Consider the following 288,358-nt stretch of genomic DNA (forward strand, 5'->3'; position numbering starts at 1 on the left):
CGTGACAGGCCCATCTTTGCATGTGGTTCATATTTCAAAAGCTGAGAGTATTTAGATTAGCTGGAACTGCTCTCAGGCTCTTGATGGCAAGGGGAACCAGTGCCATTTACAGTGCTCTCAATCCCTTCCCCTCATTTCAGCCACTGATCTAGGCGAAGGTTGAACAAAGACAGGGGTCCTAGAACCAGAGTTCATTTCTTTTCTTCTTGACTTGGAAGCAGCCCTTGCTCAGTGCTCACCCTCCTCCGTGGCTGATGCAGCAAGTCTCCTTTCCTGTTTAGAACTGATTGAAAAGCAGTCATTTGACTTGTGTGGGAAATTTTGAAGAAAAAAAAATTCCTCAAATTTTCCCTGAAGATCCAGGAGAAACACAAATTTACTCAGAAATATTCATTAAAAAAAAAAAAAAAAGCTCATTTCCTTTTGAAAAAGGTGACAAAAGTTTTGACCAGTTCTACTCCAGTTTCAGTCATCTGTAACCACTGGAGCAAGGCATGCCACTGACAGTCTTAAGAAGCCAGTTTGTGCACGGTCATGGCTGAAGCTAAGGAGGGAAAAGATGCAACTAGATTTCAGGAAAGGACTCCTTTTTCAGATGAATAAAAATATTCAGAATAATGAGTTAATGGAAGTAATAGAAGCAGGCGCCACTGATGTGTTTAAGTAAACAATAAACAATGTTTTGCACTTATTTAGCTTGGGTTTCAAAGTACTTAAACATTTAATGTAAGCCTCACAACCTTCCTACCAATGAACACAAATCCATAAAACAGGCCAAACCACTGGCAGATGGTAGCAGAACTTGTGGAATGAAAAGTTTTCAGCAGAAAAAAGGTTAAATCTACACAAAAGAGGAATCTTCTGCTCTCCTGACCCTGATAATAGTTTGCTGAGACTCACTTGTGAGAAATAATGAACAGGTCCAAATGGTGGTGGATGCCTAGCTGGGTTAAAGTGCAGTTGTTATTAGAAAGTTGACTAAGATTGACAGGGCCTTTGTTGTTTCTTATCAGTGATTCCATTTGAAATTGCTTCAGTTAACAAGACAAAAATGATTTTTTCTAACTTCTAGCTTTTCAAACTCCACCAGGGAGTTGATCATCAAACTGTCTTCTTTCTGCCACTTACCTCATTCTCAGTAACAAGATATTCTATTCAGAACCACGCTGGCAATGTTGTTGGTGATGCATTTGAAGGAATAAGGTCCAGTTCATACTTCTGTAAACAAATTAGTTCTGATATTCCTGCACTAGGTAAAAAACAGATCTGGCTGGCAAACATTCCTCACCCCCTTGGAAAATGTCTACTTTTTGATGAAAAATTGGAAACCAAAATATTGTGGCTGAAAACTGAAATCTTTTGAATCTGACATGCCACTGCAATGCTTCATAGCAGCTGCTGTTCATTATAGGCTGGGCTCCCTGGTTGAACTGTATCTCCCATGATGCACCATGGTCTCCCTTCTTGGTAAGAGGGAAGCAGTGCATCATGGGAGGTGATGTTCAGATGGGGAGCCCAGCCCCTAGAAGAGAACTGGGATATGCAGCAAGTGAACTAAAACTGCAGCAGCAACCTTTCTTAATCAAAATATTTGGGGTTTTAGTCAAAATATTTCAGTTTTGGGGCATGCAGGTTTTTTGGATGGCAGCATCTGAAGTGTGGTGGGGAAGGGGGAATAGCATAGCCAGAACTGCCCCATCTCCACTCCCAGAACCTAGACACCAGTAGGTAGGAAAACCTCTCCACACACAAGAACAAGGCACCCAACATCTGCATGTGGACTGAGGGAAAAGGGAACTACTCCCTAGGGCGGGGCCATCATCTGGGAGTCAGACACTGCACCATTAGCCCCTGGCCATTAGAAATCATCTCTTTATCTGTATTTTGTTTGGCAGGTCATGAAGATAGGATGAACATAAGCCCCATGAGTTCAGTTCCATAGCCATTTTTCAGAGTAAATCTTCATTTTCAAGCTACACTATGACCAGCTTTAATGTAAGCAGCACTTACTTTTCTGCTGGTTCACTTTTCGCAAGAGCATAAACAGCAGCAAGTTGCTCATTTTAGCATGTGACAGCTGGTTATACCTAGACAGGTCCTTCTCTCTGTACAGAGTGCCTGTCATTGCTTAGATGGAAAGGCCGAAGTTACAGAAACCCTCCCACGTCCATCTGCTCTTCTGTATTCCCATCCACACTGGGTTAAGTTTTGCACAGTCCAGCTCCTAGAGGCACTATTCCCATGCACCTCCCCATCCCCCACACAAGCCACCCCTGCCTGCCTTTCAGGCAGAGCTCCTTGAGAGTTAAAGGGTTTGTAAAAATAGTTCTCTCTGTCTGCCCCACTTCTGATTCATGGTCCACTTAGGTAATGTCTCTTTCAGTTACATGGAACAACTGGGGCCCCCACTGACCCCAGGGACATTACATCTTCATAAATAAGGGGAGTTATATACAGAAATAAATCAAGACAACATTTAAAACATGTTACAGGGAAACAGTAAAATGCAAGGAGACAAAAAAGCATAATCAAAACTCAAGAATTCAGGCCAAATTCTTCATAAAAATAGCTCTTCCAAAGACAGTCTCCAACACACACTGGATTTCTCTACAGCATCTTGGCTGACTGATTTTACACAGGCTGGGGAGTAACAGTTTCCTTCCCTAGCCACTGACTGACAAACACGGCTAAGACTAAGCAGATATAGCTCAACTCACTTTGATCGATTGGGCTACTCTTCAGGGAAACAATGCATTTCCGCAAATGCTACTGTACATCAAAGTTTCATGGTCAAGAAAACAGTCAGTTTTGAGGGTTTTTTTTAAACAAGCACATTGCTCCATAGTCAGTTCAGCACCTGCCAGTGTAACATACACACGCAAGCAATTACAAAACAGACATCTGCTCAGGATGTTGCTCATTGGATTGATATATTTTCTTCGAGATGTATCTGCAAGTCTTTTTAAAGCTTCCACATGCTAGTGCTGTTCCATCTGCAAATCTGGGACTAGTCAATGGTTTGTCTGTACAGCTCCCTTATGCTGACATGGATTTGGTGGGGGATTAGACTAGATTCCACACTCGGGACAGGTGGGCTCATCAGCCTTGGTAGCCAGCTCAGCAAAGAGAAGGAAAATTCCAATTTCAAACCAAAGGTGTCGGGTTTGTACAGCTGACCAGTAAAGCTTGTCCTACAGCTAAGTTCATGTGAATGGATGTCAATATCAAGTGTATCCCAGAAGGCTAGGATGTTCCCTGCAAGTGACGTACAACAGCCCTTACTGACAGTTATAACTGGGCAAGGGCCGCTAAAGTTAAAGAGCGTAATGCAGGTTGCTCCAACTGAAGACAAAAAGTTGAGGGAGGCTAGGCTACATTGATGTGGACATATATGGAAGACAACCAGAATGGAGACCAAGGACTCGGTACATGGACCAGATATCAGTGGACCTCAGAGAGACCAATCTGCATAACAGCCTGGAGTATGATCGTGAGTTCTGGAAGAAGGCTATAAATGTCGCCAACACTGAATAGGGAAGTGGCAAGCAAGAGAACGACAACAACTGTAGATTCTGCACTCAACTGTTCTAGCGGGAAAATTCATCTCCTAGGCAGAAGGGTCAAAATAGATTTTATGTTTTAGGATTAGGGCTAAGTGGGACACAAGTCCTGCAGTGGTCCTTTGCACAGGGAGTGAGTTTTACCCATAGAGACTGGAAATCCAAAAGTGATCAGTAAACAATGAATGAGCTGTATAGACCATGTCAAAGTACCATAGTTGGCCATAGTTTCAGGGATACCAAACTAATGTTTTTGCATAAACCAAGCCCTCATAAGTAACAGGGTCTCATCTAAATTACACCAGTCAGAGAAACATGCCACAGAACTGATGCCAAACCACAGCATTTAGTATTCATTATGAATCTCAAATATAGGCTGACCTAACTCTCATTAAAGTCAATGGTAGCTTCTAGGGATTGGCCCAAGATGCAATGAAAAAAATTAAAACATACAACAGTTGCCAACAACTGGTAGGGATCCAAGTCAAACCCCACCTCTATTGTCCCTGTTATGTTCACGGCATGCACACAGAGAAGTTAAAGTATTTTATGTTTTTATCTTTCCAGAATGTTGGAATATAATGCTACTTCTCAGAAGTCAGAAACTGAACCATCCAAGAACCCAAAATATGAGAGAGACACAAAACAGCTGCTCCCTAAAACAGAGAGAGGCACCACTCACCCTAGGCTTTCTGCAGACTGACTACTTAGGACATTTCACATGCTTCCCTGCAAGCAGGACCAGGAAACCTCTTAGAATTTCAAAAGTTACAGCTTGTAACAGTACAACACAACACTATCCTCACCCACTTTTGTGTCCATTCCCCTGTGAAGAAAAAATCCATTTTGAATAAATGTGAGCTGTACATTATCCTAAAAATCAACAAGCTTGACCTGTGGTGACCATGAAGAGATGGGCATTCTAGAGCCAACGACTCTCTGCACTAAGGACCCTTCCACTCAGCCTAGTAGCTCAGCCTTGCACAGGTATTTTATTTTAAAACTGAGGTAGCGACATACAAAATGAGTATGGCCTTCAAGCTCTTGGCAAGTTGCTGATGCAGCCCCTACTGTAGAAAGACATGAGCACCCAGGCTGCTCTTTCATGTTGGTTGCCCATGCTATATTTTTAGCCTGTGTGGATGTTTAATGACCCATGAGACAGCCTGATCTCTAAGCCATTGCCATTAAGCTGTGGTGGCTGTGGTTTGTGGCTTCGCTGCACTGACGCTAACAGGAGGGATGGCTGACACTCTTGCTGGAGTGATGTAGACTTCTTCCAAACCTCAGACTTTGAAACAAGACATTGGCAAGCCCATTTAGAAAAATGATTTCATGCGTGTACAAATTAAGCCAAAGAACACAATACTTGTCCCTTTGGTGTTTATTTTAAAATAAATTATTCCATGTTCCCTTTTCTTTCAGAACATTAAACATGATGCTGCGCATGATTGTGCTCAGAAGGCTACAGACAGCTGTACTGATGAAAAATCAGAGGCATAATACTGACACATGCACCATGGCACATACTCAAGAATGGATTCCTCTGTCTCTTCAATACTAAATACTATGAAGCTTAATGCTTCTCCCTGGGAAACAAAGATCATCAATTGCTAGCTGATTTATAGTATTGTTGAGTTTCTCTTAATGTACACAATTTTCCTACAGTTCTGTTGTATTTCTGCTCTATTCACTGTATGGTTATTTACAATAACATGTCAGCTCTGGGTAGAAAGGGGTATGTCACTCAAGTAGCTTCTTCTAGGAAGCATGACATGATTTAAAAATCTGCTTGTACAACCCAAATGATGTGCACAGTAGTCTAACATTTTCTTGTGAACATTAATAACTTCATCTCCGTTGCCATCAGGCTGTTATTGGTTCTGAATGCTGAAGAAGCTGTTTTCACCCTCAGATTAAGATCTAGATATTAGCAACACGCTTGCCGAAGTACAGAGTTCTCAGAATATCCTTTCCAGTTATAAGAACATCATACAGGGGCATTGGAAAAAGAATTTCTTTTATCTGACCTGAACTTGCACACAGACTGTGGAAGGAATTTTAAACAAGGCTTTATTTTTTTGTCATATGGACCGCATTTCTCACAATCAAAAGGGGATCAAAAAAAGACAAAGCATCCAGAAAAACAAAGCAGCCCAGCCAGTTTCACCGCAATTTGACCATGAGACAGTTGGAAAAACGTCTCCAGAGCTTTTGGAAAAACGTATTCCAGAGCTTGTCAGCCACGCCCCGAAGCTGCCAAGTATGCCCATATGGGACCAGGGCTGTTGGTTCTACCAAAAGAGAAAATGAATGGAAAAAATAAAAAGATAAAGAATACCAGGAAATGGAGCAGCAAGGAGTATCATTAGGCCAATTGTGAAGTTATTGCAAGTGCCAATTTCTGATGAAATGACTGTGATCTTTATAAAGTCCAAGGTGTGTAAGGAATTGCTTAGTACACATGCCTGGGTGGAAATTTACCAGCCCAATGGGTAACATGCAAGCTCAATTTTAATAAAACATTGCTGTTTAAATATGAACACCAAAGTTGCCAGACAGTCGCAGACATACAGCATTGGAAACAGAATGCCTGACCTTCAGCTTCAAATAAAACGATCTCTACTTGGCAAGATACCATGAAGGAGCAATTCTAAGAATTCAGCCAATAGAAGGATTTGCTAAGCACCTGAACAAGTCTGATATACGTTCCATCTCTAATAGAGGTCAGCGACACAAATAGGCAACCAAGCAAATCACATGATCTCCCTAGTTAAAGCAGAGTTGCACTTGGTTCTAGGACAGAGTGTCAGGAGTTCACAGAAATTCAGTCCAGCAGCTAGTCCATGACCATGGCTGTAGATGTGACCAGGGCTGGATTAATGCAGGGACTTTAGGGGCTGCAGGCCAGGGCCTCAGGCTAAGGGGGGCCTTGCAGACTGGATGCAGCCCACTGCTTCTTTTCATCCAGCCCACGTCAAGTCTCCGCGCTCACTGATGTGCCCCTGTGGCCCCTAGGCAAGGGGCGTTTAGCAAATCTCTGTGTGCACCATGCAGAGCGGCCTGGCCCCTCTGCCTAGGGGCCGGACATGCCAGCCATCTCAGGGTACAGAGCAGCATGGGATCCAGGACCAGCAGGGATCCTGCCTTAGCCCTGCTGTGCCGCTGACCAGGAACTGCCTGAGGTAAGCGCTTTCCAGCAGGAGCCTGCACCCCACACCCCTCCTGCACCCCAACCCCCTATCCCAGCCCAGAGCTCCCTCCTGCACCCAAACTCCCACCCAGAGCCCACACCCCAAACCTCCTGCTGCACCCCAACCCCCTGCGCGTGGAACTGGAAGCATTTCTGAGAATGCCACCGCAGAGGTCCTGGATTTCAGTCTCTTTCCTAGCAGCCCAAATTTTGCCTCCAGGACGTCTCTCCTACCCTTCCCTATGTCATTGGTACCTACATGTACCATGACCACTGGCTCCTCCCCAGCACTACACAAGTCTATCTAGATGCCTTGAGAGATCCGCAACCTTCACACCAGGCAGACAAGTCACCATACGCTTCTCCCGGTCATCACAAACCCAGCTATCTATATTTCTAATGATCAAATCTCCCATTACTAATACCTGCCTTTTCCTAGTGACTGGAGTTCCCTCCCTCAGAGAGGTAACCTCAGTGCGAGAGGATACCCTAACACCATCTGGAAGGAGGGTCCCAACTAGGGGAAGGTTTTCCTCCATTCCCGTTGACTGCTCTACTTCTCTGGGCCTTTCATCCTCCTCAACAGCGCAGGGGCTGTCTGACCGGAGGGGGACAAAACTACAGTGTCCCGGAAAGCCTCATCAACATACCTCTCTGCATCTCTTAGCTCCTCCAGTTCCGCCACCCTGGCCTCCAAAGTCCGTACATGGTCTCTGAGGGCCAGGAACTCCTTGCACCGAATGCACACATACGCCACCCACCCACAGGGCAGGTAATCATACATGCTGCACTCAGCGCAATAAACTGGATAGCCCCCACTCTGCTGCTGGGCTTCTGCCTGCATTGTCTCCTACAGCTACCTAGGTTAATGATAGGGTTTTTGTTTACATCAAGAAGTTTTGATTATGGTTTAAAGGTTTTAAAGACTGGCAAGTGTCCCTCGCCCCCTTTCCACTCCCCTTCCAAACTCCCTCCCAAAACTCCCTGTTCGCAAAGCTCCCTGGTCAACAATACGTTTGGCCATTTTACAAACAGAGTATTTTTGTTAAACAGTAACAATCCATAGCAGGCGAAAGAAAACCACACAATCTATGAGTTACACTGACAAAAAGGAGATAAAGTAAAACATACTAGAAAGTAAGTGTGTGTGCACGCGCACACACGATTCCTTGAGAGATTACCTAAGAATTTTCAATGTCACTCATATCCTGCATTTTATTTGGTGTTCAACTCACTATGAACCATTTACAATATGGACCTATCTATTTTTCATCTGGTAAAACTACTGAAAAAATGGATCGGGGGACAGTAACTTAATTACTTCTTCCAGCAAAAGAAATATGTTTGCATACGGGTGCATACACTATATACCCATATCTCAGTTTGGGCCTAAGCCAACTCCTAAGAATTCAATGGGAGTCTTTCCAATGACTTCAATGGGCTTTAGATCAGGACCTCATTTTCCTTGTAAATATAACACAAAGGTGCAAGACACCGAACACGATAGGCACAAAATACCAGAAGAGACCAGAGAGGGATCTGGTCTCTTTGTGCATGTCATAAAGATACAGCTAAGAGTAATACAAAATCCCTCCTGAGCAGCTGTACTGAATCCTTATCTGTAAGGGGTTAAGAAGCTCAAATTACCTAGTTGGCACCTGACCAAAAGGACCAATAAGGAAAGAAGATACTTTCAAATCTGGGGAGGAGGAAGGTTTTGTTTGCGCTCTCTTTGTTTGTTCCCTCTCTGGATGAGGACACAGAAACCAGGCAGGAAAAACATCTCCTGAAAACATACCTGAAATGAGCATCTAAGATTGCAAAAATTGTAGGTAAGGGCAAGGAAATGCATTAGATTATCTTGTTTTAGTTTGTGAATTTTCCCTATGCTAAGAGGGAGTTTTATTCCTGTTTTTTGTAACTTGGAAGCTGAGCCTAGAGGGGAATCCTCTGCATTTTAAATCTTTTTATTACCCTGTAAAGTTCCTTCCATCCTAAGCTTTGCAGGTGTGATTCTTTTTCTTTAAATAAAGTTCTTCCTTTAAGAACCTGATTGATTTTCAGTGTCGTAGAGACAAAGGGTCTGGTCGGTACTCACATTATTCTCAAGCCTCCCCAGAAAAGGGGGTGAGAAAGCTAGGGGGAATATTTTGGGGAACAAGGGACTCCAAGTGACCCTTTTCCTGAATTTTTGTCTAAATCACTTGGTGGTGGCAGCAATACCCTCCAAGGACAAGGAAAGAATTTGTGCCTTGGGGAAGTTTTTAAACCTAAGCTGGTAGAAATAAGCTTAGGGGGTCTTTCATGCAGGTCCCCACATCTGTATCCCAGATTTCAGAGTGGGGAGGGAACCCTGACATTGCATTTTTACCTTTAATATCTAAGGCAGTTTAGGTGCATGTATCAAGTGAAAAACTGACACCAGATCTATTTAAGCAGCAATATAGGAAGTACATTAGAGTGTCTAATGGTTAGGACTTCTAGGTACTTATCGTACATTTGCCAGTCTCTTGCTGTATGGCTTTGGACAAATCATGTCACTCAGTTTTTCCCCTCTATATAGTGGGCATAGTGTAGTAATGGAACAACTCACTGGGATTTTGTAAGGATTAGTTTGTTTGTCGCAAGCTTTGTCATCCCCGAACAAAAGGCATAAGATAAACAATGGTGTTACATTTATTCTCACACAACAGCACGATTCCCTTTACTCCAAGCACTGGCCTTCCAGAGAGAAACAAATGTACAGCACTCAGTTTCTCTACTGCACTATCCACATCATCTTTAATTACAAAAATGCATATAGCAAATAAACTGATGTGGCCAAGTAAATCTGTATCTAATTTATGGGCAATTAAGGGAAATAGATCCTATAAAAATGTATACAAATGTGTAGTCTTGCACACAGGGTCAGACAGACAGTTTAACAAGGAAATAATTAACATAAGTGTCTCTCACGAGCTGCCAGGTAGATATTCTGATTTCCCAGATTTTCACTAAATTCAAAGCCGAAAGAGCTTATAGTTTTCCAAACATTCTTTAACTCTACCAAGTGTGTCAGTGCACTGCAGCCGATGACAATATATTTAATCAAGATTGTCAAAAAACTGTTTAATTTTAAATGATCCCTGTATTGCATTACTTTATATGAGCGGAGCCAAATTGTAGAGCACAATCAATTTTGTAGGGAAATGAATCTATTGCCAATGCTTTTAACCCATCCAGGAAACAAATTTCACACTGTGTTTCTTTAAAATAAATTTTAAAAACCCACAAACAACAATAAAACCCTTATTCTAACCCTCTGGTCGGAGGCCCTTAAATCAGTGTTGCTTTTCCCAGCCTCACCATTCAGGCTCAAGCAGATTGAAGACTTACAAGGAATGTCTGTGTTGCCAAGAGCTATTTCCAGTGGACTTTGATCAAGTGATGCTGTAATCCCTGATGGGAAGCATACTTCATTTATAAGGTATTCTTTGGTGTCATTCCCAAGGAGTATGCAGACATACGTGTTTTGTGAGCAGAAGAGCGTGAGTGCTCTCTCTCTCTCTCTGCCCCCCTCTCTCGACAGGACAGCACTACCATGCTCAACTGAAGTGCACAAGGTTGGCTAGATATGTGCGCTTTCAACATTACTCATTTATATGATCTGAACATGCTTGTATGGTCTAATCAGATAGACAGAAGGCCAAGTCTCAGTCCTAGGATTTCTTCAGACATTCCCCTCAATCCAAGAGTGATGATTAACACATCATAAAAGTCTTACTCTCTGCCTTTTCCAGGGATGAGCGCAACAATAAGTCATTCTGGAAAACATTGGAATTCACATTAGATTGTGAATTCACTGATCATTGAGATGCCGGTTATCACAGGAAAAAATTATTTCTGAGTTTTATGACATGATTAAGGCCAATTACCTCCTTTTCAACAGAGAAGCATTTGAAGAGTACAAGGTCTGTAGAATTATTTCATCCTGTTGGGAGAGGATGTAAGTCATCAAAGTTCACATTTCCAAAGAGAGATTTAAAAAAAATATCAATTAGGTTCAAGTTCAGTTTGCATCCCGATACTTCTTCCTCTTAAAAACTCATTCACTTTTTCCTGCTGTGCAACTTACAGTAATATAGCTGGCTCTTTTGAAACCTCATCAACTTCACCCTAATTTAGTGATCACTGAGGTCTAACATACTTTCCTGATCAGCTTAATAAATGCCACTAAGATCAGGCTAAGCTTTCAGAGTAATGGGAGTGCATATGAAGAACCAGGTGCACAGATGGGAAACCATCACAGAATGCTCTTTTTGAAAGCAAGATGTCCCGGCCTCACACCTTGAACCTCTCCTGTTCTGCATTTGTACAATTTTCTAAGTGTAATCAGTTTCTAAAAATACTGTATATAGCACTAAATCTTTATCATGCCCCTCTTTTTAAAAAAAAAATAATCTGTATGTATAGATGACACACACATGCAGCACATTCTTGGTTTAGGTAGCAACATGCATTATAACATCAATGCAGAAAAACTTAATAGGATCCTATGTACATCTGTTTTCTAGAAACGTTTTTTTAAAAAGAAAAAAAGGAAAGTGTGTTTCAGTTTCCCATTTCCTTAGTAAACGATTCTTACTGATTTGAAGGAAAATATTAAATGCACTGCTTCAAGGGTATTTTCAATTAATAGATATTTTCAATTAATTTTCTTGATTGAGCTGCCTGTCAAGATACGAATTGTTCCTTCAATCTACATTTACAAACTGATTCAAGAAGGTTAAAAAAAACTAGATGAAAGTTAAAGGATTTTGATGTAAATCAACAATAAGATTAGTGTTCCAATCCCCTTTTGACAGGCAGGCTGTGCCACAGCTGAACAGATTCATGTTTCAATTTCTCTTCTGTTTTGCTTTAATTTCCCCATCTCAGTATGAGTGGCAGGTCTTGTGGTTCTGTAAAAGGGCACTCTTAAGGAGATAATGAAATATTTCCAGATCTTAAGGTACCATGTCTCCGCAACTTGCATTTAGAAAATGAGAAGCTAAGTTTTATACACTGAGAAAGTGTTGAATGTCGGAGACAGAGGATAAAGTTTGAGGAAGTTTCTTAAAAGTTGTTTATATATGATAGAATAGAAATCTAAACAGAAATCAGCTTGGAGTACAGAAATGTTATTGATTTTATTATGAATCCTTGTTTCATAACTAGCAAATTATTCTTTTCAGAGTTGTTCTGTCATCCTGTTTAAAATGTTCTTGGCATCCTTTTAGTAGCTGTGCTGAGTTTTTTCTAATTTTGTATCAGAGTGTTATAGAGGGCTCTGTTGGATTTTGTTTTCAGCAGGCATGTTTCAGTTTTTTTAGTATCTTTCTATACTTTAAAATCAATTCTCAAGGGGAAAAGACAACAATAATAATTCTGAAATAAATTATGTTAATTTGTAGTATTCTTGTTTGGGGGAAAAATATTAATCTTGAAACATGTTGATCTACTGCACTATGTTTCTTTCATAGTTTTGTTTTAGATATCAGTATATTCTTTAAAGCTGGTTGGAAAATTCAGTAAAACACATTTTTGTTGTTTTTCTATCAGATTTTCTATTTGTTCCAATTTATTTATAAATCATATTTCTATACATGTTACAAAAATCTGCATTAATGAGATAGGATTTATTCCAAGTTAGTCAATTTATATTTTTCTTAAAATATAACAAATTATGTTGCAACCAGTTTTTCATGTACCATACCTGGAAAAACAATTTATTCCACTTAAAAACATATTATCCTTTTTTTAAAATGGTCTAGATATTTTTAAAAGTATGCTGAAACTCCTGAATTTACATTTTGTAAATGTCCTACATTAATTTATATTGAACTACACAGCTCAAGATATTGTATGTGTAGATACATGGTATCTGACTTTTCAGTGGGTAGAAATGATAATGTTATTTGCTGTGGGGCCACAAAATTATTTTTAACTGATCTAATATTACATGACTCTTCACTGGCAAAAAAATAAATCTCTCATTGAATGTAAATTCTTCTACATGGACAATTTGAATATTAAGGCTCTGATTCTACAGCTGACAGCACACGGGCTGACTAGAGCCTAAGATCCTGATCCTTCAATGAGCTCAGAGCAGGATGGGATTTAGGGGCCTGATCCTGTCCTCCTGGTACCCTGGGGAGCTTTGGGTGCAAAGCAATGTAGGAACAAGCCCTTTGGGAATTTGTATTATTTAATTAACAAACCTCTAAGATACTCCCCCAGGCTGCTTTTGCTTTTTTTTTTTATTAATTATTATTATTAAATTGTTGGGACTTCATTTGTGGAAAGGTTTCACAAAAGACATTCTTTTTTTTTGAATTTTGTCTAGGCTGCAGAATTTTCCCCTTCCACAACACAATCCCCTCTCCATCCAGCATCAGGAAAGCATTCTTGTTCAAGACAGTACTTCAGTGTGTGCGCTTAAGTGCTCTGAAAAGGGATAGATTTAGGGACATGCTTAGGTGCTTTCTTGATTTGGGCCTGGAAGGAAAACAGTTTGTGTATTATAATTCATAGCCATGAGGCAGCTGAGTTAAGGTTGCACAGACCTTTATTTTGTCATGACCTGACTTTTCATTTCTTCATTTTGCAACCTTAACATTCCTGTAACATAGGGGCTTTTTAAATGTGGAATATAGAATTAAACTGGATGAAACACTAGAGTGTACTGTAGGGGACAATGTGATTTCTCTCTAATTCCTATGGACCAGATTCTCCAATGACTTTACATCCATCTGAGAGTAGAAATAGGCCCAATGATTCTAGGACATAAAACTGAAGGGCTCCATATTCTATTATAGGTGCTTAAATACTAGCCACCTAATAGAAACCTAGCACAGAAAGATAGTCCACACCCTAAGCTAGCTTGTCTCCATAGGGTACGTTGTACCCCTGCTCTTTTCCAGGCTTTGCAATATGACAAATAGAGCTCTGTTATTTGACTTTTCTGATGCTGGGAACAGAATACATTTGTCAGTCATTTGCAACGTACTCATATTTACAAATTTTCAGTGGGATGCTAGAGAGAAATGTCTGAAGACACACATTTAATTCCAGGGATACCACCACCTTTTCAGCCATTAAGCTTTTCCAGCACCACCCCTGTCATACTAAAAGGAAAAAGGCCATCTTGGCAAGTGTGATCCCTGACCAGGATGCTTTTTAAGCAACAAAATATACATCTTTCTTTGGGGGCTTGTGTAGAAAAATAATTTTCCCCTTTACAAGCAGGTCCCAGACTCTTACATTAGGTCTGTGTTTTACATGTAATCATGGCAGGGGATGGAGGGTAGTTTAGATGAGTCAGGGCTTGCAACATAGTCCAAGACTCTCTACATCTTGGATCACGGTCACATTGAAACAAAGGCAAGTGACAGGAGACTGTGCTCACAGAAAGCCGCAGATTGTTTGTCCTCACACTTAATCCACTTTGTGCTTCCTTTCATGCACTTACGACAGTGGAGTTTGTGTCTCTGCTCTTACATATTATTTTACTTCAGTTTTTCCTTGCAGGGTTTTTTTTTCTCCCCATTTGTAATGAACATGGTAGTTATGAAAGGTGAGCACTTGAAAACAATACAGACTGGAGCCTTCAGTTCAGCTTCCCAATAGCCGCTTCAGGAAACACGGTGATCTACACCTACGCTACACGAGGCTCCCTCTTTTACTGCCATCCAGCTAGAGAGGAGACACAGGTTGGTTGTGCAAGCACAGGACTGAGAGTTAGGAGATTTGGGTTCTGTTTCCCAGCTGTGCCACAGACTTGCCGTGTAGCCTTGGTTAAAGCACTACAGATTCACTAAGTCACCTATCCCACACAGCCGAGCCTGAAGGTTCCAGGGCAGTTGTGTCTGTGGCAAGTCCCTGCTAGCGTGACTCCACTGGAACCGTGGTACCACCAAGACACAGGAGATGCCACCCAGGACCTGAGCCAGCACCTAGACAAAAGACAGTAATGTAGCTGGCCCTGGCCTCCTGCAGAAGCACCCAAGTCTGAAAACGCTCGCCTTTGCTCTCTCTGGGCCTCCTGCCATGTAAAATGGTGACAGCGTGCTGTCAGGTTTGACCAACACTCTGTGTAACCCTTCTGCCAAGGTCTCCACAGCAACAAGGGCTGGGTTCAATAGCTAGAGGTTCCTCTTAACAGTACAAGACTGCAGTCGGCTGCAGCTCCCCACCTAGAAACCTGGGAAAACTAACCACCGCCTCTGGGTTCCTATAAGCGTATGTCTACACTGCAAAAATAACCCACAGTAGTAAACACTCTCATTCAGCTGGACCAAAGGCTCTGAAACCCATCAAGGGGGGTAGGTCTCAGAACCTGCACTCCAGCCCAGGTGGGAACATCTACACTGCTATTTTTAGCTCCGCAGCACAAGCCCTGCAAGTTTGAGTCAGTTGACCCAGGCTCTGAGGGTACGTCTACACCGCAACATAAACCTGTGCTTGAGCCCACACTCAAGCCTAACCCCCGCTTGCATCTACAGTGCAATTGTGCTAACTCAGGGTTCAGACCCAGGATCCCAGGGCTCTGCAGGTCTGGAGGGTCTGCATTTCAGTTAAGCCCTATTGCTTTGCAGTATAAATGCAGCCCCACTTGACTGAGGTCCCATGAGTCAGCTGGAAATATCCCACAATTCCATCTGACAACTTTCTTAGTCTTCTCTATCCCAACAATCTGCAATCCGCTCTACCAAAAACAGAAGCCCCCCCGCCCTTTATGAAAGGCAGCAGCTCAGATCAGCATTAACCCATTCTCTTCTGACCACTAATCTGCAAGCACACTATCAGAGAGCCTCCTGGGTTTGCAACGGAGAGTGAACCAGTCAAACCTTTTGCAAAGTGAGCTGCTTCCTGGTAATGCGCAGCCTGTGCAGTAAAGTTTTCCCACAACACACCATGGTCCTAGGGTGAAAATGGCCGCATTTCAGAGAGTGAGTGCTGGGAACTCTGGGACATGGCTACTTTGACTCAGGTCTGCACACTGTAATATGGACACCACAGCTCTAGGTTCAAGCATAGGTTAGAAAAGTCTTAACCTAGGGTTAAAATACAACATAGACACTCAAGCCTTCCATGACTTTTCAAAGAGAATCGCTAATGGCTCAGATATCTCCTCAATCAGCTCCTTGAGTATTCTAGGATGCATTTCATCAGGTCCTGGGGACTTGAAGACATCTAACTTGTCTAAGTAATTTTAACTTGTTCTTTCCCTATTTTAGTCTCTGATCTTACCTCATTTTCACTGGCATTGACTATGTTAGACATCCAATCACCACCAACTAAAACAAAGAAGTCATTAAGCACCTCTGCCATTTCCACATTTTCTGTTATTGTTTTCCCCCTAAGATGTACCCTACATGTACACTAAGAGGCAATACTTTCCCCACTCGTAGCACCGAGTCTGTGTATAATAAAAGAAAACTTGTTAAAAGGGAGAGGGAATGCAGCATTAATTTGGGGAAACACCTCAACAATGATTCAAAAGCATGCGAATAGAAAGTAAACACCCACTCCACAGCACCTTAGGCAATAGAGCTTCCACGGTGAAAGTCTGACAGACGAATGTCCCTTTAACCCACCACTGCCCTTTTCCATCTGCTGCACCCTATTCACCACCAGTTATCTGAGGTCAGCCAAGTCCAGAAACCAGGGGTGCATTCAGGTGGGTTCACATCCTGCCCCTGGGAGGTGGGGAGTGTCAAGAGATGCCCCTGCTTCTGCTGGTATCACCTCTGCTTTCTGCCTCTGCCACTGCCCCCAGCATCTCTGCAACTACTTACCCCTGCCTTTAGCTGCAACACCATGTTCAGAGGTTTCACCTCTTAACCCACTTTTTAATGATTGCAGTAAGCAGCAGGGAACCTCACTGCATCTGTATCCTCTAGACTGCTTTTCCCCAGAGCATGGTTCTGGTCTAAGCCAACTTATCAGTGGTCTCAGCTGCATTGTACACACTGGAAATGAACAAGGACTCTCCATTGAGTCTGATCAGCTCTCTTTAAACACTAGAGGGGAAGGGTCAAAAAGGCCCTTTAAACAGAGTCCACACCCACCTCCTGCTGCACCACACCCTATTGCAACCCCCTGCTCAACACATGAGGTTAAGTTAGGGTGACCCCCCCACACACACACACACCTAATTAAATACAGTTCTGCTGCCTTTTAGTCATACAATATGGATAACAATGTTGCATTAATCCTGCATCCAAGGCTTAAGTGAATTTCAACCCAAAACTGATCACTTTGGCAAAGCAGGTATGTCTGCAAGTCACCTAGACAAAGTAAGTGTGATTATGCAAATAGAGTCTGCTCCTGAGGTCTCTTCCCCCAGTTCATCACTAGGTGGTAGAAGAGAGTTCATTCCAACCCTATTTTATGTAGTGTATGCACTGAAATTAAAATAACACTGTTTGTTACAGATGGTATAGTGTCATTTCAATTCCCATGCAGCCTACTTGCAAACCATGATAGGGATTCCACCACTGTAAATGACTCACAGTGACATGTACAGTCTAAGTTGAAATGTGCTACTATTAGCTTTCAGAAGCTTCCATTTTATGTGCCAAATTTGCCAGCTCTAGTAAGATCCTGAATGCAACACAATGAATCAGTGTGGTTCCACTGCAAGATGGAAAGCAGGTGTGGAGACACCATGAAAGATGGTTCCAATCAGTTACAGTGGAGAGGGATTTTAGAGGTGCAGAAATCAGCAATGGAGTGGAGAGGCAAGGGCTACCAAGGAAAGGAGATGAGAGATCTCTGCAATCAGCATGAGTAGCAGTGGAGCATGTGGTGTCTATGCAGCCCCATCACCGCTTAGGGCCTGGAGAATCAGGGTTAGTCATTCTCCCTTCATATTGCAGGTTGGAAGCATGATTTAATGTTGCAACTGTCTGGTGGACCCAGCTGCTTCCATGCTTGGCCTGTCACACAGACTGCCCTCTTGTGGTTTGCTGCTTCACAAGCTGGAATTTAACATGCCACCCTGCGATGAATTATGGGGTGCCTCGCAGCATGCCTCAGAAATAGACAACATAGTGCTGACTTTTGAATGTGCTACAAGGGGCAGCAGAGGGCCGCCAGGGCAAGGTACCACTTCCATACAAATACCCATCGCTTAATCCACCCATTGGGCCTCACTCAGTTTCATGGAGACCTGGGTTCCCTTCCAGGCAGGACTCAGATGAACCAACCAGTGGAATCTGTGTTTAATCTTTCACTGCCTGGATGAATCTTGTGAGGCCTCCAAAATAACCCCTGCGGCCTCTCAGAAGATCTCCCGGGGAAGGGTTGTCAATCCCCATCATTTATATAATTGGAGATATACCAATCTCCTAGAACTAGAAGGGACCTTGAAAGGTCATTGAGTCCAGCCCCTGCCTTCACTAGCAGGACCAATTTTTGCCCCAGATCCCTAAGTGGCCCCCTCAAGGATTGAACTCACAACCCTGGGTTGAGCAGACCAATGCTTAAACCACTGAGCTATCCCTTCTGCAGGTGAAAGAACTTCCTCGGGCAGGCCTGATTTAAATTTTCTGAGGCTATAGAGAACCCAAGAGGAACACTTTGCAAGAGGCATCACTGGGAGCGGCATAGGAGTTAGGACTCCATATGGGGATGGAGCACGTGGCATGCTGGAGCAAAGCCTTTAAAAGAGATGGAGTGGATCTCTTTCAAATTAAAAGGACACCAGCCCTCACAGCTGAGGCTCCAAGGGAAAAGTTTCCATGCAGTTTACGGATTTCAGCATGAACGTCTCCTGAACGAAAACCAGTTCCACTCTCCCATTTGCTAACCAGCACCTGAGAGGAGTCAGGAATTCAGTCTCAGCATAAAAGAGGGTGTCAAGCCACAAAGTTCTCATCTGAATCCCTAAAGTGCAGGGTGGCTTGGGCCAGAAGAGCAATTGGAGTAAGCCCCCTATTTCAAGGGAGCATCGGATAATGGCTTTTCTCAAAAGAGGAGAGAGACACCCAATGGAAAAAAAAAAAGAAGTGCACCCGGAGAATAAGTGAACCACAGGAACAGAAAAAGTTCATGGACAAAGAAGTCATGCACCCAGCCTCACCTCCAGTGGCCCAAAGAAACGAAAGCTGCTTGAGAAGAGGTAACTCTGCGTGGCCTTCTCTGCTGCTGGATACCTTGCAGCCATGCAAGACTTCTGCAGCCTGCCTTGAGCTGCACTGGAGCTGGCTGGACACGGTCAACCCCACAAGGAGCCACTGCAGTTGGGGCAGTGCAAGTTTGCTGAATTATCAAGGCAGACCTACATTGCGGCTGCCTTGCCAGGAAGGAGACAGGGGCAAGAGGCCCCAGAGCAGGTATAGAAATCCAGGGCCTCCATGTGGATGCGACTGAACTTCGCATTCTTGCGTGGGCCTGTGAACATTTCTCAGCCTCTCTCCCCACACTGATCAGAGCACTATGCACAGGGCTGGCCTGAGGAGGGTCAGCAAGAGGATTCTTTGGGTTCACCCAAACTTAACTAACCCATTTTCTACAGAGAGGGCATTATAAAGAAGCAGGGCCCAACTCTATTCCATTGGGGCCAACGCTGTCAACAATTTCGAAGGTTTCAGAGTAGCAGCCGTGTTAGTCTGTATCCGCAAAAAGAACAGGAGTATTTGTGGCACCTTAGTCTGTAAGGTGCCACAAGTACTCCTGTTGTTTTAACAATTTTAAAAAGTTCCACAGGCCAACTTTGCACATGAACTGGTCCATGGGACCTGGGGGGTGCTAAGGCTCCAGTCACTGGAAAATCATGCTTATGTGCTAGTGAATCTTAGCACTTTTATAGTAGTATTTTACAAATGTCAGCTAATAATTCACCACGACCCTCCTCTGAGGCAAGTACTACTATCCCCATTTTACAGATGGAGGACCAACCAATCTCTCTCCACTCTGCTTCTTGATAACTTCCAGAAGGCAATGATAGCGCTCAGGCATTGACAAAAATAGCACATGCCCACCCGGACACTTACACTGTAGAATAACAAGAGCAGCAAAACACAGGCTCCAGGTGGCCGATCCACCTCAGTAGCCAAACAAGCCACTGCAGAAGGAACTATTCTGAGAACAAGCAGCAGCCGCATGATCAGAAAGTCATTGAGGTTCACAGTTCAGAACTAGTGATAAATGCCCCATAAAAACCAGAATAATCCTCATTGATCTCTGGGGGTCCAGGCTGTCTACCCTGACCTCCATCTTAGCTCGCTCGCTCTCTCTATACTTTGTTAACTGACAATATTAATTTGTCAGGAGTTTAAACATTTTGTAATCCAGACCCACGTCAGGGACCTGGGGACAGGAAATAGAGAGCAGTCTTCTACCAGTACTCCTGAATGCTCTTCAGAGTAAAGACTATGTATTTCTCTATGTCCATACAGGGCCCAAAATGTTCTAGAATACAAATAAATAATAGTGAGAGCACACTTCTCTCTCAGGCATGGGACTGGGAATTGGATCAGGGTTAGAGCTTACACAAGATGATTCAGGGCCCCAATCAGGAAAGCTCTTACTCACATGCTTAAGTCCCATTGTAATCAATAGTATTTAATTACATGCTTAACTGCTGCACTGAATAGGGATGCTTTCTTGACTAGGGGCCTATATCATTTTGTGCCTTTAATAAGAGGTTAATAGTATCTCCCTATCTCACAGAGATAATGTTCATTAATGTTTGTGAGGTGCTCAAATACTAGGGATCATAGAAGTACCGAGATACGTTCAGATTATTATTGACCTTTAGGACCAGATGCTGCCACTCTTGCTCACAAGTAGCAGGTTACTCTAAAATAGAAAATAGAATATCGGGGTTGGAAGGGACCTCAGGAGGTCATCTAGTCCAACCCCCTGCTCAAAGCAGGACCAATCCCCAACTAAATCATCCCAGCCAGGGCTTTGTCAAGCCTGACCTTAAAAACCTCTAAGGAAGGAGATTCCACCACCTCCCTAGGTAACCCATTCCAGTGCTTCACCAGCTTCCTAGTGAAAAAGTTTTTCCTAATATCCAACCTAAACCTCCCCCACTGCAACTTGAAACCATTACTCCTTGTTCTGTCATCAGGTACCACTGAGAACAGTCTAGATCCATCCTCTTTGGAACCCCCTTTCAGGTAGTTGAAAGCAGCTATCAAATCCCCCCTCATTCTTCTCTTCTGCAGACTAAACAATCCCAGTTCCCTCAGCCTCTCCTCGTAAGTCATGTGCTCCAGCCCCCTAATGATTTTGTTGCCCTTTGCTGGACTCTTTCCAATTTTTCCACATCCTCCTTGTAGCGTGGGGCCCAAAACTGGACACAGGACTCTCATTAGCTTAATCAAAGCAACTGGGGTCTATTTTCAAGTCAGGTACTACTCAGTATGGGGAAGGAGGACAGAACCTGGTCCATAGACTGCAAACTCCTTTCCACAAGGACTTCACAGACAAGCATGAAGACAAACGAACTAGCATCCTGTTGGCACTATGAGACACCTCCCCACCGCCACCTGCCTGAAAAAACTCCACCCAACTAAATACCAGATCGGGGGGGGGGGGAGAAGAGAAAAAAAAAAAGAACAAGCCCACAGATTAAATAGGTCTTATACATATCTTGCAGGTCATGAATTCAGGCTCTGATGGACAGAGGGAAGAACAGAGCTGCTGTTCCTGCAGTGAGAATGCCAGGATACTAACATCTTGGAGAGTAACAGCAAAACACTTGAGCCAATCACAAAGGCTGTGATGGGGCATAGAGGGCATATATAAGCACTATTAGTCATCCCGAAGAATTTTGTTATTCTAACCTCTGTGTTTCTGCCTGTCACTTTTAGGAATAAATTTGTGCTCCTGCCAGTTATTTGACATTACACTTGCTTTGGATGATTGCCTTTCCCAAATATTAATAGTAACTCATTATGGACACAGCATTGGTATTTAGTTAGATCAGACCAGCTTATTTTTTAAAAACAACTATTTCATATAAGAGAACAGATGTTTTTAATTTACACCAAGAACAAAAACAAAGTCCTATTGTTCAGTTACAGGGAATACAAACACTGATGGCTCTTTAGAAATTAACACCAACAGAAACTTTTTTTTAAACCTCTCGTTACATAGGCCCCTTTGTGCCTAATCCCCTACATTAATACATTAGTGGCACATAATTGTTATGTTTTGTAATACAGATCAACATGAGTGCAGCATTTACAGAGACAATAGAAAACTGCATAAGCATAACAATTTACGTACATTATACAGACAAGCATTTTTTACAAATAATTAAGTAGGGATATAAACTGTAGCAATTTGAGGCATAAGCCAGCCAATCACTGGCTCACGGGGATCCATAACAGGATGTCTTATACCTTTCCCTGAAGCATCTGAAACTGACCCTTATCCATTGGCCATTGTCACCGAGAGCAGACTGGAGCAGATGGACCACTGCTCTGATGCAGAATAGCCATTCTTACTGTCCTACCATCAGTCCAGTTCCATTGTGTTTTCTTGTGTCTACACCCACTCTTGAAATGGAACACAGCTATTGCAATCACCTGCCCTCCTTTGTTGTCTGTACAGCATAAACGTTACATAACGGTTGGTACATTTAGGCCTCTGAGACGGGAAACCCTTTTGCGCTTGTATGAGAGGGAATTTTATCCAGTACACTGGGGTTCTCTTGTACTAGCACAGGAAGTTAAATAATGATGAGACTTCTATAGCACCTTTCCTCTGGGGATCTAAAAGCTCTCTGAAAACTCCCCTGAGACATAGGTGTTGTTATCCTCCCCACTTCACATATGGGGAAACTGAGGCACATAAAATTGAAGTGATTTACCCAATATCACACAACCAGAGCTGGGGACAGAATCCAGATCTCCAAATGTCCTGCTTTGTGAGTTAGCCACTACACCCTACCCCCTCTCTCTAACCCCTACCACTTATTATGCCACCACTTTATAGTAAGACACTATTCTATACAGGAACAAGTAAATTTATTATAGCCAAAATCTTTACCTTGAAAACAGAAAAAGAAACTAGGGTCAGTCACTCTGTTATAGCAACACATAGAAGTATCCTCATCACAGTCAGGAAGATTCCAAATTCCCTCCATATTGAGAATGTGCAAGGAATATATAAGCATATTTTATACCTCAGGGTGGATTACACTATCTCCCCGTAGCAGCACAATTGCCAGATAACGTGCTCTCTGCTGCCACCTTAGGGCTACATGTATTTTAACATGGCCTAACAAAAGCTGAGCTAAAGAAAGCATACAAACAAGCAGGCAATATTACTAACAACGGGCCAAAAAGCCTCCCCCTTGTTAATCCACTTCTTGTTTCTTCAGTGGCTGCAGATTAATGCCGTGAACGTGCAGTGCACGTTTTGGCCAGCTCGCAAATGTGTGCTGCACAAACAATGGGAACATAGGGAGGGGGTATGTGCTAGAACTCATGGGTCACACCTTGTATCTCAGAAGTATCACTATACCCATGCCCCACAATCCCTTCCTTCCCCTGGCTTTTCCTGCATACATATAGCAAAGTGTAGCAATTTGGCTCATTAAAATCAAATTTCAGAGACCCCTTATCTCGTCACTACCATCTAGCCCATGCCAGGATGAGCACTGTTCTAGTCCATACTCGTCTCTCCCGGCTTTTATTGTGTTGTATATCAGAGCACCAGGCTGACTTCAAATGATAGTAAGGGACATAGTAAAAGCTACTCAGCCCCTTCATTTTAACCTGTCCTATAGCAGGAACAAAAGGAGAGAGAATTAAAAACTAAAGGGCTGTACACTCAGAACCAAAAAATATTTACTTAGGCAATCTGTGTGATTCATTGCCACAGAAGGACAGAAAGTTAAACACTGGTTGAAAGGATGGGGGGGGAGGAAAAAAAACCCATTAAGAGCAAGCCTGATTGAGAGAGTTACTAACAGGGCCAGCTCCAGGGGTTTTGTGATCCGAAGCAGCCGGGGGCAGGGGAGGCGGGGGCACAATCAGCAACACTTCAGCAGCAGCTCCACCTCTGTTTCCTTCTTCTGCGGCAGGTCCTTCCCTCTGAGAGGGACCCGCCGCCGAATTGCCACCGAAGAGCCAGACGTGCCGCCCCTTCCCCTTAGCCATCCCAAGCACCCGCTTGCTGCGCTGGTGCCTGGAACCAGCCCTGGTTACTGAGTCTTTGCAGCTCTCATTAAAGTCAGTGGTCAGTGTTAATTTTCCAGCTGTATTAGACAATATGAAACTCAATTCCAGCCCCACATGGAAACAGCATTCTAGTTACACAGTCCCTTTCAACTCAAAGGATTCCAAAGCACTATGCACATGAATCAGCTCGTCGACCACCAAAATGCAGCTTCTTTTGTCATTGCTCCCCCATGAATCAACCGTAAGTTCACTTTCTCCACCCTGGATTCCTCAGACCTAGATGTACAACATCACAAGGAGCCTCTCCCAAGCTGCTTATTGTAATGTGAACAATTTGCTCTCTAATCACACCAACATTTTCACTCAAAATTCAAAAGCTGCAGGCTCTTATGTCACACTCACCACTGTGGTATGAGCACATTCGTCCCCAGCACAATTCCATGTACAATTGCTTCAGTGAAGAGGCACTGAGGTGAGTCACAGTGCAAGCAGAATTAGAATAGACCCGGCTTAGGCCCAGAGCCTGCAGTGAGTTCTACATGGGCAGATCCCTCTGCTTGGGTGGAGCTCATTAAAAGATTAGGGCCTCAGGCACTACTGAAGGGGAAAGGGTCCTGTGGCCAAAGCACAATAGCAGGAGACTGGTAGGTCCCCGTTCTGCCCAAGGATTATGGAAATCATTGAATTACAGTGTGTGTCCATTTCTCACCTAGATAAAGGGAGTATACCTACCTCACAGGACAGTGGTAGGAATTAATCCATTATTTTGGAAGTTCTTGGAGATGGAAGAGGAGGCAGACATGCAAAACACTATATCCTGCATGCAAATGGCCTTGCTTTTCTCCAGCATAAAAAGGAACAATTATAAAAATGACCTTGTTAAAAAAAAATAGATCTAGTCAAATGAGTTGATTTAATACTCAAGAATGAGGCCCCAGCTGCAGTAAGGGGGGGTTCTGGTCCCCCAAAATGAGGGGGAGACCACCACCATTATTCAGATGTTACTTAGAGTGACCAGACAGCAAGTATGAAAAATCAGGATGGGGGTGAGAGATAATAGGAGCCAATATAGAAAAAGACCCAAAAATCAGGACTGTCCCTGTAAAATCAGGACACCTGATCACCCTAATTTTACATACTAGTTCAAAAGGAAAGGAACATTAACCTTATTGTACTACCTAACCCCCCCCCCCCCCCTACCTGCCTATATATATTTTGTCTCACACACACCTGGGGAAACCACAGGCACAACTCATCCAAGCCACTGCAAAAGTCCTGGTTTTGACCTATCAGATTGACCCTCCCACACACACTTTCTCTATTCCCCTCTCCAGGTAGCAATCCCATTTCCACATGGGGATGCTGTTGTTCCCAATAATCCAACTTCTAACAAACCATCCTCTGTCTTCTCTATAACATGTTGAGTTTGGCTGATCACTGACCAAATCCACACCTATCTGACCACCTCGATTACAGCTGAGCATTTCAGGAGGGAGTGAAAAGTTTTCATCAAAACACTCCACTGTGATCAAACAAATCAAAGGGCAAGCATGACTGGCCTCACACAAGCCAAGGGCAGCTGTCACAGAGCTGCTGTTATCTCTGGCATTGCTGGGTCACCAGGACATTTAGCAGTAACATGAAAAACCCCTGAGGAAATGCTACATAACTGCTCCAGACCTAATGGCAAAACAATAGGATCTGCAAGAATTGCTTCCAATAGCCTGCTCCAGGTGTCAGCACCTCCTAGCACACTAACCTCACAAACATCTAGCTGTGGCCAGTTCCTCTTCTGCTGCCCCAGATAAGGTTAAATGATCATCAACAGCTCATACAAGAGGATTCAACACCCCTCCAGTCCCCAGTACAAATGCCTGTTCCCTGAATCCCAGTGTGGGTCCAGGAGAGAGTGGCCCGCACTCTAGAACAAGGCCCAGCAGCAGCTCCGCGCTTGCCATCCCTAGGGTGGCTCGGCCTCCAGGTGGAGCGTGCCAGAGAGAGGAGGAGCTTTTGCAATCCAGCCCCACTGCTGCATTTACTGGGGGCCGTGGGAAAGCATGGAGGCTGCAAGCAGATTGCTCTGCAGGTAAAGGGACTCTGATCCCATACCCCTACCTGCCTGCTTTGTTTGCTCTATTCACCCCAGTGCCTGTTTGTATTGCAGAGTCTCACTGCTCCTTCTGTGGCTCCAGCTTGGGCTAAGGCAGACTCGAGTGGTGCAGGCGGCTCCCCCAGGTTGGTGAAATGAGACAACAACTGATTGTCACAAACATTTCCCTTTTCTGTGTTGGGGAGGCCTGGGCCGTGGTGTGCCTGCGCTCTAGCCCCCATGGCTCTGCTGTTCCTTTGTTCCCACCCCAGGCTTTATAGAGAGCAGCTGCCCTTCCAGGATCTTTTGGGTGAAACTGGACAAACGCTTCCTGCAGGGAAAGTTCTTCAGTCTGGAGCTTGTGGGTGAGTAGCAAAGTGGCAGATCTCAAACCAGGGGTAGACTGAGGAAGTTCTCAGACTGTCTCTAAATTCAGAGCCTGTGCATTAGCTGCTGAGGGACTTGCCCTTTTAATGTTAGCTGGTGACTTATTTAAAAAAGCTGGCAGGATGGTGGGAACAGAGTGATGTGATTTACCAAGGGTCCAATAGCTGTGGCCTTGGCCAATATCTGTATAGATGGGCACAACTAACAGCTACGGGCACCTTCTCCTTTGTGCCTTACATCTAATGTAACTAAGAAACTGGGGGAAGGATGGTCCGGTGGTATAGGCCCTTGTGCAGGGCTTTAGAGACCTGGGCTCAATTCCCTACTCTGCTGCAGAACAGCTGGGGACAATACTACTTCCCTACATGACAGGGGCATGTGACATTAAAGATTGTGATGTGCTGAAACTCTCTAGTAATGGGGGCTGTAGAAGTACCAGGCATGGCAGCTAGTTAAACTGTGTCTACTAGAATCAGTGTTTCTCAGATATGCCCACTGTGGCTGCATGCAGCTCACAGGGGCTTTTCCTGCAGCCACAGCCTCCTGGGGTGTGATTGGGGGCAGGGGGAAGTGGTGACCACTCCCCCTCGCAGGTGCTCCTGGATATACCACCTTGGTGTTGGTTTCTGGGGCTGCCAGCAGGGGTTGGGCCCTACCCTCTCTGAAGACACCTGGGGCATAACACTAGAGGAGCAGCTAGTGAGTTCCCTGCCTTCTTTCCCAGGGGCAGTGGGACTCAGTTTTGGGCTTCAGTCCTGGGGTGGTGGAGCGGCAGGCTCTGGCCATGAGGCTCCAGCTCTGTCCTCTGGCCATGGGGCTTTGGCCTCTACTGCCCTCACCACCACCGCCTCCCCTGACCTCCCATCCAAGCCTTAATTTGTCCCCAAATTTGCCAGGGCTGAGTAAGTCTGCTGTGAAATGTGATACTTGTATGTTTGTTAATATCACTTTTCACAGCAGACTTACTAGCTACCAATAAACAAATTACAATGCCTTGGATGTGTATATTTATTTTTTTTGTAATATTAAGTATTTTAGGAAATCTTGTCAAAGCAGCCACCAGCAAGAGTTGGTGGCTGCACTCTGAGGCCACCAAATAATTTGTTCTGAAGACTTACATTTTATTCCTATATCTAATCCTAGACTAAACTAGCTCCTTAATTGGAGGAATAGTCAACTCACAGAATGCAATGTTACTAACTCTACAAGTTATTGGAACTGAGGATCAATCAATCACCGATTAAGCCTTTACAGTCTATCGCACTAGAAGAGACCTATCTCTAGTCCATATCCCCTGCTAATGAGCTTTCCCTTAGCGCTTCCTATTCTTCAAACACTTGCCTGGTCCTCCAACTCAAATTGTACCTCTTATCTGAGCGCTAGAATGCTGCACTCTGTCAAACAGAGATAAGCACCTAATTTGAGTGACTTGATAGAAATATTAAATATATTTCAGGAAATTGTCCTGAATCGCTCCTCAAGGCATCTGAGGTACAGGCTGATATGTACAGAGAACTAAGCTCTAAGATAATGTAATAGGTGAGTCTTGTGAAAGTACAGGGTTGTCACGTTCACCCTAATGGTGTGGTCTTATTGGCTTCTTAAAGGAACATGCTGGCTTGACCAGCTTAGACTTACCTCCTGAATGGGGGTGAGGGTTGTAACTCCATCTAAATGTCACTCTGAAAGTGTGACCTCGATGTACCTGAGTCAAATGAGTTACTTAAGCTTTTTCCACCTATGTTGTGTTTCTTGTCAATCACTAGACGTGTCCTTTCCTTGTCATTAGACCCCTCTGGTGGCACAGTCCTGCTTGATGAGAAATTGGCTGCTCGCTGTGGTTATGTCCTGTCAGAAGATGTGTGGGGCAATACTATCTTCCGGGCTTCTGTGCTTGGCTGTCATGTGGCAAATCAGGTGAGGCCCAAAGCCTAGCTGGGAGGCTTGGTCTCCAAACAGATGCTATAGGAAATGCAGACTGACCACATAAGATTGTGTGATGCTATATGACTCTTCAATGGGGTATGATGGGAACATGCAAAGTCATGCTAACTGCATGGAGGAGGGAAGATTGATGCCTCTGCACACCACCATGAGGCCGGGTCAGTTTGTCTGGCATGGGATTTCCTCTGCCCCAATAAAATGACACTCCAGATTGTTGTTGCTAACTGGCTGCCAGTTCAAACTTGTCTTTGTTGCTGCTGGGGAATCTTGAAAGTCTCACTGGAAAGCAGTAGACTTGTAGGCATCTGCTGAAAAGGCAGCATCTGTAGCCATATTCTGGCAGACGCTTACTGGCTTAATTTGAGTGGTATTGTGCCTGCTAACTAGTGCCATAACAAGGGCAAGGCGACGGGCCCGAGTCCCTGTTGGACGGAAGGACCTGCCACCGAATTGCCGCTTCATTCATTCTTCGGCGGCAATTCGACGGCGGGTCCTTCTCTCCAACAGAGACTTGGGGACCTGCTGCCGGCCCTTCCCTCAGGTGCAAAAATTCCTTGTTATGGCTCTGCTGCTAACTCACACCGCCAGGTGTAGGTTAGTCACAGGCTTGTGTGATTTAGAACCACAGTAACAATGAGGAGGTGAGTTACTTGCCATACTTAGGCTACAATACATCACCTGCTTAAATGCTTGACCTAGAGCTGGGAAGTCACAGAAGCCCTGAGCTCAGGTACAGTACAATGTTCTGGTTAGAACATTGCTATAAAACAGGGTGAAATGGTGTGAAGAATAATGACCAGCTTTGCATTCTACTAAGGTCTTTGTTTAGTTGTACTGTAAGTACTGATTTCTGATGAAAAGGCCTTTCCGTAGATGAAATAGTATTTCTTACAGTGGCATAGTTCTCTATGTACTGTCCAAGTGGAGATGAGGCACCAGTAGTATTTATCTTAGTGAAGCCAGTTGAGGTAAATGCCAGGTGGGGGTTATAGGGTTGACCATGAGCGGCTCCATCCAGATAAATACTACCAGTGCCTCATCTCCACTTGGACAGTGCAGTGAGATAGTGATCCTGATGTAAAAAAACCCACTCTTTTCAGTGAAGACAGCCTATGACTGACACCAATTTTTAACTGTAACTTGCTATACTACTCTGAGTTTGTGGCAAGAATACTAGTTACTGCTGAAATCTAATAATCTAATTTTAATAATTAGATAATAATAATAATAATTTTTGTAAATTACTAGAAAACTTACCTTGTGCATTCTTTCTTCTAGGCAGATGAATTGTTTTCTCTTACTATAAACATAAAGGTGTCCTCATCTCCAGACATGAGGCGAGCTGCAACCTACACCTACCCTATGTACTGTACATATACTCCTTGGGCTCCAAGAGAAATTGTATGTGAAGAAAACTATATGGAGGTAACTTATCCATCAAAAGCTAAAACATTGAGGCCCTCCGCAAATCAATGCAATCTCTAAGTTAAGACCAGTATGAGCAGTTTACTCTACCCTAACAATATCCTGCAATAAGGGAAAGCTCTCAACTTGAGCAATAGGGACATCTGCCAATTTCACATATGTACTAAAGACCAAGTGCGTCTGCCAGAATGCTTACTAACAGATTAAAATATGTAAGGTTCTGTGACTTGGGTATTCCTGATCTGCGACTAGTAACACTCAATTACTGCTGGGAATGCCATATTTTGTACCATTGCAGTGGAAATCGAAAGCCTCATAAGTATCTCTGTTAAATCTCCAATTCTACAGGGCAGGGAGCCTTAATGCAAAAGTGCTGCAACATCTAGTAAAAACCTATTGCTCCTTTTGGTTCAGGAATGGTAAAGTTTGGGGGTAGGCCCCTTTATTTTACAAGACTGGAATTCTGGTGCGTCTCAGGGATTTTATCAGCAAGGAGGCCAACCTCCTGCTGGAGATGTCAGACGCTATGTTACAAGAATCCAACTGCCACAGTAGAACCTTGCACCAGTCCCAAACATAAGCTAACTAGGTATGCCTCCTTTTTATGTATTGGTTACATAATTATCTTAGGGGCAAGGCTGCAGCAATATAGTGAGTCTTCTAGGACTTCAAGTATCAGAGGGGTAGCCATGTTAGTCTGGATCTGTAAAAGCAGCAGAGAGTCATGTGGCACCTTATAGACTAACAGACGTATTGGAGCATGAGCTTTCGTGGGTGAATACCCACTTCGTCGAATGCAACCGACTTGAGATTGTTCAGCCTCATCCTAAAATGTCTGGTGCCAACGGTGAGTGCTGCACTACACTTACGGAGTGGCAGAAGTTTACTACTACTGAATCCAAACCTTGACTTCCTGTATGGTAAGTGACGGTTAGCATTGCACCCTGTATGTTTAACAGCAAAAGCATCACATGTACTTTGGTTTAACTGGCTAGATCCTGAGTTCCAAACTCATGCAGTCTTCTACAAACCTTTGCTGTACTCTTTAAAACACTATAGAGTTAGCCCTCCCCTTAAGAACACACAGTGCATAGTAATCAACAATTGGCCTGAAGATTGTCACTAACCTCCTATAAATGTAGCCTGATCAAATGTTCCATATGTAACTGAGACACTAATAAAATTCCTCCAAAGCTCCCTGCCTCCTCAATACCTATAAAAGCATGCTGCCACTCATGTTTGCCCATCTCTGCTCTACTTCCAGGTGTCGGTGAAGAGTGATGTTCCTGTAATTTCAGACGATGACACTGCAACATGGATGTCAGCTCTGCCAGAGGTATGGAGGAGCATGTTTTCTAATGGCTTCTCTTTAATCTCCATTATCATAAATCAGTGGCTTGGGTGATAATGCTGTCATTCTTGGCATCTGGCTCAATCTCTGTCAGCCTACAAGCTCTACTAGAAATATGTATGAGGCAGAGCTGCTATCAGACATAGATGCAAGTCAACCTTCCAGGAGAGGAAAACTTTCATAGATGATAAGGAATACTGAGCAAATCACAACAAGCTCACTAGACTGCAGAGGAGATAAGTGGATGCAGTAACAAAACATGGCCACTTATATTATAAATTTTACTCCTTTAGGTAGTCTGGCATTTGATCTCTAGGCTGCTCTAACAGTACAAGCACTCTAAAGTAGTCAAGATACCCAAAGCGGTGTTACCCAAAGTGGTGACCAGTCTATGGGCTCGGGCTGGTCCCTGAGATCTCCCTGACACAGTTTAGGAAGGCAGCAAGCCGGTCCCTGGTATCAAAAAGGTTGAGTCAAAGTGTCCTAAATCACTAAGGGCTTCTTAATTGTGGGGACTCTTTCAGGGCCACAAACATAAGCTTCCTCCAAAGGTAAATACCATATGGCTTCTCTGAGAGATGCCTGCAATAGCTGCATGCTGCCTTGCCTTCATGTAAGGCAGGTACACTTCTGGCCTGGGATAGGCTAGCAGTGTCCTCAAATGCCACTTCCATTAGTCTAAATCAGGCCTGCACAACATACAGACTAACAGACTCACTGTGCGGCCCGCGGGGGGATTCTGAATCCCCCGCACACGGCACTCTGCGGGCAGCCCAGAGCCCTTTAAATTCCAGCTGCAGCAGGCAATCAAAGGGCTCTGCGCTGCCCGCAGCAGCGGCGGGCAATCAAAGGGCTCTGGGCTGCCCGCAGTTGCGGGCAGCCCAGAGCCCTTTGAATCCCGGCCCGCGGCCGCTGATTACCCCCTCCACGGACCCCCACCCCCTATCTAACACTGCTGGTCCTTGTCCTCTGATACCCCTCTCCCAGGACCCCACCCCCTATCTAAATGCCACTGCTCCTTGTCCCCCGATTATCCCCTGCTGAGACCCCTGCCCCTAACTGCCCCTTGGGACCCCAGTGCCTATCTAAGCCTCTCTTCTCCTTGTCCCCAACTGCCCCCTCCTGAGAGCCCCCCCAACTTCCCCTCAGGACCTCACCCCCTACCTGTCTCCTGATGAATCCCTGAGACTCCTATGCCTATCCAACTGCTGCCTGTCCCCTGACTGCCCCCCCCCGAACCTCCGCCCCATCCAACCCCTGCTCCCTGTCCCTTGACTGCCCCCCGGAACCCCATACCCCTTCTCCAGCCCCCAGCCCCCTTACCATGCCACTCAGACCAGCGTGTCTGGCTCCATGCAGCTCCAGACATGTTGCTGCCATGCTCCCCTGCGGAGGGCCCCCCCCCGCACCTGCCTTCCAGATTTGAACACCTCAAAATTCAGGAGTGCTCAAGCTCAGTTTGGGCAGCTGTTACTTCATTTCTCCCAAATCAAATATACTGATCCACTGTAACTTGCTGTAGAAAAGTAGGATAAAATTGAGCAAGAAATGCTTATTAGGACTGGAATTGCTATTTTCAACAGCCATTGCCTTTTTGTTTGTTTAAAAGGAAGACAGTGATATTGCATTGGCAAATTCCCCATAGAAAGAAAGAGTGGAACAAAAGAATAATAAAGGCACCTCAACTTTCCCTCATTTATGGAGGACAGTCTTATAATATGCATCCAGATATCCTCCAATCACACAAGTTGAAAATTGTTCCACTTTACTGCTGCTCTGTAACCATATGGGAACCAATCCTGTCTGTGTTTTGTGCACATCCAAAATTCCTGCTGAATGACCCGCCCTGGGAGCAAGTTACCAGTGACCCAGGGCTGAGGTGGCAGGAGGTGTGGGGGGGGGGCACTGGTGGGGGAGCCCAGGGCTGGGGCAGCAGTGGGGTGGGGGAGGGCACTGGTGGGGAGGAATGGGGAGCCCAGCGCTGGGGCGGCAGGGGTGTGGGTGCGGGGAGAGCCCAGGGCTTGGGCAGCAGGGGGGTACAGGGGGGAGCCCAGGGCTGGGACGGGGGGCAGCCAAATTTTTTTTTGGTTGGGGCAGCAAAAAACCTAGAGCTGGCCCTGCCGGGTTCCCCCAGCCACCGGAGCACCGGGCCCTTTAATTTGCCCCGAGGGCTCCCAGCCACCTCTTCAGCTGGGAGCCCCTGGTTGATTTAAAATCAAGTATTACCTCCCCACCCCCAACCTTCCTTTTTGGCCCACAGCTGTTTTGGTGGGGTGACGCTGGGGAAGGGGGGTTTGTTTTGGCAGGGCTGGGTGGCGCTGGGGCGGGGTGTTTCTGCGGGGCCGGGAGGTGCTGGGGGGGCGTGTTTCCACGGGGCCAGGAGGTTTCGGCCCTCAGCTGTTTTCTTTGGAGGAATGTGGCCCTCGCCGCTTTACGAGTTGCGCAGGCCTGGTCTAAATCTTAATGGCAGAATAATTTGGTCACATGTTCACCTATATCTCATCCAACCATGTTTCTCTTTCAGGTTCAAAAAGTTGAATACCAGGTATGGCAACTGATCTTTCTTTCTCCTTCAGGGAGAAAGAAAATAATGGTAAGCGACGCAGCCAAACTGGGTTACAGCTTCAATAATACACTGGCTCGAGTGTTCCTCCGTGCTCCATATTCCACCAATGAATCTAAACTTGCAGTGGTGAGTGGTAGCTCTTGTAGTGGGACTGAAAGGCACTGTTTCCAATCTCTCTCTAGCAAACATTTTTCTTAACTTTCCATAGGTTAATGGTGTGAGTATGAACATAGTCAGTTCCACTTCCATGTACAAGCAGAGGTGGATGCTTCTGTTGATTGACACAACTGTTGCATGTCCTATCGGTAAGTATCACTTCACAGTTTACAAAGCATACCAAAAAATAGCCACTTGAGCCAGGGCTTCCCAGAGGGGGGGGCAAGAGGGGCAATTTGCCCCAGGCCCCGAGCCCCACAGGGGCCCCCACCAGAGTTTTTCGGGGCCCCTGGAGCGGGGTCCTTCACTCGCTCCGGGGGGCCCAGAAAACTCTTGCGGGGCCGGGCGCAGGAGCTTCTTCTGCTCCCGGTCTTTGCCGGAGGGGGGTCCTTCCACTCCGGGGCGGAAGGACCCCCCGCTGGCAAATTACCGCCGAAGATAGAGCGGGACCCGCCACCGAAGCGCAGGCCGGTCTTCGGCGGTAATTCGGCGGCGGGGGGCCCTTCCGTTCTGGGACCCGCCGCTGAAGTGCCCCGAAGACCCGCGGCGGGGGCCCCCCGCCACCGAATTACCGCCGAAGACCGGCCTGCGCTTCGGCGGCGGGTCCCGCTTCGGCGGTAATTCGGTGGCGGGGGGGGTCCCCGCCGCGGGTCTTCGGGGCACTTCAGCGGCGGGTCCCGGAACGGAAGGGCCCCCCGCCGCCAAAGACCCCGGGCCCCCGGAATCCTCTGGGCGGCCCTGACTTGAGCAAGCTAGTAGAAAACTCTTCTTTCAGGCCTAGCTGCAGCTGGCTCTTCAAGAGAAGCAATGTAAAAACAAACCTATCCTAGATGTGTTCCAAAGTACGATTTGCTTAATTCATTTTCTCATTTCTCCCTTATTCCTATACACACCTTTCCACAAAGGCAATAAGCCATCAAAAAAGCTACATCAGACTGTCCTGCAACTGAGTATCAAGACCAGAAAAACTGTATTTCTACCACTGGGCCAGGAGTCATATTTAGATAATGCATATGCAGAGTTGTAACACCAGCAGAAGGTGGGATTTCTTGCATAACATAAAGGGGGGATGTAGAGTGGATTTAAGAGGTAGGTACCCACTAGCCATGTTAGTTATCTTTGTAAGACCATAGTAACTCATCTGAAACTGATCAGACTACTTTAAATGCCATACTTCCATGCTCAGGGGATGGCCATAGAAGTATCGGGATGGAATGGGTCGGGGGGGTAAAGAAGACGAGGAGGGGTTGGCAGCTGTTGTAAAACGGAGCTCAATCCTGTTTCCTTGGAAACACAAACTCGTGCACTGATGAATGGTTTGATTTTCTCATTATCTGAATCAACAGATGGCACCAGCTTCACTGATACTGCTATAACTTGGACTGTGCCAAGCATTATCCCTACACTAGTGCCTCAAGAACCCACCTTCGCGTCCAAAAACATTTCAGTGGGAGTTGATGGCCAAAGAATAATGCACCCTGAACAGAATTATATTCTGGAACACAACAAGACACACATTCGAATGACTATCCCCATTGGAGCAGCTGGGGGCAGATTAAAGGTTAGTGAGAACCTATCGTAATTTAACACCCTCTGGAGACTAGTGGAGGAGATCAGAGACTTCTGAACAGTGGTCAATCGAGCAGTTGCTGATGGAGATGGGTTGCATGATGCTAGCTTCTTCAAGATATTAAACTGGATTAAAAAACTACTAAGGGCTCAATAGCTCTCTCAGCTTGAGCAAAACTGGGGTGCACTGGAGAAGGATAACAGGAAGCCAGTCCTGATTTTTTGATTGCCTGCCTAAATATAAATTTATGCTGAAGCTGCCCTCTGATGCTTCAAGTGCAGTGCATATGATGCCAGCAAAGAATTTGCCATAGCAGGTCCTCACTCTTCCATTCCCCCAACTGCCCTCCCCATTATGCTGGGCAGCTGGGAGCTGATGTAGAAGGCAACAGAGCCAGCTTTTCACTAGCAGAGGTTACGCTACACAGTACTAGAAAACAATCCTAAATATTTTTAATACTGCTGTGGATCCATAGAGGTGATATAAAATGTTGCTTCAAAAAGGAATCCTACAAAAAGTGGAAATGTGGACTGATTGCTTAGGAGGAGTACCAAAGAACAGCACACATATGTAGAGACAAAATTACAAAGACTAAGGGACAAACTGAGTTACACTAATCAAGGGATTTAAAAGGCAATAAGAAGAGGTTCTTTATGTTAGAGAAAGTGAAAGATGAAAGAAAGTGTAGGTCCTTTAGGAAGGAGAGCTACTAACTATGACATCAAGAAGGTTGAGGTGTTTAATGCCTATTTTGGTTCAGACTTCACTTAAAAGGTTAACAGTGACTCAGCACAATTCATACTAACAGAAAGGGGTGCAAGCCAAAATAGGAAAAGAACACATTAAAGAATATTTAGATAAATTGGATTACTTAAGTCAGCAGGGCCTGATGAAATTTGTAGGAGGGCACTTAAGGAACTAACTGAAGCAATCTTGGAACTGTTAGCAATTATCTTCAAGAACTCATCTAGACGGACAAGGTCCCAGAGGACTGGAGAAAGGAAAACATAGTACTTATTTTCAAAAATGATACAAGGTTTAGAAAACCTGACCTACTGGGCATGTTTAGTCTTGAGAAAAGACGATGGGGGGGACAGGACCTGATAATCTTCAAATATGCTAAGGACTGGTGTATAGAGGATGGTGATCAATTGTTCTCCATGTCCACTGAAGGTAAGACCAGAAGTAATTAGCTTAATCTTCAGCAATGGAGATTTAGGTTAGATATTAGAAAAAAACTTACTACCTGTAAGGGTAGTTAAACTCTGGAATAGGCTCCAAGAGAGGTTGTAGAATCCCCAGAATTGCAGGTTTTTAAGAACAGGTTGGACAAACACTAGGTTTACTTGGACCTGCCTCAATGTAGGTGGCTGGACTTGATGATTTCTCCAGTTCCTTCCAGCCCTACATTTCTATGATTCTATGATTGATTGAGTAATGGGAGAGGAGATGGGCCCAGGACCTCATTCATTTAAAATATAGTCCATACTTCAGCATGGACCCCTGGAATAATAGTTCTTGCCTTCAGAACACTTTCCTCTCAAGCTTTCTGTTAGCAAAAGATCTGGATCTAAAAATTCATATAGTTAACAAGAATTATCTTGTTAACAGTCTCTTAATGATGTATTCTTGCCCTGAAAGGGGCTATCTAGGAAGCAAGGGTGAGTACAGCATTACAAAGCAGGAGGGAAGCAAGAATGTCTCCCTTGGATAATCTGCCAATTTACTATTCTGTCTCGGTGGCTTAAAAGACCTTGCTAATCCTCCCTTGATGGACTAAGCAGCTCTTAGAAGTACAGACTGACACAGCTTCACACCTTAGGTGCAAGCTTCACTCTGCACATGCCATGCATACAATCTGTGTTTTAAGCATCTGTCTTGACTTGCACTGGATTCTGAAAATCATCACTAGAATGACGAATTGACTAGTATGTGTGTGGGGGGCGTGTTATTACCAAACAAAAATGCACATCCAAAGAATGGTTCTAGATGGCTGCAGAAGAGACCTAACAGCCTTTCTACAAGACACTATCTAAAACTCTTAATGGCTGTTTATAAATTTGATATTGATGAGACTGCTAATCACCTTCAGCAACCTAACTTTGCAGTTTTCAGAGGGGTAGCCGTGTTAGTCTGTATCAGCAAAAATAACGAGGAGTCCTTGTGGCATCTTAGAGACTAACAAATTTTTGGGGGCAAAACCCACTTCATCAGATGCACAGAGTGAAAAATATAGTAGGCAGGTATATATATTACAGCACATGAAAAGATGTGTCTGCAGGATACAAACTGTCTTGGTGCAGGGTAACACAAGCCAGCTCTACTCTGAAAATGATGGCCCACCCTAGCAAATTACCAAAGTTAAAGGACAAAATGGGAGACATCCCTCCAATCATAATGGAGGGTTGTGACCTGGAGCACACAGGAAAAAGTCATGGACAAATGGGAAAATCAGGCTGTCTGTGACTCCCCTCCCCTCCCGCCCCCGTGACAAACCTGCAGCCGTATCCATGCTCAATACTACTTGGTATGTCTAAAACCTTGTCTCCTAGAGCACTGTAGCCAATGGAGTCCATGGCATAATCTATAGTATCAGCTTATTCTTGGAGCACACTTGGACAGATGTAGATTGGCATATGACTAAGTACACAGTGATCAAGCCCATCACTACACCTTTCATGCCTCGAATACCAACAGTCATCAACAGTAAGTCACGCCTCTGGCTAGCTCAATAATAAGATGGTGCTCATTTTTTTTTCTTTGTCTCTAATGAGTTATTAGTGTTGCCTCTGCTGTGAACTTATACCAACCAAAATTCTTCACTTAACTGGGAAGTTTCATTTATTTAGCTAGCTAGCTCTCAGGTGACGTGAATGTCTAGATTTAAATCTTGATAAAACTAAACAATTCTGTTAACCATAAGGGAGTATCTGTGTGTAAGATCTGCAAATAAGGGGCAAAATGGAGAATAATCATTAGGGATTTGATGTGAGTTGCTGATTAGAACACCAGATTCTGCCACTCTAAGGCCTTCTCTATGTGATAAATTTATCTAAATTACTCTATTTAAGCTATGTAAGTTATGTGCCTTAAGCAGGGCCAGGTCCAGGCACCAGCTAAAGAAGCAGGTGCTTCGGGCGGCCAATACCAAGAGGAGGCCCTCTGGCCGCTATAGGGGCTGCACGTCCGGGTCTTTGGTGGCAATTCAGCAGCGGGTCCCTCAGTCCCTCTCAGAGCAAAAGACCCCCGCTGAATTGCCGCCGAAGAGTGGAGCAGCGCAATCGCGCTGCTGCGGCTTTTTTTTTTTTTTTTTTGCCGCTTGGAGCGGCAGAAAACTTGGAGTCGGCCTTGGCCTTAAGTCAATGTAGCTTAGATCCACTTACAGCTGTATCTACACCACACTATGCCAACAGGAGAATGTCTCCCGTCAACATAGCTTCTGCCTCTTGTTGAGGTGGAGTACTGAAGTCGATGGGAGAGCACTTCACAGGACCCATTAAATTGACACCGCTGCATCAATCACAGCAGCACCGATTTAGCCTGTAGTGAAGACAAGCCCTAATTCCACCAGTGTTTTCCATTGAGCCTTTAAGTGGGGCCCAATGGGAAAGATCATGCAAAGTGTGACTAAGCAACTGTAGGGAAAAAATGTGTGTGGGATGCATCAAATGAGGAGGGATGTCTCATCTTCCCAACCTCAAGCCTCTAATCATTACTTTGGGAGCAGAGTGCTTGCCACTCCATTTTTCAAAAGCTCATCTTTTGTTACATCATTATGACTTGACATCTTTGCAGTTACCTGGATAATTTATTTTTTAAATCAAAAGGATGCTTTAATGTAGTAGCACTACCTTATTACATATTCCAAATATCTGTTCAGTCTAGATTCTCTGCCTGTAACACAGAGATGTCATTGGACTCTTTTATAATAGATCTCTAGAAAGTAATTACACTCACATTCCTTCAAGTGTGTTTGTGTATATTTAATCTTCTATAGTTTGGGGTAAAAATTCCTATATAATCAGAGTATCTCAGATTAGAACATTAATAATAGAGCCATTAAGAGTTGACCTCTAGATAAGCTCACTTGAGCACAGCAAAATGGAAAGCTTCTAACTGTCCTACAGTAATAGATAAGCATTTGCAGTAACTATATGCTATCAACCTCACAGATACTCTTCCAGAGAAGAGAATATTTGATGTTGCATTTGGATCTTTTCTTCCTGACGTCTCTCTGGTGACAATCACAATAGGAAATGTGCCACTTTCCCCAAGAGATGCAGAACATCATGGGTACAAAGTTTATGAAATTACTTTCCCCAATGGAACAAAGGGATTTAACTTAGAAGTGCCTTTTGATGATCCTACTGTTCTGAAGGAGGTAAGATAAGGTAGCTACGATGTAGCACTCAGTAGGAAACTGTTCTTCCCATCCCACAAATTTTCAAAATATTGAAACTTTCAGGACAAAAATTAAAAATCTCAAATTCTCATGAACCCCAAATGTCTCACTTTGGTTTCAACCATTTTACGTGTGCTATAATTTAACATAATGCTACAGCTACACTATGAGCTAGGGGTGTGATTACCAGCTCATATACATCTACTTATGCTATCTCAATGAGAGTGGTGGCTTGGCTGTACCACTTAGGTACCCATGGGGATCAGGTGGGTTTTCACTCAGCGTGCTGCTGCTCATCTTCTGTGGCTTCACTACTATTTATATTCTCGCTAGCACAAGTATGTGTATGCTAACTGGGAATCACGCCCCTAGGTCGTAGGGTAGACATAACCTACATTTAAAAACAAACTTTTTGACCCTTCAAAAAACTTTAGAGTCAAAATTAATTGAAACCAACCCTTTCCTGCAAACAGTTCTGGGGTTGATGAATCATCATTTTAACTTCCAGCAAAAACTACTTTGGACAATTCCCAACCAGCTCTGCTATGATGTGGGAGATCATGACACATTATGACTGTCATGTGAACATGTTAGGGCAGCCATTGCTCAAAACATACATCTGGCACCACTAACCACCAATCATGCAATGTCAATGAAGGTATCACTAGCCTGATCTCAATTAATATTCTGTTTAGAAAGTCTTGAGCATCTGCCCTGTCTCATATAGGACTATGGGCAAAATGCAACTTCAGGTGTGACTAAATGACCTACAAACTATGGCTTCTTCTGATGCTTCCGTTAATAGGGATAGGAGTCATGCACGCATTGTTCAGCAGCAGGATCTTATTCAATCTATTAAATAACTGCCTGTCGGGATAGGACTGCCTAACTTAAAAAAAACAAAGTGATCAGTTATTGCAATATTGCAATAAACCTTGTCCAACAAACATCCAGCCGTTCGTGAGCCTGCTTTTTACATAATGCAGTTCAGACTGTGACTTGAGCAGATACTAGACAGATTACAAGAAGATATGGAAGCCTGGAGCTGGGCATGTTTGCAGCACAAGTTTGTAAAATGGCACAAGTTTAGATGAGTGATCTAACCTCCTTGTGTTTGAAATGGGTAGTTAAGTGCAAACACTTCAACACAGTCTTGGCCCAGCTCATACAGAGCTGTTATGTGAAGCAGTAAGATCAATGATATTTTCTGTTGTAGGGAACAAATGTATGTGTGCACAGCAAATATATTCTTGTCTATGCTGGAAGCAAATGCTGCTGACACCTCAATCTCTCGTCTAACTTTCTTTCAGTACGTGAATAGAAATGAAACAAAATATACCCTCCATGTTAACTATACTCTAGATGTGGGTCCTGAAATGAAACCATATAATCATCCAGCAGAAGTAGAATGTGTGGTTGCTGATATTGGTAAGCTTCCGCCCATACTGACTGATTGAGACTGGTATAGTAGAGGGAGGATTTTCATTGATGCCAATGAGAACTAAATTAGACCAACAATGAGAGCTTTTTGGGAAAATCCCACTCTATAATTGCTCATTATTGGCAATATAGCTAGTTTGCTGCTTTTCAGATGGCAGCTCTTCTTCATTCTGCCAAGTTTAATTATCTGCCCTGGAGACACTATAAGCAATAAAAACCTAGTCATGGGTCAGGCACCATGTTTAAAAGAAATGGCTAGCCAAATCCAGTCAACTTTAGTATCACTGCATCTACTGGTAACATTTTTCAGATATTTACATTAGGACAAGCTGAAATCACCCAGCTTTTACATCCAGGGTAAAGTTCAATTGGCCCAGACACAGTTCTGTAAACTCTAGAAATGGCAAAATTGGTCAAAGTAGATCAGATGGTCTTAGTAGTTGACTTACTACTTGGCATTCTCTCCAACTTATGGGTTTTACAGTCCTTCTGACTGTAGTGCCTTCATCTTACAAAACATGTTTTGAGTTGAGGTGAAAGGAGGCTGAGATCAAATAAAGCCCAACTAGTCTTACCAAAGTTGGTGTTTAGCCTGAAGTCAATTGGGCAGTTGCTAATCAACTGGAACATTTGGCCATGTCGTGGATGCAATACCTTGCAGTCTAAAATGATAGTAGGTATCTAATACAATCTATAGTATCAATACAAACAATTTCTCCATGGTAAGAATTAATGCCGTAACTAAAACTGCGTATGTCCAATTTATATCCTGGCTTCTTTCACAGAACTACCAGAAGCAGTTGGTTACTGTGATAAAGAGAACCTGTATCTAGCAGTTCCCGTTTCAGCTCTGTATCAGTACTGGAACCTGTACATCGGTAACAAACTTCTGAATCAGCAAACTGTGCTCTCAAATAGGCATCTCCTGACTACCAATTCTACCCATCTGGTGTTGCAAGTACCTCTGTTTACTATGGGGATTATCTATGAGGTATGTAGACTATACTGTAAGGCTTTGGTATCTAAAAGATTTTTTATCAGGAAGGAAAAGCATTTCACTCCCAAGCTTGTCTTGTAATGTTACAGTAACCACTTCTAATGCAGAAAATATCAAGGGGAAATGACTTTCCAATAAGTAAACACAACCACAACAAGAGATCTGACTCCTGACCTATGATTCCACTGCATCCATGTACCCAGTGTAATGGCTCAAGTGGTCCCCATGCATGTGAAGCAAACACAAAATTGCCAGGTGTTAAGACAGATGTCCTGTCCATATTGGGTCAGGCACCATGTTTAGACATGATTCTTGCTAAAGAATTCCTGCTAACAGAGTGACTAGGCTAAAGTTGCATTTAGCCCAAGTAAAAATCTAGATTATAATACACATCTAGGCTACTCTACAACAGCCAATCAAAACGTATGCAGCTGGTACCAGGCCTAACAAGTCTGCACTAGTAAACTTGACTTATGACCCAGGTTGGACCAGGCTTAAGTCTTCACACTTGTCTCAAATGTTATATCTTTGCTAGTGTTTAAAGTAGCATCAAACTAAAGAGAGCAGTCTCTCTCTGATCAGCAAACTATTTTTACTAGAGAAATATTGTCACTTTCTTTACAGGAAGTGTCCTTTCAGAGACTCAAAACTAGGTTTGATCTTGCACTCAGGAAAGCAAATACTCTGGAGACCATAAAAACATTCTCTGTGAGCTGCAATTTTAATTCTTCAGAATTTATAGGTAAGCTATATAGGTCTTGAGCTCGACAACATGGAACTCGATGGCTTTCCCGAATCTAACAGCCTCTCTGACTTTCTTAGTGTGCTACCCTAATGGAACTGTAACAGTATCTGCCCCAATGAAGACTATTCCTTCCATTGATATGGGCAAAACAAAACTGAAAGACAGCACCTGCAAGCCCAAAGAATTTAATGAGGAACAAGCCTTCTTCCAGTTCCATGTCTCCACTTGTGGCACTTCACTAAAGGTAAGCAACTGTGAAGAGTTGTTTTTTTTTCCATTGAGTAAACCCAAATTCTAATCCATTTTTGGCTTGCACAGTTTGAAGGTGATCACATTATTTATGAAAATGAAATATCTTATGAGAAAGAGATTCTCCCAGCATGGGGACCACCTAAAATCACAAGAGATCCAGATTATAGGTAGGACTCCTCCTGCTCACTGACTCCACTCGGTATAGTGATCATGCCTGGAAAGTTACTACAATAATTCTCTTATTGTAGATTGACAGTCTTGTGCTATTACCCAACAAAAGAGAGACTGATACATACTGCTATGGTTAGAAATCTACCTACAAATGGATCCCCTCGTTTTGGCTATGGTACAATGATGGTGAGATCAAGTGTTGCAGGTAGACCACTCCCTCCCCCCTCCAGTTTAAACATTTGTGTGACTCTTGTAGTTGTAAACACTCTTATTTTGAGGCTTTAATTCCTTCTTATAAAAGCCCATCCTTAACTTTATCTTCTATAGAACACAGAAGGACCAGACAAGTTCTGAATATAATCGCAAGGGTATCCAAAGGTAAGTTTCCTTCTTTGAAAACTAGGATAGTATCAAATGAGTCTTAAATTGATTAACAAAATCTCCAAACCCATTCTTTTCAAGATGAATCTTTTATGGAACTTTATGAACCAAATTTGACAATAGTTCAATCTTCCTTGGAGCCCATGTTTTTTGAGGTAGAGCTAAAAGATGAGGAACCCGATGTTGAATTACACTTGAATAACTGCTGGATGACTTGGTCTGCAGACTTCGAAAGCACCTCACAATGGAACATTACTGTGGATGGGCAAGTAGAAATAGCTTAAATGATAAAACTGTTCATGAAAAGCATCTTGATCACTTCTAACTGTGTTGTTGCTCTGATCTCTCAAACAGCTGTGGGAACGAAAACAACAAATGTGTTACAGAGTTCTATCCAGTATCTGTTAGTAGGAGAGTGAAACATCCCACTCACTTTAAAAGATTGGCAGTAAGGATGCTGATACCTCTGCTGGGACAGGTAAGATTAAGAGAAGTTAGAGAATCTAGGCTGGGAAATGATACCTTAACACTTGTATGCTCTAAACTGAGGAAATATGTTTATACCGAGGAACAAACTTAAAAAGTGCTAACCTAACTTCTTCTCTTAAGAGGCCCAATTTAAGCATCTTCGGGGTAACACTGAGCTTATAACTTAGCCAGCTAAGGAATTGTTGACAGACCAATAAGCCTGACTGATGTGCACTTTAGTTTGGCTGGTTCCTCAGAAGCAAAAATTTGCCTTGCACAGCTTTAATGACTTAAAGTGGCACTTGCTGGACTAAACTAAAGGGCCTGGTATGGAAATATAACTCATACAGTTTGATTATTTTTTTTTTAATATATAGGATCAGACTCCTATAGATCAAATATCTGGCACAAAGTCAACCAGGCAAACCAGCATGTGCCATAACAGCCATATGAAATACCACTCAGCTCACTTGCATCTATCCCATCCCCTCCAACAGTTCACTTAAATGCCTGGCTAGTGGGGAAGGCAAAGGAAAAGGTGGATTGGCAGGATGCCTAGAATGCTAACCTGTGCCTCTGGCAAGCCTGGTGAGGAAAGGAAACACGTGACAGTCAAGGGTTGTTCACCGTAGGATGCCTTGCCAGTAGCTCTTCCCATTCTAAACAGAGTGGATTCTAGCACTGATAGTAGCTGCCTCAAGTAACCAGGCCAAAAAAAAACCTTGCCATTTCAACCTCAGGTAACATCTCCTGAGCTCACTGGAAACCAACATGAGGCAATTTTGGCATCAGCTTCTTAAAAGGCAGGCAGCCACACCTCACACTATAGATTAGTTTCTGTACAGTCTCTGCATGGCTAGTGGGTCCTGTCTCGACCTCTTTCATACAAAAAGATCCTTAACACAGAACTAGAAATTCAATGCCCACGCCAATAGACGTTGCCTTTTACAAGCATAGGTTTGGTAAGTGGTAGGTGAAAAGTAAAAGCAAATAGATCCCATACTAACAATTAGTTCTCCTTTCTTCTCAGGTGCACTTGCACTGCACAGTCACAATCTGCTCTCCTCCTAAAGTATCATCTGGCAACATTGGGACCTGTGGAGGCTGGTGTGATCCTACCAGGAAGAGGATGGGTAGGTTTACACTGGAGGTATTTGGCTATGCTTAAAATACACTGGGCTAAATTTTTAAAGGTAGCAAGGTGCCTAAATAGCTTTAAAACTCGGATCCTCTATGCTAACTGACTCCTGTGACCTTGAGCTGATAATGTCAAGTGCTAGTGTTTTACAACTTCAGAATCTCACTAGATTTAAAGCCAGTCAGAGTACAGTATCTATGGTCCTTTATTCTGTCAATAACAATCTTGTAAAACTTTCTAGATCAGCACTCTGAACCATATTCTGGTCTCCATGGTTATGTATTGGCTGGGCCAGTATGGATTGTTCATCCTGAACCAACTGAGGAGAAAAACATACAGGACTAAATTAGGTGAGAACATTGGGCCTTATTGCCTGTATTAATCTATACTAGGGGTAGGCAACCTATGGCATGTGTGCCAAAGGCAGCACGCGAGCTGATTTTCAGTGGCACTCTCGCTGCCTGGGTCCTGGCCACCGGTCCGGGGGGGCTCTGTATTTTAATTTAAATTTTAAATGAAGCTTCTTAAACATTTTTAAAACCTTATATAAATAAACTATTGTATGTATGTAAAATAAATATTACAGACTTATAGAAAGAGACCTTCTAAAAACATTAAAATGTATTGCTGGCTCGTAAAACCTTAAATGAGAGTGAATAAATGAAGACTTGGCACACCACTTCTGAAAGGTTGCCGACCCGATCTATACAATTTGCAACTGGCTTGTAGCCAAACAAACATGGAGCCTCAACACTTTCAACTAAGCTTCAGGCCCAATTTCTACAATATCCCCATTTAACTGGAGTAGAAAATGCCACTAAAGAAAAAGACATGAACATTTAGACAGACCTCCTATTTTAATGGAAGAGAGATCTTAATCCCCATACTGAATTGAAAATGTCAACCTACAGTTTCTTCTGTCTCAGTGAAGGACTAGCTTCATATAATCACTCTGGAGCAGCCAGAATTCACTGATCAGTTGATCTACATGTGTTTACAATAGGGTTTAGAGACCCTGAATTTAGTTGGCGCTCTACTGTGCTAGGTAATGTACAAACACATAGTAAGCTAACCCTGTCTCACTATCTGATGCAGGGCCTATCTGTTCTTGAGGGTGATCAGAACTATGGCTTGCTAGAAGTGAGACCAGGCTCTCAGACCCAGCACTGCAGGGCTGATGAACATCAAATTACTAGTATATCAAGTGTCATGTTTCCTCTGCTGGAGAGCGCTACAAAAATCAAGCAACAAAATAACATTTTTCCTCTCTTCCAGATGCTGACACATAAACTTGCTGTCTAATGGACTCCTCCTGTGTCTGATCATAGCTGCTTTATTATTATTTCATAAATTGATTTTCATGAAGGGTAAAGTGCAAATCTGAAACATCAGCTAAAAATATTGCTTCAATACACACAAGCTATTGTAAATAAATAATTACACAGAACATGTGCCTAACAGGATCCCTACGTTTATGGTTTGTTCCCTGTAAAATTTAACGGGCTGTGCTCTCTTCTCTCAGTACAAACTCTCAGCCTGGATACTGATGCATCTAGTGCTAGCACAGGCTTAATATAAACTAGATACTCAAAGGAAGGGGTCTCCCTTGCCTGTACCTGTCAGTGTACAATAACAGCAACTGTGCAAAAGGGAGAATGGATTCCTATCCTCACTAAAACACCAACTCATCCACTGTCAAGTTCTCTAGTGTACGTACGTACGCGCACACACAAAAAAGCCTTGGATACACTTTTAAACTGGCTGTCCAGAAAATAAATCAGATTCAGTACAGGCTGCAACTACAATATCAGTTGATATTCCCAGCTCATGTTCGCATACTCTCACTAACTCTCATCAAGCTAGCGAGAGTGTAAATGGCAGTGCAGTCAAGAAGCATGGGCAGTGGCAAGATGGACTGAGTACATACCCACCAGTTTCAGGCTGTTTTGAACTTGACAGAACTTAAGTCATGCCACTCCTGTTTATGCTATTTATACTCACGCCAGCTCAATGTGTATGCAAGCTGGGAATCATGCCCCTAGATCAGTGTAGATGTAGCATCTGACTAGTTATCCTATAGCCTTTATAGCTGACCACTCTGACTCCCTCGAGAGGCTGGGGGGAGACTATGCATTAGCTGTACAGTAACAGGCACAGAAGCTCTTCCATGCAAGTCTGCTCTTCATGAAGCAATGAACTGGACTTTGAATCATCCTAGTATAGGATCAGACTCCTTCACTCCAGTGAGAATGGGAAGTAGCCCATCTCCATATTTTGCAGAGGGGGAGTTCAGACTAGCTACACAATGCCAGTGCTGTAAAGAGCAATGTGAGAACTCAATCTGCCCTGCCATATTGGAGGGTTTTCCTCATATACTATAAGCCCTCTTCAATCTCCAGTAGGAGTGGGAGTCTTGGCCTAGCTCTGAGTCACGTCTCCTTTCCCATAGTCTCACTGTAGTAAAAAGATCTGGGCAGTATTGAGTGAAGTGTTGCTTTCCTCTGAAGGGCAGCAGCTGCTGCTGCTCCAAGTAGTAGGCATCCTTCAGCCTCGAGAGACCATGGGTATGTGCCCCTGGGAGGTAATGAATTTACTTAGTTGGTTTTATGGCAGCCGTGAATGTGGCTGAAGAGACCCACTCAAGAGAGACAATCTCTGCCGCAACTGTCACATTTAAAGGTGATGTTTCAACCCTTTGGGCTCTGCCTTCTGCAAGCTCTTTTCTCCTCTGCTAAGCTGGACTGCTTCCTTGTGTAACTCCAGAGCCCTTTGTTAAGTTCTTGTTTCCAAAGGCTGCAGTCCTGAGTGCAAACTTCCCATTTGTCCACATCCATGTCCATTTCTTTGAGGTCTCACCTGCACCCATCCTTGAAATGCAATTTTGGGCATCCTCTGGGTCTTTTTCTAGATGCCAATTCGCCATAGAGGATGTCCTTTGGGACGTGCCCATCATTCATTCAGGACACATGGTTAAGGCAGCAGAGGCGCCTCTGTTTGAGGGGTGTTTGCATGCTGAGTATGCTGGCCCATTTGAGCACCTCAGTGCTGGTGACTCTGTCCCTCCAGGAGATTCTGAAGATTCGACGATGGCAACGCATATGAAAGCTGTTGAGCCTCTTTTCCTGATGAGCATATAAAGTCTCTCTCGCTCCCAAACAAAAGTGTGCTGATAATAGCTGCACAATACACACAGCTCTTTGTGTGTTCTGTCAGTTTGTTGTTTTGCCATACCCTCTTGTTCAGTTCAGACATTGTTGTGGGGGCTTTTCCCATGCGGATGTTGAGTTCTGAATGGTTGACTGCGATAGTGGACCCCAGCGCAAGAGTGCTGCCCTAATGAAAAAACTGTGTGTGATAAAAGCAGCCATGTTTAGAAAGAGAGGAATTGCCAAACTGTGTCAAACCAGGGTCCATTTAGGGTACGTCTACACTACGGGACTATTCCGAATTTGCATAAACCGGTTTTGTAAAACAGATTGTATAAAATCGAGTGCGCGCAGCCACACTAAACACATTAAATCGGTGGTGTGCGTCCACGGTCCGAGGCTAGCATCGACTTCTGGAGCGTTGCACTGTGGGTAGCTATTCCGTAGCTATCCCATAGTTCCCGCAGCCTCCCCCGCCCCTTGGAATTTCCGGTTGAGATCCCAGTGCCTGATGGGGCAAAAATCATTGTCGCGGGGGGTTCTGGGTAAATGTCGTCAGTCACTCCTTCCTCTGGGAAAGCAACGGCAGACAAGCATTTCGCGGCTTTTTTCCCTGGATTGCCCTGGCAGATGCCATAGCATGGCAATCATGGAGCCTGTTTTGCCTTTTGTGACTGTCACCGTATGTGTACTAGATGCTGCTGACAGAGGCGATTCAGCAGCGCTACACAGCAGCATGCTTTTGCTTTTGCATGACAGCAGAGATGGTTACCAGCCATACTGCACCATCTACCAATCCATAAATTGGTAAAAAGATGATCATGGTTACCAGTCCTTTTGCACTGCACCATCTGTTGCTGTCATAAGTGCCCCTGGCTGCTCTTAGCCAGGGGCAAAAATAAAATTGGGAATGACTCCCTGAGTCAATCCCTCCTTTTTGGTATCTAAAAATAGAATCAGTCCTGTCTAGAATTTGGGCAAGTGTACTAGAGAACTACTGTATCATAGAACCAGAGAGCACAGCTGCTCTGTGTCAGATCCAGCAGAAATTATGAGCTGTATGCTATTCACAGGGGGTGCTCCTGCAACAACCCCACCTGTTGATTCCGTTCTTCCCCCAGCCTTCCTGGGCTACTGTAGCATTGTCCCCCCACTTGTGTGATGAAGTAATAAAGAATGCAGGAATAAGACACAGTGACTTGTTAGTGAGAAATGAGTGGAAGGCAGCCTCCAGCTGCTATGATAGTCCAGACAGGACATTAAGCAGTGTGGAGGAGAGGAGCCCAGCATCGCGCTACTAGTTCAGGGGCAATTGAATCTTTTCTTTACACATGAAGGGTGGGGGCTGATGGAGCTCAGCCCCCTGTTGCTATGATGACGATGGTTATCAGCCATATTGCACCATCTGCCAGGAAAAATTAGGGCCAGGCGCCCTTGATTGACCTAACTGATGCTAGTCGGCATGGTTACCAGTCCTTTTGCACTGCCCCATGTGCCAATAGGCTGATGATGAGGACAGGTACCAGTCATATTGCACCATCAGCCACCCATGGCAGGGGGAGCAAGGATGTTGGTGTTGAGTGCTGCAGCATCACATCTATCTGCAGCATTCAGTAAAGATAGGGTGACATGTTAAAGAGTCAAGAGAGGATTTTTTCCTTTCACTTCTGGGGTGTGGGGGTGGCCGAGCTATGCCCTGACCCGCGGACACTGTGTTTGACCCTAGAAGCATTTGGAGTTCAGCCAAGAATGCAAATTTTCGGAGACTGCAGGAACTGTGGATAGCTTGAGTCCTCCAGTCCATGAGCCCATTTGATTCTTTGGCTTTCCGTTTGTCACGCAGCAGTGCGCTGAGCCTGCATGGCGGCTGCTCTGGAGATTTTTTTTTTGATTTGATTTTGAATTTCGGCGCTGATAGAACAGATTTGCCTGCCCTTACAGCGATCACATCCGCATGGTCCATGCGGGAGCTCTTTATTTTGATTTTTTAACTGCATCGCCACACGTGCTGATCGGAGCTCCATGCTGGGCAAACAGGAAATATTCAAAAGTTCGCGGGGCTTTTCCTGTCTACCTGGCCACTGCATCCGAGTTCAGATTGCTGTCCAGAGCGGTCAGTGGTGCACTGTGGATACCGCCCGAGGCCAATACCGCTGATCTGCGCCACACTAACCCTAATCCGATATGGTAATACGTTTAGAAAGAGCCCAGGAAAAGCCCTAAAGAGCCTCTTATACCCGATATAAAGGCCTCAGTGGTGTGGATGTGTGGGGCGTTTTACGCTCCTAAAACCGGTTTAAACGCCTAGTGTAGACCAGGCCTTAGTATGATCACCAACGCTGGCCAGCACTAACTTTTCCCAGGGAAAATGCAGAAAATCTCCTAGCAGGCAGATGTGGGATAAGCTGCCTTCTGCGAAGGTCTCATCCTAAGAGGTTAGACCTTTTCTAACCCTCCCCATTTTTGAGACTCAGAACCAGTGTTGCACACACTATTCCAGAGCAGACTCAACAAGTAAGTAATGGTATTATTCTCCATCCTATTCCATATACATCCTAACATCTGGTTTTGTATTTTTTAATGATAGCTACATTCTGAACAGAGATCTTTGAGGTATCCATACTTCTGCACAGACACTGTTAATTTATCACTCTGTATGGCTTGGGTTAAAATCGTTCCCTCCAAGGTCCACCAACTCTGAAGTTCGTTGTCACTTTCTGAGTTTAAAAAAGCAGTTGGGAGAGGAAAACAAAAAAAGGCACAAGCTTAGTCATTTTTCCCTTTAATGTTCCAAGACTCTCCATTTAGAATTACTGATTCTTCTCAATCCATCTACTATGATTGCAAATCTCTCTACCCTCTAGCTAGGTAAAAATAAGAGAAGTTAGGGTATCGTTTCACAACTTTCAAGTTATTTTTCCTCCCTGGGTATCCTGCTGTTAACTGAATTGTCTCAGACTGATCTCACACTTAGTAGTAACGCAACTCACATCAGTTCATGTATTTATACCTGCATTTTCCACTCCATGCATCTGATGAAGTGGGTTCTAGCCCATGAAATCTTATGCCCAAATAAATTTGTTAGTCTCTAAGGTGCCACAAGGACTCCTCGTTGTTTTTGCTGATACAGACCAACATGGCTACCACTCTGAAACATTTCACAGCCTAGATTCTCTAACACCTGTGGCTTGCTGAGCTGCAACAGCATCACTGTTTCTAACTTTCTTTGAATGTGGAAGTTATTTAGTCCCTGCAATAGAGTTGAATGTGTGAGGGCTGCACCAGTGCTCACTCCCTTCTGGGAAAAGGGAACTCCACATCAAAAACTAGTGTAGTAGGGTCCTACAGAGGTCCACGATCTTCCTCTTTTCCATGTCTCTGATCAAACAAGAGATGAGAAAGAAATGATTGTTCCAGATACTAGAACAAAACAAAACATTCTGTAAAGCACTGAGGAGAATCAAACACTTCTATAAATGTATAGGTAGAGAATCATTGGGTGAGAAGATTTTTACTCATTGTTGAGATAATCCGAGTCCTGGAGAAGATTTAAATGGAGGTCTGCTAGTAAAGTACCCTGGCCTGCCTGAGGGAAAACAGGCTTTTTTGGGCCCGTAGAAAACCTTGGAGAAGCTGTGAATTATTAATGCCTGAAACGTTCCTAGCCCAGAAAGACTGTACCAATCCAGGCATGTTAGCAGCAAGTGCCTGTTGGATTTACTGGTACAGCACTATGACCATGAAAGGCGAATGCTTAGCCAGCGTTCTAAAGGGAGCAGCCAGGATCGCCTCAGACATTCTACAATAACTTACAATTTTCAGGCAGAGACAACATCTAAATCTGGTGAAGGTGTAAAGCACCATAGTACCATATACCTCTGTATAGTGTATTACATTGTGTTCATTTTACAAGTTGGGAGAGATTTTCTGAGTTACATCTGGCAACACTAAAAATAAAATGTTACTGTCCTCTGCTATTTTTATGATTCATAAAGGATTAGGAGTAGCAAATATTTCAAACCAAAGGAGAGTTACAATGTGAATCCTGCTACTTCAGTTTACTGACAGGGAGAAGGGTGTCTTCCTAACACCCTTTCTACAGGCCCGAATGGCTGAAAATGCCACACAGCAAGGTTTAATAACTTCAGATTGAAAAAGATGGGGTTAGATTGACTGGCAGCCAAAGACATCTGGATATCTCATAAACTTATTGGCTAAACACACAAATATAAAAATACATTACATTGACCAGGGCATCTCATATCTTTTTGAGAAAAGGAAATACTCAAAAAACTGCTGTGTAAGGTTGTTCCCAATTCAGTGAAACATTCCTACAATGATGATGCAGACAGTATAAAAACTGAATAGCAGCATATATAAAATGAAATTGTGGAAGAATGAGTGCATCTATCATAAAGGTCCATTGTTTTTTTTTTGTTTTCCAAAACATACATGATAGAACTCTTCAATTTTTTTTTAAATGCCTGTGCGTTGTATTTAGAAAGGACTGTGTTGTGGTTCCGGGGTGAGCTGAACCTGTGATCTCTTCGCCTGCTCTCTCCATAGACACTCTTTCCAACTGACAGCCTGTCTTTCCAACTCTACCTGCACTTCTCCCAGAGAGCAACACTGCAGTTCACCCTATTTAGACTGGAGCACCAGCCTACAACACTCTGTTCTCCCACCCTACTCATGATTGCAAAGCAAGTGGTGCCTTGTACTCCTTTGCAGGCCCTCACAAATGCACCCTTCAGCTGACACATTTTGCTACCTTTACCTCTGAGTAGTATTCTGAAGTTCTACCACTTTTAGACTGAACCCCAAGATGGCAGCCACCCTGCTTCCAACCGCCTTAACACAAGGCACTTGCAAGACCCTTCCCTGTGGGAGCCTGTGATCACCAGCTGCTAATGTGACTTAGAACAGCTCCTTCCAAACAGCCACTGTCTATTTACCCACTGGCACACAACAAGCATTGAAAAAGGTTACAATACAAAAAGTCTGTACTCCTATCTTGCCTAAGCTTACCCCTTCTCCCTCAGAGCAACTACCTCTGCTGCATTCTCTTTCCTCCACCCTCTCTGGTAGCTGCTGACCATTCACCCCCTTCCTTTCTCCAGGGCATGCTTGGTACTTCAGATTTGTAGGCTCTGGCCTTAGTAAGACAGCTGTGCAACTTCTGGGTCGTGCCTGGGAAGAGCATCTTCCTTATTTATTGGCCCAGTCACTGGCTATTTGAAGTTGTTTGTCCAGAGCTGTCTTGTCTGACCACTGTTTTGTTTTCTGCCTACTCTTCCTAGTAACCCCTTTTTAATTCAATTCCACTTAGACAGGGATAATAGCAAGCACCTAAACGGAGGTACATAAACTATTCATAAAAAATAATATCCCTCATTTGCCAAAGTCTTTTTGTCAGAGTTATGAAATGTGAGTGGGCCGTAGATAGAAAGCATTCCTCCCCAACACGCACTTTTTATGGGGAAATGAACACAATTAATGGCTGCAGGAATCTTCATTTGAAAACCAAAACTGAGACTCTTGAAAATTTGGACCCTATTGCCACAGGATGTCTGCTTCTCCTGTAAAAAAAGGCTAACAATGCCACCAAACCTAACAGGTGTGTCATAAGGCTAAAACCATTGTCTGGGAAGCAGGATGGGTTGCATGAAATTGTGTGTAGAGGGTGTCGTGCTCATTAAAACAGTTGCAGTGTTTCGCCCCAGAGCTGTAAGTGAATTCTGTAATGAAAGTGGTAACTGTAGATAGAACACAAAGCAATTTAAGGGCTAAACCCCAGTCTCTTTACTTACCCAAGTAGTGCTGTGGGACTTCCCACCGACTCTCACAAGTCATTCCAGTGACATGGCCTTGTATTGTAAGGAGCTGTGAGATCTTCCATGAAGCAATATACAGTATAAAAGGAACCTTAAAGTGGTCTTATTTATTCAGAATACATTTAAAGTTGATGCCATGCTTGTAATTAAAAACTTTTTTTTTAAACCAGAACTTTATTCCTGTGCACAACACAACGGCATAATAGACCCAGTGTTCTTGACTTGAGCTGCTGCTTCTCTAGTCTAATCTGAAATAAAAGATGAACCAGTTTGCACTTATCCTTATGGCTAGTTAGATCACACTGGGTTTTATGTAATAAATTAATTGTATTTTTTCAATAAACGGATAAAAAAGCCAAAAGGAAAATTGCCAATAACAACTCAAACAATTACAGTCCTTCTGGTTTCCTGCAGATGATACAGAAATCAAAACAATATATCCAGCCTCCTTCCTCTCGGTCCCAGCTTAGTGGTTTGAGCATTGGCCTGCTAAACCCAGGGTTGTGAGTTCAATCTTTGAGGGGGCCATTTAGGGATTTAGCTGGGGATTGGTCCTGCTTTGAGCAGGGGGTTGGACTAGATGACCTCCTGAGGTCCCTTCCAGCCCAAGTAATCTATGATTATAATAAAATATAAACTGTATCCTATACTCCCTCCATAGCCCAGTGCCTTTATGATGGACATATTGGAAATCAATAGGCAGATGCTATATTCCAACTTACTTAACATACTGTAAAACAGTTTTAACAATGTTAAAGAAATTACTTCAACTAAACACCTAATTTCAAGTACTGAAACTTGCTATAATTTGTCTATTTCCTCCACTAAAGACTTATTAAATAAATCTGTGCAAAAGTACATATAAACATTTCTTTAACAATCAGACTTTAGTAGTAGTTACTGAACTTCCACCAGCTTTGTATATATTATAAAGCATTGCAACATAGAATGACTAGCATCATAGACAGATTTAACATTGTGCTTTTGTTCAACACTGCAATTACAGAGCTGTTCGAAAACTATAGTTTACTTGGCAATTATAGTACATACCTACTTTGATTATTTATCTAAAACTAAGAAAATTTCTTTTCCTCAGAGCAAGATAAGTTAAATGTAAACAATCTTGTGTTTTATTCATCAAAGACTAAAATCTCAAGTCAACTAAGTGTTCAAGAAAACATTTTTTATGGAACTAGTGGGATTTTTAATATGTCCTCCTTTGTTTTTCTTCTTTGTCAAGAATAGTCTGTTTTAGACTCAAGGAAGCATCTTCAAACTCAGGGTTTAATGCTAAAACTTTCTTGAAATCTTTCAAAGCCTCATCATAGTATCCTGTGACAACAAAAAGAGAAAAAAAAAGTGCATTACTTGTTTCTACAGCTAAGCTATTTCACAAACAAAAACTGAAGAATGATTCATGACGGTTTTACCAAACAAAACTCTCCATTGCATATACTAGAAATTCTAAGGCATATCCTGTAATGTGTTAAGCACAATCAACTCAGCTTGAAAACAATGGGAGCTGAAGGCATTTAGTACTTCACAGGAGGCTCTCTGTCTTCTCAAGATCAGGCTCTGTACTCTAATTATTCATATTAAAGCATAATGCTTCTGCTAATGCCATTTCATTATAAAACATGCAACAGTAATACCACTATGCACATCCGCAGAATCACTGTTAGTAGTTTTGTCTCCTTTTAGGAACATGTATGAGTATTTTAGATTGTTTTCAAAACCAGAAAACTTACCGAAGATACAGAACTCATGAAACTATAGAATGATGGTGAGACTTACTGGGAGATTACGGAATTTTGCAAATTGCTTAGTAAATTGACCAAAACAACAAGGATAATACATAAAAGCGTATTATGATCTTTTACATTAATGTAGTTTAATTTAAATATAATTCATAATGTATTAGCAAACATACTGTAGTAAATGTTATAATATAATGAAGTCTTCGGCACATCAATGTTAAATATTTGCTAAGTAGGGGGTAAAAATCATTTAATTCTGAAAGACGGACTGTGGGTTATCGAAGTTTCACTCTACATTTATTTCTGTATTAACTCCCAAAAGAGAACAAAACAGAGAGAATTTCACATAACTGATTTCAAATTACTTTTCTGATGAATGTCCCAAATCACAGCAGCCAATTCTGTTGTGATGATTTAGGGCCTGATCCAAAGCTTACTGAAGTCAATGTGAATGCTGTCATAGCTACTGTTGTGCCCTGCTCAGCTATCGGGGCTCAAATAAGTGCTGTTTTCTTACATTTTATGACAGGGCTTTGAAGAAGAAGAAGAAGAAGGAAAAAAAAGTTATATCCCAGAGGACAAATTTTCAAAAAACATCACACTATGATTTAAAAGGTTTCAGAGTAGCAGCTGTGTTAGTCTGTATCCACAAAAAGAACAAGAGTACTTGTGGCACCTTAGAGACTAACAAATTTATTTGAGCATTGTAAATTGCTTAAATAAATTTGTTAGTCTCTACGGTGCCACAAGTACGCCTGTTCTTTTTATGATTTAAAAGATTCACCACTCACTTGACCCCCTAATACTATCTGGAATGACACAAAATACTTATAGCCATATCCACAAAATACTTATATCCAAGTCAATCTGCAAAACACAGATCACATAACGGGAAGGATGGATTTGTGGTTAATACACCAAAGTAGGATTCCAGGGAATCTGGTTTCTCTACCTGGCATGCCACTGATTTCCTTGTGGCCTTAATCTCTGTAAAATGGTGATAATTATTCCCAACCTCATTAGTTGTTAGAATAAATCAATCAACTCTTGTTTATCAGGTGTTCACCTAATGCAATCCCTAAATAAAAGATTACAAACAAATGCTGCGACACCATCTGCTACACCATATAGTGATAATGGTCAAATGGGATGATGGACGAGGGGACTGAAAAGCAGCCTAGTAGCCTCAATTTATGAATTCCTTGCCTTTATTGGTTTCTCACACATAACATTACTCAAGTGCGTTTTTATATCTGATAGACACCATGGTATACTATCAGGAATTGGATTTCCCCTGGTGCAAAAAATTTTGTTTCAGCAGAATCAGGGCCAACAACTCTATTCCCAAAACTTTACCCAGCACAAATAAAAAGCCAAATGACAGAAACAAATTAGTCTGGAGGCCTTTTTACACAGATCAAGTTACATTATGAAAGGCTGCCACTTGGTTTGTTCAGCATCCCAATATCATATAAACCAACCTGTTAAAAAAACCAGTTTCCTGTTTATTTTTAAAGCAATTACTTTGGACAGTGATTTAAGGGGGCTGATTTCCCACCATTTTATAGTGGTATAATTCCACTGGCATGAAATTGGAGTAATACAGGTCCAAGTTTGCAGCACATTAATAGTATTATGTTTATCATGGTAGTGCTTAAGGGCCAACCAAGAATGGGACACTATTGTGCAAGCCAGTCTGCAAACGCAACATACTAAATTAGAAAATGAACCATGTTTTTTCCATACCTAGCCTGTACAGTATTAATCCTCTGTTATAATATGGGACTTCAAAATCAGGTTGGGTTTGTATGGCTGATGTGTAGTCATCCATTGCTTCATAGAAGTCAACTCGCATGTACTTAATTTGTCCCCTGTTGTTGAATGCAGTGGCGAGATCATGGGTGAGGCATTTCCTTGATTTAAAAGAGAGAGCGGGCACTGAATGCTTAAGAGTCAAAAGTCTGGTCTACATTATATACCTATATCAGTATAACTATACTGCTGAGGGGTGTGATAAATCCACACCCCTGAGCAACGCAGTTAACCAACTTAACCCCTCATGTAGACAGTTCTATACAGGCGGGAGAGCTTCTCCCACCAAATAACTACTGCCTCTCGGGGAGGTGGATTAACTACACTGATGGGAGAACTCTCTCCCATCAGCATAGAGCATCTTCATTCAAGCGCTGCAGCTACGACAATGCAACGTTTTAAGTGTAGACGTGCCCACAGATACCCAGGCCAGAGGGCAGACTATGACATAGGCACCGACTCCGTGGGTACTGAAGTACCCATGGAAAAAAATTAATGGGTGCTGAGCACCCACCGGAAGCCAGCTTCCTGCCCCCCCCCCGCACTTGTGCACTGGTGGCGCGGCTGATCAACTCCTCCCCCCGTCCCGTCCCCTTTGCTGCCATCAGCTGTTTGGCAGCGCAGGAGGTGCTGGGGGGTGGGAGGAGCAGGAACGGGCACACTCGGGGGAGGGGCCTGGAACTGGCCAGGCAGGGGCTGGGGTGGAGCAGGGGCAGGAAGAGGTGGGTTGGGGTCCGGCCCTGGGGCAGAGCTGGGGGGGCGGTTTGAACACTCCCGGGCCCGGAAGAAGCCGGTGCCTGTAGCCTGCGACCATCCAGTCTGGCCTCCTGTGTAACAGGCCACAGGCCTCCCCCCAGACAGCCCCTTTCAGAGCCACCCCCGCTCTGGGGGCAGAGCCCGACTCCCCCCGCCCTGGGGGCGCCCGGCGCTCTAGCAGGCGGGCTCCCGGCAGCCGCCAGCGGCTCTGCCCTGGCGGGGGCACAGGTGGGACCGGACAGGGCGTGGGGGCGGAGCCCCAGCCTGGGCGCGCTTCCGGCCCCGCCCAAGGCAGGTGACTCCCAGCCCCGCCCCGCCCTGTCCCGCCCGCCGCAGCCTCGCGGCCCATCCCATTGGCTGCTGGGCGCGCGGAGAGTTAGAGCTCCCCCCCGTCGAGTGCAGGAGCTGCGCCCCCTGCTGCCCTGCCCGCCTCCCTCCGCACAAGCGCCGGCCCCGCCCCCGAGCTGCTCGAGACTCACCGCCCGGGGGCGGGGCCGGCAGAGGAGCGTTCGCACTGCGCGATGAAGCGGCTGTACAGCGCCTCCGCAGCCCCGAACCGCTGCTCCCGGAACTGCGCGTGCGCGGCCGACAGCAGGTCCGGGGGCTCGCGAGCCGGGTCCTGCTCCATGACGGGGTTACATCACCACAGCAACCGCTCCGCTCGCCCCCGGGTTCGGCGCTGTCGGTCGCGCTACGGTGGCCGCACTCCGGGGCCGGTGACGTGACGTCACAACACCGCCCCGCGTTGCGCTGTAGAGCGGCTGCGCAGCAAATGAGCTACCCATAATGCGCCGGGCTGCCGGGCCGGGCCTGCCCTAGGGCCCCCACCGAGCTGGAGGGTTTATAGTTCTGCCCCGCCCCCGCCTCACGGCATTGGGCGCTTCCCGGCCTGGGCCTGCCCCAAGGGGCTCCCTGTAACCCCCCCCCCCCCCGCTTCGCTCCCGCCAGCTCCGAAATACCGGTCCCGCTTACGGGTGGGGCTGAACGCCTCGGACCAGCCTCATGGGCTGGGCTCCCCTTGCTGCTTCCCACATCCCTTCCAGCCCTAGGCAGCGCTGGGACCAGCTCCGTCATTCCCAGCAGCCCCCAGCCAGGGCAATGGGGGGCCAGCTTTCTGCTAGCACAAAACCAAACTCCTTGCCCTGCCCCACCTGTCCTCTGAGGCCCCAGCCCTGCCCCGCCCCTTCTCTGAGGCCTGGCCCTGTTCACTCCACCACACCACACCCCCGCCCCCCCCCGCTGCTCACTTTCCCCTAGGGTGACCAGATGTCCCGGTTTTATCAGGACAGTCCCGATTTTTGAGTCTTTTTCTCATATAGGCTCCTATTACCCCCCACCTCCTGTCCCGATTTTTCACACTTGCTGTGTGGTCACCCTGCTTTCCCCACCCACAGGGACGGCCCACAACGTTTTGGCACCTGACGCAGGGAGCTCAAATGATGCCCCCTCGCTTGGGCCAAAACTTTGAAAGGTCTCAATTCTGCCTTCTTCCTGTTCTACTCCTCTCATGGTGCTGCTCTGCTACCTACCCCAATAAAGCAAAACTAAAATGCCTTGTTTAAAAATTGTACGGACCACTTACATTTCCTGTTCAGGCGTTTGAAAGTTAACTTTTCTTGTCTGCATAGTAAACACTAAAAGAACAGAAGTACTTGTGGCACCTTAAAGACTAACAAATTTATTTCAGCATAAGCTTTCGTGAGCTACAGCTCACTTCTTTGGATGCATAGAATGGAACACAGACAGGAGATATTTATACATACAGAGAACATGAAAAGGTGGAAGTATGCATACCAACAGGAAAAGTCTAATCAATTGAGATGGCATTTTTACCTGTATAAATAATCAAAGTGGTGCTTTCCATGCCTTCTTGTTTGCAAAGATTTGAACTGCTTTCTGCTGAAAGTCCACAGTCTGGGCGAGCTCATGCTCTACTGAGATGGTTGCAAGGCCAACCAGCCTCTCCTGTGTCATTGTGGAGCGTAGCTAGGGTGACCAGATGTCCCAGTTTTATAGGGACAGTCCCGATTTTTGGGTCTTTTTCTTATATAGCCTCCTAGTATCCCCCACCCCCTGTCCTGATTTTTTGCACTTGCCGTCTGGTCACCCTAAGCGTGTGGAGTTTAACTTCAGTTTGGAGAAGCTGTGTTCTCCACTGGCAACTGTTACAGGAAGTGTTAGAAATATGCGCAGAGCAACAAAAGCATTTGGAAAGAGGGTGGTCATCTTATTTGTGCACATGTATTCCAGAACAGCCTTTGGAGTTGATCCTACTGAAATGTATCTTGAAAGGGCTTTCAGTTCATCACCTAAATCACTCACATCAATATTGCACATGTCATCATAATGTCAACACTGTCTCTAGTGCCTGCATTGCTGGTGTAGGTCTTCTTCAGGTATAGTGAGGAGTTTTGGAATATCATACAAAGAATTCAACTTTGAATTGTTGTTTGGGTCTCTTATGGGATTATCCTGTGCCTCAAAATCAAAATGTCTTCTTCGGTGACTCTTGTATTCTTGAATGGGTGAGAAAATAGCTTCAGAGAGGCAGTATGTAACTGTGACAAATCAAGGGGCAGGTTAGCTCCCTTTTATGGACACCCAGCCAGCCAGTAGCTATAAAATCCCTCTTAGTAGCTGTTCTCTAATTCCTCTACCTATAAAAAGTCTCACTGTTATGCATAGGTAAAAGGAAGCGAGTGGGCACCTGGCCAAAAGAGCTAATGGGAAGGCTAAAACTTTTTAAAATTGAAACTTTTGTCTGTCTGTCTGTTGTTCTCCCGGGAGAGATGGACAGGGCAACAGCTATGCTATAAGAAGCTTGGGCCAGGTATGAAAAACCTATCTGTATCATAGCTAGAAACTACTCATTTAAAACCCCAGATATGTAAGTAAATCAGGAAATGTCTAGGAAGACATGATTAGGTTTATCCCTTTTATTTCTTTATGTCTTGTGGATTCCGCTCTGCTACCTCCAGGTGGTTTTCCTTGAAATCTTTAAGCTGGACCTCAAGAAAGCTATTCTTGGTGCTTAATCTTTGTAGCTGCTCTTTTAAAATCTAGCAATAGCCTAAGTTCCCAGATGCATTTTCTTTTCTTTTTTTTAAATAAAATTTACCTTTTTTAAGAACAGAATTGGATTTTTGTGTCTTAAGAGGTTTGTGCACATGTTGCTTAATCAGCTGGTGGCAACAGATGATTTTCTTTTTTCTCTTTCTCAGCTCTTCCCCGCAGGGGGGTGAAAGGGCTTGAGTGTACCTCACAGGAAGAAATTCCCAAGTGCGCCTTCCTGAGCTCTCAAAGGGGTTCTGCACTTGAGTGGTAGCAGCATCTACCAATCCAAGGTCAGAGAAAAGCTGTAACTTTGGGAGTTTATTACAAGCCTGGACTGGCCAGTATTAATTTGTAAAATCATTGCGGTCCCCCACCTTCTGCACTTGAAGTGCCAGAGTGGGGAATCAGCCTTGACAGTAACTTGTTTGTATCAGGGCATGAAAATATATTTTTGAGAGTGTCTTGATTCAGCTAAGGGGGGAATGGAAAGTTCCGCCATTCACTGAGCTGTGTCCATTGTTACAGGCATACATGTCTTAGTATTCTCATAGAGTCTGCCAGATGCTATTACTGTGCTGTGTCAACAATAAACCTGGCCTGCTGCCTTCGTATCTTAATGGATCTTGTGGTCATTGGGCAGTTTGCTCAAGGTCTGCTGTGCTGTCTGTCTGTGCAGAGCTGGGGAAGCACACAGGAAGAACACACACATGCAGCTGAACAGCTAACAACACTGGTGACCCTGACTACTGATCTGGTAAGTAAGCGAGCTGTCCTCTGTAGGAATCGTGATCTAACATAACAAAAAAACACAAGCTAGGGAATCCCCCAAAAGTGTAATAAGGTATGGACGTGCTGGATTACTAGCAAAATAGGTCCATATGAATTTAAAAAATATAGTGAGGAAAAACCATGAAATAAAATCTGTAAGGCTAGGGCAAAATCTGTAGCTTTAAAATGTAAAATAGTGCAGACTATAACCATGTTATATAACCATGTTAAATGCTTAAAAAAACATGCCACAAAATTAGCGGAGCAAGTAACAAAAACAAAAAAGTTTTAAAAAGTGGAAAAAGCCACAAAGCCCTGAAAAGCTCCTACTCTCTCAGCAGGGCGGCAAGCAGTCCAAACCCAGCAAACAAAAACAAATAAAAACATTGAAAACAGCTGTAAAAAACCTACAAAAAAAGATGTGCAGTCCCCTGTTATAAATATTTGTGGTCAACAGCAGGCTTCAGGTAGCTACCCTGGAATGGGGACAGAAATGAAAAAAGCTGGCCCTAGCAAAATTAAAAGATGAAATGGGGTCCATGCATTGCAACCACCACTATGTGATAAACATCAGGCTCTGGTAAAACCAAAATCGGGACTAAACTGATGTCTTCGTACCTTAACGAATCTTGTGGTCATTGGGCAGTTTCCTTGAGGTCTGCTGTGCTGGCTGTCTTGCTTGAGGTCTGCCTATTGTGCCGCTCCAGAGTTGGGAGTCCCGTCCGACTCTGGCACTGAAATCTCCCAGGAGGATGATTTTGTCTGCCGTAGATGTGGCTGTGAGGACTGCATCAAGAGCACTGTAAAACTGCTCCTTGTCTTCCTCATCAAGTGTTGGGGCGTATGCACTGATCATTATGGCATATTGGTTGTTGCTGAGCTTGAGCAGAAGGATCATAAGCTGCTCGTTGATCCCCACGGTGTTGACTGGATTTTATACTTGGCCAGAGGACAGGTCTCAGGAACGTCTCCCTGCTCCCGCATCTATCATGAGGGTCTTATTTCCCCCAAAGGGGAAACCTGACAATGGATGGGGTGCAAAACAAGAACAGATTTATTGGACAGACAACAGTTAACAAGGGTAAGAATAACTCAGATAAGTGACTGGTAGGTAACTACAAGAACTCCCAAACTATAACCGAGAAAACAAGGGAACCAAATATAAAAGGGCACTGGCTGTGACAAAAGGGCTTAGCTTCCTTCCCAAGGTTGACGTTGAGTAGGTTAGATAGAGGACAAATGAGTCTCTACCATATCCTGCAGCTTTATCCCTGTCACCGACACAACAGGACTTGCTCTGGACCTGATCCAGATGGTAAGGCAGATGGTAAGGCAGGACCTCAGGTACAGGCTGATGGAAGCTGTCTTGTTCTTCTTGCAGTTCTTCTTCCCTGCCTTGTCATGGGTGGATGTCTGAGGCAGGATCAGAATGGCAGATGACAGCTTGTTTTTGCATGTAGGTAAGAAACTCTCCTTACAACCCTATGTGTGGTACCAATGTCTACTCTCCAGGGTAAGCAGTAGCACACTGCAGCACTCTGCCTCTCAGATAGGCAGCAGCAGCAGCAGCATATGCTACCTCCAAGATGGGCAGCCCCAGCTGATGGACGTGCTGACCCTTTTATAATGTACGGTTTCTGGGCAGATTTACAGGTCAGGTGACCTACTCAGGTTCCTGCCTTAGGGCAAAAAGGGTGCGCCAAAGGTGTAACAGTAGCTGAGGAAGAAGGGCCACCAATATGGATTCCCTGTTGTTGCTAAATGGATCCAAGATGGTGTAAGGGAGATAATAGTAAAATAAAAATTTTATCCCTACAACGGGAAGCTCCAAAAGCTGACTGGTGGTCTTATTTTTGATGGCAAAGCCAATCCCGTGAATGCATCTCTCTTCAGGTGGCTTTCCTTTCCAAAGGAAGGTGTAGCTACCTCCATCCTCTTTTAATTGGCGCTCATCGGCAGTGGGTCTCACTAAGAGCTGCAATGTCAATGTTAAGTCTTGCCAGTTCTCTGGCAATTAGGGCAGTTCTTCTTTCTGGTCTTTCACTGTGCTGAAAGTCCATAAGGACGTGGACATTCCAGGTGGTGAAATTCATTGTCTTGTATCTCTTGTTTCGGCCGCAGAGTTGAGTGATCCCACTGGATGTGGCCATCCCGTCGGAAGAGTATGAGACAGCTTACGTTTGGGGCACTTTTTCTAGCCCCCTCCCCATTTGGGGTGAGCAGAGGGGATCCTAAAAAGGCCGGTTCAGTCACAGCCGCTGCTGCCGAAATGCACTTCTGTCTCATCCAAGCACAAGACGACCTTCACATGGCTGCCGCCTGCATGCAGTTTTAAAGATTCCCAGAAATCACGGCTCCTGTCTTCACCGCCACTCATCTGTTGCCACAGAGTTCTGAGCCCTTTGGCAGAGGACTGTGCGTGAAATCTTTTAACGTGGGGAAACCGGTGCACAGGAGACTTGACAGGAGGAAAACCCTGACCCAGTGGCAAGGAGATCCAAGACAACCAGGGGCCTCCCTCCTGCTGCAGCCCTCAGCCGCCTTCACAGCCGCACAGTACTAAAAGGTCCTCTACATGTGCCTAATCCACCAGTGGGGTCTTGTGAAGTTTGGACCACGGTTAGTCAGGAGCCTTGTCTCAGACCTGCTCACCAAGGGGGACCCTAACAGAAGTATGAAAGCTCCAGATGATATAGCTCTGAGGGTCTTTAGCCCACGCAAACCTCTCCACCATGACAAGGTTGTGGTCCATCAGAGAGGAAACAAAAAACAACCAGGACATGCAGGTCCAGAAGCAGGCAAGCGCTCCTGTGGCTGCTAGATGGTGCTGCAGCTTCGCACTTTCCTACTCTCCAGATTATCTGAATGTTTGAGTATCTAATTTGGTCTTGGGTCCCTGTTAGATTGGATAAATTGGGATCTGCTGTACTATATTTTATTCTAGAGCAGGGGTTCTCAAACTGGGAGTCAGGACCCCTCAGGTGGTCGTGAGGTTATTACATGGGAGGTCGCGAGCTGTCATCCTCCACCCCAAACCCCGCTTTGCCTCCAGCATTTATAATGGTGTTAAATATATTAAAAAAATGTTTTTAATTTATAAGGGGGGGTCGCACTCAGAGGCTTGCTATGTGAAAGGGGTCACCAGTAAAAAAAAGTTTGAGAGCCATTGACTAACATGAATTTAGCTAGCCTTCAGCTTCTGCCTTAGGAAAACCACCCTTCACACATACTATTCAATCATTTATAAATTTGATCTACATTATCCTTCACCAATCCCTTTGAAAAATAGCTAATGAATCATGATTTAAAATCCAAGTATAATTTATGCAATAAAACATAATGAACAGTAGATGGCAATGGTATGCAGAGTTCAACTGGCTATTTAAATAATCATGTGCTATGATATGAGCAAAATGCAGCTATATAATAGGAAATTGAACTCTCTGAACGCTACCACCACTATGCTACCATATGCAATGGTGGGAGTGTGGGATAAGAGGTGGGAAGAGGAGTGCTTGAATGTTTAACGCCAAATCCTTGTAAATTAAAACCAGTTGAGCTGTGGTGATAGTGTAACAGAGGGAGATTATATTAGTATTACAGTAGTGCCTAGAACAGTGGAATTGTATCTGAGTAGAACAGTGATACTCAGCCTGAGACTCATGAGCTACAATTGCCTCTTTAATGCTTACCTCAGGGGGGCTCCCCGGAAGCAGCTGGCATGTCCCTGCAGCTCCTAGGCAGATGGGCCAGGGGGCTCTGCGTGCTTCCCCTGCCTATAGGCACCAACCCTGCAGCTCCCATTGGCTGCGGTTCCCGGCCAGTGGGAGCTGTGGAACTGGTGCTAGTGGTGGGGGCAGTGTATGGAGCCCCATGGCCTTCCCTCCCCCTAGGAGAGGTAAGGACATGCCGGCTGCTTCCGGGGAGCCACATGGAGCCGGGTAGGGAGACTGCCAGCCCTGCCAACCCTTCTTTCCAGCACCAGGGGGGTCCCAGGCTACCCCCCGGCACCCACAGCACACCCCCAGGCCACCACCACCCCGCAGTGTACCTGCGGCACCCCAGCCCAAGTTTTAGTTAGGGTTATATAGTACAAGTCATAGGTCACGGGCCGTGAATTTTTGTTTACTGTCCATGACTTTTATCAAAAATACCTGTGATTAAAACACAGCCTTAATCATTACTGTAATATGTGCCAAGTTTAAGAAAAGCAGGCCCAAACCAGTTTCTTAGGCCTGGTCCACACTAAAAAGGGGGTTCGAATTAGGGTACGCAAATTCAGCTACGGGAATAGCATAGCTGAATTTGAAGTACCCTAATTCGAACTACTCACCTGTCCAGACGCGGCGGGGTCGAACTCCACGGCTCTCCCGTCGACTCCACCACCGCCGTTTGCAGTGGTGGAGTACCGGAGTCGACCACGGCGCTTCCGGAGTTCGAACTATCGTGTCTAGATCAGACGCGATAGTTCGAACTCCGTGAAGTCGAACTCACTGCGTCAACCCGTGCGGTGAGTATGGACCTGCCCTCAGAAAGAACAGACCAACACCCAGACAGGTGTTAAAAGAGTATCACCTGCTTAAGCAGCCATTTTCTGGCAGGGTGAAGGTGTGAATAAGAAATTTATATACCATCACAGGGATGGTTCAGACCTCACGTCCCTGAGACTACTTGTCGCCTGCTCAGTTGGGGGTAATCCTCAAAGTGTGAGAATGAGAGGCATTGGCCTCCAAATCACCTCTCTCCCCACCCATCTCTACTCCGGCAGCTACAATGCTCGAAAGACAAAGAAAGCATCATTGAACTGGGGTTGGGGTGGGTCCTGGCTGGAAGACTTTTCAGCCAGTACAGACTGCTGTAAACAAATGGTGAGAAAACCTTTTTGCTTTTAAGTTCACTTAGCTTGTAAGTTAGGCATTAGCTTGCATTTTACTCTTTTTGTAACTAATCCTGACTTTTATGCATTATTACTTGTAATCACTTAAAATCTATCTTTCTATAGTTAATAAATTTATCATACTGTTTTATCTTGCCAGCGTGTTTGGATTAAAGTGTGTGGGAAACTCCATTTGAGATAACAAGGCTGGTGCATATAATTTTTCATTTATGAAATGAGGGACTTTATATGAGCCTGCATTGTTCAGTACTGTGCTTGACAGTACAAGATACACATTTCTGGTGGAAAGTCTGGGAATAGAGAATCTGCTAGTGCTCTTCTGCAGTGTAATTCATAAGTGGCTACCTAGCAGCACACACTGCAGTGTAGTGGGAGCAAGTTACATGCTGGAGGCAGTGTGTTAACTGGCCAGGAGTGACTGTTCACCTGTAAAGCAGTGTAAAAGGCATCTCAGGTTGAGAACTGAGGAGACACAGCTATTCAGCAGTCCAGACTGTACCTTGGGTAATATCACACTCTCCCTTTCCTATGTCCCATCTCCAGTTGTGGCCATCCCTGATACTTCAGAGGAAGATTTAAAAACAAAAAATGAAAAAAACCCAACCCACCGAATACATGGGGATGGGGGGGAATTCCCTTTCTGAACTCTGCAGGTCTCTGGCTGAAACCCTGAAATGCTAGTGCAGAAAACACCTTTCAGCAAAGATCCAGGGGCACAAATAGTACAACTTCCCCACCATCACTGGCCAAAATTTCCTTTTCCTTCCCACTACTGAGCTGAGTGCTGGCTGGCTGCTGCTCTCCTCAGAGGGACAGCATTTCAGAGGTGCTACATGTGTATTTGGGAAGATCTGTAGGATAGCTCATTTTGACAGGCCCTCGAGAGAAACAAACCAAAAAAAAAAAAGCATTTGTAAATTTGTCCACTTTGATGCTACTTCTTGTGTAATTTTTGTTGTATCTTAATGCTGGCACAGAATGACATGGCCTAATAGAACTCTGATTTAATTTGTTTCTTTAACAGTGTAATTCAGTATCTATAGCTAGAAAACCAAAGAAATGAGAGCTCATCCAAGTATCAGTGTAGAAAATCAGATATTATTTAATGGTATATTTTTCACATATAAAATTTTTCCATACAGGAGGGACAAACTACTCAAAAGAACAAAAGATTTAACTTCTGGATATTACAAAGGTAATTTTTTCTAGCCAGAAAGACAAACCAAGAGAAAACAAGACCCCTGACAATCTTTCCTCAAAAATATAATCCTCCTTAAAGTGAATTTAGTGCTTGTGAAAGATACCAGACTAAGGAGACTGAAAACTGAAGTGCTCTATCTATTTGCAGAACATGTACAGCTGCAAGCTTCATCACACTCTGCCCGCAGTGGGGCTCAATTCAACACAGTAGGAAGGATGACAGACTAATTCAGTCACCATATCCCTTCAGTGACCATTCATACTGCCAAGCAAGGATGACAACTATGACAGTGTGATATGGACACATTATCTGCCTATCAGTTGATTGAGGCTGCTAATTCGTATCATATAGTTCACTAAGAGCTGTCAGCTGGTTTCTGTTATTGCTAACCTTGTGTGATTCAGCTTGGTTACATAAAAGTGAAACAAACAGTTAACAGATCAGAGAGAGAGCCCAAGAATTCAGATTATAAACCCTAGTTTCTTGGCGGGTCACCTCTTATAGTTCCTTTGTCGGTACGGTACTTGTAAATGTGTGTTTAGAAAAAGACTGCAGCATAAATATTTGGTCCTAACTATAACAAGATTAGAATATTTTCATTGTAATAAAAAAAGAGTTCTAGGAAAATGTATAAAAGAATGATATCAAGGTTATAAAGGGTGCTACTTTAACATTGCTCCCATCTCGAAATTCTTTACTCCAAGAGTCCATCCGTGTATTTTAGGAAAACCAATATTTTTTCTACTGAATGTATGTTACAAAAATGAAGAAGGAAGCTCCCATAACGAAGGGCTTGTCTACATGGAGCAATTAATGAACCACAAGCTAGGGTGTTACAATGCATTAATTGTTCTGCACTAACTCCACGTGTAGACAAACTTACTGTACACTAAAAGTGCCTTTGTGCACTTTAGCTTAATACATTTTAAAGTGCATTAAGCTTAAACACCCCATTGTGACAAGAGATTTTGCCTCAGTTGCCCGAAATGCCTTACCAAGCACTAAATGGGAAAATCTGCAGAAAAGCCTCAGAAAGGATTTAAATTCAGAAAAAATATAAAATTGCTTAATTGAACATAAAATGAGTGGGGGTAGTGTCAGGATCCTTTGACATGCTTAGAACAGTAATTAGTTTTAAAAATAAAGCTTTAATTAAATAAAAATTAAGAATAATTTAAATTAGAAAATAAAGTAATGGTGGCCATCGGGTTTGTAATGTAGTGGGAAATCCCAAAGGAAGGCATGGGAGTGCATAGAAATGAATAGGGATGATACAATCAAGGCAAGGTATTACATCACTTCCTATGGGGAATGACTAAGCAAAACCCCATAGGAATACACTGTAGCCCATAGAAACCAATGGGACTTCCAGACAGGAAGTAGCTAGGGTTCATCCAAAGGTCAGCTGAAAAACCCCATAGGGATGCCTTGAGCCCACAGAAGTTTATGGGACAGGGGAAGAGCTTTCTGTACATGTGAATAATTACCACATGCTAATTAGTAATTAACATATGCTAATATATGGAAGCTGGCTGAGCTTGAGTGTCACATGTCTATACACATGCCATAATTAGCATATGCAAATCCATGAAAGCTGATTGGCTGAATTACGATAAGAAAGTAATAGCTAATGAGCTGAAACATATATAAAGGCAGCAGCCAGCAGGCTACAACTCTGTAGGGGACCAGGACCAACAAGAGCGCGGAGCTCTGCCAAACACCTCCAAGGAAGAAAAGCGCTTACAGGACAGTGGCTGTAGCATCAGCAAAACCCAGCAAGGAAGAGGCTGCTTGAAAGGCAGTTATAGCAGCAACAGCAGCAGCCCACCCAGGATTCCAGGGTTGTCCCTGGCTATGGCCATTTCTGCCACCAGCCAGCAGGAGATCTCCACAGCAGCCCAGCAGAAGTGACCAACAGGCTTCTGTCTCTCCTGCCTGAGGAGACTCTTTACCACAGGAGGAGGAGGAGGCAGCAGCTCACAGCCTGCTACCAGACCACGCTCCCTAGGCACCGTACCCTAGCCTCAGACAGAGCAGAAGGATTCACAGGGATTTTTAAGAAGGCTTCTGTACGTTTCATTGTCTTTTATTTGAGCATCCTAGAGCATGTGGGTTTAAAGTGTAAATAAAGCTGGATGCCTGTGGTCTGAGTGAGATCTCCCTACTCACCTAATGATTGCCTGATCAGCACTTGTTGCATGTTTAGTTTTTAAGTATTTAATGTTAATTGATACTGGTATATGTTTGTTATATGATATAGAGTATTAAGTGTGTGATTATATTGTTATATTATATGTGACAGTCAACTGAAACTGTAATTGTAGTGCTGTCTTTATTTGCCACGCTGCTTCAGGTTTATATTATAACTGTATTACCTCTATCTGCACTTTTACTATAACTAATCACTTCTAAATAAATATTATGTTTGTTTTCAAAGAATTTATTGCTTGTTGCTTATTCTTGATCGGAGGGCTGTATCTGTGTCCTTCAAGGGAAAGCTGGCTAACTGTGGCTTTCCCTGGAAAATCCCTAAGAGCACACCCCAACCGGTAGTACCAGAATAGATACATTGGAAATAAAGGGTTTCAAATTAAAAGTAGTGATTCTGAGCAACATTGTTGGCTTAATATAATTGAATCAAAATCTTCCGGTAACACCATGGGCACGCTCAGTGTGCAATAACAATATCCACATGGGGAGTTAGTGCAGAGTAGCTACTTTATTTTAAATTTATACCCTAGCTTACTTCCTACTAACTTCCTTTCAGTAGACAAGCCCCTAGAGTGTCTCAAAGGAAATACAGATGGAGATAAACATGCATTCATTTTTGTTGGTTTTTAATCTTAGGCCCTGTTTACACTTAGAAAAAAACTCTGTTAACCCATTTTTATAAAAGAGGGTTCACAATTACATCTTCTTCGGGACTCCTGTCATTCTAGTTTCTTTCTAAAACAGATTTTTCTCTAATAATCTTAGTAGCATCTTGTAACAGTGTAGTGCCTGTATTACATTTCATAACCCACTCTGAAATCTTGAAGTCTTTTATGTTTGTAATTGTACATACACAAGGACACACTCACAATTCTCTTTTTTTTTTTCTAGGTCACGGAACTATGGCACAAAGGACAGAAGTTGTAATTGCTTATTTCTTGGGCCTGCACACAGTGCTTGCACACATTGCACATCCAGAATTGATACTCTGTGATAGATCTTCCTGTTGCAACACAGGTTGGAAGTTTCCCTTCTCCACTAAAAAACAAAAGAGAAAAAAAACAACACATTGCTTTAGATTAAACCTGTTTGAGTATCTTAGTGATTTGAAAAACTTTCTTTGACCATCTGTAACAAATTTAGTTTTTCTCTACTTAGGTCTGCATCATTTTATTAGGTGTGGGGGCATAATTAAATCATGTGTTAGTGTACATTATTAATAGGGCTAGGTATGATAATCTTCCTGATCTGACACAGTACATGCATTAGTCTAGCATCAGCACTTAGAGCCAGCCACTTCCAATATCAAATGAAAGGATGAAAACTTCTATCATCATCATAATAACAAAACCAAAATGTAGTCAGCCTACCCCTCCAGAAGACCATCCAGATCAGATTTTTTGGTATGTTTAGGACAGTGTTTAGTGAATATCTCCAATGCAAGATCTTCATATTGCTGTCTCTGTTCAGGGCTAAGGGTTTCTAAGGATTCCAGTTTAACAAAGGCTTTTGAACAAGTACCAAATGCTCTATTGGCACATGCACAGAGAGCCAAAAGGGAATAGATCTCAACTGCAGGGATAATATCTTCATAATCTCGCAGGTGAAGGGCTAACAAATGAAAAGAATGAGAAAGTTACCACATGTCCCCTTGAACACGAATACAACTTAATTGTACTAGTACATTGTCTTCTTAATATCAATTACCTGATGAAATAAAACAAACAAAATAAAGCCAATGAAAATAGTAGAGAGCACAGATAGTCCTCCCTATTTTTAAAGAAGAAAATTTGTATTTAATTGTGAATTGAAATTTAAATATATGAATTAGGCCCTTCAATACAGACAGAAGGTAGAAGGCACAACATACCCAACTAACATCCATCGATTCCCCTGCAGCTCCACGGCTCTGATGTGAGCTTCATGGAAGCATCATTCAATGCACATAAATGTGTGGTCAATAACAACCCTATGGGGGTTATCAAACCTTGTCAGATAGTGACAAGTTAAACTTCAGACATCTTCTGGTAACCAGCCCCTAGACATTTTGGTAAAATTGGTAGCTATTCTGTAGAACTACCCAATGCTCAAACTGGCAACTAACTTAGCACCTGCTGACGATTGTTCCAACACTGTTAATTATATTTCTCATGTTCTACATTACGTGGATCAGGTAATGGGTGGAACAAACATGACAAATGTAAATGGAATTAATTTGTTTTACAAGTTTGTGTGGCTTAGACTGATTTCAGTTTTCATGCCATCTATATTGTAATAAATTATACCTGTTTTCATGGCCGTGTCTACATAACCTTCATAGAGCTGTCTTTGTGCAAGTATAAAAAAATGATAAGCCTCAGCTCCTCGCCAGGCATTATCTGTGAGGCGATTAGCTGAAGAAAGAACATCTTCCTCTAGCAAACCAGCTAAAGCTGAAGTAGCCTAAAAACAAAGGAATATCACAGGTAAACATTTCTGTTTAAAACACTCAACAGGAAGAGGGGAAAAGATTTTCCTAGTCACTATACCTATTTTCTATGTTAACTTAGGAAAATGTATATATATATTGTCCTAAAATGAATTTCACTATTTATACTATATAGTACATGGTACACATTTTCAGCCATACAAAATCATTTGTATCTGTGTAAATTACAGTGTTGTGTACATGTCTGAAAAACTGGCCCTGAATTTGTGCTTGAAATAACGTTTCAGTGACAGAGTTACAAAACTCAGTTTAAATTGCTCCAGTTGCTTCAGGTCACCTGAAGAAGAGCTCTGTGTAAGCTCAAAAGCTTCTCTCTTTCACCAACAGAAGTTGGTCCAAAAAAAGATCTCTCTCCCACCTTGTCTCTCTAATATCCTGGGACTGACACGGCTACAACACCACAGAAAGCATTTGAGACACTTTACCTCTGAACTCTTTCCTTTAACTTTTCCCCTCTGTGCATTTTTCACTTGTTCATGGTACTGTTCTACAAGTAAAGCTGACAATACATAAAGCTTTTTGACTCGTAAAGGTTTAGTCCTTTTCTTTGCTTCTTCATCTGCAATCTTAAAGAAATAAAGAATGTGGAAAATTGTGTCTCTAAAAATGAAAATTCTATTTCTTTTTTTTACAACTATATGCTAAAATTATCTTAAAGATCTTTGTGAAACATAGGAAGCTATGTCAAAAGTCAATTTTTTACTTGAATATTAGAATTTAATTTACAAACAAACAGATATATCTGAATATCATTCTCAATGTTTTAAATGCAGAATTTATATATTCTAGGTCTGGCTAACAGGCATATAAAGCCAGTCCTCATCTGGTGTAAATCAGTGTCGCTTTATTGAAGTCCATCAAACTACACCTATATACACCAGCTGAGAATCTTCCCCAACATGGTAACCTGAACTCTCTATAACAACAGACTCCGTTCAGAAACAATTCCGGTATAAATTAAAGACCTGACCCTGTGACTATCTCCATGCAGAAGGACCGCTGAAGTCAGTGGTACTCTATGCTGGGAGAGAAACAAGTTGTACAATTGGGGCCTAAAAAAAAAATGGAACTGTATGAACAGGTTAAGACAAAAATATTTCTAAACATGACAAGAATGTGTATTATTGTTATATTCCTTTGAAGGGGAACAATCTTGAAAGAAAACATTTATTTGGTCAGTCATTCCTGAATTCTCTTTGCTATTATTTCTGAGTGAATGAGAGCTCACTCCCTTTAGTCTAGCTAGTCCTTTAGCTTGATCCTGTATTGAAGTCATCACTGCAGTGGATATGCTTGGCTACGGTTGAAGAGGTAATTCTATTAAACATTCCTATACTAATGTACTTATAACTTTCTAAAAAAAATTACATTTTGAATTGAAATTTCTCATATTTGTTCTAAGTCAAGAGGTAAATTTAGAAAGTTTGATAAAAAATAATATAGACATTTTTCTATTACCTTGCTGGAAGGAAAAAAACCAAAACTAAAAATATATCTGCCTTTTATAACAAATATGTTTTGTAGACTTTTTTTGCATTCATGCAACTAAAAGTTCTGGGATTTTTAAAACTCAAATTTGACAAATTGATAGCTATCAGTGAGGACTAGAGTTTTTGCCATGAGAGGAGAAACAGTTTTAGAAATAATATACTTGTAAACATTTGCTGTAACAATTATATTTATATAGTGCCTGTCAACAAAAAATTGTCAAAAGCACTTTATAAACTTCAACTTGGATACAAACGGATTCAAACTATACACAGGGATCATTGCACCCACCTCTGAAGCTTACCAGCACAGAGCAACAGTTTTTGACAGGAAGTGAAGAAAAAAAATCTAACTGGGATTACTTGTTAATATGATAGTTCTGTAGTTACCGTGGCTTCCATATAATGATAACCATTTCCAGGGAACAAATGGCTCACACTGGAAAATTTAAACACTACACAACAGCAACTGATGCTAGCTAAATATAATGTTATTTCTGACTGGCCCATATTACATAAAATAAAAAACCATAATACCTTGAACATGAGTTTAGCAGCATCAAAAAAATAGTTGGCTTTACGATAGAGTTCTATGGCATCGAGGATTTTATTCTTTTCCAGTAAATGAGACGCGTATCTAGCTAGCAAGGATCCAATCTCTTTCATATTGTGATTTTTAGCCAACTCAACGGCTTTATTCCACTGGAAATAAGAATAGTCACAATTATTCAATTTCATGTGTTTTCAAATATATACTAAGAGCATACTTTTCATGTATATCAGCTAAAACATCATTTTAGAACATTACTACAGTAAAGTCAAAGAAACAGGTAAATACAATACATCTACAAATATTTATGCCATCAACAACCTTGTGTTCATTTTTGTAGCCATTTGGAATGACTATTTCCTTATAGTAAAAAATATCCTATCATGTTTTACACAGGAAAACAGAAGTTATGATTTTAATAAGCAAAGGATATAGCAAGCAATGTTTTTTTTTATTATTAGAATTGGCACTGACTGTAGGAAGCCTCTGAAAAAGGCTCAATGTGTATCCATCAGGAGCACCGGGGTTTTTGTGGATGGTATTTGTAGGCATCTATCTCTCCCCATGTTTTGAATCGGGAGCCTACACACTAACTCAGGCTTTGTGGTTCACAATGTTGTTCTTGTGATTTTCTGAGCACCTAAAAGTTAGTCATTGTGTCACAATGCCAAAGTCCCTTTGTGGATCTGGTTCTCCTTCTCTATTCAGTCCCTGGCTTTTCTCCTGAGATAGCTAATGATGATCCTAATTGGTAAACGGATAATGCAGCTGTGCCGCTGTAGCACAGACACTTACAACAGTGACAGAAGAGGTTCTTCATTGCTATAGTAAATCCCCCTCTCCAAGAGGCAGTAGCTGGGCTGATGGAGGAATTCTTCCATCGACCTAGCACTGTCTACACTGGGGCTTAGGTCAGCTTAACTTACATCCCTGAGCAACATAGTTAGGTTAACCTAACTTTCCAGTGTAGACCAGCATGTAGTATGATCTGCCTCTCACAAAGGTCTCATACCCTAACAGTTAGTGATTGGTTTAAACTCTAATGCATGAAGTTTTGAAGGGTACTGAATAGCCATCAGATGACCTATATGAAATGAAATCTCACTGGGGATCAAGAGGTAAAAATCCCATTGTTAATTCTTTTTTTCATTCCAAGACCACCTTCTGCCAGCTGCCAAATTTCTCACCTGGTTGAGATGTACACAGGTATCTACTGCATCCTTTGGTCGATTACATTTCAGAAAGGCAGTCACAGCTTGTTCACACATCCCCACTCTGACAAACATATGAGCTATGTCCTGGAAGACATCACAATTTTGTTACCATTTCTTTCCAGATCTTCAGGACAGTCCTTTAGTAACTGTAATACTATTACAAACTTCTGAATTTTTATTACTGATGCCGTTTACAGATTATAAAGAGAGAAAACACACTGCAGTAATCTAAAGCAATATATTCTGCTTTTACACCCTGTTTCTCAGATCTACATTGGTTTTCAATTAAAAGTGGTTCAAGGCAGAAAATCATCTTTTAATTATGTGCAGTTGGGTTCTTCCTTCTAGGATTTAGTGCATATACTAGAAAATTTAGCAGAACAGAATAGGGTTGGGAAAGAAGGAGGTTATGGCTATGTTTGTCCAAAACAGTGTAATAAGCTAAAAGGACATTCAGGTAACATGATTTGCCTTTACCATGTACTCTGGAATACAAATCAAACTAATTTTTAATTAGCTGTTACTCACTGGATCACTTCAGTTCATACTGATAGCGTCTTTCCCCCTTTTAGGATCAGGATAACCCCAATCTTCACTTTTCACTAACATTCCCTCTGTTGCTATTGCCAGGGGAGCTGAACCAGTGGTAGCAACCATGAGAAATTTGGGGCAAAAAAAGTCTAGTGCAGACAAGCTCACATGGTGAAAACCAAAATAACCATAATAATTTTCTTATATTTACAGGAAGTAACTTGTTATTTTCTGGAAGTGAATTAGCCAGATTCTCTAGTCCTTGGTAGTCTTCTAGCATGTAGTAACATTCAGCTAAACGTTCCTGGTTTCTTCCTTGTACATAATATTGTACAGCATTTATCCTAAGGATGAAAAAAAAAAGCCTACTAAGACAAACAAACTTAAATGTTAATATAGTGGTATCTGACTAAACACTAAGAAATAACTTGTTTACTAAGTACAGATTTGTAAATCAGAAATGAATATTTTCACCAGTTGGCTATGTTTTCTGGCATTATATAAACAACAGAAATACAGCTATTATGGAATGCACAAGAAATTTAGCTTCAGAATTTCATTATGTCGCAGCAGTAACAGGATCCAATGGCTAGAGCAAAGGTGGAAAGTCAGAAAATCTGGTGTTTATTACTCCATCTACAATGAGTGGACAAATCATTTATGCTAAATTTTCAGAAGTTGGCTGTGTTTGGGTGCCTCAGTTTAGTTGCCCATAGTCTGATCTTCACTCCAGCTGAAGTCAATGGGAGATGCAAGTGCTCAATATTTCTGAAAAACCAGGCCCTATGCATCCAAAGTTGGGCACCCAAAAGTGTGGCCTTTAAATTCTGTGGGAGCTGACTCCTTTACAGGGGCAGAGTTAATGTAGTTTTGGTGGCCTTAAGCATGCAGTTATATGCTGTGAGGAGTTTGGGTTTAAGATTAACCTTAACTCTGAAATTCCTCAGTCTTCCCTCTCTTTTTTGTCTGTTTCCCTACAACATGCTTGTAAGGCTTTTGGCCATTTTTTAACTAATATTTACTCATAACTTTTAACTCTAGCTTAACAAAATTGTTTGCCTAGGTTTTTTTTTTTTTTAAGTTGAAGAAATTTTGTAGCGATTGGATTCCTGGCAATTATTGCTTTTCTGTTCTCCCCGCTCTGAACAGCAGTTCTCTGTGGAATTTCAAAGCTGCAGGTGGCGGTGGGACACAGGCCCTATGAAACTTACTAGTTCTTCAAGGAGATAGGGCTGAATCACTCCAGTTCATACCACATTCACACACTCTGCACTCCAGCTCCCAAACGTGCCCCCAATACTCTGCGCTGAGCTTTACAAGGAGAGTCTTAATTACGAGACAGCTACCACCACTTCATTGTTTCCTGCTATAACACATACCATTTTTGTCTGTCTGCAAAATAGTCTCCAATAGCATTATGTGCTTGTTCAAGAAGAGTGTCATCTGCATCGCCTGAGCCTGTTTTCAATAGTTGCAATACTCGAAACCAGTCTCCCAGTTTTATCCGTAGACCAATCGCAAGATCTCTATAAATATCAGAAAATATTTGATAACAATGAAAAAAAGAAAATAAAATAGCTGCAGAAATTCTTGACAAAAGTATTCAGAAATACTACCCCTGCAGGTGAAGAGAAAGGAAACATGAAAGACTTATGGCCTGGAGACTTAGAGTGGCATAAAACTAAGGAAAACTACCCTGATTAGTTATCATGTCTTTTATTCTATTTATTTAACTGTCTATGTTTAAAAATAATTTTCAAAAAAGACTATTTGAAAGAAAAAAATACTTGTTTTGATTTAGATTGTGACGGTCTTTATGCAGCTTTCACAGTGGTGGGGAAGGGAATAACGGACTGCCCAGAATTCCAGCCCTCTGTGTAGTAGCTGCTACTGAAATGCTCTGAACAGCCATGAGGAAGGGTATACATCAGGGGTAGGCAACCTATGGCCCGTGTGCCGAAGGCGGCATGCGAGCTGATTTTTGGTGGCACTCTCACTGCCCGGGTCCTGGCCTCTGCATTTTAATTTAATTTTAAATGAAGCTTCTTAAACATTTTTAAAAACCTTATTTACTTTACATACAACAATAGTTTAGTTATAGATTATAGACTTATAGAAAGAGACCTTCTAAAAACATTAAAATGTATTACCGGCATGCAAAACCTTAAATTAGAGTGAATAAATGAAGACTCAGCACTCCACTTCTGAAAGGTTGCTGACCCCTGGTATACATTGTATCCCTTAAAGGGGTGTCACATACTGTGCAACCAAAGAGCTCTGGGAAGCATTCTGCCTCACTGACACAGAATGCCCTCTACAGGTTAATCATGTATTGTGTAAAAAGTTATTTTCTTTATCAGCTTTAAATTTGTTCCCTTTCACTTTTATTGGATGTCTCCTAGTATAAGAAAAGCTAATGGAAGCTTCTGACTGACATACCTTATACTATTTGTTATTTTAGATACCTCTTTCATGTCCCTTTTTATCTAAGCTTAAAGTCCAAGTCTATATATTGAAGACGTTCATGCTGCCACTCATTTGTCCTCCATCTCTGGACCCCTATTTCAACTACATCTTCTTGAGATGGGATGACCAGAACTAAACACAGTATTCCAGCTCAGGGTGTGCTCCTGGTTTATAATATTTGCAATATTATTTTCTACCTCATTCTTTTGAATCCTAAAAATTTGTTAGTCAAAAACAAAAGCAAACTATAACCCTTGAGCAGAAGTTTTCATTGAGCTGTCCAAACATCATCCATGGTGTGCTCCCATGTGATTACTGCTAATTTAAAAACCCAGCAACATGTATGTGTAATTCAAAGAAAGTAGGATTTAGCTAACTAACAGCAACTAGTTAACTGGCTAACTAAGTTTTAACTGTTTCTTTATATTTTTGGAATCTTAACTAAAACATCTACAGACTAACATTTAAAAGTCTATGAAGATTTAAATCTGATATGGATTGCTATATAGATCAATTAGAGAAGAGTGGAAGTAAGACTGTTTGGAATGTGCTAACCTAAATAATAAAGGGATTTATAATCTACCAGTATAGCAGTTTTCTCTATCTAACCTTGTTCTCTTTTTCAGAACTTGAAAAAGCCCTCAGTGCTTAAACATTCCCCCTTTGTTTAGTGCAAGCATTTATTTTATCTATTTTTTCTTTAGTTGTTGCTGGGGTTACTGTATGCAATTACCTTCTGTCCATATCCAAATACATTCTTTCAGCTTCCTCAAACCGGCCAAAGTAAGCTGCCACTTCAGCTTGTTTCATTGACTCGCTCTGCAGATTGCCTAGGCACTTCACAAATTTAATGCCTTGATAGTCTTTGCAGCGCACAAATGCTTGTTCAGCAGTTTGTAGGTCTAGCTTCTGAAGTGCGGCTTCAGCCAGGAGACGCCTGTATGATAAACACAGATAAAGTCACAGAGTTTAAGGAAAGAAGGGACCACCAGATTGAATCTGACGGCCTTATATCACATGCCACCAGCACCACCCACACCCGCACACAAAATCCAACAACCAAACTGAGTTCAAAGTATACAACCCAGAGGAGACTAGACTTATGTGTCACAGGCAAAAAACAGGAGTTATAGCTAGAAAAGCAGCCATACTAGAAAGTCATATTAGGAATTAATTAACTAGTCAAGTTAAAAAAAGACACCTAAATTGGGGCTAATTCAGCACCCACTTCTAGCACTACTAATCTCAATCTGGGTGTATGCCACCTGCATTTAGGATGGAAGAATCCCATGCACTGCTATAGGCTGGAGACCGACTGGCTAAGTGGCAGTTCTGCAGAAAAGGACCTGGGGATTACAGTGGATGAGAAGCTGGATATGAGTCAAGAGTGTGCCCTTGTTGCCAAGAAGGCTAATGGCATATTGGGCTGCATTAGTAGGAGCACTGCCAGCAGATTGAGGGAAGTGATTATTCCCCTCTATTCGGCACAGGTGAGGCCACATCTGGAGTATTGCATCCAGTTTTGGGCCCTCCACTACGGAAAGGATGTGGACAAATTGGAAAGAGTCCAGCGGAGGGCAACAAAAATGACTAGGGGGCTGGGGCACATGACTTACGAGAAGAGGCTGAGGGAACTGGGGTTATTTAGTCTGCAGAAGAGAAGAGGGAGGGAGGATTTGATAGCAGCCTTCAACTAACTGAAGGGGGGTTCCAAAGAGGATGGAGCTAGGCTGTTCTCAGTGGTGACAGATGACAGAACAAAGAACAGTGGTCTCAAGTTGCAGTGTGGGAGGTCTAGGTTGGATATTAGGAAACACTATTTCACTAGGAGGGTGGTGAAGCACTGGAATGGGTTACCTAGAGAGGTGGTGGAATCTCCTTCCTGAGAGGTTTTTAAGGCCTGACTTGACAAAGTCCTGGCTGGGATGATTTAGTTGGGGATTGGTCCTGCTTTGAGCAGGGGGTTGGACTACATGACCGCCTGAGGTTTCTTCCAACCCGAATCTTCTATGAGTCTATGATTCTAACATCCAGTGGAGTGTCCAGTTCCACTGCATATATATTAACACAAGCATGCATTCATCAGAAATTAATGGTACAAATAATTTAAAGGATTTGTAATGGCTTCCACTTCTAGTTCATCTGGTCAAGACTACTCCAGGTTGGTAGGGAGTCAGGAACTGAATGTCATTGTGTTTTACGACTCTTCAGTAGAGCTACGTGAAATTTTTCATACAAATAGTTTATTAACCAAAAAAACGCAGTTGCAGGTTGACCAAAACTATTCACTACTTTGCGCTGAGTTCAATGAATGACAAAAGTCAAACTGTTTTGGTAATGTTGAAACCCAAGTTCAGGTCCCTACTGCATTGGAGCAGGGACCTGTACTTGAGTCTCCTACATCATACTGTCATTCACAGTGGCAATTCGTAGTCATTCATATGACAAGGAACAGTCACTGGGCCAGGGAATGAAAGTGAGAATGATTCTACAATCTGGTAGTTAGCACACTCACCTGAGAGGTGGGAGACCCAAGTTCAAGTTCCTCCTTCACATCAGGCTGAAGGGGGATTTGAACCTAGGTCTCCCATACCCTGGTGAGTGATCTAACCACTGGCTTAATGCCTGTAAGGGAGACATCATCACCCTCTCTGCTTATTTTTGTAAATCCTTTCTTTTTGTCAAAACACCTGAAAATCTAAATGAAATGTTTGGGTTCAAAATGACACACAAAAATTCATTTCCATATTACCAAAATGTTTGGACTCAAAACTTTTCATTTTGATAATGTCAAAATGTTTCAGTTAGTTTTGACAGACACTAGGACTCATAGAAAATGGATAAGGGAAGCAAAGGGACCCAAGGAAAATACAGACCAGCAGAGTTAAGATCAATAAAAAGGAGCGTTTTTTTAGTATAGTAGGAACAAAAAGAATCCTGACAATAGTATTAGTTCATTACTAGATGGAAAATGGTAGAATTATCAATAAAAATACAGAAAAGGTAGAGGCGTTCAATCAATATTTGTTCTGCATTTGGGGAGAAAACAGATGATAGACAACAACACACTTTCAATTCTACTAGTATATTAGGAGGATATTACACAGCGGCTACTAAAGTTAGACATTTTTAAAATCATTTTTAAAAAGTACAGACAACTTGCATCTAAGAGTTTTAAAAGAGCAGTCTGAGAGGCTGGACCATTTTTTAATATTGATTTTCAATAAATCTTGGAACACTGGGGAAGTTCCAGAAGACCGGATTGTGCCAATATTTAAAAAGGATAAATAGGATGACTTGGGTAATTATAGGATGGTCAGTCTGACATCAATTGCAGGCAAGATAATGGAACAGCTGATATGGGACTCAATTAATAAATAATTAAAAGGAGGATAATATAATAATTAATGCCAATCAATGTGTGTTTACGGAAAATAATTTCTGTCAAACTAACTGATTTTTTTTGATGAGATTACAGGTTTGGTTGATAAAGATAACAGTGTTGACTTAATATAGTTAGTCTTTTGTAAGGCATTTGACTTGATACTGCACGACATTTTGATTTGACATTTGGAAGCTGAAGCTAAACAAGTTCAGACTGGAAATAAAGGTGTAATTTTTTAACTGTGAGAGTAAATTAATCACTGGAACAATTTACCAAGGATTGTGGTGGATTTGCCATCACTGATAATTTTTAAATCAAGATTGGGTGTTTTTCTAAAAGACACGCTCTAGGAATAGTTCTCTGGTCTGTTTTACACAAGAGGTCGGACTACATGATCACAATCGTCCCTTCTGGCTTTGGAATCTATGAATCTATGACACCGGGGTTTTTTTCACCTTTCAGTTTGCCTGAAAACATTACAGAAATGTCATTTTCAGTTCAACCCAAAACAGTTTTTCCCCCTGGATTGTTTGAAATTGGCAGCGAACCAAACATTCCATTATTCACCCAGATCTATTCTTCAGTGGCCTATGTGAAATGCACTGATGGACTCTATTCAGATTCATATTGACATGTCTCCCCCACACAAATCACAGTAGACAGCCTTGATGACAGTCTCAGCCAGGGGTGATGGAAGCTCCCTAAAAGTGTGTGCGGGGGGGGGGGGGGAGGGGGCACCAGTGCCTGAACCATGGCCCTGACCCCTGCACCATCCCTTCCCCCAAACTCCTACCCTCACACCACACCTTTCCCCTGAGGCCTTCACCCTTCCATTGCCTCTTCCCCCCAAGACCCAGACCCCACTTGCTCCTCTCTGCCACCTCCCCCCGTCGCTTGCCCTTACGGCTGGAAAAAGTGATGGGGCCAGGGCCCTTGGCCACCCCTGTTCTCACCTTGTCGGCCCAGAAGTAAATGCACCATGGAGGGTAAATTATCCCTCTCCATCCCTATGGATGGTAGCTGCAGGTTAGCATTGAGGTACTGTGACAGGGCAGTGTGGGGAGGCTGTCACTGCCACTGCCCATGCTGTTCTGAAGATAAATAAAGGATTTCTACCCCCTTGTCAATCTGGCATTTGAATGAGCTCTAAAATGTATTACAAAAACAAAACTAAGTAGGGCTTAGATCCTCAACATATTGAATGAGTCAGTACAACCAGAGCACTAATTGCATAGTGCTCCAAGATTAGTTGGCAAAAACAGGACTACTACTGCTCCAGTCACTGGACACCCACAACAGATACATCAAGCATGGTCTACACCAGGGATTCTCAACCTTTTTCTTTCTGACTCCCCCTTCCCCCCCACACATATGCTATAAAAACTCCACAGCCCCCTTGTGCCACAACTACTGTTTTTCTTCATAGAAAAGCCAGGACCAGTGTTAGTGGGTAGAAAGCAGGGCAAGCGCCTGGGCCCCCACGTCCCAGGGGGCCCTTTGAAGTTAACATGCTCAACTTCAGCCTTGGGTGGTGGGGCTTCAGGCCCCAGGCTTCAGTCCCATGCGGTGAGGCTTTGTCTTTCTATTCTGTGCCCCAAAAAGTCTAATTCCAGCCCTTCTTGGCGGAGCCCCAGTGGTTGAGAACCACTGATCTACATCAACCCAATATTTGCTGCATCAAATGAAGGAGAATAGCAAGTAAGATCAGGAGGATTTGGCTCATGCTTTATGGGGCTACTTTATGAAACTTACTGGGGCATGGAGAGTTATACAATAAATGGTCCCTTTTCTACTGAAATAAATAGTGGGTACTAGCCAAAAATAGCTTAGCTACTTCAGTAAGATAGAACTTTAGCAAAAATTTGGATAATTATATTTTAAAAGTTTCAGGTATCAATCCTATTTATGAATATACAGACTTGGAAAAAAAAAAAACCACGCACACACATAAGTCCATGGTAAAGAGTGTTTCATAAAATTTCATCTTTTACAGCAAGTCTGATTCAGTAACAGAGGAGGAGAAGGACCTCAGAGTATTGGTTGATCACAGGATGACTATGAGCCGCCAATGTGATATGGCCGTTAAAAAAAGCTAATGCGGTCTTGGGATGCATCAGGCAAGGTATTTCTAGTAAAGATAAGGAGATGTTAGTACCGTTATATAAGGCACTGGTGAGACCTCATCTGGTATATTGTGTGCAGTTCTGGTCTCCCATGTTTAAGAAGGATGAATTCAAACTGGAACAGGTACAGAGAAGGGCTACTAGGATGATCCGAGTAATGGAAAACCTGTCTTATGAAAGGAGACTGAAAGAGCTTGGCTTGGTTAGCCTAACCAAAAGAAGGCTGAGGGGAGATATGATTGCTCTTTATAAATATATACGAGGGATAAATATCAGGAAGGGAGAGGAATTATTTAAGTTTAGTACCAATGTGGACACAAACAAATGGATATAAACTGGACACTAAGAAGTTTAGACTTGAAATTACATGAAGGTTTCTAACCATTAGAGGAGTGAAGTTCTGAACAGCCTTCCAAGGGGAGTAGTGGGGGCAAAAGACATATCTGGCTTCAAGACTAAGCTTGATAAGTTTATGGAGGGGATGGTATGATGGGATAGCCTAATTTTGGCAATTAATTGATCTTTGATTATTAGCAGGTAAATATGCCCAATGGCCTGTGATAGGATGTTAGATGGGGTGGGATCTGAGCTACTACGGAGAGTTCTTTCCTGGGTGCTGGCTGGTGAGTCTTGCCCAAGGTTTAACTGATTGCCATATTTGGGGTCAGGAAGGAATTTTCCTCCAGGGCAGATTGGCAGAGGCCCTGGAGGTTTTTCGCCTTCCTCTGCAGCTGGAGGATTCTCGGCACCTTGAGGTCTTTAAAACACGATTTAAGGACTTCAATAACTCAGACATAGGTTAGGGGTTTGCTACAGGAGTGGGTGGGTGAGATTCTGTGGCCTGCGTTGTGCAGGAGGTCAGAGTAGATGATCATAATGGTCCCTTCTGACCTTAAAGTCTATGAGTCTAAGTAACAGAGAATGATCAAATTCACTTTGGGCTAGCTTGGTCTGCTATGCTGACACAAATCATTTCAATAGTTTCAAAACAAAGCCATAAATAACTCCGGAAACAGATAAATGTAGTAAGTCTCTGGATCCTTAAAAAGGACTGGCATCACTCCACAGTATCTTATTAAGGAAATTCTAGTCTTAGCTATTGCCATTTCATTTTTTCTTTAAATTGTTTACTATGGCAATTACACATTCAACCTCTGAGATATGGGCTTTCACAAGTTTCTTTCTTTGTTCACTATTATTGCTTTTATACAGTGTACTGTGTAGGACTATGAAATTCAGTTTTAACCTTTGGGTCTATGTTTAATTATAGTGTGTAGAAATCTCCTTTCCATCCTTTCCTCACACCACCCACAGTGCAAAACCCTGTTTCATGCCAGAGTCATCTCAAAACTTAACCCCTCGACCCTGCTTTCTCTTCTTGCCTTTTTCCAGGCTATTCAAAATCCACGCAAGGCCCTTGTATTCTCATTTGTTTTCCAAAGTGCTATGTACGCTTTCAGTACTTGATAAAAATGCAATGTTGTTTAAAAACAACTTTAAATATTCAGACCTGTCATAATGTTTGATTTCTGTTGTTTCTACTAGCTATTTTATTTATATCACATTGTAAGCTTCTTGAGACAATGACTGTGTCTTTATATATGTTTATACAGCACTGAGCACAAAGGGTGTTCTAGCCACTAATGCAATAAAAATATTAGATAAAAAGAGAAACACTATACTATGTCTTTATAATTATTCATTTTATAGATTAAATTGCCACTGCTTCGTTAGGAGACTTCAAAGGAACTCTTAGATGCTGCACAGGAAGTGGTGGTAATTCAGCAGATGGCATTCCTTTCCTACACAGAACTGAAGAAATGCCTCAAGTCCAGTCTACACTACAGACCTATAGTGGTATAGCTACATTGCTCAGTGACACAGTTAACTGACCTAACCCCCAGTATAGACAGCGCTATGTCTGCGGGAAAGCTTCTCCTGCTGACACAGCTACCGTCTCTTGGGGAGGTGGATTAACTATATACCAGTGGTCCCCAACCTTTTTGTGGCCAGTAGCACATTCATGTTTTCAGAAGAGTGTGGCGGGTGCCAACAATTTTTCCAAGGCTTATTTTGTATTTGTACATTAAATAATACAAAAAACCTCACATTTAATATAACATAATATATGAATCCAGAGAGAAGAGGGAAGCCGGAGAGAAGCTGCGAGGACAGAGAACACCGGCGCCTGCAGCCCCAGAGTTCTCTGTCCCCGGCCGGTGCGGGGCCGCAGCTTCTCTCTAGCTTACACCACGGCCCCACACCTGCCAGGGACTGAGAACACCGGCACCCACAGCCTGCAGCCCCGAGTTCTCTGTCCCCGGCAGGCGCGGCTTGTCTCCCCTGCTGGGCACCAGGCAGGCCCCGCACCTGCTGGGAACAGAGAACACCGTGCTTGCAGCCTGAGTTCTCTGTTCCTATCAGGTGCTGGACTGCGGCTTCTCTCCCCTGCTGGGCACTAGGCAGGCGCACATAAATGCCCCCGCGGGCGCCATGGCACCCGCGGGCACCACGTTGGGGACCACTGAACTATACCAATGGGAGAGCTCTCTCACATTGGCTTACAGCAGGGGTCGGCAACCTTTCAGAAGTGGTGTGCCGAGTCTTCATTTATTCACTCTAATTTAAGGTTTCGCGTGCCAGCAATACATTTTAAGAAGGTCTCTTTCTATAAGTCTATAATATATAACTAAACTATTGTTGTATGTAAAGTAAATAAGGTTTTTAAACTGTTTAAGAAGCTTCATTTAAAATTAAATTATAAATAAATAAATTAAATTGCAGAGTTCCCCAGACCGGTGGCCAGGACCCGGGCAGTGTAAGTGCCACTGAAAATCAGCTCACATGCCGCCTATGGCGCACATGCCACAGGTTGCCTACCCCTGGACAGCATCTTCATTAAGGTGCTGCAGCTGTGCTGATGCAGTGTTTTAAGTTTAGACTTGCCCTGAGTGTGATATTATAGGACACTTGCTGTAGGCAATAGCCTTTCAAATGAGAATGTAAAGAGGAGGTTCTGATCATGATAAATCAACAAACAGCCTCTTGTTGTGGATTGGTCAAAATGTCACTGAAGTTGGTGGGTGTAACCACTGAAGACAGCTGTAAGAAATAGTTAAACTCATTCATAGCAGCCCCACATAGAACAAAGGCAAACCTAAGGCTTTGTCTACATTTACTAGCACTTTTGTCAGCAAAACTTTTGTTGGTCAAGGGTGTGAAAAAACCACCCCTCTGACTGACCTAAGTTTCACCGACAGAAGTGCCGGTGTGGAGAGCGCTACGCCGGTGGGAGAGCTCTCTCCTGCCAGCATACAGTGGCTACATAGGAGACCTTACAGCAGTGCCGCTGCGCTGCTGAAAGTTCCGTAGAGTAGACATAGTCTTAGCCTGCCCAGGAGTTAGAACAATATGGGTGGAGGGTCTGGCTGAGTATTGATTTAGGTAACGGTGTGTGTATGGGAGAAAGACTGTGATGCTGGCAGACCAGGTGCCAGCTCGTGCCTAGGCCTCAACTAAATACTGACAAATGCATAGCTGGAAACTGGCCTGGCTCATCTCTGTGTTAGCATTGTTAAAACAGATGTTAAATTGATAAGAATGTGTTTAGTATTTAGACTTTATGAAATGCTGGTAGGATGCTGCATGTAGTAATCTCACTTATAACACCTATACCGCGTGTTATAAAGTTATATTAAGTGTTTGCATTGTAAACCTCTGTAACTGTAACTCAAACAGGAAAGAAGCATTAGTTAATGTAAAGGCTGGCTTCCTACAGAAGTTGTCAGGTCCTGCACGTAGGAAGGCCCATTGAAATCGAATAAGCCACTGTGAAACATCAAAGGACAAAGACTTTGTTGACTTCTCCCTCCACAGGAAGAGGAGCCATGCATGAGGGCTCATCCCATCAGTTTGAACTCTGGGGGAAGGGAATAAAAATCCTTAGCCAGAAGACACTGATCTATTCTGCTTGGACTTTGAGAGGGCATGATTTCTAAGCACAAGCAAGAGATCAGCAGCTGCTTAGCCTGGGTTAGCCCCAAAGGACATATAGAGCTTGCTTATGATATAAGTTTCTATTATGTTTTGGAACCTAAGACTGCAAGTCATTTGTGTGTGTATGTTTACCTGCTTTAACCTTGTAAATAACTCATTTCTTTTTCTAATTGATAAATCTTTAGTTAATTTATTATAGGACTGTCTACAAGCCTTGTCTTTCGATTGAGATCTGAGGTACAATTGAGCTGGTTCAAGCATCAAGTGTAGTGAACTGATGAGATCCCTATAGGTATTTAGGTCATATTGTAATGGCATACAGAGCCTGAGACTTGCAAAATATAGCATGTCCACAAAACATCACAAGTCAGATTTACAAACTTAATATTTTCAAAGACACCAGTAAAGTTTTTGATGTGCTGCAAAATGAACAATGCTGGAGCAGCTCAGGATTAGTTTCTAGGGTTTTTGTTTATGGTTTTTGTTTTAAGTGTAGGGGGAATGTGTTGGACATCTGCCTTCATTTAAGTCAGACTTGGGCTGTCAAAAAATGAAATTATTTTCTTATTACAGGAACACTATATATTAGTTATCACACTAAACAACTACAAGAAAAGAAGCCCCCCAACACTGTCAATCATTAAGAAGAGACAAGACTAGTTTAGCCTCTACCTGTAAGTTTGTCTTCTTATAAGAAGGAATCCGTCAGTCAGAAACTATTGTAAAACTGCTCCAAATGAAAGTTAAGACATTCCCTTTTCCCTTTATGCCAAGAATGAATCTTGGCAGGAAAGCAAGCGATAAGTGAGCAGCTAAAGTACATTCCCCAAAAAGGAGGTACTTTAGCAAGTTTTGTATTCTGCAGGATTGCAAACAAATAAACAAAAAATTACAAGGTCTCTGGATACCACTCGCATGCTCTACCAAGACTGTGGGGGGGTGGGGGGGAATGAAGCAGGAGTGTGTACAGAGAGGACATAACCAAGCCTCTTGCCTGACTGGGTCTGATTGTGCTTCAAAGCTATCAAAAGAAGAGAGAGCCCATTGTTTGGAATGGCAAGATAATATGTATAAAACAGTGATTCTCTAAACTTGGGGTGTGCCCCCCTAAAGGGGAGTGGAGGAACGTTCGGGGAGTACGGGGAGGCGCAGGCCAGCCCTCATGGGAGGGCAGGCAGGGAGCGCCACCCAGTCCTTCTCTGCTCCCAGCTCTGCTCCTTGCCCTGGCCCTGACCACAGCCTCACTCCCGGCCCCAGCTGCAGCTCTGACCCGGGCCCCAATCACAGCCCCACTCCCAGCCCTCAGCTCTGACTGCAGCCCCCGGCTCCTGACCCCAATCACGGGCCCACTCCTGGCCCCAGCTCCTGACTGCAGCCCTGGCCTCAGCTCCCCACTGCATCTCTGGCCCCAGCCCTGGCTCCCAATTGTGCCTCTGTCCCTGGCTCCCCACAGTGGCTCTGGCCCCAGTTGCCGATCACGGCTCTGGCCCTGTTCCCAGCCCTGGCTGCTGGGGGTCGTGAACCAGATAAGTGGGGGGAGGGGCACAAACAAAAAAGTTTAGGCACCACTGGGTATAAATGATGTGCTAGGATACTTGTCCACCTACCCACTCCCTGCTCTTATGACCTGGGACATAGAAACATGCAGGCTTGTTACCTCTGTGTGTTCTGATGGCAGATGGGCTGGCAAGACCCTAAGCTTTTCAAACCATTTTGTTTATTCTGGAGGGTGCTAATGCAACTAAAACAGTAGGTAGCTGGAGCAGTTTTCTAATCCGTATTATAATATTGTTTCACAGCAAGTGCTGTGTAAGCAACTTGACCCACAATCTACCTTTCAAAGGCCATTTCTATACTACAAACTTGGGTTGATGTAAATTATGTTGGCACAAAGCCACTGCAGTTAGTATAACATTCATGTGCACAGATATTTGGTTCCTGTCAGCATTGAATATACTCACCAGTAGTGCTTGTATTGATGTGCAGTGCAGTGCACCATGGGTTGGTATCCCAGTGTGCAATCATCATCATCCGGTGCACTGTCTTTCGGGAAAATTTGGCAATACATGGTAAGACTGAAAAGTCATGCTGTGGCAACTAAGAGCAAGGGGTCATATTCCCATCATGAAACTTTCTCCATCCCATAATGACAAACATACCCCATAATTTTCACGCAATGCAGATTTGGGATGATGAGCAGTGGCTGCAGATCTTTTGGATATGAAAGCCATATTCCTGGATCTGTGTATTGAGCTTGTCCCAGCCCTCCAATACAGAGACAACAGAATGAGCTGCATGGACAGTTGAGAAGCGAGTGGTGATTGCACTACGGAAGCTTGAAACGTCAAATTGCTACCGGCCAATGGGAAATCATTTTGGAGTTGGAAAATACACCGGAGGGGTCTTTGTCATGCAAGTGTGCAGGGTCGTTAATCGTCTTCTACTATGCAGCACTGTGACTCTCGGTAATGTGTAAGGCATAGTTGATAGATTTGCAGCAATGGAGTTTCCAAACTGTGGTGGGGTGATAGACAGCATGTATATCCCTATTTTGGCGCCAGACCACCTTGCCACAGAGTACACCAACAGAAAGGGCTACTTTTTCATGGTTATGCAAGCATTGGTGTATCACTGGGACATTTCACTGATATCAATACCGGCTGGTCAGGGAAGGTGCATGACATTCGTATCTTTAAGAATACAGGACTATTCAGACTGAAAGAAGGGGCATTTCCTAACTGGTGGAACCATTGGTGATGTTGAAATGCCAATAGTGATCCTGGGGGACCCAGCCTACCCCTTGCTCTACACCAGCCACTTTGACACCACCAAAGAAAGATTCAACTACCAGCTCAGCAGGTGCAGAACGACAGTTCAGTGTGCTTTTGGTAGATTGAAAGGGAACTAGCATTGTTTACTCACAAGACTGGATCTCTGCAAGAAAAATATCCCAATGGTTATAGCTGTCTGATGGTGTCCTGCATAATATCTGTGAGGCAAAGGTGGAAAAGTTGCCACAGGGGTGGAGAGCGGAGGTGGAGCAGCTGTCTGCTGAGTTTGATGAAACATACACAAGGGCTATAAGAAGAGCTCAATATGGAGCTATGTGGCTGAGGGAGGCCCACTATATCTTTCTACAATAAACTAGGAGACTTGTTTAAGAAGGAAAAGCAGATGAAAAGACAGGTTTGTAATCCATGGAAGCAGCAGAAGAAAGGATTTTGAAAAGGGATTTTACCAAAGTCTAGGATGTGGATTATCTTCTATGAATTGGGAAGACTCCTCAATCCCGACCTCCTCAATCAATGCTCGACTGTCTCGTAGCGATCGGATCTCAAAGGTAATGATGTTTTCTTTGTTAGGATGTTCAGGATTCTAAAAGAATGAAGTAAAAGACCAAATTTTTACTCACTGCCTTTACCACCACTTAGAAACTGCCATTGTGCAAATCATGTTACATAGACACAAAGTTTTCCTAAAACAGAAATTAAATTACACTTACTTTCAATATTTCATCCAAAAGAACAGATTTAATTTCTAAATCTTCAAAGTTGCAAATATATCCAGAAGTCTGAATGGGTTCCTTAAAATAAATATGGTTAAAAGGTAATGAACAACTTTACATAAATCTGATAAAAGTTTCATATTTTTTTGCAGAGTTGTTGTAGCTGCGTTGGTCCAAGGATATTAGACAAAATGAGTGAAATATCTTTTACAGGACCAATTTTGTTAATGAAAGAGACAAGCTTTCAAACTTACGCAGAGCTCTTCTTCAGGTCTGGGAACAGTACTCAGGATATGTCTACTTCAGTGTAGATTCTTACTACAGCAACAAAACGGGTTCTTCCAACACTATTAAATCCACCTCCTTGAGAGGCAGTAACTAGGTTGACAGAAGAATTCTTCCGTTGATCTAGCACTGTCTACACTGTGACTTAGGCTGGCTTAACACATCTCTCAGGGGTATGGATATTTTGCATCTGCCAGTGACATAGTGTAGACCAGCCCTAAGAGTTACAGCTAAATACAAGGTGGAACCAACTGTTTAGCATAACAAGTTAACATGTTATAAGATAACTGCTAACTTCACCTTGAGCGGTAACTCCTCTGCAGTTGTAGGACAAAGAAGGGCTAGTGGACTAAAATCCAGTATCTTTATTGAGTCCATGATTTTTAGTGTCTAAGGGCTGATCTACACAGAAAACGTACATCGGCATAGCTACATCTCTCAAGAGTGTGAAAAATCCATACCCCTAAGAGATGTAGCTATGCTAACGTAAGCCCCCAGTGTAGACAGCGTTAGGTCAACAGAAGAATTGTGTTGACCTAGATACCACCTCTCAGGGAGGTGGAGTTACTACAGTGATGTAAGAACCCCTTTTGTCGTTATAGTGTCTACACTAGAAATGCTAAAGCAGCACAGCTGTAGCGCTGAAGTTGTTCCGCTGTAGCATTTCTAGTGTAAAACATAGTCTAACAAGGTCTTTTGAAGGGTTCCTTTGAGGATAAGAACAGACTGTGGGTGAACATTTTTCAGAAAATCATCACTCCATAACTGACCTCTCAGTCCTCATCCTTAAAGGAAATGTACACAACGCCTTCAAAAGATGAGCCTGGCAGCTTAAATTCATAACTTTGCTACACGCTAAAAATCATGGACTTGGTAAAGATACTGGATGAATGGCTTTTTACAACATTCTGTAACTCATCAACCCTCCTTTGTCCTAGTGACACTCTGAGTACCTTGCCAGATCCGAAGAAGAGCTCTGTGTAAGCTCAAAAGCTTGTCTCTTTCACCAATTGAAGTTGGTCCAATAAAAGATATTACCTCATCCACCTTGTTTCTCTCATAGTTTCATATATGTAAACAGACTTCCTTCTTCCCCAAATTAAATTTTAATGACATTTCTTATGAGGAACAGATGCACAATACAATAACCAATCTTACATATAGATGTATAGCAGTGGTCACCAACCGGTCAATCATGACTGACAGGTCAATCCTAGAGAATTTCCCAGTCGATCGCGATCTTCGGTGGCACAGCAGGGCTGCTGGTAAGTCAAGCTTCCTGCCTGCCCCGGCCCCATGCCACTCCTGGATGCGGCCAGCATGCCCCCACGGTCCCTGGGGGTAGGGTTTCTGTGCGCTGCTCCTGCCTGAAAGCACCATCCCCACAGCTCCCACTGGCCAGGAACAGGAGCTGTGGGGGCAATGCCTGCAGAGAGGCGCAGCACCTGGACTTGGAGCCACGTGCCTTCCACCCACCCCCCCAGAGGCCGCAGGGGTGCGTTGGCCCCTTCCAGGAGTGGCGTGGGGCGGGGGCAGGCAGGGAGCCTGCCTTAGCTTTGCTGTGCCGCCCGGCGGGAGGCCACACCCCAACCCTCAGCCCCATCTCAGAGCCAGCACCCCGTACCCCTTCCTGCACCCCATACCCCCTCCTTCATCCCCAAACCCTTGCCCTAGCCCTGACCCCCTTCCACAGCCAGCACCCTGAACACCATCCTGCACCTCAAACCCCCTCCTGCACCCCAACCCCCCCTGCCCCAGCCCTGACCCCTCTTCCAGGGCCAGCACCCTATACCCCCTCCTGTACCCCAACACTCTGCCCCAGCCCGGAGCCCTCTTCTGCTCCCAAATTCCCTCCCAGAGTTTGCACCCCTCACCCCTTCCTGCACCCCAACCCTCTGCCCCAGGCTCAACCTGGAGCCCTCTCCCACACTGTGAACTCCTTGGCCCCAACCCACAGCCCGCACCTCTTCCCGAATCCCAACCCCCTGCCCCAGCCCGCTGAAAGTGAGTGAGGGTGGGGGAGAATGAGCGACGGAGAGAGGGGGGATGGAGTGAGAGGGGTGAGGCTTTGGGAAAGGGGCGGGACTTCAGGGAAGTGGCAGAGTAGATCCTGGGTTGCCCTTAAATTCAAAAAGGTTGGAGACCACTGATGTATAGACAATTAAAATTTGTATATTATTTAGGACAAACATGTTTTTCTATATCTAGATTATAACAAAAAGGTCAGATGTGGATTTAACTCTCCATGTTTTATCATTAATTTACAATAAAATCCTAGCCATGATGATATCTAAAATAAATATCAATAAGCACTTTTTTTTGTAATCTCATAAAAGCAGAATATAAGTAAAAGCAGATGTTCCTTTTCATATTTCTAACATATCTGGAGTTTGGCAATTTATTTTTTGTAAGCAGCACTTACACAATAGAGCTAGCTGATTTTTGAAACTTCCAGATATAGGCCCTGAGATTCAGCAAGGTATGGAAGTACCTGCTTAAAACTTTAAGCTTGTAAGAAGTCCTACTAGTCACAGAATTCCAAATGTACAATATGGAATACACTGTAAATTATTCATTTTCTTATGCGGATTGTTTTACCTCAGGATCCAAGTTTCTGAAAACATACATTCTTGTTTTCTCCATCATAGCAAACAAGTCTGGATTATCTTTGGCCCATTTCATATCCCAGACATCTTTGCGCTCCAACTTTAGCTGCTCGCCAATGATTTGCTGTCCTGTACTGTCTGTTACCCGTGTATCCAAGTCAAAGAAAGTTAGAACTCCAGAAAGGTCTATGATAGCAAGACGACTAATAGAAAATGGTGGAGGGGGAGGTGAAAAGAAACAGCTGATTAGTACTATTCAAATCTGTAAATTTACAATCATTCTGCAACAGACAGAATAAACTAGATGCTGGAGGTCTGATTCTGATCTCTCAGTAATTTTACACCAGTGTAATTTCACTGGATTTCAATGCAGCTACACCAGATTTATACCAGTGTGAGAAAAGAGTAAGGCCACAGAGTGGAAAGAATGAAATAAAGAGAGACACAGTTCCTAATGGCAGACATTCATCTACACATGTAAGGCCTAATCCTGAAAGGTACTGAATGCATTCAAATACCATTCAATGTGTATTGGGGGCACCCACTACTTTACAGGGGCTCAGCAAATTGTAAAATCTAACCCTCCACAGCTGACTTCATGTTGCCATACCAGTAAGATGCACCATGTATTATGCCCAAACCCAAATGTCAGTCTTCACAGATAATTCATTTTCAAAAGTACTTTTAAAATTTCTTGTACTGAATTATTGCCACATTTTACAATAAACATTGACTAGCAAATATAATGAAATATTCCATTGCAGTAAAAAAGGTTCACACATCTCTGCATCACTGGAAATCAACATTTCTTAAAGTTTTTGACAAACTTTAAGAAATTATATTTTAACAGTATTTTAAACAATTGCAACGATTAACTGGATTATCCTTCAATATATTATCTTGACAATCCTAAAGAATTCCCTGTATAAGAAGCTTCACACTAGAAGATTAAAACACCAGTTTTGAAAAGGAAAGGTTCCAATGATAACTTCTGCATCTTTAACATAAAAAGAGTAAAATGAGCAAATCACCACATATCTGTCAATCACGTGCAAATAATTGCTATTAATCGTAATGGAGACTATGTATGTGCATCAGTGGGAGAAGAGAGCCAATCGGGATACAAAAATAAAAATATTAATGAAAAATCATATTATTAGTGAAATAAAAAACATTTGGCACCTAAATAGCACTTTTCATCCATGTATCTTCAAGTGCTTTACAAAGGGGAGTTAGAATTATTATCCCCATTTTGCGGAGAAGGAAATACAGAGAAATTAAGTAGTAGCACAAGGTCACAGAGGAAGCCAATGGAAAGCAAGTAATAGAAGCCAGGTTTCAAATGTCCTACCCACTGAACTATACTGTCTCCTAGATTAAATAATATATTTTAAACCCGTGAAATAAGTCCCAAGTAAGCCATCCCAATCAATTAGAATATTATTTCAAAATCAAGTGGCTGTGTTAGAACCAGACCTCTGACTTACCTGGAGTTGCAATTCAAAGACATTTGATAGGCCCGACAGTTCAGGACATACTTCTGAAGTAAGCCAACATTAGGAAGACTGTATCTCTGAATGGTGCCAGATTCACGCCCCTAGAAAAAAGGAGATTTTGCATGTTGAGGCAGCCTATATAACTTGCCTAATATTAAACTGTTTAGCAAACCTTTCTTTATATGCTGTCCTAAGACTTGTTGGATGAAGGACAAACCAGAAGAAACACAGAGAGGGAAGAGCAACACAATACTAAACAAAAAGACAGTTACTTTTTTTGGTAATTGGTGTTCTTCGAGATGTGTTGCTCATGTCCATTCCATTCTAGGTGTGTGTGCCCGCCACATGCACCGGTGCTGGAAGTTTTTCCCTCAGTGGTAGCCATAAGGGAACAGCTCTGGCACCCTCTGGAGTGGCATGCATGTATTGCAGTATAAGGGGTGCCGCTGGCTCCCCCCACCCTCAGTTCCTTCTTGCCGGGAACTCCGACAGTGGGGAAGGAGGATGGGGCATGTAATAGACATGAGCAACACATCTCAAAGAACATCAGTTATGAAAAAAGGTAACTGTCTTTTGTTCTTTGAGTGCTTGCTCACGTCCATTCCATTCTAGGTGTCTCCCAAGCAGTACCACCGAAGGCAGGTAGGAGTTCCTGGATGTGTAGACTGCAACACAGCCCTGCCGAACCCAGCTTCGTCTCTGGCCTGCTGGGTGATGGCATAATGTGTGGTAAACGTGTGCACTGAAGACAACGTCGCAGCCCTGCAGATGTCCTGGATAGGGACATGGGCTAGGAAGGCCACCGAGGACGCTTGTGTTCTGGTTGAGTGGGCTTCTACAATTGACAGCGGTTGGGCCTGAGTCAGCTCATAGCTGGTATGGATGCAAGAGGTGATCCAGTCTGAGATCCTCTGAAAGGACACCTTTCATTCTTTCCACTGTTGCTACGAAGAGCTGAGTCAATCTGCGGAACAGTTTGGTGTGCTCCAGATAGAAAGCCAGTGCACGTCCAACATCCAACGTGTGTAGTCACCTCTCCTCGCTAGAGGAGTGCGGCTTGGGGAAGAACACCGGGAGGAAGATGTCTTGATTGACGTGGAAGGAGGACACCACCTTGAGCAGAAAGGCTGGATGGGGCCGCAGTTGTACTTGTCTTTGTAAAAGACGATAGATGGTGGCTCCGACGTGAGGGCCCGCAGTTCGGAGACTCTCCGCACTGAGGTAATGGCCACCAGAAAAGCCACCTTTCACGAGAGATGAGAGAGGGAGCAGGAGGCCAAATGCTCAAAGGGTGGGCCGATGAGCCTTGAGAGGACCAGGTTGAGATCCCACGGGGGACCTGGGTCTCTGATCAGTGGGAAGAGCCTTTCCAGGTCCTTCAGGAACCTGACCATCATGTCATGAGAAAACACTGACTGACCTTAAATATGCGGGTGGAATGCCGATATGGTCGCCAAGTGGACCTTGATGGAGGAGAAAGCGAGGCCCTGATTCTTCAGCTGGAGCAGGATGGATTGGAGAGACGACTGGGTTGGACAGATACCCTGCTCCGCTGCCCAGCAGAATTGCTTCCATTTAGCTAGCTCTAGTTGAGGGCTTCTTACTTTCCAAGAGAATCTGCTGCACCTGACTGGAGCAGGCCCACTTCTCAGGGTTTAGCCATGCAGCAGACAAGCCATGAGGTGAAACGGGGCAAGGTTCGGGTGCAGGAGCCGACTGTGATCCTGGGACAGGAGACCCGGGCAGTGGCCAGGGCTAGTGTGGCAGATTTTTGTTACCAATTTGCTTGGGGTGTTAGGTGATTAGGCTGAGGCTGCAGGATTGTTAGGGGAGGCGATGAAGGAGCACACCAAGTAACTAAGTTTTAAAGCTTTAATAAGAGTGGTGAGTGTGGGGTGCTTTTTATGTTGCTTAGAGGAAGGAAAAAGTATTAGTGCCCATGCCCTAACCCCACTTTTATACTTATACATGCATGACCCAAGGCTGGCCACGCCTAGGTGTAATGTAAGGAAAAAAGGAGGAAGGGTGGATGAGAGTTTTGTTCTGTGCACAGGCTGTTTAGGGTTTGCTGTTGATTTTTGACGTGCTTTATTTTTTAGAAGGGTTTTAAGTTTTGGGTTTTTGGGGGGCATTTTGTTTAGGGACTTATGGTTTTTGTGCTTTTTGTACCAGTCAAAATCGGCTTTCTGTGGTGTCCTCAGGTTTCCCAAAACACACTGGCTTCAGGGACTCCTCGCTGGCCTTCACCATTTCACTTATTTTTGCAGCCCCTGCAGGTCTGTTTAGCTGAATCCTCCTTTGTCTCAGCTGATAGGGGTTGGAATTCAGGCCCCCGTCTTTCTTGGCAGGCAGCCGAGAGTCGGTTGTGTGCCGTGGCCTTGGGCTGGAGTCAGCATCTTATTTCCAGACCTAGCTGGAGCGTCGCATTAACCCGTTCTCTTCTTTCTTCCTCCCCCTTAGGCCTCTCACAACCTGCAAAGAAGTCTTCTTTTACTCCACACTTACATCTTTAACCCTCCCCAAAATTCTTTCCAGTGCATCTCAAAGCATTAGCAATATACAATGCTGGTGCTTACCCAGGGAACCGTATGGGGGGGGAGCAATTTTATTGTGACACTAGGTACCAGTGTTGGTGAGGCCATGCCGGGGCGACCATGGAGACATGAACCTTGTCCCTCTTGATCTTTAACAGAACTCTTCTGATAAGAGGGATTGGTGAGAAAGCATACAGCAGATCCCCCGCACATGATAGGAGGAACGCGTCTGAAAGGGTGCCCTCACCTAGACCCTGCCGGGAGCAGAAATGCCAACATTTCTTGTTCTGTTTGGTGGCGAACAGGTCCACTTGGGGAGCTCCCCACCTGTGGAAGATCATCCAGGTGACCTCGGGATGGAACTCCCACTTGTGGTGAGAGCAAAAGGACCTACTGAGGTGGTCTGCCAGAGTGTTGTGAACACCAGGGAGATGCGCTGCCTCCATGTGGATTCTGCGCTAGATACAGAAATCCCATAGACATATGGCTTCCTGACAAAGAGCAGACGACCATGCTTTCCCTTGTCTGTTCACATAGAACATGGAGGCCACGTTGTTTGTCAGGACTCGCACCGCTTGACCCAACAACTGGGGAAGGATTATCCTGCAAGCTAGGCGGATGGCCCTGAGCTCTTTGATGTTTATGTGCAGCGAACGCTCCTCCGGGGACAAATTCCCTGGGTCTGCATTGTCCCAAGATGTGCCCCCCATCTGAGGTCTGAGGCATCCGATATCAGCGAGACCTCAGGCCGAGGATTCACAAACGGCACTCCTGTCATCACCCCTTTTGGGTCGGACCACCACTTTAGGGAGGTGAGTACACTGCACGGGATCGCGACAACCTTGTCCAGGTGATCTCTGGATGGGGAGTAGGCCGTTACCAGCCACAGCTGGAGGGGCCACATTTTGAGCCTTGTGTTGCGGACCACATAGATGCATGCTGTCGTGTGGCCTAGAAGCCTGAGACAGACTCTGGCTGTAGTGATCAGGTGCACAAAGAGGTCAGCAATTAGCTTTGACATTGAGTCGAACCTGTCCTGCAGTAGAAATGCCCGGGCGTCAGTAAAGTCTAGCACCGTGCTGATGAACTCTAGCCTCTGGACCAGGACTAACGTTGACTTTTGCTCATTTATCAACAGGCTCAGAGCTCGGCATGAGTCCTGCAGCACTTTGACACTGCGCTGAACTTTAGACCTGGAGCGGCCTTTGACGAGCCAGTCGTCGAGGTACAGGTAGATCTGGATACCCCAATGTCTGAGGTAAGCGGCCACCACTGACATGCATTTGGTGAACACCCTTGGTGCTGCTGCAAGGCTGAAGGGAAGCATCATAAACTGGTAGTTAGTGGTCCCCACCAGGAAATACAGAAAACATCTGTGCCCTTGGAATATTGATATATGTAAATAGGCATCCTTCAAATCAAGGGCGACATACCAGTCTCCCGGATCCAGGGAAGGGATGATGGAGGCCAGGGAGACCATGCAAAACTTCAACTTGTTGAGATATCTATTGAGATCCCGCAGGTCCAGAATGGGGTGGAGACCGCCTTTGGCCTTTGGAATGAGAAAATACTGGGAATGGAAGCCCTTTCCCCTTCGATGCGCAGGGACTTCCTCCACAGCCCCAACTTGTAGAAGGGCCTGTACCTCCTGTCCGAGCAGCTGCTCGTGAGTAGGTCCCTGAAGAGGGACGGGGAAGGGAGGTGGGAGGGAGTGGTAGAAATAAACTGCAGGGTGTACCCCACTGCCACAGTGCTGATGATCCACCAGTCCACAGTAATTGCAGCCCAAGCAGGGAGGAAAAAAGAACCACTTAAGCAACTATTTACACACTATGCAGAAGAAAACCACTGGGTAATGCAATGCTTGCCGAGGCAAGGAGCAGTTCCAGCACTGTCACTGGCGGTAAGGAGGAACTGAGGGATGGGAGAAGCTGGCAGCACCCCTTATACCACGGCATATGTGTGCCATTCCAGAGGGCGCCAGAGCCAGTCCCCTACAGATACCACTGAGGGGAAAACTTCTGGCACCGGTGCATGTGGCGAGCACACACACCTAGAATGGAATGGACAAGAGCAAGCACTCGAAGAACCTCTGAATTCTGCTGTGTGTGTCACTCCAATCACCTCCAAAACATAATCAGTCACAATTATTTTCCTCACCCAATCATACCACATCACTCCCTTCTTTGAATTGCTCCAATGGCTTCCTCTTGCTCACAGTATGAAGTTTAATCCCTCGTCCTCATCTTCAAGTTGCCACACAATTCATTCTTGGCATACATATCTGATCTTGTCTCTTATGTACTTCCCTTCGTCTTTTATCACCCCCACCAACCTCAATGACCTTTTCATTTTCTTCTCCCACTCTATCTAGCCTTCACACCTTCTTTATGCCTTGAACAAACTTCCAAACCCAGCATGCTGGACTCCTACACTTTCCTCAAATCCCTCTTAAAGACCCACCTCTTTTGTGAGGTCAATAAAGGGAAATAATACATCAGAATAAGAATATGGAAAAATATCTAGAATAATTCCTTCTTTTTCCCCCTCCACTCTCACAAGACTCATCTCTCTCTGTGTCTGTCTTCTGGATTATAAAACCAGTGGGCACAGACTCTCTTGAAGTTTGTCTTGTACAGTACCAACCACATTGTTGAGACTTAAATAAAACAATAATAATATTAATATCTATAACTTGGAAGATTATAATATATAAAATATATAAATGTGGTACACCTCTACCCCGATATAACGTGACCCGATATAACACGAATTCGGATATAACGCGGTAAAGCAGCACTCCGGGGGAGAGGGGGGGAGCTGCGTGCTCCAGCAGATCAAAGCAAAATTTGATATAACTTGGTTTCACCTATAACACGGTAAGATTTTTTGGCTCCTGAGGACAGCGTTATATCGGGGTAGAGGTGTATTACCTACAGTCTTATATAAAACTACAAACATGTGTAAATAGGTTCACTTTTAACTTAAATACCCAAAGACTCAGGGTCTGGAAAAGACTTCCTGGGACATGGAGTCCATCCCTCATCCCAAGTGCACAAAAACACCACAATAAATACTAAGGCTTTCTATAGCCTATACCCTATGCCTTTCTCTTAACCCATCTTTAGTGATTATTATGAGACAGACTCTTTGGAAAACAATATAATACTTCATTTTCCTTTGCCAATGCTCACGTACTACTTTTGTAAGTAGATGACAAAAGATCTAGAGCATCATATGAATAGCTCCTTAAGACAAAGGCTGATTGTCCAAAGTGAAAACTATCCTAGCACGAATGAGCCCATTCTCATAGAAGTCTTGGATCCAATACAGAAGACACTGAAAAGGTCAAATCAAGACACACTAATCCACCATGAGATTTTTTTCCAGCGTCCAGTGACACTTCAGTTTTGAAAAGTTTAAAGACAAAAATATAGGGCCACATTTTTAGCCAGACTCAACCCAGCCTTCAGTCTTGCACTTGTAGTGAAGTATTTGCACATACAAATGCAAAATTACAAGTACACCTCTACTCCAATATAACGTGACCCAATATAACACGAATTCGGATATAACGTGGTAAAGCAGTGCTTTACCAGGGGGAGGGGGGCTGTGCACTCTGGCGGATCAAAGCAAGTTCGATATAATGTGGTTTCACCTATAACGCAGCAAGATTTTTTGGCTCCCAAGGACAGCGTTATATTGGGGTAGAGGTGTACAACATGAGATGCTACTTTCTGAAAATTTGTCCATTTGTTTTAAAAAAAATTTCAAAAGATAACTTGAGCCTCTGCATTCCAGCATAGTTTATATATAAAATATTGTTTTATTTATGTTATACCTTGTGAGGCTGAACAAAATGGTAAATTTGAGCTCAGTGCCTATTTTTTTAAAAAAAGCCAAAACATCACCATTTTGCCAGTCTGTCAATGTATAAATATATCATAATATTGTATACACAATTCTATTGGGGTGCATAGGCTCATTTGCATTTGGCAATGAATCTGCATGTTTTTTCAATGCTGTGCATACATGCTTGAAGAATAGCTGGTGGGAAGAGTGAGAAGACATCTGTTCTTTACACGGTATAAAACACATGCATGTGAGAAAGAGTGTGTTCAATGTCCCTTCAAAGTCACATGTGTATTACGTACAATGTGTCGGTGATGTCAAATTCACTCTACGGTGAGGCCAAAGAATACTTTTCATTTCTGGTTCACAAGCCAGGTTTACAAAATTAGAGCTAAACTTGCTGCCTTTCCTCATCTGCATAGCCTCAATATAAATCAATGCCACTACAGTATTCATTTGAGTAATGCAAGGAGGATTTGATCATGGGATAGTAACTCAGTTCAGAAGAAGTTTCAGATGTTTGAATACTTATTCAAACCCTTGTGAAGGTTTCTTCCAAATTTACTTGTGACTGCCCAAGGTCAGCTTATTTAAACTATGCCACTTACCACAATTAGAGTCTTATCAGATGCGGTTATTGCACAGATTGGATCCCTTGTTCCCTGAAAGCATATAAATACCACCAGAACACCAGTTTTAATCACCTCAGTAAGAATTCATTGTCAAAGAACAGTAGCAGAGCAACAATACAATTAACTGAAAACTAGAAGACCAAAAGCTGGGAATGGACTTAGGTTTTTGCCACTGAGGAAAGGCAAAATGTATCAGAGATACTCTCTGGAAAGGGCTTGGTACAGATCAACTATTTAAATGTATTTCAAACTACCAGGAAGATTTTCAGTTTACCTGGAATTAATTTACTGCCTTCATGAAAGGCTGTTCTTACTCGAAACATCCCTTAAACAGTATAATAAAAAAAATTATGGGGGAGGTTCTCCCATGTGTAGTCCTATTTGAAGGATTCATACAAAAATCTTGGTAGGAGACAATACAGCTGGAAGTAGTATTATCTCCCTGTGATACTATTTCCTGCAACATCCTGAATGAACTTTATTAAATTAAGTTTAACATCTTTGAAGTTCACTGTATTAAAACTGCAAACATTTATGTGCTATTGTGAGATTGTATGGAACTTCTTTAGCAGGAAGGCAAGATTAATGCAATCTCTTGAAGGAAATTCTTGACCAAAGATCCTTGAACTGTATAAAGAGTGAACTAAACATGTTATGAGCTTGCTTGTTCTGAATTGAAGATGTGATAAACTTTTGACCACTAAGAAATCACGCTGGGTGGGGGATGGAAGGACTGCATCCTGACAGAACAATGTTAGGGTTGAGGTTAATTCTGGTAAGCTAATTAGCATGCATGTCGGTTCTTTATTGTTTTTAATATGTTTTTGCTGTAATGCTTTTTACCTTAAGAGTCAAGTAGGCTTGCAGAGGAAGTGCTGTGTGATAGCTTATATCTGTACTAATTACACTTGTTAACCACCTCTGAAGAGAAAGCAAGCAGGTGTCCTTGGGCAACCCATCTGTGCTGGGAAATACACAATGACAGCAGGGAACTGTGCAGCCTGGAAATATCCCAGTCATAAGGGAGAGAGATGTGTGTTTCCACCCAGAAAGGCAATGGCTGGGGAGATGGAAGATGAGAGTGGGTGCCCTTACTGGGCCACTGAGGGGACATACAGGTGCATTTGCACTGAACTGTGACACACTCCCTGGGTTCCCTCCATTGCTACTGAGCAACTGAAGGAAGACCAAGCCAATGGCAGTGAGACTCCCTTCCCCTGTGTTTTGATATGTCTAAACTGGACACAATTCTTACGTTCATCAACGCTGTGTAGGTTATAGCCTATGTTTAAATATATGTTGGGTAAGAGGGGAGGCAGGGGATAAGCAGGGCAGTGTCCATCACCACACAGGAGACCTGAGATTCACTCCATGGCCCCAAGTCCCTCCCACCAAAATCATAATTCCAGGAAGTTCTACAAGGTTTGTTTTCTCTTAAATTTTTTTTTACACCTTCCCCTTAAGAGTTTTCCCCCATAGGAGGCAGTGAGTTGGTCCTTTTATCCTTTGTTTTGGTCACAGAATGCTGACTTATGAAACTAGTATGAGCTGTTGTTCTAGCTTAACAATTAGACTGCTCTATTTTCATGCTACACTGAGGTACAGAAAACATACTTAGTTTTAATAACATAAAATGTATTGCATTACTTCAGTAGTTAGTATTTGGTTATTTCACATTACACGGTCTTGTAATATTATTTATGGAGCACTGAAGGTGCCTTTATTTGTATTTCAAAGTGTCTCATTTACTGTTCATTCAGGATAGTAGTATTGAGCTTCACTACTTACTCCTCTGCTCTGGAAGCAGAGCTTTCCATTCAATGCGCTATGGCAAAGAGGCTCTCACTGTACCATATTCATTTAATAAATAAAACTATTTCCAAAATTCAGATTCTCCAGTCTACTTGAAATTCTCATTAGTGTCTGAACTGTACATGACATCTCTATAAAGAGAACACTCTCCCCGTTTTACAAATTCCTGTGATTTTGCCCTATCAGAAAAAAGCAGCATTTCGGTGTTTTATTTGTAAGTCAATAAATAATATTTCTCTTTTATTTAAAACACAGCTGCCTTCAATTTAAAATATTTTAAAATGTGTGTTGCTTTGCTTTAATAAGAGACAAATCTCAGCTATTTTACTTCTTCATGTCAATTCAAAATTTCATCTGTATTCTGTATTTGGTCTACTAAGTAACTTTACCTGTCTTCCTTTATAACTGCTTTCCCCTGCAGTCTAAGAAGCCACAGGTGAACTGTTCTGGCAGTTAGGGATCAATAGTAGGAAAGTGCATCTTGCCTACTGTAAATCTACAAGAAAGCAGCTCAGAGGGGGTTACCAAGCAGATACAGGGTTCCGCTTATCTGGGAAGAAACTATCAAGCATCACTCGTAAACAGTGATGCTTATTATGACCTTAAACTATGTGAAATGTAGTAGTAATAGTACTAATAACAGCTCCCAAATTTACAGAATAAGATGACACAGTCCCTGATCTGAACAGCCTACAACTGTAGTTTTAGACATGATGAAACACGTAAGGGTAATAAAAGGTGAAAGAGGGAGAACAGGGACGAAGAAGAACACAAACACTATACAAAAATATCAAGGTTATTCAGCGTAAGCACTTGTAGATCTTGATAGCGCAGTTAAAAGAGCAGCTGGCAAATTTTTGAATTATTGATGTCTCATGGGCATTGTGTTTGTTTTCGATCTTTCTAACTCTCTAGGGCAGGCACCATGCCTTTTCTATGTTCTGTAGAATGCATAGTACTGTATAAACATATGATGATAATAAGCAGTAGAAAGAGAGGAATAACGCATGTGCAGGAAGTGGGAATACAAGGAAGTATAAACAAAATGGCCACATACATTTTAAAAAGCATTAATCTGAACAGAGTAATGCTCACAATTATTAAGTAAGCAATGACAGTATAATATACTGGTTAAAAGGGTCACTTACTTGAATGGCCTTGCTATAATCAAGCCCTCCATCTGCAGCTCCAGAAGGGATATCATCAATGTGATAAATCCTATACAAAAGAGTAGGGTTTCAAAGGAGAAGAGATCAGTTGGGTGAAAAACAAGTATCTGCAATCTTGAAAAAAGTTCATCAATTTGCGGAAAGATGAAAAGTAAGCCAGTTTTTAAGCTCTGGCAGTGCTTTTTAAAAGAGACAAGGTGGATGAGGTAATATCTTTTAGCCCTGGTCTACACTACGAGTTTAGGTCAAATTTAGCAGCGTTAGATCGATTTAACCCTGCATCCGTCCACACGACGAAGCCGTTATTTTTGACTTAAAGGCCTGTTAAAATCGATTTCAAAACTCTTCCCCCGACGAGGGGATTATCGCTGAAATCAACCTTGCTAGGTCAAATTTGGGATAGTGTGTTTGCAATTCAACGGTATTGGCCTCCAGGAGCTATCCCAGAGTGCTCCATTGTGACCGCTCAGGACAGCACTCTCAACTCAGATGCACTGGCCAGGTAGACCGGAAAAGGCCCGCAAACTTTTGAATCTCATTTCCTGTTTGGCCAGCATGGCGATCTGCAGGTGAGTGCAGATCTCATCAGCAGAGGTGACCATGATGGGGTCCCAGAATCGCAAAAGAACTCCAGCATGGACCGAACGGGAGGTATGGGATCTGATCGCTGTATGGGGAGACGAATCCATTCCAAAAGATGAAATGCCCAAACATTTGAAAAAATCTTAAAGGGCATGAAGGACAGAGGTTATAACAGGGACCCGCAGCAGTGCCGCATGAAACTTAAGGAGCTGAGGCAAGCCTACCAAAAAACCAGAGAGGCAAACGGCCACTCCGGGTCAGAGCCCCCAGACATGTTGCTTCTATGACGAGCTGCATGCCATTCTAGGTGGTGCAGCCACCACTACCCCACCCCTGTGCTTTGACTCCATCAATGGAGCAGCACGCAATGGGGATGCGGGTTTTGGGGATGAGGAAGATGAGGAGGAGGACGTTGAAGACAACTCACAGCAAGGAAGCGGAGAAACCATTTTCCCCTACAGCCAGGAACTGTTCCTCACCCTGGACCTGAAGTCAGTACCCCCTGAACTCAGCCAAGGCTTCCCGGACCCGCCAGGTGGAGAAGGGACCTCTGGTGAGTGTACCTTTGTAAATATTATACATAGTTTAAAAGCAAGTGTGTTTAATGATTAATTTGCCCTGGTATTCGCGGCCAGTACAGCTACTGGAAAAGTCTGTTAATGTGTCTGGGGATGGCGCAGAAATCCTCCAGGGACATCTCCATAAAGCTCTCCTGGATGTACTCCCAAAGCTTTTGCAAAAGGTTTCTGGGGAGGGCAGCCTTATTCCGTCCTCCATGGTAGGACACTTTACCACGCCAGGCCAGCAGCACGTAGTCTGGAATCACTGCATAACAAAGCATGGCAGCGTATGGTCCCGGTGTTTGCTGGCATTCAAACAGCATCCATTCTTTATCTCTCTGTGTTATCCTCAGGAGAGTGATATCATTCCTGGTCACCTGGTTGAAATAGGATGATTTTATTAAGGGGAAATTCAAAGGTGCCTGTTCCTGCTGGGCTGTTTGCCTGTGGCTGAACAGAAATGTTCCCCGCTGTTAGCCACATGGTAGGGGGAGTGGTGAAGCGATCATCCCAGAGAATTGTGTGTGTGGGGAAGGGTAGTTGGGTTTGTGCTGCACGATAACCTGAAAACTGCAGCCCCTCCTCCTTTTAAATGGCCAACCCATTTTAAATGGCCAACCCAATGGCTGCTTGGTATGGGAAATGAGGGCGCTGCTGTTTGAAACCATTCCCACATTATGAAGGTTAAAGAAGCCAAAAGGCTGTGTCTTACCATGGCTGCCTGCAAGCCAAATTCTGTTGCCCGGCCCTGCGTGAAAGATCTCTCACACCAAACCGGCATACCCTCAATAAGTGGCAAAATGTGACCTTGTACCGAAAGCACATGTGCTATGTAATGTTAACAGCAAGGTTTACCATGAAAGAGTCTACCCATTGTTCTCTAAAATGTGTCTTTTTAACTACCACTCTCCCTTTTTTTTCCTCCACCCGCTGCAAATCTTTCAACGCTCACACTATCTTCTCCTTCCCAGAAGCTAGTGAAGATTAGAAGGCGAAAAAAAACACACTCGGGATGAAATGTTCTCTGAGCTCATGCAGTCCCGCCGCACTAAAAGAGCCCAGCAGAATGCGTGGAGGCAGACAATGTCAGAGTCCAGGAAAGCACAATATGAATGCGAGGACAGGTGGCAGGCTGAAGATAATAAGTGGCGGGCTGAAGAGGATAGGTGGCATCAGCTTGGTGACAGAAGGCAACAGGCAATGCTGAGGCTACTGGAGGAACAAACTGATATGCTCCGGTGCATGGTTGAGGTTCAGGAAAGGCAGCTTGAGCACAGACCACCACTACAGCTCCTGTGTAACCAACTGCCCTCCTCCCCAAGTTCCATAGCCTCCTCACCCAGACGCCCAAGAACACGGTGGGGGGGCCTCTGGGCACCCAACCACTCCACCCCAGAGGACTGCCCAAGCAACAGAAAGCTGGCATTCAATAAGTTTTAAAGTGCAGTGTGGCCTTGTCCTTCCCTCCTCCCGCACACCCACCAGGTGCTTCCCTCCTTCCCCACCCCTCCCGGGCTTCCTTGGCAGTTATCCCCTATTTGTGTGATGAATTAATAAAGAATGCATGAATATGAAGCAACAATGACTTTCTTGCCTCTGCAAGCGGTGATCGAAGGAGGGGTGGGGGGTGGTTAGCTTACAGGGAAGTAGAGTGAACCAAGGCGGGGTGGGGGTGGGGGGTTTCCATCAAGGAGAAACAAACAGAACTTTCACACCATAGCCTGGCCAGTCATGAAACTGGTTTTCAAAGCTTCTCTGATGTGCACAGTGCCCTCCTGTACTCTGCTAACCACCCTGGGGTCTGGCTGCATGTAATCAGCGGCCAGGAGATTTGCCTCAACCCCCACCCTGCCATAAACATCTCCCCCTTACTGTCACAGATATTGTGGAGCACACAGCAAGCGGTAATAACAATGGGACTATTGGTTTAGCTGAGGTCTATCTGAGTCAGTAAACTGCGCCAGTGCACTTTTAAACGTCCAAATGCACATTCTACCACCATTCTGCACTTGCTCAGCCTATAGTTGAACAGCTCCTGACTACTGTCCAGGCTGCCTGTGTACGGCTTCATGAGACATGGCATTAAGGGGTAGGCTGGGTCCCCAAGGATAACTGTAGGCATTTTAACATCCCAAATGGTTATTTCCTCGTCAGGGAAGAAAGTCCCTTGCTGCAGCTTTTGAAACAGACCAGAGTTCCTGAAGATGTGAGCGTCATGTACCTTTCCTGGCCATCCCACGTTGATGCTGGTGAAAAATCCCGTGTGATCCACCAGTGCTTGCAGCACCATTGAAAAGTACCCCTTGCAGTTTATGTACTCACTGGCTTGGTGCTCCGGTGCCAAGATAAGGATATGGGTTCTGTCTGTCTATCGCCCCACCACAGTTAGGGAATCCCATTGCAGCAAAGCCATTCACTATGACCTGCACATTTCCCAGAGTCACTACCCTTGATATCATCAGCTCTTTGATTGCGTTGGCTACTTGGATCACAGCAGCCCCCACAGTAGATTTGCCCACTCCAAACTGATGCCCAACTGACCGGTAGCTGTCTGGCGTTGCAAGCTTCCAGAGGGCTATCGCCACTCGCTTCTCAACCGTGAGGGCTGCTCTCATCTTGGTATTCTTGTGCTTCAGGGCAGGGGAAAGCAAGTCACAAAGTTCCATGAAAGTGCCTTTACTCATGCGAAAGTTTTGCAGCCACTGGAAATCGTCCCAGACATGCAACACTATGTGGTCCCACCAGTCTGTGCTTGTTTCCTGGGCCCAGAATTGGCATTCCACAGGATGAACCTGCCCCATTACCAAGATGTCCACATTGCCGGGGCCCGTTCTTTAAGAGAAGTCTGTGTCCATGTCCTCAACACTCTCGTCACCGCGCTGCCGTTGCCTCCTCGCCTGGTTCTCATTTTGTAGGTTCCAGTTCTGCATATATTGCAGGATAATACATGTGGTGTTTACAGTGCTCAGAATTGCGGCGGTGATCTGAGCGGGCTCCATGCTTGCCATGCTATGGTGTCTGCGCAGAAAAAAGGCGCGAAAAGATTGTCTGCTGTTGCGAGGGGCGACTGACGACATGGCTTACAGGGTTGTCACACAGAATGGCCCCCTCAAGGATTGAACTCACAACCCTGGGTTTAGCAGGCCAATGCTCAAACCACTGAGCTATCCCTCCCTCCACTATTCACAGAGGGAGGGGGGAGCAAATGAATACAAATGAATACAAAACAAATCTGGTCTCTTTATTGTTTTAATCCACTCCATCTCTCTTATACAACTTAGGCTGGCAGCAGACAGTGCAGTACGACTGCTAGCCATCATCGTCTCCTGGCTGCTCTCCAGAAGATGGTGCAATATGACTGCTAGCCACCATCGTCTCCTGGCTGCTCGCCAGAAGATAGTGCAGTACGACTGTTGGCCTTTGTCGTCTCCCATTTATGTCCAGGCGCCCCCAGCCGACCTCACCGAGGCCAACCAGGAGCACACATATCTGCCCAGGCGCCCCCGACTGACCTCACCAAGGTCAGCTAAAAGAGCACCTAGGAGACGACGACGATGGCTACCAGTCGTAATGCATCGTCTGCTGCCAAAAGGCAATGAGCTGCTGCTGTGTAGCAATGCAGTACCATGTCTGGCAGCACCCAGGAGACATACGGTGACGGTGAGCTGAGCGGGCTCCATGCTTGCCGTGGTATGTCGTCTGCACGGGTAACCCAGGAAAAAAGGCAAGAAATGATTTACTGCCATTGCTTTCATGGGCGGGAGGGGGAGGCTGATGACATTAGCCCAGAACCACCCGCGACAATGTTTTTGCCCCATCAGGCATTGGAAGCTCAACCCAGAATTCTAATGGGTGGTGGAGACTGCGGGAACTGTGGGATAGCTACCCACAGTGCAATGCTCCGGAAGTCGACGCTAGCCTCAGTACTGTGGATGCACTCCGCCGAGTTAATGGTCTTAATGGTCTTAAGTGGGGACACACACAATCGACTGTATAAAATCGATTTATAAAAAATTGACTTCTATAAATTCGACCTAATTTTGTAGTGTAGACATACCCTAAGTCCCTTTAAGTCAATTTAAATCAGAGTTATTATTATTGTTATACATATAGTACCAAAGATTAACATGGAAATGTGGGAATAGAGGAGTTGGTGGATTTGGAGGATGCTGTGGAGACAATGATAGTATCTTTGTGGAAGGAGGATGGAGTGCAGTGAAGAAAAAAAAATCACACCAAGGTTGGGAGTCTGAGAGACAGGAAGACTAGTGAAGCTATTGCCAATGATGGAGACAGAAGCAGGAAGGAAACATTTTGGAAGAAAGATGAGGAGTGTAGCTTTTGACATGTTGAGTTTGAGATGACGGCAGGCCATACAGGAGTAAAGGTGAAAGATACAGTCTGAGATGTGAGTTTATTTACAGTGAGACAGGTCAGGGAAGAGGTGACAAGTAAGTGTTGATGGGAGGGGGGGCACAATTTAAAGGTTCGGGGGTGGCATGTAACCGCCTCATGCGTCACCTCTGGATCTAGAACAGAGGTTTTCAAACTGTGGGCTGGGCCCCCCGGAGGAGCACAGAGAAACATTCGGGGGGGGGGGGGAAAGAGGGCAGCAATGCCAAGCCTCTTGGGCAGGGGGCGCCAGGCTGTTGGTAATGGAAGGTAGGGCAAGCCCTGCTACAGTGCGAGTGGAGCAGTTTCCCCCAGACAGAACCCCTGCTATAGGAGTGGGAGAGTGACCTCTGCCCTGGAAACAGGCCTGAGGTGTTTGCCCCACAGAGGTCTGCAAAGCAGGCAGCAGGAAATGCTGGGACTCCAGCAGCAGGGAAGGAGAAGCAGCCCCATGTAGTGGGTCTGGGAGACAGGGGAGAGGCTCAGCCCACATCCAGTTGCCTCACTGCTTCCTCCTTCCCTGTGCTGCACAGACCCATGGTAAGTGCTGCTGCCAGGGGGAGCTGCTGCCTCCTCGCTGCTGGGCATCGCAAGGCCTTGCCCACCCTCACCGCTCTGTGGGACAGAGTCTGCAGTGGCCCCTCTGGATGGGTCCCCTCAGAACATTTAGCTGTTAGCAGAAAATCAGGGGAGGGGGGGAGGATGTCACATGACCTTCCCTCATACATTGCCTCTGGGTCAGGGGTAGAGAGGTAGCTGTGGATGTCATCAACATGGACACAATCACAGGAGTAGATAAGCCTAGGGATAGTGTGTGTAAAGAAGAAAAGAAGCCAAAGACTGAGCTCCAAGAGTGGGAGAGGATGAAGGAGCCACCAAAGGAGACATTGAACAGGAGGTCACAGAGGCAGGAGGAGACTGTGAAAATGCTCTAACCAAAAGCAGTTCTCAATAACGACTATGCATTAACAATTATTCTTGTTCATTTACTTAGGCTTATGAGTCAGCAAACTGAAGTAATAAAAATGATGAGAGGAAAGGAGTGGATATTTCCAGGAAGGCTCTCTGAACAATCATATTGTGCTAAAGCAAAAAATATATAAAAACTGAGACAAACCTCTCTCTGCCTTCTTTTCTAGTCCGTGCTACCTGATTAATTTCCATTGCTGTGAGCTTCTTGGCAACACGGTATTGCCAGATATAAAATGCTTCTTTTGAAGCTGCTATCACATGGGTTTTGGTCATTGTAACAAATAATGGTCCTGTAATACAACCCAAACAGTAATAAAATTAGAATGGCAAATTAAAACATGGACCAAATTCATCAAATGGAAACAAGTGACATTTTGCTCAAGTGGACAGAATTGCATCTCTCTAGTCCTATGGAAAAAATAACTACAGAATACCAGTATATTTCATTCATTACTAAGTTACTTCACTGTAGCTGTATATACATAGGCAAAAGAAGGGTATTTTTCAATCATGTGAGCTCAATCAAGTTAGCTTAAATCAACTGAATCTCCCCCTACTACTTCTTAATACCTGTGCACACACAGTTTAAACACAAAGTATTGACTCAGGAAAGCTAATCCAAATGAACTTTTAAAGTGGATTAGATAAACCTCATTAAACCCCTGTGTGGACACACTTAATGTGTATCCTTAATTCAGTTTAGTTTACTTTAATTCACTTTGGAAATGTATTAAGCTGTATTAAAGTCACTTTAATTCTGAAGAAGAGTGTCTATGGCGGGGTTTAATGTGGTTCAATGAACTGAATGGATGAACTATCAAGCTACAGATCAGTAAGGAGATTCTAGGGACATCAAGCAAAGCTCTAATGATGTGTATGCAATAAAATCAATATCCTGGTCTTGATTTAGGATTAACTATTTCAGCCCTGTCTATTTTTTTATAAATCTCCTAACTGATCTGTAGCTTGATAGTTCATCCATTCAGTTCATTGAACCACATTAAACCCCTCCATGGACACTCTTCTTCAGAATTAAAGTGACTTTAATACAGCTTAATACATTTCAAAATATATATATAAGTCAAGAAAACATTTGAAGTGGCAAAAAGCATGACCCAAAGAAGATAAAGCACTATGCAGGATTCCTTGACTGCAACTAGGTGAAAACAATTAGAATTTTGAGCAAAACACATGACTTGAAAGTGCTGTATGTATGACAGACTTGTCTTAATTAATTATGAAAGGGCCAAATCCTGAAATCCTCCTTCATTAATGTGGACTTAATGATTTGGCCTGAGGAAAACATGCATTTTGCCTTCTTTTAAATTTTACAACCGACAGATCTTTTAAATGGAAATTAAAAGGAACAGCCACAGGGGTGAAATGCTTGCAAAGTGCATGGAGACTATTTAAAAATATCATAACAGAGGTTCAAACTAAATGTATACCCCAAATTATAAAAACAAACAAACAAACAAAAAAAAATGCTGCTGCCCACCCCCACAGCACCAGTGGGAGTCCTGGACCACCTCCCCCACAGCATCCGCAGCCCACCATGCCCCCACCCCCCGCCCAAGTTTTAGTTAGGGGTATATAGTAAAAGTCATGGACAGGTTACGGGCGATGAATTTTTGTTTACCGCTCCTGACCTGTCCATGACTTTTACTAAAAATACCCGTGACTAAAACATAGCGTTACTTATGAGCAACTCATACTCATTAACCCCTCCCAGTTTTAGGGCAATCTGTTTCAATATGCTTTCACTACCTAGCAAGATTAGCTATGTGCGCTTGAAGAGCAAATCCTTCTTTAACTCTGCACTTCATGAGCTTATAAAAAGTAAAGTGATGCACATGCTCAGTAAGCTATTTTTAAAACTTCATAACATGGTGAAATTACAACCAATGTTCTCTTGAATAAATAAGATACTTTGCCTTTTCTTTACTACTGCCAAATTTCAACTTCCAGCCATTGTGGCTGTAGAGCTGCTAAAGAGTTACTATATATATTTAATACAGTAATATATTTTGTACTCTCATATTCAAAAATTACTGAATATTTTTGCTCAAACTTTTTTTGAACAATCATTCTGGGGCAGAGAGCAAGCATGTGAAAACATCTCCTGAAAGATGAAAGTTCCTCAAGATATGAACAACTGAAAATAGGGATTTAGAATGTCACTGCCACATTTCAATAACAACTATTGAATGCTGAATTGGACAACAGGGCCTTATTAACTGAAAAACTGTGAAGTTTGTCAGTTTATTTTTCTCTTTTATCTGTCCCAAAGCTTCCCTCTGATTGTTAAGAGTGCAACTGACAGTCCTTACTAAGGCAAAACACCTCACTGGCTTTACTGGGAGTTTTGCCTGAGTAAAGACTGCAGGATTAGTAGCATTTGCCAACCATTTGAAAAATTTGTTTAATGCAACTCAACCAACTAACCAGCAGGAAAAGTTCATGTCTATCAGATGAACCTGCCTTTCTAATGTTTAATTGTTTTTAATACTTAATGTTACAAAGAGGCACATATATTATCCTTGGATGACCCTGCAGATGTAGTAACGAGAGAAGTTGTTTTTAAAAGTAAAGGTTATTTGGGAAGCAGCAACATGTTTTAGTGAAAGTGTGAGTCAAACTAGTTTAACAGATCTGAGAAAGGATTCACTCTTTAGAAATGTGCATTTGTTAATAATAGAAGCATTACTGTAGCTGTAATGGAAAAAGTTTAAGTCATTAAAAATATCTACTGAAAAACAGAGAAATGGTACCAGTTAAAAAAAGCTCCCATTGTTAATAGGTTGCATTAATCAGAGAAGTCAGGGTAGGTTCAGCCTTTTTTATGAGCAACAGAAGTGTGTTTATAGAACTAAAGTATTTACAACTACTTTATTAATAAAAAATTGTGGTTTAATACTCAGTTCCTAATACATATCACAGTTTACTCCACAGTGACCTTGAATTTCTATTGTTTACTCTCCCATTATATTTAAATCTAAGAGGAAGGCATAGTGGCTGATATAATAGAATCATAGTCGACATGACACAGAAAAGTGAAGGATTTGTAGAAATAAAATATTGTTGTCCTATTTAACAGTTTTTCACAGTAGTTTAAATGACCATAATTAGATATTTGGTATAAGAGGTGGAAAAAGCAACAGAACAACATTGTTAGTATTTGCTTACCAATGTCGATATACTTTGGATCGAGGGGTGTACCAATAGAATTGCAGAGAACCAGCACGTACTGTATGGAAATAAGAGCAAAAATCAGTGCTACTATGTTTGCTTAGGTTGGAAAGTTAACATTCTGTACAAGGTCATCCTTTTGTGAAATGCTGCTCATAACCTGTACATCTCACAGGATCACAATCCTGTTCAGCAGCATGGAGAGCTGAAGTACTAAAGGCATCACAACCACAAATGCAATGCAAAAATGAGAATAATGCTACTCTGACCTCCTACCTCTATATGAGTCTCAAACTATGAAACGGGGCTTGAAAAAATGACTAACCACATACTATCAAAGGATTGCATCTACTAGTCAAAAGATGGCATGAAAGAACAAAAGGCCCCACCAGCAAGAGGTAATATGCTGGTGACAAGGCCAGTCTCCCAGGCGTTGATAGACATGATAAATCGACCCCCACTGGATTGATCGCTGCCCCCGATTCGGCGGGTAGTATAGACATACCCCCAGTGTCTTAAAAGGTGTACTGTGCTGGGATTCCTTATAAGGGTCCTGTCCTTTCAGACATTTCTCAAGCTATGTTTACACTGCAACTAGACACCCCAGGCTCGTGGGACTCAGGCTGTGGGGCTGTTTCATTGCAGTGTAGACTTCTGAGTTTGGACTGTAGCCTGGGCTCTAGGATGCTGTGAGGTGGGAGGGTCCCAGAGCTCAGACTGCAGTCCGAGCCTGAAAGTCTACACTGAAATGAAGCAGCCCCCCAACCTGAGCCCTGGCAGCTGCAGTCAGCTAGCATGGGCCAGCCACAGGTCTTCCTTTGCAGTGTAGACATACAAAGGATGGATGCACTGAGGGTATCAGCTTCAGGATAACAGGTATATGATACATTTGCAATCTGACACCTCTGTAGCTGCTAGAAGGCAGAGTTCTTGCTTTGGCCTTACCCACCTGCCTTCCCAATACCACAGGATTCTGAGCAGCTACAGAAAAACTGACTAGAATCTTGCCGCTTTTACTCTGCTGCTACTGCTGCTTGGAAAAGCTATGAACATTAACAGATGATCTGGATCAGTCTGCCAAGAGACTCAGGAAGATGTGACTCGTAAACGAAATGGCAGCTTGGACCCAATTCTCTAGAGAATGCTACTTATTTGCCATTGGTATGTTTATTTTTCAAATCCTGGAATGACAACATTTACATCAATGACTGAATAGGAAAGTGAGGGCCTATTAAATGAGACAAATGAAAACTGACAGCAACATGTGCTGCAGGAGCTCCAGGTTCAAAAGCAGGATTTCTATACCCGAGATCATCAAGAAGCTGGTATACTTGCTCTCCAAGATATGGAAAAGAATTAGTTCTCCACAGTTCTTTCATTTTGCTGACTGAGTCATGTAACTGCAGAGGCTATGGAAAAAACTGTATCACCTGCCCCTTTAAACTGCTGCACAGATAGCTTGCACATAAGAAGGCAAATATATAGCACTTAAAATGCATGTGGTGTACGAAAAGCCTGTCGCTCAGAAAAAGATAAAATATCTGAGCATCAAAAAAGAAAAGATCTTTTCAGTTTTTCAGTAGGTGATCCACTCTCCTCATTCTCTCGGTAAGTAGAGAGCAGTTGCTAAAACTTAATGATTTATTTTTCTCTGGTTTTCTCATAATTGTTCATTGTAATTTTAAGCCAGAATTTTAGATTTCTGATTAAATACAATGATATTCCTTGACTTCACTATCAAAAATTGAGACTCCACACCTGTTGTTTGTAATTGTAATTTTAACCCTCCCGCCTTTTTTTGAGTGGGGGGGGAAATTATCCGTACATTTTAACCCACTCTCAGTTTCTCTACTATATCCTTGTTGCTGCACTTCTAAGATTCTATGTCATGAAATCAGAAGAAGGCTGATGGGACAAGAGTTTCCAAATGCACAATGGAGTGGGAGGCAAGGAGAGAAATGCGCTGCTGGAATTGAAGAGGTTGCATTACACTAGGTCTGAGCAAAGTAGAATGTCTGAGAGTTAGAAGAGGTTGTCAAGCCACACCACTGTATCCTCTTCAAGTCCAGCTGAGGATCCCTCCTCATCTTCCCTTGTGATACCCTCTAGGCAATGTTGCTGGAACTAGCCCTTTTGACTCATCAGCTCCACTACAGTATCTGTCACAAAACTCTCCTCTTGAGGTCATGATTCTAGTTAACTATATCTACAGAGAAAGAAAATCTTAGTATATACATATGATATATTGCTTCACAGAGCAATTCTAATGATCCAGTAGCAGAAAGTTAAGCTTGCCCACTTCTGTCACTGAATGTTGACCAGCCCTTAGTAGTAAAGGCAGCATTGCAGATACAGACCTACCGGTAATAAGAGAAGTGGAGAAGAAACTGAAAGATAAGAGACATTTGTAATCCTGAACAATTAAAAATAAAAGGGTTTTGCTTATTTATTTCCAAGAAAGAAGATCAAATGTCTTCACCCAAACCAGTAGAGTTGCAGATTTTAAAAGGTGCAGTCCAGGAAAATCTCTCAGTTAATTGCACTTCAATTTAGTTGGATGTTTCTGGCCATGTATCATAGGACCATATTTCCAGCACACACCACAGCACACTATTACTGTACAATCAGTTGAATTAGCACTAAAATGATTCTTTTACCGTTGCACCAATTGACTCCATCTCATGCTCCTCCTTTGTAAGCAACATACAAATGATATAGAAAATAACTGAATTAATTCAGAAATGAATGCAGTAATCATTAAATGATGTAAATCTGGTAGTTAAATGTACATCTATCCTAGACATTTTTACAGCATCTATCATCATAGTATCTAGGTGCTACAAAGAAAGTGGAATGTGAGATGTAAACAGTTCATGGTACTAACCCTTTAGCAACACATACAGACCTTTTATATAGCTATGAAAGATCATACCATGAAAGAAAGAAGAAACAATACAAGCATAATTTATTTTTATAATTCTGTTTTAAAAACTTAAAAGAAGAAATGGCCCCTGTAGCCCCACCTCACACTCACTTTCACTCTTTATATTCTTTAATTTTCCAGTGTAGACCAGTCTTTGGACTTGAAGTTGGACACTACATTTGGAAATGTACATTTTATTCCATCTTTTCCCACCTATTATTTTAATCATATTATCTCAAAATCTTTTATTGTTTTTATAATTGATAGGGACATATCTTGCATATTTTAGTATGTCTCCTATAAAGGTCTGATCCAAAGCCCATTGAACACAATAGAAAATCTCCCATTAAGTGCTCCCAATTCAGCATGTACTTAAATCCATGCATAACTTTAGGCAACTGAGTAGCCACACTGACTTCAATGGAACTGTACAGGTGCTTTCATACCTTCCTGAATAGGGGCCTAAATTAATGGGTTTTCATTTATTTTAAAACAAAAGATGTCTAACATGTAGATTATCAGTTTAAGAGTGACTCAATATATCAATGACTTTTTGATGATGATGATGATGATGATGGATGATGATGATGATGATGATGAAAGGATTGCAGTCAGATATGTCTAGAAAGACAAGTTAGTGAGGTAACATTTTATTGGACCAACTTCTTTTGGTGAGAGACAAGTTTTCGAACTTACACAGAACTCTTTTTTCAGGTCTGGGTTTATAATAGTTATTTCATTTTCTGCTTTCCATTGATCAAAACAATCTTTAAAGTCTTGATTTTTTTCTAAATACTGATCCTGTATTTCTTTGAAAATTGTTTTCAAGGTTTCTAAAGCAGCAACAGTTAACATTGCTCCTCTTCTTACACATTGTAAGAACAATGAGGATAGGGTTTGTTAGTTAACTCCTGCTGCAATTTTTGTCTTGTTAAAGTGTGTCCCATCCCAATAGTGGCTATGTTTAATTGAAGTTGATAGAATGGTGCAGATTCAGAAACTGAGGTACATTTTCCTACCACCTGACTGCAATTTTAAGGTTGGCCACATTTGTGCCTGACAACATCCATTTAAAATTCAAGATTGTTTCAAACGAGATATGAAAAAAAAAAAAAAGATTTTACCTGAGGTTGGTTTTCATCAGCTTTAGTTGCCAAAATGCAGAAGTCTCCACAAGTGGTTATGGAAATCAGACTCTTAACATATTTCACATACTTTTCATTGTTTTTTGTATCCCAAAAAACCACACAGTATTCAGGACGATCCGGTCGGGTATATGCATAAACCACTGTGTTGGAGCAGTAACCCCACTGACAAGAAGAAGAACATTGTTAATTTTGACCAGAAATTATGCAAATTGAGTGACAAGTAGTACATTGTTACTGTAGAAAAAGTGTGGTTCATATACACTACTAGCATCCATCAGTATTTCCCCCTTCCTCTCAAGAGAAATGCTGTATCAAAAATTGTGAATTTATTCCTGTTCTAAATTTCTGGATTAACAATCCAGGAGACTGAAGCCTTTTGTAAATTAACAAATTGGGTAGGAGTTAGCTTTCCCACACTGCTACACCAACACATCTCAATCCTGAACTGGAGTAGTCCCCCAGGGATGACAGAAGAGTTCATTTTCCACAATCAATTCTCTTTTGAGTTTTTTACAAGTACTAATTGCTGTGTTTATTTTTGTGATGTGAACACTTGCCCTCTGGGAATAGGACTGGGAATGTAGGATTGGAAGGGACCTCAACAGTTCATTTAGCCCAATCCCCTGCACTGAGGCAGGACTAAGAACTATCTATACCATCACTGATAGGTGTTCTTAAAAACCTCCAATGACAGAGATTCCACAACTTTCCTAGCACTTTGTTCCAGTGCTTAACTACCCTTACTAGGAATCTTTTTTGTAATGTCTAGCCTAAATCTCTCCTTCTGCAATTTAAGCCCATTACTTCTTGTCCTGTCCTCAGTGGATAAGGAGAACAATTTATCTTCCTCCTTTTTATAACAACCTTTTACATACTTCAAGATTTATGTCCTCCCTCAGTCTTCTCTTCTCCAGATTAAACAAACCCAGTTTTTTCAATCTTTCCTTGTAGGTCATGTTTTCTAGACCTTTAATGCTTGTTGTTGCTCTCCTCTGGACTTCCTCTAACGTATCCACATCTTTCCTGAAGTCTGGTACCCAGAACTGAACACAGTAGTCCAATGAGGCCTTATCAGTAAGGCTACGTTTTAGTCACAGGTATTTTAGGCACTGCCCCTGCAGCTCCCATTGGCCACTGTGGTTCCCGGCCAATGGGAGCTGTGAAGCCAGCGCTCTGGGCGGAAGCAGCATTCAGAGCTGCCTGCCAATGCCTCCAACTAGCAGCTGAGCAAGAAGGATGTTGCTGCTTCCGGGGAGCCCCCCAGCTTAGCACCGCCCAGAGTCCGCCTCACCCCGTCTGGTGCCCTAACCCCATGTCCCTCCCACACCCAACTCTGCTGGTGGGGGAGGGAGTGGGAGGGGGCGGTGGCCTGAGACTGCTTCAGCAGTAGCCGGTGTGCCTGCCACAGGGGCTACCTGAGCTGCCCCTGAGCCAGGCGCACCAGCTGCTGCAGAAGTCACGGAGGTCATGCAAAGTCAGTTTGTCAAGATCATTTTGAACTCTAATCATGTCCTCCAGAACACTTGCAATCCCTCCCAGCTTGGTATAGTCCACAAACTTTATAAGTGTACTCTCTTTGCCATTATCCAAATCATTTATGAAAATATTGAATAGAACCAGGCCAGATCCCTTCCAGCTTGACTGTGAGCCACTGATAAATACTCTCTGGGAATGGTTTGCCAACCAGCAGTGCACCCACCTTATAGTAGATAAATCTAGGCTATATTTCCCTAGTTTGCTTATGAGAAGGTCATGGGACACAATAACAAGCGCCTTACTAAAATCGAAATATACCACATCTACCCTTTTCCCCTATCCACAAGGCTTGTTAACCTGTCAAAGAAGACTATTAGGTTGGTTTGATATGATTTATTCTTCACAAAGCCATGATCACTGTTTCTTATCACCTTATCTTCTAGGTGCTTACAAGCTGATTGCTTAATTATTTGCTCCATTATCTTTCTGGGTACCGAAGTTAAGATGTCTGGTCTATAAGGTCATGTCCACAGTACAATCTTAAATCGACCTATATTAGGTCAACTTACAGCCACTGCAGAAATGACTGCAGTAGCTGATGTCCGTACCACTTTCCTTCTGTCGGTGGTGTGCATCCTCAACAGGAGCGCTTCCACTGACTGAAGAGGGACAGTGGAGGGCGGGAGGGGGCTGCGAGCCAGGGCTCTCAGTTCTGCGCAGCTCCCCACTGGGAGCCCAGCTGCCCCCTGGCGCTTCTCGCCTCCACGTTCCCAGCCAGGAGCAGCGGAGCAGCTGCCCATGGCTTCTTGCCTCCAGCAAGTAGATCTGCGCCCTAAGTCCAATTGGCTGCTGTGCTCCCAGCGGGGAGTGGGGAGCCGGGAGCCTGGGTGGCAGCCTGGCTTGGAGCAGAGACCTGGCAGCAACCCAACACAGGAGCCCAGAGCCAGCTTTCTTGTCAATTTCACAACTCTGGCAGAGCCAGGAAATTGACAAGAATGACAGCCAACAGCCAATGTAAGGAACACAGTGTCTACAAAGTCACTGTGTCACCCTGACTACACCAACATAAGCCCTATGCCTCTTGTGGAGGTGGAATTATTATGTTGCTGTAGTAGGGCACTTACATCAGAAGGAGCAAGGCAGTAGTGTAGACACTGACATAGTTAGGTAGACAAACTGCCTTTTGTGGATCTAACTCTGTAATGTAGACCAAGCCTTAATCACAAATTGTCCTTATTCTGCATTTTATAGCTAGGTACTGTATTTGCCTTTGTCCAGTCCTCTGGGATCTCTCCCATCTTCCACAAGTTCTCTTTTCATAGAATCATAGATGATTAGGGTTGGAAGAGACCTCAGGAGGTCATCTAGTCCAACCCCCTGCTCAAAGCAGGACCAATACCAACTAAATCATCCCAGCCAGGGCTTTGTCAAGCCAGGCCTTAAAAACCTCTAAGGATGGAGATTTCACCACCTCCCTAGGTAACCCATTCCAATGCTTCACTGGAATGTTTAAATTCCTGAACTTGAAGACATCTAACTTGTCTAAGGGCTTGTCTACACTTAAAACACTACTGTAGTGCAGCTGCACTGCAGTGCTTCCATGAAGATGCTACCTATTCCAATAGGAGAGATTCTCCCATCGGCATAGGCACGCCACCTTCCTGAGAGGCAATAGATAGGTAGACGGGAAAATTCTTCCGTGGACATAGCAATGTCTACACTGGGGGTTAGGTCAGCTTAATTGTGTTGCTCAGGTGTGTGGATTTTTCACACCCCAGAACAATGTAGTTATAGCAACCTAATTTCCTAGTGTAGACCAAGCCTATGTAATTCTTAACTTTTTTTTTTTAGCCTCAGATTCTACCCCATTTAAACTGACGTTCATTATGTTAGTTGTCCAATCACTGCTAACCTTTTCGGTGAAAACAAACAAAAAAAGGCATTTTCTGTTATTGTCTTTTCCTCCAAATTTGAGTAATGGGCCTGCCTGGCCCTTGGTCTTGTTTCTAATGTAGTTGTAAAATGTTTTCTTGTTACTCTTTATGTCCCTACCTAGTTTAATGCCATTTTGTGCCTTAGCCTTTCTAATTTTGTTCCTACATAGTTGTGATGCTTTTTTTATATTCATCCTTTGTAATCTGAGCTAGTTTCCACTTTCTTTATGACTCTTGAGTTTCAGGTCATTGAAGATCTCCTGGTTAAAACAGGGTGGTCTCTTAACATACTTCCTATTTTTCCTACGCACTGGAATAGTTTGCTCTTGTGCCTTAATAATGCCTCTTTTAAAAACTGGAACTCTCCGGAAATCTTTTTTTCCTTTAGATTTGCCTCCCAAACACACAGGAAACATAATAAATCAAAGAAATATCCCAAATCCTGCAATCTTACAAGACTTGGACAGGCCAAAATAACCAAGTGATTATTAAAGCATTAAAAATAACTCTCCCACAATAACCCTATAATTTCTTACAAAAACAAAGAGCACCTTCTTCATCCCTCTCAAAAATAAAGAATCAGTAAAAGTCTGGGAATATGGAATCAGAGAGAAGACAAAAAGGCAAGGCCAGCAATGAAAAGGACAACCATTGCAATTTAGGATGAACAAATGATTTTATCTTAGCTAAATGGCCACGTATTTTCAATTTGTTTTAATCGTTTCTTAGGGATTATCTGAAGCGAAAAGATAGATATACCCCATCAGAGAAGGGAAAGAGTGCCCTTTAAGAGTGAGACATGATGGGAAACCTCTCTCTGATATAAAGAAAAAAGGAGCTCAGCCTGAGGAAGTTTTGATAGAGGCAGGACCTATAGGAATTGAAGATGTAGCCCATCTGAGAAAACAACTGGTGTTTTTTCTTCCTTTGTTAAATATGTTTTTAATTATGTTCTAAGAAATAACAACTGTTTGGAAAGTGCACTTGGTTGGTTAGCACATTCTATGCCAGGAATTAAATAATACCATCAGGGGAACGTGAATTGTTACATAAATAGTATTGTAAATTTTCAAGTCTATGCAATATTCTTTTACTGTGTGTCACCATATATAGCAATGGTCTCAGTGAGCTAAGGGGTAAGTTGTGAAAGTCCAGGAACCACCAAAATTGTAAATACGCTACTTCTACTGATAACAATGGTGAGATTACCAATAACTGACAGTGCCCAAAATGTATTCCAGACATTTTTAAAAGGAAAATTCTGCAACTATCAATCTTATATTTGGTAGATACAATCTCCAGATTAGGTAATCACTGCTATCCAAATAACTGACAAATCATTCTAAACAGTATCAAAAACTCAAAAACTGTAGCAATAATTCAAGGTTTTAACATTAAAAGAAATAATTAAATCTTGCTATTGTTAGAGAAACTTCCACTCAATTTATGTTATATAATAGTAGATACAAGACCTCCCACATTCATTATTTTTTCTAGTGGCAAGGAATATTAACTGCTTGTCATACAATTCTCAGCCTTGTGGCCACTTGTTACTGTTGTTAATAGTACTTAAAAGGAAAGATACTGGGGACTGGATGCTTTAGTAGACTGATAATGGGATACTAAGCCTTTCAACTCGAGGTCATGGGTTCAAATCTGACCCAAGTCAATAATGACTTTCAATCACTACCATCTGATAGTTGTTCAGTGGCCAGTGTGAACAGCTACTTCCCATTAGAAAGGTACTGATATAATCAGAAGGGCACACCAAAGTCATGAAAAGAAGTAATAAAATGTGCTACATATTAAAGGAAGAAATGTAGCTTTGAACTAGCAATCTTTAACATTGCTACTAAATATATTGTTAATAGACTCCATATGTTTGCTGCATTAATAAAGTAGAAAATAATTATGAAAGGGTAATTAAATCCAAATGAGCAGCTAAGAATCTGTATCTTTATGCAAGCACAACTGTTCCCACAAAGACTCAGTTTTGCAAGGGAAAGAAATGCAGCTTACACACAGAGTTCTTAGAACTCAGTTTTCAAAATATCCCTTATTCCTTCATCTAACATCTCTAACCCAGGTCTGGAAATACATACATCCTGGGATGCAACCCGAAAATGTTTTTTCAGTGTTTCATACATACCAATTATAGTTATAAGTAAAACAAATAAATATAAAAAGTCATAGGCATGTGTTCCAGTTGTTACAAATTTCCCACAGAACACACTAGGCAGCACTTCCTCTGAGGCTGGTTAGAACTTTTTTCCAATGTGAATTTCCAGAACTTCTTCCAGCAAATTTACAATGAACTATCTGGAGTCTTTTCCTAGCACACACAGATCATTCTCCAGAGGCTTTTTACAGCAGAGTGAAACACTGTCTTTAATTATAGTTGCAATATGTTCTTCTGAAGGTTTCATGTTATGCTCTTTCATCTTTTCAGCTTTATTTTACAGTCTATTTAAATGCTAGTTAACAAAAACTTGAATGGTTAACATAAATAAGCAATCTTTTCAATTCATTACTTCAATCATCCCTCTCCACTATTATGTTACCTTTAAAATTGAATAGCAAGGAATATTCTTTGTTCAGATCACAGTTTTTTCAGAATGCTGACAGCATATATTTGCTACCAGATAACATCAGATAAAACAGGAAAGCAATGCTTTGCTAAATTCTTAGCCAGGAGCCCAGTTTGTACTGCTGTGTTTGTCATCTTGAAAAGTCATATACAAAACATAGTGTAAAGATTTTATAGGCACTGTTTAACTGTACCTAAACATAAATGTCAGTCTACTTGCCTTTTAATAAGTATATTGCCGGTTTTATAATAATATGATTTTTTAACTTTACACAGGAAAACAAATGTAATATAATTGCACCGAATAAAGTTATTCTTAATGTCAGATTTTCCCCAGAAGGTGAAATGGTTGAAGCAAATCTTTACAAATGAACCAATAGTCACGTACACTATTCAAATGTGCTAGAAGTCTACACAGACTTCAGGGCAGGGGCGGCTCTAGGAATTTCGCCACCCCAAGCACGGCGGCATGCCGCGGGGGGCATTCTGGCGGTCGCCGATCCCGCGGCTCCGGTGGACCTCCCGCAGGCATGCCCGCGGATGCTCCACCGAAGCCACGGGACCAGCGGACCCTCCGCAGGCACATCTGCGGGAGGTCCACCGGAGCCGCCTGCCGCCCGCCCGGCGACCGGCAGAGCGCTTCCCGCGGCATGCCGCCCCAAGCACGCGCTTGGCGCGCTGGGGTCTGGAGCCGGCCCTGCTTCAGTGAGAATGGGATCTTTCAAGTCTCCCAGACATATTGGTTTCAGCTATATAGCACTGACAGGGATAAAGCTAAGGCCCTTTTCACGCTACTACTTTTAAATGCAATTTTGTGACCAATTACAAATAGGACAGTTCAGTTTCTATTCGCATAGCAGTATTTCTGCCATCACAACCATGTTTACACTCACTGCCCAATGGTATTTGTATAAGTGCATTCTGGGAAAATCTAGGAAGCTCTCTCATCATGTCTCCAGCACAGGACAGGAAGCCAAAGGAAACAGCTTCTGTGATGCTGACAGACTAGGTAACAACTCATGCCCAGGCCCCTAGGCACTGACGAACGCATAACTGGAAACCAGTCTGGCTCACCTGTCAGCCTTGTTAAAACGGATGTTAAGTTAATAAGAATGTGTTTATTGTTTAAACTTGATAAAATGCTTGTAGGACGTTGCATGTACTGATCTCACTCATAACATCTGTAGCCCATGGTATAAAGTTATATTGAGTGTTTGCATTGTAAACCGCTGTAACTGTGCAACTCACCAAACAAGAAAGAAGGATTAATTAGTGTAAAGTGCTGGTCCTGCACACAAGACGACCCACTGAAACCAAATGAGCCATTGAAAGACATCAAAGGACAAAGTCTTTGTTGACTGCCCCCCTTCCCTCACCCAACATCCCTAGAGAGCAGACTGGCACCAACACCTGTTCTATCAGCTTGAACACTGCGGGATAGGAATAAAAATGCCTGACCAGAAGGAAATAGAAGTAGAATTTGGAGAGGGCAAAATTTCTAAGCATAAGAAAGGGATTCCCAAGCTGCTTAGCTTGGATTAGGTCTAAAGGACATATAGAGCTTCCGTATGACAGCAGTTTCTGTTACCTTTTGAAATCTAAAACTGTAACTGATTTGTGTTGTAAGTTTACCTGCTTTAACCTTGTAAATATTTCTTTTTCTTAGTTAATAAATCTTTAGTTAGTTTATTATAGAATTGGCTACAAGCATTGTCTTTGGTGTGTGATCTGAGGTACAAGTGACTGGTCCTTTGGGACTGGGAGTAACCTGAATATTGTTGTGATTTTTGGTGCAAGGGACCATCTATATAATAAAGTCAAGCCTCTCTAGGTATCTTGATAGATCAGAATACCCAAGGAGACTGCGATTCTGCGTGAAGGCTGTTCTAGTGCTTGGTTGATTAAATCTACACATAACCAGTTTGGGGGTTGTGCCCTGTTGTGAGACGCTCTAGACAGCTTGACAGACATAAAAACAGCATCATCAGCATGTGATCTAATACTCTCTGGGATGCTCTAGCACAGACAGTTGGTAAGAAGGAGAACCAACCAAACTGGTTTTACACAAACATGGTTGGATAGCCCTGTCTGAGCTGTAAAAAAAACAACAAAAAACAACAAAGTACAGAACTGATAAAGGTGAATACTCTTAGCTGCAATGATTATTGATAGAGTTTTAACTATGTGATGGGACCCAGCCAGGGTCTCCCACAGTCAGCCACCTGGCTAACAAAATTGCAGAGAAAGTCTAATACTGTGGGATCTGCAATTTCTGCAATAATCGCAAATTAAGTAGGGCCTTAGTGATGGGCAGATACAAACCATGTTTTCAATCAACTATCCTGGTGACTGGTTACAAACTTTAGGTCAGGTCTTCACTACAGACTTATACAATTACATTACTCAAGGATGTGAAGAATCCACACCCCTGAGCAACATAGCCAGAGCCATCCCTAGGATACGGCAAATCAGGGCAGCTGCCCCGGACCCCATGCTTTGGGGGGCCCCCATGGCAGCTGCCCTGAATCGCCGTACCCTAGGGATGGCTCTGTGTGCATGTCGTACAGGGGGCGCAAGGCTGGCCCGGGGGGGTGGGGAGGTTAACTTTGCAGTCATATGCTGCATCTACAGAGGAAAGATTCAGATCCATAATTTTCCACCAGTGCTGCTTCACCAGTGGTAGCAGTAGTGGAAATGGTAGGGCACAGAAGGCTAGGGTGACTATCAATGAAAGCTGGTCCCGTCAGGTAAAGTTTAACTAAATAACAATAGACACACTTGAGCCCTGTCTCAACTGTAACTTCCACTCTTGCTACAACTAGTGGTGCTTTACTGGTGGTGAAATTTTTCAGTGTAAATCAAGTCAAATATGCTAAGGATGGGTTACATTTTTAAAATAAAAGCATGGATTTTTCAGAAACTGATGGATAAGTTCTTTCCCTCCCCCACCCCTGCCTCCAAAAAAGGAAGTTTCCTGCTCCCCTGCTAGCCCTGACGGAAGCACTAATCACAAACACTAGCAAATTCTCATCTAAGTAGTCATGAAAAATTTAACAAACTCATTTAGAAACAGATTTATCAAAGTGTCTTAAAGTGCAGTAATGATTAGAGAAAGAGTGCCTGTGGAAATGACACTGATATAGTGTGTATTTATTTCCCATTAATACCTTCCATATTATATTTGAGCAGTTTAGAAATCAAAACATTTTGGTCCGAATTCCAAGCTTAATCTGGCATGCAAAAATTAAGCTGCATTCTTTTCACTCTGCACAAAATCAGATCATCAAAACTTAGTTAATTTGTTGATGACACATAACACAGAACAGAAAATAGCTTGCTCTACTAGCTGTGCATTAATGACTGTAATAAAAGGTATGTTTGGTGAGAAGCCTGTATGGTGAATACATACACAAAGGGAGTGGATATATGCAATAACAAGTTACCATTTCTACAGGTATATTTTCTGATAATAACCATGTTTTAAGATTTTCCAGTAAATCAAGTGCTACATTACTACCTACCTTGTAATCTGGCCGAATGTTTGCAAAATATATAAAAGAATCAACAGCTAACCCAATCTTCAGTCCACCTCCCTCCCAGGACAATGCTGACATCTGCTTGCCAGGAACTTTCAGTGTACGCAAATGCTAAAAAAGAGAATATTTAAAATATACACAGAGTTGCCAGCACTACCACATCATTAGAGACAAATGGTTAGACATCTGAGGCTAAATCCCACTCTCACTTACACCAGCAATACTCCATAGTTACAGTGATCACAGAATTTGGCTCTTGTACTCTTAAACAGATCATAAAAAGAAATTAATTTAATTTGCATTACCATAAAGTATTATTTTGCCTTCACTGCACTGTTTTTTTGTCAGAAAGAGAAACCCACAAAATTTGCAATATATTACTCACGCATAACTCAAACTCATAAAACTAAATATTAAAGCACGAATGAAAGCATACGTGTATCTTCTTTCAGTCCACAAGTATATGCTATTTGAGCCACTTTTAAAATAAATAACGTCCCATTAATAATTCAGTACTGACATTTGACATTTCTCAAGAATTTGGTTTATCCTGACATTATAATCCTATTTATCACAGCAGCCAATTGAGATGTTACTTCCAAGCACAATTGCTAGAACAAAAAGATGACAAATTTAGTAATTTGTCTTGATTTTTATAATATCCCCATCACAGGTATACGTACAATCAATTTTGTATAAAAATTCTAACATACACACACAATTATACTGACATCAATAATAAATCCTTTCCAACCTTGTTAACTCTTTCCCTTCCTCACCCCTATCCCATCTATAAAAAACAGAGGGGGGAAAAAGAAAGTTAAATGTCCAGTTATGTCTTTTAATTATTACATAGAAATAAATCATATAATTTATAACAGATGGTAAATTAATTCCCATTTTACAACACTGTTTGAAGTTATAATCAGTAAACCTCTTGACATTCACAAGATGCCACGTTTGATAGCCATATGATTCTACCCCAGTCCTGCAGACACGTATGCAGGTAAAAAAATTTACACACAACTAGTTCTATTCTCTATATAAAGTTACTCATGTCTGTACATCTACTCCTGTTTGTAAGTTTTTGAATAATCAGGGCTCTAGTATGCTTTCATTTTATGTTATGGCTTCTGTTGAACAGATTGCCAACACATCTGACCCCGATTTTCATGCCTCAGCCTGGCCTACTTTTCGAGGGCATAACTTAGTGCCCAAATTAACTGAAGGTGCAAATTTTACTATGTATATGACTGAAGTGTCCGACGGAGGGTGTAATACAAGTACTTAACTATGTAAGTCCAAAATATATTGCGGACATAAATTACACTCACAAAAAGAGAGGACATTTCCTGAAAACTTGAGCCATTATCTGTGAGTATTTGAATTAGTCCAACACAATTTTCCAGACACCTCAAAATTAGAATGTATACTTATGAATATTTCTGCATTAATCTAGAATGCTGGATTCAGTCATGAGACTTCAGTAATGAGACTAGTAGGCTTAGACGTCAGTTAAATTGTCCCAAAGATTTGGGCACTAAATATTCTAAGGTGTGGAACAATCCTCCTCCAGAAATCAGGATGACACTGGATCTTATCAATTTCAGAACAAAATGTAAGACACATCTCTCCTTGTTATAAACTTATCAAAACTATCTTCAGAACTGGTTTGGCCTTCCTTCCCTATAAGAACTAGACATTTCCTCATATGCAAATTACCTCTACTTTACATAATTTTGTTGATGCTCAAATATCACAGTGGCTAATCTCTCTATGTCTAACCTACTGTGAGAGCAGCATCACCAACAAAAAAATATTAAAAAACCCATAATTTAGAAGGAGGAGACTGGGTGGGTGGCCTGGCCTTAAGCTCTAGCTAATCAAAGGCCTTTACTTGGGGGGTGGGGGGGACAAGATCAGGTATAAAAGACTTTTGGGCCAGATTTCTAAAAGTATCAGTTAAGCACCTAAATATCTTTAAAAATCTGTTTCTTTGACAAAACTATACCCCCAACAGATATATGAGGGTTAAATACAATTTATTACTGCTTCCAGAAGCTTCTGGGCCAATGGGCTTCACAAATGTCAGGTACTACTTACTGAGTTTTACTGAATTTGGCTTATAAAAATATAGTTTCAGCACAGTATACTAATACTGTGCAGTAATAAATACACACAATGAACTTCTCGAATCATGATGTTTGATAAGTACACTACCCATGCAATTAGTAGACAAATTCCCTACAAAAATAGTATTTAGAAGACCTCAATATACTCTTAATATATTCAAACTACAGTGCACTTCTGAAACACTGATCATAGTTTGGGTAATCACCATACAAGGAGGCTGAAATTATTTCGTGGAGTTGCTCAACAATAAGATTACACCATGCAGTTAATCATGTTAAACTTAAAGTTAAAAAGCCCAAACAACCAACCTTGGTATACATTTTGTTTGTATGGTGTGCATTTTACATCTGAAGTAGGATGTTAAATATATTAAATATTTTACCTCACCAAATGGAGTGTAGAACTGCACAAGATTTACATCTTTATCCTGAGTAGTTGCTTTTTGGAAGCCTGCCACAGCCAACACACTTCCACAGTGGTTCCACTGGATACTCACTACATTCATACCAGTGTCAATCAAAACAGGGTCTAGTTTTTAGAAAGAAAAAAGTGTAAAAAGTGTAAATACTAATTTTGGACAAGAATGGCTCAGTGTTCAGTATCCCACACCTGAGCAAAAAGGCCATCAGTTCAAGTTTTAGGTACAGCTAAATTTAAGTTATTCTAGCTGTTATAACTAAAGGGTCACACACTGTTACTTCTGTAGGCCAAGTGCATTGCAAACACCAACATACTCCTTGCATTTGTCTATTCCCCCCACAAGCTCCCTGTGTGCCATCTTCCCATTCTCTTCTATTTCAGGGACTCCCTAGCACACCTATCCTCATGCCAGGAGCTCTGTGTGCTACTCCATTACCCCGTCCACCACATGCCAGGGCAGGGGTCCTGTGTGCTCCCCCACTGAAGTCCCCCTGGCATATGGCAGAAGGCATATGCTCCCCCATCCAACATGCCAGTTGTGCTGTGTCCCCCCACGTTCTCCTCACTGCATGTCATTGTCTCCATTTCCCTCCCACAGCAAGGGCACTGTGTGCCCGTTTGCTCCCCAATAACCCGTTCCTTACCATGGCCAGAGGTCTGTGTGCCCCCCATAGCAAGGTCTCCTATTCTCCCACTATGCCAGGAGTTCTGTGAGAGCCTCCCATTCCCACCACCATTTCTTTTCTTTCTGTCTGGGGCCGTCAACTGATTCTTTGATCTATAGAAAATCAGAGGTGGTTGAAGCTGCTGGGTCAGCCAAGCAGATGTCAGGGTCTCCATGTGTTCCCTATTTCCCCCTTCTGATTTTCACCAAAAATCAGTATGGTTCTGACTGTTGATGCCTTGAACATTCCCTGGAATTTTGGAATTGATGAGATGAAGCATTCAAAAGTTATGACATTACAGACAAACAGAGACATTTCTTCAAGTTCAGAATAAGACCTCACTTTGCTCAGCTAAAAAGAAAATTGTACTTACTTTGGTCATTCTCATGTCTCATTATCTGGCATCTTCCATTGTCAAAACAGATAGCAAGGCAAGGGCAATCTTGCTCAGTATAGCCCTCTGTACCAGGGTACCAATGTATTCCAGCAATACTGAATGCTCCAGTTACATTCACTAAACAATTCAGTTTCATTTTCATCTAGAGATGGAATTGTTTAATCGTTTAACAGATCTATCACATATTTGACTAAGCTAGCCATAAATGCAACGTATATTTATACCAACATTTTACAAATTATTAGAGCTGGGTGGGAAATGGTTTTCTCATCCCAGGAAAATTTTCAAGATTTCAAAAAGATTTCCCCATTCTGATTCAGGACAAAAACTCAAAACTTTGAAAATCTGAAAAAAAGAATTTGTTCAGGTCAACTGATACTGATTTTGTTTTGATAGTTTCAATATGTTTAATTTAGATTGCAATCTTTTAAAAATTATTAATTTTAACTATAAATTAACTTAAACTTCAAAGTCATTTTGAACCAAATAAAGAAAATTTTCATTTTGAAATGTCAATAAGAGACATTTTGACAATTTCAAACACATTTTTCCCCCCAAATTTACTTCTAAACTGGAAATTTGTCAAAACTCACCCTGACCCTTTCCTGATGAAAGCTTTGGTTTAGATGAATCAGCATTTTTCAACAGAAAATTTTCCAATCAGCTCTACAAAAGGCCCCCCGTTTGTTTAAAGTTTGCAGATGTTACGTCTTATAAAATAGAAATGTACTTACAAAGTAATTCAAGAGAGAACTGGAAAAAGCTAAGATTTTTATATATTTGTAATACACTATTACAGTATGTTTTCAAGAATCAACCGGGCTCACCCTTCCCCCATACTCTCAACAACATGAACTTTGGGTAATAAACAGTAAATGTACAAGAAAAAGACTCAAAACATCTGGAATTGTTTAATGCCTTTTCTACACTAGCAAAAAGCTACACTGATTTTGAAAATGGTTTAGAGCATACTCCACATTATTGCTCCGTGAACAATATGGGAGGCCTTGTTTGAGTAACAGATGCTAAACAATGCTAACCAGAACCATGTTTGAGACTAGATCGCAGCTGGATTTGAACACAGTTCTCCAAAATTGTTATCACAGAGTTTTAAAATTGCACAGTGAAGACACAAAGAATGTTACCCACTTTTAAACACTCACAAATGGTAATAGGGCTAGAGATTGAGAAGGGGTAGTAGATGTTTACCAATCCCTTCTTTCAAGGCTACTGCTTTTTCATCTATTTGCATCTGATCTCTTGTAGTTATATTCCTTTTATTTCTTTTTTCTTTTTAAAAAATTGATATTTTTTTTTTCTACAGAAGAATTATTTTAAGTCTTTTTGGACTTTTTTTTTAAAATGGCCTCTTCTCTTAATTGATACACCCACTTAATTATGACAATAGGCTGTCCATCAGGATGGACAATTAGAGGATTTTTCTGTACTGGGTTGTTGCCTAAAATATAATGGTAAACATTCCAAGTGTATCAAAAAAATGAAGTCTATGTTTTTGTAAAGTTGGCGCTTTGCTACTGTTAAGAATTTTCAAACAGTTATTCCTGAACTCCACATAACTGGAAGATCAACCTAAACAATGGCAAGTAAAATAAACACATAGACAGAAACATAAAGCAATAGTATACATATTTATTTTCCTTCAAGGACTTGCTGATGAGATATAATTCTTTTAAGAGCTCTAATTTAATATACTAAAATTCTGTCTCACTGCTAGACAGCATGGTGGAAAAATGAAGCCTTGTTTGATGCCTAAGATATGTTAATATTAGTACCAATGATGCATTAGCTTCATTTCACTTACCTAGCATGTACATAAATGTTTTCAAATTTCTCTTTTAAATATTGGATTGCAAGGCAAAGAATGTTTTAATTGATGTTATGTTAATTTAGCTGCTCAAATGATGGTGTATTTAAACTTTATCAGAATATTTACATTAGAAAACTTGATAATGTAAAAACCTGCATAAAATCAGAATAAGAAGTCTTCACGTAGGACCTTGTGTAATTCTGAAGATTCAAAACCATCAAATTAATAAAAGATTATAGCTACTACTTGTAAAGTATGTCTGTTTTAACTTGTGATCTACAGTTTTATATTCAAAATTAAATAGTTGAGACATACTATACAGTACATAACTCTGAACTTACAATAAAATTCCCTTGGTTGTCATAAATATGAATTTCTCCGCTTGCCATTCCAAAGAGTAGAATTTTGCTATCTGAGGACCATGCTACATGGCACAGTTGTGAACCTTTCAAATCTTTCCCCCAAATACGATTACCTGTAACAGAAAATTATGAAACTTAAGAAACATACCAGAGAATTGAAAAGATGATGCAAAAAACTACATAAACAGATAAAGAAATTCAAAGTTACAATTTCCACAATAACTAACTCAGTGATGTCTATATTGAGGCAGAAAGTTTTGTAGTCTATTACTGTGGGAAACATAACCTTGTATTTCTCAAGTTTTGCAAAAGTAAAATCTCAGACATAATGACATACCAAACAGAGAGTTTGGCTGTATTTTTTTTTAAATAAAGAAAAATAAACAGTGAGAAATATGCATGTCATGCCTTTAATTTCAATTACATGGGATTATGCAGTCACATAACCTACTTTTTGTTTATTTCAGTATATGAATATCCAGATACGATACATGCATATGGAAAACTATTCACAGTACAGGTTTCAATTAGTAAGGAAAACAAAGAGTTTGGCACATGCTATTTTCGCACTTTATCAGTTCTTTACTTCTCAACCAATTTTTCCAGAATTTAGCAAAACATTCATTTCTCAATTATTATAACTGTGCAAAATTTGATCTTTTCAAATTAAACCATTCAGGTTATCTAGGCACAAAAAAAAAATAGTGTGTAAAAAGTACGGAAAAAACATCATTCATTCCATATTCAGATAACTTAAGCTGAATGGAATGTTATCAGACTTCAAAAAGAAAAGTCACCACTGGCTTGAGAACAAGGAACAGACATTTTTTCATCAAGGATAATCTTTTTCTAGGAAAAAGTTACAAGTGCCTGAAAATAAGTTCTTAGAATAAATATGTTTTCAGAACCACAGCTATATCATCACTCTTGCCATACATGGAAAACCAGACATTCACTCCAATTGGAGGATCTTAATTTGGCTTATGCAAGTTTTCTAAACAGAATTAACGAGTGAAAGCTATCCAAATCACCAGGACAGCACATTAGTTAACAAAACAGATAATCCAGCCTGTGATAAACCCACAATGACAGCCTCCATAACCTACTTTTTAAATTTTCAAACAATCATCTTAGTGCTTTCTTCTATGCTGCCCCTTAGCTTGGGAGAAGCACCACACAGACATCTGCAAAACTAATGCATTATCCTTCTTCAAATCCCTCCTTTAAAACCTCCTTTGCTCTGATGACTACAAAAAGCTTGGCAACAGTTAGGCAGCTGGTGTGCTGAGACCACTGCCTATCATGGTGACCAATACAGTCTCATCTGTCTGTAACCATCTGTTGTCTCTTGTCTTACATTTAGCTTGTAAGCTGATTGGAGCAGAGTCCATATTTTTTGATCTGTGGTTGTACAGCATGTAGCACATTGGGGTCCTGGTACACAATTAGGATTCATAGGTGCTATGGTAATACAAATAATAAATAATAATAGTAACATCTTTACCATCCACTGAACCAACAATCACAGCCCCATCTTCGTACACAATACAAATCTTTTGTCCATCAGCATTCCAGCTCATACTTCGAACAACAGATTTATTTCTATTGTTGATCATCTCCTCATACCAAGCACCTGTTATCAGAGAATAGATTTCAGTTGTACTTTTCAATCCTTTAAGTGAACTGTGTTTATTAGAACTAACCCAAGATATACTCAGATGTGGCTAATCATTAAATGTCACATTACAAAAAACTGCAAATAGCATGATAATGACATTCACAAATGATAGTAACTTTGAGAAGTGTTACAAATACAAGAAAGAAGAATGAATGAATACAAAGGAATATAGAGAGGTTATAAATATTATCAGGAAATAAAATTAGATGTTGTTTATCTGAAATACAGATATTCAGCAAACGGGAGAAACTTGTGAAACTGTAATGAAGAACAAGACCTGAGGTGAGACTTGACAGAAAATTAGGTATGACTTTGCTATGTGATATGGCAACAAAAAAGGCCAATGTAGCATTGGGCCGCACACACAGAGGTGATGTAAAACAGAAAAGAGAGGCTATGGTTCCCTTTCTGTAAAACATTTGCAAGGCAGCTCTTGGAAACTACATAGGCACATATAAGCCACCAATCACTTCAGTGTCCACTGTGTTGAGGCATAAGCAGCTCAGTTCCAAAAAGATATTGACACACAGAATGAAGTTCAGAGAACAGGTGTTGGAGGGCTTGACTTGTTAAGATGTACAGGTTGGCCAAATGACAACAACAGGAAGTGTAAAGGCATCATTACAAAACAGCAAATATTAGAAAGTGCAGACACCAAGGACGGACAATTAGTAAGGGCAGTCCAAAGAAGTAAAGTGATCAAGTTAAGAAAAGAGAAAATGTAGGAGGTCTTTTTAAAATAATTGTGAATAACTAAAAATTTACCTATTAGATTATGGAAAAGTTTTCCAAGGGAAGTAGTGAAAACTCTACTCTTTAAGACATTTAATAGACAATACATAAACAACATACTATAGGAAACAATTTTCTTTGACAGGGTAATGAACTAAATGACCTAATGAATATTTTCTGGCACTAATATACATGATTCTGCTATACTAGTAAAATTAATTCTAAGCAAAGTAAACCACCTGATTTGACACATCCAAGATAGAGAACTGAAGTGCCTTTCTACTTCTCTAGTAATTTGACAAAGGACTCTGTTCTTTAACAAAGATATTTTCTCTCTTTCTCTCCCAATATATATGTGTTCATTGGTTTGTTTTGATACGGTTGCTTGTGATAATTGGTGGACTCCTACAACAGATGTATTTTTAAATTGTGCTGATGCATATGTTTTTAACAGCTCAAATATTAAATACAGAAGATGAATACTATAAATTATACACTACTTAGTTATGACAATGCAATAAATTCATGGAATAATTCTAGATTCTGTAGGAAAAAAATACTCTATAGTCTCTTGCTCTAAGCAAAGTCTCTAAGGCCTAACACCTCCACTAGTGTGTATCTTTTCTGCATTTACTGTTATAGCACAAAGAATTATTCAATATTAATATCTAAGACTAAACCTAAACCATTCTATTGTATATTCTTTGTATGGTTCAACTGGTTTTCTGCAACTATTTGGCTGTTTGGCTATTTAGAAAAGTGAATAATAAGATTTCAATTCTTTGCTGTTGAACAAAAGTATAACCTTGAAAACTGAGATCTTTTCTTAAGGCAGTTCTGGAAAGATGACTTCATTCTTTATACAGGATTACACTATGGAAAATGTGTACAATTAAGCCCAGCTATTAAACGCTTGTAAACTAAGAACTTGAAACACACTTTACACCTACTTTGAGCTTTGTAACCTGCAATTAAAGTCTACAGAGACACATTATTCAATCTCAAAATCACCCACGATGGTACATTACCCAATCTCAGACTTGTCCCAGACAATACCTTTATATAACATCCACACAATGATGAGCCCATTTTGATCACTGGTTGTTAGCTTTTGATACTGTTCATTCCAGGTCACCACTTGCACAGAACCTGGAAAATTATATAAAATTCACTTTTTATACTAATCAGGAAATGGTCTAAGATCATAAAGATTATTACATTCTTTTTAAATTTTCATCCACACTTTTATGGAATCTCCTGGGTCTGCTGATTTTGATTCTGCTTTTTCAGCCACTCTTTTTTGTGACTGGCAATTAACGCTCTTCTTTCCATAGACCTCTACTGCATTGCCCCCACCTCTTCATCTATTTTACTCCCTTCAGTCACAGTCTCTCCAAATGCAACCTTAGATATTACTTCTACGAGAATAAAGCCCAAATCTGTATCCTTTCTGGTTTCTGTTCTCTTCTCTGTTTCTGTCTGCCTTGCCCTCATCAACTCCTGGGTCATAATAGCTTTCTTCAGGTCAACAGATCTAATAATTGGCATTCTATTAGGGGGAGATTTTCAAAGATATAAGTGGCAGTTAAGGGCCTAATTGCCATTTGTGCCTTTGAAAATCTCCCTCCTTATTACAAAGAATATCCTGTACACCACTACTCCATTGAGACACAAATCTCACAACTGCTCCTACTCTCAGAAATGTAGGTGCTTGATTGACCTCAAATACCAAACATCCAACAGGCCTCACTTCCAAATATTCACAATGAGCAAAAGACTGTTCTCCGATGTTATCTTAATAACCTAAAACAGCCTCTCTTTCTCTTAAGCGTACCTAGTAGACCCCATGACTCTCTTCAAATTCCACCTTTCATGGCCCATGACCCTTTCTAATGGAACAATTCAAAGAGTACTCTCTTATGCTTCCAATTTCCTTATGCTCATTCACTTGGCACTGAAATTTTGCCATTCTACCCTTCTTCACTCCTGCCCTACAACAACTACAAACTCTATTTGTATGATGTACGTATATGTAAACTGAAAATTGCCATGGCAGGTGATAGCCCATTTAAATACTTATTTCCTTGGATTAATTAGTAATAGTAGATAGCCAAGCCATTACATGACTGATATTTATATTGGTAATTTCTATTCCTGTCATATAATAGGAAATGGCATAACAATAAAATTTTATCAATTTTATAACAGACTATTAAACAGCTTGTATTTTTACTCCAACCTTTAGATTTTTAAGTATTAAACAGAAGATGACAGAGTAGCATAATGTAACTCTTACCACTGTGACCTTCAAGGGTCTGATTCATTGACAGATTGCTAGGAGCTGCAAGTCCCTTTAATTTGGCTTCATCTAAACAAAAATAAAATAAAATAATAAAAACTGTTTGTAATAAATGAAATACATCGACCAATACATCTGGAATCAGATCTTGCAATCCTAACTCATGTGGTCAATCCCACTGACTTCAATAAAACTACTCTCAGAAGAAAGTATTGCAAGATGTGGACCATTCTCTATTTTCATCTCACTGTTTGTTAGCTGCATCTACGCTCGCCCCAACTGCTTCCCAATCTCAGACTCTCATCAGAATCCAGAGGCTTGAAGAGAAACCAAAGCCAACTCCCTTTGTTTATTTTCCATTTGAAAAAACACAAGAACTTGAAAAATCCTTATTATTTCCTTTTCCTAAAATTTACTTATCTTAGCTTGTAAAATGCACTTAGCCTGCTCTTTAGGCTCCACTGTATAACAGAAGAATGATTAACAATAATCAGAGCAACATAAATTGCATACATGACTTACAAATATATATGCATAACCTTTACCCCTCAAGCTACAGTTCATATTTAAATAGCAACATGCTGGATTCAGTTTAAAAAGAGTGAGCAACTTGGATTGAGTTCATATCTGAGAGAAATCTACCTAACAGTTTGATGATTCATTTCAAAATAAATGTACTAGTCAGATCATTATGTATTTGTTAAGCACCAACCATGTGCTCAGAACTGCACTGGTACATAACATAAATATGCATAGGGTAGGATTTTTAAAAGTACCTAAGTGGATTAGGAGCAAAATCTCATTGACAAGGGTTGGGACTTAGCATTTAACAAATACATACAAAATTGACTAACATATTTATTTTAAAATGAACTCTCAAACTGTTTAACAGATTTCTCTCACATTACTTAGGCCTGGACAGTGGTGCTGGAACAAATTTTTATAGTGGGGCTGCTGAACCAAATTGTAAATGCTGTATATAATGGAAACTACCTCAAGAAAGTTCATGGCGTTCAGGGGAGGTCCCGGATTACTGGAAAAAGGCTAATGTAGTGCCCATCTTTAAAAAAGGGAAGGAGAAGGATCCAGAGAACTGCAGCCAGTCAGCCTCACCTCAGTCCTTGGAAAAATCATGGAACAGGTCCTCAAGGAATCAATTCTGAAGCACTTCGAGGAGAGGAAAGTGATCAGGAACAGTCAGCATGGATTCACCAAGGGCAAGTCATGCCTGACTAACCTAACTGCCTTCTATGACGAGATAACTGGCTTGTAGAAGAGGGGAAAGCAGTGGACGTGTTATTCCTTGACTTTAGCAAAGCTTTTGATATGGTCTTTCACAATATTCTTGCCAGAAAGTTAAAGAAGTATTGGCTGGATGAATGGACTATAAGGTGGATAGAAAGCTGGCTAGATCGTCGGGCTCAGTGGGTAGTGATCAATGGCTCCATGTCTAGTTGGTAGCTGGTATCAAGCGGAGTGCCCCAAGGGTCGGTCCTGGGCCGGTTTTGTTCAATATCTTCATTAACAATCTGGAGGATGGTGTGGATTGCACCCTCAATCCAAGTTTGCAGATGACACTAAACTGGGAGGAGTGGTAGATATGCTAGAAGGTAGGTACAGGATACAGAGGGAACTAGACAACTTAGAGAATTTGGCCAAAAGAAATCTGATGAGGTTCAACAAGGACAAATGCAGAGTCCTGCACTTAGGATGGAAGAATCCCGTGCACTGCTACAGACTAGGGACTAAGGGGCTAGGCAGCAGTTCTGCAGAAAAGGATCTAGGAGTTTCAGTGGACGAGAAGCTGGATATGAGTCAACAGTGTGCCCTTGCTGCCAAGAAGGCTAATGGCATTTTGGGCTGTATAAGTAGGAACATTGCCAGCAGATCAACGAACATGATCATTCCCCTCTATTCGGCATTGGTGAGGCCTCATCTGGAGTACTGTGTCCAGTTTTGGGCCCCACCCTACAAGGATGTGGAAAAATTGGAAAGAGTCCAGCAGAGGGCAACAAAAATGATTAGGGGGCTGGAGCACATAACTTATGAGGAGAGGCTGAGGGAACTGGGATTGTTTAGTTTGCAGAAGAGAAGAACGAGGGGGGGATTTGATAGCTGCTTTCAACTATCTGAAAGGGCGTTCCAAAGAGGATGGATCTAGACTGTTCTCAGTGGTACCAGATGACAGAACGAGGAGTAATGGTCTCAAGTTGCAGTGGGGGAGGCTTAGGTTGGATAATAGGAAAAACGTTTTCACTAGGAGGGTGGTGAAGCACTGGAATGGGTTACCTAGGGAGGTGGTGGAATCTCCTTTCTTAGAGGTTTTTAAGATCAGGCTTGACAAAGCCCTGGCTGGGATGATTTAGTAGCGGATTGGTCCTGCTTTGAGCAGGGGGTTGGACTAGATGACCGCCTGAGGTCCCTTCCAACCCTCATATTCTATGAAGTCAGAGGGTCTGGTAGCACCACCGTCACCCTTAGTTCCAGCATAGATGGGCCTGGATCCACAAAGGGGCTTAGACATTGCAAGGCTGAGCATCCCAATGCCTAACTTTTAGGGACCTAGAAAAATCACTGGAACAACAATGGGATTCACAAAGCCTCAGTTAGGTGCCTAGAATTCCTATAAAATGAATGGATAGAGACAGGTGCCTTAGAATACAATCCACAAAAGCCAGCACACTGGGGTGGAAGGGGGGGCAGCTAAATTAGGCAATCATCATCATCATGTTCCCATTATGCCTCTGGCATTTAGGGCAGCAACAAAGCTCATCCACTCTTGTCTGTTTTTGGCAAGTCTTTCAATGGTTCCCCAGCTGTGTCCCAGGTTTTTCAGCTCGGCCTCCCCAGCTCTTTGCCATGTTGTTTTCGGATGGCCTCATTTTTGCTTGCCTTCAGGTGTCCATCTTATTGCTCCTTTGGTAATGGAATCAGTTTCCATCCGAAGCACATGGCCAATCCATCTCCAAGGCCTCCTGGCAATGATAGTGCTCATATCTTCTTGGCTGCACTGTGTCAATAGATCTTGGTTTGACACTGTTCTGGGCCAAAAGATATGGAGGATTTTTCTGATGCAGGCTGTATGGAATGAAGACAGTTTGGACATGTCATACTTTCTCATTCCCCAGCATTCTGCCCTATAAAGTAATGTTGAAAGTACGCAGCTCTGATAAATCTTGAGTTTGTTTTTGGTGTTGTATTTTGATGATTTCCAGGCTGTATTTAAGCTCCTGAAGGCATTCCTGGCTTTATTGATTTTGTTCCAGATGTCCTAGCTTGTTCCACAGTCCTGGCTGATGGTGCTGCCCAAGTATGTGAATGTTTCTACATTGGTGAGAATATATCCTCTATCTGTACTGGTGATGGTGAGACAATATTAAAGGTCATGATATATGTCTTATTGCTGCTGATTTTCAGTCAAATTTGCTGGCTGAATGCATTGAGTCGAGTTGTTTTTTCTTGTACATGGTGTTGGGTATGTGATAGAAGAGTAAGATCATCTGCAAAGTCCAGGTCTTCAAGGGATGAGAAGGGTGTCTATTTAATGCCTCTTGGCATGTCTTCTGTTATAAGCTGCATTACCCAGTTGATGGCAATGTTGAAGAGGATTGTAGATGTGACATACTCCTGTTTTGACTTCAAAACTGAGCTCACTGTGATCAACACTGCATGTAAAGTTGAAATAAAAGCTTTTGATGATGTTGATTATATGGAGAGCGATTCCATATGCTCGCAGAATGCACCATAGGCTGGTCCTGTGAATTCTATCAAAAGCCTTCTCAAAATCTATGAAGTTTATGTAGAGTTGCCGTTGCCATTCTAAGCAATGTTCTATTATGTTTCGTAGCCTTTCCGAAAAATGGCTTGCTCTTTTCTGAGAACACTATCAACTGCCTCTGATATATGCTGGACTATGATCTTACACAATACTTTGCTTGGCACAGATAAAAGTGTGATACCACACCAGTTATTACAATCACTGAGGATTCCTTTCTTTGATATCTTCACTATAACCCCATTGGTCCACTCATCTGTCACCTTTTCTCTTTCCCAGATTGATGTAAATAGAGGGGCCAGGTTAGATGCTGCTAATTCAGGAATTACATTGAACAATTCTGCATTAAAATTATCCTTGCAGGAGGCTTTTTTTTTTTTTTAAGGATTGATTGATAATGATCTCTCTTTTTTGGTTGGGGTGTCTCTGTATCATAGATCTTCTTCTTCTCTGCTCCCTGTTTGTTTTTTTCTTTTTAGTGGCTCAGCAATTCTTTTTGAAATGCTCTGTCCAGCGATTTTCTTTTTCTTTTTTGTTGTTTTTAGGTGGTGGTTGTGTGTCCCCCTGCTGAGTTGTTTGTTGTGTGTGTGTGTTTACACTGAATAAGCCACCATTTTTTGTAGCTGGTTCTTGTTTCACACAGCAGCTGCTGCAGCTGCTGCTTTTATCAATATAATATTGTTATAATGTTGTTCTCTCTCTTCTCTTCCTCGACCTGCCTTGCCTGCTGCTCATGGTATCCTGCCTATCTATTCTGGGATTTTTTGTTTTTTTTTTTTTTTCTTTTTTTCTCTGCTTCTCTGGTGTGTGTTGTGTGTGTTGTGGGTGTAATCCAATCCTTTCTTCTCTTCTGCCTGTAGCCTAGACAGATTTCACTGCTCTGTTTATAAATTGCTGTTACTTTGTCCCACTTCTTGGTGATCTCCTCATCTGCATTCCCCTCCTCTTCGTCAAGATCTGCAAGTGCCTGAAATCTGATCTTTAACTGCAGAATAAAGGCTTTCTGTATTTCAGGGGAGTTTAGCTTGTCAATGTCATGACGTCTATGTCCCTTGTTTGGTGGACCCACACTTAGCTTGATGGAGGCTGTCACAAGGTGGTGGTCGCTGGCAACATCCGCACCCCTTCTCACTTTCACATCAGTCAGTGAGCGTCACCATTTGCTATTGATCATCATATGGTCAAGCTGGTTCTTCTCTCTGCCATTTGGAGAACACGATATCAGCTTGTGAATTTCACAATGTTGAAATAGGGTTCAACCAATGACTAGGTCATTCATATTGCAGAAATCAACAAGCTCTCTCCATTTTCATTCATGGTGCCACACCCACATCTTCCCATTGCTCTGTCGTTGTTTGTGTTGTCCTTACCGACCTTGGCATTCAGGTCTCCCATGATGATAGTTTGGTCGTGGCGTGGTACTCTCTCTAACTCCTCCTGCAATGTAAGGTAGAATTTGTCCTTGACTTCTTCATCGCTGTCAGTTGTCACAGCGCAGCACTGAATCAGGGTGATATTATTGTGTTTCCCTTTCAGTCTGGCTCTCATAAGTCTGCTGCTAATGGACTTCCATTCAAGCAAGGAATGCTCCACTCCCTTCAAAAGGATGTTGTTCATCATCCCGTCCAGAATACAGCAAAATTTCTCCTGAGACTGTTAATCTTCCTGATCCCATCCATCTCATCTCGCTGACACCCAGGATGTGTAAGCTGTAGTGTCTCATCTCTGCTGTGATCTGAGCTAGCTTCCCTGTTTCGTACATTGTTCGTCTGTTCCAAAAACCAAGTTTGGTTTTTGTCTTGGTGTTGAGCACTTCAGCCTTCGTGAGAGTGGCTTCCTTTCGGCTTTCACCACTGGCAGTCATACAGGTCATTGACTCCTGAAAACCATCACACAGAGTAATGGTCGATCTCTCCATTGCTGTTTCCGTAACATATTTTGTTTTTTTACAGGACAGGGTTGTTAGCCCTGTGCCTAACCCCCAACCTGGAGAACCAGGGTGTCTGTTTTGTCAGGCCCCTCCCCCACGGACCAATCCAGCATAGTTGAACCTACCAGGAGCAAAAAGCCCCCGCAGACACAGACTCTGGGGATTGTTGGAGCATGCAAGCTGTCCTGCCACAACAAGGCATGGACACCAGAGGACAGAAGCTGGTCAATGGGAGATGCCAATGAGAAGGGTGAGTTTCAAGCCCCATCCCTCTTTTGGATGTTGGTGCCTCAATCAGAGCTGAAGGAGGCACCTATCTCCTCTTGTGATTCGTGACTGGGAAACTCACTCCTAGAATCAGATAGTTTAGGCACCTAAGTCACTTCTTGCAAGACAGAGTTAAGCAGGCATTAAAATCCACACAAAACAGCTGGTGGCAGGGGCAAGAGGAGAGCCTCCTTTACAACCATTAGCCCTAACCACTGGACTATATAGAGTGGTTGTCATCCTCTCTGGCCTAATTAATAGTTAATTATTCAATTATTTAATTAAAGTGGAACAACTTCAACTGGAGAGAGACCCACAACAGAATATCCCATAGTCCAGTGGCTAGGGCACTCATCTGAGAGGTAAGAGATCCTTGTTCAAATCTCTTCTCATCAGAGGGGTGAATTGAACTGGGGATTTCCTATATCTTGGGGAAATACAGTAACCACTGGGCTAAAGTTTATAAGGGAAGGACATCTTCTCCCTACTGACTACTTTGCACAGCTAGGGAGCCTCTGAGTATACTTATGGGATCAGGCCTGATAGACACTCCTCCACCTATCTTCCCCCAGTTAGTAGATCATACTGGGGTCTAGGTGGGACATAGGGTGCAAACACCAAGAGTGAGGGTGCAGTGCCCATACTCTGAGGCTGAAACTTGAGGCTTGTCTTCACTACCGGAATAAGTCAACCTAAGTTACACTACTCAAGCTACATGAATAACGTAGCTGGAGTCGACATAGCTTAGGTCAACTTATCCCGGTGTCTTCACTGCACTGAACAACAGGAGGTGCTCTCCGGTCGACTTCCCTTACTCTTCTCGTCATTCACTACAGCCACTAAATCGACCCCTGCTGCATCAATTGCAGCAACGTTGATCTCCCTGTAGTGAAGACCAGTCCTTAGGTGCCTAGGGAACTTTTACAGGAGATATTTAGGTGCGAAGTGAGGTTATCCCTACAAGTGATAGCCGAGTGGAGGTTTGGTGGATCACAGTGATGCCTAAAAATGGGACTTAGGCACCTAATTATCTTTATGGATCTGGGGCTTAAGTATTTTTCAAAATTCCACCCACAGTCTCTGTTCCAAGGAATTTAGATCTAGATGACAGATATTGATCGGACAGAAATGCACTGAGATAGGCATATGAAATAAATTAGATTGCAGTTTTTAAAAGTATGATTTTAAGCGACAATGACATTAATAGGACTGTAAAAACGGCATCCCTTTATTCTATAAATCTGATATGTGTGTGTATGTTTTCAGAGTGTTTATGGAAACCCACACTTAGGGCTGTCAATTAATCGCAGTTAACTCACAGTATTAACTCAAAAAAATTAATCACGATTAATTGTAGTTTTAATTGAACTGTTAAACAATAATAGAAAATCAACTGAAATGTATTAAAGATTTGTGGATGTTTTTCTATATTTTCAAATATATTGATTTCTATTGCAACACAGAATACAAAGTGTTCAGTGCTCACTTTATATTTTTATTACAAATATTTGCACCATAAAAATGATAAACAAAGGAAATAGTATTTCTCAGTTCACCTGGTACAAGTACTGTAGTGCAATCTCTTCATCATGAAACTGCAACTTACAAACACAGATTTTTTTTTGTTACATAACTACACTCAAAAACAAGACAATGTAAAAATTTAGTCAACAAGTCCACTCAGTTCTACTTTTTTTTTTCCAGCCAATTGCTAAGACAAACATGTTTGTTTACATTTACGGGAGATACTGCTGCCCACTTCTTATTTACAATCTCACCTGAAAGTTAGAACAGGAGTTCACATAGCACTTTTTTAGCTGTCGTTGCAAGGTATTTATGTGCCAAATATGCTAAACATTCATATGTCCCTTCATGCTTCAAACACCATTCCAGAGGATATGCTTCCATGCTGATGATGCTCATTTAAAAAAATAACATGTTAATTAAATTTGTGACTGAACTCCTTGGGGGAGAATTGTATGTCTCCTGCTCTGTGTTTTACCCACATTCCGCCATATATTTCATGTTACAGCAGACTCGGATGATGATCCAGCACATGTTTGTTTTAAGAACACTTTCACTACAGATTTGACAAAATGCAAAGAAGGTACCAATGTGAAATTTCTAAAGATAGCTACAGCACTCAACCCAAGATTAAAGAATCTGAAGTGCCTTCCAAAAATCTGAGAGGATCAAGGTGTGGAGCATGCTTTCAGAAGTCTTAAAAGAGCAACACTCCGATGTGGAAACATGAACCACCAAAAAAGAAAATCAACCTTCTGCTGGTGGCATCTAACTCAGATGATGAAAATTTCTCCTGGGGGAACTTTGCGCTACTGCGCACATGCATAACTGATGACCCATGCATATTTTAAAATTTTTGCACAGAAAAAACCTTTTCCCCAAATGTTGCTGCAGTTCCACCTTTTGCCCACCAGACTGCGATGTGGCGCAAGAACAGCAGCAGCTCCCAGACAGCCAGGGGAGAGAAAGAGCCTGCCCTTGCAGCATCTGTCAGGTCAGATCAGGACACAGGGGCTATGGGGAGACAGACAGCATGGGGTGCTGGGGTGGATCAGACAGGAGATCATAAGGGGTAGTTGGGGAGGACCGACTGGAGCAGCAGCTGAATGGGAGTGGAGGCACAGGGCCATGGTGGGAAAAGAGGTGCAGTGCCACATAGTGATGGGGGAGGGGTGCAGCGCTACATAGGGACAGGGGAGTGGCTAGGTGGGGCATAGAGGCACATGGAGACAGGGAGAGGAGATACAGAGACAGGGGTATGCTTGGTGGGGGCACTGAGACACATGGAGATGGGAGAGGAGGTATAGAGCTGCATGGGAACAGGAGGAGGGGTGCAGGGCCACATGGGGATGAGGGGAGTGGGTGTCTGAATCGGAGGAGGGGGGACATATGGACAGGGGGTGCAAGGACACAAGGGGGTGCTAGAACACACGGTGATATGGGCAGATGTGCCTGACTAAATGAGAGAGGCTAGGGTCAGCCAGGGTCTGCATAGGGGAAGCTCCCTAACAATCCCTCCCTGCCCCCTCTCCAAAAATCTGTTCCATACTTTTCGCACCCATACCCAAAAACCTTCCAAGTTCACACCTAGGCTCCTTCTCAGCAATCTACTTCCTTCTCCCTGAGCTCCTCCTGCTTCTGAGGGGTGCGGGAAATACAGTTCTGTATTGTAGTTTAAATGAATTATTACTCAGAGTTCTGTATTAATATGCCTAGTAAGGAATCTATTTGTCAAAAAACATTTCCTGATTGTTTTTTGTTGTCTGTATTCTTACAGACATACTTACTGACAGGTATTTTGAAATAAATGACTACAAATAACTGAAACTGGTGTGATTATATTGTGTTATTTTGACAAAATATGCAGAATTTTAAAATATTGTGCACAGAATTTTTATTTTTTTGGCGCAGAAATCCCCCAGGAGTAGAACATCTGTCGTTCTGCACTGCTTTGGATTCTGCTAAATAACAATCTATCATCAGCATGGACGCATGTCCTCTGGAATGGTGGTTGAAGCGTGAAGGGACATATGAATCTTTAGCACATCTGGCATGTAAATATCTTGCAACACTAGCTACAACACTGCCATGCGAACGCCTGTTCTCACTTTCAGGTGACATTGTAAACAAGAAGCAAGCAACATTATCTCCTGCAAATGTAAACAAACTTGTTCCTCTGAGCAATTGGCTGAACAAGAAGTAGGACTGAGTGAATTTATAGGCTCTAAAGTTTTATACTGGGCCATCTGCCTGTCCCAAGTCACATGGTCCCAGGATCATCACAGCATCCTTCAGAACTAAAATGAAGAGAGGAAAGATGAATGTGTTGTTGTGCTGCTCCAACCAATGACAGTGAGAGAAGAGGGAGGAACAGACGAGACTCTCCCAGACAAAGACATTACCATCCTTATGGAGACTTTAAAGAGATGAGTGAAAATGGAGAGAGATTTGTGGATCTGTGTGCACTTAACAACCTGGTCATAGGGAGGCAGCATCTTTCCTCACAAGCCCGACCATCACTTAGTGGTGGCCAGATTGAAGCTGAAGCTGAAGAAGAACTAACCTTCTGAAGGACCATAAGACCAAGGAAGATTTTGGATTGACGCTGAAAAATAAGTTTTCAGTACTACAGGATCGGTCTGAGGGAAGAGGAGACACACCAGCAGAAAGAGTGGATCACAGCAGAGTCCTTGACTAAAGATAGAAGACAGAGAAGAGAAGAAGGGCAGTCAGCAACACAGGCAGACTAGAGCAGCAAAAAGCAAAGCAAAAGAGTATGCTGAAAAGCCAGAGGCAAGAAGGAAGAGGAATATTAGAGAGATTATGTGGATGACTGGGCTGCAGAAGCAGGCAGCAGGCAGCAGCATGCAACAACAAACAGCTTGTGCTGTACGACTCTAAGCTGGTGTGTTCAGTTCAGCAGACGCCACGTTAAAAGAAAAGACAGGAAGGAAGGATAACAACAACAATAGAACAACAGAGATGGATATCTCATCAAAATCCCCAAGAAAGGAGACTCAGCAACGGAAGGTCTTCAACTGAGTCCTCTTAGAGAGAATGAAGGGAGTCAGACAAGGATGCTTGTTGTCACCACTTCTCTTTCTTCGTCATTGATTGGATTATGAAGACATCATCACAGGTTGGCCTCAACATCCACAAGGACAAGACCAAGATCCTTAGGATCAATTCCATCAAAAACGACCCAGTCACACTGAATGGTTACAGCTCAAGAACATCTGGAGCTCCAGAGAGCTGTCTTGGCAATAAAGATCGACTGTTCAACAACAAACGTGAAATCAGTCCCACTGTATGGAGCTGAAAACTGGGAGGACAACAAAAAAAACCACCCAGAAGATCCAGACCTTCATTAAATAGCTGCCTCAGAGGGATTCCCCCCTCCCGCTGGCCCAGACACCATCAGTAATCCACCTCTTGAGAGAGAGAGACAACTCCCAGAGGAAGAAAAAAAGAAGAAAAAGCAGCCAACCAACATCACCAGACAGGCACTGAAAGTTTTATATTGTTTTATTTTTGAGTGCAGGCATTATTATTTTTTACATAATTCTACATTTGTAAGTTCAACTGTCATGATAAAGAGATTGCACTACAGTAATTGTATTAGATGAACTGAAATATTATTTCTTTTGTTTCTTTTTGACAGTGCAAATATTTGTAATCAAAAATAAATATAAAGGGAGCACAGTACACTTTAAAAACATAAGAATGGCCATACGGGGTCAGACCAAAGGTCCATCTAACCCAGTATCCTGTCTTCCGACAGTGACCAATGCCAGGTACCCCAGAGGGAATGAACAGAACAGGTAATCATCAAGTGATCCATCCCCTGTCGCCCATTCCCAGCTTCTAGCAAACAGGCTAAGGACACCATCCTTGCCCATCCTGGCTAATAGCCATTGATGGACCTATCCTCCATGAATTTATCTAGCTCTTGTTTGAACCCTGTTATAGTGTTGGCCTTTGTATTCTGTGCTGTAATTGAACTCAATATATTTGAAAATGTAGAAAACACCCAAAATATTTACATAATTGGTATTCTATTATTGTTTAATAATGGAATTAATCACAATTAATTTTTAATCGCTTGACAGCCCTACCCACAATATCATATTTCAAAGTCACTTTCAAAGAACACCACTTTAAGTGTTCAGAGACCTGGTGGATTTTGCTCCAAAATTTCCTTTACCTGTCTGTGTTTCTAATTTTAAAACTTTCAACAATCCATCTTCTCCACCACATGCTATGAAACCTTGGTCCTTGTTCCAAGATATACATCTTAGCCGAACATTACCAGGAATTGCAATCTGTAAGACAAAATATTTTTCATTTGAATTGATTAATAATAACAATGTCTTATTTTGAAAACACCCCAACCACAAACACTAAGCAAATACACTTGGGATACTATGCATCATAATATAAATTGCTCCAGCAACTTATCAGAATTGTAAGCACATTACTACAATTAAAAGTTGATAGAATCAGTAAAGGCCATTCACGTAAAATTATACAAAGATAAACAAACCAAGGGAATCAAATATAGGGGAGGGGAAGTGTAACAGTAATAATCAATAAAAATAGGACATTTCTTAAAAACATCTAACATAGGGGTCCACTTATTTATCTTTCACATCAACTGCTCCGATTGTGAGGGAAGAAATGGATAAGGACACTGGGGATTTGCTCATGTTGGACTTACAGGTATCTCTCTAGGGTGCCTAAGAAAGGCAATTTCAGAGCTCCAGTCCCTACATCTCTTCAGTGCTCAGGGCCAGGCCCTAGCTCTAGACTGCAGGCTTGATGCAGAAATTACTGAGGGAAGGTCTCTGCCTTATGTCAGCCTGGAGGCCAGACTAGGCCAGTCTCACGGCCCTCCTTAAAATCAGTACGAATCTGCACAGCTAAACTATTACTTGTAATTTGGTAGAAGTCGTGTAAAAAACTAAAAATGACTGAAAATTTAAACCCTGGACAATAACAGACCACAAATCTCGGTGACGATTGAGCCCGGAGGTTGTTGGACTTTGGGGATTTTTTTTAGTCAAAGGAATAAAAAAATTTAAAAATCACAAAAAAATATGTTTAAAGGAGAGAGAGAGAGAGAGAGAGAATGAATAATTATATATACTCTCTATATAAATAAAATTATATATAATTAATTATACATTCCATAGCAAGAGGCACCATCTTTATTCAGAATTCTATGGTTAGGAAAGTTCAGGTAGTTACATTCTCTGGTTGAACATGCAGAAATGCTCAATTTTAAATAAAACCAAGTGTTGTTATTTCGTATATTGTAATATTGGTATGTCTGGTGGTTAGAAAACAATACCAAGGTGTTTTCCTTAAATGTAAGAATCTGTATGTTAAAAGGAAATATTAATAACTTGTTATAAGTGTATACTAAATACACTGCTGTGCACAATTTAAATTTATCTGACTACAAGGGCATACGTCTGATCCTATAAATCTAGGGCAGGGTCGGCAAGCTCTGGCACGCACGTCACCTTTGGCACGCCAGCCGATTTTGCCTGGCACGCAGCTGCCAGCCCGGGTCCGTCCCAGCCACCGACCTCGCTCAGCCTGGCACCGCTGCTCGACAGGGTCAGCAGTGAGGGGAGGCTGCGGGGAAGAGGCTCCCCCTCCCCCGCTCCGCACCCCGGGTGGCGGGCAGGTCAGGAGCTTTAGCCGCACTCTGCAGCTGGGGGCCCGGAGGGAAGAGACCGGAGCCAGGGCAGCGCTAGAGCAGGATCAGATCCCAGCTCTCCCGGCCCCCTGCTGCTTTTGGGAGGGGGCGGCAGCGCTGGGGAGAGGCCCCTGCCCGCGGGTAGCGGAGAGGGCCCGGCATCTCGGCGGAGGCTCCCGCTAGGCCTGTGACCCCGGCCGCAGGTCGGGCTCGGTGCTGGCGACGCGGGGCTCTGCCCCCCGCCAGGTCACTCACCTTTTTGCTCAGGTAGATGAACATCCTGCGGAGCCCAGGGGCGGGGAAATGGGGGCAGAGGGAGCCCGGGGGGTGGGGGCTCGGCCCGGGTCTGACTGGAAGGGGAGCGTGTTACCGCTGCCTCCCTAGCAACCCGGCTTCCCTGGCAACCGCCGCCGGAGTCCGCCCCGGAAGGAAACACATTCACTTCCGGGGCGGTGGGGCGACGTCTAAGTTCTGCCCCATGGTTGTGTCCCTCCGGGCCAGCCTGACTCCCCTCACCCCACCCGTGCGGTGCGCGGGGACCGGGCTTCTCCAGCCCCGTCGCGTCCCGGTTTGTGGCCGGGGCCGCCCAGAGCAGCCGGCGAGGGACGCTCCCTTGGGAGCTGCTGGCCCTGACCGCGGCCCCTTCTTGTGGGTCCTTGAGGGCGGTGGGATGTGGGGGGCGCCTCCCTCCCCAGGGCTGAGCTGGCTCCGACTCAGGCCCCTTCCGCTCACACACCCCTCGGTGTGTCTGGGGACAGCCGGCCCTGGGGACCCAGCTGCGGGGGTGGGTCAGGGTCTAGACTGGGTCCAAGCCCTGCCAGTTTGCAGGGTTGACGCAGGTCCCGCCGCGGACCCGAGTCAGAAGCGCGGTGTCGTGCAGCGTGGGCTTGTTAGCAGGGCTGAGAGAGCTGGGCCTGGCCACTGGGAACCAGTGTGGAGCCTCTAGCCCAGCCTTGGATACACTAGGCGACAAGTCTGGGTCCCACAGACCCATGCTTAATGTGCAGCGTAGACAAACTTTAGGGAGGCCCCCACGGCTCTACGTTATCACCCCGCTGTTGTTCACATGATCAAGGTGATAGGAAGGCAGCTCCCATATCCTGCTAACACTGCACTCTCCACCTCATCCTCACCCAGGCTGTCCTTGGCCCTGATCTCAAGCGGCTGGTGCCCAGGGAGCCCTGTATGACAACCAGCTGCCTCATGAGCCAGGCATGTAAACTTGAGGCAATACTGATTGGGAGGACCTGGTTTTGAGGCTCTACTAAAGCACAGCCCCCTTGAGTCATGCTGTTTCCTCTCACCAGTTGAGGCTAGTGGGATTTCCTGGTTCATGCCCCCTCACCACTGCCCTTGACCACACCCTATATTTCCCATGAATGCTGGTGTTGTATATACCTAGGTTGACATTTTTGAACCTACCTAAGACTGAGGGCCAGGTTCCTAAATATCTTTATGAATCCAGCCTACAGGACAAGATTTTTAAAGGTATTTAAGCATAGGCACTGAAGCGCCCACAGAAAAAAATTAGTGGGTGCTTGGCACTCACCAGCAGCCAGCTCCCCCCAGTGCCTCCCGTCCATTGGCAGCCCCCACCCATCAGTGTCTCCCAGCTGCCATGGGGTGCAGGTTTTGTGGTGGGAAGGAGGCACGGAGGTGAGAAGGGGGAGCAGCAAGGCCAGGGCACGCTTATGGGAGTGGACGGGAGTGGGGTCTTGCAGAAAGGGGTGTGGAAGGGAGGTTGAGCACAACCAGGAAACCAGAGGAATCCAGCACCTGTGTATTTAAGCATCTGAAGATGGAAAGAGGTGCCTTGTGGGATTTTCAACAGTGTTTAATTCCATGGCTGGGAAGAAGCTATTATTTGTAATTTGGTAGAAGTCATGTGAAAAACTAAAAATGACTGAGAATTTAAACCCTGGACAATAACAGACCACAAATCTCAGTGATGCTTGAGCCTGGAGGTTGTTGGGCTTTTGGGATTTTTTTAAGTCAAAAGGAATACAAAAATTAAAAATCTCAAAAAAATAGGTTTAAAGTAGAGAGAGAGAGAGAATGAATTATATATAATTTTATTTATATAGAGTAATTATTCATTCCCTAGCAAGAGGAACCATCTTTATTCAGAATTCTAAGGTTAGGAATGTTCAGTTAGTTACATTCTCTGGTTGAACATGCTGAAATGCTCAATTTTAAATAAATTGAAGTGTTATTTCTTATATTGTAACATTGGTATATTTGGTGGTTAGAAAACAATGCCAACATGTTTTCCTTAAATGTAAGCATCTGTATGTTAAAAGGAAATATTAATATCTTAAGTGTACACTAAATACATTGCTGTTCACAATTTAAATGTATGTGAATACAAGGGCATACTTCTGATCCTGTAAGTCTACAGCACGTGTAAAATGGAGGCTACACAGGGATGTAAGCAAAGTTAAATATTAGATGCAAGATTCTGCACTGAGCAATAGTTTCACTTCATTGTACACCTGGGCCCATATCCACAAAAGGTACATAAATATCTAAACCTCATACTTAGGTGTCCAAGTCCCATTTTAGCTCCATTGTGTTCCACAACTACTGCCAAACCTGGTAAGCACCTAAATTCACTTAGTGCCTACATTTTCAAGGTAAAAATCTCCCTGGGCACTTAAGTTTCTGCCTCTGGGCATGTGCACTGCTGCCTCTCTATAGATATCTGGACACATCTTGCCTAAACCCAGTGATTCACAAACCAGGGGAAGATAGGCACTTGTCTGCTCGAGCAGGGGTTCTCAGACTGAAGATCAGGACCCCTCAGGGGGTTGTGAGGTTATGGGGGGTCATGAGTGGTCAGCCTCCATCCCAAACCCTCCAGCTTTTATAATGGTGTTAAATATATAAAAATCAGTTTTTAATTTGTAATGGGGGAGGGGGGGGTGTCACACTCAGGCTTGCTATGTGAAAGGGGTCACCAGTACAAGTTTGAGAACCACTGTGCTTGAGTCTTATGCCTGACCTGATTTGGTAGATGTGCTTAAAGGCCTAACCTACTGGCTCCCATTCATAATCTGACTACAGGAAGAGGAAGTACCTCTGCTTACCTTGACTTGCATGGGATGTGAGACACCCAGGTTCAATTCCCCAGTTTCTGCCAGAGGAAGAGAAAGGATATGAACAAGGGGAGTAGGATAAATATGGAATTGGAGTTACCTACATTTAAGCTAAGAAAATAGATGTGTTGTAAAGAAAGGCCTCTTGAAAATAGTAAGTTATATGGCCAGAAGAAATGAAGGAGGGAGGATGTCTGGTTCAAAGAAAGATAAGGGAAAGGTTCTAAAAAGGCGGCTTCTGACTGATAGGGGTGACTGCAGATGGTTTTAAATAAGACAAAGAATCTGTCTTAAAATGAGCCAGCATCTCATGCATCAGTGTTAAAGCCTAGGTGCAATGGAAAAGACTGTTGAGCACAAAGGAGGGGTGGAAAGGCCTTGGGGAGGAGGTTATAAATCTTATCTGGATTCAAGGTGAACTGTCTCAAATAGTTTTTTTTTAAGCTAAAAGTTAGTAATTGGCAGAGACATTGCCTGTTTGCTAAAGGGTATAAAAAAAGTCAACTCTTAAAGAGTTTGTTGCTAATACCTGACTGCCTACATTGGAGCTGACCAATATGAGTCTAAGCACCCCTGGGAATAGCCCTTTGTAAGGGTCTTGATCAAATGCTGTGTTACTGTTTGGATGCAGTAAATTGCTTATTATTTAGGCACATTTAGAGCAATTGTGAAAGTACCATTTGGGCTTGGGTTCAATAAAGGAAGTTATTGTTAAATTAGTGTTTGGTGGTTTCCCATATCATTAATTTCAAATATTAGAATTCCAACAGGGGAACTCCCACCTCTCAGGAGGTTTCCCTAAGCACAGAGCTCTGGGTGCTCCCTCAATCTCCTGTTGAAGCTGTTCCAGTATGAACCAACTAAAGAGTGACAGAAGCATGGGCACTGGACTCAAGGTCTCCCACCTCCCAGGTGCATGCCCTTAACACTGGCTTACAGAGTCATATTCTCTCCCCCTCTGTCTGGTCTAATGACTATTCCACAATGGATAAATACTTAAATAGTCATTGAGCCATAGCAGACCATGAACAGCAGTGTAGTGTTATCACTATGGTTAATGTTTCAACAGCACTCCAATTATTGACTTTACATTTTTAGATATATTTTATTGCTGTAAAAAGTGTGGGGGGGATCTTTAATTTCAAAACAAACTATTCCTTGAAGACAGGCATTTTAAAAATAATTTTACAGATTGTGCTCCTTGAGTCAAATTCATAAGTACTTCTTTTAAAATGGAATTTTTAAGTCCTTAGTCCGTGCGTCTTATCCTGCAATCCTGACTCTCCCAATAATTCAGTCACAGTGGGGCAATGTTTTAAATATGGCAATTGAACTGGTTTTCTTTGTTGATATTTTAAGGATCCATGCTACAAATCAATACACTGCTAAATACAATGATTCATATCTTCCACGACTCCGAATCAAGGACAGTGTCTCACTGACTATAATAAAAATGAGCGTGGAAACATCCAGTCAGCAACATCAGTTCTTAATATAAATACTGTCTGAAACAGATGCAAGATAAAAAGCTTCTAGCAATGTGCTGATCTTAATTTTACTTTTGGATACTGTAAACTTAGTCCATTAAATGGGACTGTATTAATGCCTATGGCATTCATTTTCACTCCACATAAAACCATGATGTAATTTTGTACATTATATATCCAATGCAAGATGGAGGGTTTTTTCCTCCTGTATTTACTTTTAAATAGGGAATAAAAAGTTACTGAAAAACCAGCACATACTGTACAGCTTATAGTACATACTGAAATACAGCTGATTTCTTTTAAAATATTTATATATAACATGGTTGCAGTGACCATAACCTAGGCACCCCTGCATGGGACACTAGTTTTATTACTACTAAGACCAATGCATTCCTGGAGGTCTTTGACATGTGGTCAATAATGCTAAAGCAACTGTTTGTCATAAGACATACAAATTAAAACTAGCTAAGCACAATAAAAAACAATTGCTTTTAAGTGACAGAGTTCCAGTACAAGCTCCCATTTGTACTGATACACTTGCAACTTCTTGGACACATCTAGTGGTTAATTAAGGACAACAGTTAGCAGCTAGAGTTCTATCAAGTTCAATTTACACACTTTCTCAACTGCAGTTTTCAAACAAAAAATCCTTTCTAGACCAGATGGAAAAAAGGTTTGAAGAACAGCAGCAGCATCTCTGGAGATCTGAAAGCAACTTTACAAACAATTAAGGTCTGCAGCACCTCTGAGGTACCCAGTTTACCTCTGCACCTGCTTCTCTTAACAGAGGTAGAGTCTGGTCCTGTGAAGTGCTGAGTTGAGTGCTTGACTTCAATGGAAGCTACATGTGCTGATCATCAGTACAGTCAGGTCTATTTTAACAGGAAGTTAAAGGTGCAAGCTGTACATCTACTAGTAACCCTGAAAAAAAACCATTAGCTATTTGCAATAAATCTTATTCATAAGCTGAAGCCATGTTCTTTTGTACAATATTACCTCACAGACAGATATTGTCTGGTTTCTGAAGGACCTACTACTTGGGGTGAAGCTGTTGATTTAGTGATCTTAGCCTTATAAATTGAAATATCTAGATTCCCTGGAACCCCTCGTTCAAATCCCAGTACTGCATCCTGCTAAGATAGATAAATTGAGTCCCATGCACTTTCCTAGGTTGGGGAGTGATTTCAAATTAGACCTTACAAAAAGCAGTTGTGAATTTTGTTGAAGAACTGTGGATGTCCACGTAAGTGTTTTCCTTTGGGTTCCATTCCAGAAACTTTGGTTAACAGAAAGCCTGGTTTATCCTTATTAGTTAACATACAAGCCTTAGATTTGTTGCTTTTGCTCTCCTGCCTGCTCCTCTGATTGATCCAAAACACAGATTTTGAGGATGTGTATCCAAGTAAAATGTTTCTTGCTATATCCCAGAACTGGACCCTTCACTTTTCTCTCCTCACAATTATTAAATGGTTATATAAAAAGAGCTATTAAACAAAAGAAAAATATTTCCATCAGAAATCATTTGATACCCCATCCCCTTCTCCAAAGGGAAAAGGTGTAAGGTGAATTGAAACAAAGTTGTTCATTGGTTAGACTGGGGGATATTTACGGTCACAACATCCAGAGGGGCACAGAAATATAATCAGGAAAAAATAGGTGTCCTGTAACTGCTACTAACTTGGCAGAGTTGGGACAGATGCAAGATGTTGATATGAGGGCTCAAAACTGGACATTTGCTGGCATGCTTGCTGTATCAGTTCCAATATAAACTTGGAACATGACAGTATCCTCAGTACCACTAGTTTCCCTTTTGGGAGTTTGTGTACATGACTAGTTAGGTCCTACCCAGGCCATTATAACCAAGAGGACTGGGTGCAATTAAAACATCTAGCCATACTTGGGGGAGCACAGGTATAAATTAGGAGGAACGGAAGGCAATGAGTGCCAAGCTGGAGGCAAAGGCAAAGTTGTGCAATCTTGGATATGACTGATCATCTCAAACTTTATCCTTCTCAGAAAAGGAGAGGGTAGGGGAGGAAGAGCGAGACCATGAACTCAAAGCGGACGTGAGGAATTTAAGCGAGGCAGCACAAGAAGAATATCCCCTTATTCTACATTTCAGCTTACTGGAAAGTTACACATTTTCCTAGATACAGAAGATTGAGATTGTGGAGAATGTAAATTCTATTACATGGTCATTTTGTTCTTATGACTAATATCCCCTCTTTCTCGTAAGCCATGTTTTCTGTTGAAGTTTTCCCTCCTACAAATGAGCACATAATACAAAATTTCCTTAGATCATTACCAAATCAGTAAGCGATTTGTTTGGGAATTCCTCTCCATGCCGCCCCAAACACAGTCAGGACTACTAGTAAATGTTTCTTAAAAGATTTATTAAAGTATCATTTATCACAAATAGAGAAAATATACAGATTAGAAACATGCAACCATCATCTCCCACATTTAAGTAATTTCTGTGTGCATTATTTCTTGCATTCACAGCATGTTGTAAAACTTCAAACGTTAGTGCCAACTTCACTCTTCCTGAAAATGTTTCAAGGCAATAGATAACAAAAATTGTAAGGTAAGATAGTGTGAGAAAAGTGCAGAGTAAAAAAATATGTATACACACACACACACACCCTGTCAAACCTCCCTCCCAACCTCTTCCCCCAAAAAAATTATTAAAGAAAGGCAAAAAACTCATTTTGCTGGTAGATCAGATTGTCTTTATGAACTACTTTACAAAAATTACTCTACAAATTAAGAGCCCGACCCAACAGACATGTATGCCTGCGGCTAACTTTACTCATGAGTTGTTTCGTTGATGTCACATGTACTACTTCACTCATGTAGTTCTAATGTTTGCAGTACAAGACCCTAAGGCAATAAACATGTTTAAGACCATTAAAGAGAACAAAAACTAAAGCAAACAGGAAAAAAAATTACTGCCAGATGTGTTTTGCTTAGTAGAGTTATATCAAACATCCTTCAACAGAAAGGTTTGCTCCTAAAGCCCTGAATATTTAAGCAATTTTGCAAGATTAAAAGGACAAAAACCAAGAAGTTGGTACAGATGTTAACTAACGTAAGCACAGTTGGTTCAGGCAGGTAAGTAAGGAGGTGGGGGTTCCTTCTCAGGCATCTTCACTGCCATTTCATAAGTTGGCAGGACATACTAGGGAAAACACAAAAACACTGAGGTTAACTGAGATTGCAGAGTCATTTAGGAGAGGCCATATCAACTTGATTCTCTATTCCAGGCAGATTTTAGAGCAAAACTCACAGCAAATGTAATGCCAGAAGTTGCAAAAGCAGCTTATTCTTCTGCTGAATCTTCAGCCATTACCTCTATTCCATTTTTATCCTTTACTAGTAAGCAGCAAAGGAGCTAGTAGGGGAAACAGTTTTGCCTTCCATACTCCCAAGGAAAAAAGGTCACAAAACTGGAATTTTCGTTTAAAAGTTTTGTTGAAAAGACATTTTCTGTCAAAACAAATTGACATAAGATTTTCAAATTCTGAAAGTGTTTGATAATTATCTTAGATTGTTTATATCTGTTTTCTAGCAGAAACACACAGTAGGCTAGACCCACTTTGGAGGAGTGTTTCCTGGGTTGTGTGTGTGTAAAGGATTATCAGAAGCACAAAATAAAGAAAACAAATAAACACAGCTTGGTGTTGCTGATCTGCATTCTTGGCTCTGAAATACTAATTGATGTGTCTGAAACTACTGCATTCTAGACTCTGAAAGTATGTTCACTTTTGTGAACTGATTCACATCACCCTCTATGCCAATATAAATTTCATGTCACTATCTTCTCCAGTTGTCACTAGCAGCATCCAGTCTTGCAAAGCTAGTGGAATGCTGCTACTATGTGTATGGGATAGTGGTTCCTGAATTATAGGAACAGTGTGCCCCAGAACTCTCATAGGTGGCCCACAGAACAAAAATGCACTAATAACCAAGTAGGAGGGACTGAGGTTTGGGTCCTGATACCGTTTCTCTTTTATTTGTAGTTCCATGAACTATTTAGTCTGGAAAACCACTGGTACTGCAGCTGAGTCATACAGTACCCATTGTAACTAGAGCTATAATATGTTAACTAATTTTTATTTGCTGCTCCCAATAATCCTAAATTATTTCTCTACTAGATCTAATGATCACAACACTTCCACAGAAGCTTCATTGAGATATTCAGGTACTATAGTGGTGGGGTTCATGCAAGTACAGAGACAGAGAGCACCTTCACATGGAAACAACTGATATGTAACCAGATGAGTGTTTCTCCTCCCAACTCCAGCATCTTCAGATTACAGGGAGGAGCTGCTCGGTTTTCCCTAGTTAGTACCTATTATTTCGTTTACTTCTAATGGTGCATACTGGAACAGACACACAGAACTTCTGGCCAGTACTGAAGAGACAAGGATCTGATCAGACAGCTAGCGCACCTGGATCGTAGTGGTCTAAAGTCCCATAGCTACTAACCCAAAGAATTAGGACCAAATGGAGTCCAGTTAATGGACAGGGGGGTAAAAGCCTGACCACCTAGAAACTAATGCTATCCTTGTATGGACATGAATAAGCAGAGGAAGCTCGGTTGTACTATTGACGAGTTTTCCAAAAAAAAGATCGGGTGTTACAGGCTTTCTGGAAGCTGCCATTCAATAGTGGTCCTTTGCTTTACCTGAGCAGTTGAGGCAGAGTCGCACAAAAATTCTACAGAATTTTAAATAAAATCTGATCCCTCTTGACTGACATCTGACCTATGATCAGAAAATTAAATGCATGATGCATTGTCCAGCAGCCTCATAGAAACATGAAATTAGGGTTCCAAAAGCATCTTTCCGCTGAGGAATATTCACATTTGCAGAGCCCTGTATATTACTCTCCAAACCAGAACTGCAGCATTCACATATAATTTATTGCCTGCCTCAACATCAATAGTCTTGTCAAATTTAAATACTGCACTCAAAAGGTCTTCCATGTGTTACTTTATATCCAGCACCTTGTACAGAGGCATTAAATGTGTTTAAATCAGATTGTTTATTCATGTTTTACTCCATTCCCCCTCATTTGACTCATTTCTTTCATATACAGTCCATGGGGGCAAGATAGAAGCCAATGCAGCTGTAACTCAAACTGATTCTCTTGAGGGGTAATCTTGTTTAATTTTAGAAGTACATTCAGACATTAAATCAATTTTTAAAATAACTGGCAATTTCTGTTCCTTTGTCTAAGGAAGAGACTTTACCTGTGGAGGAGCTTCAAATGCAGGGTACACAGCTATCTCAGGCAAGTTTCTGTTGCTGATGTATTTATAGCAGTTCCATACACAGTTAATTAGATAGGCCTGAGAGATGAGAGTTACATTTTAATAAATAAATCAATTTGCTTTAAAAATGAGCTGACAGAAGCAGGTGCAAACTTATTGAGGTCATTGGAATTTTTTACCCTCAGCAGTGAATATGGCCCAAGGTATTTAACCAGTTGGCCTTGTATATTAAATGTCCCCACCCAAATCATGGTCTTAATCAATAAAGCTACCAAAAAGTTACTATTTCACTATATGCCTACATGTACATCTAGAGAACAAACATCTCCAGCACATCAGAGAACAATGTTAACCCCCTTCACGTGGTTGCTAGCACACCAACTCAGGGGAATGGACTGCATGGAAGAGCAACACAGTAGTAAAAAGTACTTCACAGGTAATTCCTTCATTGGGTCCCTCTAAGCTATGTGGGCATGCAGCTGCCAATTAAGCTCAGTGCAGGCACTCAAGCCTGTGTCAGGGAGAGATGCCACTCCCCAAGCCCCAGACCTGCTGCAGCCAGTTGACAGGCATCCCTCCTCTGGCCCCAACCCTGCAACAGCTGAGAGAGAGGCACCTCTCTCCCTACTGCCAGTGGGCGTTGTCCGGGGTTCTCTGCTCTGTGTCCCCGGCAGGCTCCCTTCTTATGACCCTTTGACCACACTCCTGTCCCTGTTCTTTTATTAGTTGTCCCCCGCAATTAGTGGGTTTCTGAGTCCTGTAGATCCTCCCCTTAGGCTGGGGGGGATCCCAGAAACCTAACAGATACAGCCTCTCCCCCCCAAAAAAACCCACCCAAACAAAAAACCCACAAAAACCACACCACCATGTGATGGAAGGAGGCAGAGATGAGACTGTAGCTAATCCTGACATCCTAGAGTGCTGGGAGATGAAAGAGCAGATATTAAGGGTTTGGGGCTGAGAGAGGGGTGAGTTAAGTGCCCAGGCAGAGGGCTGAAAGCAGCAAGGCTGTGAAAGAGAGTAGGGAGAAGAGAAATTGTTCGGTCAGGGACTGGAGCCTAGGAAGTAGGTCCCATGGGTGAATGAGGCAGACAGAAGGGGGCACCAAAAATGTCTTAACAAGGAAGCCACCAGTCTTCCCATCTCAGAGCAGCTACAACAATGCAAAATGTAGAGGGATAGATTTGAACCTAGAGTTTTGTTAGGGACCTGAATTGGGAGTTGCTTTTAGGCTCTCAATACTATTTAAGAACTGAGAGGGGAAGAGAAAGAAAACAGCAGCTTCGATAGCCAGTCTTCTCTTATCTCCAGAAAGCCTGATGCCCTTTTAGTACTAGTGTGTGGCTCAATCACCACTTTTATTTTTATAAATTTATTATAAAAATAAAAGCTTAACTGTATTTTATTCAAACTTGGATTGTAAGCATCTCGGAGCAGGGACTATCATTTTGTTTGGTGTTAGTACAATGCCTGATAGAGTGATCTATGCTTGGAGCTCCAAAGTGCTACCATAGTTGAAATAGTAATACATTTGAAATTAATGAGTTTTATTCTAATAGAAAAAACCTACTCCAAGTTTGCATTATGTAGCTATTTGTGCACTGTTCAGGTGGCCGAAGGAAAAATGACAAACAGTTTAGCGAGTTATGGCCTAATAGCCTACCAACACATAGCCTCTTGAAGCTTACTGAGATTTACATGCATGTACACATGACAAGTGTTTGGTGCCCTATTGTTGGTATGTAACAACTGTTTTGTTCTGTTCAAAAAAGCTTCACTTGCCACTTATTCTAATACAGCAGAACTTCAGAGTTACGAACACCAGAGTTACAAACTCACTGGTCAGCCACATACCTCGTTTGGAACATGCAATCAAGCAGCAGCAGTGAAAAAGTAAAGCAAATACAGTACAGTATTATGTTAACTGTAAACTACAAAAATAAAGGGGAAAGCTTAAAAACATTTGACAAGGTAAGGAAACTGTTTCTGTTCTTGTTTTAGTTAAATTAAGATGGTTAAAAGCAATGTTTTTTCCTTCTGCATAGTAATGTTTCAAAGCAGTATTAAGTCAATGTTCAGTTGTAAGCTTTTGAAAGAACCATAACATTTTGTTCCAAGTTATGAACAACCTCCATCCCCAAGGTATTAATAACTGAGGTTCTACTGTATAGGATTTCACAGAAGTCATTAACAAAATTAAGAAAAAATTTGCATTTCAACTTTTTTCCAGAAGACTTCAAGAGACTAATTTTGTTCATTCTGGTTCCACCCCTTCCCACACCACTCAATGGTTTTAAAATGTGGTTGCACCCTTGTTCCAAAGCAAAGACTGCAGCAGAAAATTGTAACTTGCTGACTCTCCACACTGCTGGTCACTGGGTTTGATCAGCTGGTGCTAGCACATGCATGCCCTTCTGTTCCTTTACTCTAACTAGACAGTTCTTAGGAGGTAGGCAGTGTCAGAGCGTACATTTCCATAAATACGTAAACTACATTGTCTGCTCACAAAAAGCAAGCATGAAGAACATATGACTATGAACTGGCAGCTCTAATTTTAGGCATACCAGCCACAGTAGTATTCCTTTATAGCAAAGTCTTAATTCAGTTTCTCTCTTAAAAACACACTGGAGCATTTAAAAAAAATTTTGCTACCTGCATCTCCCCCACTTACATAATCACACCTTTATATAGTGGCACAGGGGTTGGGAGGGTATAGAGAAGGCCCAGTTCATCAAATTCAGGATGCTTTTGTTTAACACTACAAAATATATTACTTTTTCCAGAATGTCATATACAATATTAACTAGCATTTTTCCCCATTTGTGTAAAGTTTAAAAACAAAGCTACTGCATGAAGTGCTTTGTCTAATTATACCACTTCCTTGTGAGCTTTACTGCAGAAGGATGCAAACTTAAAGACCATGCTTGAAGGTTTATTTCTACCCCCCACTACACAAAAACCTGTTCTTTCTACAGCACTATTCCCAGTAAGCACAGCAATTACAGAAGTTTAGGTATCAATTTCACTATGCCAAATATGAAACTGAAGTCATCCTCCAATTTAAAAACCCTCAAAATATTGTTCACGATGCTTAATCCAAATTATGAATATGTTTGCAACCACGTATTAGGGACACTGCAATACACAAACTTCTGAAACTTAACATTTGTAATTTAAACAACTAAAATACAAAGTATCTAGTTTACCTTTAAGATGATAAATAAGGCAAAAAACACCAGGACAACGAACAAAATACAGCTTGAGTCAAGTGCAAGGAGGTCATCTTTGTAAGGGAAATCTGGCTAGTTAAGGGAGAAAAAAAATCCACAGATATCACAGTCAAAATCTGAGGCTATATTCACACTGGTATTAGCTCAAACTGAGGGGCCCAAATCTCCCCTTCATGGATTATTTACATGAAAGAGCTAGGAAATGTCTCAAGTTCTCACTCTCTTCCTCCAGGCATAATATTTGTCCCATCTCAACCCAGACTGCAGGGGAACCATCAGAGAATGGGTCAGCTGCAGAGAGGTTTTGTGCTTTCAAAATTGCCACCAAGTCCTTCCCTCAATCCCATGGCAACACAATTCACCATGGACCACCTTCAAAAGCAGCTGCTGACCCCACAATCCTACTCAGGAAGAGTACATCTTTTGCAGCATGGAAGGAGAATTTATGCAAATTAATGCTGACTGGGTCAGAATGAGCTTGTGCCAGGCTGGCCTGCAAGTTGAGGGTGGAAAGGTGGCCCCCCAATCTCCTACAAACAGAAGCCAAATTCTTTGGATTCAGAACTCCAGTCCCCAGACCAGACCTGTATCTGAGTGGAACTCATTATATTAAGTTAAGCATACACTTGTAAAGATCTAAAAAACTGCCCTGAGGGAGTTAATTATTTAAGTCATTTGAGTCTATGCTACCTACCAAATCTAGCTTGTCATTAAGCTTAGTGCTTTATTTAATGCCTGAACGTGACTGATCCTCTCTTTGACTGGAATGTCATAAACCCTCTAGTCTATTAAAAACTTAGTTACAATCCCAATTATCAAAACCAAGACTGTCACCTGTAAAATACTAACCCAATTTACTAGACACTTACTAACTCATCCAGATACTCTTTGATTCTTGGCATGTAAGTAAGAGAACTGATGGCAACCAGGCAACTGAGGACAAAGTTAAAGAGCTGGTAACAGAAGAATGGAATGAGCCAGCCCACTCGGTGCTGGAAAAAAAAAATAATGGAGTTTGTTAATCTGAAAGTCACATTAGCCAAGTTTATTCATGGCATTCAGTTCTATACTTACAGCAATTGCTCCATACACCATCATTGCACTTATCGTGAACAGGAGGAGTGAGATGGCAAAGAGAACACATGTGTTTTCTGAATTAAAATGGGAAACAAAAGTTATATTAATACCACCTTTGGTAGCTTCTAACAGACTTATAATTTCAGTATTTCCAATTTGAGCACACAAGATCTACCTGTCTACTAGCCACATCCCATAATCGGTATAGCCAACTGTTTTCATTTTGTTTTTGCACCCATAGCTACACGTTACAAATAAGCAACAGCAGTCTGTATTATAGTACCTTCCATACCATTCACCCAAACAGTTAATTTGATTCTGTTTTAAGACAATCCACAACAGCAAAATAGTTCATATGAAAATTGGACAACTTCCACCATATCTATAGCTTTTAAAGTTGCTTGATCACACAATTCAATCAGTAGCCATAGAAAGCAAATTGCTCTTTAACAGAGCAGAATGCCATAAACTGCAATACCTTCTATCAAGTAAGTAGCAGAAGAGGCTTAAATTCAAACAAAAGCCATATGGTAGTAGTATTCAGGATATTAATGGGGGTCTGAATAATTAAGATTCTTTTTTGTTTCATGTAGATTGATGACAAAAGCAATTGCCATTTGCAAACTACGTTATGTTCATCCTTTTATTGGTCACAAATAATTTCTTATTTTGATCAGAGATAGAAACTGATTTGACTCAGTTTAAAGGAGACTGCAACAGAAAGATTAGCCTTATTTTTCTGAAGTGTTGATCTATAGTTCCCAAAGAATTTAAGACAAGGGGTGCTTACGTGACTTCACATGGAAATTCCAGGTGCTCAGCACCTCAAGGTCAGCTCATAAGGGGTCAGAGAAAAGATCAGATCTCAAGAGTCCTTGGCTCCCAGGTTTATACTCATGATACTGCCTCATCCACCTCACCTCACCCAATCCAAAGAACACATTGCCATCTCTCAAAAAAAAAAACCACACACACACCGGGGGGGGGGGGGCGCAGCCACGCAACAGAATACAAGTTATGGAACCATCAGGCTGTGTTACTGAGTAACCATGTGGTCTTATCGTCATCCTCATCTTTACTATTCCATCTGTTTTTGAGCCTCACTTTTTGGTATCATCTTGAATTCAGGTTGTAAACTCTTTGGGAGAAGGACTGACTTGCTTGTTTTTGTAAGGCACCTGGTACATTAAAAACCACCACACAATTCTCTATATACCCAATACTGGATTATATAATATTAGCAAATTACACAGTCAAATACCTACAAAGGTGCAATCACTGAGCCATAAGCCTTGATATTGGCTCAATGGTTGCATCTTTAGAATACATATACCATTTCTTTCTTGGTCTGGGATTCTCAAAAATTTTAAAGAAAAAAATAGTATCAAACTATTTCTATGAATTTTCTTTTAATAGTTTTCCCTGTGTACTATTCATTCTTGACAGTCAAAGAACTAATAAGATGACTTTAAAGACGCTGCAGTACAGACTCACTAAGTGTTCTTAGCATTCTAAGCTACTCAAATTTTCTATTTTCAGTACATTTTGTTCTTACATAAGTTATTCAGACTCATGCACAATAGCTATAGCTGGCTTCTGAAAAAGAGCAACAAAGTCCTTGAAAATCCAGATCTTTCTGAAATAAGTTAAATCAAAGTTCAGTAAAAGAGACAGCTAATTTGGTTTCCAATGTAATTTAATCAAATTAAAATTATCGGTAGGTAAAAGTAATCAAGACAAGGATAGCAAATGTTTAATTTAAGAGACTACAGGTATCTGCCAACCTACAAAGTGGTAGAGAAAACAGCAGTATCTACCCCACTTGCTTTCAAGTGTCGTATATATTTAGAGAGATATGAAGTCAAAACAGTATGAAAGTTTTACATAACAGGCCTTCACAACACTGATTTTTTTTTTAAAGCCACAGCAGAGTATAGCCCCTGACTTATGATAAACATGAGCACACATTTGGCAGATGAGACTTTATTTAAATAAATTACACAGCAGCAATACAAGATGCGCTAGGTTACAGGGGTTCTCAAACTGGTGGTCAGGATGCCTTGGGGGGGGTCACAAGCTGTCAGCCTCCATTCCAAACCCTGCTTCACCTCCAGCATTTATAGTAGTATTAAATATAACAAATGTTTTTAATTTATAAGGGAGAGGGGGGGTTAAACTCAGAGGCCTGCTGTGTGAAAGGGGTCTCCAGTACAAAAAAAGTTTGAGAACCACTGTACTAGGAGACAGGTTTGAGAGTGGTAGCCATGTTAGTCTGTATCAGCAAAAAACAACGAGGAGTCCTTGTGGCACCTTAAAACTAACAAAATTTATTTGGGCATAAGCCGACCCCCATCCTTTCATGTATTTATACCTGCTCCTGTATTTTTCACTTCATGCATCTGATGAAGTGGATTCTAGCCACGAAAGCTTATGCCCAAATAAATTTGTTAGTCTCTAAGGTGCCACAAGGCCTCCTCGTTTTTGTACTAGGAGAATGCACCCTTCCACTAGTTTCTGAAAAGTAACGATCTGGGCACATTGAAGTTCGACACCTACCAGCCATTCTCTCAGAACCATAGTAATTACCAATGACTTCATACTGTAGGTCAACGGTTGGCACTGAATTAGGGTGGGTCACTTCCACAGTCAGCAAGATGCCCATCAACAAGTTCACCACCTGAGAAAGAGATTGCAGTTACTTAAGTTATTTATAATTGCAATATAGCAGATAAAGATTTAACATGTGCTTCAGAAATCATTTTTTCAGATGAGAACACAGCAAACTTTGGCCTTGTCTACACAGGAAAGCTGCACACAGTCAACCAAAGGTGTAATTTTAAACCAGTTTAAACTGGTACAAAAAGCTGGGTTGGACACTCTTGTCTTGGTTTAAGAGTCACCCCTTAACTTCAGCCAGTGCAACTTTGTTTCCAAGTTCGATTCCCCACTCCCACTCCTTACTTCATTTAAAGTGGGAGGGTGTGAGGAGTCAAAAGCCTCTTTTAAACAATGCAAGGAAGAAGAAATCCATCTCATGAGCTGATCGGAAAGAGTAGAGTAAAGTCAGGAAAGGAAAGAAGGTATAAAACATGACACCATAAGATACCTTTTTAAAAAGTGTTTCTACTTAATGCACCTAACAGACAATGTTACAATTAGATATAGCACAAGAGTAATTTACAACCATCCTATTATTCATTTAAATTGCAGGCCGTTTAGCAGCACAAGTATTTTTCCACCCAAGCTAGTAGCCTTAGTGAAGGGAGGCTTTGGGGAGGGGAAATTAGATACCATTGGTCCAACCCACTTTCCATGTGAATCAACAGAAAGCCTAATTTCAATGGGAACCAGATCAGACCCTAAGTTCAAGAGGGGATAAATCTAAAAAAAACCTGAAGTCTTGCCCCACAAGATTCAGTAGGATTTGTTTAGATATACTTCAGAGTTAAACCCTTATGGCTGTATGCCCGAATGCTTGATAACATTTGCTTTCTTTACATTATTGCTGCAACCCCCTGAATCGCTCATTTAAAGTCCTTATTGTGGTTTAGAATTACTAGGTCTCAGTGTTTCCAAAAAAACTGTTTAACTACCAGGAAAAAAACAAAAAACTAGCCATGTTAACTGATTAGCCTAGAGTAAGATATTTTTCAAGAGCATCCAACAACATTAGATGTTAGTAATTAGTTATTATAGTTTGATATTCGTCTCTAATGTAAACTAGAAAAAGTTAGTCTGAAATATGGTTCTTGCATGACAAAAATTAAGAGTATCTTCACCCTGCAGACATTTCTCATTCAGAAAGACCTGCCTCCACTGGGATGTATTTTTAGAAGGAAGGTCCAGGAAAGTGTGGGTTTGCAGTTTCTATACACTGAAATACTTAAACCAGGTTTTCCCTTGTTTGCTGGTCAAGCTCCAGGAGTCTCTGATGCAATGGCAGCAGATTAATGCACAACTACTGAAGTCTTCTGTAACCAGAACAGCTCATTATGAAACTGAAGGTGCTTATTAAATGTTAGACACCCTTTAGTCTTCCGCTAACCACATTTTGAAAGTTAAAAATGCATTTGCTTAAGTTTTCAAGGGGATGAGGTGGTGGTGGAGTTCAGTTGAAACACTGATTTCACATACACAGCAAACCACCACAAACAGACCAAACCCAGGAAAAACAGACCATTTACTACAAGTGCCAAATATTTTTCTTCAAGTATATTCTCAGCTTCACTTTTTTCTAATTCTACTGGTGGTCGTTTTATTTGGGGGGGGGGGCGTGGAGATGAATTTGGTGCTTATCACAATTGTGGCATCAGGCTTTATACAAGCATGTTCCCCACCAGAAAGCACCTTACCAAGGGACCTCAGTCTTAACATGCAGTACATATTCTGGATAGTTTGCCCATTTGCATCTTATGAGTCTGCTATTTTACATCTTCCTGTAACTTTGCTCATCTGTGTTCTCATTGCTCTGTCTCATGTTTCTCACCTTTTCTACTCTCCCATCATAAGCATCTCTGCACTTATTTATCTCCTCACTGAGGCCAATGCTGTCAGTCTCACTCAATCTAACCCTCTTCATATGGAGAGGATGGTATGTTGTACTCTATGATTTTATGAAAATAGCCTAATGAGTTTGACTATAATGTAACTGGAATATGCTTCATGCAAAAGGTCTCTTGTAAGGCATCATTACAAAGCGTATAATATGATACAATCATACAAATAGGATAACCACACTCATTCTTGTATCTGAAACTAGAAATATTAAATACAACTGAGGGCCTATTATAATTATGCAAAGTGTGGGCCATTAATGGTGGTTTGGAATTTTGATGGCTCCCATAAACCAGGAGAATTGTCTGTAGATAGCTCTGTTTTGCTTGTAAGTCTTCCTGTATACGTGTGTGCTGGCAAGGGGGTAATGAAGTCTTGCAGTGACATGTGATCATGTCACCTGGACTGGAATCCATCTTTAACCTGTTGCTTTTCCATTGAGAAGAGGGGGTGGGAACCCAGAGGGACAAAGGATTCCCACCTTATGCAAAAGATATATAAGTGGGTGGAACAGAACAAAAATGGGAGCCATCATGAGAAATCCCCTAGCTACCATCTGAGATGGAACAAGGGCTGTATCAGGAGAAAGGATTGTGCACAGACTAGAAAGGTGTCCGGTCTGTGAAAAACTTATTGGAACATCTGTGGGTGAGATTTTCTCTATATTCAGTTTTATTACTGTATTAGACTTAGAACAAAGTGAATTACTAAGCAAAATAAAATAAAACATGCAAATCTGTCTGCTACTACTTGGAACCACTTAAATCCTACTTTCTGTAATTAATAAAATCACCTCTCACTTATTAATTAACCCAGAGTATGCATTAATACCTGGGAGGGAGGAGGGGCAAACAGCCGTGCATCTCTCTGTATCAGTGTTATAGAGGGTGAACAATTTATAAGTTTACCCTGTATAAGCTTTATACAGGGTATAAGATTTATTTGGGGTTTATACCCCTTTGGGAGTTGGACATCTGAGTGTTAATGACAGGAACACTTCTGTAAGTTGCTTTCAGTTAAGCCTGCAGCTTTGGGGCACGTGGTTCAGACCCTGGGTCTGTGTTGGAGCGGACTGGTGTGTCTGGCTCAACAAGACAGGGTGCTGGAGTCCCAGGCTGGCAGGGAAAGCAGGGGCAGATGTAGTCTTGGCACATTAATTGGCAGTTCCCCAGGGGGGTTTGGTGATCCAACCCATCACAGAGGAGATTATAAATTCTTATAACCAGGGTGTCTGCACTCTGAATAGCTATATACTGGAAACTAGCTTTTTAGCTTTGAGAACTCCTTAACTCCACCTTCACAAAACACAAAAAGGTTCATGTAACTCTAGCCAAGTACATGATACATCTGCAGGTAATCATTGCCAGTGTTTGAGTCAATTAAAAACACACTTAGGTTAGCAATACAAAAAAAAGCTTCACTATAATGCATTAAAGCTCAGCTTCCATAATCTACAATTTTAAGCCAGAGATTTATCAACACTTCAAGTTGTAACACCTAAAGTAAATCTTCAGTAGATTTGCACTCATGCAGATGAGTATTTCTAGTGCATTAGAAGAATTCAAAAGCTATGACAAAAGCAGGGTCAAAATATGTTTGTAGAGTCATGATTCCAGTGTCCAAACAACACTCAACTGGGACAAGCAGTCAATAAGTACTAACATTTCAGTGAAAATTTGGTTTCATTAACAGCATTGTAAGTATCGTAGCTATGTTTTATTTTGTCTACCCAAAATGATGCAAGGAGAGGGAGAAAGATGGGAGTATGAAGTCTTAGGGATTTTATTTCTGATCAAGACTGACATTTGTAACATGGACTCTGATAAAAAGTCATAACCCACCCATCTCACAAAAAAATATAAAAAAAGTCTGGCCTGGTGATTCTATTTGTACTACCAGTTGAGACACCCAGATTAGATTTCGAGCCCTATTTTCTTGTTACCTAAAATGTCAGACTGGGGGTGGACTACATCTACTAGGATAAAGGAATGACACACAATGATCAACAAAAGCTTTTCAATTAAGAAACACTAATGACTCCAAATGAAGAGTCCAGTCTTACTCTCCTCATCTGAAAGGATGGTAGCTGCTGTTAAGATGAAGTTGTAATAGCTATGAGAACAGCAGGGTTAAAATTGTTTTCAGAGTCACCGTATGTTCTGGACTACAAACATGTTCAGCCATGGAGTCTACACATTTTGGGCCTGGTTATTAAACTGAACATTTTTAGCTCTAGGTGGGAAGGGAGCCAGAAGACCACTGCAGGCAGCATTTGTATGGAATCTATAGACCTGAAGAACCACCTCATCAATTGTATTATTGCTCCCGCCCTTGCCCCAGTTTGTGGGTGCTGAGGGAAACACTTTGGCATGCACAGCAGCCTCCCTACCCTATTCTTGCTAAGGAGTAAAAAGAGAGAGGCTCAGTTGTGTGTTCAGAGCTATGTTATATTAAGATTTAATCAAATTAATTTCATGATACCCAATACTTTAACAAAGACGTTTTGTTTTTAAAAAGTTGTATTCCACTTTACACACTCAGGATAATAACCAGTCTCAAAATAAGATAGTCTGCACATATACATAGCTCAAGAAAAAAAAGTTACCTACATTTCTTTTTACTCTGAATCCAGTGGATAACAGAAGCTGTTAAAATGCAGCAGCTCCCACAAACGGATATCTGAGGTATCCAGTTTCTCCTTCTATTTAGGAAGGATAATGTGGTACCTTGACAAATGTTGACTTATTAATGGATACTACTGTCTCACTCTTGGGCCAGTGTTTCCAGTGCCTAAGCAGACAAGTACTTCACTTTCATGGCTCAAAAGTCCTAAATTTTAGGTTCCTCCAACCATCAGATTTACACCATGATAACATAAGTTGAAAAGTGAGGATTCTTATTTTTGGGAGCGGGGGGGGAGAGAGAGAGAGGAGAGCTGCACTCCCCTCTGCTTCCCCTTACTTTAAAAAAAAAAAAGTATATTTTTAAGAGGAAAAACTAGGTTATTTCCCTGCATCTCAGACAAAAACCCTCATGTTTTAAATAAAAAACCTATTTCTGTAAATCATTAATATTTGCTCATTACTGAACGCAATTAAACTTCTCCACTTCTGAAGGTTCAACTAAACAATTGGATGTTGTACTTCACTAGAGGGTGACTGAATCACCATAGCTTGTTGCCAAAAGGAGATAGCATTGTTTCAGTGGGAGTTGCCATTATTTTTAGTCTGTTTATTGAACTCTGACTTGATCCCGCCAACACAATACATATGTTTCCTGTCTCTGGAAGCTGCATGCACAGTGAGAAAGCCTGTGGGAAGAAAGAGCTTTAAAGCTACATCTTATGATCATTTGGGGGAAGGGAAGGAAAAGCCTCCTGGCTGTCAAACAGTTAACTATTTATAAAGGAACTATAATGATCCTGAAACTCAAATTATCACAAATCTCCCAAGAAAGTCCCTGGACATTGTTAAATATCTAGGTGGTGAGTAGGAGAATTCAGGCCCAGATCTTCCAAAGGGATTTAGGCTTCCAATTTACACAGATTTCAGTGAATGTTGGGAACCTAAATAGCTTTGAGGATCTGGGCCCCAGTTCCTACTGAAGAAAATAATAAGTTTTAGAACTAGACTTCCGAGAGCAAATGTTTTGAGTATTTAACATTCATTTATTCTGCTTTTAGGCATCACCTTTGTTTGACATAGATCCATACTGGTTAGGTCCCAGACTACGAAATACAGTGGTCACCAACCAGTTGATCGACTGGGAGAGTCTCCAGGATTGACCAGTAGATTGCGATCATGATCTCCGTCTGTCTCCAGTGGTGCAGCGAGGCTGCTGTGAAGATAGCATGTTGGGGTGCAGGAGGGGGCTTGGGGTACTGGCTCTGGGACGGTGTTCAGGGTGCGGGCTCCCACCAGTCAGCAGCACAGCAGGGCTAAGGCAGGCTGCCTGCCTGCCCCAGCCCCATGCTGCTCCCAGAAGTGGCCAGCACACCCCTGTGGCCCTAGGGGAGGAGGGGCAGGGGTCTCTGCACACTGCTCCTGCCTGCAAACTCCCATTGGCCAGGAACAGGGAACTGTGGCCAAGGGAAGCTGCAGAGGTGGTGCCTACAGAGGAGCAGTACACAGAGCCATGCTGTCCCCTTCCCCTCCTCCCCCACCAGGGGCCACAGCAGCACATTAGCCCCTTCCGGGAGCAGTGCAGGGCTGGGGCAGGCAGGCAGCCTGCCTTAGCCCCACTGCACTGCTGACTGGTGGGAGCCCACACCCCAACCCCCCTCCCAGAGCCAGTACCCCAAACTCCCTCCTGCACCCAAGCTCCCTAGAGCCTGCACCCCACATCCCCTACCCCAGCCTCAGATTGGAGCCCCCCCACACACTGCAAACCACTCAACCCCAACCCAGAGCCCACACCCTCTCCTGAACCCCAACCCTCTGCCCCATCCCAGTGAAAGTGAGTGAGGGTGGGGCAGAGCGAGCAATGGAGGGGCAGGGGAGATGGAGTGAGTGGGACAAGGCCTCAGGGAAGGGTAGATCCTGGGTTGCCCTTACTATCACTTTTTGAGAGTGTGTGTAATCCAGACAGATTACCAGTATAGACGGTTTCTTCATTACAGCTGAGGACAGGGGCGGCTCTAGACATTTTGCCACCCTAAGCACGGCGGCATGCCGCAGGGGGCGCTCTGACAGTCGCCGGTCCCGCGGCTCCAGTGGACCTCTCACGGCTCCACCGAAGCCGCAGGCCCAGCGGACCCTCCGCAGGCATGCCACCGAAGGCACCCTGCCTGCCGCCCTCCCAGCGACCGGCAGAGTGCCCCCCGCGGCATGCCGCCCCAAGCACGCGCTTGGCATGCTGGGGCCTGGAGCCACCCCTGGCTGAGGAGGAAGCATAAAATCCAAAACAAAGTTTAAACACTGAAGAACAAAGGTTAGAAATGAACAGCTTACATTTCAACTCAACTATTATAGTTCAATCTGACAGCATCACCATAATGAAGATTGCCTGACACTTTTTATTAAGAGACCCTCAATTGCCTTTAAAATTTGTCAAACCAATTGCTTGGACTTAAGGTTTTCCATGCCAGGTACCTGCCTTCAGCTGAAATTTTTGGAAGTTTCAGATAAAATGGTTCAGCAATTTCTGAGAACAAGGTAAGGAAAAACTAATGTTTTGCCTAATGTTAAAAATAATTCTTACAGACATTTCACTGAGAACCTTTAGCAGCTCCAATCTTTGAAGCAAAAATGTTGCATTATTGGCATGGATACGCTTTTTGCAAGCCTCAAGGAAATTTGAGGTGTGATGGGAGTAGAGGCAAGAGTCAGGGAGGGGGTGATGCAGAGATAGGCATCCTAAGGGAACTGAGACAGAAGGCATTATAACCACTAGAGCAGAGGATCTCACACTAGGGGGCACAGAATGTATTCAAGGGAGTGGGTGAGAGAAGCTTTAGGGGAAAAAACAAACTTACTGGGCACATTCAGAGCTGGGTGGCCAGAGTGAGACTCGGCTGCTGATTGGGTGCCCAGGGCATAAACTACAACAGACACAAATAAGGGGGACATAATCAAATAAATTTGAGAACCACTGCACTTCAGTACACTTCTCTCCACAACCTGGAATGGAGCCAAGCAGTCTTGGGTCTCTACCTTCCTTTGCTGTCAGCAGACAGCTATTAAGCCCACCAGCAAAATGTTGATTGTCCCCACACTAGTGGCTGGTCCACACTGAGGATGACTATCTACTATTGCGGTCAGTTATTCCATTAGCTAAGGTGCCAGAGGTGATTTGGATCTAAAGGTCCAGACTCTACTGATGACACAAGTTGTGGAACCATACTTAACCGCAACTGTCCGTCCGTCCGTCCCCCCCCCCAAATGATAAAGAAACCCTGAAAAAATAACCCAGAAATTCTAAGAAATTGGGAAATCTAGAAACAGGTACACCAAGACGCAATTTTGACAGCAACTGCCACTTTAGCCCTTCTGTCTGTATATTGTGTTCTCCCACCCGCATTTTCAGTTCCTCATTCTCTGTGCACACTCAACATTTTTGTTAGTACCTCAAACTTCTCTTTACAGTTTCCCCCCTTCATACTCTCTCACCCCCACCCACTATCGGCTCTTCTCACCTGTCCTGCAATGAGACCAGTGCATCCCAGCCTCAATGATACAGAGGACTGAGCAACAGTTCTGGGCTACTCTGCTTTCCATTTCCTCCCCCAGCCCAGAAGCTGGGGGAATGACTCAGGCTGCACCTGAGACTAGTAGTTACTTCATAACCCTATTTAGCTCACTTCACACTAGTTTTGAGCCCTAGTGCTAACGGTTAGTAGTGTTTTTAGACCTCTGTCTTATTCAGGACACTGCCTCACCTTCCCCATCCCACCCACATCCAGAGCAAAGGTCCTACCTGTCTGACCAAAAGCACCAGAGACTGTTTGGAAGGGCAAACAAAGGGTAGATTGAATATATTGGCATCTATTCCTACTCCTGCTCCCCTCCTAGATTTCATCAGTGTTCCCCAGAGATCTGTCTGTGGCCTTTTCTGTCGCATTTTCTCTTGAAATCTGCACCTATTTTCAGAGCTTTATCAGTATTACCCTAATATTAAGTTAGAGCACCAGTCATGGACCATTACCCCACTGCATTAAGCCTTGCTGAAACACATGGGGGGGGAGAAGACAGTTCCTGCCCCAAGTCCCTTACAATCTACACAAAAGAAACCAAGAGAATAGATAGAAATGGGAGTAGAAGAAAACAATGAGGCAATATTGATCAGTAGGCGAGTCGGTGATAACACACCAACAGCCAAACCATTGTCAAGTTTCTGTAATCATCAGAGCAAAGGAGAATAATGCATTAGTTTTGCATTTTTTACTGGAAACCTCTCCCAAGCATGAGGCGCAATATGGAGTAACCAGAAAGGTGCTTTCTGGAAAATTTAACAAGTGGGCAAGGGGTAATATCATCACTAGCTGGGTGGAGCAGGGGAAATTTACATTTTGATAGCAAAAGATGACATAATGCATTTAACTTGTCCAGTTTTTTATTTTATTTTTTTTAAAGAGTGGCTAAAAGATTATATCTTACTGCTAGCTCCCCATCACTTCCCAAATAAATTTAGCCTCTCGCACAACTTTCATAACTATTCACAATTTAGCTGTCTCTTATGTGTCTGCTCTTTTCCATTTGTTTTCTTCCCTGGTCTCCAATGCTTGCTTCACTCATCATAGTTTGATCATGGAGTGATCACCCACTTATGTGTATTCTTTCATGCTGACATTTTTGGAACTATTGTTCTGACCCTGTCCACCAAGCATCCACTCCCTCCTCCAGGACCCTTCTCAAACTCTACGGTAATTCTTCAAGGTGGTTTATACATTCATTTAAAAAATCTTATTGTGCTTTCAAAGGTTACATCTTAGTCATTCAGGCAACCACACCATCTTATTGTCACTATCCTCTACCTACTCAGCAAGACATGAACCCACGGGGAGGAGGGTCAGTACACTTCCAGCATTGTTCAGGACACTGAGGAGAACAGTCTCTGCCCTGGGAAACCGACACTCTAGGAGCTCGTCCACACTTGTCGCCAAAAAATACAACACTACAATGGGACTTCTGTCATGAAAAACACCCAGTTTGGGCAACAAAAAACTCCCACCCCTACGAGATACTTGTCTTTTCCCCTCCCTTTATTGTCGACAAAAGAGCCAGTGTAGACACTGTTGACTGTTTTGTGGACAGAACTGGCAACACCTGCCCTGAGTGCTCTGCTCAGTGTTTTGATCTCTGCTGCCCTGTAGGCATGCATGCGCCCCTCCCTTTTCAAAGCTCCAGGAAGTATCTGTGTGCTGCTCCCTTTGGGGAACAAAGAGCAAATCATTGGAATGCTCCTGTTCTGCCCTGCACTAGGAACACAGCAGCAGGCAGACTGCTGTGCTGCTTTGCCATTCCTCAGCAGGGAGAGCTCACAGAGCTACTCATGATACTGCTCTTGGCAGCTAAGGGGACTGTGGGAGAACTTGGCAAGAATCCCAAGATGCGCACCAATCAGCTCTTCCTTCCCACAACACTGCACTGTGGTATACATACCGACTGCATTGCTCACCCTGCCGATGGTGTCCCCAATGTGGGCATGATCTGTCGACAGAGGGAGCAAGTGTGAACACCCTTTGGCGATTTTTGTTTTATCAACTTTTGGATGTCAACGTAAGTTTTGTCAACAAAACTCAGTAGTGTAGATAAGCCCTAAACAACCGGTCAGAGAGCAGCAGGAGAGGGGCCAGATGAGAGAACAAGTTCGGTGCTACTTGTTTCTCCTCCACTGAGGAGAAGCGGTGAGGGGGCAAAAGGTCCCTGCAGTCTGTGGAGAGCGACAACCTGGGGCCCCGCACAAGCATTGAGTCCCGGGAGGGGGGGGGGGGTCTGAATGCGAACAGGGCCCTGCTGGCTCGCAGCGACTCCGGTCCCGTCGTGCACAGAGCGCCGCCCAGCCAGAGCCTGGGGAGACGCGCAGGAAGGGCTGGGCGGCGACTGGCCAGTGCAGGGGCGAGGACACAAGCCCTTTCCAAGGCGGGGCGGGGGGAGGAGCGGAGGCCTACGGAAGGCGGGGGGGGGGGGAGAAGAGAGCGGCCCCCTCCCCCCAGAAGAGCTCACGCAGCTTCACAAAACGACAAACCGTCGCACACAGGACAACAGGCACCGCACATGCGCCACAACATGGGCGACCCACGTCTCTGCCCCAAACACGCATGCGCCGTATAAAGTAAAAAATAATAACTGGAGATAAACCTGTCTATCTCCTAGAGCTGGAAGGGACCTCGAAAGGCCATCGAGTCCAGCCCCCTGCCTCCACTAGCAGGGCCAAGTACTGATTTTTGCCCCACTTCCCGAAGTGGCCCCTCAAGGATTGAACTCACAACCCCGGGTTTAGCAGGCCAACGCTCAAACCACTGAGCTACCCCCTCCCCCTGCACTGCCTATGCCTCGGGGAGCCTGCCGGCCCAGCAACGGACCAATCCCTTACGCATGCGTAGTGCGAGCGGGCGCCCCCTTTCCGCCACACAAGCGCAGTGAGGCGGAGGGAGCCCCCTTCTTTCCCCGCGGGCTGCGAAGCCTCTTACCATGTACCACGTCCCCAGGATGATGGTCCCGGTACGGACATGGCAGCAGCCGCAGCAGCGGGTGCTGTAAAAACGGTCCCGGGCCCGGCTGCCTTTGAACGTCATAGCGGCGGTAGCAGCGCCTTTTCCTCACACGGGCCGCTCGCTCGTTCGCTGTCTCAATCGACAGGCCCCTTCCCCCTCTCCAGCAGAGAGGAGCGCAGCCCCGCCGCCGTATCACCGCCGCTCTGGCCAATCAACGGCCAACAGCTGGGGCGAGGGAGCGAGGCCGAGGCGGGCGGGGGCGTTACCACGGCAACAGGCGATTGGCAGCCGACTCCGCCAATCATCGCACAGCATCTCTGTAATGTAGATCAGCTGCCTCCGGGAAAGTTGGTCAGCGCTCCTGAGAGCGGCCGGGAGAGGCGCTCTGACGGAGGGAGGGGGCGGGCCTTGCCTAGCAGGGGGCGGGGCCCAACCGGGCAGGAAGGGGAGATCTGCATACGGTGAACTCACCTAGGCAAGGGGAGGGGCTCCTATGGGTAGGAGGGTGATGCTCTGTAGGGGCTGGAGATCACATAGGCAGGGGGCGGGGCTCTGCGGCAGGGAGGGGCTCAGCTGAGCAGGGGGCGGGGCGAGTGCAGCTGGGACGCAGGTGGCTGGTGCAGGGCGCCTAGAGGCGCCTGTGCATAGAACGGGGCGGGCCGGGGAGTGACTTTAACTCCAGCACCTGGATCCAGCACAGGGAGGTGCATGTACACAGCTGTGCCCGCTTCTGTGCACACAGGCATCCACCACGTGGGGGGAATACCAGCCTGAGCCTGGGCAGCACCAATTCCCGTCTCCCAAAGAGGCTGAAGGTGGTTCCTTCAAAAACCAAGATCCTTATTTTATTAAATAAACAATTAACTGCTCATTTAAATGTTTATCAGAGTCAATCACATTAATTTGATGAAATGTCTAAATAATTAACCTTACAGAAAGATAGTGGAAAAAGCAGGGTTTTGAGTGTGGACTGGACTTTCCTTAAAATGGACACAAAGTAAAATGGACTTTCCTTAAAATGGACATTAGAGTAAAAGCAAAATAATAATACTGTATATCACAGAAAGGAAACCTCTTAAATAAATTACCCACGGGGAAATGTTTCTGTAAGTGACACTGACTTGCAAGATAAAATCCTAGCTCCATTGAAGTCAATAGTGAAACTCCCACTGAACTTAATGTGACCAGGATTTTACGTATAGTTTATTAGGAAACTAATCATTCCACTGAGATAGATACTTTTGGAAAGAGAGGGGAAAAAATTGTGTTGTTCTGAGTTCAAGTATCTCTTGCTTCATAAAAATCAATTACATCAAATAAAGTGGCTGATTCTGGAAAACTTGCCTTTTTTAAAAAGTTTGTCCAAATAAAATGAATCACTTTGAACTTTGCGTGGGTTTTTTTTTATTATTATTCTTTGTTTACTGATCTAACACTGTCACCACTTTTGAGCCCTTTAATGTGATACGCCAATCCCATATACTTTATGTAGTTAGATTATAGTACCTTCCCTTTTACTGGCAATTTAACTCATGTCCAAACTACTTAAAACAGCTGGATCTGAGGGTGAGGGTTAGTAGGCAGGTGAAATATGGGAGTTATAAGTATAGGGAACATGTGACAGAGTGTCATGTAAAGTTTTTATTAGCATGAGGTTGGATGCCTGCTTTATTCATATCTTCAGGATTTTTGGATATGATATCACAGAAAAATTCTCTTGCAATTGTTTTAAAATTTCTAAAAATGTTATTTGGACTATTTTTCATAATGACTCGCCTATAAAGCTTTAGTTACCATGTGTCAAACTGTATAAGGCTGAGGAGGAACCATAAAATCCTCTAAAAATTATGTACATAAAATGTCAGAAATGTAAACTCTGATATCTCATCTCCTGCATGGCTGGAAGTGAGCACTGACTCCCCTTGGAAACTGGGAAGATTAATAGTAAAATTACTTTTTCTAGGCCTGTGGGGCCATGAGATAACAGACTTTACAGGCATGACATTTTTATTTATAGAAAACAGGCACTGGTGCAAGGCTGAATCTAGTCTGTCCTGGGTGTTAGACCATGGTAATATAGCTGGCTGTGAGGGTCAGAATTCCACATTTAGGAGTAGTAGGAAAAGTCATTTATGTGACTATTTGATTTTTTTTAAATTTTGATTTTCTCTGGCTTGTGGTTTGGAATGTTGAAAGTAATTCTGGTAGAGAAGGATTAGTGGCAGAGGGCAGGTGATGCAGTCAAAAGAGCATGATAAATACACATAGCTCTGTAATTATTACACTAGTATCACATCCATAAATGTGGTTACTGGGAGAAAAAATAAATTACATTCATTATACATCAAAGTTTGATAACAAAACTGTTTACCAAGTCTTTGGGAATCTTTGTATGAACAGAACTAGACAAAAGACTCAATTCCATTACTGCCCTAAGCATGGTAGCTTTTGCCTGATCAGTCACAGTGAAGATCAGTTCTGGGGATGATAAGAATAGCTAGTAGGTAAAATGTCTGTGTTTTTAGATATTGAAAACTTCAGTTTGCCTTGAGAAGATTCCTGGAGCTGAGCCACTTGGATTCATGAAAGAATTACAGGATGAATTCTTGACCCTTCCAGACCATAGTTAACAAAAACCCTTTCCTTGCATTATTATGGAGTAGGCTGTTGTTGATCACAAGAATAGTAAATAAAGTAGCTTTAGTTGAGCAATAAAATCACTGTCCAACATTCAGCTCATACTTGTTTGTCAGCTGTAATACTTGTTTATAGTTTGGGTGGATACTTGTGATTATATAAACAGATAAATACAACGCACTGAGCCAACTATGGTGTTGCTCCATTAGCTTCAATCAACGTGGCCTACTGAGCCCAATTAAGAGTGCAGGATGTAAATCAAAGCTTCAAATCCTGCATATACATAATATATCAATACAGATAAACTATGTAGGTCAGTTTCCCAATCAATTTCATAGTGAGGACCACATGTTAATATAGGGATTGCCTCATGGATGCATCGCCCACCCTATTCGTAATTACATGCCTCCTTTCCCTTCTATTCCCGGAAGACTTCCTATGAGGAAGAATAACAATTCAGTCATCTTATTAGAGAGCTGGGAGTCTTACATCAGAAAGAAGAGATTGGTTTTGAGATGAAATTTGAAATCTTAAAGAATCAGTTAAGCAAAGAGAGGCTGATCTAGGTAGTGGATGCAGCATATCAGAAGGTACCATGCACTGTGAAATGACAAGTTTGACAGACAACAAAAATATCTAGAGATATAAAAACAACAGTTTTGGAAGGAATGTTAAACCACATGCTTCAGGGCTTAAACCAGTCTATTACTGATCAGGATCAGACCTACTATGGGGGTGGGGAGGGGGCTGGTAGTCCAATATCTGCCTACTGCATGGGTTCTTATTACTTCTTTCTCAGAAGCAGGTGGTGCTGAGAAAGAAATGTGGCATTTTAAAAGTATGTAAGGAATGAGCTAGAAAATAGCATGTGGTTCCACAGATGAAAGAGGCAATTTCACAAAGGTGTAAGGATCTGATTTTCAGAGGTGATGGCCACCTGCACACCCTATTGATTTCAGTGAGTTATGGATTTTCATCCCTTAAAGACAGAAAGTAAAAGAATACACATAGAACTTTATGGGAGGTACACAGTGAAAAATCAGGCCATTTATTTAGTAGCTTAACCTCAGGCATACTCCGCACACAGTTTTGAAAATCTTGTCAGGTTGTGCAGCTCCACGCATGGTAGCAATAATGGAAGATGTAATTAAGACAGGGCTCAGGCAGTTTTACCACTATGTACCTGACCCTTTACCTAGACTAGCTCTTCCACCGCTCATACCAGTAACACTGACACCTTTGGTGGTGAATTACAGCCAGAGTATGCAAGTGTACAAGCAGCCTTGGAACTGTGCATGCATATAGGAGGGCATGCTCGATTAATATTGTAGTTTTGGGGATATATTCTCCTTCCTATGGCATTTTGTATAACTATTCATTTCCACATTAATACGACATAAGGTTAGATGATACAATGGTATGAACATCTGAGCTCTGTCTACATTACAGTGACCACTTACTACCACTGGGGAAGCTGCACTAGTGGGGAAATATGGTTACAGGGTTTGCTAATGTGGCCACGGTCCAGCTGACTTCAGTGGGAGTTGTATTAATAAACACGACAGAACTGGGCCATATCTGTTTCTTGTTGTTGTCAGACTCTCAGCTGTACAAGTGAATGTCATTTGCCCACTGCATGGGTTCTTTTATTCTAACAAAATAAAAACTTCAATAAGTTTTCCTTAAAAAAAACACTGTTGAGAGATTTTCCCATTCTTGAAAAATTGTTTCACAATATCCCTGTGGAAGCCTGAAAATGAAATGTTTCCTTGCCAAAAAGCTTTTTCCTCCACCTCTCTTTCTCTCTAACACACGCTTGTTACTGGAGGGTTGCTCAGAAGTTACTCGGCTGTTGCCAGTGATTTTAATATTTTTTATTAGAAAAAAAATAAAACATTTCACTTTGGAAATAAAACAACATTACATGAACATTGCAAAGTTTGCAGACAGACATATAAGAAAAGGTAGGTGAAATTCTGAGTTTACCAACCTTAACTTCTCTTACATCTTTCATTAAGATATTTTCTCTTTTTATTCAGCAATGGAAATTATCTTCTGCTGCTAAATAAAGATTTCAGGTAAAATCCTGGCCACAGTGGAATTAATGGGAGCTTTGCCATTGATTTCAATGGGGCTAGAATTTCGCCTGTTATTTACATATTTAATTAATCCATCCTCTAAGCCCTAATCCTCACTAGATTTGTTTTCTCAACAAGGTCAAGTATTTTCTTGTTAGTTTTATGCATATGGTATTAACAAGCTGCTTTTCAAGGAAGACATTGTTTGCTTTATTAGCCTCGTTCATTAATTGCCTATATTTTCTCTTAATTGATATGTAAGCATGAAGATATGAAAATTCTAAAGTGTATTATTGAATGGCCTCACTTAAAAATATCCTCTATGACAGGAAAAAAGCTCACAACTGTGTGTCTGACTCTGAACTAACCTTGTTTTGTTCACCCTCAGGGCACATTGCAAGGCTCATTTATTATCTCTGGTTCTGTGTGAGGAAGTAGCTAGATGGGGCAATTGTCTGTGTGTGTGTGTGTGTGTTTTATGGTAGTAGGTTAGCTGCTGGTATTACTTTGATTAACTGTATATTTAATTTGTGTCAAAGGTGCTTAGACCATAGGATAATTGCTCTTTTACATATATCGATAAATACAGTATTTCTGTGCAGTAGCTTCTTTAAGGGATACTAATGCTTTAAATCCTACAGCATGGGTGAAAGCCAACATGTAAGCACTCAGGGTTTTAGATAAGATTACACTTACACAAATACATTGGCAACAGGGACTGTGTGGTTCAAGTTACTGAGGTATGGAGCTTTTTACCTCTAGCTCAGTGGTTCCAGTGTGAGTGTAGCTGGTAACGACTCCAAACTGTTAACAGCTGATGGTGGCCTATGTGAAATGACTTTTGTGATGTCAGACTAACTGGGAACGAATGTCAATTTTACACCCAACAGTAACTGGAACCCTTTTTAGCAGTTTCATCAGAGGCACATAGTTGAATAGGCACAGAGACTGAATAACTATCATCTCACGCATCGAGGTGGCCTTGCCAAGATGGATCAGGGTTGAGGCATATTCTCTGGGAGTACAGGAAAGCATTTATAGTTACTGCTGTGCTGTAGATGTTCTGTGGATAAAGAGTCACCAGTGGTGTCAATCTCACACCTTTCACAGACTCTTGGCATTTAAGGTAGAACAATTTGTTTTTCAATACTGGATATTTTCTGTTTTAAATAGCCCTTTGAAGATGAGAAGTATATGCCCTTCACCATAAAAACCATTTTTTTAAACTTTCATCTAGATACTTGGCTTATAATATTAGAAATTAAGTAATAAAATGGTAAAAACTGCCAATCTGCAGATAGGAAAAATGTCCTCAACAAGATCTCTCAGGCTAAAATACAGTTATAGCAAAAAGATCATGCTTTTAACATACAGGCTACTGAGCTCTAGCCCACCACAAAAACAGAAAAGTTACACAACTTTTCTAAGTAAATTAAAATCTCCTTTAGAAATTTCCACCTTTGGAGCCAACTGGTCTGCGTATGAGCTGAAATACATTAAAATGTCACTGTGTTAGGTAAAAATCCAACTTCAACAGCTGCAAGGGGTTAAAAAGATTCAGAGAAGATTTGCGGGTGAGTGGTGCTGTTCTTTGTAGGTCTAACAACTGCTTTCTTATGATTTATAGCTGCTTTAGCATGTACCACCCACCTTCTGTACATTATTAACCTGTCAGTGAGCACATCTGCACACATCACATTTTAAATTGCAAATGGAGGCTGGAATAAAGGGTGGATCTTCTATAGAATCTAAATACAATCGTGGTCATTTATGGATTTTGACTAATTCTATAATGTCATACAACATGGCAACTTGATAAGTAACAGGACACTGAAGAGTTTAATGTAAATGGTCTAAAACCTACTCAATAGTTTTCTTTAAGTGATCAAGGGCAGTGGGCTGTTTTTAAACAGCAACCCTGTTTCAACACCAGCTCCTGCACACATTATCATGGTTCTCTCTCTCACACACACACACACTCTCTCTCTCTCTCTCTCTCTGTTCCTGTTCTCCTCTTCTCCCATTTATTGGGATTCTTCTCGATCCTCTCTTTGCTTTGGGCTCAGTGCATCACCACAGAAAGCAGAACTCTTGCAGCTAATCAGCACACGTGCTATTTGGTTTTCACACTGTCAGCTACACAGCCCCATCAAGTCTCTTTCCTCATTTTCTTCCTCTTCCGCCTCTCCTTTTTATCAGGTACATCTGCCATGCAAACAGCAGCACAGATTATAAAAAGCTTCCACACCAAAATCATGTTGCTGGACAAAATCCAAACAATTTCCAGAGTATGATCCTTCATGTTGTGCATATGTATTTCTCAGTGGACACCTGCTTACCAGGCCTGATCCAATGCACACTAAAATCAATGAAAGGACTTTCAGTAACTTCAGTGCGCTTTTTGAGTACATATCTATCACTGTCACCCTGTTCCATGTTAAAAAAATCCTGCATAGGTCCTGATCCTACTCCCATTGAAATCAAAGGGAATTTTGTCATTAACTTCAATAGGTGCAGATGCAGGCCTTGTCAAAGAACATCTGATTAAACAGCGTTATTGTGCTTCTCTGTAAAAGTGAACATATACATCTAAAGAAAAAGGCGATTAACATTTTAGTTAAAATAATAAATGAATAAATAAATGGATGAACACTCCTTGAATTACCAAAAATTCTGAAATCACAGTTCTCTAAAGTGCAAAAATAATCACTTACCATTATGGGGTAAATTGTTAGCAGGGTCTTGGGGTATTTTAAAAGAGGTACAGGTAGCATGACTACTGTGTTTCATAGATATCAACTCCCTTCGACCTTCCTCTGTTCTCATTTCCAAACCTTGCTGAGGCTTTAAGAATAAATATGAAATAATATGCTTAACTAAGCATATAAATTAAATGAAGTATATGCAAGTATAAAATATGAAAAAAGCAAATATAATAAGTAATTAGAGTATTTAAAAGAAACATAGGACAAATCTAATTCTAAAAGGATTAGACTTAACAGCATGTCATCTACCCAACTACTATATGTTTGTGGTAAGCAGGAGTCAAGTGTTATAACCTTTTCTCTTCACTACCTTTGCCCTTATTATCCCCAGTGCATGGAAGAGGAGCAAAATGCTTTCAGGGAGAGGTGTAGAGCAGTCCAATTTTAGTCCACAATCCTGCAAGTTGCTAACTGGCAACAGTCCACAAAACTCACTGATGAGGCACAGAGATTGTGATGAACAGCTATATCTGGATCTCTGACTTCCAAGTTTACATTATTTATATCTATTTCTGTATGAATAACTTGCACAGCAGCCAGCATCAACATTTGGGGTTAGCTTGAAAACCAGTTTTTGCCACTTTCTCCCCCAAGTGTAACCAACTCCTGTCCCCCATGATCACACCACTATACACATGGCAGGCCTAAGGATTCTGGAGTGATTTATGAAGGTAGTTCTTGGAGATACCCCTCTACCTCGATATAATGCCACCCGATATAACACAAATTTGGATATAATGTGGTAAAGCAGTGCTCCGGGGGGGCGGGGCTGCGCACTCTGGTGGATCAAAGCAAGTTCAATATAACACGGTTTCACCTATAACGTGGTAAGATTTTTTGGCTCCCAAGGACAGCGTTATACCGAGGTAGAGATGTACATGCCAAACTTAAGTGACTAAATTGACACTAATGTTTGTGTGACTGAGAGATCTTTTAGTTCTCCAACGTCAAAGCCTGCTGCTGCAAAAACGGAGTCTAGCTGTTTGTTCCTTCCAAGTCTAGGAATCATGTCACATTGGTTTATGTTTCCAAAGCTAACTTTGCAGCAACACACAGATGACTTAAAGCTGGTGTAAGTGGACAGCTGAGGATTCCCCTTGCGTAGGGAAGCCTCAAGTGGTTTCGAGTTATCATAACTGGAACTAGGGGTGTCCAGGGTCTCAGACAGGTTAATGCTCAGGGTAGCTAGCCCACTGCAGTTACATTTGTATTTTTAGCAGGCTAGCTCAATCACAGCTAGTGTGGGTATGTCCACTTGGGCTGGAAATTACACCTTCCAGCTCCAGTGTAGACATACCTTACGTTACCTCCTCACCTTGCAAAAAAACGCCAATGTAGGGGACATGTTGAGGGGAAAAGGGCATGGCTGTACTCCAGAGATTCCTGGCAGTTACAACGACCCTTTGGGGGCCAATACCAGATGACATAAATTGGAGCACTCTGAAGGTTGCTCTAACGTAAGCTGGGGGCAATATCAGACACTGCAGCCCAAGCAGCTGAAGGAGCGAAAAAGTCCCGAAGGTTAGATCCTGGGTACACAATCCCACAGATGGACTCTTATAGGATGTGTGGAAGGCCAAGAATATTGTACTGCTGTAAATGTTCAGAGTTAATTTACTAAGTCCAGATGTCTGTTGTTAAAGTCAATTAAAAACTCAATATATTTTGGCTGGTTTTCTCCACATCCCTTTCCGCAGAGTAGCAAGTACTTTTCAGACAGGTGGGCCAACCGGTATTCTCACTTCATAGTTGCGACTTGTAACACCTACCACACCAACTGTGCTGAGATGACATTTTCCTTACCCTGCAGGGCTCTCTATGAGAACTCTCTCTGTGTAAACTTGTAAATGGCATAAAGCTGTTCCTGTTTAACCTTAACTGGTACCCAAGGTCTCATCTATACTATGGAAACTTCTGCCAGGTGACCTGGTTACAACACTGCAGCCCCCCAATTCAGTCAAAACCTAGCTCAGGACTGCAGTGCAGACAGGGTTGAAGTGTGTTTTAAACATGTCCCAGAAACATGTTACAGCACTAGGCTTGCCATGGTTAACACAGCCTGTTCCTATCTACACTGCAATACCGAACTATTTTATAACCATGTTGTGACAGGGTCCCCTTGACACTATACTTACAACTTTTTTTTTCTTTTTTTGCGGGGGGGGGCTCAGATCCTCACAGCAGAGAAGGCCTTCTGCATCCATTTTTAGCAATTAAAGCTCAAAGGTGTCACTTCAGCTCCACCCAAGTTTTCCTGGGGTTCTACTTTCTTTCTGGTCATGTTCAGAGAGATAGGAACAAATTTCCTCTCTGCCTTTTGGCAAGTCCTAGGCAGCACTGAAGACCCAGTATCCTTTGTTAGAGGAGGCTGGGGACAGCTTTCCCTAGGACCATGTGCTGATGTAATGGATGTGCAGGTCCTTTTTCTATGGAAACTCTCTTTAGAGCCTCTGACTCATGTACAAGCAGCCCAAGTGGGGTCTCATAGACTGGTCTGAGAGAGCTGCCTGCAAAGAGCTCAGAAAGATCTTCTCCATCCACTCTCAAAGAGTCCTGCCTGGGCTAGTCAATAAACTTGGCAGCTTTTGCCTGGGTTTCTGGTAGAAGAAGGAGTTCAATCAGCAAGACTTGTGCCTTGGGTTGTCCGCCCAAGTTGTGAACATGTCAGTTTAACTCAATTCTCTCATCTGAATATGTACCTGTGATCTAAATGAGAAGGTGTGAGAAAATAGGTTACTTGTGTTAGCTGTGGACTTTGATCAGTTAGGGCTCAGACATTGTGGAATGTCAGCCTCAGTAGGAGTGCTTTTCTGCAGCATGGCAAACGTACCGTGCACGGACTGAACACTGATTGCATGTGAAAGCACCGTCACGCTGATGATAAACTCACAGAAATCAGCTGACTTTAGATTTATGAGGCTGGATTGCAGCTAGTCCCAAAAAGTAAGCACATGGCAATGAGAGGAGGAGGAACTGGCACAAGGAACCTTTTCCTCCCACTGTGCCCTTGGGCCAGTCCTAGCGTGACATGGGAATGCAGTGCCTGTGCACACTGCAGCACTAGATGCCCCCAAAAGGGTCGGGGAGGGGTGATCTCACAGTGCAGCCTCTCCTAGGGTGAAAGATCTTCTATTGCAGCGCAGCTCCTTCACACACCATCCAGCCCAGGCTCGTCCTTGATTGCTTTTCATCGAACATGGTAATGCTCACACATTCACTTACATCATTTCCTCACCTTCTCGCTCTCTGGTCCTGTGCATGTCTCCTCCTCTCCCAGCCAGTTTCCCCACTCCTCTGTGGGAGCATTCCAATCGGAATTGAGGTCAATTGCTAAGGGATCATCTGTTAATATAAGCACATGAATGAATTACATTCAAATCTATAAATATTACTTCCTCGGCCTGTACTAGCAAAGCAATCATTACTTAAAACATCTAAGGACTCACTGTCTGCACAAGGGAATTTGTGTATTTGTATCGTATTAAAAATGTATGTATCAATTGAACATTAAATGCACAACAAGGGATTACATTGTTCAGGCAAGAAACACAATTAAAGGAAGACACAAAAACATTCAGACAGTCTATAAAAGTCTCTTTCACCATCCCCTTTGGGAAACAGGCTTTACAAAATCTGATATTAACAGAAATGTTTTCAATTATTATTATTTTTTTCATTTCACTGAGAACATTTTATTTTTAGGGGATTCCCTGAACTGTCTGCAGAGACTGCAGCATGATGTTAGTGCAGGGGCTGGCACTGGTCCACATCTTAACAGAGATATTGTTTCCTGGACTATCTCCTCTTCCATTCACAATGGCATAGAATCCCCATAGCAACAAAAGCAATTGCTCAGAGGACAGTTTAATATTAGGAAAGGATTTAGGCATTTGTAAATGTCCTCAATGCAATGCATCTTTTCTTTTTCTGAAAGAAATTTAGTCACACTCTCTTGATTTCCTCTCCCTTTTCCATCTAGTCCAGTGGTGGGCAACCTGCAGGCTGCCAGACAGTTTGTTTACATTTGCACGGCCGCCCGCAGCTCCCAATGGCGCAGGCTGCAGGGACGTGCTGGCTGCCACTTCCCACAGCTCCCATTGGCCGGGAATGGCGAACTGCAGCCACTGGGAGCTGCGGGCGGCCGTGCAAATGTAAACAAACTGCCTGGTGGCCTGCCAGCGGATTATCCTGACGGGCCGCGTGCAGCCAGTGGGCCACAGATTGCCCATTTCTGTCTATTCTGTGTCTCATAGTTGCAAACAAGGAGGAGAAGTAGCTGCAGTATCATGAGCCAGATTGTTAATGTTATTCAGGAGCCTAAAGATGCAGATAGGCGCCCAATGGGATTTTCAAAGGCACCTACCTCCCAATGATTTCAATTCACTGTATAGGAGTTAGGTGCCTAATGTGCAAAAGCATCTTTGAAAATCCCCCTTGGCACCTATCTGGAACTTTAGGTGCCTAAAACCTTTGAAAGTCTAGCCCTACATGCCAGCTCTTCACAGACTCCCAGCAAGGGGTCCACCAACAATTCTGAGAATCACTGTGCTAGTGACCGAAAACCAGAAAGCAAAACAGACCAGTCTAGTTTCTTTGTCCCAACTGCGTGAAGGGCAAAAGGCAAAGCAACATAAAATTATGAAAGTTCTGTTTGAGTTTTTAAAAAACCCTTTTCAGTTCTAAATTCCTCAGATCTTAACAGAGAGAAGGATTTTTGAAACATAAAACTTTTAACCTACCATGTCTCCTGAAATAACAACAAATTTAAATAAACCCTGAGCTAGCAGAAAAAGCTTCTTCACACTGAAAAGGTACCAGTATCAAAACACTGCTACCAGCAATAAAAGAAAAAACTTTTCCAAAAGGTTGCTTTCTCCAACTTGATGCCAATTTAATATAATCATGATAAACTTATTGCTCAACTAATTTTATATTTAAAAACATCCTCCAGACACTCACATGTCTTTTCTTAATCAAAAGGAAGGAAACATTTTCTAATACACTGTCTTATAAAAAGTCAATCTAATTACATATATGCTGGGTAAATGAACACATCTAGAATAGATGAAAGCATGTCCAAATGAATGATCTAGAGAGAGAGAGTATCAGAGGGGTAGCCGTGTTAGTCTGGATCTGTAAAAGCAGCAAAGAGTCCTGTGGCACCTTATAGACTAACAGACGTATTGGCGCATGAGCTTTCGTGGGTGAATACCCACTTCATTGGTCTACATGCATCCGATGAAGTGGGTATTCACCCACGAAAGCTCATGCTCCAATACGTCTGTTAGTCTATAAGGTGCCACAGGACTCTTTGCTGCTTTTAGAGAGAGAGGGTAATAAACGAACATAAATTGTGAATATGAGGCAGCTATTCTGTATAGCTACACTTAACTTTTCCCTACTATATTACTTACTGAACTGCAAGTGAACACCAATGTGAGGAAGAAGTTTGTTGGAGTGAAAGTAAGAATGACTATACCGTAAGATGCATGTATTATAAACCATCATTTTAATAGTAATATATTAAATAGGGCCCTGATCCTGCAAATACCCACCCACTTGCTTAGCTTTAAGCATATGCGTAATCCCAATGGCTCATTACCCTACTGGAACAATGTATATGCTTAAAGCTAAGCATGTGGTAAGTGTTTGCAGGATCAGAGCCTTAGTGATACAGTTATAACTATTATTTACCTCAAAGTTACTATCCTTAAAGCTGTTATATCATAAGCCGTTTAAATTCAACTCACAATAAATTGAATTTCATTATAAAAAATCTTCATAACTTGTTGGATTTTACAGGGGAAAAAAAGAATTAAATGTACTTATTCTAAAGCTTTGGCTTAAGACCCTTTCAGTTTTACTGCATATTTACCTTTCAGCTGCATTAAACCCTCCTGTAATAGCATTATAAACATTACTTTGTAACACAACCAGTGTTTTTAGATCTGCAACTGTACCATCTTGGGCCATCTCTCGAAAGCTAAACAGAGTAAAGCCTGGCCTGGTCAACAGTTCAATGGGAGACGTCCAAGAAAACCAAAGTATTTCTACAGGAAGACTCTGGTGATTCAGTATGCAGTTGTTATGGGGTTTGGGGGTGCAATCCAGACCAGTGAAAGCTTCTGTCATCACTTGCCCTGCAACCTTGGATGCCTCAAATGCTTTGCTACTATAACTCCCTGCCTGAGATGTTCACAACCAGCCTACAAGCATAAAGGTCACACCCTGAGTGTCTATGTATAGCTGCAGCTGGTGCAGTAACTCTGACTCCAGCAGCCTGCCAGCAACACACCACAGTCACACTCTGGCTTCTACCAGCCTTGGTTACAACTAGCAAGGTGATTCCAACACACTCACAGTCTAAAATTCTCACAAAACCATGTGCTCTGCAATATCCAGCCCTCTTGTGGACAGGTCAGAGAAGTGATAAGACATAAAACCCTCGGCTTGCCACTTTAGCTGGAGTTAACATTCACTTTAATTCAAACACAGCTCTGTTGGTTTCGATTACTAGTAAAACAAGTTAATTAACAAAAGAAGATAGGGTATTAAGTGAGTTCAAGTATACAAGAGAAAGTTAAAAACGGTTACAAGCAAATAAAAGTGAAAATATGCATCTAAAAGTCTAAAATTTAATCTAGGAAAGTACAATCTTTGCCTCAGCAGGTTTCCTATATTCACTCTCCAGTGACTTCAACCCACCCTTTGGTTGAAGGACCCATCTTTCTCAGCTTGCAAGAGCTCTGTTTCCTTGTGTCTGTCTAGTGATGGATGCCAAAGGTGGCTTCTGTCATTGCTTATATCTCCCAAAGTTCAATGACTTTGTTTCAAGAGGCAGGATGACCTCATGCTGTTCTTCCCTTCCTGTGGGCTTCCCATCCCCTCTGTATGTAAATAGTCCTTCCATTGTTCTGATTCCACCATGCTTAATTTACATAGGAGACAGATAAATAGCTGCTGTCTCTCCTGACTGGGAAGGAATTTGTTTATCCCTGTTTTTGGCCACAGACTTTAAAACATAATATCATTAAGTATCCACATTTCCTCATAGTGTTAATACAGACATTTCACAATGGTATTAGTCACCAGTGTGTCATTAGCTTTCAGAAAAGACCTCACTCTACACACTTATAATACGGTAACATTGTATACAATCAGTTGATTCAATTGCTTATCACTTGAGGTTCAGCCCCCTTTGTCTTTATAGGCCAGCAAACTTTTGCAGTGTATTCTTCTGTAGGTTGCTCCTGAAAGTAAAGCTTATTCAAGTTGTAAGGGAGGTGACATGGGAGTCTGGTGGTGAAGGAAGCTCCATGCTCTTAACTCTGCCACTTGTGTTTGCTGAAATGCAAATTGTTCTGTTTCCTGCCATCTCCTCCCACTGCTGTCTTGATGGTCCTGTTTACTGCTTATATGTAAATACGGACCTTCACTGTTTTCCCCTGAAGATCAGGCTGGTGAAAGGATCAAATACACATTCCTTTGTCTAAGCAGACCTGTTTACCAGCTCCCCTGACAAGTTTGGCTTATACACACTTTAGTCATAAATCTAGTACACATCTTAATACCCACACATCATGCAAGAATATTAATGATCAGTGAGTTACTGGTTCTCAAAAGATACCTCACAAGATACCTCATATTTTGTACAGAGATTGTAACAATTCTGCGTAGTGTGTGAATACCGGGGTGCTTAGCATAGGCATAGTTTGACTGCTAGAACATGCCACTTGGAGAGCTTTTCAGTGCTAGCTGAAGTGATTTCTGTACACACTCTGTAATTTGTTACGTGCCTTAAGATCCTTTAGGATTACTATATAAATAATGTATTACAATAGAACCTCAGAGTTACGAACACCTCAGAAATGGAGGTTGTAAGTAACTCTGAACAAATCAGCAAAGAGTTCTGTGGCACCTTATAGACTAACAAACATATTGGAGCATGAGCTTTCGTGGGTGAGTACCCACTTTGTACCCACATGCATCCGACGAAGTGGGTACTCACCCACGAAAGCTCATGCTCCAATACGTTTGTTATTCTATAAGGTGCCACAGAACTCTTTGCTGCTTTTACAGATCCAGACTAACACGGCTACCCCTCTGATTCTGAACAAATCGTTATGGTTGTTTTTTCAAAAGTTTACAACTGAACATTGATTTAATACAACTTTGAAACTTTACTATGTAAATGAAAATTGCTGCTTTCAATCATCTTAACTTAAATTAAATGAAACAAGCATAGAAAGTTTCCTTAGCTTGTCAAATCTTTTCTTTAAAAGTATGTTCTTTTTTTTTAGTAGTTTACATTTAACACAGTACTGTAGTGTATTTGCATTTTGTTATTGTTTCTGCTGCTGCCTGATTGCGTACATCCAGTTCCAAATGAGGTGTGAGGCTGACCAGTCAGTTTGTAACTCTGGTGTTCGAAACTCTCAAGTTCTTGTATAAACATTATCAGAGGTTACTGACTCTCGTGAGCAGACTCGAGCAACAAAAGCTCCTTACTTTCCTGTTATTTTGCCACTGCAAGAGGGCAGTTAGCTACCTTTCAGGCTGGCAGGCAGAAGAAGTAATGAGAGATGCAGTGGGAGGGTAGGTCTACACTACGGGGTTAAGTCAACCCAAGTTATGCAACTCCAGCTATGTAAATAACGTAGCTGGAGTCGACATACCTTAGGTCAACTTACTGCGGTGTCTGCACTGCGCTGGGTCGACGGGAAAAACTAGGGCCTGGTCTACGCTGCGGGGGGTCGATCTAAATTACTCAACTTCAGCTACGTGAATAACTTAGATCAACTTACCGTCGACTGCTGCCGCTCCCCCGTTGACTCTGCCTGCGCCTCTCGCGGCGGTGGAGTCGACGGGAGAGCACTCGGGGGGGCGATTTATCGCGTCTAGACTAGACGCGATAAATCGATCCCTGCTGGATCAATCGCTGCCTGCCGATCCGGCGGGTCGTATAGACATACCCTTAGTTCTATTTACTTAATAGAATTTTTGCATTCTCCAGAGTCATCCAGCCAGATGAGCTATTACACTGATTGCAATTTGGACGCAAATTTCAACCCTCCCCACACCCGTGAAACAGGTCATTATTATTATCATGGATAAACTGGAGCAGAGAGGGTGACTTGCCCAGGAGCCAGTGGCAGAGCTAAGAATAGAGCCCCAGGCTCATGACGCCTAGCCCTTGCTTTAACCACTATGCAGTCCTACCAAAAAATTGCTAGGGAAATGAAAAGGAATTGATTGACTGTATTCACCTGGATGTGTCAGAGTAACATCCAGTGGTCTTCATGTAATAAGTGACATTTTTAGTCTTCATATCTGAAACAGGTGACAGGACTTGTTTAAAGAGCTAAGTCACATGCCAGCACAAACCCTAATGCCAGGCATTATCTCAGCTAAATCGAAGGAATACATGTGAGTGACATTCCCCTTCATTCTGCTATCTGATCAAAGCTGTGCTATGCAAATCAAAAATAGTAAAAAATAATAATAATAATTACAAAAAAAACTGCTGTGTGCAGAAAACCTTCCATTTCCTCTTTCAATTAAAATGTACAGTGAATAGCAACAGCTGAGGAATTCACAGCTATATATTCAAGCTGTCAGTTAAACATGATGCTATTCCATGGAAGCAGAAGAGCTCTCTTTCCCTATCCAACCGGGAACCAAACACAAAATGCTCAAACAGTAGCATATGCCAAATAAAATACAAGAAAGTACCAACGGATGAGCCACCTATGCTGCCATCCTCCTTACTCATGTGTAGCCAGGACTATGTTCAGAAGTTATAATGCCAAGCGTCTGGAACATCTAAACAGCTCCATCAAGATAAATAAACAGAGTCCAATGGGCTGGGAACACTTGTTTTTCTTTTATAAAAGATGTTATTTATAAAATCCCGTGACAGGCAAGCTGTTGCATCTGTTCCAGAATCTTAGTTAGTGCTGGGCTGAAATGGAAAGATGCCAGCAGATTAATATCTGCTTCCTCTATTCAGTCAATCATTCCAGATTCCTCTTTAGTTAGGATGACCATAGATGGAAGAAAGCATGCAGGATACAGTACCCCACCAGAAGAAGTATAATTAGATAGGTTTTTTTTCACATCTTAGCTCATAGAGCTGAGAAGCAATGAATCTTTGGAGAGAAGAAGCTACCAGATACCCATACCACTTGTGACAGCCTCACCTTCCAAGATCTATATAGGTCTTTCCCACAGATTCTAAAATTCAAACACTGAAATCCTGGCTCTAATGAAATCAATGAGAGTTTTCCTACTGACTTCAGTGGGTCCAGGATTTCCCCCCTTATGTTTTAATTTAAGGGATACTAACAGGATCCCAAATTTAGGTTCTGTTTTTTAAAATAAGTTTCTTGACAGAAGTTAATACAAATATATTTTAAATTGTTTTTTGTAAAAATATCATTGAAGCCATTTCCCTCCAAACATTCCAGAATTGTGCTAGTGTGTGGGAATCAAGATGTGAAATCAACTACAAGCTGTCCACTTTAGTTTCACCATCTAAGTTGAACGAAGCGAGAAAAGTAAACAAAATAGATCAGGTACACTGGTCACAATGATTCCTTCTGGCCTAGGAATCTATGAAATAGTAAAAAGCAAATCTAACTTTAACTTGTTTTTAACTTTAATAACCTATGCTGACTAGTAACACATTTTTAAAATACAGAAATCATATCCATAGTGTTCCTTTAACCCTGTGGTTTAAATAAACAAAACTCAAAATTCATGTTGAAATTCTATTATTAAAACAAATCTTTAAAGAGATACTGTCAAGTCAAATTTACTCCCAAATTTAGATTTTGCAAAACCCAAGTTTTTATGAAATAAAATGCTTCTGTGAATTAAAAAAAAAATCCAACAGAAACTTAAACACAAAGAGATGAACAGTTCCCTGAAGTGTCTACAACCCAAATACTGCAGCACTATGCTAGAGCATAAGAACCTGGAAAAGAAACTGATTAGAAATGTATTGTAACTAAAGTAAAAATGAATAGTCTTGTTCAAGGTGATAGAAGTGCACAAAGTAAACAACCAGGATAAATGCTAAAAAAAAAATTTGATTTGTAAACTTCATTCAGTTTTAATAAACTAAGGTGTTATTTATAAAAGAAGCAAGAAGGGACTTTGAAATGACAATTAACCATATTATTAACCATCTACCAGATTTTTAGACATGAGAAGCACTTGTGCTTCTGATTGATTTCAGCTGGAGTTGAGGGTACTCAGCACTTCAGAAAATCAGGCCCCATCTGAATTTTACCCTGAGTGCGCACTGAAGCCTGCTAACCTTCCTCAAGCAAGCAGTCCCACTGGCCAATAGATACTTGGTAGATCAGAGGTTCTCAAATTGGGGGTCGGGACCCCTCAGGGGGTCGGAAGGTTATTACATTGGGGGTCACGAGCTGTTGGCCTCCACCTCAAACCCTGCTTTGCCTCCAGCATTTATAATGGTGTTAAATATATTAAAAAGTGTTTTTAATGTATAAGGGGGGGTCGCACTCAGAGGCTTGCTATGTGAAAGGGGTCACTAGTACAAAAGTCTGAGAACCCCTGTTGTAGATAGTCTCTTATTTTTTATGCTCAAACAACAAAGGCAAAAAGCAACCTGCACTCATCTCTCCACAAACAAATCAATCAGAAAATTGAACATACGCTGCCCAAGCCATGCATCATCCACTGTGAGGAAGGGTAAGTTGGCATTCCAATGATATTTGGAGGGGTTGTCCTGAGATGATTTACTCTTCAGATTACCTGAATAGAAACAAGTATGCCTTTTAATAAAAAACAAAACAAAAAATAAATCACTTAGGTATATTCACATTGTTAAGGCCAATTAATCCTTTCCTGATCAGCACAGCTGTGGCATTATGGAATTTAAGCTGCAAAAATTAATTTATGTTGCTCATAACACTGAACTTATTTTAAAAGGCTGGACAAGGACAGTACATGATTAAATTACTATCAGAATATCCCTCTGAACAGTGATTGAACATGTATTGTCCAAAGTCGTAATCTGTCTGGCCGGCAAATGACTTTCAGAGACGTCAAATTGAAGTTTTAGTTCCTACAGAACAAAGACCTCATCCATTATACACCTGGTAAAAAGCCAGATCCAACTCCCTATTCACATTAATGGTAAAACTCCTACTAACTTGAAAGAGAGCTGAATCAGGCCCATAGTTATCCCTTTTTACATGTAATGAAAAGTAGGGCAGAGAGAAAAAGGAGGAAGCCAAAGCTTTTCTTGATGATTATTTGCAAGTAACTGAAACAGCACAGTTCACTCCTACAAGTGCTGAATAACTCCTTACAGCACATCAATCTTTTAAACTACTTGTATTATGGATTAGCTCTTCTCATATTTTTTCTTGTTTATTCTTCTTCATGTCCAAGACTATGATTTTGTAGGTCATAGTTTTCAATCTTCCCCTAAATATTTGTTCTTTGTGCAGTTCTGCCCTGTAGCAGCTTGCCTTTTTGATGCACTCACTAATGCAGATGAAAGCAATGATTTTTTCTGTCTCGTGTTGCCTATTATGAGATGCCTCAGATCTCTGAGGCTGGACTCAGAGATGCAAGACTGGAAAATATATGACTGAATACGTTATACATTGTATCATCTGCAATGTCTTGCTATGGAGCAGAATTACATATTTTGGCTTGCACAGCTCAATATACATGATGTATGTATGTATGTATGCTTTCACTTAACATATCCTAAATGTTTAGGACCAGATTCTGCATTCCTTGTACATCCAAAACTCCTTTTGAAGTCAATGGCAGTTTCTGGTGTGCAAACCAATGCAAGACCAAGTCTTTTCAAAATATTCTAATAAGAATTCAGGAACCTAAACCCCATATCTACCTTTTCGCTCATTGGTATTACACATTGGTAAGTCAGTGTTATGCTATCTACTGTGACACTGCTTCAACGCAGCACCACTCAGGGCCTACATAGCCAAAAGAAGAAGCATAGACAATTTTAGGTGAGATTAGAGAACGCACAGATGAAGCTGAAGTGGAATGGGAGAGACCAAGAAAGACTGCCTCTCTCCCCACAGTTGCAATCAGCAGAGGCTCTCAAACTGGAATTCCCTAAATGTAAAGAAGGAGCATGCCACTGGCAAGGTGTTCTCCACAAGGGCCCCTCGACTTCGGCTCCTGGCCCTTCTCCTTTGGTCTGAAATATCCTGAATTTGCTAGCCTTTAAAACACATTGCAAAGCCCAACTTTTTATGGGGGATTATGGGGAGAGAGTTTGCTGGCGGGGCAATATTTGAGGAGAGTAGGGTGCTTTCTCATTATCTGATCTGAAGCATAGTTACTTACTGCTCAAATGGTGGAATTTGCTAATCTCTATGTTTTTTTAAATAACTGGTAAGGACACATCTCAAGTTTTAAAGTCATACTAGGATGACACAAAAGTTAGGACTGGTTTCAAGGAAATACACTGAAGTCAGTCACTAAAAGGTCGGAGCATCAGATTTCAAATGTGAACAAGGTGTCAGAGAAAACACTGAAATATGGCTAATGGTGAGGAGAATTTGTAAGGGTCTGGATATCTGGGGATATGGGTGATGGAAAACTCACGAGGAAGTGAATCAAAAGTGTCCACAGAAAGACTACTCACTTAACTCCATGGACAGCTCTGGTAAAGTCCCAAAGGTCACAGGATAAGCTTTTGCTTCTGCAATATCCCATGTTCCTGGATTAAAAAACAAACCCAACAGGATATTCAGAATTGGTGCATGTGGCTTCAAACAGACACATTCAGAATGTTTCAGTCTCTCCTCCCCAACCCTGTGGACAATGCCACTGCAGCTGGGAGGACAATCAAGTTTGAAAAAGTTAGCTTCTTAGGATATGTCTACACTGCGAGCTAACTTGTGACTGCAGCATAGGTAGACATACCCATACTAGCTTTATCTGTGCTAGCCTAGCTAAAAATAGCAGTGTAGACATGACAGCATGGGCTTCAGCGTGGGCTGTGCAAGCAGTCTGGGGATTCTAGGTATGTATGGACTAGCCCACACTGAACCCAGTGCCACCATGTCTACACTGTTATTTTTAGCCATGCTAGCACGGGTAAAGCTAGTGTGGGTATGTCTACCTATGCTGAAGTCACACCTCAGATTGCAGTGTAGACATATCCTAAGAGGCTAATTTTTTCAAACTTGATTGTCCTCCCAGATGCAGCAGCGCCTCAGATTACAGTGTAGAAATACCATTAGGGTGGAGGAAGTTTATATCTTCGTCTGACCCTCTCAAAGTGCATTAACTTAGACTCATTATGGACTTACTCCAATTTGAACTCTCACCCACTTACACATAAATTTGCATGCAACTTTCCGTACATATCAGCTGGGAATTTGGCCCATTGAATCTAAGGGAGTATGAAATGGTGTTAATACACACATCCCTCCTGATGGGGCCAAAGAAAGGAGTGTAGCAAGGAAAGCAACTGACATTGTAAGAAAGTGAAAATTAAAGTAGGGTAACCACTTTGTGGCTCCTGAGCATGTAGGTTACATCAACATCCCTTTCATATCAGTACATCTTAGAAGTGTAATGGATTCTGAGTTTAAAGGAGTCTTAAATTACACCATCTTACATCTCGGGCCTGTTGGGTTACTGCAGACAAATCACCTTACTGACTTGTGTATAATTCAATCCAATAGGATGGACCTTAATGAAAATCAGACACTGATTTGAATTAAGTAGACTTTAAAAAAATAACCATTAAAAAGAGACGTTACCTACAACAAATCTATTTTGTTTTATTTTTCAACTTTCTTATCACACACTGTCAAAACTAAGAAGAGAAACAGAAGATACTAAAGGCCAAACTTTCAGCCTTGCCGTACTATTATTTGTATCACAGTAGTGCCTGCAAGCCACAACCAATATAACGTGGTGAGAGACAGTCCCTGCCCTGAAGCAAACCAATAGTGAGAGCCAAAACAGATGTACAGAGAGGAGAAGTGACTTGCCTAACATCACACAGCAGGTCAGTGGAAGAGCAGGGAATAGAAACTAGCTGTCCTGAAACAAGGTCTCCTCATTGTTTTTACTGATACAGACTAACATACATGGCTACACCTCTGAAACAGCTTTCCTGAGTTTCAGTCCAGTGCCCTATTCGCTAAATCATGCTGCCTCTTGACTGGGCCTTGACTTTTATGGGCTCAGTTTAGCACCTTCGGTATAGGTGAGGTAGGAGACTAACTTGGATTTGCAGATGCAGCTATGGACTTTGTACTCTAAATGAGTTATACTGTGAGCACAAAACTGCACCACCAATGCATCTGCAATTTGCATCTACTAAAATGGAAGACAACATCTAGAAATCTGTCCCCAAGCTTTGATGCAAACAGACTCCCACCACAGAGTTTTTTTCCTCCCCAGCTGTTTTTGGTCCTTTGTCTTAATGCTAGAATAAAAGTCTAGTGTGAACACTGTTCAGTGAACAAGCTGGAGGAAAATGCCATAAAGGCAGACAAATAGAACTGGCTGAATGTTCCCTTGCCAAAAGTCTGCACTCCTGCAGTGGGCTGGTTTACTGGGGACACTCACCTACATTGGAAAAAACATCCTCTTCAGACCGTGTGGGCTCAGATTCTTCTCCTGTGGCTTCTGAGTTCCTAACAGCGGAACCACCGTCTGTCTTTGTCCCTGACTCACAGAGAGCTCCCTGTCCACTACTGCTGTTGTCCTCTGTCCCACTCACAGTGTGTGGCCAAACGGTTCCTTTCCCATCCCCATCACAGACTGCTTCAACCACCATGGTACCGGATGACACTCTGCTAGGGTTTTCTTGAAAACAAACATTTAAAATGGATTTTTTTTAAATAGGGTTGGGACCTTGTACAGTATACACAAAAATGTAAGGCCTGATCCAAAGTCAATGGAAAGACGCCCTTTGACTTCACTAAGGACCAGATTCAAAGCCCATTGAATATATTTACACATACAGTAGCAAAAAGACAGAGCCCCATGGTCTGAGGTTGGCAGAAGCTGAGAGTACTTGGAAGGTAGCACATTCAGCCCATGTGGGAAAGGAGGGCATCACACAGATCATCAGTGACCCCTTCGGGGGATTAAGAAACAACGTCAGAGGAGTCTTGTCCATTCTTCCTTGGCTGGAAGGATAACTCAAGGTCATAAAGTACAGATGGGGGCACAGAGTGTTAAAGGAAGAGAAAGAAAGGGAACTTCAGGTTTCCTTCCTGCATATGGAGCACCGTTCATGGGAGAAGAAAAATAAACACAATTTGTTGAACGCTGGCATTTTCAAGATTGCCAGAGAAATGAGAACCTGGAAGGACATTTATTATAATAATAATGATGAGGATGATTTCATAGCCCCTTTCATCCAAAGGATTTCCAAAGCAATTCACAAACTTAACCTAAGGGTAAACAAAGCATCTCCCTAGTTTTTTGTGTGGGGAGGAGGGGCCACAAATGATCCTAACCCCATCTCCACACAGCTTATGCTGGTACTGCTGCATCCTTGCTATGAAACAGCAAACAGCACTCAGCAGGATTAGGGCTTATTTCATAGCTTCATATATTTTAATGCCAAAAAGGGACCATTATGATCATCTAATCTAACCTCCTACATAACTAAAGCTCTGAATATCTCCCAGTGATTTCCAATAGCCCAATAACATGTGGTCCAATTAGGACTGGTCCCTGCTTAGCACTCTGGCCCCAACCCAGCAAAGCACTTAAGCACATGCTTAACTTTAAGCATGCAAGTCACAGTGACGTAAACAGAGCTACTCACATGAGCAAAGTTAAGCATGTGGCCTACATGCTTTGCTGGACTGCAGCCAGAATGCTCAGCACCTCCCAAGATGGAGCCTCTGGAGCATACCTTTCGTAAGGACATCCAGTCTGGATTTAAAGACCAAGTGATGGAGAGGGTGGTCCCAAAAATATCTAAATATTTGTACAGATCATAGTTTGTCATTTTCATCCTGATCTTCACTTTTAGAGACCTAAGTGCACTTTAAGGTGGTGCCCCTTTGTAAACAATTCTCTCCTTCCCCACAAGTGCCCATGTTTGTGTCACTTTGGGTCACAATCCTAACTTCACATCCCAGCCTCTAAGATGTTCTGCTGTATTTATCTTTGAGGATTTCTTTGTTGTGTTAATAGATTTACTGAGGAGAATTAAATTGCGAGGTTTTTTTAAAAAGCATAAATTTCATGACCTGCTTTCACATACCAGAGTTATAAGAACATAATTAGCATAAGTACTTAGGTCCTTCCTATATAAGTCAGAGGAAAGGTGCTGAGAGTGCAAAGCATTATTTAATTAGCATTGGTAATGTTGTGTCTCCCTTTTTATAGCTGCAAAAGAAACAACAGCTTACTATAAATAGCTCTTAATTTCAGAAACCTTTCTGAAGTAGGCAATTATGTAGGTTCTATAAATCAACTGTTACATATAATTTTTTTGTGAAGTTATACAAATGCAACAGGTCTGCATGATAACCTAACTGCTGCAGATCTCTTATTCAACTCATATGTAAATCTCATTTGTTTTCAAAGTCCTGAGAATATCTTTGTGGGCTTTCATGAAAGCATGAGGTAAAAGCTGAAGCTCTTTTCCTTAGCAAATGGCCTTTTATGAGAAATGTTTACTGTGGAATAGCAAATTATCAAGAAAACTGGCAGGCAGTTGAAGGGTAAATAGGCTCTAGGCAAGAAAAAGAATTGAGAGACCCAGCCAGAACATATATTGTACATGCATGTAAATATATATTGGAGGTTTACCTTTTCGTTTCAGACGTTCTTTCCTTAAGTGTCTTTTTTCTCGGCTACTGATCTTAGTCTGCCAAACACCTGCAACATAGAACAAAGTTCACCATCTCCATGCCACTAGTTGCTATGAGTGAATAAGAAATTTCCTATCTGACCCATATTTGTTTACAAGGCAAAGAAAAGGAAATACTCTCATGCACACGCTATCCAGTGATGATTATAAAATCCATGTTGCAACAATCTTGGTAATGGCCAAACATACAAAACACAATCACTGTGGTTAGTATCATGTACAATCCTAGATATTAATTTGTAAGCATTAGAGTGTGCCCATCTCTGTGGCACTTTGGACTCCCAGAAACTCAGGCTACAATATATAACTACTCTGCAATGCAATACTGTCTATTATATGGGCTGACTGATGTATCGCCACATAATTTACTGCCCTTTGTGTAAGTCAAACCACATGACACCTCTTTCCTCAGGGAAGATGTCACAGCAGAGAGCCAAGTGCCCTGTATGCTTGATAATTGCTTTGGATGACAACATCAATGAAAACATTAACTAAGAAAAAAGGCACTATTCTATTGCTGTCTCAGTTGTCAATTAATCTGACTCATAGCTTGGAGCCTCTTCCAGAAGCTCCTGGGCTCACTCTGTGGAAAAAAACTATTTACTTAATATTTGTATATAACACTAATTCTTACTTAGTTTTCTAAACTAGTCCCTGACTAGCTCATTAGATCTACTCAGGGATATGGCTCCTTCACAGGGTTGACTGTAAACATGCGATTTGGACATTAGGAAAAACTTTTTCACTAGGAGGGTGGTGAAGCACTGGAATGGGTTACGTAGGGAGGTGGTGGAATCTCCTTTCTTAGAGGTTTTTAAGGTCAGGCTTGATGAAGCCCTGGCTGGGATGATTTAGTTGGGTTTGGTCCTGCTTTGAGCAGGGGGTTGGACTAGATGACCTCCTGAGGTCCCTTCCAACCCTGAGATTCTATGATTCTATGATCACCCTTATACATATTGAGCCAAATTCTGTCCTGACTTAATCCCTGTTAAGTGAATGGGCCTGGCACAAGCTGTCCGTCCAGGCAGAATCTGGCCCTTTGATTTTGCCGAGCCTCCCACTTCTTCCAGGATGTCTCTGTGCTGTGGATGGAATAGCTCATTATCTGCTCAGTGTGATTAAAACAACAAAAGTCTGTTTGAATGAAGTCCTTGAAATTTCCTAAGAACCACTGTTTGCTATTAACACACGCGGCTGTGCAAAGGGCTCCAACCCAGTGATGGCCACAGTAATCACATTATAATCTTTTAAACCCAGAAAAGCTCAGGCTTTGTAATTTTCAAAATTATCTGGGGAAAAGAATACAAGGTATTTTCCAGTGAAATTGTAGCTAACAGACCCGTGCTGGCCTCTGCTGAATCCTCTGGGAGCTCCCACAGTTCCTGTATGCCTTCTGTGCAGATCGGTCTGTACCCACAGGTTTCTACTATGCTTTTACCACTCTGGCCACACTGTGATGCTGCTTTGAGGGCCTCGAGCACAAGCCCAGCAAGAGGCAGGGTGGGAGATAAAAGCCATATTGTGTCACTGCTGTAGAGGCCAGAGAGAAATGTGAACCTGGCAAGATCCAAAGGCAGGACCCTGTTATTCCCCTGGAACTGTGCCTCTGGCAAGAATAAGCACACCCCCTCCTTGGCTGTTTTGCTGTGCTGCGAGCCCCACTTCCAAGAACAAGCCACTGAGGGTATGTCTACACTGCAATGAAAAACCCACGAGCTGGCCCATGCCAGCTGATTTGGGCTCAGCGGGGCTCGGACTGTGGGGCTATTTCACTGCAGTGAAGACTTCCAGGCTTGGGCTGGAGCCCAGGCTCTAGGACCCTGTGAGGTGGGAGGGTCCCAGAACTTAGGCTGCAGCCCAAGCCCGGAAGTCTACACTGCAATGAAACAGCCCCTCAGCCCGAGCCCCGTGAGCCTGAGTCAACTGGGTGTCTACTTGTCTACTTGGAAGCTGCGGCCTGAAAGAGATGTGGTTAGCAGAGCTGCAATCCCCTTCTCTGAGGTCACCGGTGGGAAGGAAGGGGTTAGTCCAAAGACATCTGTCATACTTGCAATACTTTTGTAATGTTATTATTTTAAATACCAACTACCAAATAGCGCCTGTTCTGTCCACTCCTATGAAAATGTTTAATCACCATAATTCTCACTTCTTTCTGGCAATACAAATCTGCTAACTGAGTGATCCGCACATTTATTACCTTCCTCTTCTTCTGGCAATTTGTCTTTTTCAGCAGAGACATGGTCTTTTGATGCCCCCTTTTCTGAGCACTGGGTCTTCTTCTTTTTCTTAGACTACAAAAAATACACACACACACACATATATATATAAATCTCTCAGCTAGAGGCTTATTAGAGAGAAGAGAGGATGAGACTGAGTAAGGACTAAAGTCCTTGTCCTGCAATGAGCTCACACAGAGTTCTGTTGAAGTCAATGGGACCCCACATGGATGCAGGGGTTTGCCCAGGTATAGCTCATTGTGGGATCGAAGGAATGACTCATTACAAACTCCAGAGAGCTGAATATTATACCCTCTGTACTACAAAATGACATTTATCTGCAAAGTTAGAAACTGCGCATTCAAATTCAGACACCTGCTGCATATTGATATTTAGCCCTTTTTGTCTTCAAAGCACTTTATAAATAGTAATTATTCCTCAGAACGATGAGGTAGGAAATACACACTATCTACCCTATTTACATCGGGAAAACTAAGGCAGAGAAGACCAGGCCACCAGATGCTTAGAGTTTGGCACTACAATAAGTGGTCTGATTTTCAAAGGTACCAAGCACCTATAGTTTCCACTGACTATAATGGTTGTTGTAGGTGCTCAGAATCTCTGAAAAGTAGGCCAATTACATGAAGGAACCTAAATATGAATTTGTGTCACTAACTTTAGGCCAGAAAGTTTAAACATTTTAGTTTCCCTTAGTAACTCTCAACTTTTCCAAGCTAGAACACCCACCTCCTCAAACATGCTTCCTATCTAGCATTCACTGCATTCACTGTGGTAACATGAGTGAAACAAAGGCAGCAATCTGATTAGCTAAATAAGATTCCGACGCATGCAATAATGGGATAACCACCAAGTAGGATTGAATTTCTAACTCATAACTCACACAAATCCATGCACCCATGATAAAAAAAAGAGCAGAAGAGCAATATGCTTGAAATATTCATTTGAATCAACTGCAAATTAATAAAGAAACAGGAGCTTGTGTTTATTGAGCTCTGCCATCTGTTACAGTGAGAAGCTTTTCAAGCAGTTACAGCTCAGATTGAAGACACTTTCAACAACCAGGGAGACAAACTGGCAGTTTAAAATAAGAACAAAAATAAAGAAATTTCTATTCTGCTTCCGCTTGGCTTTTAAACTTTACTAATCTGGAAGGAGAACAATTTTCTGTTTTAAGAACTATGGGTTTGTCTCCTTAGTTGTTCAGAGCAGCTTCAACCCAAGCCTTTGCTCACTACACAGTTACCTCATGTGTGCATCCTATCCTGTTGTGCGTTGTTGCTTGTAAAGCAGACTGTGAAGATGTCCAAGGTGACTTTCTTTAAGACAGTTTTGAAGTGAAGTCAGGACTACTATATTGGGAGGGTTAAAGATAAGTTTTTCCAAGTTAAATGTATTGCTGAAAAATTCATGTAAAAATAAGCATTTCATAGCGATCCCTGAAGATTGGGAACATTCTTTGGCTTCACATACATGGGAAATGTGCTATTACATCCAAACAAACTACATTAAAAGAAGGTAAAATCAAACACTCTAAAGTTAGAAAATGCCAGAATTAAGGTTTAATTCAAGCCCCCTTGTGTGTACACACTGGTACAGTCTTCATCTACATGCTCACATACTATTTATTCCATGGGACTCCTGCCTCATTCAAGTCACCCAAATACTGAGCTGAATACAAAGTTATTAATTTCCCCATGGGCTTTTCTATGGTGCTCAACTGAGCTCTTCACAAACATTCATGAATTTATGAAATTAAGTCTTTATTATCCCCATTTTAGCTTGGGAACCGAGACACAGAGGCTAAAATTGTCAGCAGTTTCCACTAATTTTGGGTGACCAACACGGATTTTTCAGAGTACTTAGTATTTTATAGCACTTTATAATTTCAAAGAACAGCTCCCATTGACCTTAATTGCAGCTGAGTGCTCAGCGCTTCTGCAAATCAGACACCAGGGTCTCAGGTCAGGCATCCAGAATATGAGCAACACACAATTAGCGGCCAGCTGTGAACATTTTGGTTTAAGTGACTTTCCCAGTTCACACAGGATCTGAGGTAGAGACAGGGATAGAATCCAATTCTTCAAAGCAGCATTCAATAGCCTTGACCATGAGACCATCCTTTCTCTTCCTGCCATGCCTGCCGCATTCATTATACACGGTGCAACTTCTGCTACAAATGAGGCAGGGGTCCTACAGATAACAGCCTCCTTCACTACACAACCCGCATTAACTGTCAGAATTTAGCCCATCTTATGCACTGAATGAGTGCACTGAATGGAAAAAAACCTGAATGTGACCACGTAATTAAAGATCCCATCCTAATGCAGACACAACATGGCCGATTTAAGGATGTCCAGGCAACATTAATTCTGGCATTTCCTACCTTTTCAATGCTTGACTTTGTAACCTTAACATTCTTGTAATGTAGGCTTTTTAAAAACTAATCATCTAATTTAAAAAAAAAGAGACACCTCTTCCCCAGAAATGCTATCACATGGAACCATTCTGACTCTCACCTTGAGTCATCAGCAGGATTCAGACCATTAGATACACAGCACAGACCTCTACCACTTGAACTAATGGGGTAACTGGTAGCTGTAGTAGGCTGTTCTGCTCTACATGGACCAGTTGTTAGAGGGGGAAAACGACACACACTCTGCCAGTGGGTTTCACAGCTATTTGCTGTCAGCAGAGGAATAGAGAGAATCTGGAGTCCCGGTTTTATTTCTAGGTGTAAGCAGAGTCTGGATGAGCTCTCCCCTGACATCTAGTGGTGAGCTGTGGAAAAAGACTTCAGAAGCTGATCTCGTTTGCATGGACACAACCACTCCACCTAGGTACTCAGTATGATGGGACTGCTTGCCCAAATGATCACTTGTGGCTGATGTTGGATCGCCAGTCTCCTTGTTATTGGGGCAGGAGTAATAAAGCATTGTTATCCTTGTTGTGTGAACCGAAGGCAGCAAAACTGTACCTGGCATACCCCAATGAAGGGACTCACCCTCAACTGAACAGCACTCGCTAGGCAGCGGACATGGGATCCAAAGCCCAATGAGTTGAGAGAGAGTGGGGATAGGTATATATACCTGGTGGTGTGGGTCCTGTTTAAGGGTCCTAAACACCATTTCTCTCTCCATGGTATAATAACAGAGTTAACTTAGAGTCCTGTTACATGCTGCAGAACTGAAATCACTGATACCCAAGTATAAGACCTACTCTGGGACAGTGTCTCTATTGCAAGAGACTGCCCAGTGGGCACCAGCAGTGAGGCTCCTCCACTAACAGCTGAAACCATTGAGAGCGGGGCAAGGGGGGCTGAAGACATCTTGGTGAGCTGGTGGAGAGGCATGGCAAGCAGCTAGCAGGGTGGCTGGTGGAGAGGTGTGACCAGCAGGGTGGCTGGCAGAGGGGGTTAGCAAGCAGCCAACAGAGAAGCTGGTGAAAAGGGCCAGAGCAGAGCCCTGCAAAGGTATGGCGATCGGACATTGGGGGTGATGAGCAAGTGCCCGAGCAGTGCAGTGTGTGAGGTGCCTCCTTACCCCCCTGCCTTCCACACAGGGTGGGAGGTGAACTATGCAGATAAACCTCTGAACTCTGTACTGGCCAAGGACAACTGTGAGTGGGGTACAGAAAACGGACGGGCACGTTAAAGGGACTTTGGGGTTGCTGGACTTGAGACCCTGAGGGGAAAAGGACACTGCCCAACTTACTTGGGGGTGGGTCTTTTGCTCATGGTTTGTGTTTATGAACCCTAGTTACAAATTAATGCTGAGTTACTTCCCTCCTTTTATTAAAAGTTTTTGCTACAATCAGACTCTGTGCTTGCGAGAGGGGAACTATTGCCTCCTAGAGGTGCCTAGGGGATGGTGTGTAATTGTCCCAGGTTACTGGGTGGGGGCTCGAGCCGGTTTTGTGTTGTACTGTTGAAAAGGAACCCCTATATACTGAACCCGGTCCTTGTTGCTGCTGGCTCCACCTGGCAGGAGGGTTACATAAGTTTTGTAGAGGAACGGTTATAGACCCTTTATGCCCCAGCTGGTCCCAGTGCCCCTCTCCCTAAAGTTCAGGGTTATTGACACTTCCCATTACAAGACCTTGTTTTCTGTTGCTTGTAACTTTGCCAAACTTTAACCATTTAGGGTGAAATTTCCCATGCTGGATATCTGCCTCTGGCTGAGTTTGCTTTTTAGTTTTGATGTTTTTCAGTTTCATCGTAAATATTTCTGCCATCATTTTGTTAATTATAAATTTTTTTTTTACAACTACTTCATTGGTCTTATGGTTAAAACCAAGTGCACGGTCTTTTCTGAGCAGTGTAATGGTAGGTTTGTCTGTTTGGCCACTTTATATTAAATTGGTTTTTGGAGCAGAGTGATGGGATAGGAGCTTGTTTCACCCACTGTGTGTATGAATGTTATATTGCACAGCTTCTGGGTATAGTAGGGTATAGTATGTCTTCCCCTGGGGAGAACATGCTCATTCAAACAATGCAAATGTGTGTTGTGTAGGTGTTTTGTTGGTAACATTAACCTGTGTTTTCTGTCAGTTTGTCTGTTTTGTATTTCTAACATGGGTTTCTCCAGTTCGGTGACTGTTTTCCTTATTTCTACTTCAGTGTTTTTTCATGAAGCACTTCAGTGGCTGGTTCTTTGTTCTCTCCCAAGCCAGTTCTCACATGTTAGTGGTTTCCGAACATGCGGCCTTTGGTTCGGTGTCTCTCTCAGCGGTGTCCCCATAGGAGAGAATTTTCCCATTCCTAAAAAAAAAAAAATCTTGGGCTGTATAAGTAGGGGCATTGCCAGCAGATTGAGGGACATGATCATTCCCCTCTATTCGACATTGGTGAGGCCTCATCTGGAGTACTGTGTCCAGTTTTGAGCCCCACACTACAAGAAGGATGTAGAAAAATTGGAAAGAGTCCAGCGGAGGGCAACAAAAATTATTTGGGGGCTGGAGCACATGACTTATGAGGAGAGGCTGAGGGAACTGGGATTGTTTAGTCTGCAGAAGAGAAGAATGAGGGGGGATTTGATAGCTACTTTTGATAGGATGGATCTAGACTGTTCTCAGTGGTACCAGATGACAAAACAAGGAGTAATGGTCTCAAGTTGCAGTGGGGGTAGTTTAGGTTGGATATTCGGAAAAACTTTTTCACTAGTAGGGTGGTGAAGAACTGGAATGGGTTATCTAGGGAGGTGGTGGAATCTCCTTCCTTATAGGTTTTTAAGGTCAGGCTTGACAAAGCCCTGGCTGGGATGATTTAGTTGGGGATTGGTCCTGCTTTGAGCAGGGGGTTGGACTAGATGACCTTCTGAGGTCCCTTCCAACCCTGATATTCTATGATTCTATGATTGAGAAGCTATAGTGCCTCCATGCTTTAGAGCAGGGACTTGAAATTTGGCAGGGGATTCACTTTGGTTAAAAGGAGTTGCCTTTTGCTATTCCTATGAAAATCTGCCCAAATTTTGCCAAGTTATAAACCTCTGAAAAATCTCAGTTTGTTCATGCTTACAGATTTGTTAGAGTTAGGCAACTAAGTTCCCCAAATATTTGGTCCAAACTGAGCAGGCTCCACTTCCCAGACACAGTTTTATCTGTGACCAGGAAGGGTCAAGCAACCTTAACTACAGGCAGTGCCTACAGTCCTGTCTATAATAATATGACTGTACCACAGATTTGCTCAGTTCAGGCCTGATCCAAAGCCCAGTGAAATCAATGGAAAGTCTTGTATTTGGATTAGGGTCTTTAGTTATCGTAATTAATTACAACAGTTTTGGAAGGGATATTAAAACTTGTGCTTCTGGGCTTATAATCTCTAAATATAACACATTTGTGTGGGGAGGCAGATTATCCCATCACTGCCTGAGGAGGTCACACACCTTCCTCTGAAGCATCTGGTGCTGGCCACTCCTGGACACAGAATACTGGACTAGATGGACCTTGGGTCTAATCCAGTCTGGCAACTTCTGTGTTCCTAACTGCAGTTCTTTAAGTCTTTCAGATAACAGGAATGTGTTATCCTTACAAAAAACATAATAGAAAATAAGAACATTCTTAAAACAAATATCATTTTAGAAATACTGTGTAATTTCTGGAACTAAAAGTGGTACCTTCAGTAGCTTTTTTTCTCTCATGCCAACAGAGGTTAGAAGCTGACAATTCACTGGAACCTGGAACATGGATATTCAAAAATGTTAAATTATGGGGAAATAATTCCTATAAACACAATGTTGCAATTCTTGTAATACACCTCTATGGGAGTCAGTCACATGTGATCGGTCTAAAAGAATACACAGAAATTAACAAAAACCCCAGGCTAGGAGTTTGTGGCCTTGTTGAAACTTAAGTTAATTGATTGCCAATTGATTTGAATGAGCTAAAAACCTTTATTAAAGACAGTCTAGAAAATCCACAAACGTTTGTTCCAAGACAGAAACATTTGTGGTTTACCCCAGAGTATGTCTAGACCAGGATAAAAAGTGAACCAGTCAACACATTTTAATAGAGACAGGGTGATTTTACTGTGTATTTTAATGTGTATTAGCTGGTTGAGGTGGACTCTAGGTTATGTCTAGACCAGGGGTAGGCAACCTATGGCACGTGTGCCAAAGGCGGCACGCAAGCTGATTTTCAGTGGCACTCACACTACCTGGGTCCTGGCCACTGGTCCGGGGGCTCTGCATTTTAATTTAAGAAATTTAATTTAAAATTAAACATTTTAAAAACCTTATTCACTTTACATAGAACAATAGTTTAGTTATATATTATAGACTTGTAGAAAGAGACATTTTAACATTTTTAGAAGGTATTACTGGCACACGAAACCTTAAATTAGAGTGAATAAATGAAGACTCAGCACACCACTTCTGAAAGGTTGCTGACCCCTGGTCTAGACATACCACTAGAGTAAACCACAAGTGTTTGTGGAACATCTAGATAAGCATATACTGGCTAACTCAAACTCTTTGGCAAGCAATTAATTTGAGTTACAAGAAGACTACAAACTTTAGCCGGACATAACTTGAGATAGCAAGGCCCACATCTCTTTGGGAAGGACAATGCACGCTACCCTTCCCTAGGGTTCTGTCACAGAAGGGAACCTGTCGTTTCTGCTTGGGACACTGCAGAACTCCCACCTATGGAGGCTGCCAAAGGAATGCACTGTATTGGCATCTCCCTTAGCTGCTCCTAGCATACCACCCGCTCCTCCCAGAGCTACCCAGGTTTAGGGATGTGCTGGCTCCCTGCAATCCTTCTGGTAAAGGAGAAGTTGCTACCACATTCTACCATCTACTTTCCCCTTTCCTCTGAGAACTGAACTGGTGCTGATTTTTTAGACTCTAAATGTCCCAGGTAAATAAGAAATGATCTCCATTGAAGGTTGTGATAATGAATTATCACCAACAAGAAATTGCAATTCCCTTATAGTTTTATCAACAGAGACATTTATTCATTGCTGGGTCAATTGCTTTGACAGTCATTCCTATACTACTAACTCTGGACTAGCACAGCTTAGGGCCCTGACCTTGCAAAGAGAATTGTCTACGTAGCACCCTGCATATAACCCCACTGAAATCAGGGAGGCTCTGCCCCACATAGCTCACTCTGCAGAACTGGTGCCATGGTCTGTTCCTACATTTTCTAGAGTTAATTCTCAGTCCTCAATACTATGGTGATTAGGTAGATCAATCTATGCTGCTGCCTCCTGGATCACTTCCTACCAGACCCCTCTCTTCCCATAGGGTAAAGCAAAGAACTGAACAACACAATAGAGTTTCTGACCTTCAAAGAATCACCAGTCCCTCCTTTGCAGACTTGATCTGAGGAAGCAAGCATTCCTGTGGTGCTCCTTCCCAAGTCAGCTCACCTCCACTGCCTGCCCACATCTGAGCTACTCTGCTCCCATTTTTAAGCTCCTTCTCCAGGTTGTGCAGACTTTGCAGGTGTGTGGGCCCAGAACAGCTCCATGACCCGTTCCTCTCCAGTGTGGGGTTTGTACACTCCATCACACTCACTAATGACCTCTAGATGGACCGCTGGTCTGACCCAGTATGGCTGTTCTTATGACATGTTTTCTTGCCCTCACCATGATATTATGCCAGTTAGACCCCAAGTAATACTCTATGTCTCTCATTTTGTCCTGCCCCCATTTTGGTCAGCGAACTGGCCCTACAGCTCTGGAAGTCCCTCCTACCCTTTCCTTCCTTGTCAGGGCTCCTAGGTTTCATTTTTGGCCACATGTTAAATTATGGCACTGTTTGGATGTTTTGAGAAAAAAATATAATTATTTGATGTAATTTATTGTTACTCATGTATCAGAGGGGTAGCCGTGTTAGTCTGGATCTGTAAAAGCAGCAAAGAGTCCTGTGGCACCTTATAGACTAACAGCCATACAGGAGCATGAGCTTTCGTGGGTGAATACTCACTTCGTCAGATGCATTCACCCACGAAAGCTCATGCTCCTATATGGCTGTTAGTCTATAAGGTGCCACAGGACTCTTTGCTGCTTTTATCGTTACTGGAATCATTGCAAATAAATGAATAAATGTAGATTGATGCCTTTCCTCATTCTTGGGGGAAAATATTGTTTTTTATGCAGTCAGAGATAAACTAGATTAAATAATTGTATAAATCCACTAGTACAATTCTAAATAAATTCAAACACGTGCAAAAAAGCATCCTCATGGCCTTTTATGGAATTATAAACTGTAGCATATTAAATTGCATTCTTCTTTTCCTGGGGCAATCTGAAGGCTTTTCTGACTCTATGGCCATTGGGTTTGTGATGCACAGGGGGGTGAGCTGCCTTTTCTCCTTTATATAAAGGTGATGCTTTCTCTCTCTATCACTAATCCTTTGTGGCTTTTTTGCAATTATTGATTCGACTTTATTATGTAGCCCCGGAGAGAGGTGCAGGGGACATTTTTACAAGACATGCCATGCAATGTGTTACTGAATGTTCACCCCCTCCACTACGACCAGGACCTCTAAACACGCTCCCATGCACACTCATGTAGCTTATAGTCCTATGCACGGCAGAGAGAGGGCATGTGTGCCAGGTTGCTGCTGACCAGAATACAATCATGGAATACAAACACATTGATGCTGCTTTTCTGGGTCCTCCCCCTCCCCCCACCATTCTGTTCCATCTTTAAGAATATCAAATATAGTTTAAAAATATACCAGATAATACAGCAGATACCATGTTCTGCGAGGGAGGCTTTTTAAATAGAAAATACAATGAATGTAGGTGGGCACAGTAAAAGAGCACCTCTAGAACTACGTCTGTTTCATCAGTAGCTGGTATCTATTTGTGACCAGACACCTAAACTGGATTCAGCTAAAACCTAAGATATCAGACATGTGATGGCTTAGAGTTGGTCTCCAACAACCACAGGATTGCCAATCAGGAGCCTCCAATATGCAACCTAGTCTGGCATCCTCATCGAGGTTAATTTAGTATGTTAGCTACTCAGAGCATGAACCATAGGCCCGGATTCCCAGCTGTGCCCATATCCACTGCACACAACTAAGGGGTGGAAAGGGAAGCATAAGGAGATGGTTGCAGCTCCATCTTTCTGGACCAGTTCTATGCCAAGCCTAGCCCCAGTGTAGTTTAGGACTGCTGTAAACTACAGTGGGATGTTACACCAGACAAGCATTGTGACTCCACAACAGTATTCTGGTCATGTCCTGTCCCATCCTTGATACACTATGCTGGAATCTGCATGGTGAGGTGATATAGGAGCTGGCTATGCCAACTCTTTCGCCAGTTGGGGACTGCATTATGGTGGGGAGAGCCACAAGTTTTCCACCCCCTTTGCAAACCAGGGGTCAGATCAAAGTAAAAAATTTGGCCCCATATTTTCTTCTGGGTCTTGTACACTGAGCACACCATCAGTGTACAAATAATTACAAATATTAACAAATAATTATTAATGTCTTCAATGATGGCCAATGCATGTGTTTTCAAGGAAAACACACTTCCCCTATATAATACATCTAAGTATGCTAAGTTATCTACAGAGGAAATAATTGCCTAACCCCAGCATGCGACTAACCTGTGATCTGAAACAAAAGGACGAAATGCCCTTATCTTTATTATCTACTCCTGGGGTAAAAAAATTGTAAGCATATGAGCAGCAGGAAGCATGCTGAACAACCAGTGGGGCCACTGGACATTCAAGATGCTAAAGGAGCACTCAAAGAGGATAAGGCCATTGCAGAGAAACTAAATGAATTATTTGCATTGGTCTTTACAGCTGAGGATGTGATGGAGATTCCCCAACCTGAGCCATTCTTTTTAGGTGACAAATCTGAGGAACTGTCCCAGATTGAAGTGTCAATAGAGGAGGTTTTGGAACAAAGTGATAAATTAAACAGTAATAAATCACCAGGGCCAGATGGTATTCTCCCAAGAGTTCTGAAGGAACTCAAATGTGAAATTGCAGAACTACTGACCGTGGTATGTAGCCTATCATTTAAATCAGCTTCTGTACCAGATGACTGGAGGATAGCTAATGTGATGCCAATTTTTTAAAAGGGGCTCCAGAGGCAATCCTGGCAATTATAGGCAGGTAAGCCTAACTTCAGTAGAGGACAAATTGGTTGAAACTCCAGTAAAGAACAGAATTATCAGACACAAAGATAAACACAATTTGTTGAGGAAGAGTCAACATGTTTTTTGTAAAGGGAAATTATGCCTCACCAATCTACTAGAATTCTTTGAGGGGGTCAACAAGCATGTGGACAAGGGGGATCCAGTGGATATAAGGTATTTAGATTTTCAGAAAGCCTTTGACAAGGTCCATCTCCAAAGGCTCTAGCAAAGTAACCTATCATGGGATAAGCGGGAAGGTCTTTTCATGGATCAGTAACTGGTTGAAAGATAGGAAACAAAGGGTAGGAATAAATGGTCAGTTTGGTCAGAATGGAGAGGGGTAAATAGTGGTGTCCCCCAACATCTCCTACTGGGACCACTATTGTTCAACATATTCATAAATGATCTGGAAAAAGGGGTAAACAGCGAGGTGGCAAAATGTGCACGATATAAAACTACTCAACATAGTTAAGTCCAAAGCAGATTGCGAAGAGTTACAAAGGGAACTCACAAAACTGGCTAACTGGGCAAAAAAATGACAGATTATATTCAATGTTGATAAATGTAAAGTAATGCACGTTGAAAAACGTAATTCCAACTATACATATAAAATGATGGGGTCTGAATTAGCTGTTACCCACTCAGGAAAGAAATCATGGAGTCACTGTGGATAGTTCTCTGAAAACATCCACTCAATGTGCAGCTGCAGTCAAGAAAGCTTACAGAATGTTGGGAATCATTAAGAAAGGGATAGATAATAAGACAGAATATATCATATTGCCTCTTTATAAATCCATGGTACACCCACATCTGGAATACTGCACGCAGATATGGTCACCCCATCTCAAAAAGATATATTGGAATTGGAAAAGGTTCAGAAAAGGGCAACAAAAATGATTAGGAGTATGGAACAGCTTCCATGTGAGAGAGATTTCAAAAATGAGGGCTGTTCAGCTTGGAAAAGAGACAATTAAGGGGAAATATGACTGAGGCAGTGGTGAGCTGAAGCCAGTTCCCACCGGTTCACAAGAACTGGTTGTTAAATTTAGAAGCCGGTGTAGAACTGGCTGTTAAAGGGGCGGGCGGGTGGGCAAACAACTCCGGTCCGCAGGCCGGACCGTCCTGACTCTGGCCCGCCTGAGCAACCAGCTGGGGAGGCTCCCCCAGCCCTCCCCCGCTTCACCCCCCACCCCTCACAGAGCTGCAGCATGCCAAGCCGCTGGGCAGCTCTGTAGCTCCTGCCACTTTGAGCAGCATGGTAACATAAGAACTAGGGGTTACCAAATGAAATTAATAGACAGCAGGTTTAAAACAAACAAAAGGAAGTATTTTTTTTCACACTACGCACAGTCAACCTATGGAACTCTTTGCCAGAGGATACTGTAAAGGCCAAGACTATAACAGGGTTCCTGGAGGATAGGTCCATCAATGGCTATTAGCCAGGATGGGCAGGGATGGTGTTCCGAGCCTTTGTTTGCCAGAACCTGGGAATGGGTGAGAGGGAATGGATCACTTGATGATTACCTGTTGTGTTCATTCCCTCTGAAGCACCTGGCACTGGCCACTGTCAGAAGACAGGATACTGGGCTAGATGGATCTTTGGTCTGAACCAGTATGGCCATTCTTATGTTTATGTTCTTATGTTTATGTTCTTATGAATTCTGTGCCACTTCGCACATGCAGAATTCATGTGCCATGCAGAATTTTTTTTTCAGCAGAAAATACATTCAGCTGAAAGCACCTGCAGTTACATGTTTCACCCACCAGAGGCAGATGTGGCACCAGAACAGACAGCAAGCTCATCTCAAGTGAGATGGGCTCCAGCTGCATATAGGAAAGAGAAGAGGCTGCATTCCGCACAACACCCTGCCTGTGGGGCCAAGTCAGGAGGAACCAGATATGGGGGGATGGACAGCATGAAACACATAGGGCTGCTGGGGTGCGTCAGAAGGGGATTCAGAAGGGGTAGCTGTGGGGGACAGACTGGGGTACGGGGGTGCAGAGACACATGGGGATGGGGGGCGGGGGTGGCTGAGTTGGGGTGCAGGGATACATGGTGATGGTAGAGTACAGGAACATATATGAACAGAGGCAGATGTGCCTGACTGAATGAGAGAGGCTAGAGGTCAGCCAGGGTCTGCATGGGGGAGGCTCCCTAACAATCCCTCCCCCTCCCCAAAAAAACTTTTCCATAATTCTCCCACCCCCACATCCAACAACCCTCGAAGTTCACACTCAGGCTCCTTCCCAGCAATTACTTCCCTCTCCCTCAGCTCCTCCGTTACCCCTGACTCCTCCAAACCTTTGCACTGCTTCTGAGGGGTGCAGGAAATACATTTCTGTATTGTAGTTTAAACTAATTATTACTCAAAGTTCTGTATTAATATGTCCAGTAAGGAATATATTTGTCAAAAAAAAAAATTTCCTGAATCTTTTTTGTTGTCTGTATTGTTAGAGCCATACTTACTGAAAGGTATTTTTAAATAAATTACCAAAATATTTGAAACTGGCATGATTATATTATGTTATTTTGACAAATAAAATAGGTGGAATTTTGCAGAATGTTGCGCACAGAATTTTTAATTTTTGGCGCAGAATTCAGGAACTAGATGCTGTTTTAAATCTGACTAAGACACTTTTCGCACTCACATTTTTCGGCAGGGAGTCCAACAGCTTAATTTCATGCTTTTAAAAAATGTTCCTATATTTGTTTTAAATTGGTTGCCTTTCTCTTTTTGCATTACGGAAAATGTTCAGTTCCTCCTCTCCTGCTGCTGCCGCCTCTTTCCATCTTTCACTATTTTATATAGCTCAATCATAGCAGAACAGGAAGGAAAGCTGTCACCAGAGCAGCTGTGTATTTCTCTCTTCTGCACCGTCTCTTTGTCTCAATAATAATTGGTCCACTCTAGACCACTGGTTCCCAACTACAGGTCTGGGGCCCACTGGAGGGCCACAATCAGTTTTCAGGGGGTCCACCAAGCAGGGCCGGCATTAAACTTGCTGCGGCTCCAAGCTCTGCCACCCAGACTGAAGCCAAAGACTGAGCAACTTAGCTTCCAGGGCCTCCTGTGGTGTGGGCAATTGCGCTACTTGCTACCTTCTAACAAGAGCCCTGGCTTTTATATGCAGAAAAACAATAGTTGTGGCACAGGTGGACCGCGGTGTCTTTTATAGCACGTTGAAGGGACCTCAGAACATAGGTGGTGGGTATAATAGGCCAGGGAAGACCCATCACCAGACACCCTGGGCCACAGTGGCCCCGTCCCTTCCTTGAGACCCCGCCTGCTGCTGTGCTGCCTGTGCCTGCCTGCCATCATGTTTCCTCCATGCCCCCCTCCCCCCCTGAGTTCCTCGCTGCTCACTGCGTCCCTCCTCCTCAGAGACAAGGAAGTGAGGAGGGATGCAGAGACTGAGAGCCAGCAGCTGGCGGAGTGAGGAGGCTTGGCCCGGCACTGCGGCTGGGGCTGGTCTGCTCGGGTGGCCAGCCTGGCGCTGGACCGGTGGTGGGAGCCATCAGCTCAGGCGCGGGAGGGCCTTCGGGGCGCTGGGGCTGGCCCAGCACTTGGGGGCGGGAGGGGGCGGTGACTCAGCTGGGTTGTGTGTGTCAGGGGCAGGAGGGCCGGCAGCTCGGCCCGGTACTGGGGAAAGCCCAGAACTCAGAGAAGCTGACAGTGCAACCTGGTGCTGGGGGGGCCGAGGGGTGGCCGGTGGCAGAGGCTCGGCCCAACAGTAACTTGCCTTGGGCGCGCAAAGCAGAGGGGCGCAGCTCTACCACGATCAGCAGCGCTTCAGCGACAAGTCCCTGAGTCCCTGTCGGAGGGAAGGACCTGCCGCCAAATTGCCGCCGCTGCTTCAGTCATTCTTCGGCGGCGGATCCTTCTCTCCGAGAGCGACTCAGGGACCCGACACCGAATTGCCGCCGAAGAATTAATGAAGCGGTGGCGGCAGCAATTCGGCGGCAATTCCTTCCCTCTAACAGGGACTCAGGGACCCGCTTCTGAAGAGCCTGGAGCCGCCCTTGCCTCGGGCACAAAAATTCCTTAACATAAGAACATAAGAACGGCTGTACCGGGTCAGACCAAAGGTCCATCTAGCCCCGTATCTGTCTACCGACAGTGGTCAATGCCAGGTGCCCCTGAGGGAGTGAACCTAACAGGCAATGATCAAGTGATCTCTCTCCTGCCATCCATCTCCATCCTCTGACGAACAGAGGCTAGGGACACCATTCTTACCCATCCTGGCTAATAGCCATTTATGGACTTAGCCACCATGAATTTATCCAGTCCCCTTTTAAACATTGTTATAGTCCTAGCCTTCACAACCTCCTCAGGTAAGGAGTTCCACAAGTTGACTGTGCGCTGCGTGAAGAAGAACTTCCTTTTATTTGTTTTAAACCTGCTGCCTATTAATTTCATTTGGTGACCCCTAGTTCTTGTATTATGGGAATAAGTAAATAACTTTTCCTTATCCACTTTCTCAACATCACTCATGATTTTATATACCTCTATCATGTCCCCCCTTAGTCTTCTCTTTTCCAAACTGAAGAGTCCTAGCCTCTTTAATCTTTCCTCATATGGGACCCTCTCTAAACCCCTAATCATTTTAGTTGCTCTTTTCTGAACCTTTTCTAGTGCTAGAATATCTTTTTTGAGGTGAGGAGACCACATCTGTACACAGTATTCGAGATGTGGGCGTACCATGGATTTATATAAGGACAATAATATATTCTCAGTCTTATTCTCTATCCCCTTTTTAATGATTCCTAACATCCTGTTTGCTTTTTTGACCGCCTCCTTGTTACGGCTCTGTGGCCTGATGTGGCTGGGGTGGGCGGGCCAGGGCTCCTCCAGTTACGGGGGCCCCCCCCCAGGCTTCTCCTTTTACAGGGGAGGGGTGTTTCAGGGCTCCAGCATGTGGGGAGTGGGGCCTTGGGCAGAAGGGGCAGGGCTAGTGGGCTAGCCTCCCCAAAGCGGGGGAGAACCCCTGCTCTAGATCATTCCTATTTCTGTTAGGTCTTTTTCTAGTGATAATGTGGTATTCTAGGTAATATACCATCAATTTATATGTAATGATATTATAGTATTTTAGTATCATTTTTCTTTATCATCTTCTTACTGTGATCTAAAAGCTGATTAAATTTTTAATTTATGATGTATATTAAGCAAACATCTTTAATTATGTGTGTAATTCTTAGAGGATTAGGTCTTCTGAGTCAAAGGTTACAACTAATTCCAAACCCATCAGTGTTTCTAAATAACTTAAGTTGTTCGTTCCAATGTGCTTTAATCTACACTTTTCTGTACTGGATGTAAGCTTCTATTGTATTACTCACTTAAAGTAATTGTTAGGTATTCCTGGAATTCTTCACAGTCCACTTTAATGTTAACTAGGTTTCTGCAGTGACCAAATTTTACCACTTCACGTTTTCTTCCAGGTTTATACATATACTGAACACCACAGATTTTAGTCCTGACCTGATCCCTGCAGCACCACAAATATTATCCTCTTTCCACTCTAGTAATGAGCTATTTATTCCTATTATTTCCTATAAATTTTAATTCCATTAGGGTGAAATTTACCCCTGTGCAGAGGGCCAGCACAAGGTTTTAAGTGAGACTGATATGATGCATAGAGAGAACTTCACTTGTAGTCTCTTTCCCATGCAGACTAAATTCCTTTTTAAAATTCACACTCTGTTACAGGTCTCTCACCTTAAGAGTCTACCAGTAGAAATTCTAGAACATTTAAGTCAACTTTATTGAAATCTGTTTTGTTTCTGAACAAGAAATCCTTTCATTTTTCAAGTATCAGAGAGGTAGCCGTGTTAGTCTGGTTCTGTAAAAGCAGCAAAGAATCCTGTGGCACCTTATAGACTAACAGACGTTTTGCAGCATGAGCTTTCGTGGGTGAATGCCCACTTCGTCGGATGCAAGAGAACGAAGTGGGCATCTTGCATCCGACAAAGTGGGCATTCACCCATGAAAGCTCATGCTGCAAAACGTCTGTTAGTCTATAAGGTGCCACAGGATTCTTTGCTGCTTTCATTTTTCAGTTTTTCCAAAGTAAAAATCCAACAAGCTAGAAAGCAAATGGGAATTCTGAATTTCTTCAGGCATCCACTTGAAGATTTCTAGCCTCATTTGGGTATCAGCCATTAAAACTGAGCTTATATTTTTCACATTGCCCTTGTACAATCTACCGTTCTGCTCTATGACAAACAGCCCACTTTCCTCTCGTAGTTAAAAAAATACAGCCTTAATCATGGTGTAACTATTCTAGAGAACTGCCACAGCACAATTGCATAGTGCTACATCAACAGACACTGAACAATCTGTATGACAAGCAGTCTTTTGGGAAATAAAGCAGCATGAGTTTAATTATTTGCTAATCAAATTTTCATAGGTGAAAGCAGACATTCTGGCCAGCTGGGCTGTGATCACATTGCACTGCCATAATAACAGACCCAAGCATGAGAGACTATTTGTTCCCTGAACTGATGGGAACCAGGTGAATGAGAAACAACAAGCCTGAAATTCTGAAAGGAAAGAGGATGTTTTCTTGGCAGTGAAAGTCAATGAAGGAGGCAGCCTGGGCACCGGCTTCAAGGGAAATTACTCCTAGTACCCAGAGAGAAAAGATAATAGTATGGCAGTTTCCACTAAGGTCTAAATAGGAAGCAACAGAGAGATGCTGTGTTAACTAGCAAAGAAAGGAGAAGGACTCCCCATCCAAGACAGAGGAATGTATGATCACTATATACATAAACTACAATGTTGCCCCCACTCCCAAAATCATCTTGAGCTAAATCATCTGCCCTCTGTAGGAAGGGAAAATTACTTGGGAAACTGCAGAGTGGACATGGAGCTTCTTTCTCCTCCTCCTGGGAAGGTTGGCAGAGGAAGAAGGGGACCTGGCCCTCCAAGTACTCCGGATGTCCCGAGAGCCACAGGAAAACTCCATAGATCTGGGGGCATCCACATGGAAAGCTTGTTCCCCTGCGCTTCCCAGGGAGGAACCATGAGTTTTATAAGGCAATGAGTGAGGACACGAGACAAGCAGTGGGAATTAGTGCTGCAACTGTCTGCACTGAATGTTGAAGGGAATCCCAAGGGAAACCCTATGGGTTTGCCAGGAGATGATAACCCATACAGGACATGTCCTCCAGCTCCAGCCCTCTCCTACTGGCCACCTCCCCCAAAATCATGCAGAGCATGACCCACTAACTAAGGGAAGAGGGGTGATTCCTCATGGCCCTTCTGGATATAATGGTCTGATTTGATGTCAGGTAAAGAGGCAAACGTGCTCCCCAAAACCCTAGCCCCAGGGATAAAGAAATCTATTGTTATTGACTGGGAAGTGTTACTGTAACTAATTAAAAACATTTCAGCAAGGGATAAAGAGGTAATTTTACAGGGGCAACTAGACCACTTCCCATGACACTGATTCAAGCAATTCCCACCCAAGGTAGATGATACAATAACACTTAGCAATCAAATTTAATCTGCATCTAGACCAGAGTTTAAACTGAAAGGGTGGGCAAATGGGACTATTTCCATGCAGGCCGGCTGATGGGGGGCAGAGAGGACGACAATGCCAGGTGCCCAAGTGATTTTAAAGGGCCTGGGGGCCACCAGCAGCGCAGCGGGACTAAGGCAGGCTTCCTGCCCATCCTCGCTCCGCATCACTGCTGGAAGCGGCCAGCACGTCCCTGCAGCCCCTGGGGAGGGGGTCTCCGCATGCTGCCCCCTCCCCAAGCACTGACTCCGCAGCTTCCATTGGCCGGGAACTGCAGCCAATGGGAGCTGCAGGGGCAGTGCCTGCAGGCAGCGGCGCACAGAGACCCACTGGGCCCACTGCCTAGGAGTCACTGCCAGAGGGGTGTGCCAGTCGCTTTAGGGAGCCACCCAAGGTAAGCACCAACCCCCTGACCCCCTCCTGCACCCCAACCTCCTGCCCCAGCCTAGAGCTCTCACCTCGCACACAAACTCACTCCCAGAGCCCATACCACCTCCTGCACCCAAACTCCCTCCCAGAGTCTGCACCCCGAACGCCTTACCACACCCAACCTCTTGCCCCAGCGTGGTGAGAGTGAGTGAGGGTGGGGGAGAGTGAGCGACGGAGGGAGGAGAGATGGAGTGAACAAGGGGTGGGGCCTTGGAGAAGGGGTGGGACAGGGGCATGTTCTCAGGGAAGGGGCAGGGCAGGGGGCAGGGCAAGGGTCTTTGGGTTTGCACAATTAGACAGTTGGCAACCCTACCGGGCGGGCATGTAAAAGCCCTGGCTGTGCCGGAAGAGCACGCCCAGAAGCACAGCCAGCACAGGCGCAGCACCGCCCAAATGTCAGGCGGACTGTGTCTGTGCAGGTGCGGCTTGTGTGTGCGTGGGGGCCCACTGACTGTTCTGTCCTGGGGCCTGGAATTGCTGTTGGCAGGCCTGTTTCCATGCCTCTGGAGTAGAAGCGGGTCATTCCCGCTTCTGGTGCTGCTTAACCACCAGCTTATAAAGATACTTCTGAAAAGCAAATATTTGCTCTATGGAATGCACCAGATCATACATATTTAAAAAAATACCCCAGGGAGGATAACACTAGACTTCCCAACAAAAGCGCCTCTTTGAACTGACCGTTTTGAAGACTGATCCAGAGAATTTTAAACTAAAAAAAACAACCACAACCTAGTTCAGCCCTGATGACTCTTGGCACTTCTTGTTACTATTTCCTAAAAGACTCTTTATTAGGGAAAGGGAGAGGCTGTGGGGAAAGAGACTGATCCCTCCCTCACCACTCATGGTAAGTGCAACTTGTGACAACAACAAAGTCACAGTGCAACTTGTGATGTGTATTCACAATTTGACCGCACTCAATTTTTGTTCATATAATTATGATGACGGTTTTAAGAAACATGAAGGCAGCATTCTCTAATCTGGCTGGAATTACATTTGTACAAAATGTGTATAATGTACTGTAGTGAGGGGGTGTAGCCTCTCTCTGAGATTGACTGGGAGGAATCACCGCCTGCCCCCTGGTGGGCAGGACCAAGAAAGCCATGTTCGCCCCACTGGAAGCAGAAGGGCAAGACAGGAACAGGAAGTATAAAAGGTGGGCCCTGCAGCTCAGTTGTGCTGGAGCTGCTGAGGGAGACAGACGCTTCTCCCCTAGTGCCGGAGCAGGACGCTGAGAGGGTATCTGCTGCCCTGAGGACTTGCCTGAGCTTCCAGAGCGTCTCACCACTCCAGACTCCGAGGAGTTGCTGGGACTACCATTGGCAGTATTGGGAGATGGAGGATGACCCATGGATGCATGTACACCCTCAGGGGAGGGGAAGAAGTAGGCCAGGGACAGCTGACTGTAGTCTGGCTGTGTTGCTGCCTGAAGACAGGTAAGCATGTTGCAGCTGGATTCCCCGCTGACCCAATGGTGGAACACTCTGCCACTCTTAGGGTCCTGGGATGGGACCCAGTGGAGTCTGGTGAACCCGGGTCCCCCTTCCACCCTAGTTCTGAGGTGGCAGCCTCCTTTCCTTAGGGCAGGGGGTCTGTGTTAGCCTACTGTCCACCAGAACTAGGACGCTAGACTATTCATTGCTCTGCCCTGTCTGAGGGCCAGAGCCTGAAACCATTTGGGGCTCCCCCTTGTCAGAAGGCTTGAGCCCCAGAGCGTGATGACTGCCCGGCCCTGCTCAGAGGGCCAGGGCACCAAACACCGCTAATTTCCCCTTGTTCCAGACTGCCTTTTGCAGAACGAAACAGTGAGAGGGCATGGCCTTCCTTTGAGATTGACAGGAAAGGATGGCCATGCGCTCTTACATGTACACACTTCAGATGTGCTGAAGGAGAAATTCTGATTTGGTTCTTATCCTGATACACAATATTTCTCTTGAAGCTGGTGCTCATGCCACCATATTACTCTGCAGTATGAAAGACAGACAGATGGCCAGATAACTAGAAGCACTGACATTTTTAGGATGATAATGTGACTGCTCTTGAGCATGTTCACCTAGGTTAGAGAGCACAACCACAGGAGCATCACAGCACTGCCACTGATGCTAGGATGGATGAAGCCATGTAGCTGTCTTCAGGGTATGTCTACACAGCAATAAAAGACCAGGGCATGGCAGCGTCTGGCCCAGGTCAGCTGACTCAGGCTGCGTGCTATAAAATTGCAGTGCAGACGTTCGGGCTTGGCGAGTCTCAGATTCAAGGGCTCCAGCCCAAGCCCAAATGTCTACACTGCAATTTTATAGCCCCGCAACTCAGCTGACCCATGCTCTGAGACTTGGTGCAGGAGGTTTTTTTAATCACAGTGTAGACCCACAGTGTAGATCCATACCCAGGGCAGGATTTTAGGGGAAGAGTGGGAAGTGGGCTGGTGGCACTCAGGGTTGCGGCTGGGAGCAGCATGCCAGCAGGGAACAACAGTGGTCAGCAGAGGGCATTGTTGCGCTCTCTCTGTGGAGTGCAGTGGCAGTCTGAGGCACATGGCATGCACAGCAAGCACGCAATAGCAGAGTTACCAGTGTATTAATATGGAAGCAGTTAACTAGACCTCTAGCTAGCAGGGCATCTGCTAACTGGGCAAATGTAACAATGCAGACTCCCTGGACAGGGGACCATGGCCTGGAAAACACTGGCACGCACACATTCCAAAACTGGAAAAGATAATTAACCACCTTGGGGGAGGGGGGTTAATTAAAAATCTCAACTTTATCAGCAGAATTACACACTCTAGGATATGCAGATGTTTGGCTGCTGTGATATATCAACACACCTGAGTGCTGGAGGCATTTTGTCTTTGGCCTCATATCTCAGCACGCACTAAAGATGGGGTATTATCATGTAATATCTGCACACTCTGGCTTATGCTATTCCTTACATCTTGATGTTTCATTATTAATTGTGAAATTCTTTGCTTCTTATAATCTCTGGCACTGTTTTAATATAGTTCTTGATATGCTAATTTCAGTATATTAAAGGTGTTCTGCAACTTCAGCATTAACTACTGAATTCTAAATGATTACCATCATTCAGTTATATATAGGCTTGGAAGGATTAGATTTTTATCGGTAAATGTCAATTTCACCCTACACACACGAACCAACAAAAAATATTTCCATCAATAATAATCTAAATTTACAGATAGACAAAGTAAGAAAAATGCTGCTTGAGTTTTATTTAAGGCTCTTTACTTTGTATATTTTGACAGATGCTGTTGACTATGTGTGTTTTAATGGTTATAAAGCTCTAACTTAACTTTTTGACTCTCGTCTATTGTACTTAAGTAATTAATGTCTAACCACGTCACCCATTGTCTGCCCCCCCATAACTTCCTGCCACTGTGAAAATTTAAAATCAATAAAAATCAGAAAAAAATATATCAAACCCGTAATTTTGCACATTTGAACATTTAAATTGATAAAAATAAAAAATGCTTGAAAATAAACATCAAAATTATAAAATCAAAAAATCAAATCCTGCCAAGCCTAGTTAATATGTGGTTCTCTAGGTGCACACTGCACTTCACATCCATATTAGAAGATAAGATCCCTGCTTCAAGGATATTGCATTCCAGATTATACAGGTAAGACAATGAAAAACGAAAAATGACAGTGTGGAGTGGGGAAAGAGAAAAGGAATGAGGCAAGCAAGCAAGCAGAAAGGGCAGCATACAGTTTTGGTATGAGCACTATTTTTCATTTAATCAAGCATGAGAGGTTTTTTTTTCTTCTTAGGTTATTTTTCCTGTTCTCCCTTTCTTCCGCAACCCCATCCCCTTTAGGTCCATAATTTGCCACATGTACACTCAGATCAATTTTGATGGAGCTCCCCACAGAGTAAGGTGCTAGTCAGCATCAGTAAGGTTGGTAGAATCTGACCCTTAAAGAGCCAGTGTGAAAGCAAGAACCAATTGTACCAAAAAAAGAGATTAATGATGGAAACCTTAGCTTAGTAACAGCAGGTGAGCAAATGTATCATTTTAATTTACCTTTTCCCCTGTTATTCAGACCTAGGAAGTGCCTGCTCAAATAACACGCCCACCTCCGGGAATAATTTAGATCTCCAGTACCACCCCCCTCCAGCTCCAATAGTCAGTGTTTCTGCCAAAATTGTATTTTCAGATTATTTACAACCAGATCAAATTCTTCAGCACTGATGATAATAAAACAATGATACTACTTTGTATAAAAAAGGCTTCCACTCACAGTAACATCACCAGCAGAGTGCATGCTGGGATGACTCAGAGAAGCATAAAATCCACCAGTTTAGAGCTAAACTCTGCTGATCTGGAAAACAGTTACCAATGTCGAAGTAACATATTTGCTGAAATTTCTTCTCATTCTGTTTACATAGACAATTACTTTAAGATTACTTCAGTGATGTGATCAGTACAAATGCACACATATCTATTAGTCCATTATACCAGGCCAGCGTGCTGTTTTCATTTTCAAAAGAACAAAAATACTTGGAAAATGAACTAACCAATTCAAATATAATACAGCCAAGATTCAGCCTGAAGGTAACTTTTGTGGCCAAGTAAATAAATCCCTGGAAACAGGGGTTATGATGAAAACATCAACACATTTATATATATCGGCAAGAGCAAAAGATACCACAGAAGTACCATACTGAAAGACAAATTCAGCAAATATGCTCTTTTTTTCTCCTATCTCCCAGAATGAAGCAGCTAACAGATAATACTAATAGACCAGACTGTTCAAATCTATGTTGCATCTATTATTTTATATACAATGTACTGTTGTGATGGTTTACATTTTGTTAGCGTACTAGTGTCTTTACCCAGCTGTTTTCTGTAAGTCAGGCTGAGGGTTTCTGCTTTACACAGTGCCTAATGGAGCCAACTGTGACAATGCTGCATCAAAAATCCATCCCATTGTATCAAAACCCGACCATGATGATCAGTATGGCTGCAAAACCTCATCACATTGCAACCAAGATCACATGGCCATGCTACAGAATGAAGTTTTGAAGCAACAAATAAAAACATTTAGTGCGTAGGTCCGTCATCCTACTGCCATTTAAACCAATAGAACTTTTACTACATACTTCAATGCAAACAGGACTTAGCCCTTATTTAGCAATGAATAATAAGTATATGAACAGTAAGAAAACGAGGACAATCCCAGAAACCACGGGAAAGGTGGCAACCCTGTCTTGTCCCATAACTTGTTTGGGGAATATAAGTTAGTGTGAAAGATAAAAGCTCAGGCCCTGATCCTCTAAAGTATGTAGGTGCTTAACTCCTATTGATTTCCATGGGAGATAGGCACCTAAATACCTTTGAGAACTGCACCTCAGTCCTGCTCATAATACCTAATTCAGCAGTTCCACTAACTTTTATGTTTGTAAATAGAGGTTACCCTATGAATTAGGGTGCAGAGTCTAGCTCTGATGTTGGACTATGTATCTATATCGAGACGAGAGTAGAACAGCTCTTTCTAAACACACACTTTGAGGGGTGCGATCTGACAGCTGGCCTGCCAGTAAGGGTGATACCCTATGCTTGGAAGATGGGATGGGATGTGGGGAAAGGATGGGATGGGTCCCAGGGCTGGAAATGGAATGGGAGAAAGAGAAGGATCCTACACAGGGAACTATGCTAAGAGAGAACCTTGTGCTTGAGATGGATAGGGCCCCCTGTGCAGGGTACCAGGTTGGGAGATCAAATGACTGTATGAGCCCCCAGCAGAGGGGTTGCGAGATTCACTACTGGGATCCCCTTGTGGAGAGGAGTGGGATGTGGGGGGGAGGGGGCCTGCACAGGGGAGTGGGAGAGAGGAATCCTGTGCTGAAAGTAGGCTGGGCCACCTGCAATGGGGACTAGGATGGAAGGACCCTGCACAGGGGAGTGGGAGAGAGGAATCCTGTGCTGAAAGTAGGCTGGGCCACCTGCAATGGGGACTAGGATGGAAGGACCCTGCGTTAGGGGCTGTGTGGAAAAGGCCAGATTCTCTGTGTAGGGGGCTGGGATGGAAGGCCCCTGTGTTAGGGGTTGTGTGGAAGAGGGCAGACTCTCTGTGTAGGGGGCTGGGATGGAAGGCCCCTGTGTTAGGGGTTGTGTGGAAGAGGGCAGACTCTCTGTGTAGGGGGCTGGGATGGAAGGCCCCTGTGTTAGGGGTTGTGTGGAAGAGGGCAGACTCTCTGTGGAGGGGGCTGGGATGGAGGGACCCTGTGTTAGGGGTTGTGTGGAAGAGGGCAGACTCTCTGTGTAGGGGATTGGGATGGAAGGTCCCTGTGTTGGGGTTGGGTTGGTGGGAAAGGGAAGATTGGGATGGGGGAAGGGTAGGGGACGGGCTGGTCCTTACCTTTGCCTCGTGGCTCTGCCTCGCCCTTTGCTCCTGCTGCCCAGCTATCCCGTTCTGTGTCCGCGGGGCCGGCGCTGGCAGCCGTCCTTCCTCGGAGCTGGCAGACCCAGCGCCACCCTCCTCCCCCGCCGCGCTGTGCTGGGGACCCGGCCGCGCCCGGTCCCAGCGCCGGAGCATCCCCAACAGGACAAGCAGCGCCACGGCCCCTCCTAGCAGCAGCATGGGCCAGAGGGAAGCGAGCACCTGCGCCTGCAGCAGGGCCAGCCGCTCCGAGAGCTGCGGTCCCGGAGCCACCAGCTCGCCGGCTCCCAGGGCCAGCCGCACCGCCGACTCCAGCATGGCTGCAGCAGGCGGGCCCCTCTGCACCCCGCTGGCTGGGTGCGATAGCCGCCCCCTTCCCCTGCAGAGATCGGGTCCCGGCGGGTTCTAAAGCGGCTCAGCGCCGATCGCTACAACGCGGCTCCTCGGGCTCCAGAACTGCTCCACCTGCCGCGGAGGCGCGTCTTCCAGAATAGCCCCGGCTCTAAACCTCGGGGCTTCCCGGCTGGGTTCTAGAGCGGCTCCCTGCTCCTTCTAGAACGTACCGAGTCCTAGAAACGGGAGGGGAGTCTGCCTTCTAGATCGCACTGCGCCGGGTTCTAGCACGGCTCCCGCAGCGGGGGGCTGAGGGGCGCCGCTAGGCGGCGAGTCGGCTGGTTTCCAGCACTGCACGTGGAGCGGGAGCAGCGGACACGCTCCCTGTCCCCCCGCGCTTAGAACGCACTGCGCCGGGTTCTAGCACTGCGCCCGCGAGCGCCAGCGGGGTTCTAGAGCGGCATGTGGCGCTGCAAATGCCGCCGAGCTCGCAGGCGCCCAGCTGCCCGGTCTCCCCCTGCCCTAGAGCGCACTGCGCGGAGAGTTGGTGGCGGAGCCCCAGGAGCGGTAATAAACAGATTCAGACCAATCGCGATGGGGAAGGGATCTGAGCCGGGCTTGGGGGGAGAACTGTTGCGGGGGGGTTACGTATCTGATGGCAGACGCTTTACGGTGGCCATGACAGACCAGAAGTGTTTGTGCAGCGAGTTTAGGTTAGACATGCTTGTTTATGTTGCTGCAAATGGGTCCAGCGCGGAGAGGGATGTTCTGCAGGGCACACCCTGTGTATTGTGTGTCAGGTCTGTATGTAGAAGCCCACATGGTGAGAGAGAAAGATATACTGGGGTAATTGTGACGAATGTGTTTCAAAATGTGGATTCATATGGAGGGAGAGCACGGATTAAATGACCCCACTGAAAGTCAAAATGTCAGGTTTATAGGCTCCTCACTGTGCAGGGCATATTTTATGACTAGGGATAGGAATCAAAGAAATAATCAAGTGATCAGCTCAGTCCCTGCTGTAATTTAATTCAAATCAGTGGAGTTACATGCAGCAGGGATGAATTTGATCTACAATGTGTATTCTAGAATTAAATGCCCTGTGATATGTTTCTAAAAAATAATTATACCGTTTTGTCTAGAACAGTACTTCTCAAATTTTTCATTAGTGCAGACCACATCATAATATGAAATGCCCTGTACACATACCTCCCTTCCAAAACACAGCTGTATAGAGACCACTTTTGCTATAATTCACAACTGAATAACATCTCTGTGGCAGTTACAACAATTGCATACCCATGTAAAATGTGTGTTGTGTTCCTCTCCAGGGCAGAGAAGTTAATAGCCTATTACTGCTAATAGCTAATAGCACTACTCCTTTAGCTCAAGCAGTGCATGTCTCTGCACTGGTGATGAAGGTTTTAGGTTTGAACCCTGTTGATAACCCATGGTGGGTTGTTACATTTACAAAGAGAAGTAATGTCCTAAAAGTATCATATATTTTTAGCTGCTTTTTAATGTGACTTTCCAGGCGGAGATAAAATGGATTAGCATCATGGGACCAAGCTACCTCTTCACGATCCACTGCCCATAGCTTGAGAAACTCTAGTCTGAGAGCTGGTCTACACTAGAAAATTAGATCAACTCAGCTACATCACTCAGGGGTGTGCAAAATCCACACCACTGAGCATCATAGTTAAGTCGACCTAAGTCCCAATGTAGACAGTCCTCACTCGATGAAAGAATTCTTCCTTCAATGTATCTGCCACTTCTCGAGGAGGTGCATTTACTACGACGGGAGACGCCCTTCAGTCCTGTAGTGTCTACAATTAAGTGCCGCAGGGGTGAAGCTTGGCCTTAGAAGCAAGGAAGAAGCACTGTGCTACTGCCACAGCAACCTTCCTGATAATGTCAGAATACAATAGCCAAGCCAAGGAATTATTTGTGTGATTCTTACTAAATCACCTCCCACCTCAAAACACTGAATCACACTGATCCCAGGTTTAACTCCACTGATGTCTATATTCTTTCAGAGGCCCCCCTCACCATAATATAAAAACTCCACAGCCCACCTGTGCCACAACTGGTTTTCTGAATATAAAAGCCAGGGCTGGCATTAGGGGGTAGCAAGCAGGGCAATTGCCTGGGGCCCCCCACCACAGGGCCCCCACAAAGCTAAATTGTTCAGGCTTTGGCTTCAGCCCCAGGTGGGGGGGCTTTGGCTTTCTGCCCTGGGCCCCGGCAAGTCTAACTCTGGCCCCACTTGGAGGAACCCCTGAAACCTGCTTGGGGCCCCGGACTCCTAGTTGAGAAACACTGGTTTATAGAATGCAAACAGATTTTCTCACTTGATTCATATTGCTCTGTTTCAGGGGTAGGCAACTTATGGCACGCGTGCTGAAGGTGGCACGCGAGCTGATTTTCAGTGGCACTCACACTGCCCGGGTGCTGGCCACCAGTCCGGGGGGCTCTGCATTTTATTTAATTTTAAATGAAGCTTCTTAAACATTTTAAAAACCTTATTTACTTTACATACAACAATAGTTTAGTTATATATTCTAGACTTATAGAGACCTTTTAAAAATGTTAAAATGTATTACTGGCACACGACACCTTAAATCAGAGTGAATAAATGAAGACTCGGCACAGCACTTCTGAAAGGTTGCCGAACTCTGCTCTTTTTCATTCCACATTGTCCCCCTTATTTTGTGTTGCTTCTACCACAGGTGTTCTCTCAATTAAGCTTCTTGGAGCCTTTACAAAGCTCAGAGGTGGAATTAATAGTCACCTCAGAAATAAAGACCTATTTTCAAATATTCTTCTAATCGAATAATATGCTAACAGAAAAACACCAATATGGCCACTGAAGAGTACCTTCTCCAGGCCTCTCCCACACCATCCCTGCGGTGTTGTGGCCTGGGGAGAAGGAAGTAACAAGTCCCACAGCCAAGCAGAAACATGCTGCACTCATCACGACAGGAACAAGTGGGCAGTAAATGCAGAGAAACACTCACAGGGAATTCCTCCACCAGTCACAGGCAGCTTGAGAGGTTTGCCTCGATCAGGTTTCTGCAGCATGGATCAGAGGCTTCAGCCACACAAAACAGGGTGAAATAATGTATGTTACACAGAGGTGAAAGTAAGCCGATCCGGTCCGGTCCGGCGTACCGGCAAGAGCCAGTACACCGTGCCGGACCGCACCGGCTTCCGCGGTGGGGATTTAAAGGGCTCTGGGCTCCCCGCTGCAGCGGGCAGCCCAGAGCCCTTTGAATCCCGCCCGTGGCTCCGGCGGCTGGGCTGGGGCCAGGATTTAAAGGGGTCAGAGCTCCCACGGCTGCGGAGCACCCAGAGCCCTTTAAATCCTGGCCCCAGCCCAGCAAGGCTTGGGGTTCCCCGCAGCCTTGGGAGCTCCAGGCCCTTTAAATCTCACCCGCAGCTCCAGCAGCTGGAGCAGCGGTGGAGATTTAAAGGGCCAGAGCTCTGCGGCGGCCAGAGCCCCGGGAGCTCCCAGCCACCTCTGCAGCTGGGAGCCCCGGCTTGATTTAAAGGCCCTGGGGCTCCCAGCCACAGCCGGTGCCCCAGGGCCTTTAAATCTTGAGAGGCACCGCCTCTTCCAGTTGAGGCCACGCCTCTTCTGGATGAGACCACGCCCCCTTCAGGACTCCGGCAGTACCGATAAGTCCTGTAAGTTACTTTCACCCCTGATGTTACATCACATTCCTACAACACAACTCAGTACGTTAGCAGTGTGAGCCAGCCTCGTCAGACAGCAACGAAAAGACTTGCACCAGTACTGCCCTTTCCTGAAGTCTTTATTCACAGGTGTTAGGGGACCTAAATTGTAGCTGATGCAAAGCTGACTTAAAGGTTTTTACATAAAGGGAAAAACAAAAAGCCCTGCTTCTACCAAAAGCCAATCCAGCCTTTCAACTAGTAAGAAGCAAAGCCCCATCCTCTGAAGCTCTCCGTGCCGGGTTATTTTTAATGTGAATCAACACAAAGGTTCCCAGAAAACCTAATATAGCCAACTAGTTGAGAAATGCAAACCAAGGATCCTTTCCTGCCAAGAATTATGCATTGCATAACTTTACATAGTGCTAATTCTTCCATTGGTTCCAGTGGTACTACTCACAGTGAGTGAAGTTAAGCACGTGCATCACTCTTTGCAAGATTAGGGCCCAAATGGCCCTGGCAAAACTCTTTTTCATTCCAATGGAGTTGATCTATGAATGAAGGGCAGCCTAAAAAGAAAATAAATGTCTTTCCTTAACTGGGCTATTCTGAATTTCACAGCATCTTTCTAGAAACAGGCAAGGGAGGAAATGAACAATATTGTAAGCTCTTTGTGGCAGCAGCCATGGCTCCCTATATGTGTGTACAGTAACTGGCGCAATGTGTTTGTGTGCATCCTCACTGAGGCTTATGGCACTACTGCAAAATAAATATTAAATTAAATGTTTTATATAAAGAGTGGTATGAAAAGACAAGTTTGTAATAAAGGTCTGACAAACAGGAATGCAGTAGGAGAATGATCTTTATTTCCTGGCGCCAGTCTGTGCTTGGCTGGGATCAATATCCATTGACTCCTGCCAGTGTCTGGTTCTATACCTACCTGTGCCAAAGACTTCCTGAGGGAACATAGGTAGGTCAGTTAGACACCTAAATCCATGAATAGGCACCTAAATAAAAACAACCTGATTGTCAGAGGTGTTGTGTTCCCATTGAAGTCAATCGATAAAGTTAGGTGCCTAACTTTTGGGTGTTTATATTCATTTTAATTTCTCTACTTTTAAAATGGAGATATGTTTCTTCTTTTCTCCTTCCCCATGAATGACATACAGTCCATGCCTTAAATTTTAAATATAATTTGTTTTAGCCCCTCCAGACTTGGCTGCTTGTGCTAGTAATACACAGACTGAAAAGATCATTTTAGGGACCACTATACCCAATTCTTTATTGGTCTGAGAAGTTGCTGTTCTGCTGCATTCTCTCTTGATTTTTTTTTTCAACAAAGGCAGCCTGTGAGCCTGCTCATCACAGAGAGCTCTAGTGGTCTGATTCTGAGGAATTAAGCTCTCATCAGTTTATAACTTTACTAAACTAGGCCCCAGTCCACCTAAGCACTTAATCACATGTTACATTTTAAGCATGTGAATAATCTCATTGACAAAGATAAGCACATGTTTATATGCATTGCTGGATTGGGGCTGTACTTGTTAGTTATTTAACAGTGGAGGTTTCAGTTTCAGAAACTGGTCTATTAAATACACACAATTTATCATTTATGTGAAATCTGAAACCTTTTGACAAATTTGGGGGAAATGACCTTTTGAATTATGACATAAACCTTCCAGCTCCTAAGAATCTAGGAGGAGCTTATTGCTGGCCAGTAAAGTTTGTAGATGAATTCAAGAATCCATAAATAGAACCTCAAGCTTCCAGCAAATCAAATATCATTATCTTTCCAGTAAAATATGGGGCAGCCTTCCACACCTAATAATCAAGAAGTGTTTGAACATGACTGTGTATATATTCAGAATTAGTTACTAGAGCTTTCAGAATTTTTTTTTGCTAAATTGTTTTTAATACAACTTCAGTGAAATTGAAATGTTTCATACAACTGCTTGATTTGTGACAACATTTTTGTTTTTTAATACAAATATTCAAAATGAAACAAAAATTAAAATTTTGTTTTCTTTTAAATTGAAATGTTCATGTTTTGGTAAAATAAAGGAAAAATTACAATTGTTTCAAACTGAAATTTTCATTTTCTGTTGGCTTTTGAAAATCAAAAATTTCAGCACAAACATCAAAAATTTCAGCACAAAATGTGAAGCAAAATGGTTTTGTTCAATATTTTTGCAGAAATAAAATTGGATTTTTTGACCAGCTCTACTAACTATTGACTGAATTGAGGCACCTATTGAAGCCAATGGAATTTTTACAGTATTAAGATACTGAGTATTTGCACCCCTGATATAGCTTGCTAGACAGAGTGTAGCCAACAGTAACTAATTCAGGGACAGGAAAAAAAATGTGGCAGAGAAGTAATCAGGAACGTCCCTCGGCCCACGTCCCTCGGCCCACGCTGCTTCCAGCAACTCCCATTGGCTCGGAGCAGCGATCCGCGGCCAGTGGGAGCCGCGATCGGCCGGACCTGCGGATGGGGCAGGTAAACACACCGGCCTGGCCTGCCAGGGGCTTTCCCTACACATGCGGCAACCCCTGTTGAGAAACCTTGTCCTACTGGATGGCAAAACTACTATTGACAGAACTACCAGTGGAAGCCAGACTGAGCTTCATATGAACCCTCATCCGTGAGGGAAAATACAAAATAGGGCTTAAAATGGAATATGGGTGATTTAGGGCCTGACCCAAAGCTCACTGAAATCAATGGGAGTGAAAATAAGGGAGCAACCTGATGGGCTGATGAAAAGTCCACAGATTTATTTAACTACACTGGTCAGAATGTGGAAGCCTTAATACTCTCCACAGTTGCCAGACATACACTGGCCTGACCGGCCCTGTGCTGCCAGCATGCCCCTTCCCCTCGGGGGTGGGTCTGCGCCACACCACACAGCCCCCCTGCCCAACACCTCCCCGATTCCCTATGCCCAGTGCCCAGGTCCTGCCACTGGCGCCATTGTAAATCCTGTAATGCCTATGGGGGTGGGTGGGTAGGAATGAACTATGTCTAGATCATTGTTGCTAGGCAGATGCACAATTAGCACTCCACATCCAGAAATTTCTGGAATTGGCTGTGGTCATTTTGGGTATGCTAAATAGGTTTTCTGTAGGTGTACTCAGACTCCATGAGGGCAAGCAAGCAGCTGCTTTATAAAAGGCCAAGTGCCCTGTGTGAGTAGAGAGAAGCTGAGCCCAGGAGCAGAAAAGCAGGCTGTTTTCCAGAACTCTGAAGCATTTTGCAGCTGGTTAGTGTTATTGTTAACCCTCCCACAGGGAAGCCCTTGGCAGTGCTAATTATAAAAGGGAAAAATAATGTCTTTTATTTTAATTGTATACTTTGAGTGTTGCTTGATTTTAGCCAAACTGTTTTAGTTAGATTGTCTCTGTCAGTACCCGGCCTGGGCCGGGGAAGCTAATGATCCAACCAGTGGACTAAATTTAGTGATGAATCTGGGTCATGTGCCAGCTGAGGCATGTTGTGCATATGCTAAGAAGAAGTATGATTCACCAACTTTTCTTTAAATGTGATAATGGGGAAAAAATCATATATTTTATTCTCAGTTTTGTGTTTAAAAAAAATCTATATACTTAACTGGGGGTTGGTTAATCAGTTAGCTGACTGGCTAACAGTGATTTCAGCAGAGGAAGAGGAAGAGTCTGCATGGATTCCAACTGAAGATTCCTACAAGCAAGTGGAGGGAAGATGTTCCTTTTGGCTCAGCAGACTGTATAGTTTTGGTAATCAAAGACTCTAAAGGCCTTGTCTCCACTACGCAGTTTTGTCGACAAAAGTCAGCTTTAAAATGGAGGTATACACACTGCAATGCTCCTCTCACCAATTTAACTCTCCTGCGACACCGACATAATAAAATCACCTCAACGTGAGGCAGAGAGCTTTTTGCGATGAAGTTAGAGCAATGCAGTATCAGTATAGACACTGTGCTTGCTTATGTTGCCCTAAGTGGCCTCCAGGTGGTGTCCCACAATGTCCATCATGACTGCTCTGGGCAGCAGTTTCAACTCTGCTGCCCTACAGCCAGGTACACAGATATGTGTCCCTCCCTCTCTAAAGCTCTGGGACATTTTGAAATTCCACTTCCTGTTTGTTGGCATTGAAAGTTCACATAGACTCTTCTCAGCTGACCATGCCAGCTTTCTGCAGCAAATGTGCTCCTGCCTGGAGTACACTGAAGCTGTTGGATCTGCTGGGGCTATGGGGAGAGCAGGCTGTGCAGTTGCAGCTCCAATCCACCTGTAGGAACTTTGATACCTACAAGCAGATTGCTTGTGGTATGGAGGAGAAGGGGGACAAAAGAGACATGCAGCAGTGCTGTGCTGTGGTCAAGGAGGCAGGTGTACCAGAAGGCAAGGGAGGCTAACCAATGCCCTGGTGCAGCACTTGCTGAAGACATGCCACTTCTACAAGAAGCTGCATACCATTCTTGGCAGCAACCCCACCTCCATGGCCAAAAGCCTTGTGGATACTTCAGGGAACTGGAGGCAGCAGCCGTGGAGTCAAGTGTGAGGACAAAGTGGTGGACAAGAAAGTGGAGTTGGAGGAGGATGTGGCACAGGTGACAGAGTCATCCAGTGGTATAGAGAGACAGGACCTCTTTTTGATTCTGGAGGAGTCTAGCCAGTCCCAGTACTCTGGCTCTAGTGCGCCAGAAGCAGGAGAGTGGAGCTTTGATACTGCATGGTGACATGAAGTAGAGGTGTCCTTTATTTTGTTACATGGTAAAAGTGGGAGCTACACAGTGGGGGCCCTGTGGAAAAGTTTGTAAATGCACACTTGGATCTCTTGGGAATCTTCCATAAAGAGCTCTAGGAAACTTTCCTGGAAGAAGTATATACCTCAATAGTATTCATCACCATGGATTTTGACAGGTTTCCATGCTGCCTCTAGGGCTTATGTTCCACCCTCCATTCCCATTTCCGTTGATGTCAAGGTTTGGTGCTGTCGGCCATTTTGAAAATTATTTTTTGATTAATTTTTATGTTTGAATAGGGGAAATGTTGCATGCTTGTGCTTTGATACATTTGGTTGATTGTTGAGAGAAAAAGGCTGAAAGAATAGAGTGAGAGAACCTAAAGAAAAATAAAGATTTTTTGTTTTTAAACGGTTAGTTTGAAAGAATAGAGTTAAGTTATTAAAGAAAAGAAAGATTTTTGGTTAGGTTTAGTAAAGAGAGGTGTTTTAAAGGACTAGTTTGGCATGTTATTAAAGAATTAAAAACTTTGAGATAAATTTAAAAGGTGTATTAAATACAAGGGTAGGTTAAAAAAGAACTCATGGCAAAAAAGGGAGTTTTATAAAGCAGAGACTGTTTAGTAAGCACATGTTAAAAATATAAATGTTAGTTAATAAAGAAGCATTTAAAATATTAAATATAAGGGTGGGTTAAGAAAAGAGCATTTAAAAAGAGTTAAATAAAAGAGAAACATAAAGATAAGTTAAAAGTGAGAACAAGGCAAAAAAAGGGAAAAGAAAGCCCCTTTGCAAAGGGCAAAGATAGACAGCACATGGATGAGTCAGAGAGAGAGCGATCTTACTCTTGCGGCTGTTCCTAGGGCAAGAAAGAGCTTCCAAGGCTCATAGCCACTCAGGCTAGTTATCTCCACCTTTGGATCTGACCAATCAGATGCTGTCTCCCCTCTACTCACTATTCCCCCTCCTCATTCTTATCTAAAAAACCAAACCCCAAGCATTTTTCCCGCCGTGTAGTACTTTTACGTAGGTGCTTTAATAAAGATTAAAACCATAAGCCCTTAGTAACAAACAGTTTTTAAAAGCCCCCCCGCTCCGATGTTTTAGACTAACATTGGTCATTTTTAGTGAGAACAATCTGAAGCTGCAGCAAAGCTACTGTTAGCAAAAACAGCGTCTGTGAGTCAGTGGATCAGAGATAAGAAGGCTGCTTCTTCCCCCACTTTTTAACAAATACAAGTGAAAGTTATATTAAGTTTTTTAAAGGAATAAACACTTTAAAAGACAATCCTATATGAAGACAGAGCCCTTTTAAAAAACATTTTTACATGTGCGATTCAATTAAAAACAAAAATGAGCATGCAGACACACCCCAGAGTGAAAACCACAGAACCTTAGTAACAGCTAATTTATATCCCCTTATTCTGTAATCCAGTGGATCAGAGAGAAGTTTATTTTCCTCCCCACTTTTTAACAAATCCTTGCAAAAGTTATATTAAGCTTTCATTTTCTTAGGACTTTTAGATTTAAATATGAATTTTTCTGTTGCATTATCAGAATGTCTTTGTTTTTAAATGCTGCAGCCCATGTTCTGAGACACAGGTACAAGCTCCTGTGTTTGTTTTGTGTCCATAGATTTTATTAAAATAATACATCACAGGCTGGAGATGTGGCTTTCTCTACATTTTAAAAACAGATAAGACTAATTAGGCTAGCCAGTGATCTATGCACTGTAGTCTGCCTTAGCAATGCTCTAGGGGTCACCCCTTCAGTTTGCTTGTTTTTTTACACAGACTTCTTTCCTAACTTTAAACGCTGTTAAAGTTTTAACAAATGGTGAGATTGCATTGAAAGATACTTTGTGAAAGTTATAACCAGTATTTTATTCCATTTACTGATTGTAAAAGACAAACACCATTGCTTTGTGACTGCATGAAGGTCAGAAAGAGCCTAGCTGAAGAACACCCCACCCATCGACTTTTCCCCCATACTTTTAACACTTGCTAAACATGCAGTGTTTCATTATATAAAGGTTTTTTAACATTTAACATGAAAATACAGCATTGACTGAGATGTAACATAACATGAAGCATTATGTTTGTTTTTTTTAAGTTTAACATGAAAAAGCAGTATTGACTGAGCTGTAACAAAACAAGGCCACTCTTAGGGATATTTTATAGAAGTTTAGTGAACTAAAAAGACTTAAGATACTAGCCTATCCTTTTAAAAATAGTGTTTTTAAAATACCAAAACACCAACTGGGTGAGAATATGAAAACTAGCAATTGAGAGTTTACATATGTGTTTTAATTTTAAAAAAACAACATTAACAAAAAATAAACAAGATTGCTTTTTAAAGTTTGGATTTATACAAAAAACACAAGAAAAATTAGGTTATGTAAAAAAAGCTAGGTTTTTTTTTACCAGAGATAAGCAGTCTGCTCCCCCCCACACACACATATACCTTCCTTCCTGCCCCCCCTTCTTCTTTTCTAATGTTTTTTAAAATCTAAACCAAAGACAAACAATTTTTTTAAAAAGCCACAGCCACAGAGATCAGGCCAGGAGGATAAGAAAGCTGTCCAGAGTTTTAAGGGGAACGTTGATAACTCTTTTAGTGAAACAGTTCTATAGGCAGCCATTCTGCGTTAGTTGTTATGCTTTAGCATGGGCAAGCGTTTGTCATTCGGAACCATTTCCCCACTTTATGAGGTATTATCTACCCATGCTACGGCCTATCAGAAATATTAACAAAAACATATGTAAAGATACTTTGTAGCAGAGCCTGCAAAACAACAATTACAATTTTGTTTATCATTATTTTGTCTAAGCCCCTAGAAAATATTTTTTGTTTTGTTTTTATAAAACACTTTTATGCAAACTGTAACCATGGATGACGTACAGCGTTAAATAATATGGAACAGTAGATGTTAGACCTGAGACTTTGTTGAAATCAGAGGGGTCATGATTAAGTCCTAATGCAGAGGGCCTGGGGTGGAAAATGAAAAGGTACAGCCGAAGCAGAAGACGGTATGATTTAAGAGGGGTTCTGGGGCTGCTTTGCAATGGTCCAGATGCCCCAACAGCCTATATATCTCATGCACAAGCACCAGGATTGGGTGGGGTGGGTGGGCCTTTGTTAGAGGAACAGGCTGCTCATATACCTCTTGTTGTTGACAAACTGTAACTTAACTGCACGTATACTATGGAGGCAACCTACTGTCCTTTTGATAAACCCCACACTCCTTGAACTCCATAAAAACACGCTTCACACAGTTATTTTCAACTGACATTTTATTTTACAACACGCCCTGTTTTGTTCTCAGAGCACGCTCTAACTTTTAGTGTTTTTTCTTAGCAAGATTTTCTGATTTGCTGAATGAAGAAGACATTCAACATTTCGCATTAAACATTTATCTGTTGGCTTGATGATTTCATCTGAAATGCTAGTTGGGGCTTCGGCCTCTGTCACTTTGTCCACCAATTCTGCCCCTAGCGCTAAATGTTCCTGGGTTAAACAGAGGCACTGCAGCACATATCCCAACGTGATGATGTAGAGAAAGTCACAGCAAACTGTTTTGTGACCAACTGGTAGCAGTCTGGAGTTGCCAGCTTCCACACAGCGATCACCACTCGCTTTTCCATCAACAAAGCAACTCTCATTTTAGTGTCCTTGCACTGCAGTGCCGGGATGAGCTCTGTACACACCTTCCAGGAAGGTGGCTTTGTGCATCTGAAAGTTCTGCAGCCACTGCTCATCACCCCATACCCGCATCACAATGCAATCCCACCACTCAATACTTGTTTCCTGAGCCCAATAGCAATGGTCCACTATGTGCTGCTGCTCCGTAAATGCCAGAAGAAACTTGAATTATTTCTTTCCATGGCACCCAGGAAGACAGGCACCACAGATTCATTTTCAGATTTGCAGTGCATGAAATACCGCAGGATCAGCCACATTATGTTCACAACGCTCATTACAAGACTGGAGAGCAGTGCAGAATCCATGCTTTCAGACAGAGACGGGTCCCTCATTTACAGTGGCAGCTGAAAAAGTGTAAGCTGATGGAATGATGGGAGGGGAAAAAACTGCATCATGGGATGGTGAGCCTGCCCCCATGATGCACTGTGATCCATTCGCAGAACTCCTAGTGGCAGAAGGTGGTAATTTGCACAATGGGATAGCTACCCACAGTGCACGGCTCTCTCTGTCGATGTTAGAGCACCAACTGTGGACACACTCCACCAACACAAGCAGTGTTATGTGAACATGCACAAGCAATGTAATTACAGCAATTTATGATCATTGACATAAATTAAGTTGACTTAACTCTGTAGTGTAGCTAGAGCCTAAGAGTTAGGTGAACTCAACCTAAGCTTTTGGGGAACTCTGGGTTTCTTCTCACTGTGTTTTTGTGGGGACTGACCTGTTTAGATTTAATTTGTTTTCTTTATTTATGTTTATGTATAACTGTGAAGATAATGTATGTGGCTTATAAAGTAGCTATTTTATGTTGTAAAAATTAAGTTATTTCTTTATCATAAGATTTTTATAAAGTTGGTACTTAAAAATTAAGGTCATTCATTTTGTTCTTTTGCACTTGATTGTGGGGAGGTTGACCCTGTGCAATCCTTGCTGAAAATCCTCAGTGACTGAATTCTGAATGTCCAGGTGCTTTTCTATAGCAATTGGGGGGTGTTTTAGGCAATGGAAAAGGGCAGCGAAATAAACTCTAGCTCACCAAAAGGTTACACTTGCTCCCCTTGAATCATTCAGTTTTGTAATGAATCTATGGCTGTTCATTTTTAGCTTGCACACTGCTGTGTTGCAAATCTGGCTATTGCTGCTAAGGCAAAGGTATTATTCAAATGATTACACTGAGACATTATACACATGAAGGAAGGAGACGTTTCACATGGATACAGAGCAGGATACTTTTGTGCTCATTTGCTTGTTGCATATCACTATAAGGGATGTCATCTCATCAAAAGTTAATAGTTCTGTCCCCGATGGCATTATTGGTGAATGGAAAAACATGTTCTCACCCTATACTTTTTGGATGATCTCCAAATGCCAAATAAGCATTTTTATCCTTTAGAGCTAAACAACAAATTCAGACTTGGTCTTAAAAGAATGGAAATCCATTTAAGGCAATGAATTTGCATCCACTTACATCACATCTATATATCCCCCCTGGAGTTGTTAGAAAATCAGTTCAGATTAGCTGTAGATAAAATTCCCAAGTTTTAGTGCAGTTTTTAGGCAAGATGAGAGGGGAAAGTCAATTCCTTTCTTTGTGACAATAAAGTGAGGCAAGATGTATAGTCCAGGTAAAATCTTCATTGCGTAAGTCAAATTATCACCTGTTATTCTAGCTAAGGGGACTAAGAGTTTAAAAGGTAACACAAGGGAAATGTAGTGGAATATGCTTGGCCCCTTAAGGACAGGCACTGCCAGACAGAGGCTTGGTTACATGAGCTTGGACCTTTAAGGTAATCATGGGAGATGTAGTTCCCAGGAGGAATAGTCACAGAAAGCTTATATGACACAGGGTTCCTATGAAAGCCAAACTACATAAAGAACTGTGTGGGCCTCTGTAGAGCAAGAAAATTTTGAAAAGGTGCTGGGAGACTTACTTAGCTAGAGTAGGAGGTGTTGGAAGACCAAAGAGGTGAAGCCTGGAGAAAGATTCTCCTCCAAGACTGGGGAAGCAATGAACCCAAAAAGGGTGTGGTGGAAAACCATGAGGAAGCAAGATATGGAAAGATCCCATTGGGCTGGGGTACTTGGGAAGATGGTGAAGCTATTGTAGGAGTGGTCCTGAGAACAGGGCAGTTGGAGTTGGACAGCAGGCAACCTATGGATTAGGGGTCCATAGTTTAGGGCATCAGTCCCTCTTCTAGTGCCACTTACTCAGGAGGTTTGAAAATTCTCTTCTAAGTCCCTTATCATAGGAATTTTTAGAGGCCGAGGAAGAGTGTAAGGAGAGTTGAGCACTAGGGAAGAATGAACCATCCACTTGCCTAGGGAGATGTGGTGTGGACAGACCCTCTGTTAACAGGGAAGAACCTAGTGGGGAGATGTCCTGGAGTGCTGAAGATACTTTTGTTGGATTCTTCCTTATCACTGAAAAATGGCTTTTGATTGGAGGGTCCAAAGCACCACAGTGGACTACAAGTCTTTGGAGGACAGCCAGAGAGAGAAACTGAGGCACTGCTCTGGAGGTAAACACCTACAATGACATTGGCAGGGTAAGAACCTATTACTGGGAGCTGAGTAAAAGGGACATGTCAGTGGTAGAGAAAGTGCCCTTATGCCATAATTGTTTTGCATTGCGTGCACTTGGCAAGGTTAAATTTGTTCTAAAAAAAACTACTTGTGATACTATTCAGAATCCCCTATTCAGTAGCTCTCAAGCTCTGGAAACATATTGTGGCAACTTCTCTGGAAAGTCAAGGGCAAAATGAAGCGAGAGTCATGTCATACACAGCCCCAATTTTAGGGTATAGTTTTGTTATAATTAAGATCTTACAAAAACTAAAACCAAGAGAAATATTTTGTTTACTCCTAGTCATTTCCAGTGCAAGGGACTTAACACCCCTCATATTCCCCACTTACATACTGTTGGCCCAAGTCTTCAGCAATTACTCACTGTAAGTGGATGGATGGAGTTGCACATCGAGGGTGATGTACAGGAATGTCGGAAAGTCCCTAAAAGTGGGGGGCCGCCAACACCCAAACCGTGGCTCCGCCCCATGGTCCCACCCTCACACCGTCCCTTCCCCCTGAGGCCCTGCCTTCACACCACCCCTTCTCCCTACAGCCCCACCCCCACATTGCCTCTTCCCCTGAGGCCCTGCTCCTGCTCCACCTCTTCCCCCCGAGGCCCCGCCCCCCACTCATTCCTCTCCGCTCCCTTCCCCTGTTGCTCGCCCTGATGACAGCTGATAAAAAGTGGGAGGGCATAGCCCACCCACTTTTAAAAGTGATGGGACCTTGGCCCCTGACTCCCCCTGTTCTGGCACCCCTGGCGGTGTATGAGGATTCAGCAAACACAATAGGTGAACCCATATATCAGAGGTGAAATCAGTACGAGAACTACAAACATGGTTACACGTGAGACAGACAAGATTGTCCATGACCATTGCAAGCTGTTGCACTCTTCCTTTGCGCTGTTCACTTTTTCACAGAAGGTGCTAATGCACCTTGCTTTAAAGGGGTTAATGGCTATCTGACAAATCTGTCATCGCCATGCTCTGCTGCTTCCCAGTTGCTGGGGTCAACCTGACATGCTTTCAAGTTTGACTTCCATGTGTCTTAATGTATTTTGTACTGGTCACCATGAGAACGGGGACCTTGCCTTAGCTGGCCATAAAATATGGCCTTGGGTGTTCTTGTGTCTGCTATACTAACGAGATGCCCAGACCAATGTAGCTGAGCTTTTATGAGTATACTTTAAATGCCAGACATGCACGAGTGATATTGGGAATCTTGCCCCACCATTTGACCCTGCAAACAGACTGAAGACAGTGTATATGGAACTGGTAACGTTTCCTAATGCAGCAGCAATATATGGTCCATGTCTCACAGGCAGATAGAAGTGTTGTAAGCACGACTGCCCAATAGACACCATGCAGCTTAGTGCTTGTTTTGACACCCCTATTGTTCCATAGGCGGTAGACAATTTGTGCCTCCCCATACTGGGAGGTGGGGGGGAGTTCTGTCCTTTGTTGCTGCGCCACCCCCTGCCCCCGGGACCTTTGGCTGCTCTCCCTGGCAGTCACGCCCGAGTGGGGAGCAGGACAGAGCTGAGGCCAGTCCTGGTCGCTGCCTCTGTGCAGCACAGCAGCTGCCTACAAGGGAGGCTGGCTGGGGAGGGGCAGTGGCCTGCTCCCTGTCCAGACTCAGCTGCCGGAGCCAGGGGCCGGCTCCGAGTATGCAGGGGCAGGGGGCTCCAGCTCACTCAGCTCTTGTCTCCAGCAGCCAGGACTGGGGGGTGGTCTGCCACCCCTCCTCAGCCAGGCTCTCTCACAGGCAGCTGCTGTGCTGAACAGAGCAGCATCCCAGTGGCTGGCCGGTGTGAAAAGTGGCTCTGGTCCTGCCCCTTCTGCTCCCTGCCCGGGCCAGCTTCTGAGGGGCACTTGACCCCACATGCCTCCCCATGCAACACCTCTGGCTGGCCTTGGCTATATGATGGGTAATCTTATCAGATGTTGCATTCTGTGACGGCATACTCCCTAGGTAGCAAACTTCTCCAGAGCCTTGTAAGGAACGTTGTTGGTTTTAATAATTGGGTGGCTATGCACAGTCTGTTTGGTTTTCTTTAGGCCAATTGTGAAACCAAAATGATTGACTGCACTAGCAAAGTGATCAGTTATCCAGTGAATGTCATCAATTGAGTGAGCAACAGTGCACTGTCATCAGCAAATAAAAGCTCCTTAATGAGTAGAGTTGCCATTTTTGTGTGAGCATGGAAGCACTGCAGATTGAACAACTTCTCATCAGTACGGCGGAGCTGGATAAATGTCAATGTCAATCCATAAGCATAGCCAAAAAAGGGATGGAAAAGAGTGTGGGAGCCAGCAGCCAACCATGTGGGGGAGGGATAGCTCAGTGGTTTGAGTGTTAGCCTGCTAAATCTAGGGTTGTGAGCTCAATCCTTGAGGGGGGCCATTTAGGGATCTGAGGCAAAAATCTGTCTGGGGATTGGTCCTCCTTTGAGCAGGGGGTTCTACTACATGACCTCCTGAGGTCCCTTCCAACCCTGAACAAGAGTCTGATGTTCAACCACTTGAAAATTATAGAAAAGTTTGATATGGAAATCATCTTCATTCCCTACCTGAAAGTCATTTCTGTTCAGAAATTGGAAAACCAAATCAAAGCTGAAATGATCATCTTGTTTGGAAAGGTGTGTAAAGGCTACTGAAGAAATCGAAGCACTTGATGATGTTCGGAGGTTAGAATGCATAAAGAAACTTGTATGCCCAGTAATTCCTCCACAGGAACATATTTGATTTAGTAAATGTTTCTCCATTTTGGAACCTTGCTCAAAGGAATACACTTGGCCACAGTAAGGAAAACTGTAGAAAAGAACATCCAACTGTATCAGTCACTAGGCAAACAGATTCATATGTACACTGAGGATTAGTCAGAAAAATCCTTCAAGAATGTTGATTGTGGTATCTCTCCATTAGGTCCAGTAGCCTAATATAGAGATAGTACAAGAAAGGACACTAGTTCAGGGTATTTGAGCTTGAACTATATGGCTGAATGGAAAGCTATTCTCACTGTACTGCAAGAAATAAACAGAACTGAAATAGAGGTGGATGTTGTTGATGCTTGTTGACTTGCAGGTGGTGACCCTTGGTTCCTTTAGGAGAACTCTGTCAACAATGCAATTCATAAGGAGGCTCAGAGGGTCAGAAAGCAAGGCAACAAAATTACTTTTCAATGGATTCCATCACATGTTGGTGTATATGGGAGTGAGGTAGCTGACCAAAATTGGAAGATCGGAAACTCAGGTTGAAATGTCAACAGTTGAGGATGTTGATACCCTATCAAGGAAAAAATGAGCTGAAATACATGGTCAAAAGAGGAAGATCCACTGATATCAAAGCATTTCAGAGAATAACATCCGCAGTTATGATATTGCGGACTGGCACACTGCAGGAATGAAAATCAATAGAGCTGGGACCAGATCATATCATCTCCGCAAGACGTATCAGGAGCAGGCTTGAATATCCCCACACTTTTGAATATAATATAATTAAGTGAAGCTCTTCAGATTGGACATCATGGATCAAGCCCTTACAAAGGACCCTGTACAAGTTGCCAAATTCATTCTCAGACTTCATGGTTTGATACAATCGCAGGACAAGACAACAACAACAGTAATGGCTGGAGGAGGGAATTTCTTGGAATATAATGACTTCCTAGAGAAACTGAAAGGCCAAAGCAAAGCTGAATGACCTCTGCTCCTCCAGCTGGTCACTAACTTTCAATAACGGTCTTACCCATCCATCACTATTGCGCCTAGAACTCATGGAATGGCACAACTGTAAAGCAAAAATAAAACTTTATTGTGGGTTGGTCTATAAACCTCTTGCTCCCATTGGTGACTGACTTCACTGGGGCTACTGATGTGAATAACTGCTTAGGAATGGGAGAAAGGAGTTCACATCCTGGCCTTTCATGTTGAAAGCTCAGCAATGGAACTAAGCATTGTCATGCATAAGGCATTCTGTTCAGAGAACTGTTCTTTTTCCAGTGGCTATGTAGCAATATTAATCTATAGTAAAGCCTGATTGCCCTTTAAATATTTCATTTTGTTTATGGTAGTAGGTAGACTGTACTCTGCAATTTATGGACCTCATTACATTTTAAAGCTGAGCCTAGGCACTTGGTGCATGAATAACTTCATGAGCAAAAATCCAAGAAAGAAATTATAGGTAGCTACTACAGGGCAGGAGGAGGCTGTGGATTGTGGATATGTTGCCATTGACTGAGAATTGTGGTGGCTTCAGAGGAAACAGAACAAAAGCATGAACTTAAATACACTAGAAGAACAGTTGAAATGAAGTCAGCATTGACAGTTTAATCGCAAGGTCGTCTCCAGAAAGAATCCATTTCCCATCACAGCATATTCCTGATGAAGATCTCATGGTCAAAAAGTCATTGCTGATTTTATTTCCTGTTTTCAGCTCTCTCATTTCATTTGTAGCCCTGTTACTGATTTGGGGCCTGATCCAAAAGCCATCAAAGTTGGTGACTTTGGAAGAGATTTTTAGTTTCAGAGAGAACATCTTGACCACTTTTTCTATAGCCAGAAGAAGGGAAATACAACATTATCTTGTATGAAGAGAGGCAGCAGGGAGAGCAGCCTCCTTGGACAATGGTTCATAGTGGAAGGTCCAGCCCAGAAGAAGGGAAGAAATAAAGTGATGGAAGAAAGTAACCATCATTTATTTTAAAGGGACACTGTCAACATATACATCACACTTCTGTCTGAAAATATTGTTACAAGTAATTCCTAACCTATCTTTAACTGAAAGATTAGAGACAAAAATACCTGCCACTTTTTCAGCCTGTTAACTTTGTGCAGTCAGTTTTGTTGTATCCTCAGTATTTTTACTCCTTCCTCAAAGCAATGTTAGCTTTGTGGTTAAGACTCTACCAGAGACTTTCCATGTGATTCTGGGCAGATCATTTAATCTCTGAAGAGAAGTTTCTCTTCCATACCTTTTGTCTGCCTTGTCTATTTAGATTGTAAGCTCTTCAGTGCATGGGCTGTCTCTTACTATGTATATGTAAGATACTTAGTACACACTGGGAATCTGATAGTGCTTGGGACTTCTAAGTGCTACTGGAATACAAACAAATATCAATAATGCTTGCTTACGGGGATCTTTCTTGCAGCAATTATGGGAGAAAGAGAACTTCAAAATAGCCTTACGCTAATATAAAACCACAAGTCTTGGTCAGGACTGTGAGAGGCAGATGAAAGGAAGGATAGTCCAGTGGTTAGGGTGGTAGCCTCTGATATAGGAGACCTGGATTCAATCTTCCTCCATCAGAGTTCCTGGGTGACCACGAGCAAGTCACTACATCTCATTCAGCACCTCAGTTTCCCCATCTGTAAAAAAGGGTACTCCCTCCCTCACCAGGCATAGATGATTGGTGTCTCCCCATACTGGCCAGCCTGATGCCGCAGCCAGGAGCTTTCACAGGCAGCTGCTGTGCCGCACTGGGCAGCATCCCAGTGCAGCCGGAAGAGGCTCTAGCCCCAGCCCTTCTGCTCCGGCTCTCATCCCACTCCTTCTGCTCCCCACTGAGGCAGCTACTTGGGGAGCACTTGACCCTCCATGCCTCCCCCTAGCATTGCTTCTGTCATCAGGGATAAATACACTCAAGACAGTAAGGAGCTCGGACACTACAATGATTCAGGGGAAACAGATGGTGTAGTATACTTGATGTGATAATATTTTTTTCCAGCTGGTTAGGTTTCAGAATGATGGTGTTCTCCAAGGATTGATGCTTAGAGTGGGTCACAGCTGAGTGCCATATTCAGGACAGACTGATAAAAATAGGGCAGACACACCCCAAACCGGTAGTTATTCAAACACTGGAGTTCACCAAGCCAGTAACAAAAAAGTGAGCTTCTGTATCACCACACTGGTTAACAAGAAGCTAAAAAACAGTCTCCTTAGGCAATCCAGCCCCTATCACCACCCAGACATCTGGTCATTATGATGAGAGGTTACTGAAAACCAGGTTCATCATATATAAAGTTCTTCTGATCCCAATTCCTTCTGTAACTAAAAGCTAATTTTTTAATAAAAAAGAGAGTTATGAAATGGTTAAAAGAATCATATACATTACAATTGATTTCATAGTTTGCAGGTCAGGATGATAGCAGTGATGTTAAATCTGCTAGCTTGTAATAAGTCTCTCTGGTTCACTGTAGCAAAGCAACCACTCACTGACATAGCACCTCCTCCTGGTTGTCTGGGAATTAGCTCTCCAGCATGTGGAGCACCTCCTCCTGGCCAGCGTCTCACCTGCCACTGGCCCCCGTATCCCTCCCAGACCCCAGTGCCTCTTTACCTTGAGGTGCTGCCCCCTGGCAATCCCCATACTCTGGGTCTCCCCTCCCAGGGGAACCCCAACCCTGTATTCCCACTTTGCCTCAGTGGCTACTGCCAGTCATCATCCAGCCCCTGCTCACTGGGGCAGACTGCAGTCTGTAATGGCCACTCATCATTGGCGGGAGGGGGGGTTGGACCTGTTGCCTCTGCCTAACCCTGGGCTGAACCCTGCAACCCTAGTACCTGCGTTAGGCCTTTACCAAGGCCTGCAGTCTGGGGAGTTGCCCGGATGGAGCTCCCCAGCACTACCCTGTCCCAAGTACTCTTCTCTCCCAGGCAGCCAGGTCCTTCTCTCTCAAGGGCTAGAGAGAGACTGACCCAGCTGCTGGTTCCCAGCCCTTTTGTAGGGCCAGCTGTCATCTAACTGGGCGTGGCCCCAGCTGTGGCTGCCTTCCCAATCAGCCTTTTCTTATTGGCTCTCAGCCCCAGCCCTCTCCAAGGGCTGGCTTTTAACCCTTTCTGAGCCAGAATGAGGTGACTGCCCTGCTACATTCATCCAAGTACCTGGAACCCAATAGGTACATTCACCCAAGCAGATTTGGGGTAATTCAGTCTTTTGTTCAAAGCTTCCATAGAAAATCACAGTCCAGAGATGAGAAGCAGGAATGAAAACAAAGCAGTGATATCACAGGCTAGCTTGCAATTTATAACTTAGCCCACGTGCAATGGAAAGTTATTGGCCAATATGGGGTCCAGTGTCATATGAGCATGGAAAGTTACTAGTAAAAGATGGAGTCTTAGATCACATGTCCTTATCACGTGTCTCACTGAGTCATGAGGCATTTATTAAGTACATGTTCCTTGAGGAATTTTTGGGAGAGTCCCTGGAATAGTTGATTGTCCTTATGGGCCATCAAGCAGGCTGGCTAGTGTTAATGCAGATCTGTCTGGGGGAGGTAGTATCACCCAGGAACACAACACACATTTGAGATACAAATACATAGCAAATATTTATAACTTCAGATTCAAAGATGATATGAGCATATAAACAGGATTATCATACTTACCAGGCTATAACTTTTCCATTGATGTCTTCCATGACATACTTTGTACATGATTTATTGCAACTTTGTAACAGTGGTGACTGTATCAGTGTAACTAGTTATCTTCCTTTTTTACAGCATCACATTCACACCCACACCCCCCTTTTTTGGTAGCTCATCTACATGCCATTGTCTTTCCACTCTGCCTACCTTCCTGAGTCAGATTCAGTATGACTTTTACTTGCTGCAGTAAATAGGCTCTGAGCACACTGTACCAATTTTGTAGTGATAACCCGGAGGACCCTACTTGTTAAAATTGTGCCTCCAAACCGAAAGGCAGGCTGAGAACTTCCTTGTCTTACTCCTCTCTGGGTGCTGCTAAATCATCCCTGACTTTCCTCTGGGGCTCAATACCTCTAAAGAGCAGCAAAGAGTCCTGTGGCACCTTATAGACTAACAGATTAGCATCCGACAAAGTGGGTATTCACCCACGAAAGCTCATGCTCCAATACGTCTGTTAGTCTTAAGGTGCCACAGGACTCTTTGCTGCTTTTACAGATCCAGACTAACACGGCTACCCCTCTGATACTTCTAAAGAGTCAATATTTTTCCTTTGGAATGGATCACACAGTAGTTTCAACAGCTTCCCCAAGGGAATTTACCCCATAACCTGTTTAAATTGTACTAACTGAACATTGTGTTATACTGCATGGGGCAGTGGTGCTATGGTTGACAGTGAAAAATCACTTCTATTAAAATCTCTGGTTTAGGGCCTGATTCAAAGCTCAGTAAAGACTGGGAGTCTTTTCATTGAGTTCAGTGGGCTTTGGATCAGGCCCTTACTCAACATAGTTTCCAGAAGTTTTGTGGTTCTAATACCATTATAAACTGTACAAACTATAGCGTAATCCAGTGGTCACTGTGTTACACATCCCTTGCTGTACCCAAGCCAGGGAGGATTTGAGTCTGTGACAGCCCCTCACTACAGAACCTGTCTCTTTAATTCAAACTGTGAGACTCATGCTCTTAGCTTTGAAAGTGCCCATTCCAATGGGTTGGCCACGACACTCCTGTTATGCTAGCATAAACTCACTCTTGAGAGGCATTTGGATACTGTGCTGATGGGCATGAATATAAGAATTTAAGCAGGAAATACTCAGCTAAACTGCATTTTTTCCCTAAGACCTAATTTTTCAAAGTTAAAAGTGTTGATAGTAGTTTGATCCTTCTGTTTATAGTTGTTTTCCATCTAGGACCCAGTCCACACTGAGGGCCTGATCCTGCTAGGTGATAAGCATCCTTTGTTCCCAGCACTTACCACCTCTTGAAAACACTCAGCATCTTGCAAGATCAGGCCCTAAGAGCAAACTGTGCTAGCTACACTTGTGTTTAAACTTAGCTGCCGCTAGTAGGGGTCTTGTACACTTTCTCTGAACAGTATAGACTAGAATTTTTTTTGCCTGAGTACTAGGTTAGGTCAATATTACAAAGCCTGCAGTAGATGTGTTGTCTGTACCATGATCTTTAAACAAAACCCTTTCCAACTGCATCATGTGGCAAATTGCCAGCACTATTATGATGGGTCTCGCGCTTTCTCTTCTTTGGGGGAGTTCAGGGCACCATTTCTTGCCCCTGAATTGGAATATTAATTGCCCCACTAGTGTCCTAGAGGAGGGGAGTGGAGAGGGAGGGACCTGGGCCCGCCCTCTATGCCAGGTCCCAGCCCAGGGGCCCTGAGGATAGTGGTGAACCACTTGAACTGATGGTTCCTTTCCCTAGGCTACTTCCCTCTCCTGCCCTTCAGCTTGTAGAGGGCTTCCTGCCCTCCCTCTGTACAAGCCAGTGCCCCTTACCTAGGGTCTAGGACTTCCTAGCCCACCGCAGCACTTCTCCAAACTGTCCTCTGCTTCCCCTCAAACTGTTCTCTGCTCCAACACCAATCCTTTCTGCTCCAACTCCCACACTGTCTGATTGAAGCAGGGGTTTTTTATCATGTAACTGACTGCAGGTGCTCTAATTGGCTTCAGGTCTTCTAGTTAATCTATAGCAAACTTTCTTCCCCTTACAGGGAATAAGGCTCCCTTCTAATCCTCTCCTGCTGCCCTCTGGCCATGCTGGATCACAATAGGTAGAACTGCAATACGGACAGGACCAAAGATTATAACTTTGCTATTGTACTGTTATACCAAGGTGGCTTCCTGAGTTGGGGTGAACAGGACTAACCTTGTCCAAGGGACCACATTTGTCCTTACATAAGGAAAAAACTCACAAGGCAGCTAATTCCATGAGTTTCTTCCACATTCCATCAAAGGTCAGAGTTGCTCTCTACATGGGATGGGTAAGGGGGTTGGCTCCCTAATCCATTGGATGTCCCAAGATTCATGGTTGATTTTAGGGCTTTCTTGGAGTCCCAGTACTTCCACACAGCTGCCCTGGGAAGGAGTTTTGGTACTATTTGTTGCTTCCTCTGTGATTGTGAAGTAGCAACCTCAGCCTGGACCCACTCAGTCTAGAGTAGGAAATTCTATGCCATAAAGTGTGGCTTCTTCCTTCCCTGTGAATTCACATGGTGCCCAGATGCTAGAGGGTTTCTGTAGAGGACTACAACTGGATATGGGGCAGGGGAATGTTTCATGGGACTGATACTACCCCTCATTCACCTGCGTCTCACTAGTGCTGCTGGGTTTGGATTGCTTGTGCTCATGGAAGTGGAGGGCAGAATGGAATTCCAACATGGGGTTGCAGCTTTTTCACCTCCTGCCTTTTAGGATGTGATCCCACATTTTTCTTGGGTAAAATTCCACTTGACATAATGATCCTCAGCAAGAAGCACAGGATTGGACCTTAGGAGGTTTGTTCTGACATGGGATGCTTTAAAATTACAGACTTAACTCTTCTGGGGATGTTTGAGCCCCACAGGAAATCAGAGTCATTCACCCCCAAGCTTCAATCTGAGATAGGGGAGCAGATTTCAGTGCCTGCACCACCAGACTGTTTTATCTGGTTTTGCTGAGCAGTTACAATACGTGGACTCATTCCCAATTCCAACAGCAGATGGCATAGTCTGAAAACTAAAATCAGATATGTGAGCGTATTTCTACTGGAGGGCTCCTGAGAGCATGGCACTGAGTCTGTCTGTCCATGTGGTCACTTGGCAGTACAAAAAATGGCTTTTTAAATAATGTGTCTTCTTTTAGCTGAAATGTACGTTTAGATGAGAAACTTAGCAATGTATTTAAGAGAAGCAACACTGCAGGTGGGGTTTGTAGAGCACTGAATATTGAGGACATTCCGAAGGTAATTAAAAGTTGTTTGACTGTTGTGCTTCAGAAAACAATGTTTTAACTATTACAGTAGATTGCAGACATACTTTATAGCAAACTCAGACACAGTGGAACTGTATTGAAATGAAGGGGGAAGAAAATCCAGAATCAATTCAGTGCACAACAAAGTTCAATTGCAGTCGTGCTGCCGTGTGAGCCTATCCCTGCTAGTATTGCATAGCCAGCATTCTGCATCTTGTAGGATTTTGCCTGAAACACACTTCTTCTTTTGCTGACTAAAAATGTGATTTTTTGAATACGGAAGGAAACCATATGCTTAAGAAGACTAACAGTGCTAGAAGCTTACCATTCTAGTTGCTTGGGCACAGATAACATGCTCTTTTATTGTATTTTCTTATTTTAGCACTCTGGATATTTACAATAATAAAACAGAGGTAGCAGGAGTTATGGGATAGAGTTAATTTGGTTTTAAAATCAGGGATGCCCATATGAGGTATGGTGTCAAGTATCAGAGGGGTAGCCGTGTTAGTCTGGTTCTGTAGAAGCAGCAAAGAATCCTGTGGCACCTTATAGACTAGGTATGGTGCATGTAAAAGGACGCTAGCCATTTGAAATGTTAAGCAATGGGCTGAGGTCATTGTCTAGTGTTTAGAGCAGGAAACCAAGAGTCAAGACTCATTCCCCATTTTGCCACTGAATCACTTCCCTCCCTAGAAGCCCCACCATGTGCCCACATAATGGCTAGACAGAGTCTGGCCCTAACTAAATTAAAAATCTTACTGAGTTCACGCCCATGTGCTCCCTAGATGAGAGCTTTAAAGTGGTTTAAAAACTGAAAGTTTACAATGTCAGAGTAAAAAGTAATGTGCTACACTCTCTTGTATGGGTTTTACAAAGTAAAAACCCTCTGTCGAATCTGTAGCCCTATTATTATTTAAGTTGTAATACTACCTAGAGGCCCTACCTGAAATTGGGACCCCATTGTGCTAGGTGCTGTAAACACACAGTAACTAAAACTTTCCCTGCTCTGAAGAGCGTATGATCTAAACAGACAAGACAGCCACAGAGAAGGTCTGGTATTTTCTCCAAGCAGTTCAGTGTTAGAGCCAGGAACAGAACCCACATCTCCTGATTTCCTCTCTAGTGCCTATCCAACCACACTGCCTCTTCAGGCACTATAAATGCCCTTCTGCTGTTGTGTCATGCGTTCACAACTGCAGTTGCTGTTAATACTGTTTCCACTACCCCTTTGTCACTGCAGTTCCTACCCCTGCATTTGCAAATGCTGTTGGTGCTGTTCTGTCCAGCATCACTTGTCCAGTAGCCGGCTGCTACGGAAGTACAGCAGTGTCTTTGGTTGCCAACCTGAGACCCACTGCAATGCTCCTATATCTCATCCTGCCCCAATGCTTAGCAAACAACAAAAATACTGGTACTGCTGAGATAACAAGGATTAAAGGTTTGATGCGTGTTTATAATGAGGCTGTGAGCATTCCATTATTTACAGTACTTGCAGTAATTTCTTTCCCAATTCTCTACCAAAAGGACAGACAATCTTTACAATTCAGGACCAGGAAATAATAGGTGATAAAACTGTAGAATATAATTACCTAACACTTAACTATGTTAAGTATCAGGGGGTAGCCATGTTGGTCTGTATCCACAAAAACGAGGAGTCTGCTGGCACCTTAAACACTAACAGATTTATTTGGGCATTAGCTTTCATGAGTAAAAAACCACTTCTTCAGATGCATGGAGTGAAAATTACAGATACAGGCATAAATATACTGGCACATGAAGAGAAGGGAGTTTCCTTACAAGTGGAGAACCAGTGATGACAAGGCCAACTTAACTATGTTGGATTCCTCCTCCTAAAATTATCTGTCATACAGAATATCTCACGGAAGTGTTCTCTGGGAGAAATCCTACTGCCTGTGTTATGCAATACATAAGATCAGATGAATCATACTGATTCCTCCTGGCCTTAAAGTCTCTGATCAGTGGATTATTAGGACCACTTCTCTCCTCCCTCTCAAAAAATTAAAATAAAGTAAAATAAAAAAATCCAACTACTTCTGTCCAGTTTACAGCATCAAAGCCTGCCAGATAGATACATCCTTCTACTAATCAATCTTCAATGGATGCTATATGCTGGATGCTGTGGGCCACTATTCAGCAAAGCACTTAAACATATCTTTAAAGTTAAGCACAAGCTAAGTTAAGTGTTTTGCTACACTGAAGCCTGTTCCTTTCTTTTTCTTTCTTTCTTTCTTTCTTTCTGCTTTTGTAATGTGTCTTGAGTTTTCATAACTAGATGTATTTTATCAATAGGAAAATAAAGTATCAATTGTGTTTCATCCATGACCAGACTTTTATGCCTCAGTGCAAGAAATAATGCCAATCTTCTGAATGGTAGAAGCATGGGCTGCAAAAATTTTTTCCTAACTTTCTAGCTTGAACCGTGATACTAATAGTCACAGTGACTTATGAGAAGGTAGATTCATGCTAGCACAAGTAAATAATTCTGGTAAGTTATTGCCAAATATGTTATTCTTTCTTTTTGACAAGTTTTCCGAAATAAATGAGTGAATAAAAAGTGGTTGTTTTACCTGCTAAGTATGTCATGGTATGTGCATTAAAGGTATCACTGTGCCAAGATAATCAATGTAAATACAAGCAATATTACTTTATTTTTTGCAAAAAATATTTACCATGTAGAACATATTTCTGTATTTAAAGAAGTTAATATATGGCAAAATTTTAGGAGTTATTTGCAATATAAACAAACACTCAACAAATGTAGTTAAAAAACTTTTCTTGCATAATTCACATGGTTTCTCAATTCTCTAACAATCTCCTTTATGTAAGACAACAACTCTTAGTCATAGACCTCAAGCATATATAGCTGCATGCCCATTTGTGCTCAGGCAGCTATGTGCTTTCCTGACCATGGTCATAAGATGATACACATCCAATTGTATCACAGTTTGTGAATTATACATGCATCACATACACCTGATCACCATATACAGCAAAATTGCATAATGTCTTTGTAAGTCTTATTTGAATAAAATACTGAGTTAAATAATAATATAAGGCTCAGTCCTGCCCTCTCTTATGTGTCATTGCACACCTCAACAGCTGTGAGAGCTCAGTAGCTATTTTCCCAAGATACAGTGCAGAGCATGACAGTAAATAATTATCAGGAGTAAGGTGTCTTTAGGGCATCAGAATTCAGATGCTTTAAATAGGGTTCTGTATTCCCTTGTACCAAAGGGCCAGCTCTAGTTTTTTATTTTCTTTTTCTTAGAACCAAGTTTGGGATCATGTTGATGTTACCCCCATAATGGAACTGGTATAAAATCGAGTATTGTAATCTCTTGTTTGGCAGCAATCTAACATTTCTATACACGTATTAATGCAATTCTCTGCTGTGGTTCAGTCGCTTTACCTTTCCAAAGGTGTCCATTTCGCTAAAAACCACCTCCCTCTCTGCATTAAGTGGCACATTTGTCAGACCCAACGGTGAGGCCAAAAACTGTGTCATGGATATTGAACTGTCCTCTGCATACCAGAAAGTGGTCCCTCCAAGGCAGAGGTGGGTGTGACAAATTGGTATGGCAGTGTAGAGCAGCTCACACTACTCTATTGCTGCCTGAGTCCACCTGTTTTGTGGCAAAGCAGGAGACTTCCATCTCCAGATATGTCAGTCTGTCACCTTTCACCAGCATTAAATTCACACCAGAATGACTAGTCTGGTTACTGAGATCAGATAGAAAAGATTGGATGGGAGAAAAGCCAGATGAAACCTTTGACGAGCCCTCAAACCAAATCTTTAAGGACAAAGAAAGCGTAACTGAGCTTCCTTCCCCTCCCGCCCCCCAATTTTTACATGCCCATGAACCTGGGGGTGCCACTCAGTACTGAACAGGAAAGCATCAAGTTACTATAAGAAAGGGTCATTCATCTATTTTAGTACATATATATGGCCCCTATTACTGTAGTATCTGAGCTAGTCACAGTCTGTTATGTATTTATCCTCACAACACCCCTGTGAGATAGGGAACTGTTATTATTCCCATTTTCCAGATGGAGAAGTGCGGCTATAGACAGGCTAAGTGACTTGCCCAAGGTATCACAGGAAATCTGGGCTGGAGCACAGAACTTGGACAGAGCCATGTGTATCAGTTACATTGCTCTGCCATTAGAAATAGAAATGTCTGATGCAGAAGGTTCCATGAGACATAAATCATACTCTATATTCGGTGATTGTCAGAGTGGTGGTGTTGGCTAGTACTGTGGGGTTATCTAGCAGGTCTAAGCTTATAACATCCAGTAGAGCACAGAATGTAGGACTTGCCATACCAGATCGGATCACTGGTCTGCATAAATAGGTGAGTGGCAGACACCACTGATTTGGTCAACTTGATATACCCTCTACACCAGTGATGGGCAACCTGTGGCCCATCAGGGTAATCTGATTGCGGCCTGCGAGACATTTTGCTGACGTTGACCATCTGCAGGCATGGCCCCCCCGCAGCTCCTAGTGGCCGCAGTTTGCCATTCCTGGCCAATGGGAGCTGCACGAAGCGTAGGCCAGCACGTCCCACTGGACTGATTCTGCTTGTAGTTACACTGGGATAATCTGAAATAACTCAACTGACTTCAGAAGAGTTACTCTAGATTTACAATAGTATAATTGAAATCAGTACCAGCTCAAGGCATTTGTTACGTATATGTGCATTCCCTGATATTTTTTCCATGAAACTTTTTTTCCCTACAGTCTCTAGAACAATAACAGACTCGTATCTGTAGCTGTAGTTTTTTCCCTTTTAGCAGAATCAGTCAATCAAAGATATATATCTTAAATAATTGCCCTATTACCGCCTCCTCCTTCAGTAGTCTGGTGAATTGCCAAAAAGGATTGCGAAGAAGTTGGCCTGTGGATTTGCTGGCAGCCCTCCAGTTTAGAAGATAAGGGTATGTCTACACTGGCAAAGTTACAGCGCTGGGAGTTACAGCCACTCAAAGAGCACTGAAGGGAAACCACTGTTGTGTGTTCACACTGTCAGCTGCCTGCGCAATAGCATGTTCACACTTGTGGCACTTGCAGTGGTATTCGGAGCATTACTTCCTCTTCTACTGCTAAGAGTTGCAGGAAGACGGAGGGGGTTGCGGGCATCCTGGGTCCTGACCCAATGCCCCATGATGCATTGCTTCGCATCCCAGCAATCCCTGTGCTTCCATCAGCATTTGGCGCCATCTTTCAATGGTTTGTGTACTGCGCGCTCTGCCTCTTTGGGCTGCAGGAACGGATCCCGCACTGTTGACCAGTATGCTGCTCGTCCTGACCAATACATCACAAGTGGCAGTGCAGTTATTAATGAAACTACAAAGGCAAAAGGAGTGCGACACTGATCTTGCCACACATACTAGCTACAATACAAGATTGCTTGTGGCATTCATGGAGGTGCTGACCACAGTGGAACACTGCTTTTGGGCTTGGGAAACAGGCACTGAGTGGTGAGATCATATCGTAATGCAAGTCTGGGATGATGAGCAGTGGCTGCAGAACTTTCGGTTGAGGAAAGCCACATTCATGGGACTGTGTGATGAGCTCGCCCCAGCCCTGTGGCGCAAGGACATGAAAATGAAAGCTGCCCTGCCGTTGGAAAAGCACGTGGCGATTGCACTGTGGAAGCTGGATACTCCAGACTGCTACCGATTGGTCACTAATGAGTTCAGAATGGGAAAGTTGACTGTTGGACTCATGTTGATGGAAGTTTTCAGGGCCATTAATCGCATCCTGCTCTGAAAGACCGTGACTCTGGGCAATGGACGTGACCTTGTGGATGGCTTTGCACAAATGGGCTTCCCTAACTGCAGAGGGGCGATAGATGGCATGCATATTCCAATTCTGGAACCAGACCACCTAGCCCCCGAGTACATTAATTGGAAGGGGTATTTCTCTATGGTTCTCCAGGCGCTTGTGGATCACCGTGGGTGTTTCACAGACATTAACACAGATTGGTCTGGAAAGATGCATGATGCACGCATCTTTTGGAACACTGCCTGTTCGGGAAGCTGCAAGCAGGGACTTTCTTCCCAGACTGAAGATCACTGTAGGGGAAGTCGAAATGCCCATTGTGATCCTGGGAGACCCGCCTACCCCTTAATGACGTGGCTTATGAAGCCATACATGGGGCAACTTGATAGCAGCAAGGAGTGGTTCAGCAACAGGCTGAGCAAGTGCAGAATGACTGTTGAGTGTGCTTTTGGCCATTTAAAGGCCCGCTGGTGCTGCCTGTATGGGAAGCTGGACCTGGCCAATGACAATATTCCTGTGCTTATAGCCGCGTGCTGTACGCTCCATAATATTTGTGAAAGGAAGGGTGAAAACTTCACTCAGGGCTGGACCGCAGAGGAGGTGGGGTCCCAGGACAGCTAAAGATTTGTGTATGTCCAGGGATCATATCCAACCTTCTCCTTTGGAATACAATGCAGTGTGTACTGTACTTCAACAGGGAGAAACTGCAGATGGATGGGTGTTGAGTGCAGTGGGTAGTGGGAATCCTCAGTGCTGGACTGTGACGGAAGAGGAGTGGAATGCTGCGGATATAGACTGGAGCCAGGAGGTTGATAAGAGTGTTTTGGCGGTGTCTGGAGGGTGCATGGGAAAGAGTTTTGTGACAGCAGCTGCAGGGGAGGGCGGGTGCAGAGCTAGTATCGCCTGGAGCATGTCTGCTTGGGGCTCCATAACCTTTAAGAGCTGCTCCGTGGCTTCATTCTGGTGTGGTAATAAGGTAATAATTGGAGATATACCAATCTCCTAGAACTGGAAGGGACCTTGAAAGGTCATTGAGTCCAGCCCCCTGCCTTCACTAGCAGGACCAATTTTTGCCCCAGATCTCTAAGTGGCCTCCTCAAGGATTGAACTCACAACCCTGGGTTTAGCAGGCCAATGCTGAAACCACTGAGCTATCCCTCCCCACTTGCATGCTGTGGTCTCCTTTTGGTCCCTCCTCTCACTGTCCTGCCACTCCTTCAATTCCTATTTCTCGGCGGCGGAGTGCATCATGGCATCATGCAGAAAGTCCTCTTTAGTTCTTCTTGGCCGCTTTCTAATTCTGCACAGCTGTTCCGCCAGAGATAACAAAGAGGGAGGCCGGGCTCCCAAGGTCATCTCTGTGAAGTTTAAAAATGCAACATTTTACAGAAGCAGTATTGTTTGCAACACACAGACAACACTGATTCAGTGATTTAAAACACAGCCAGTACTCACACACCTGTCACTAACTGGCTGACCCCGGGCAAGCACACATGAGCCACAAGCCCCCAAAATGGTGAGTAGCTGCAGGGGCAGGGTAAATGACTCTTCCTGGACCCTGCTGTACACTTAGGGTGACCAGACAGCAAGTGTGAAAAATCAGGATGAGGTGGGGGGTAATAGGCGTGTATAGAAGAAAATGCCCCAAATATCAGGACTGTCCCTATAAAATAGGGACATCCGGTCACTCTATGTACGAGTTCTTTGGGTGCTGCCCCTACACTAGGATGTTCCCTGGGCACCTCCAGCCATCCATTAGCGTACCTCTCCTTTTCAGGGGTTGAAGTCAGAGGGGACATCAACTCCTCACCAGCCCTGCTGTAAAGCACATTGGCAGGGGCAATTCCTGCCCCTCTCCCATGGTGAATGTTCTGGCCACTAGTTCGCATTTGCCCCCAGGGGGTTAGACATGTTTCCCCCATCTCGTAAGGAGATGCCCTCAGGACACCCACTACGTTACCTTTTTTGAATCTGGAGCCTAAATCACTGCACTGGGCATGTGCCACAAGGGGGCACCAGCCTCATCCTGGGTACCTCCATCCACCCTGCATGGGCTACCTTGGAGTTCAGCCAGCTCCATGCAGAGATCACCCAGGAACAAATCAGCACCTATAGCAGAGAGGAGCATTCCATCCCCTCAGTAAAGCTCAGCCACACTCTGGGCTATTGATGTCCTGTTACCCAATGTGGACCATCCTGGTCAGGATTCAGACGCATTGATAGAGCACTTTGAGGAACTTGTACTGCTGCTGCTTGTGCTGTACCTTCACTGTAAATCAGTTAGACTGCAGTGGCCAAGGTTGTGACTCCAGCACCTTTTAGCATTAGATTCATACACAGTCTTCTTTGAAAACACAGTGGGACCTCAACTACACAACATTGGGTATCCAGGTTAGAACCACTGATAAAATTTGGACAATGCTTGTAAAGCATGTAAATCAACTCTAATAGCCCTCAATATCTTCACCTCTCAGCTGTAAATGGGATGAATGAACATGTGTTTTTTCTTCATGATCATTTTATTTTAATTAGAAACAACATATCATCCTCCAGGAAAACTAGACTGAAGGCTCCTTTGTGGATATGTAGGGCTTTGCTGATGCCATTTTTTTTCTGGTGGCCTTTTCAAATTGATGATGCACATTTGCATATACTTCTTAAAAGGTATTTATCCCTCTAGAAACAACAAAAACTTTTTAGCAGACTTATCGCAATTACAGATATTCTGTAGAATTTCAAGCAGAATGCCCAGTGGCTTTGTGAACCTTATTGTTATTATTGAGTTAGGAAACTTTGAATTTAACCCCCCAGATAAATACTTACTGCAATTTCTGTATTTCTATGGAGATCAATAGATCTGACTTTATAGAAGCTGCCATTTTGTGCACAGCAAGTTTCCTTTACTCCTACCTTGGGCCAGAAATAAGAAAATCAGGAAATGTTACAGGGGCACTGTGAGAGGGCACTCACCGCCTGAGCATAGGCGCCAACTTCTGCTGGCGCCAGTGAGTGCTCGACCCCCTCTTCCCCCTGCCCCGCCCCCCTCCCACCCCCATTCCAACCCCTTCCCCAAATCCCCATCCTGGCCTCGCCTCCTCCCCTGAGCGCGCCACATTCCCGCTCCTCCCCCCCTCCCTCCCAGAGCGTGTTACGCTGCTAAATAGCTGTTTTGCGGCGGCAAGCACTTGGAGGAGAAGCGGGGATGTGGTGCACTCAGGGGAGGAGGCGGAGGTGGAGGTGAGGGAGCTTGGCTGCCAGTGGGTGCAGAGCACCCACCAATTTTTCCCCATGGGTGCTCCAGTCCCAGACCACCCATGGAGTCGGTGCCTATGCTCCTGAGTACCTCCTATCAGCAGGGTGTGGTGCTGCAATCTTTGTTTCTACTCTTGGCTCCCATTGTAGGTTGCCAACCTTGCTAGGCAGGTCTTCAGTGGCTCAGGCCTCTGCCATAGTCACACAATCAAAAATGGATGAACCCCTTCTGGGGTAGCAAAAGTCCAACAAAGCTATCTGCCCTCACTAGGGTCTTCAGCCCCATCTCAGGGCCCTTTAAATCTCACCCTTTGCTTGGGCTTCTAAACAAGACTTAGTTTAAAAATCCTGGACAGCACCTGCCAAAAAAAGAAACAAAGACATTAGAACAATTCAACCCTTTAAAAACATCAATAACAACAACTCATGGCTATTTATCTGAAAGCAGCCCTCTAGGTCTCTTACTCTTCCTGTTGGCTGAAGTGCAGTGTGAGAGTTTCCTTTAATCCTACTCTGTGTCACTCCCTGACAAAGTAGGAACCTCCAGGTTCTTTAATGAATTATGTTAAATATACTTTTTATGCCAGCGTAGTTTTTTAAAGAAGATTAAATGAGTCCGGAATTTTTGGAAAACCAAGGGGGTTTTCTTTAATTAAGGGAAAACCGAAAACATGAACAGAGAGTAGATTTGTATGCCTCACTTTGCCTAGCAGATCTTCCTGGATACCCAGTAAACGACAGCTTTACTCAGCCTGGGTAATACATGCAAGGTCCTAGTGTGCCAGCTTTTCTAAGGTGGTCAATGGTTCTGCCCTTTTGTCTCACCCTGGCTTCTTTTTGAAAAAATGCAGATGCTTAGGAAATTGACTCCAGGTGCCTAACTATAACAGTTTCACTGGGATAATAAACCTGAATTTGAGGTAGGTGACCTTGTTTCAGCAAAGGGACTGCAAAAGTGGCTTCTTGAATGCAGCACTAGTCCTGTTTGTGAGGAGACGGAGGGCCCTCCTCATTAAGAATAAATCAAAGCCTGCTAAATTATTAGAGTACACTGGGGAGGGTGGTCTTGGGGTTAAGGCCCAGGACTGGAAGTTAGCACATCTGTATTTGATTCCCCTCTCTACCACAGACTTCCTGTGTGATGAAAGCAAAGTCATTTAAGCTTTCCTTATCTGGAAAATGGAGTAATGCTATTTATCCACCTCACAGAGATTTTGTGGTCCTTAATTCACTAATGGTTGTAAAATATTAGGAGATCCTTGGAGAGACATTTGCTGTAGGGAAGGTCGGGTTTCCAGTGCAGCACATTAGACCAAATTATGATTTGGGGATGCCAGATTTATGTACCATTACCCCTCAAATCCCATGTTTCTTATTCCCTTCCTGTCCAGTGCAGCATGCACTAGTCCAGTGATGTATCTCTTGTTTATTAATTTGATCTGCCCTCAAATTTTCAATTTTCACTGTGCTGAAATATTTGCATTGCAGATACACAAATGCACTGTCATTTAGTGAATGTTAGAGGTTTAGACAGCTGAATAGGGAATATTAGGCACTTACGGTACCCAAAAAGGCAAGAGAGTTGGTTTCTATTTGACAGGAGGAAGCAGAGGCTTCTGGCATTGGAGACTTTAAATATGGTGGTGATGGGTTTGGATTCCCCATTTCCCTATCACAGCAAACCTTGAAAGCAGGCACCTGCTACACTGTACCCCTGCAACCAACAGTGATGAAGTCTGTTAACTTGATTCTGCTAACAATCAACAGTGAAGTAGTTAGTTATCCTGATATTTTAAATCTTCATGCTGTCTAGCCACTAGAGCTTTCATTGTTGGTGTGCATGGGATAGTAATTTTCCTAGTGCAGACAAGACCAAAGGGAATGCGCTGTCCCTTTGCAATGTCAGTTATTGAAGGAAACAATTCTCCTTAGGGAATATTTCAAAGCGAGCAAAAACATTCTTTCCTTTTTGGGCTTGTGAGAGCCATGAATGTGTAAATACCGATCTACTCAAAACCAGCTTGGAATATCTGACGTGTGTGCGTTTTTCATGTTAGGCAGTGTGCCTTTTCACAGTAAAACAGTGCATTTTCAACAGTCTGGCATTCGGTTCAGAGCAACAGAACTCAAACATGCTGATGGGGCTTGAAATATAGCAGGTAGGCGGTTAGAAGATTTTAAAAATTCAGTCATTGATTTTAATGGCTGCAATAAATGACAGATATAGCTGCAGTTCATGTATGTAACAGGAACTTTTGGATAAAATGTAAAATACATGTTCATTCTAATCTGGCACAGGACAAATGATCTTGTGAGGAAGATACTGGATTAGCAATCAGGAAATGTGCATTCAAAAGCTCTCCCACAGAATTAGAGGGCCTTGTTTTCACAGGTGCTGGGCAATTGCAGCTCCCATTAACTTTAGCTAGAGTTTAGTTATAGAGCAGGAGTCCCGGCAGGCAGCAGCGTGCCATTAAAAATCCTGCCCAGCCCGGCCTGGCCAGGTCTTCTTCGCCCTTCGCTCCGCCCGCCCCCCCACCCCAGGGGCAGGGGGCAGAAGCTTGGTCCTGCCGGCTCCCCTGCCTCTTCCTGCAGTGTGCTGGGTTCCTGCCCCTCCTCTGCCTCTCCATCCCTCCCTCCCTGCTGGCCGATTAGCTGATGACCCTTGTGAGGGAGGGGGTCAGGACGGAGCAGAGTCAGCGTGCTCGCTGCTCCAGACGGAGGCAGAGAAGAAGCGGGGGGCAGGGCCTTGGGGAAGGGGGGGGGAATAGGGGCATATCCCCTCCAGCCCCCACCCTGACCCCCCCACACCTCCCAGCCCTCTGCCCTGAGCCCCGCAGCCCTGCACACCCCCCAGGCCCGTGCCCTGAGCCCTGTACCCCCCTCATACACACCCACCCCTTTGCTTGACTCCTTCATCCCCCCAACCCCATCCCTGACTCTTGCACCCCCCCACATCCCCAGCCCCCATGCACACCCCACATCCCCACCCCCAGCACCAAATGGGAGCTCCTGCACACACACACCCCACGTTCCCACCTGCACCCTTCGCACCAAATGGGAGCTGCCCAGGTAAGTGCCCCACACCCAAACCTCCTGCCCCAACCCTGAGCCCCCTCCCTCATTCTAGCTTCTGGCCAGACCCTTCACCCCCAGCCCTGTGCTCAGTGCACTCCCACCCTCAGCTCAGTGCAGAGAGAGGAAGAGAATGGGCCAAAACCAGGGAGAAGGTAGGTACCCACTCAGGGCCAGCTCCAGGCACCAGCTGACCAAGCACATGCTGGGGGCGGCACCTTGGGGCAGGGTGGCACTGTTTTGTTTTGTTTTTTTGCTTTGTCGGGGCAGCGCTGGAGGGTTGGTTTTTTTTGTTTCAGCGGCGCATCGCTCGGGGGGCGGGGGCTTTAGGCGGCGCAGCACTGGGGGAGCGGGGGCTTTGGGCGGCGCAGCACTGGGGGAGCGGGGGCTTTGGGCAGCGCGGCGCTGGGGGCGGGGCTTGCGCAGCTCTCGGGGGGGCGGGGCTTCTGGTGGCACGGCACTCGGGGGCGGGGCTTCAGGCGGCACAGCACGGGGGGGAGGGGGGTTTGCGTGGCGCTTGGGGGGCAGCGTGGTGCGCAGGAGGACCGGGGGGTTCAGTGGCGCAGCGCTCGCGGGGGGGTATGGCGGGGCGGCACTCTTCTTTTTTGCTTGGGGCAGCAAAAAAGTTAGAGCCGACCCTGTACCCACTGTATGTGGGCAGGGCCAGGACCCGAGACCGGCAGTGGGCTGAGCGGGTCCGACAGCCGGGATCCCGGCTGGCAGGAGATGGCAGATGGAACCCTGAGCATCAGTGGGCTGAGCCGCTCAGCCCACTGCCGGTCTGGGGTCCCGGCTGCCAGCCCCGCACAGCCTGCTGCCGGTCTGGGGTTCTGGCTGCCAGACCCTTGCCAGCTGGGTCCCGGCTGCAGGCCCCGCTCAGCCCGCTGCCGGCCCAGGTGAACAGAACCCCAGACCAGCAGCGGGCTGAGCAGGCCAGCGGCGTAAGATCAACATTTTAATTACATTTTAAATGAAGCTTCTTAAACATTTTGAAAACCTTGTTTATTTTACAATACAACACTGGTTTAGTTATGTAATATATAGACTTACAGAGAGAGACCTTCTAAAAAACATTAAAATGTATTACGGGCACATGAAACCTTAAATTAGAGTGAATAAATGAAGACTCGGCACACCGCTTCTGAAAGGTTGCTGACCCCTGTTATAGAGTTTAAGGTCAGAAGAGACCTCTGGATCATCTAATCTGATTTTCTATACATCATAGGCCATTTAGTGTCACCCAGTCCGGGCCATCCTTAGGCATACCAGCAGGGAAGGTTATGTCTACACTACTGTGGTAAGTCGACCTATGCTACACAACTCCAGCTATGTGAATAATGTAGCTGGAGTCAACGTACCTTAGGTCGAGTTACTCTGTGGTCTACACTGCAGGGGTTTAATGGGAGAAAATCTCCGGGCAACTTACCTTACTCTTTTCGTCGGGGGTAGAATGCAAGGGTCAACTGGAGAGCGATCTGCAGTCAATTTGGCAGGTCTTTACTATCCTGGCTGTAGTGTGGACCTGCCCTCAGTGTCCACACTCCCACCTCTTCCTATCCCTGTTCTAATCTGACCCTTCCTGCAGGCTCCCACCACAGCTGGCTGCTGCAGCCTGGTGAGTCTTCCTCCGGATGGGATCTAGTACTTAAAAGTGAAAAAGCCTTCGAGCACAACATTTAAACTGCTAAGAGCCATTCAAGTGGTAATGAAGCCATTTAACAGGCATTTGCCAACCCCCAGGTATATACTGTCAGTTTCTGAATTTACTGACAAAAACAGTTGTGCATGACTGTAATATTTACTCAGAACATGTTAGTCTACAGGATCTTATTTTAAAATTTGCTTTAAAATATTTCATGAGTGTGTTGCTGAAGATTATAAAATCACATCTCTAAAAAATCCTTGCATAGATTTTTAGATGCACAATCTGAGTATTCATCTTTAGCCTTAAATGTTTGGATCTTCAGACATATACTTTTTTTTAAATAAATCCTTCAAAAGACCCACCTTATCTAAAATACACATCCGAGCCTGGGCTGCCATCGGGCATAGGTCCCGTAATACTGCATAGGGCCCCATAAATCCTAAGGACGGCTCTGCACCCAGTTATGCTTGTACCGAGCCCAATAGCATGTTTTCCAGAAAGGCATCTAGTCTTGATCTGAATTCATCAATAGATGGGGAATCCATTACTCCTCCTGGTGATTTGTTGCAATGGTTAGTCACTCTCACTGTTTGTTGTTGTTTTTTTGCCTTTTTTTTTTTTCAATTTGAATTTGTCCAGTCATTGGTTCTTGTGATGGCTTTCTCCGGTTGATGAAAGAGCCCTTTAGCACACAGTATTTTCTCCTTGTGAACTCATTTACACAGTGTACTGAAGTCTCTCTCAGGCTATGTCTACACTACACAGCTTTTACGACATGGCTCTGTCGTCACAGCCATGCCACTAAAAATCACACCGTGTAGCTGCTGTTTGTTGGCTCTCTTGATGACAAAAAACTTCCACCCCCAAAGAGCGGGGTTAGCTTTGTCAGCAGGAGAGCGCTCCTGCCAACAAAGCGCTGTTAACACCGGTGTTTGTTGTCAGCAAAACGTTTGTCTTTTGGGAGGGTGTTTTGTTAACACCTCTGAAAGACAAAAGTTTTGTTGTTCAGTTGCCAGTGTAGAAATAGCCTCAGTCTGCTCTTTGATAAGCTAAACAGATCAGCTCTTTAAGTCTCCCAATGTAAGGCATTTTCTCCAGCCCTCAGATCATTTTTATGGCTCCCTTCTGCATGCTCTCCAATTTTTCAACATCCTTTTTAAAATGTGGACATCAAAACTGTCCATCTATTCCAATGTTGAGCTCACCAATGCCATATACAGTGGTACAATCACCTCTTTACTCCTGCTCGATATTCTCCTGTTTGTATGTCCAAAGATCACAGTAGCATTTTTTGCCACAGCATCATGCTGGGAGTTCATGTTGAGTTTGCTTCTGCACTGTGGCCCCTAAATCCTTTAGTCCCTGCTTCCCAGGACACAGTCCCCCATTCTGTCAGTATGGCCGGCATTCCTTGTTCCTAGAACTATGGCCTTGTATTAGCTCAGTGCCTCTTAAAATCAGGCTTTACGTGGATAACATTCATATGTCTGAATTTCCCATCTGCAAAGGCAGATGATAATACAATAGTACAATACATCTTACACGGGTGTTGAGAAGCTAGAGTAGAACTTCAGAGTTATGAACACCAGAGTTACGAACTGACAGGTCAACCACACACCTCCTTTGGAACTGGAAGTGCACAATCAGCAGCAGCAGAGCCAAAAAAGCAAATGCATTACAGTACTGTGTTAAACATAAACTACTAAAAAAAAATAATAATAAAGAGAAAGTTTAAAAAAAAAGATTTGACAAGGTAAGGAAACTGTTTCTGTGCTTCTTTCATTTAAATTAAGATGGTTAAAAGCAGCATTTTTCTTCTGCATAGTAAAGCCTCAAAGCTGTATTGTCAATGTTCAATTGTAAACTTTTGAAAGCACAACCGTTCAGAGTTACGAACAGCCTCCATTCTCGACATGTTTGTAACTTTGGGGTTCTATTATAAATCCATTTATGTCTGTGAAATGCGCAGACACTGTTGATGAGAACCATGGAATAAAAAATAAATCCTTTTCCCATTAAAGCTAATGGCAACAGTCCCACTACCTTTGATGGGACTAGCTCCAGGCTCTCTAATTTATTCACTAATATTAGCCTGTGGGTGAATTTTCCAGTTGTACAGGGAGGTGAAATGTGTACTGCTCTTTTCCTTTCTGTACACACAGTACCTCACCAGGGAGGAACCTTGTTGTAACCTGTCAGCACATGTCAACATCTCTCCATGGGGACTGACCATATTCTCTCAACTTGTAAATAACAAAGCGAGTCTAACCTGTCTTTCCAACAAACATTTCATTCTCATTAAAATCTGGGTGCCACTGAATGGATTTCAGCCCAATACACATAGGGTGCCTCAATCATCCCAAAGGCAAATGTAATCTACAGAATGGTTAGCTCGGCATTCTGATGATTTTAATCAGAGCTGTGCTCTGTTAGTAGCTGTCGCTGCACAGTCACAGGGGCATGTTTCACAGTGGTACAAACAGTTGCAGACCAAGCTGCTCCTGCACTGTTTCTACAGATTTTGTTTAGTACAAACGGAATGGTGACACGAAAGCATGAGTACCAACTTCAGGGCAGACTGTTAAGAACCAGGGCACAAGCCCCAAATTGTCTGCGAATTCTAAATTTAGATTTCATCAACCAATTGCACAATGTGCAAACTCCTCAGGTCCATTAACAGCCTTAACACAGAGTCACAGAGAGTCCCCGTGGGTACTCCGGTCTGTCTTGCCACTCAGGTGAGTGTATCTCTGTGATAGATGGCCGGGCCCCTTACACCAAGAATCACAACAGTATTCAGGAGTACTTGTGGCACCTTAGAGACTAGCAAATTTATTTGAGCATAAGCTTTCGTGGGCTACAGCTCACTTCATCGGATGCATAGAATGGAACATACAGCAAGAAGATATTTATACACACAGAGAACATGAAAAGGTGGAAGTACGCATACCAACTGTAAGAGGCCAATCTATTGAGATGAGCTATCAGCAGCAGGAGAAAAAAACTTTTGAAGTGATAATCGAGATGACGCATAGAAGGTGTGAGGATACTTAACCAGGGGAAATAGATTCAATTAGTGTAATGGCCCAACCATTCCCAGTCTCTGTTCAAACCTAAGTTAATTGTATCTAATTTGCATATTAATTCAAGTTCAGCTGTCTGTCTTTGGAGTCTGTTTTTGACGTTTTTTTTGTTGTAAAATTGCCACCTTCAAGTCTGTCACCGAGTGATTAGAGAGATTGAAGTGTTCTACCACTGGTTTTTGAATGTTATGATTCCTGATGTCAGATTTGTGTCCATTTAGTCTTTTGCGTAGAGACTGTCCGGTTTGGCCAATGTATATGGCTGAGGGGCATTGCCGGCACATGATGGCATATATCACGTTGGTAGATGTGCAGGTGAACAAGCCCCTGATGGCGTGGCTGATGTCATTAGGTCCTATGATGGTGTCACTTGAATAGATATGTGGACAGAGTTGGCATCGGACTTTGTTGCAAGGATAGGTTCCTGGGTTAGTGTTTATGTTGTATGGTGTGCGGTTGCTGGTGAGTATTTGCTTCAGGTTGGGGGGGTTGTCTGTAAGCGAGGACTGGTCTGTCTCCCAAGATCTGTGAGAGTGAGGGATCATCTTTCAGGATTGGTTGTAGGTCTTTGATGATGCGCTGGAGAGGTTTTAGTTGGGGGCTGAAGGTGATCGCTAGTGGCATTCTGTTATTTTCTTTGTTGGGCCTGTCCTGTAGTAGGTGACTTCTGGGTTCTCTTCTGGCTCTGTCAATCTGTTTTTTCACTTCAGCAGGTGGGTACTGTAGTTTTAAGAATGCTTGATAGAGATCTTGTAGGTGTTTGTCTCTGTCTGAGGGATTGAAGCAAATGCGGTTGTATCTTGGCTGTAGACAATAGATCATGTGGTGTGTCCTGGATGGAAGCTGGAGGCATGTAAGTAATATAGAGGTCAGTAGGTTTCTGATATAGGGTGGTGTTTATGTGACCATCACTTATTAGCACAGTAGTGTCTAGGAAATGGACTGCTTGTGTGGATTGGTCTGGCTGAGGTTGATGGTGGGATGAAAATTGTTAAAATCATGGTGGAATTCTTCGAGGGCTTCTTTTCCATGGGTCCAGATGATGAAGATGTCATCAATGTAGCACAAGTAGAGTAGGGGCATTAGGGGATGAGAGCTAAGGAAGCGTTGTTCTAAGTCAGCCATAAAAATGTTGGCATACTATGGGACCATGCGGGTACCCATAGCAGTGCCGCTGCCTTGAACGTATATATTGTCCCCAAATGTGAAATAGTTGTGGGTGAGGACAAAGTCACAAAGTTCAGCCACTAGGTTAGCCGTGATATTATTGGGGATACTATTCCTGATGGCTTGTAGTCCATCTTTGTGTGGAAGGTTGGTGTAGAGGGCTTCTACATCCATAGTGGCCAGGATGGTGTTTTCTGGAAGATCACTGATGGATTGTAGTTTCCTCAGGAAGTCAGTAGTGTCTCGAAGAGAGCTGGGAGTGCTGGTAGCATAGGGCCTGAGGAGGGAGTCCACATATCCAGACAATCCTGCTGTTGGGGTGCCAATGCTTGAGATGATGGGGCATCCAGAATTTGCAGGTTTATGGATCTTGGCTAGCAAATAGAATACCCCTGGTCAGGGTTCTAGGCATGTGTCTTTACAGATCTGTTCCTGTGCTTTTTCAGGGAGTTTCTTGAGCAGATAGTGTAGTTTCTTTTGGTAATCATCAATGGGATCAGAAGATAATGGCCCGTAGAATGCGGAGTTAGAGAGCTGCCTAGCAGCCTCTTGTTCATATTCCAATTTATTCATGATGACGACAGTACCTCCATTGTCAGCCTTTTTCATTATGATGTCAGAATTGTTCCTGAGGCTGTTGATGGTGTTGTGTTCAGCACGGCTGAGGTTATGGGGCAAGTGATGTTGCTTTTCCACAATTACAGCCCGTGCACGTCGACGGAAGCAATCTATGTAGAAGTCCAGTCTGTTGTTTTGACCTTCAGGAGCTGTCCACGCAGAATCCTTCTTTTTGTAGTGTTGGTAGGAAGGAATCTGTGGGTTAGTATGTTGTTCAGAGGTGTGTTGGAAATATTCTTTGAGTCGGAGATGGTGAAAGTAGGATTCTAGGTCACCAGAGAACTGTATCATGTTCGTGGGCCTGGAGGGACAAAAGGAGAGGACACGGCTGCTACTCTGAAACCTAACAGTATTCAGGTTACTCCTAATCCCAAAGGACCAGTCACTTACCCCTGGTCAATTGCACTTAAGGTCTCACCCCCAGACAAGGCTTGTAGCCAATCCTATAGCAAATTATATGACGATTTATTAAATAGGAAAAAGAAAGTAGAGAGTTATTTACAAGGTTAAAACAAGCAAACATAGACACACAAATGAGTTGCAGTCCTATAATCAGCAAGCTCTATTTGTCCTATAGGGCTAACCCAGGCTAAACAGCGGGAGATCTTTTGCTTATGCCTAGAAACAAATTGCCCCCCCAGAGTCCAAGCAGCAAAGTGATCCTTAGTTCCTTTGGTTTTCTCTCCCTCCAGCCATGTGCTCTGAGCTGCTAACTCAGCTGATGGGAGAAGTCTATTTGCATGACTCAGCTTCCCAGGGAGGAGAGTAGAACAACAATAAGGGTATGTCTACCCTATCATTGAAAACCCATGGCTGGCCCATGCCAGGTGACTCGGGCTCACGGGGCTCTGGCTAAGGGGCTGTTTAATTGTGGTCTGGATGTTCGGGCTCAGGTTGAGCCCAGGCTTTAGGACCCTGTGAGGTGGGAGAGTCCCAGAGCTCAGGCTACACCGCAATTAAACAGCCCCTTAGCCTGAGCTAGGTGAGCGCGAGTCAGCTGGCAGGGTGAGCTGCGGGTGTCTCACTGCACTGTAGACATACCCTCAGAGGCTTTAGTCCTTGTGTTCATGATTCCTCAGTCCGGATGCAGGGAGTATCCAGTTGTAAGATCCCCCCCATAGCCTATCGATGGGTCTCCATCGGAAGGGGCATAACAATTTCTGTAGAAGGGCAGCTCTTCATACTAATTAATGTCCCTTTCCTGTGTGGTGACTCATACAGTCACAGAGATTCACAATACAGCTGCTCAAATATTACATGACAATATGAACATAAGAATGGCCATACTGGGTCAGACCAAAGGTCCATCTAGCCCAGTCTCCTGTCTTCTGATAGTGGCCAATACCAAGTGCCCCAGAGGGAATGAACAGAACAGGTAATCATCAAGTGATCCATCCTCTGTTGCCCATTCCCAGCTTCTGGCAAACAGAGGCTAGGGACATCATCCCTACCCATCCTGGCTAATAGCCATTGATGGACCTGTCTGCCATGAACTTATCTAGTTCTTTTTTTGAACCCTGTTATAGTCTTGGCCTTTACAACATCCTCTGGCAAGGAGTTCCCCAGGTTGACTGTGCAGTGTGTGAAAAAATACTTCTTTTTGTTTGTCTTAAACCTGCTGCCTATTAATTTCATTTGGTGACCCCCTAGTTCTTGTGTTATGAGAAGGAGTAAATAACACTTCCTTATTTACTTTCTCCACAGCAGTCATGATTTTATAGAACTCTATCATATCCCGCCCCCTTAGTCATCTCTTTTCCAAGCTGAAAAGTCCCAGTCTTATTAATCTCTCTTTATACGGAAGCTGTTCCATACCCCTAATCATTTTTGTTGCCCTTTTCTCAACCTTTTCCAATTCCAAGATATATATTTTTGAGTATTAAAGATGTGGGCATACCATGGATTTATATAGAGGCAATATGATATTTTCTGTCTTATTATCTATTATCTTCTTAATGATTCCCAACATTCTGTTAGCTTTTTTGGTGGCTGCTACACATTGACTAGATCTTTTCAGAGAACTATCCACAATGACTCCAAGATCTCTTACTTGAGTGGTAACAGCTGATTTAGGGTCTAAATCAGCTGTTACCACTCAAGTAAGAGATGTACTGTTGGGATTATGTTACATGTACTGCTGGGATTATGTTTTCCAGTGTGCATTACTTTGCATTTATCAGCACTGAATTTCATCTGCCATTTTGTTGCCCAGTCACCCAGATCCTTTTGAAGCTCTTCACAGTCTGCTTGGGACTTAACTATCTTGAGTAGTTTTGTATCATCTGCAAATTTTGCCACCTCACTGTTTACCCCTTTTTCCATATCATTTATGAATATGTTGAATAGGACTGGGCCCAGTATAGACCCTTAGGGGACACCACTACAGTATTTATCTCTCTCCATTCTGAAAACTGACCATTTATTCCTAGTCTTTGTTTCCTATCTTTTAACCAGGTAAATATCTGGAATACAGATATGACAAGTAAGGTTAGTGCATGGAGCAACTCACAACCATTCAATGCACCGACCACTTTCTTATCATTCTAATACAGAAGTAGGCAACCTATGGCACGTGTGCCGAAGGCAGAACATGAGCTGAATTTCAGCGGCACTCACACTGCCCGGGTCTTGGCCACTGGTCCGGGGGGCTCTGCATTTTAATTTAATTTTAAAAGAAGCTTCTTAAACATTTTAAAAAACTTATTTACCTTGCATACAACAATAATTTAGTTATATATTATAGACTTAGAGAAAGAGACCTTCTAAAAACATTAAAATGTATTACTGGCATGCGAAAAATTAGAGTGAATAAATGAAGACGCAGCACATCACTTCTGCAAGGTTGCCGACCCCTGTTCTAATACCTATTTTATCAGTGTTATCCTGCAAGGGAGCCAGACAGTTTCCAGCTATGTATCTGCCAGTATCTGGCTGAGACATGGGGACCTTGGCCTGCCACTGTCACACAAACATCTGGGATGAAAGCCCAATCCTGAAACCTTTTGGTGAGCAGTCCTACTGCTCTAGTCCCACTGATGTCAAGGGAAGTTTTGCCTGAATAAGGACTGCAGGTTATGGTCCCCAATTGATTATTTGTGCTGTTTATTTTCTCCATGCAAACTCTAAGTGGACAGCAGTGTCACAGCACTGACACAGATCTGCATTATGGTTTCTTTAACTGATCGCTTGTGTCTAGGTGACCATGGTAGGTTATGGCTGGCCAGGGATTATAGTTTAAAGTCAAGTATGATCCCCACTGAAAGGAGAAAGTGCCTATATTTATCTGTATATGAATTTGGTGAGTAATTTCATGCAATATGCTTTGTGTAAAAGCATAAGTGCTGATGTTCATCCACTAAAAACGGGACTGGATAATTCAGGGGAGTAATAAAATGGGATATGGAGTCTTGCCTCTGGGCTGTTTCTGAAGCCCATCCACAACCAGCAATGCCACATCTAACCTTTTCAGAGCTTTTAAGTGAAATGAACTGGTGAACGTAGTTCAGTTTCCAGTGCAGAGTGTCCACATAGGCAACCAGCAGCACAGCTGACACCATTCTTGCTGATTTTAGCCAGATTAAGACCTTCCCCAGTAGAAATAATCCCGCTTGGTCAGGGTTGAGGCATATTTTCAGGGCACAAACATGTACAGCTCTTACCTGTGCTTGACTGTGGTGTACTTGTGCTATTCTATTTTGGTTCTTATGCCACACACATCACTGCGGTATCTGAGCACATACATGACTAGCACCTGCCACTTGAGGTGCTCCTGCTGCTTTTCAGATAAAGAGACAACCCCATGGGTCTCTGATTGTCTCTGACTGTCAATCCAGCATTTTTTGCGAACACTAAATTCTCTTGGTTCTCTCTGTGTTTTTCAAAAAAATTAAAACAAAAAGGTTCTGATTTAAGTAGTCACAAGCAAGAACATAAATAGGAAAAACTACATTAATAATCCTCTGGTCATTACTTGTGCCATGTGAACTAACAAACATGTTCCATGGGTGACGTGTGGATTTTTCTGTCAACATAGATATAGCTGTCGCAGTGACTGGGAGGCAGTAAGGTGTGTTTACTCGTGGGAAACCTGATTTGGATAGTTCCCAGGCATATGAGTGAAACCAAGCCATGCTGACTGTCTATCTGTTGGATGATTTGGTGATGTATCGAGTGGTCTAAATCAGCTAGATAATAAAGGCCAAAATGTGATATTTATGCACAGTTTAGAAAATGTTTAGAAAAATGGCCCAGTTGTGAATCAATGGTTTGTTCTGCTTTTTGTAATTTCTGCACCAAGGCAAAGACTCTAAAACAACCAACTATAACGGGGTAGGCAACCTATGGCACATGTGCCGAAGGCGTCACGCAAGCTGATTTTCAGTGGCACTCACACTGCCCAGGTCCTGGCCACCGGTCCAGGGGGCTCTGCGTTTTAATTTAATTTAAAAAGAAGCTTCTTAAACATTTAAAAACCCTTATTTACTTTACATACAACAATAGTTTAGTTATATATTATACACTTATAGAAAGAGACCTTCTAAAAACATTAAAATCTATTACTGGCACACAAAACCTTAAATTAGAGTGAATAAATGAAGACTCGGCACAGCACTTCGGAAAGGTTGCTGACCCCTGCTCTACTGCATTAACTAAAAGCCAATTTGCTGTTAGCTAAGGCTGTAGAGCAGACTCATTTTATCTCTCTCTCTAAGTTGTCTCAGTGCCACTAGATGGGACAGACCGCCACACCCAGAAGGTGTGTGGGTTACACAAACCTCTCTCCTAGAGAAGACTGGACTGGGATTCAGGAGAACTAGGCTCAATTCTTGGCTTGGCCACTGACCATAGGCAAGTCACTGTACCTCTCCCTCTGTTTCCTCTCACCTTCTTTGCCTATCTAGTCTATTTAGATTATAAACTCCTCAGAGCAGACACTGTCTTACTCTGTGTTTGGACAATGGACTCTCAGTCTTAGCTGGGGTAGCTAGGTACTCCTCTAATACAAATAATATTAATGATAATAAAAGTTTAGATAGGATAATATTAGATTTAAAGTAATCTTCATTTCTGAGGGGCAAATTCCTGGCCCTCCCTCCCTTCCAAGAGCCTGTGGAAGATCTCATTTATGGCAGAAACAGGGTGACAAAGTCAAATACCAGCAACATCATCTTCCAAACCATGCTGGTTATAGTTCATACACTTCAGTCCATTAGGAAAGTGCCACAATGTGGTTTATAAGAGGTAGCTTACACCACTCAATAGTCTTCACTGTTGGTATAACCATATGAGATAACTAGTACAGGATACAAAACGTTAAGCAATTAGAAATCGGCTAATGCCATTCTTAGAATTTTTTGGCTCTGGTTTCTGTGTTGAGTTCTCTGTACTGTTCAGCTCAAGGCAAGGCAAGGCAAGGCAAGGCCCTGGCTTCCAAATACCCTTCTCCACGCCCCTTCATTCCCGACCTCCCCCCAATTCTCCCCCCCACCCCAGAAAAAAACCCAAGTAGCAAATAGCAATTGTATACACATGCCATGTGGTTTTTTTTAAAATGATTGTAGGTGAATATTTCTACAAGGGGTCTTGCCTGTTCTAGAGGCTAAGATGGAGGAATCTATCCTGCTGTATGTCAGAAATGTTTTCACTTCTGTAGCGGGAGTTACAAGAGACTGATGCCTTCGGATCTAGTAATGCAATACTGATATGTGCTGGCCAGAATTTTATAGGAAACAAATATAAAATCTGATGTGTTAGCAAATGATATTTCTTTATTTCCCTTAGTACAACACTCAAATGCCGATCCATTTACAGGCACCGTAACTGACGTGATGGCTCAGTAGCAATGTCTTTTGAATACTGCCTTTCTGTGAGGAGGAACTGTTCTAACCTGGCTCAGGAACCTAGTGATCTCATTGTACCTGTGGATCCTGACCTGACCAGAAAGTCAATATTGCCTGGTTTCTAACATAACCAGTTTGAAAGGGTAACAGAGTGTATCTCACTCATGAGTGACCTGTATGTGAGCTTTCCATCTCCCTGCAGCATACACAGCGTACCTGTATCTTCAGAGTCCAAAATCTACATATGCTGTTCCATGCACAGTAAAAAAAAAAACCCTCAGATTCATCTGGTTTTAGTTACTGTAGAAGTTGAAACCCTCTAGAAAAGAAACCTGAATTGTTTAATGTCTTTTTGTCTAATTTGTTCCGCTTCAGCAAGAAGAGCAACAAGCAGCAGCAAGTCTAACTGAATGGTTTTAGGGAGGGTGAATGTGTGGGTGTAATTATGTCATACAGCGCACCCAAGGATCACAAAACAGGCCTGTAAATAGCTCTAGGAGGAAGCAGTACCAAAAAGAGAAAGAGAGAGAGAAAAACAATTCAGCCTCATGTTAATAAATGATAATTCTCTTAATCACCCGATTTGCAGCAATGAGTTGTAATCTGAGATTTAAAATTATGAATTTGCTCCAGAACTCAAGCACTGTACCCATTACAGCTGTGCACAGGAGCAGATGTGCTGCAATATACACTAACTGGGCCAGGTTCTCAGAGGGTGTAAATTAGCATAGCTGCATTGCAGTCAACACAGCTCTGTGATTTGTACCAGTTGAAAATCTGGCTCATGCACGAAGTACCAGAGGTCCCAGGTTCAATCCTGCTGACAGACTGGGGTCTGTTGACAATACATTTTCACATATAAGGTGCAGTGAGCCTGACTAGAAACAAATATGATGAATTTGACTGATGTTTTGAAAATCACCTTTATAAATGTTTACATTGATGGCTTAATTAAACCAATATTTTAAACCCAGAACTAAATATTTTTCCAAGGCTTACTGCAGTACCTTATGCCTACACTGTAGTTATGTATGAGCAACATGCAATTTAACTTGCTGAAAGTAAAATCTAATTATATCATTTAAAATGTGCTTGGTAGTCCCAGGGGCTCAACACCACCTCTTTCATTTCTGCAGAGGAACAAGAGGAACTGAGTTCACATCCACACCTTGACCAGCCTTCTTACCCCAGCACCCAAAGTACAGGACTGCATTGTCAGAATGTCAAGCCTTAATTCATAGAATATCAGCGTTGGAAGGCACCTCAGGAGATCATCTAGTCCAACCCCCCTGCTCAAAGCAGGACTAATCCCCAAACAGATTTTTGCCCCAAATTGCCCCCTCAAGTGTTGAGCTCAGAAACCTGGGCTTAGGAGGCCAACCTCAAACCACTGAGCTATCCCTCCCCACTTTTACCTTCTCTTGTGGTACTTTGGTGTTGAAAGTGCTGTATGACCACAACATAATGATAATCCTCTGCACTCAGGGGCAGAGCCAAAGCCCATTGATGTCAGTAGGAAATATCCCATTGACCTCCATGGATTCTGGATCAGAGGCTTAAATAGTGCTTTTCAACTGAAGATTTCCAACCATTTTTTAAAATGGGTAACATTGTGCTTGGTGTGGGAACAGAAGTGGGGAAACCAAGGCCTTGTCAACATGAGAAAGCTGTTCTGATTTAACTAAATGAGCTTAGAAACTGATTTAGTTACATGGTTGCCGCCCTGTGTGTGGACACTGGTATTTCAGTTTAAGAATGCCAGATATAATTAAGGAATCAATTTAAGCTAAGGCGCTATAAATCACTCTTTATCAAAATAAAATGGTGCACACAACAGGGGTGTCCTGATTTAACTAAATCAGGTTAAAAACCAATTTAAATAGGTTCAAGTGTCATGTGTAGGCAAGGCCCAAGGTGCAGAGAAGTGACTTGGCCAATGTAATCGCAGGAGAAATGAACGTATTTGGTGTATTTTGTTATGCCTAAATGTAAAGGCCCTGATTCTCCACTGCCCTGGCCCTTGTGGATTCACTTACACCTGTGCTCAGTGCATGTAAAATGCTAACAAATTAGAACGGTTGCATTTTACACCCTCTTTGAACAAGTGCAACGGATACACAAGGTGCAAGTCAGTGAAGAATCAATTCCAAATGTATCAGCATTTCCTCTTGATAGCTCATGAGAGCTCCTCTGCTTTCATTCTCCCACGTAACAGTGCTTAAACAAAATAAAACATAACAAACAATCCTTTGTTAACTTAAAGTTACCACCATGGATCTCCCCCACCCCATCTCCCTTCCCTGTCTTTTGGACCAAACAATCCATGCACTAGTTCTTAGGAGAGACTACAGGCTTTGTCCAGCTAGCATTGATGCTAATGAGAAGATTCCTATAGACAGAGCAGGCCCTACATACAGGTACACTTTGAAGTCATGAAACCTACCAGCTGAGTTATAAGTGGAGAAGCAAACTTTTTAAATACAAGTAAATTCTCACTATTGACACCAATGTCTTGGCAAATTGCCTACAAGAAATCCACTGGCCTGGAAAGGTCCCTGAGAATATTAATATTAACTGGAGTATTTTGATAACTTGTAGTAGAGTAAAGGATATGGCTTACAATAAAATGTTAGTAATGGTGTCAACCATGGAACCATGACTATGACTCCATAATAAATGCATATGATGCTGTAGGGATACTACCTCTGTACACTGGATACTATGTGCCTTTGAGAGGGGGAATTTTAAAGGGGCAAAAATTTATTACGTCACTGTGACAACCCTGGAACCCCAATATTCACCACTGTCATGTAATTAGGATGTGTTTTGTACAAAGTATGCGCCTTGTGAGGTATCATTCTAAAAGTTTTGATCTGCTAGACATTAATATCTCATTGGATTGTATGTGAAGTTATGAAGTTTGGCTATGTATGTTTTCCTGAAACATGTCGTGAGGTTGGAAACACCCACAAGCAGCCTTTCAGGTACAACAGTAAAAAGGCTGAACAATGTTAATGGCGTATTGAGGAAATGCACGTGAGCACAAGGATTACCCCAGGAACTGTGTACAATAGAAACCTCTCAGAGATAGCACTACACAATGGGAACTGTTTGACCATATCAGGTCACAGCAAAAGAGCTTTCCAGCAAGTGGAAAAGGGGGACAATGATATCATGATGGCACCTCACTGTCCCTACAACAGCCACCTAGAAACACCTGAGGGGCAATGACTGAACTGTGGGAAGTGATGGTCTCAGGCTACAGGGATTTTTAGCCTATGTATGAAAACCTAGGAAAGCCAAGGCAGCTTGTGCCTTAAGAATCTGCCAGCCTGTTTATAACTCAGGGTGAGAATTTGCTAATTCATATCCTACCTATCTAGTGTGTTAAACTCAGTTAGCAGTTTTGTTTATTTACTAGGTAATCTGCTTTGATTTGTTTGCTATCACTTATAATCACTTAAAATCTATCTTTTGTAGTTAATAAACTTTTTTTGTTCTGTCTAAAACCAGTGTATAGAAATGATAACGTGGGGCAGAAAGATGTTGCATCTCTCTCTCCACATTGAGGGAGGAGTCTGCTCAGACAGACTGGCAAGGAGTGGAACAGGAAAAAACTATAAAATATGCACTCACGCTGCTCTCAGTCCTGGCCTGATGCAGATCCCAACACAGCCTCTTTCCCCATATTTACCTTTATAGAGAGATTAGGAAAAGAGAGAATAAAAAATTGGGGCACAAGTTTGCCACCCTTACAATGAGCTGTGCAGTTGTTATCGTGAAGTCAATCAGACCCTTCCGATGAATAAGTGCTACTCAG

At 43.1% G+C, this 288,358-nt stretch overlaps 5 protein-coding genes and 2 long non-coding RNA genes across 16 annotated transcripts in view; 3 read left to right on the plus strand and 4 right to left on the minus strand.

Moving 5' to 3' along the window:
- The window catches only part of LOC120401889, an 8,432-nt gene extending 3,251 nt beyond the window's left edge, over positions 1 to 5,181 (plus strand). Inside the window, exons 2-4 of the long non-coding RNA XR_005596813.1 lie at positions 1,896 to 1,995; positions 4,128 to 4,547; positions 4,986 to 5,181. This is a non-coding gene — a long non-coding RNA (uncharacterized LOC120401889). The remainder of the gene's footprint in view (positions 1 to 1,895; positions 1,996 to 4,127; positions 4,548 to 4,985) is intronic.
- A 20,334-nt stretch (positions 5,182 to 25,515) lies between these two features.
- On the plus strand, positions 25,516 to 47,129 carry LOC120401885 (zona pellucida sperm-binding protein 2-like). Of its 4 annotated transcripts, none has more exons than XM_039532121.1 (23): positions 25,516 to 26,007; positions 26,086 to 26,156; positions 26,283 to 26,375; positions 28,187 to 28,314; positions 29,620 to 29,766; positions 31,031 to 31,102; positions 33,642 to 33,809; positions 33,892 to 33,988; positions 35,186 to 35,400; positions 37,962 to 38,115; positions 39,582 to 39,790; positions 41,122 to 41,239; positions 42,037 to 42,242; positions 42,873 to 42,990; positions 43,071 to 43,237; positions 43,312 to 43,412; positions 43,494 to 43,621; positions 43,744 to 43,794; positions 43,879 to 44,062; positions 44,152 to 44,275; positions 45,296 to 45,398; positions 45,645 to 45,753; positions 46,679 to 47,129. In XM_039532121.1, the coding sequence occupies exons 1-22, from the start codon at positions 25,979 to 25,981 to the stop codon at positions 45,746 to 45,748; spliced, it is 2,787 nt and encodes a 928-aa protein (XP_039388055.1). In that variant the 5' UTR covers positions 25,516 to 25,978; the 3' UTR covers positions 45,749 to 45,753; positions 46,679 to 47,129. The 4 variants fall into 4 exon arrangements, with proteins under 4 accessions (XP_039388055.1, XP_039388056.1, XP_039388057.1 ...); XM_039532122.1 differs by having other exon boundaries at positions 39,663 to 39,790; XM_039532123.1 differs by lacking the exons at positions 37,962 to 38,115; positions 39,582 to 39,790.
- Positions 47,130 to 54,464: 7,335 nt separating this feature from the next.
- Positions 54,465 to 59,811, minus strand: TTC32 (tetratricopeptide repeat domain 32). Of its 3 annotated transcripts, XR_005596812.1 has the most exons (4): positions 59,188 to 59,492; positions 57,887 to 58,053; positions 55,434 to 55,715; positions 54,465 to 54,631 (listed from the first exon to the last, which is right to left on the minus strand). XR_005596812.1 is itself a non-coding variant. In XM_039532126.1 (3 exons), exons 1-3 carry the CDS (start codon positions 59,740 to 59,742, stop codon positions 55,588 to 55,590), a joined length of 357 nt encoding a protein of 118 aa, XP_039388060.1. In that variant the 5' UTR covers positions 59,743 to 59,811; the 3' UTR covers positions 54,465 to 55,587. The 3 variants fall into 3 exon arrangements, 2 of the variants coding, with proteins under 2 accessions (XP_039388060.1, XP_039388059.1); XM_039532126.1 differs by lacking the exon at positions 59,188 to 59,492 and adding an exon at positions 59,681 to 59,811 and having other exon boundaries at positions 54,465 to 55,715; XM_039532125.1 differs by having other exon boundaries at positions 54,465 to 55,715.
- A 2,208-nt stretch (positions 59,812 to 62,019) lies between these two features.
- LOC120401326 lies at positions 62,020 to 65,574 on the plus strand. Its single transcript, XR_005596377.1, has 4 exons — positions 62,020 to 62,052; positions 62,439 to 62,516; positions 63,912 to 63,990; positions 64,652 to 65,574. It is a non-coding gene; the product is annotated as an uncharacterized LOC120401326 (long non-coding RNA).
- A 6,081-nt stretch (positions 65,575 to 71,655) lies between these two features.
- On the minus strand, positions 71,656 to 154,262 carry WDR35 (WD repeat domain 35). 2 transcript variants are annotated; one of them, XM_039531150.1, is made up of 28 exons: positions 154,239 to 154,262; positions 152,484 to 152,601; positions 140,781 to 140,852; positions 139,541 to 139,633; positions 137,579 to 137,707; positions 136,054 to 136,187; positions 133,861 to 134,026; positions 132,785 to 132,930; positions 130,255 to 130,380; positions 120,713 to 120,898; positions 119,323 to 119,355; positions 116,663 to 116,723; positions 113,622 to 113,766; positions 106,950 to 107,019; positions 103,966 to 104,019; positions 96,963 to 97,072; positions 95,468 to 95,678; positions 92,582 to 92,662; positions 92,318 to 92,454; positions 80,309 to 80,512; positions 78,489 to 78,635; positions 77,321 to 77,453; positions 76,552 to 76,662; positions 75,352 to 75,516; positions 73,753 to 73,893; positions 73,125 to 73,281; positions 72,210 to 72,450; positions 71,656 to 71,877 (listed from the first exon to the last, which is right to left on the minus strand). In XM_039531150.1, the coding sequence occupies exons 1-28, from the start codon at positions 154,260 to 154,262 to the stop codon at positions 71,727 to 71,729; spliced, it is 3,546 nt and encodes a 1,181-aa protein (XP_039387084.1). In that variant the 3' UTR covers positions 71,656 to 71,726. The 2 variants fall into 2 exon arrangements, with proteins under 2 accessions (XP_039387084.1, XP_039387085.1); XM_039531151.1 differs by lacking the exon at positions 119,323 to 119,355 and having other exon boundaries at positions 71,727 to 71,877.
- A 6,828-nt stretch (positions 154,263 to 161,090) lies between these two features.
- LAPTM4A (lysosomal protein transmembrane 4 alpha) lies at positions 161,091 to 182,073 on the minus strand. Of its 2 annotated transcripts, none has more exons than XM_039531362.1 (7): positions 181,832 to 182,073; positions 170,734 to 170,824; positions 168,145 to 168,221; positions 167,940 to 168,062; positions 167,047 to 167,142; positions 163,820 to 163,918; positions 161,091 to 161,743 (listed from the first exon to the last, which is right to left on the minus strand). In XM_039531362.1, the coding sequence occupies exons 1-7, from the start codon at positions 181,934 to 181,936 to the stop codon at positions 161,669 to 161,671; spliced, it is 666 nt and encodes a 221-aa protein (XP_039387296.1). In that variant the 5' UTR covers positions 181,937 to 182,073; the 3' UTR covers positions 161,091 to 161,668. The 2 variants fall into 2 exon arrangements, with proteins under 2 accessions (XP_039387296.1, XP_039387295.1); XM_039531361.1 differs by having other exon boundaries at positions 170,704 to 170,824; positions 181,832 to 182,071.
- A 4,278-nt stretch (positions 182,074 to 186,351) lies between these two features.
- Positions 186,352 to 235,247, minus strand: LOC120400258 (protein LYRIC-like). 3 transcript variants are annotated; one of them, XR_005595651.1, is made up of 11 exons: positions 234,369 to 235,247; positions 215,558 to 215,617; positions 209,408 to 209,501; positions 207,150 to 207,218; positions 204,942 to 205,181; positions 202,999 to 203,073; positions 201,021 to 201,119; positions 192,571 to 192,677; positions 189,285 to 189,414; positions 188,029 to 188,775; positions 186,352 to 187,633 (listed from the first exon to the last, which is right to left on the minus strand). XR_005595651.1 is itself a non-coding variant. In XM_039528703.1 (10 exons), exons 1-10 carry the CDS (start codon positions 234,705 to 234,707, stop codon positions 188,720 to 188,722), a joined length of 1,269 nt encoding a protein of 422 aa, XP_039384637.1. In that variant the 5' UTR covers positions 234,708 to 235,247; the 3' UTR covers positions 186,352 to 188,719. The 3 variants fall into 3 exon arrangements, 2 of the variants coding, with proteins under 2 accessions (XP_039384637.1, XP_039384638.1); XM_039528703.1 differs by having other exon boundaries at positions 186,352 to 188,775; XM_039528704.1 differs by lacking the exon at positions 201,021 to 201,119 and having other exon boundaries at positions 186,352 to 188,775.
- Between the last annotated feature and the right edge of the window lie 53,111 nt (positions 235,248 to 288,358).

The sequence above is a fragment of the Mauremys reevesii genome, linkage group 3 (assembly GCF_016161935.1).
Source record: "Mauremys reevesii isolate NIE-2019 linkage group 3, ASM1616193v1, whole genome shotgun sequence".
NCBI classification, from domain to species: Eukaryota; Metazoa; Chordata; order Testudines; family Geoemydidae; genus Mauremys; species Mauremys reevesii.

Bases quoted from the DNA above. Each gene is read 5' to 3' on its own strand.
- LOC120401885 (XM_039532121.1), top strand. From the start codon at position 25,979: ATGGAGGCTGCAAGCAGATTGCTCTGCAG. The intron at 28,315-29,619 runs GTGAGGCCCAAA...TCTTTCTTCTAG, and splicing joins GCTGTCATGTGGCAAATCAG to GCAGATGAATTGTTTTCTCT. The intron at 33,989-35,185 runs GTAAGTATCACT...CTGAATCAACAG, and splicing joins AACTGTTGCATGTCCTATCG to ATGGCACCAGCTTCACTGAT.
- WDR35 (XM_039531150.1), bottom strand. From the start codon at position 154,262: ATGTTCATCTACCTGAGCAAAAAG. The intron at 134,027-136,053 runs GTAAGTTCAGAG...TTCCATCTCTAG, and splicing joins ACAACCAAGGGAATTTTATT to ATGAAAATGAAACTGAATTG. The intron at 71,878-72,209 runs GTAGGCTGACTA...TTTGTTTTTTAG, and splicing joins CTGGATGGTCTTCTGGAGGG to TGGAGAAGGGAAACTTCCAA.
- TTC32 (XM_039532125.1), bottom strand. From the start codon at position 59,336: ATGGAGCAGGACCCGGCTCGCGAGCCCCCGGACCTGCTGTCGGCCGCG. The intron at 58,054-59,187 runs GTGAGTCTCGAG...TTTTAAATCAAG, and splicing joins GCCGGCCCCGCCCCCGGGCG to GAAATGCCTCACCCATGATC. The intron at 55,716-57,886 runs GTATGGAAAAAA...TTGTTGTCACAG, and splicing joins ATTAATACTGTACAGGCTAG to GATACTATGATGAGGCTTTG.
- LAPTM4A (XM_039531361.1), bottom strand. From the start codon at position 181,936: ATGACGTTCAAAGGCAGCCGGGCCCGGGACCGTTTTTACAGCACCCGC. The intron at 168,222-170,703 runs GTAGGTGTCGAA...ATTTTAATTCAG, and splicing joins TGGTTCTGAGAGAATGGCTG to AAAACACATGTGTTCTCTTT. The intron at 167,143-167,939 runs GTAAGTGTCTAG...TCCCTTAACTAG, and splicing joins AAGAGTATCTGGATGAGTTA to CCAGATTTCCCTTACAAAGA.
- LOC120400258 (XM_039528703.1), bottom strand. From the start codon at position 234,707: ATGCTGGAGTCGGCGGTGCGGCTGGCCCTGGGAGCCGGCGAGCTGGTG. The intron at 209,502-215,557 runs GTACCACTTTTA...TATTTTTTGTAG, and splicing joins GAGAAAAAAAGCTACTGAAG to TCTAAGAAAAAGAAGAAGAC. The intron at 192,678-201,020 runs GTATGTTCAATT...TTATATTAACAG, and splicing joins TGATGCATGGCTTGGGCAGC to ATGATCCCTTAGCAATTGAC.